Source organism: Cygnus atratus, chromosome 14 (genome assembly GCF_013377495.2).
Source record: "Cygnus atratus isolate AKBS03 ecotype Queensland, Australia chromosome 14, CAtr_DNAZoo_HiC_assembly, whole genome shotgun sequence".
NCBI lineage: Eukaryota > Metazoa > Chordata > Aves > Anseriformes > Anatidae > Cygnus > Cygnus atratus.
Genome location: NC_066375.1, coordinates 7,702,491 through 7,981,714, shown reverse-complemented (window position 1 = coordinate 7,981,714; position 279,224 = coordinate 7,702,491). Strand labels below are relative to the sequence as shown.

Genomic DNA, 279,224 nt, shown 5'->3' with positions numbered 1-279,224 from the left:
AGCCCTTTCCCTCTACAAAACCCTGCTGTAATCCGCAATTTAGCAGACATCCAGCCCCAGCAGATAACTCTCAGGGCCTTGAATTTGGAATTTCAAGAGTGATATTCAGCCACTTCATGAGTTTGGAGTATGGGAGTAGCTGTGTCTATTAATCTTTAAAAGGAACCCAAATCTGTGTGTTTTATTGCAAGTGGGAGCTAAGAAGGAATTGGTATGTGGGAAAACAATGCTATAATAATGACATACAATCAAGGGGAGGATAATAAACCTGCTAGTTCTCTGTGTATGCTGGGGGAGTTTGCTGGGGAGAAAGAGATGAGACTTTTTTTTTTTTTTAACTACAGACAGCTTTCTCCTTACAGTTTTTATGGCTTTCTCAATCACCTCACTCATCTGCTTCTGGAGGCTTTTATTTGCTGATAAGGGCTGTTAACCGGTTGGAAAGTCAGACCAATAAAATTATGTAAGATGCAGCCAACAGTTTTTGGCAGGTTACAGCCATGGTGCCAGAGGAGTGAGGGAGGAGATGGGAGGGCTCCTTCCCCTCCTGCTGGGAAGGGAAATGTCCTGAGGAGGGGACAAGTTGTGGTAAAACAGTGATTGATATATATGTATTTATACGTGTATATGTACAAGTACACCTATGTCTGTCCCATCTCCTTCACCTCTGCTGGTGCTGATGGGACAATGACTTTCTTTTCCTTATTCTGTTCCATCTTTTTCAGAGAAATTTCTAATTTTATTTTATTTTATTAACTGAAATATTTATTTTCTTATTTTATTTTATTAGCAGAAATGTTTCTAGGAGCAGAGCATCAAATTTGTGTAGGCTTCCACAGTGTCCATAGGTGCCTTAAAAAATCCAAGGCTTTACTGAGAAACCAGTTCTTTTGTTTATAAGCTGTGTCTGGCAGAGTGATTGTGTTTCATGGCATTTTGCCCCTGAGACAGTATTTCTAACGTCTGGAGCTCTGAGTATGATATTAATGCAAAATTCAAGTGGAGAATGTTATGAGTTTGAGTTCTTAAAGGGACATTCAGCATGGAAAGCTGGAGTGTAGGACACAGTGCTTTATGATCCATGGTGAATATGACTTTGTTTTGGGCTTGGAAGATTTTTCTATAGCTTAATTTTTTTATTATTATTATTATTTTTTTTTTCCAGAGGCAACAATGATGGCAGGTGTGCTTTCCTCTGCTTCCCAGCCATTATTTATTCTTATTTGCTCCTTTTGAGGGAATTAAAATTAATCTAGAATGTCATGTTTGGAAGGCCATACATATATATATATATATATGCACACACATAATTTTTAAAATGTAAAAAAACAACAACAACAAAACAACAACAAAAACCCTCAAACAAAAAAAGATTTTCCCAATGTTCAGCTACTGTCTTTCAGGTTCTTGCAAATTGCTAACATATTCAGTCTACAGGAGTGCACTTTAACAATTTCTCCGATTTTTAAAGGGTTTCTGATTTACATTGGCTCATCTTATGTCCCCAGAATCGTGGATTCTCTTTAAAACCCATGTTTCTAAGCAACTGTTTGGAGGTCTGTTTGGAGGTCTCAGTTACTGGAATATGATACCCTCTAGTTTTCAAAGACTTTCCTGGAAAATCAGGCATCAGTTTCATCTCTCACCTCCATCTGGTTATCACTTGAGAGATGATCAGTATCAGATGTTACAAAAGCATTTCAAATTCCCTTCTCCTCACTTTCAGAATCTTTTTGCCCTGAAACAAATCGGAGAAATTCTGTAGTATCTTCTTGTGAAGCCTCATCTCTTTCAGTTTGCATATGATGGAAAGGTACCTACCTACTTACAGAGCTGCTTTTGCTCTAGAGAAATTTTCATCTACCCAGAAAGAAATGTGATGAGATCAGAAAACTGATGATGTGCTTTGGAAATTGTCCACTGTGATGTGACAGCTCCTCTTCCTTGTAGCAACAGCAAAGCAGGTAGACTGGGAGAAATACTGCTGACTGCAACTGCCGATTCACTTGGTTTTCTTTTTCCTCTCTCTGCAAACAGTTTGTTCAAAGACCTCTGCAGTCAGGAAGCCTGAGAGCCTGGTTTTGAAAGGTCTAGGAACAGATTTGCTCTTTGCATTAACTGGCACTCATTGCAATCATTGGGGTAGAGCAGTTAACTGAAAACCAGGGAAGAAAAGGTTGTTAAAAGGTGAGCATATCATGTGAATCTTGGCTCAAGGTAATAAAACCCAGGTTTAAGCTAGTTTCTTCCATTTCCCCTGAAAGAGGTGCAAGGTTGAGGGATAGAGATCTGAGGATTTTTGAATGCTCATAGACCACTTGGTAATGAGTGATACAGCTTCTGCTACAGCATAGAGTGCAAGGCGCTCACGGTGAAAGCCCAGTGGGGTTTTGCCCCAGTGCTTGTCAGAGTGTCCCCTATACCTACAAATGTATGTGTACTGAACTGTTCCCCAGACTGCTGTCACAGCTGATCTCTCTCCTCTAGCAGTCTGGATTTGGGGTGCCATGTGTGTGCTGTGGTGGCAGGGAGCTGGCTGCTGCCCCAACCTGTTGCCTTCTGCTACCTCTCAAGCAGTGGTGGTGGCATTCGCAGTTGTCAGATGTGCTCAGCTGTTTCGTAATTTGAAAGGTCACATTCCAAACTGTGATCTCTTAACTGTCTATAATATTGGCACTGAAACCAGTGATTAATAAACCTGAATGTGAACCCCGGTTTTAGATAGGCTGATATGAATCGTTTTAGAAAAGAGTATAGCCAGTGAGTCTGCCCATATGTATGCTGGTGTGTGCAGTGGGTTCCTTTGTCTAGCCTCTGCAGGAAGGATTTGAGATCTCTTTGGCTGATGCTACATTTTCTGATGGAGATTCATTAAAAATTGATTACTTTGTTTTTTTAGCAGGCTCCACTACTTTCCTGCTAGTGCTGTTTTTGTAGAACTATATTTAAACGTCTCCTATTTACTCATAAATTGTATTGACCTGGTAAAATCCATGCCATTTTCAGCAAAGTCTGTTCTATTTGGAAATAAGATGTAAATCTCCTGACTTCACAAAGCTTTTCTAAAAAGCCCTCATCTGAGGCACAAATGTAGCCAAGGCAAGCTAGAAACTGAAATCCAAAGTTTTCTGTGCCTCATCCTCACACAAGCTACCACCTGACACCAAACTCCACCAGTGCTGTTTTTCCGCATTAAATTCCCCCAACTGCTAGAAATTTGTACTTCTCAGCAGTTCTCCTTGTGGGTTAATAAATCCACAGTCTTAACAGACTCGTCTGCTTTCCTCCTGCTGCACCATCTTTTAACCCCTCCCAGACCAAATTTATGTATCTTTGGCCAGATACATAAGCCTTTGGACCATGAACAAAGTCCTTTTCCTCCTCCGTGAAGGACTTAGCAAGTAGCTTATACCCACGTAAACCCCCTGCCCATTTTGCTTGTTAAGAAGATTGCAGGTGGATCATCCCTCTGGCTGCTTCAGCTCTGGCTGGCTCATTTCCAAGGCAGCCGCTAATCCCTGTGCAGTGCCCCTTGTCCAGGCTCTTCACTCTGGGACCTGGATCCATGCCCATAGCCGAGCACCTTTACTCAGTCCCAGAAATTGCCCTGCCTAAATTTCAGATGCAGAAGGCACTTTCATCCAACCCTGAGTTTTTGCGCGCTGGAGTAAGTGAGCTACTTGATGAACTGATTAAAGATTTATAGTTCTTAGAGCACACAGCAGTCTTCTGGGGGGAATCCTGGATCAGAAATCCACCTCTGTCCTCACTAATCCATGTATTATTCTCTCTCATCACTTTGCATTGATTAATTTCCATTTCATGCTGGTCACCAGTGTGCGTCTGATATTACAATACGTTATCTAGCTGTCTCCTGACTCTTTTTGGTGTTTGGTGGCATCTGTTAGCATAGCTGACCCTTCTCTGTCTGACCCCATTTAATGGTTTCTTTATTTTATTTTTTGGTTAATAATACCAACATCCTACTGGCACATTAGCTGGTCATATTCTGCCTAAATCCAAAGCTAACTCTTTTGTGCCTGCTCTTTTCTTTCAATCTTACTGTCTGCAAAATGTCATCAGGAACTGCTATTGTCCCCTCTGACTTTCCACCTGATACAAAGCCTACTTGTGGTGGTGTCCCATGCAGATTCACACAGAAAAGTGGTGAGCAGGGAGCTCTTCTCTGCTCTCATTTTTTCCTGTGCTGCCATTTCATCTCTGGAGTGAAGTACCCAGGATATGCAGGGAGCTTAACAAGAGAATATCTAGATAGACCGAGTCCCACTTAAACCCAATGAACTAGGACCAGACTCCTGTTTATTTGCTCTGTTAAACCATGTATTTTTCAATAAATCTTTTCTAAGTCAGGGATTCTCCTGCCCCTAAGGATTGCCCTGCATGTTGGGTCAGATTTTCTGCTTGGGGCTTCTAGGCATTATTTTAATACAAATGGAAATCCTTTTCTCTTCCCAAAGCCCACCAAACCGCAGATACTTGTCTCTAAGAATACAGAAGCAAACCAGCAAGTGGTTCTTCAATGTTTATAAATACCTGAAGTGTGGGAGACAGAGGGATTTAGCCAACCTCTTTTCAGTGGTTTGTGGGGACAGGACAAGGGGTAATGGCCACAAGATGGAGCACAGGAAGTTCCGCACCAACATGTGAAAGAACTTCTTCACAGTGAGGGTGACGGAGCACTGGAACAGGCTGCCCAGGGAGGTTGTGTAGTCTCCTTCTCTGGAGATATTCAAGGCCCGTCTGGACGCCTACCTGGGTAGCCTGCTCTAAGGAACCCGCTTTGGCGGGGGGGTTGGACCTGATGATCTCTCGAGGTCCCTTCCAACCCCTACAATTCTGTGTGATTCTGTGATTCTTGCTTTCTAGTGATGAGTGAGTCGCTGCAGCATGCAGCAAGCCAGGTGCTGTGCTCCTGCCCAGGCTGAGCGCAGAGGCAAACTGCCATTGCTAGCACAGGCACTGAAGCAGCAGAGTGATGTGTCCTCCTTGCACATCCCCAGTCTTCCTCAATGACTGGTCCCTCTGAAAAGGAACCGATCCGCATCTCTCTGGGCATGACCCACTTGCTGCTTCTTATTAGTTGTGATGGTTTTTTAATATTTTAAAATACCAGAGAACATGTATCAGCCCCAACAGCGATAAAACCTTACCCGATGTTCCTAGGCTGGTAAAAGCAGTGTTGCAAGGGACTGCAGAGCACTTCTGCTTAGTTTCAAATGGACTCGTAACAGCTGGGCTGGATCTTCCCCCTGGGCAAAGCAGTGCAGCACCACCACCACCCGCAGCAGGCTTCTTCCTCATTCTCATCTGCATCCCTTCAGGGTGCCTCTCATCTGAACGGGCACTGCTGAAACACATGGCAGATGCAAAGAAACTGTCTTCTCTTGGGATTTCTCTTTGTTTTCCTTTGCTGGACTGCCTGAACAACAGCAGCAATATCTCTGGCGTGGCTCTCCATCAACAGAAATTCTTGTGAATTCACTTAATTGCAGCTATTCCTCTCATTTCCTCTGGAGCCACAATGGCAATAATAAGAGACAACTGGGCTGTGCCATGTAACACCTTCCTTCTCAGCCAGAATGTCATTTCTCATGTTTTGAGGACATGGCAATATCTTAACTGCAGAACTTCAGGAGCCTGACAGTGCCAACAACTGTCCCATCCCATGGCCAGATAGAAAAGAATCAGCTGTTGGAGAGACATCAGAGCAGAGCTTAGGAGAGGTTTGGCTGCTGGAAATAACTATTGCTCAGAAACACCTCTCTGGGCTCCCCCACAACTATAACATATGTATGCAGAGGTCTTGCAGATTATCCACTCTGGTCTTTTAAGGAGCACAAAGAATCCTCAAAAATTTAATTCCTCTTTTATTTTCCATCTAATCAAGCATTTGGGCCTCGGCTTAATAGGATCCCTAACCAGAAGGTAAATGAGGCCACATTGTCCAGAATGACAATTTCTGCCTCCCCTGTTCATACACCAGGCCCGGCCTCCCAGCAAATGCCATCCTCGTTTCCTGTGCTGTTGGTGACATCTGGTGAAAGCCTGTCTCCACTGTGGTGAGACGAGCTTTGACTCAGTTCCCCTGAGAGAAGAATGGGATCTCAACTAAACTGCCTTCAGGAGATGCAATAGGTCCTGCGCTGGAAATACTCATCAGGGATGAGGGAACTCCACCAGGGTTAGCTCAAGGCCTCTCATTGTTTTGTTTCTTTCATTGGTTTGATTGCATCCAGGCCACTGCTGTAGTTTCTTACTGTGCCTTTTTCCATCTAGCATCAATCTTTCTTCCCTATAAAACAGTCGTTTGCAATACTGGCTGGCTTTGATTTTTTTTTTTTTTTTTTATAAACAAAGTTGACCTTTAAAATGTCCCGTGGCCTGTTGCTTTTCTAAATCTTAAATTGTTTTGTGCTTCTCTTTTTTTTCAGACAGTTCAATCTTTTTAATATGCTTTTAAAATATACCGTTGGCACCAGAGTTAAGTGAACATCCTGGGTTTGTCTCGCCAGTGGCACGGTCAAGGGGCAAAATTTACCTTCTTCCTCCTGCTTTCTCCTGTGTGGTTGAGCTGGATACATCCCCAGTCTGTAATTCAAATACCGCCTGTCATAGAAAATCTATCAGGCTAATGGAAGATGTTCCCATGGTTAATTAATCTCCTTGTTTTAAAAAATAAAAAAAAAAATAACTCCCCATACTTATTTTGGATTGTTCCAGTTTCAGCTTCCAGCCATTGGGTCTCATCCTGCCCCTGTCTGCTAGATTAAAGAGCTCTTTCTTAACAGAGAGCCATGTGGGTACTGTAGTGACCTCTGAGCCTTCTCCTGGTGAAATGAAATGAAGGGAATCTCTTTGGTCTCTCACTGCAAGGCAAGCTTTCCTAACGAGGGTCAGGGCAGTCCAGCAGGGTCCAGGTCAGAGATCACGAAAAAGAAAATATTTATGTTCTTGGCCTACTTTCTGGAAACCCAGAATAGATGAATTGTGACAAGGGATAGGGAGCTTTCAGGAATTGGTTTTCCATTCAGATCAGGCACTTAAATACATATCCCTCTTCATGATTCAAATTAACAGAGATCTAATGGAAAAATTAATCAGGTGCTATTTCATACATCTCCTTCATGGAAAGGCAGGTGAACATTAAACTAGATTAAATATTACTTTCTTATGAACAAATTGAGATTCCATACAAATACAGTTAATTAAAGATCCAGGCCATCCAATTATGTGAATATATACAAGAAGGCTGATTTGAATACGGATGCTACAAGATTGGAGGAGGGAAAAAGGAAACCTGTCTGTACCACTAAAAACCCATTTGAACAGATTAGTGCTGGATTTCATATTTAACTTAATAAAGGCATTTACTGTTAATTAAATGATAAATGTGCTGGAAAATGGGACTAAATGATTAAAATGGGAAAATCTTCAGGTGAATCACTTGGAAAGGGTGGAAAGAGGAACAACAGGGGAGCATCTGATAGGAAGGGCTATTCTGGGACCCAGCAGACAGGCTGGTATGCACACAGAGGTGTCACATCATCCCTTCTTAGCCTCTTTTGCTTCCTGTCCTTCCCTCTTTCTTCATGCTCTTCCCCATATTACTAACAGTGTTGCTAGTGAGCCCTGATGATGCTGTTATTCTGTAGGCCTGCAAATGAATATAAATGAAAAGACAATCATTGCCCAGTGAGTTTTCCAACCTAAGTGAATTTCCTTGTCCAAAATGTCAGTACCAAAGGCTAGATTAATAAGAAGTTGATTATAGGAGCGGAGTCCTGTTAGGATGGTAGCATGGTTTATCCCTTAAATCCTATGAGGTTTGGGAGATTCTTGAATTATGCTAGCATGGCTGAGTGAATGTCATGGTTTTAGTGACCTCCAAGCAAGGACAAGAAATGCTCCTTTCTGTCTAAAGCTGTTTTCTGTAAAAATAAGATATAGTTTCTGGACACAGAAGAATGAAAGCATTGTAGTTTCATAAGCTGTATATAGAACTTACATTTACAAGTTTTTCATTTGTTATAAAATAATGATAGGATGAATTCACTGTGTCTCCATTCCCCTCTGGAACTGACCTTCACGAGGGAATGGGCTGCTGAAACATTTAATATTTAGATAGCTGCAAAAACTACCTGCAGGAAAAACTGCACCAAGAAAATGGAAACTCATTATATGGGTTTTGTCACAGAGTTACCTTCATTGCCCTTTCAGATCAGCTCAAGGAATGCCAGGTGACTGAACCCCTTCAGATCTCAATAGCAGAGCTGGCAATTCAGCACGTTGTTGGGATGAGGAAGGTAGGTTTGGCTATGCCTTTTCTTTTCTTTTCTTTTCTTTTCTTTTCTTTTCTTTTCTTTTTTCTTTTCTTTCTTTTCTTTTCTTTTCTTTTCTTTTCTTTTCTTTTCTTTTCTTTTCTTTTCTTTTCTTTTCTTTTCTTTTCTTTTCTTTTCTTTTCTTTTCTTCCATGCTGAAGGGATAATGTCTTGCCTTGTGGACATAAATCACTTCTAGTTATGGGAGGTTAGGAGGACCCCTCCCTGGGACCGGGCTGTCCAGCAGTTGGCTGCTGAGGAGGTTTTGTGCCTTTCTTGGCAGTGCCTGGCTGTTGTCACACCCTCGTTTAGCAGCTGTATCGGCTCATACAGTTCTGAAGGCTTTCATGCAGCAACAGCCAGCCACAGATGTGTTAGGGCTTGTGAGGAGGGGAGAAGATCTACAGAGTGACAGCAGGAGTGTCTCTTGTGCCATAAGCACTAACCCATAGCAGCCAGGAAGGGGCTGGTGGCCATCCTCCTCTGAGGATTTAGTTTTGGTTCAGGTCTCCCATGCAGATTATGTCAGGGAAAGCTGAGCTTTGTGTTACGTACACATTTAGACCATGTCACATGCAGGACAGAGGAGAATATAAGATAATGGTTGTTTTTGTTTGAAATGTATAGGTGTCATCTCTGCCAGGGAAGAAAAAACATCTGTGAAAGCAATGCCAATGTCTTTTTTTTTTTTTTTTTTTTTTTTTTGTGGTGCAGAACATAATAGGGGGCCACAGCAGCAACATGCAAATGATTTGAGTGTTGAAAAGGAGAAAAGGCAGGATAGAGTAGTGCATTGAAAATGTAGTGTGTGTTTGGCCATTAGGTGACACTCTTCTGCTACGTTTCCAGCAGCCAAGGCTGCAGGTGGTTGGTATCTCCTGCTCCCCTTTCCTGGCCCAGGGCGTGCACAGGGAATTGCAGTGGTGCAGGTCTGCAGGCTGCAGATGGAAAGAGATGCACGTGTGAATTCATACCTCTGGGGTCACTGTTGATGGAGAGAAAGGCATTTGATAAAGTTTGTGTGAGGTACTCTGCTCAGACACACAGTCTTTTATTTTGGGGAAGCCAAGTATAACTGTTTCCTCAGTCTTCAGGTTTAATTCACATTGGGACTTAACAAAAAAAAAAAAAAAAGATCTGATCAAGAGCCTTCCACTTCACCCAATTCCTGATTAATTTGATTCTTCACATCAATGTGATTGAAAATTCAGGAACCCAACTCCTTGCATTCAGAATGATAACTGCCAATATATTTTGCTTCATTTGAATCTCTTTAGGTTGGTATTGTGAGATAATTCAGCCATCAACTCCAGGGAGAAACTATGTAATTTGTGTGGAGGGTGACATTTCAGCACCATGGAAAGTAACGGAGTCCGAGAACGATGCAGGAATAAAAAGGAGAGGGACAATTAGGGAGTTATTTTGCTAATATTTCTGGCTGCACCACTGACCTGTCTAATGACTGTGGTCAAAACAAAGCCTCTGAAAGCAGTACAGAATAACCACAAAGTCAGAGAAACTAGTTTGCTCTTTTCTGGCAGCAAATTCTGAGTAAGTGCATCTGTTCCACCTACTTTCTCACTCTCTTCTACAAGTATAACAAAAGATAAATGCATGCTTGGCCATCCCTCGAAAGAGCAGCAGTGACTTCTCAGATTACATCCACATCATAATGACTCACTTGAGAATGACGGCTTACATGGAAAAAGCAGTAACATTAATTTTTTTCAGGAGCATTTTAAAGATTTGTAGCAAGCTTACACCTTAGTTCCAGGCTAGTAACCAGATTAGTACTAAGCAAAATCTATATTTTAGATTTAAAAAAAAAAAAAAAAGGTACTTATGGGTTGCAGACATAAAATTCCCTGGCTTTTACTTGTGACTAAGATTTTGGTTGTTGTTGCTGCAGTCAGCAAATAGAAAGCCCCTGTGTTCTGCACTGTACTTTACTGGGAGGAGAACTGCCAACATAAGTGAAGGAGACTGGTGGAGATGGCATTATATATTCCTATTTTTGTCTTTTCAATATCCATGTAAAAGGGCCACAGAGCCTGCAGTGACCTCTCCCCAGGTGACAGAGTGCCCCTGCTTGAGGTCACTTATTTCTGCCTCTATTTGTTTGCTCTGGAGCCCACCTATCTTTCTGAATAATTCATGAGCATGCTTGGGCCCAGGAACCCTCTTTAATGAGTTCAGGAGGCAGCCAGGGCTCAGTGCTGCAATCGGCTTCAGAGTGCTGAAATGCAGGGCTTGGAGCACTGTTTGCAAGCCTGGGGCTCCCACGTGCACCTGAACAATATTGGTCTTGCAGCGATTTACACTCAGTGAGGACAGGATAGGGAACAGAATCCAACAGGGGACTGCCAAACCCTTCCCAGTGTTTCTTTTTCTTCATCCCTTCAAGATAATTAAACTTGACAGGAGTTGAAGAACAGAGGTTTCATTTCTGCTGGGAGGGCACTCTGATGCTTCTGTTCCTTTTTTTGGCTTGTTTTCTCTGTCTGGGGCTGGATCCTGTTTGCTTTGTGGGTTTAACAGAGTCATTGGTGCTGGAGTAAAGCCCTGCTCCAAGGGAGGTCAGGGTGACAGACCAGGACTCAGAGTAGCCAATGCAGATGATTGTGTTCTCTTCACAGCACTGGGAATATATCCACCTGCTCATCTGCTAAGAGCTTCCCACTCACTGTGCTGTTCGTAAACACAAGATCAAACCAGTCTTGTGCTTTCTTCTATGCCAGGTTTAAGTTTGTATGGCAGGGGGAACTGGGTCTCACACAGGCTCCCATCACACTATCTGTGTGCTGCGACTCCAAAACAAGAAATATGAAAAGAGCAGCGAATGCCCTCACTGCAGTGGCCTTCATCCAGCCTTCAGCCTCCCGCTGCTGAGTGCCTCCTCTCTGAGAGGAACCAGCATGGAAGAGGATTCACACACCCGCTCCAGCCTAGCTAGTATTCATGAGCTTGCTTACAAGTTTTTAGAGAAAAATCAGCTTTGCAGATATGCTCCACTAATCTGCAATGACTTTGGTGTTGGTTTTTCATTCCATTGGCATACTCGTATTTACTTTTTTTTGCAACACTTTAGGTATTTTTTTTGCTGTCTTCCTTTCTGCATCTGTGTGAAGCAGGCAAGGCAATTTTCTGTTTGAATTGCTTCTGGGGAAGGTACATTTAAAGTCATACGCCTGCTTGAAAGGCATGTTAAAGATTTAAGAGGTCATCCTAGGGACCCAGCTGTATTCCCTGAGTCCTTCGGTATGTAAAAAAGGGACATAATCTGGATGGGTTCTTCAGATCCTTGAATGAAAGAAAAGAAATGAAAGAAAAACAAACAAACAAACAAAAAACTTAATTTGAAGCAGTTTGTGTTTGTTTCTTTGGTTATTATGGAAAACTTTCTAACTAAAAGTTAATTGAAAAGATCTGAAGGAGGCTTTTGACAGCAGATTAGACCATTACCATCAAAAGATGGTGTATGAGATCCTGCAATAAAACAAAAAAACCTTTTGGATTCCCTTCCTGCTCTGCTTCTGACCTGAGCTCCCAGATACGAGGAAGTAAGCATTGCTTACTGACCTTAGTGAGTCTGTAGGATTTGTGGGTCTGTTGGGCATTGCTTCTACGAAACGGAACTGGACTGGTGGTGAGACAAGATTTGTGTCCTCCCTCACATGGTGATCCTGGTTAATTGCCTGTCAGTAAGATGGCTTTACTCCCCTTCTCATAGCATGGGCTTAGGTGGGATTGTCAAACCTGGGAAATTATGTTTTTGGAATACTTGTTCCTGTTGCAAAATGAACTTTAAAAAGCAAGGCTTATGTCTCACAAAGCTACATTTATTATTATTATTATTATTATTGTCTGGCCATTGAAATATTTGATCTTTTTCATAATGTAAAATAAACACTGGAGTGAAAAGTTGCACCACACTGCAGCTGAAGCGGTTGAAGTGCTCTATCTTGACATTTTCAGAATAGAAAACAGATGTTACCTAGATGTTTCTGGGATGGCTTGTGTTTTTTCTTTAATGAAAAATCATTAGCGAGCAAATGTCCACAGAAGGTTTGAACTTTAATGAAATGTGATTTTTCTGATAGGGGATGCTTTATGGAATCTTACCATTACTTTTTTCTCTGCAGATAATCAGAGTACCCTTTCTGTCCAGTACATGCTATGGCCTTCATCCTACCTGTGTGGTTTGATCACAGCATCTTCCTCCCAGAAAACATTGCTCTGCATACTGCTCTATGTCATATCCCCAGGAGCTTATTGTTCTATGGAGATGCTCTGAGAGAGCTGCCTGATCTTTCCCCAAAGGTGCAATGGGATTTGGGCTAGCCTATATGTATGTGAGTTGTGTCTCTAAGTACATGAGTTGTGTCTTTAGAGATTTGCTGGCTGCAGCCTCAGGGCTGGTGGAAAGCCACCCCTGAGGACCAGTGCAAGAGGTTTGTGATCAGATGCTGGAGCTGGGGTGAACCCCACAGACTATTTCCTAGTGGCTTCTTGTGGAAATCTTGTATATTAACATACATGGATTCTAGCTTTACTCTGTGTGCTCCTGTCTCGTTGCAAAGCCTGAGGTTTGGGAAGTGGGCTGGCTGGGCATGTTGTGCAGATGAGAAGTGCTCTGCGCTGTTATACATCAGAAAAACAAAAACAAACAAACAAACAAAAAAACCCACCCTGCTGTAGTTGTGTATCTGTGGTCTGTCTGGCATCTTTTCTCAGTGTGGCCATCTTGTGCCTGTTCTTTGCTGTCCTGCCTATGACTACAGAGCATGATGGAGATTGTCCATTAATTGCCTGCTGATTGACTGAAAACATAACTAAGATGTTAGTCTGCAAGTCCATTTCCTCTAAATGGGAGAGATTAACATTGGCAAATTGATATCAAACAGAGTTTTAAGGCAGTGGCAGCTCCAAGTGCAATCTCTGCTTTTTCTTCTGAAAATACTGGGCAGAAGTTACAGTCCTACAGGCCAGTATGGGAGGAGCAGCATGGGGGTCTTGATCTTGGCTGTTCGCTGGTTGGGCAAATAGCAGAGAAGAGCTTGGTGGGAAAAGCCACTTGAAACCTAAGGGAACATTGTGAAAAACAGGTGCAATCAAAATCTGCATGCCCACTTCTGGCTGGAGTGTGCTTTGAATTTGCTGCAAGCATCCTGTTCTGCCTTCATTCAGCTAGTGCTTTAGGAAAACAGCAATGCAGATTTTCATGTTTAAATACACCGAGCTTGCTATCTTTGCATAGGGTGGCTTCCCTGAAAGTCAGTTCTGTATCTGGACCAAATAAAAATGCCTGCTCGATGCTCAGCCTGCAGCCCCAGATCCCCGAGGCTGTAAGAGCTACATTTTTGTCTTTCTGCTGCAGGTGTCACTATGGTTCCTTTTCTTTTAACCATCCCAAATCTGAAGTGATGAGTTATTTGCCATGGTCCAAAGGGCAGCAGAAAAGCTTGACCAAATTTAACTAAACCAGAAGGGCACAAAAAGGATTTTGAACTAAATGTGAGTGACTTGCTTGCCCTGCCCATCCCTTCTCAATTACAGAGAGCAAATAACTTTCATGTAATGGCTATGGGGGTAGAGGCATGGAGAGGAATCAGAAAAGTCTCTTTGGCAAAAACTGTGATCTGCAGGTGGAAGAAGGAGATGAATTCCACAATGTTTGCACAAGCACAGTGTGTACACAGCTGGCTCGAGACTTCCCAACTGGCCTTGCAGCTGACACTGAGCAGCAGCAGCCTGGTGCTCGCTGCTCTGTGCTGGGCACCCTTCTGCATTTAATGCTCACCCTTTTCTCCCTGACTTGGAGTAGCATCTCTCTGCAGCACCAGTCCCCCGTGGTAAGCGCCAGCAGGTTTGTCCTAAGTTCCCTGAGGACATAATGAAAATTAGCCCTCCAAGCACCATGGCAATGCTCCTCTTCCCCAGCCTGATGTCCTGGAGGCATGATGCAGATCTTCGGGACCCATCATGTGGGTGATGTCTATAGGATGGCCAAGGTCAGATTTTCCTAGCAGAATCAGGGCAGTTAATTTGCAAAGTGTTTCATTCCATTTCTTAAAATTCAGAAGAAGCTCTGCTTTCCCTTGTGAACTGTGTTGGGGTGGTGGTGGGGAGGACACAGCTAACAGTTAGTGGAATAAATGCAATTGCCAGGTAGTGTTCAGGCAGGAGGAGGGAGGTGGTGGGAGCTCATCCCACCATCCCAAAGAAGGCAGCAACAGAATACTGTGTTTTGGCCAGATCTACCTGCCCACAATTGTCCATCAGATCACAAAGGGTCCAGAAAAAAACCATAAAATTTACCTGTGAGGGGCTGAACAAGATAAGAAACTTCTTCTTATTTTTTTTTTTAATCCAAGGGAAGTTAAGAGATGACCCTGTCATAGCCTGTAAGTAACAACAGCAGGCAGGATAGGTTTTTAATCTGAGGAACAGAGTGTAAGTAAATTTCAAAGGCTGTAAATTGAATCTAGATAAATCCAAACAGGACCCTGGGCAGGTAACAGGAGGGTATGAGTGAGATGTACTCTTGCCTGTGTGCAACACCGTGTGCACTAATCTAAAAAGCCCATAAAAATCTTCCTGCAGTTTAGTTTGATTCCACGCAGTACAGGAAGAGTAAACAGAGAGGAAAAGTATATGGATTGAGTTGACAGAAATTTACTTTCGACTGATTGAAACTGAGGTGACATAAAGCAGATGGAATTTTTTCTCACCACTGCTAGCTTAAGGAAATGAAGTCTTTCATGATGATCCAATTTTTTATTAATTTTCATATAAAGAACACAAAATATTGTGGCTGTGAAAGAACTGAATATGAAGCAGAAATAAAATATGTACATAAAATGGGATAACTGACAGCTTTAATACATTCTCAATTTATATGTGAATATAGACACAATTCCCCCTTGCATAAACCAAACACCTAGCCATGGGTTATACCATGGGAAGCATAAAATCAAAGCGATGTGCAGGAATGAGCTGGAGAAGTAGAGGTAGAGAGGTGGCAGAGGGCAGGGACCGCCTGCTGGTGTGATGGGATCAGCACCTCCCTCCTTCCCCGTCCATCTTGGCAGCAGGCATCAGGCTTGCTCAGGAGCTGGCAGGCACAAATCTTTGGTCTTTTTGTGCAGTCTCTAGCACTTTCTTCATCAGCATCTTGGATGCTCTGCTAGAAGCAGAGAAATCATCAAGCTTAAGGAGTTGATTGTAATGGCCAGATGCCGCCCCTGTGACAGAAGGCAATTCGGAGGCAAAGCTGGTGCGACCAGAGCGTGGCTGCTTCCTAACAGCTCCCAGCTGCTCGGATGACCCTTGGAGGCTATTTCAAGATTGTTCTAAATTGCACCAGGCTCAAATCAGATCCTGTGTGACTTCAGGCACACTGGTGCCGTAAAGCCTCCGTTACCACCCTGTCATGCATGCATTTCACCCAAAGGCTTCGGCATGCTTAAAAAAATAAAGGAGAGAAAGGAAACAGGGAGAGGGAGGGAAGAAGAACAGCACAGCACAGAGAGGAGTAGAGGAAGGACAGAAGAGATTAAAATTTTCTGCACCCACAGCAGCAACCTGTCCGACTCCCAGGATGCCCAGCTGTGCCCAGCACTGCTTTTTTAATTATTGGCATAATCAGGTCGTGCAGCTAGCTGGCACCCTGGCGGGGAGCTCATGCTCACGCTGGGTTGCTCCTCAGCCAAGGCTTCTTTGGAATTTGTTTAGCTGCACGACACAGTGAAACCTCATTAGGGAGAAGACCAGCTCTCCATGAAGGATAAGTTCTGATGAGTGGGTCTTTTCTCTTCTGCTTGAGCTACCGTAAGGGCTTCTTGAATTAATTTGATATAGGCAGCAACAAAAGCCTCTCAGACAGCTCTGCACTCTCCTTCCCCAAATGGCTGTTTATAAGGATTGCACTGCCCTACCCTGTGTTTTTCAGCACAAAAGCTGCAAATATCTCGTGGATGCCACCAAAGCCTGCAGCAGGTCTTTGCTCCTCCCTGATGACTGTCACCGTGCAGCAGCCGGTTGTTGCTGTGCCCCAGGGAGCCGGCCTGCTCTGCTAGGGCTGCTTCCCCGCTGGAGAGGCTGGCTGGCTCTTAGTGCTCAGGGAACAAGGCTGTGCTACGTCTAAAGAAAGTATGTCCAAGGGAAGCAGAGTAGGGTTTACCTAGGCTTTTGAGGAACAGCCCAATCTCGAACCTTTCTCAGGCTTCAGCACGTTTTCAGCAATGCTTCCGTCTACATCGTTTCTAGGAATTTTGCACAGCTCTTCAGGAATCCCTCCATCCATAACCTACCTAGGAACTCCCCGTGGCTTCCTAGGAATGTAGCAGTATATTTCAAGGAATCCTTGAGCAAGAAGATTTGGGGGAATTTCCCTAGTTTTCCAGCAAATCCTCAAGCTAGAGACCTAGGAATTCATATAGTGCTTTCCAACAATTCCTTGGGATAGGATCTGTCTGGGAATTTTCCTGGTGCTTTCTAGGCAATTTCTTGTCAATTTTTTTTTTCCAGTTGCTTTTTTTTTTTTTTTTTTTGACTTTTTAGACAATTTTATCTCAGCCTTTCAACTTGTGCTATCTAGGAGTATTTCTGTTGCATTTTGTGACTGCTTTCTGTGCTTTCTAGGAATTGCCCTGCTCTTTTCTAGGAATTTTTCTGTTTCTTTCTAGGAACTCTTCCTTCTAGGAATTTACTTGCTGTTTTTCACTTATCTATGTATTTATTTTCCATAGGAAACAATTCATCTGTTCTTTTCTAGGAATTGTACAGGTGCATTTTAGAAATTTGCTCACTGCAGTCTGGGAATCTTCTCACTGCTTTCTAAGAATTCACCTGATGCTTTCCAGGCATTTACTGTTGGATTTGTAGGAATTCACACCAAACCTTCCAGGAATTCCCCATTACTTTGTATGAATTCTGCTGCATTCAAGAACTTTATCAGTTGCTCTCCAGGAACTCAGGTAGTGCTTTGAGGGAATTTGCCCTGTGCTTTCTAGAATTTCACTGACTGCTTTTGAGGACGTCACCCACTACTTTTCAGACATTTTTCTACTACTTTCTAGGAATTTGCTCCGTTGCCTCAATTCGCTTTTGAGGAAAAAATTCTGTGAGCAACTTTCTGCTCTGCTAACATGTCCTTGCTGTGGTAATGGTGTCCAGAATAACAGCACAGACTATACATGACCAGCTAAAACAGCCCAATGAGACAGGACAATGATGTGAGAGGAAAATAAGGCAACTCTTACCCCTTAACAGAGCAATGATTATAACTTGATTCTGCTATTGCCACTGCTGCCTGTATAATGTCAAAGTTGACATTTGAGGAGGAATGTGAGTGAGGCCATGGTAACTTTCTCACCGTACCCTGAACTCAGACAGCAGGCAACTTGTGATCCTTTCCTGACTTTGAGCAATAGCATGGGGATGCTATGTGGCATCCACTGCTCTTCCTATGTGCTCCTGCTTTGAGGGTTTTCCTGAGTCTTCTCCATTGAAGAGGAACTCCCACAGCATGCATGCTGCTTGCTGAAGTGACAAAATAGCAGTAATAGTGCAAACAACAAATTGGCTATATTTTTTTGAGACTTAATCCCATTTCCTCTCCCTGCAATGCCATCCCTGAACACTCTCTTTAAAGTATTACCACAACAGTTTGTAGAGAATGAACCTTTCTCTCCCCATCCTTGGTGGAAAGTTGTATGTGAACAGCTGGATTGCATCAGGGGACTAAGAAAATTTTCTAGTTATGTATTTTTAAAAGCTGATTTTTCCAGTAGAGTAACACTTAAAAGAGTTTTGCAATTAGCATTGCTAATGCTCAAGTGTGGTAACAGCCACACATGACACAGCCTCTCTGGCACAGTGCTGATGAATTGTTAGGAAGAAGAACTGATTCACTTTGCTAAATTAGACCTGATGCCACAGGCACTATGAATGTTAGCATCCATGTAATTATGCAAAATATTTGTACTTTTACATTAACTATGGTACAAGTGTACAGGATACACAGGCTGTCAGAAAAACACCCACAACTTACCCCAAAGAAAAGTTTCTTATCTCCTCGGTTCTCAGCCTAAAAGAAAGGTGCAGTGACAGGCTCTGCGCTCTGCAAGAGTAAATCTACTTTCCACAGCATATCATCAGACATAAAATAGAGCAGGGTCCGGGGTTTTCTGCTTATTAATGGGAAGAGCCGGCTCGCTGTGCTGGGAGCAGTGCTCCTTTGGTTGCAGTGTGAACTGTGCAGCCAAGGGGAAGGGGGAGCTCACTGCCTCCCTGTGAAATAAGACATGAAGGTAACCACAAAGTCTGCACAAGGAGTTGGAAAAATGAAATATGATTGAGATAAAAGATGTAAGGAGACGTCAGGCACAACTAACAGTCCCTAAGTTCTTTCCTTCAGATCTCATGCTAAGTTTTTTTTTTTTTAATTATTTTTATTTTTGAACTAATTGAAAGGAAAAGCATGTACAGAAGTGATAGTGTACCTGTTCCACTTGTAGCCACATACCTGTGGTGACACTGAACTCATTGCAAGCATGTAGTGCCACTGGAATCATAATTCTCCCTATTTGGGGAAAAACTTAAATCTTAATAGTTTAAATACTAAATCATCCCACATGTTCAGAGCTGCCAAAGGAATTGTAGAAACAAGCCAAAGTATATGCTTTCATTTTCAGCTGTTTAAAGCCTTAATCTGAATTTAATTACATTGGGGGAGAGGGGGTGGGGGTGTTACTACAGAACACTAAAGCTTCAGCACTTGCCAATTTGAAGGTGACTTCTCAAAGAAGAATTTCTTAGGATGGGTTTCAAGGTCAGTCACACTTACTTTTAACCAAAAAGGAGGCTGTTGAAAAAGACTCTGATCAGCAAAACTATTGCTCCTTCACTTTGATTTCATAGTAGAAAACTTTGTCACTTTTTCCTGTTCATTGTTAACCTGAGAAGCTTCATGTCTATGCTCAGATAGAAATGTGACCTTTGTGTGTTAAAAATTGTTACGGTATCAACTCCATTGATAGAGCAAACACCTTCCTTCAGTAAGCAAAATGGTGGCTGATGTATGCATAGAGCCATCACAGTCTGAACAGCAGAACCCTACAGTTCTGGGAAAGATGCTGTTTGTTCATTAGGCCTGAGAAGTCAATTAAATTTCACCAGTATTAAAACGGTTCTGGAAGTCAATACTAGTCAATACCAATGTCCAGGTAAGGTGCTCTTGTTGGCTGAATTGAGGTTGAAGTCCATGTTTTAAGGACCAATATGTAGCATGTTTCTTAAAATTATTTAACTTTTTTTTTTTCCTTTTTCTTCTTTCTTCTCAGAAATTTCTTCTCAGAAAGAGTGGTTTGGCATTGGAATGTGTTGCCCAGGGACATGGTGGAGTCACTGTCCCTGGAGGTGTTTAAGGAAAGGGTAGATTGGGTTCTTAGGGACATGATTTATTGGGCAATATTGATCATTGGTGGACGGATGGATGAGATGATCTTGGAGGTTTTTCCAATCTTAACGATTCCATGATTCTATTCTATATCCCAGAGAATTACTGAGAAGGAAGAAATTTGCAGATATCACAGAACAGCAACCTATTCAGACTGTATATTTACAGCTTTCCCCATCAGGAGTTTGCCTCTTTCAATTAGGAGTCAGAAAACATATGAAAAAAGCTTTCTCTGCCTCCTACAAAGATTTGGGTCAGCACAGGAGAAGCAGTGAAAGACAGAAAATGTACATGGGAGGTATTTGATTTGTATTGACTACCATGAGTAGCTTGAGCTCCAATGTGTGATTGAGATGGGAGACTGCCAAACTTCTGTGTCAACATCTCAGTGGCAACAATAAAAAAGAAGGGAGGAGAGACTACCACAGAGAGCAAGCTCTGGAAATAATCCTTCACAGTGTGACTTTGTACATCGTTAGACAAAGAAGGAGCAACTAATTGAAGCATTATTTTCTTAACAGAAACTCACATTTTGCTCTCAGTTACATGTCAGCAACTACACCAAAGTAATTGGAATAACACCTCCAGCAGAAGAAGTTCAGATACCACGGTGATGAGTGCTAATAGAGAGACTGGTTAGATAAAGCAAGATGCATAGATGACAGATTGGTTCTGATACATACATTTTAAAAGTCAGAAGGATGTTCACCTGTGTTTTTCTTCTGAACCAGACACTGAAAAGGTTAGCTTTATAAGTCTTCTGCTCAGAGAGACGCTCATTTGTGTGAATATCCTTTTCTGTTCTAATGCTTCAAAGATCCAAATTCAGTTTTCTCTGAAGCCAAAAGGAATTTTACAAATATAAATTGTGATCTTCATTACAAAAGCTCATTTATTACATGAAATTTAGTCAATATACATTTCTACCACATCTGCTATATCATTAGATAGAGTTTTCTATGAAATACTAAAGATGTGTAGGCCATAAGTTTTCAGATTTGACTAATGACACCTGGATGCTAATTCTGGAACATGGCTAGAAAATCTGCAGGTAAACCTAACCAGCATGCCTCTAAATGTTTCATTACTATGAATATTTGCTGAAGATCTGTTCCCTAGGAACTAACTACAGAGGATGGAAATTGATTTTAAAAATTCCCTTTTATATTTTCCCAGCTAAAATTCAAATAAGAATAACAAAACTGTTCTTGACTTTGATTTTTCTTTTCTCAAAACATCTGGAAGCACCTATTACTAAGTTTAAATGACTAACTTTGTGATTATTCTATGATAGGCCAAGCTGATATGAACTTTATTCTCCGAACTTTATTTCAGATCTCTAGAGAGTTAAGTTATTATGTCTTGGAGGGAACTGGGCTGATTTGCCCAGAGCAAAAATCTGACTGGTTTATATGCAGTCAAGGCAACCACTGTAAGCTTGCCAAAATCTAGATAATCCACTCAGAGGTGGCCTTCCACAGTATACACAAAGTATCTGTGTGAATATCTCTAGGCAGCTTAAAGGGGGTTCATTTGGACCTCAAACATTGAGATTTCTTCTCTGGTGTCCTCTGAAAAAGGCAGCTCAGCTATCTAGGACAACAGTGTCCCACCTCCTCCTCTCCTTCCTACCCTCAGACCTGGTATCTTCCATCCAGTCTTTACTCAGCAAGATGTACACTGGCTGACGTATCCTCTGATTTAATGAAGTTTTGCATCTTTCACTAGCAGATTACTTTACAGAGCAGAGCCTACAAAACTGATGCTGGCAAGAGCATTTGCTTACAACTGCTTGTAAGTCCTGACTGAGTTGTTCAGCCATTAACGTAACACAATGCTAACCTAGCACTGAAAACCAGCAGTGTGTTGAATTGTGATGATCAACCAGTTTCACATAGAAACCTACACAGGAAATAATGAAATGCTGTTGTTTCATACAGCTGAATAGTGTATCAAAGCTTCATTCAGTGCAGAAGTACCAATGTTCATCCAGAAAATGGAAGTGTACACCTACATATAAAAGCATGCATGAATTTTTATAAATAACAGCTCAGCTTTATTAGAGTGCTTGCCTTTTCTTTTTTGTGTGTGTGGTGTATAGGCTTAAAGTCTCTCCTTGATGGTTTGCAACTGACAACTAAAATTATATGGTCTGACAGACCTCCTGCTTACAGTGGAAGGTCAACTTCCATGTTATCGGGAATTATGCCTTTTATAATCTTTCTTGGTAAGTGTAGGTTTCTTTAGCCTGGTCAGTTAGCACATTGTAGAACAAGTTCCAGCTGGACATTTCATTCAGGGAGCCAATATAAAAGCCTTTTAAATTAGACATGGTGGGAAGCAGATTGTCTCTTTATATACGTCTCAAAGCTCATTCAATGCAAGGCTCCAGCAAAAGATAACTGCTACAGGCATCTTCTAGTGATGCTGCATAGACTTTCTTTTATTTCTTCTCCTCCTCAAATTCTATTCTTCTATGATTTTGACTGAACCTTTTAAACAAGCAGCTTCAGCAGTACATAATGCTCAAGTGTGTTGCAAACTGAAGGGGTTTGTGTTCAACCTTATGAAATGCTGTAAGTGTTCGTTTCTCCTAATATCATAGATACTTGAGTAGAACTAGGAAGGGGTTCAGTATTTGGGTTATTCAAAACTTCTTTGTGTTATTCCAGTATGTGTTAGGGAGTATTTCCTAAGAAATCCCCGAATAGAGCTGTAGACAGAGAGAGGTACTAAATGGCTTACGTGGAATTGATCTAAGCACTCTGGCCTTGTACATTACCCTCATAGTCAATCTTCCTCAAATTGTTTGTGCTGTATAATTTTATCATAGGACCAAAAATTCACAAATTTGGCCTGAATTCTGTTTTGCAGCTAGAAGCCAGAAGTAATAGCACATTGCTGAATACTAATGGCTTCCCAAGCAAGGAATCTCCTCCAAGTTTATGCTAGCTAATGGATACTCTGATAAACAGAGCAAGAGACTTTAGTATAGCCAAGCAAGAAGCTTTAAGGCCTTGAACGGAAATGCTCAATTCATTTGTCCTGTTAGCTATATGTCAAGTGTTAATTCCACCTTGGACGTAACTCAAATACCTCTAAATTCTTGGGCTAGATCTAGGTGAACTCACAGACCAGACTCACAGGCTCAGGGTTAGTGACAGCACAACGAGACATTATTCCTCTATGCTACTCTTTGTGTTTGCTTCATGTCTGGCTAGTGGATGGAAGACTTCTATTTCCACATTAAATTCATGTCACTTGCTTTCCTTTACATCAGTCTACAAACTGATACTGCAGTCATGTTTGGCAATGCTCAGGTACCCAAAATACTCCTCCCCGCTCTCTTCCAGGAGGCACAGCTAAATGGAACAGGTTTGTCCAATTTATACAGCAGATCTGTGTGCCAGCTCTGCTGCTTTCAGGTTCGTGTTCCCAAGTGCAGTGTGTGCAGCTGGGGTGTGGGCACTGGTACAGCCCCCAAGCCCTGCTGCAGGAAAGGCAGTCTTTGGCAGATGGACTGGGCAGACAGGTAGGCAGAACTTCAGCTGCTGTGGTTCCATTTGTCACCAGATATAAGTCACTATCTTTAGGACTGTTGCATTTAATGTGGGAGACAAATTACAGCAAAAGTTATGAAGCTGTGCATACAACCCATCTTTCTGCTTCTGACTGATCAAACGCTTGTGCATGAAAGATGGGCCAGCCATACAAAATACCAGCTCCCATTACAATGATGACACTGGCTTGTCTTCTAACCCAGTTGTCCTATTTTGACAGCATCTTGACATCTGACAGGCAGCAGCAGATGTCAAGGGCATAGAAGCTTGGCTTCAGTGATCAATAAATAACAGTAGCCACAGTGTCTCTTCCAAGGACACAAAACTTGCTCATCTACAAAGATAAAGAACCGAAGGGCTAGACCTCCCAGAACTGCCAGTGGCTCTTTTTGTTATAGGATGGAGCTCATATATTCAGCCATCTACCTGGGGCTGACGGAACACATTCCTGAAGACGATGAATACCGCAAGGTGACAGAGAAGTTGTGAGAGAGCTGAATGCCTTGGCCGTGGAGTCCTGATATAGCTGGACTCCCAGCCAGGGATGTGACTGACGGCTGGGTTTCCTTGCACAAGTGGGAAATATTCCTGGTCCCTGGGAGTCTTGGTTCTTGGATCTAGGGGGAGAGCAGACACTTCTGACTCCCACCCTCTGCAGAACTGGCTGTTGAAGTGCCTGCAAGTCAGCTTAGGCTGCATGCAGCTGGCTTTAAATGGAGCATCTGCATAAGGGATGTTTCAATCTGCTTTAGCCTCTCTCCTTGCACCTAATCAGCCCTCTCATCTTGGGGGAAATCATTGCAGAGAGGTGTCACAGTGTCAGGAGCTTTCTGTGCCAGCTCCCCCTCCCAGCTGAGCCAGAAGTAGCTTCCTGTCTCAGGCAGACTGGGACATCATCCATCCCATTTTCCACAATGACTGTAATCCTAGCAGTGTTTATTCAAGCATAGCCATGCTACAATTAGAGCCAAGGGCTTTAAACATCCAAATGATGCCATTGGCAGAGCTTATGCTCCAAAAAGTGAACTGCCAGCACCTCCTTTATGATTTGTGCAGCCTTTTCCCAACCAATAATTGAAGTGCCTTAGTGTGGTCTTGAAACTAAGTGGAAGAAAAGGCTTTTTCCAGCCTCACTTCTGACTTTCATGTGTTTCCCCAACTCCTTCAGCATACCTGGTCTCTGGGATTTTTAAATAGCTAAATGATTGAGGAGGCCTTCTTTTTCTTTTGAAGCTTTTCAACTCTCACTCCAGGCAGAACAATCTCCTAGCTGAATGCTGGTTGAAGTCCTGAACGCTGCCTCCGGAGCCAGAAGAGAAACAGCTTGAATTCCTCTGGAAATTCCTCTCCATACAGCATGTCAAAAATCCCTCTCCAAATTTTTCTCCTGCTGATGAACAGAAAACCCATCCTGTTCGTGCTGGCGCAGCGGCAGCCACCCCCAGGAGGGAACTGCTTTGCAGCCTCCAGTGGCTGCTTCAGAAGCATATGCCCTGCTTTAAAACGTGGATGCTTCCACTGAAATCAAACCAAGCCTTGGCACTTCTGGCTCGGTAAATATGATTTCACCACTAAGTCTTTCATGACTAATTATCTTTCTGCTTGCGCCTTTTTTCTTTGAAGGGATTTTTGCTCATGCTGCCAGTATCCTGAGGCTTAAACATAAATAATATTCCCTGGAAAATGCATGTTAAAACTAGTTGTTAGCAATCAAAGGCAGACAGGCCTTTTTTTAATGTCTGTTAGCTGACCTGTTGCTGTATTCAAGACATCACAGCTCCCAGTCCTCATTAATCAGTGGGGAGGAGCAGGGCAGGGCAGGAATGCCATGCAATGCAGCCCCAGCCCAGAGATGCCATGAGACAGGGCTCCTGCTGGATGTGTGATGATGCTGGGGGAAGCACCCACCGGCCATTGCCTGCTTTGAGCTGAGCAAGAAATTTGCTGCTGTTTTGGTACAGGATGACTTCCTTTTGTGTGCCATGTTTCAGGTTTTCTGTGTGTTTAGTGTAAGCACAGAACTCATTTTATCTGAATGTTTTGTTTATCTCCATCCAAGTCTACTATTTATATATTTATTTCCCAGTTAAAACTCTCAGCTATGTTTTTTTTTTCCTTGTTTTCCTTTTTTTTTCTGTAAGCAAACAATTCCATGAGACTCCACTTGGCTTCTCATATTGAGGAAAAGCCAGGGAAATTACCGCTAAAGCAAAGCAGCCACGTTACATTTCTTGTGGACATGAATTCCAACAGTGAGAAATCTTGAAGGGTATAGAAAAATCGAAGATGAAAAATCACTGCCTGATCAATTTTGCAGTTGAGCAAGGATCATTTAGAATTTGACAATTTATCCAATTGCAACCAATTGTATATTTTACAAGAACATTATATATGACAACCTCAGCACAGAACAAATGTAAATGAGCGGGGGCAACATGAGTGCCACTCTATCGAGATATTCCCCCAGGGAATACATTCTGTTCTAGATTTGACCAAAAGCAGGCAGGCAAAGAGCAATTCCATCTAGATTTGCCAGTGTGTTTCTGGATTTGCATCCCAGGCATTGCCAGGATGACTTTTATCTATTTAGTTTAAGTGCAGCTGCCCACCTACCCCGTGCTCCTGAGCAGCACCAGGGGGCTGACTGGTGTTGGACTGATGGGTATTCAGGTGACGCAGACTCCGTGAGTGCTAATTCTCCATTTCTTTGGGGCAGTAGGAGGTGAATTTGATAATCCTGGTTTGTCTTCAGGCTCTCCTAAGGCAAGACAGGCGTGTGCGATGAAGCTTGTTCTTTCCATTCAGTCAAAGGTAACATAACAATAACCCCAGGCCCCAACCACTCTCATAAATTGAGTCATTGTGGCCAGGTCAGATGCAGTTATTTTCTGGCATTCTTGGACCTTTACAACTGCCTGGCAGCGACTTCTGGCACACGTGACACCAAGGCCAGTCCAGGCCTAGTTCCACATGTGCTGCATTTATCCCCCTTGCACCCAGACTTCGGCTGCAGCCACAGGCTCAGGACTGTCAGCATTGCAGCTTCCAGTCTCCTGCTGCTTGGTGGGCCGGTCTGGGCAATGTGCTCCTCACCTAATTATTTTTTATGTGGTGAGATGGAAACATAAAAAGACAGGTCCTTCTTTAACATGCAATTAGGGGTCACTTTATATGGGCCATGAAATGTTAATGGAATTTAGCAGCTTCTAAGTGTTTTCTAATTGCAAATAATTCATTGCAACATAATGAATGTCTTGTTTATGCCTGCCATCTACATTCCTGCACTTTCTTAGGCTTATCTTGAGGTCCTCCTTGCAGTCCTCATGCAAATTATGGATGAAAATATTCTTCTGAGGGCAGGAGCAGAGGGTCTCAGGGCTACCTGGGCTGCCGTTGGAGCAAGGCTGTCACCTCCGCCCTAGCAAAACTCTTTCCCTGGGGATTTGGATTCTCCAGAGCTCTGAGGGGAAGCCTTGAGAACACAGAGAAGTACAATGTTCTGTACGAGCAGCTGAGTTTAGAGAGAAACAGGCAATATGGGGCTTATCAGTGCCTGAACGCAGAAGCCTGGAGGAATAAAAGAAAAACGCCCCACTCCCAAATTGTTCTGCTTTTTCTGTTTTCCTTTTCCTTTTTCATCTTCTTGTTTTAGGCCTGATGGCTCTTTGTTTTAGTCTTGTATTTCTTATGAAGTGTGTAGTCCAGACCAACTCTCCTGAGCCAAAGCAGCCTATGGTTTTGATGAATCTGAATCTAAACCCTCTCATTCACATCACGCCAACCTTTGGCTCTTTCATTTTGAGCCTGCTGTTCAGTATCTTAAAGATGGGAGCAACAATCTATGTGTAGGCGCAATGCCTACGGAGTTCACTGGGAACTGCTTGCACTTGCCCTAGGGTTGCAGAGCTTTCAGTATTTCTGCTGTTATTTTTGCTGTCTTCCATCACCTTCCCGAAGAAGGAAAGAGCAAAGCAGCAGGTATGTCTCAAACGGGTCTCCCTAACAGTGGTTATCTACAGAGATCCAAAAATCAAATCAGAAAGAGAAAACTAAAATGGAAATGAAAGAGGCATGTTGAGTTGAGGCCTACTCAGACCTTTCTGTGTTTGGTTATTTTTCCCCTACAATTTTGCTAAGTCTGTCTGGACACAGGGTTTCCATCCTGGCACTGCAAAAACCCCAAGCCCCACCTGTGTGGCAGGGCCGTGCACCACCACGCTGGGCCTGGGGACAGGGCCCAGGCAGGGCCCACCACAAAGGCATTAATTCAATGCCGTGCTAAAGGCCTCTGCTCCTGTGGAGCTGAGGGGCTCGTGTATTGCAGAGCCCACACAGTACTGGGTAGGGACAGCCCCTTTTTGTAGGCAGGCTACAAAGAATTAATGTAAAAGCAGGATGTGGCCTTTACGTCTGTGATTTCTTTGTTCCTGTCATTAGCCTTCAAACACAACTGACTGTACTTGTGCTTTACCTTAGCACAAAACCAGTGCAGTGGGGAAAAAGGTGAGGAGTAGTGGCTTCCCTGCTGGAGCGGTCCAAATGCCTTTGACCAAAAAGTGCTTGTGTCTGTCACCTGAACAATGATATGTGGCGGTGCAGTGGGGTCAGAGGCTATTAGAATATCAGGCTGGATTTTGCCAGAAACTGTTTGTCTTAAACTTTCTTAGTGTGCAACTCCTCCCATGCCCTCAGATGTCTTCTGGCCAGGAGCGCCCAGCACTCACATCCCTGCCCTTGCCCTGGCAGGGCTGTGCCTCCAGTTTGTGTTTCCTTTGCCTTCTAAACTGTTCACTGCAGATTAAGCCATAAATAATTCATTGCATGTTGCATTCTGTGCTTAAAAGTTCATCGTGTAGGTGGTGGGTTGTGGGTTTTCTTGGAAGTGACGGTGCTTTTCTCCTTTCTTTTTTCTTTGTTCATGGGTGCGTAGAGCTCTCAGAGCATTCACAGCCTGATGGCTCCGGTATAGCTGTTTTTCTATTAGCCTCTTTATGTTGGATGATAGTTATTTTCAAATTTGCTTATTATGGTTTAAGACGGTTGCATTGCAAAAAAAACTCTCTTTTGAGATTGGGGTTTATTGAAATAACCAAATGCTTTTGGAAGGTGCTAGAACCGGCACAGAAATACATATTATTCAGAAATGGTTTCCCCCCATCCCCAGGCAAGCATGTGTGTGCACACACTCTTCCTAGGCAGGTGCTTATTATTCGTCAGCCTGCTGACACTGGAAATCAGTGCAAGCTTTTGGGTGTCCAGCTCTCACCTTGCATTTGGCATTCAGCTGCTGTTGGGATGGTTTGCAAATGTTGTGCTTGGGGAGGGGGCACATTTATATAAACGCAGCCCTTCCTGTGCCCAGCATCAGCTCTAGCACTGCTTATTACAGTCCTGGGGCCTCAGTTTGTTCCTGTCAGAGCACTGAAACCCATGTAAATGTGTCATGTGGGACACAGCGGGGTCACACCCTCAGCTTGCTCCTCCTGAGAGACTTCTCGCTTTCTGTGGGTGTCCTGCTATGGGGAACCCCGCGTTTGCTTGGCTGCATCCCAGATACAGCATCATTTTCCAGCATGTGCATATTGTTTCTTGACTCTTTTTTGTTGTTGTTGTTACATCTCCCCAGTCTGGCAAAGCAGATGCAAGACCTGTATTCAGTGAGTAGAAGCCCACCTCAATCACGTAGAGCATCCCATGGTTGACTTGGAGCACTCAGATGCTAAGCTGAAATTGTAGGTAGAGCTTAGGGCAGGCAGTGCAGATATATTTTGTCTGAAAGGGTGCTGAAATAACAAGCAGCACTGGGGCCTTCCCGTCTCCTGTCTGCTTGGGGGCTGCTGTCATTTACAATACTTGTGGGTCACAGCCAGGAAGCGGCATGGGCACAGCGCTGTTGAGGAAGGTGGGGTGGGAAGAGGAGCCCCCCCAAGGGGTCCATCCCCAGCAGCAGCAGGAAACCACGCCAAATGAGGTTGTTTGAGAGATTTCAATGGTGTTTTGTGCCATTCCCTCCCTGCATGCACCCACTGAACGGGGCCAAGCAGATGGTACATGCGTTCCTCAGCGAGGAGGCAGTGGCGTGTATTCTGCCTGCACTGCGATGTTTCTTTTGAGACTGAAAGCAAAGACTAGAAGTAGGGGAAAAAATGTCCCTGTAGGTGTGAAGGGGAAAATACCACAGCTGGTGTTACACAAGCTTGGTTGTATGATGGCCCGAAGCAGAGCTGTTATGTGAAGGCCTATTCACAAACCCCAATTGTGAAAAGTGCAGATCATATCAGTAGTGTTTATTACAATAGCCTGATAGTGCGAATCACATATTTAAAGACTACCTACACTCTGCTTTTTATTTGGGAATGACTGCAGAAAAAAAGCCAAGTTTCAGCTGCTGGCCAGACTTCTTGCTTTTTTTCTATTAAATGAGGCCATATAATTTTCCTCTGGGATACATTTGGCACTGGAGCTATTTAGGTCTGAACTTTCATCACTAAATTCAAGAGGAATTTTCTGTTCAGTTTAAGGACAGAAGAATCAAGGTCACAGCACTGGAGAAAAGCTGTTAAAACAGATACTTCTCATCACTGATTTTTGAACTCTGTTCGTAAAAATAAAAATAATCACCCTGATTTAACAACTGAACTTCCGCAGCAGAAACTTGTCTGTACTAGACGTAGATGAAAAATACAAAAATCCAGCTGCACATAAAATTTTAAAATGTTGAAGTTGTTATCATTTTACAGAGTATGAAATGGATTCATTTGGTTTCAATGGTTCTTTTCTGCTTTTGTGTTTTTTTTTTTTTTTTGTTTGGTTGATTCATCTTTTCTACTAGTTAGGAAAAAAAAAAAAAAAGAATGAATGAATTACCTATAGGGATAGAAAGGAAATAAAGCAAGAATCAGGAAGTACTTCTTAAAAATGGAAAGGCAAAAAATCTGGGAAGAAATTGCATTTTGATAATTTTCCAGGGAGTGGATTTTGCAAAACGAAACCTGTTTTTAACCAAAGCTTCCTAGGCTTTCAAAACCACTTAAAATATCATTGGTGCTGAGTACCACCACTTAGCACTTCTTATATAGGGGCACTGCAAATGCTGCTGCTAAGGCTGAATTTCATAACTCCTCCCTGCTTAAATCGCAACGCACGTGAGACAGCTGAGGAGGAGTTTGCTGGTCCTGGTGAAGGATGCGGCCGCTGCCTGCTGTGGCGGTGCTGGCTGCAACTCCTGCTGGTGCTGTGCAGTCCCCGGCAGCATGGTGCTGAAATGAGGTTAACTTATGAATCATTTCATTGTCAATTTGCTAGAAATTGCAAACTCAGGCCAAGAATGACACCTGAAGTTCAGCTGAAATACATTTTTGTTGTCGTTGTTGTCTGCTTTATTTTTTTTGTTGTTATTTGTTTGTTTAAAACTGCAAACAGTCCAAAACCCAGAGAGCAAAAAACTGTGTGTGTCTGCCAAACAGACCTGTGTGAACTTATTTGAAGGCTGATAAACAGTACTTCTCCCAAATGGGTAAACATGTACTCCTGCAGCCTGGACTCTGGCAGTATCACAGCTGTGATGGCTGGTCTCATGCTCTGTGCATTTGGAGGGCATGCACGTCTTTTCAGCTGGACTGAATTCTTGCTATTCGTTCAGCTAATGAGCCTCAATCAATGTTCTCATTTACCGACAAAATCCATGGTGAACAACTTCATATTTAAAATCCAGCTCCTGCAAAATGCCCTCACAAGTGATTGCCTGGCATGTGCAGAGTCACCCTGAGCATCTGATTAGTTAGCCAATTAAAATAGAACTGATGGATCATTAAAGCAACCAGTTGGTCCAAGCTGCTGTGTTGTTTTTTTTTTTAATTTTAATTTTAATTTTTTTTTGCAGGCAGACTTGAGCTCATGTTCCCCACACTGTGCGCAGGCAGGGGCTTGTTCCTGGATGAATACACCTGGCTCTGGTTCCCCCCCCAGCCTGTGGAAACCCCAAGGTGCTGCTGGTTTGGAGCACGAGCAGCACCAGATCCACCAAGTGATCCTCACCGAGAGGTTTGTGGTGCTCAGGCAGGATCTCAGTGCCCACAGCACTGCTTGGCTGAGAGACTCCTACTGTACAAGGGCAAAGCTCAACCAAACTGTAAGTAAGCAAGATGGTAACTCAACTTTCCCCATCATTTCTTCCTCTACGGCGTGTTTTGGCATGAATATATCCAGTGACTTGATGCTGTGAAACAGATCACTCGTATGAAGCAGTCTGGCACATCCTATGGACATACAAATACATGCAGATATACAGACATACCTTACAAACACATCCTAACCATACCCTACAGACAAATGAATGTTTGAGGTCTAAATTGTATTTGTCAGGCTCATACAAACAAAAAAACTCAACATCTCTTTCCTTCTTAACAATCATTATTTTATTAATATATTTTACAAGATTGCAGTTGAAATCATTTAAATACAAATTTTTTTATACAGAAAGTGTAATAAAGTTAAAATAGTTCCTTGTGTAATTCATAGCATTATTGCAATGCTTACAAAATTTTGCATAGAGTGTGCAAGGATTGATGTTATTTGATACAAAAAAGCTTTATATTTTCCCACACAACCACACACATACATAAATTAAAAAGAAAAAAGCCAAACCAATCTGAATTTCTTAATGAGAACTATGATAAGACTTTAAATTCATTTTGTCCTGTTTACAATATCAAGGTCATTGGTGGTTATCAGAGTAGAGGTCAGACAAGGTATTTTAACCATCACAGATGAAAACTGCCATAGCATATGGGTCATGCCTTTATGCTACTGTTGTAGATGAATGGGGATTTGCTTCAACTCACACTGAATGTTGTTCTGCTGCTGGGTCTAATTACGCGGAGCATGTGTTGGATTAATATCAGCAACTCTATTGGCATTCGTGCACAAGGAAACTAATTCGATAAGGGGTGGGCAAAAAATAAAAAAAAATCAAACGGATCTGAGTCAGATCCAGCAGGTCAATCCCTTCCCTGCACCCAGAGTACTGCACAGTGCAGATCCAGATCGAGATCTGGCTCATGGCTCAGGAAAAGCTCTGATGTAGGGAGAAATCTGGGTGTGAGTGCTATCAGCCGAGCCCTTCTTTGATAAACACAGGGTGTGATAATTGCTCAGATCTGCTCTTTATGAGGCTTCTGGTGTGCTCTCACTCTGCTGAGCAAGGGCAGGATTTGTTACTCCTAACTTCTGTGCTCTCTCTGATTACCCACAGGAGGGGACAAGAAAGCAAATTCCTCCAGCAGCGGCTGCTCTGCGGAAGCCACTCCGCACACAGTGTAGCCCTGACCTAACGTGCATGGGAGCAGCAGAGCCCCAGAGCCCTGGCAAGACCGCCTGCTGCACATACTGCCCATGCACGTACTGCCCATGAAATAATCTGGCTGGAGCATGGATCACGGTGGTTTAGACAGCGTACTCAAACCTTCAGGGTGAAACCCTCAGATGGTATAGGCTACCAGTGAGTTAAACGGAGCCCCATCCTGATTTACCCCAGCCACAGAGTCAAGTGCCTGTCCTGTGCAAGCTGCTGCACTGCTCCAGCACAGCCTTGCAAGGCAGGCACCGTTCCTCGCTGCCTGTTTCTAGTGCAGAGGACCTGGCAATGGGACGGAGATCAACGAGAAAGGGCAATGCCAGCCTCCAGCCTCCCCACCTCACAGGCTGCCCAAGGGCAGGCATCGTACCGGGGGCATCCCCTGGATGCCTTCAAGGTGATCAAGGCCTTGTTAATACAGCAACCAATAACCACCACCATAATTTATACCACTTAGACTGCATGTACACATCCATCTGTAAAATCATTAGCATCGCCAAAGCGTTTCATTAGCTGCTAGATCAAATATAGCACTGGTAGTGAGTGCACAAACCCAGAGGAGGACCCAAATGAAGACAAAATTAGCAGGCTCTTGCTTAGTGGAGCAGCTAGCTCCCTGCTCTGCAGGCAGCTATCCTGGGAGAAATCTTGCTGTAGTGTTGGGGGTGGTGGTGTTTGCAGCTAAGTAAGTGCGGGAGAAACTCTAACAGCAACATTTTTCAACTATAATCCAGCCTTTGGTAAAAATAGAACCGCCCACAAATAATTATTCTTCTGCTCTCCAGCGTAAGCCTGCCTCAAGATGTTTCAAGGACTCCGTTATGAGGAAATCTTTAAAAGAACAAAGAAACTACATTGCTTTAGAAAGTGGTAACGCATTTAGCTGTAGGCAGGCTTCAGAAAGCTTTATTTCCTATCAGTGGTTACGCCTTTCAAATGGGGCAAAAATGTGAAAGTACAATGCAATTCTAAATTCTTGCTACATGCGAAGATGCGCATGACCTATGCTTTGCAATGGGCCTATTCCTGTCATGGTGAAATTGTTAGAAATAGTGAGACTTTCCATTTGGGATGGACCTGATGAAAGGCTCCAACGTGTCCTTTTAATCTTAGCAAAAAAAAAAAAAAAACTTTTTACTAAGGATGCATGTTTTTATCTAAAGCATTTGGGAGCAGGAAACAATGTAAATGCAACACTTTTGCACAATTTTTTCTTTCTGACATTTTCTCTTGCAGGCAGGAAGATTTGACAAACTACATATTGCTTCGCAGTGGACACATCCTTCCTACTTTTAAGTACTGGTTAAAAACTAACAAAACTCACCCTCTCCATGGAGATGAGTGGCCCCAAAGAAATGTGGCTTTGTCTGACCAGGCAGCCCACTGCTACTGATTTACCAGTGGCAGAAGATCCCAGCCACCACAGACGTCGAGAAGGTGAGACATTTCCTGGAAGTGACACCAGGGCTGACTTTCCCGCAGGAATTACACTTGTAGCAAATTAATTTTTAAGGGACTCACATCTCTAGTTTAAAGTGACTTGGATGGGAAGTCTCAATGGTACGCTATGGTTATATTTTCTTGTTCGCTTTGGAAAAAAATCCTGCAGCTTTAAATATCCACGTTTTCCTGCATAAAGAAAGTGTGTCACTTTTCACAAGGGCACAATGCAATTCAAGTGGCAGGACAAGAGAGTTTTAAATGATAAAGCCTCAGGGCTGTATGTGCATAACCATGTGCTTCTCAACCACAGTAGATTTAAAAGCTTTCTAAATACAAGCTATTCACTATAATTTCCATCCAAGCCCCAAGCCATTGTGGTTATTGTGGACGGAAACAACACCCTAGCAATCTTAACCAGCCCAGGCTGTAAGTGCTTTCAGTGACAGCAATTCCACTGTGCACCAGGAAAGATCAAACATAATTGCTACCATATTTAGTAAAATGGATGTTATTAATTTAAAGTATAATAGTGTAAACAGACAAAAGTTTGCTGCATTACCGTGATTAGGGTGATGTCTCTTGCCATTTCTTCCCTCTCCCTCCTACCTGCCTTCTTTAATTTACTCCGCTCCTGCTTGAATAATCTCATCAGCGCCACATCAGTGTTTAACCCTGCTCCAATCACAGCTATAAACTTGGCTACATCAGCTGTGAAAACACTGCAACTGCCATGGAGAATTTACCCAAAAGGCCTAAATTTCACCTTAGTGTTACTGCTTCATGCTTGATGTTAGCTGATTTTGGTCTTTGGAGGCATGAGAAGCTGAGATGGCATTTGGGGACCGCAGCCACCTGAACATAGCCCTGTGTGTGTGGCACAACACTGGCTACCAAAACACTACACAGCAATTTCAGAACTGATGGAAAAGCTTAAAATGGGGAAAACGGAAATGTTACTGTGATTGCATTCCTCAACAACAACAGCAATGAGAATAAAGAAGCTGCTGTGTTCAGATTTGAAAAACACCAATCTCCTGATTGCCAGAGCTTGACAGGAATGCTCCCTGCATCTGCTCAGGTGATTTCAGGTGATTTCTGGATGATGACATTTCCAAATTTAAAATTTCAGCTGTTAAAAACAAAAAAAAACAAACCAAAACAAACCCACACACAAAAAAAACACACAGAAAAAAAAAAAAGGAAAACACACAAAAAAACCGGCTCCTAACTTTCTTATTTTTACTACATGCACTTTAAAATGAAATCATTAAATCATTACAGCGCAGTTATTCTTCTTCACCAAGCAGGGTATTAAGAATTCTTAAGACTGAAGATTCAGATGCCTTTACAGGAGCCATCCTTCTCTCGTTCATGTCCTCCCTGAAACAGAGCCCAAGAGCCCCATGCCTGCCTGCCCTTGAGAAATCCACAAAGCCCCCCTGCCAAAAACTACCAGCATCCCTCATCGGTTTATGCTCAAGTGCAGGGACGTGCACAGTCAGTAACATTTCCTCAGTTTATTTATACTTTCAGCCTGGGAGGACGTCTTTTAATTTTTTGGTTATTTCTGCATGTTTCAGTTTTCAGGTAACCTTACCCTCTGTGTACATTTACAGAACTTCACGTTATTTCCTTTCCTGTCACTGTATTCTCTCAAATGCAGCTATGCAATAAATCTGTATTTTCCTGGCCAGTTCCAAAAAGCACCATTAAAGTTAATGCATTTCAGGCATGAGGGCAACTAGAGAAGGGATTAATTTCTGTAAGTCTTTGGTCTTTGTCTCACTGTCTTTTGCAATGTGAAACTTAAAGCCATAAGAGCAAATAGAAAAAAAAATTGTATGTGAGCATGTGTATATATATGTGTGCGTGCATGTATTTTATGACAACAAAAGTTAATTTCCTTTAAAATCATCTGTCACTGCAAACCAGGTATGATGGAAACTGACTGGACATCTTCAGAAGTTCCACAGGAATCACTCCTTAACCTTGAAAAAATTTCTAGGAAGGGTTTTCTTGATTTAAACATCCTTTTGCTGTACCATATATTGCAGATGGCATTTTTAGGCTTATGCCCTAAACTTTTTTGCTTGTGCATTATGATATTTATAATTAAAGGAGAAAAAAAAAACCACAACTCTTAAAATACAGCTGTTTGACAAGACACGACTGAGAGAAACAAATAAAAATCACTCCTGCATATGCTTAGTTTTCTAAAAATGTATACCTAGGAGAGGCCTTATACCTAGTCAAGTAGTTACTGGCTTTCCCCGTTCGAGGACTTCCTTTAGTGTTAACATTTCTTTTTACTCTAAAGCTACCCATTTCACTGACTACTGGGTAATATACTTCAAAAAAGGGTAAAAAAAAAAACAAAACAAAACAAAAAAAAACACAACAAAATAAAACAAACCCAAAGACATGAAGAATGGATACAGTTGTACAATTGGTATTAGGATCTCTGTTTTTTCTAATGGCAAAGTCTTTTTGTTTTAACCCTCCCCACATCCACACAGAAGGGTCATACATGACATATGGCTCAGGTACTGGAGTACAGGTAAGCACTGACAGTCATTTTCCCGACTGTGTACTGAAGTGTAGCATTTAAAGCAAATTTAACAAGGTCCCAAAGCCTTGTAAAATTAAGAACTACAACACATAAAAGCATTTATCATTAACTGGTTGCCTAAGGTATACTGACATTAGTATCACAGTCCCTTGATCAGCATTTCAATGTTTTTAATGCACATAGCTGCAATGCAGGATCGCACACAGTGCAGAGTCAGAGGTCAGCTCCACAGCCACCGAAATAGCTGGCAGTGTCTCCACTGGCATCAGTGCCGCAAATTTTCATCCGTCAAGCTCCTGCTCTAGCTCAGGCTGTGAAGTCGTTGGGGTCTCTTCCACTGAGCTCGGTATAAACAAATTCACCATCCACCCCAGCCTTGCCTTAGTGTTGAGAGGTAAAACTAAACTCTGATTTGAGATAAATGGCATCTCCCCTAATAGCAAATGCTCAATTGAACAAAATTGCAGGCCCAATTCGTAAAGAAATACACAAACCATTGTTTGTTTTTGGCATTTATCAATGGCAGGTAGAGCATATGTACAAAATTCTGGCCAGGGAGGTTATAACATGGATGCAATCAAGGAAAACCAACTCATAAAGGTAAAGCAAATGTGAGTGGACTCTGGGCAAGGGAGTCTCATGCATCTGCCTCTTGGAACAGGTGAGTTGGTCACTCCACAATTGCCCCCAGACAACAAACTATGAAACGTGAGATAGCTGGATGTGTTTGCATGCCACTTCTTAAACAAAATGCCTTTTTTTTTCCCCCTGGGATCTGAGACATGCAGTCCTGCTCGCTCTGGCTTGCCACTCCCTGAACAGCAGGGGATGAGTCATGAGGCCAGGGCAAGAATGGGCATCATCATCCAAACTGTGCTCTTAACACTCAAGTGGGGCTCAAACGGTTTTCAGGTCTCTATATAGGTTCAATCTCTCTAGCAACACAGCATATCATGTCATGCTCTTTGAGATGGGAATATGATTGTAAAGTATATTGAAGTAACTGGAACTCCTTTACACAGGCGTAATTAAAAGCATGTCCAAGAAGCTTTCTGCAGAAAATACTATTTCGTAGTGATGGCCCAGATGTCTAAGGCTGTTCCCTAATGGCTCCCCCATAGAAATTCATACCAAAATAAATAGCTGAATGCCCTCAGGCAGTTTTATAGCCTTCCTAATACGAGAAGGTGATAACCTTGTCCAAGAGCGCAGCTGAGAAGACCAGCCGCTCAAAATGAAATTGCTGAGAAAGCAGTGCTCAGCACAGCAGCTAAATGGTGTGTGGGGATGAGGACTGAGCCAGCAGACTCCTGGGAGAGGAGCATGGAGATCAGGAGGCAGAATCCCTTCTGGGTCAGTCCTTGTGTTCAGCCCCATGTTTCTCACTAGCACTGACACCCCCAGGGAAGGGAAAGTTAATGTAACTCATTTTCTGTACAGGATACTCTTCCTGCAGCAGCTGTCTTCACAACCACTCAAGTGCTTGTGCATGCAGGATTTGTTTATGAATTGGGCCATGCTTGCTGTAAGGTTTATGATCAGTATTAAGTGAAACAGGGAAAAAATTCTACAGTAAATGTAGGACTATGAATGGGACTTCTGTTGTGGTCCCAGAGGTAACGTACACAGTATTTTGTTGTATATAACATGTTAAAAATAAAATAAAATAAAATAAATTGGTATCATTCTTGGTGCCCCTACAGTCTAAATGCATTTCATTAACATCTAAGTTGCACAACCAGATCCCAAGACACCCTCCTGTCCCTCCCCCCAGATGAACTAGTTTTAGTAACAAGATAAATATGATGTGCTTCTCCTTGCTGAGTGCATTGACTTAAGGCATAGGCACAATTCCCCTCTTTGAACAGAGATGGTATAGTCCTGTGTCCCAATACAATTGTTATCCTGGGTGACCCTTTGCATTCGAACATTGACTCAAGACATAATAATTACAGGAATCATTCATTAACAAATAGTTTGAATTCATTCATTGATCTGAAAGCATCACTGAAATAAATGTAGATCATTCAATCCTCTTTCAGGAATAAATTTTATGGGAATGTTGCTTTGTTAGGCAGCAACATCTAATCCAAACTTCATAGAAATCTTTCCACTGAGTCCAGCCAGTGTTGGATTAGGCCAGAATAGATCATTAAAAAAAGAAAAAAAAAATCAAACCCTGGTACTCTCCAGACCATACGAAAATGCATGGAAATATGTAAAAAAAAAAAAAAAAAAAAAAAAGGGCTAAGTTATTTCTAAAAATTATTGTCAGCTACATTTTATCTTGAAAATTGCTTGAGGAATACCAGCTTTGCTTAGATATGACTAGGGACGGGCACAGATCTGTTGTATTTGCATACAAGGTAATATTTTCAATAGCATCTCAGTAACTTAGAAACCTCGCAGTCCTTGTGAGATTTACTGTGACTTGAACACTTTTGTGATAATTAGTTCATTTGTTTTTCAAGGATTTTTGCATGCACGTGGATGCAGTTATAGGTCAGAATTCAAAAATCTGTGCTCTTCTACGTATTTTTCAAAACTTCAACAAGGGAAATTATGTTACCAGATCAAATGCATGTTTTATCCTGCCCGTAAGTGACTCCTGGACTTCAGTAAGGAAAAACGAACCCATGAAGAGATTCAACCACAGAGCTTTTTGGACTCAAATTCCAGATGAACCACCATCCAAAGCCTTTGCTTTCCAGTAATCTGAATTTGTCATAATCTTTATAGATTCTTGGAAAAAATAATCTGTTACATTGTCAGCGTCTCTGATATTTGCAATCTCTGCAAAATTTATGTGATCTTGGACTGCATATCCTGAATGGAAAGATGACAAAAATTCTGGCATAACATTCATATTATACATCCAATTTGTAGGAATTTCTATGTTTCTATGGAGAGAATAGGTAATTTTCTCTGTTTCTGTAGGTATTGGTAGGTAATGTCCAAATCTTAAATCTCACCTTCGCATGGTACATTTGGTCTTTTCAAATTTGAATGTGGTAATAGAGAGCACATAGGGTGATCCAGGACACCTGTTAACTGAGGAGGTTCAAGGCTTTTCTATTTTAGTCCAACCTTCACTTTTTTTTTTTTTTTTTTTTTCTTTCAAGGACTAAATACGATGCTAGTTCTGTTAGCACAGAGATGACTTTAGGTTAAGGTTAGAGCCGATGAGTCACACCTGAATAGCACAAGGCATCCATTGCAAGCACGGGCAAGTATCGAACCCCTTCAGCAAACGCTCACTCCAGCAAGAAGACCGGGATTTTCCTACTGGCCAAGTACGATCCATCTCTCCCAACAGGGAGTCATGCTTCAGGTGAAAATTTAAGTGTATAATTTAACCGCAGGTTTCTTGGATCACTCTAGGCAACCAGCACAGCACATCCGGCCATTTTGTTTTTCTCATGCCACTGATTTAATGGTGCAAAAATAATCAGAGATGCTACTCTCCCCTTTGTATGTTGGTGGGTCTACATTGGTTCCAGGGTCTTGACCAGCCAGCAATCCCATTGCTCTTAGAAGATGATCAAAAACAAGGGGTGATCATTAGACTATATTATTACAGAAGGGTCCAGGGGAGCATCAAGTCCAATTCAGTAGATTGTACCAGTAAATTTTGGTGGGGGAAAGAGAAATGCTACAGAAATGTAACAGGGTCACCCTGGGATTCCTTGTACTGAAACATCATTTTACACAGAGGATATATATAATTTTATATATATATTTTATATATATATATATTCACACACACGCGCGCGCACACAAAAAAAGTCTTTGATAGGCTTTCTGTGTTCTAGTAAAAATAGTTGGCAGCTGCAATCTGCGAGACCAGAATTAGCTTTTGTGCTGCCTGCAATGCCCCACTGCAAATTGTCTCTCAAAGGCAGACGCTTGTATTTATCTGGCAGGTCGAGCTAGCGCCTGCCTGAGACAGAAATAACCTCCCATTGGGACACACACAGAGCTCGTAGATTTTTTGCCTGGACCCTGCAGAAGAGGAAGATCCTTGAGGCAAGTTAGGTAGTTTGATTTTTGCAGAATTCAATGTTATCTGAAGTCGGAGAGGGGGAGAGAGAAAAAAGAGAGAGAATTAGTGAAATCTCTGTTACTGCTGTTAATTTAGAACTTGTGTTTAAGGAAGCATCCTTTGGACAACTGAGCTGCTACAAAAACTTGGCAGGCAAATGTGTGAAGCTGGGGAAAGTCTGATATAAATCTGGGTGAGTGTATTACCTGCCTTTACCGTGAGCCTCCTAAGACCTCCATTTTTTTTTCTGTTAATCTACCCACTGTGTTTTCATGGCTTTCAGGGGCATGTCCGTGCCTGGGTTAACCCTTGCAGCACCCAGCACCATGCCTCATTGCCTGGGGAAGAATGTACGGTTCACCTCCACACAACAACCCCTCTCCTCTGCTGGGACTTCTGGCACTGTGATCCTATTTCCTTACAGGCTCACGGCTCTGACTTTTCCGTATATTTTATGTAAACATATATATATATACACTTAAGTATATTAAAAAAATATTTAAATGCCATAACAGACCCGAATTTCTCTTTACAAAGCAGCACATAAAAGTGAACATGTGGCAGCTCTCAGACACGTGGCAGCTGCAGGGAAGTGTTGTAATATTACTGAGAAGGGCAGCGTCAGATAACCTGCAGTCCAGAATATTACAGGGTGATTGACAGTATTTGCTCTTGTCTTGCAATTACAGGAAAAATTGCCACTTCTGTTTTAGTATCCAACCATCTAATCGCCTGAAAGAGGCGGGTCAACATATGCATTTTAAAGGCAAATTAGTGTTAAAAACATAAAGGGAACTGCTTGCAGTCATGAAATGCCTTGGATTTCAGTTGTGGTATATTAGGTAGGGTTTTTTGTTTGTTTTGCTTTGTGTTTTGTTGTTTTGTTTTAAAACCCTGATCAGGCTTTGGAATATATTAAAATGCCAACATTTAGAAACGAAAGGAATCGCAGTAAGAATCCCAACCTGTGAATCACACCTAAGATAGGAAAACATCAGGCTATATTGGAGCTCGGCTGGTGACAGGTTTGTGTTTTATGGGAAGCCTCCTGCCGAGGCTCTCCTTGGGTTCCCCAACATCCCCATCTTTCAGTGTTTTTTTTTTTTTTTTTTTTTTTTTTTGTGGTGGGACGAAGGAATGAGAACTGGTGTGCACACATATTTGTGAGACACCAGAAGAGGCTTAACTCAAGACCTATTTTACTTTTGTTCTGTTATCAGTTTTAGTTATTCTCTCTTTCCCTTTAGAAGCTTCCCCAGTGTAACAACCTCTGTCTCCTAATATTCCCTTTCTTTCCAAAATGAAAACATCAGCTACAAAAGCTTTTCAGATCAATACAGGTGAATTAAGCTCTTCTTACAGAAAAATGTATGATAAAAGATTTAATTATGTTGGCCAAGTAAATCTTGTTTTAAAGTGACAAGGAAACAAAGAATTTAGGAGCACTGTGTACTTTACAGCTGCATAAATTTGCTTGAACAACAGATGCTATTATCCAAGCACTTTAAAAATAATGAATCAGCCTTCTCCGCAGAGCGAGCCTTGTTTGCATACGATATGTTCAATCACTCCTAGCACAACCTAAGCTATGAAGGCTGCTTCACCAGTGCTTTTAAACGACTGTTTCAAATGGAGCTGCTAAGTGAATCTGGAGGTTATAAATCTGCAGATCTGTGGCTTGCTTTGCTTTTGCCATAAGGCTTGACACTCTTCGCTTACCTCTCCATCTTTGGATTCCAGCCTGAGCTCTGTCCTGCATGTGGCTTTCAAGCTGCCAGCCTCAGCGTTGATCTCAATGCCTTTCGGAGCCTCCATCACCAACGCGCGTGTAGGTGATTCCAGTCTGCAACAGAAAAGGGAGTTACAAAGCCTGCTGGGTTCGATGTGCGTGCTTAACCTCAGGCTTCAACAGCCTGGCTGCCCATTGCAAGGCAGCTTAGGACCTACTGAAGTTCAGATCCATGCCTGGTTTAGTCAGTGGAAAGCAATCATATTGAAGAAATCATGGTAAAATACATCACAAATTCAATTTGCTAACAATTCACATCAACTTTGCTATGCCATAAATTCTGGAATGAGATGCAAGGTGCAATAAAGCTTCCCCTGTGATCAAATCCCTCATACACAAGCTCAGATTTGTAACTAATGAATACTAATGGGGGATATTAGCAAAGCAGCGTAGCTACACAGAGAGTGCAAGCACTTTTCCTCCTGAAATCACTGCTTAAACAGGAACAAATTCATTCTCAACTCCCTATAATGTGAAGTATAGGAAAGTTTAATGACATAAAAAAACTGATAAAAAAAAAAGAAAAAGAAAAAAGATGCAGACACCCCCAAATTCTTTGTCCTCAGTCCTACGCTCACATCACAGTGCTCACAGCCAGCACACTCTGCAGTGCTTTGACCCCTCCTAACTGTGGATATGCCAGAGAGATCTGACAACCCTATTACAGCACTGGCTAAACACCGCCAAACCTTTTAGTTCAGGCAATTGAGGTTAATGCTTTAAGATCTAGAAGTGCAAGGTTCAGTCTTTCTTGCTAATTATTCCTTCATAGGTCTTGTATTATACTTGTCTCTTCTCTTCTTTATAAAACAGTCTCTTATTACTTTCTGTATTGAAAATAATAATAAAAAAACATTTCATTCTCTTCAGGAATGTCCTCCTAGTTGATTTTATCACAATTTATTTACTGTACATCAGAAAATCCAGGCTATGGTCTCACCAGCTGAAGTGAGCAGGAAGACTTGAACAGAAAAGCCTCTGCTCGGAGTGCTTTGGTCAGGCAGCAGCGATCACGGTGACAAAAGCAAAACTCAAGGGTAGAATCCAACACCCAGCTTCCTTGGGCATCTTTTAGGATTTGCTTGCATTACTGCAGCAGCACTTCAGCTGTTTCTCTGCTCTTCATATATAATCATTTGTGCCAGTAAGCGTATTCTTAAATGGACTCCTGCTGGTACTGAGACAACATTATGGGAGACAGGGAATTTGGCTGTATTTATTGCAGCCAACAGTTCAATAAAGCAGAGGCATGGTTTCCTCTGTGTGGCACTTTCTAAGTTATGACTTTCCCTCTTGTTGGTGTCTTCATATTGCTGGGTTTCAAACACCTTCCCTTAAGACCCCAAACTCATCCGTAATTTCCTGGCTGACTCAACTAAATCTAAATTTCAGAGAAGTGAGGGATATACAGCCCAAGGAGCAAGCACTGTCTCATGGTTAGCAGCCTCTGCACAACTATTCTGAGATGCTTTTTGTTTGCTCTCCACAGGGAAGTTACATCCTACATAAACCTTCTTCTGATCCCTCTGCTGGTATCACCCCTTGACTGTTTCCTGTATGAGGAACCTAAGGTTAAAACTGCTGGTACTCTTTTCTTTTTCTTTATTTTATTTTTTATTTTTTTCCTGATTGAATTGCAGATTACATAGAAGAAAAAAAGCCTGCAAGCCTGCAAAGAATGACTGACATGAAGTAATGCTACCTGGGCTGTGATTCCCTCTGACCTTCCAATTGCAATAGCTGCCTTTCCAGTATCTGTTAGAATTTCTTTATGGTAAAAAATAGTCATAGCACACAGCCTTAGGGCTCTGGCACATGCACTCTGGTGGCTTTCATTACGGTGGCCTAACACGCTGTCCGCACCACATTTTCACTAGAGATTTCTACCCCAGGATACAGTGTGCTCTTATCCTTGGTGGTACAGCCCACAAGCTCGTGTCTACCCTGAAAACTAAGGACCCTCTGCTTGCACTGAGCCCCCAGGATCGAGATGCCACAGCTGGGATGCAGGCACACATTCCCTCCTGCTGCCTCTGCTCCAGAGGCAGGATCCTCCGGAGGAGAAGCAGGTGGCTGGGGCCAGTGATGTCTTAAGTCACTGTAGCCAAATTCACCAGAGGATGTGTCCAAACCCCAAGACAGCTGAGCTAATCCGAGGATAAAATAATTCCCAGGAACCATGGCCATACAATTCTTCAGCTCTCCAGCATCCTAGTGGTTCTTCAATTTCTTTGATGTCTTGGCTGTCTCAACATATTTGTTCATCTGTTAATCTTGTAGCTCCTCTGCCCACTGAGAAATAAATCTTGTAAGTGCAAAACAGCGCTCAGACACCACAGTACAAATGCACTCATCTGCAGCAGCAGTACTTGAGTCCTGCCCTTTGCGGGAGCAGCCTCTGACTCCCCCACCAGTGCTCTGCTGGAGTGTGTGAGGGGCTGGGAAATAGGAGAATAACTTCCCATGATGGGGGGATCGAGAGGGGACCTTCTCCTTCCATACCTTCCCTTATGCACACAAGTCCTTGTAACACCAAAATGAGTTAAATTTGTGCTTTGAACAAGCTAACAAGCGCCTGGGAGTCTATTAGATAACATTGCCCCAAAGTTTTAATCTCTTTTCATGTCTAACAAAGAGAGTGAGTTATTCTCCCTCCTCCACCCAACAGAATCCTACAGGCAGGATAACAGCACCTTAAAAACAGTGATGAAAACCCATGCAATTTTAGACACATCCTAGTCCCTACAGAGCTTCTTGCACCCTGGAGACACATATATTCCTCTCGAGCATCTCCTGATAGTCCCTGGTGTGATGTGGGACAAGCATTCAACACCAGGGCTCTGCTGGTGGTCCGTAACCCACTGACTCCCTGCAGCCCCCCGTGTGTTTTTAAAGTTAGCTGAGCTGAGCCCTCCACTCTTGTCATCCTAAATCACTAGTTCAGACAGCTACAATCTTGCTGACATGCTGAATTAACCAAAATCCATCCCTTTAATACTAAAAATAACATTTTGAAGCCCAGAGCCTTTTTTTTTTTTTTTTTTTAAGAACCTTAAAACTATGGAAATGAATGCAAGTACTTGATCAGCAAAGTGCAGCTCTTCCAGTGCTGAGAACCTTGTGCTTGCAGCCTGAGTGGTTTTGTACTTATGCTGTGGGTTTGAAGCCTGACTCTTCTCTCTCACACCTGTCTGACAGTGGTGTAACTCTACTGCTTGCAAAGGACTTTTGTCCCAATTTATGCTACTGTAAGCAAGGACAGAAAGGTCTTAATAAAGTTTTCTTTGTCATTAGAGGGGCATATGATTGCAAGGGATTTAATTTGATTATTTTCTGATTTCTTGAATGAATCTCTGAGACAGCTGTCTTTAAACCAGGAGCTGAAAAATCTATGCAAAGCCAGAGAAAGCATTTGAGGAGTTTATGCTCTAGGGGGTTTGAGTAATGTTTACCGAATACTTTCATTTAAAGCAAGTGTTTAAGAGACACTCTGCTTTTAAACCTAATTCTGTCTTCCAGAGCAGAACAAATTTGGAGACTAATAATGAAAGAAAATGATTTAGCGATGAACAGATAATTTGTTGAAAATCAACATTTGTTTTTCAGTATGATACTCTGGAGTTTTCAGTAGGATTCACATCCGGCTGGGTGTAAGCCTGTACTTACAGCAGTAGGCTGGAAAGGTGGCTGCATGAATATAGATTGTTTCATTATTTGCTCCTGCTCTTGAATTTTCCATCCCAGCAATTGGCACATAAGCCCTTTTTATTGACCATGGGTGGTGCTTATTTTTTGCTCCAGTGTCTTGAAGACCAGCCTCTGACCTCTCTGCCAGAGCTGTGCAAAGAGGGTAAGTTCACTGCTATCCACAGAGTTACACTGACTTCCAAACATGACAAATTCAGAACCGAGATAAACTGCTTCCTCCCACTACCATAAAGCTGTTCCCATCCCAGCTACCAACCTCCTGGTAGGTGGATGAAGGGTCTCCTGTCTGGGTGATGACCTGCATCAGGGGAACCTTTCTTATGGGTCCCTGGGTTTCACGCAAGCCAAAAATTTTAAAAGGAAAGTAAAAGTAAAAAAGGAAAGTAAAAGACACAAGTAATAGGATTTTCAAAGCTATCAAAAAGCCCACAGTCCACGATCTTATTACACCAGGCATCAGGTACTTTTGAAAATCCCATTGAGCATCTAAATGCCATAACAAATCTGACCCTTAATCTCACTTTTTAGTTCTGCAACAGAGGTAATAGCACTTCCCAACTCCACGGGGAGAATGAAAAGAAAAATATATTAGTGGTTGTGAAGCGGTTACATACTGTAATAACTGAGGCCAGGTAAGTACCATAGCCAAAGATAGATGGCTGGCAGATGGATAACTGATCTTTCCAAAGCTGCAGTATTAAGCTCTTGCCTTCATCAAAAATACCGTTCCTCCCACTGAGCACACTTGACCTGCATAGCAATGTGCAGGATGATGTATGCAGGGGAAGCCTTCCTCCAGCTCACCATGCTTAATGGACAGTGCTAAATGTGCCTCTTAAGCCCTCTTACTCAAACCTATCACCAGAGCAGCTCTGATTTTAAAGAGAGGTTGACGGCTTGTGTGCATCTGGTAATGAACCCCCCTCCGGCTATCGCTGGAAGTTCTGTGGTCCTGGGAGTCAGCAGGAGAGCAAAATTCTTGGTGCCATCCCCACTTTGTTTTGAAAACTTCAGCAATAATTTAAAGGAGGTCAGCATATGAGTTTGTATTGCGGTTCCAGCTAAATTCATTCTCCTGGAAAGATCATTACTTGCCCAGATTTCTAGGTTTCATTTCCTTCATCATAAACAGCCATATTAATCACTCCAGCAGCATGGATTATATTTCCTTCTTGTCCCTCTCCTTTCCTCACTCCCCTCCAGAATAATCCATCGCTTGCCTTATGATTATGAATGACCTTTTGAATATGGGGAGAAGAGAGGATATTTCAGATGTGAGGGCAGTAACACTAGCAGCTAGGGGCTGCTCATGTGCTTCCAATAAAATGGATATCATTTCCTTAAAAAAAAATAAAAGTTTAATGTAAATAGTTCAGTGGGAAAATACTAATTTGGGTCCAGCATTAATACAAATAGGGCTTGTAATTCACTGGTAAAATACAAGGAATGGCCTCAAGCTTCAGAAGTTCTTGTCCCCAGCAGGGGATTTTTTTGCATTAGCCACAAACTTGCTTGCAGTGTGGAAATGGAAAGAGAAGTTTGCTCTCAGGAGGTGAGGAGCATATGATGCAGCAGTGTGGTAACATGAGCTAATTTAATTTTGCTTAGAAACCTCTGGACTGAGAATAGAGCATGTATTACTGCAGCTGTAGCCCATTATTTCTAATGACTCTAATTATTTCTTATGGTATCCATCTGACCAGCTATAAGATTTCACATTGAGCATAAAATTAGCCAACGTTACCACTGTGTCTGCTTACATCTCATACAATTGGTAAATTATGCTAGCAAGTAAATGTAGAGCTCCATCAATTTGCTGGTAATGAACCAGTATCTCAGGCTGAAATTTGTTTTCAGTTTTAACTCCCTTGTTTCGATGAAATCAATGGGATCACCTATTCCCAGTGACTTATACTTCTGACTCCGTTATTTGTGTTATCTTACACATATCTATTTATAGAAGAAAACACGATACTTTTCTCTCCATTAATTGGAAGGTAATTAGCTTTTACTGAATTGAAAAGAAACCATGCTAAATTTCAATTTCCAGAATGCTTTTAAACTTATTATTATATTTTTTTTTTCATTGCCTTAACTCTGCTTTGTAGTGGAACAGAAAATGTTTGACAGAAGAAATAAGGGGCTGGATCTGGGTCTCACCTGGTCAAAACCTAACCTGAAGTTCAAGCAAGATCTTCTAATCTTACATGGAGCAAAAGGCTCTGCCGTGAGCAATTCACTTCTTGCCCAGACTTCCTTTCTCCTGGAAGACACTGCTATTTCATGAGAACAAAATGAGCTAAAATATGGTAATGACACCAAGCTTAAGATAAAATAGGAAAAGAGAAAAAGAGAAAAAAAAAAAAAAAGGAGCTGGCCTTGGTACATCAGAATGAATTGTTAAAATAAAAAGAAGAAAATAAACAATCTCTCTCTCCCTCTCTCATTCCTAACCAAGATACCAAAAGTTTGACAAAATATGTTGTCGCATATGGCACAGTACAAAAGCAGCAAGTACTCTGAAAGCTTACAGAAGTATCGCCACTAATAATAAAATATGTATCCCTGTTATTTATTCCCTAGCATTGACATAAATCTTGTTTTCAATTACACTTTAATGAAGCACACCAATTACTGTTTGAATGGGGACATCTGATTATAGTCTCAATCAACAGAAATAAATCTTGCTTATGAAAGGTTTCCAGGGTATTTTCTTTAGGAACATTAATTATGGAAGTAAACAAGGATATATTATTATCACGGCACTCAATTGTAAATCCCGGCTCTAGCTGTAAATACTTCTTCGTTTGACAGCAGGCATCACAATACAGTTTCCAGTGTTCATGCTGCAAATCTGTTAAGTGACAATTCCAGAGCAGCCATATTCTAAAATAGATTTTTATGGCCTGATTTTTAGCCCATCTAATTCCTACCATGATCTAGAGGACAATGAATGAGAGAATTCTTTCAGCTATCATGCACAAACCATGGTTAATTCCCAAGGAAAATCCAATTAAACCTGTCAGAGACCTGACAGGAGCAGAGGTCTAATGATGCTTTATTGGAAATTACACTTTTCTAATTGAGCCAGAGATAACTCTGGTTCAAATGGCAAGGGGCGCAACAACTTGCTTCTCTGTATTTGGACAACACAGACACCAGGGAGATTTTGTACAATGACGAGTGAAGAGAAAGGAGAAGAAATTGAGAAAATAATGTGAATTGCCCTCGTGCTTAAAATTTGAGCTGCAAATATTGTGTTTAGTGAACTTTTCCTAAACAGAGTCCATGCTGAAATAATACCCTTCTGACAATATAACGGAAATACCTTAAACTCCTTCAGAGTTTATGATTCTGGGAGGAAGGGTAATTGAGCAACATGAGCAGCCTGAAACCATTACAAAGACGCTCAGCTAATATTGAAAGATTTGAGTGGGTCTAGAGAAATGAGAAACCAAAGAAGTCTGGAGGTGCGGTAGAGCTCACAGGAGCGCACTGCTGGCAGCACTAAGTGGGAGAGAAGCAGCTTTCATTTCCCTCTGAAAAAATGTCATCCCTCAGCAAAAGGAAAAATTTGAGCATGCCATTCCTCCAAGAACACTGCAAGTCCCCTGTTGTAGTCTTCCAGGACACTTTGCATACATATAATATAGCTGCAGCTTATTCAGAGCACTAAAAAGCAGTAAAAACAGAAAAACATGGATGAACTAAAATACAATTGTAAAATCTTTGTGACTGCCTACTGTGCTACAGCATTGGAATTGCTGAAGGAGATGAAGGAGATGTAATTATGCAAAGTTGTCCTAAATGTTGGTGTTTCTTTTTAAAGTAATCTCTGAAATGGTATACAAGAAGCCAAACATAGTGGACAAAAAGAGAGATCAAGCAGAAGATATCAAATTAGTCTAGGGAGAAAAAAATCATGTAATACTATTGAGATCTAGTTTCATTATGAACTAGCAATGGGGAAGTGGTGAAGGTTAGAAAGTGTCAAAGAAAAAAAGTATGAGATTAATGTTTAACGAAGTAGAGGAATGACTGAGAAAATTAAAATCATCTGGATAATTAAAAAATTCTGTTGCTTATAAATCAAGGAAGGAAATTATCATAGAAATTGGGAGACAGTACAAAATGATGTGCAGTAAATACAGATGTGGTTGAAGACGACGATGTGTTTAAGTGGGCAGGAAAGGGGATGAGGGATGCAAAATGAATCGTTCCTATTCTAAGTGTAGAGACGACTGCAACGACACTCTCCTCACCCGGTGGGTTGTGAGCAGATTGGTCTTGCTCCGAATCCCTACTGTGCCTGACAGACCTGAGCAGAGAGCTGTCTGCAGGATTACCTCCATCCTGCCGTGCTCAATCTTTCAGCCTTAATTGAGAAGCTTGAACACCCAGAGCCATTATGGGGCCAAGTGGTGGGAAACCTCCACACAGCCCGGTGGGTGCCGACGCTGGAGGCACGGTGACAATTTTCACTCCTTGGCAGAGGTGTTATCAGCTGGGAGCATAGAGGTGACTGATAAAACCATGGTTGTAGGTGGGACTGAGAAGATCCAGCCTGCAGAATATAGCCCTACATATTGATGTGATCCAGCCATAGGAGACGCTATGAAATACAGAAGCAAAAAGTCTGCTCTGGCTGGAGGAAAAGCAAGGGACAGATGTCCCCTCTTCTGGCACAGTCAGAAGTGGGACAGTAAATGACATTATCACCGAGTAGTTGAGTAAGAGCTGGGAACTAAACCACTGCACTCTTACTGATGCCCTTGGCTGGAACTTAAGAGCCTGTTGTTGCTTTTATTACAAAAATCTCACCACCATATGTCTCCTGGCACTAGGTTACGTGGCCTGGGTCAAAACTGGTCAAGTAATGGCCTCAGGCTGGAAATTCCTTTGTGGGGGTGAGTGTTAACTGGGCAGTGCCAAGCTGTAGCAAGGCATGCCTGCTGCCCACAGCTTCTTTGTGCTCTCAGCATGGCCAAGGGACAGCCTCGGGAGTCAGATGTGCCCCAGCTACTCCATAAACCACCTTCTTCTGCGTGTCTGCTATACCTTGTTATGTAACTTATTGCAATAAAATAAAACAAATTGAAACAAAATAAAATCCTCCTCCTGTCGGGTGCATTAATGAGCACACTCATTTCACACATGGACAAAATTAATTACTTTTTATGTTACCATAATTGCCTAAACCACAAATGCATTTTTCAGAAACAAAGGTTGGGCTGGTGTAAGTTTCTAATTACAGGTTGAAAGCTTCTAATTAAACGACATAAATTGGAAGAAACCTTTTCAGCCAGAATTACAGAAGAGGCTGCTAAGATTGGGTATTATCTTGATGTACTGTCACCCAGCCGGGGAGAAGATAAAGAAATAGAAACAGAGCACGGCAGCTCTTCAGCTGTGCCACTGGCACCACTTAGTAGCTAATATCATCACACTGCTGCCATCAGGAACATGGAGAAGATGAGCACATCGCAAAGATGATTTGGGGAGACACTAAGTTTCCTACTAACCCTGAGACACTTGAGTGGGGAGAGGGATAGCTGTGTTGTAGCCTGGAGGTAACAGCTGAGGCTTAAATGGTCTTTTTCCATTTCCAAAGGACAGAAGGACATTGATTTAAATAATAAGCCACACAAGGCATATTTTTCAGGCTAGGTTATTTCAAAGAGCTCTAAGGATGCCAAGTATGAAAGGCTGGCAAAATGCAGCATGACTTGGGCAGTTAGAGAGCAGGGTGCATGAAGGTATGCTGGCTCCAAGACACCCTCATCACTCTGCAAGATTATAGTAAATTGGATCTGGTCTATGTGAATGGGCACAAGTGGTGTACTAGCTCTTGGAGCACGTAATGAAGTTTATGTTGGCTTCTGGATGGCTGCAGGAGGACAACTGCTACCTGAATTGGCATATAATTAGAAAATCCAATGGAAAGATGGTACTTGAGTCAGATAAAACTTGCTAGATTGACCCATTAAGTATTTATTAACCTAGCTATATACTTTGGGGTGACTTTAATGTGCAGTACAGGCAGCCATTGACCACTGAATCAATTTGGGCCAACTCTCTGCTCCTTCCAAGGCTTGCTTTTCTGTCCTATTTCAGTAGAAGACTGTATGATGCAAATTTTTTATCTTTTTTTTTTCTTTTTTCTTTTTTTTTTTTTCAGGGTGGTAAATAACCCTACTAAGCATGCTGTCACTGACAGAGAAAAATCACTTTCTCGTGATAACCCAAGTACTCAAATGATAGGGTTACTGGCAGGGGTGCAGTGCTATGCAAATATTGCAGTCATTATCACCAGTAGTTTGCATGCAGTCTTCTACATTGGGACTGTTTTATGAAGAGAAGAAAGGTTGATCCAGATTTCCATTTTAAAGTTCTTTTTGAAGTCTATCTATCATGGGATTTTTACATGCCATTTGGTCAGACATGAAGGAAACGGGTCAGGTAGATTAAAATCTTATGTGGACAATGCACAGGTATAGCCTACAGTGCTTTCTGCAGTGCTGATTTATTTTTTCGCTTCCTTGATGATTTATTCTATTCCTTCTAAAAAGATTGGACTTAATAGTAAATTACTTACAATAAGAAATAGAGATACCACAACTAGAAAGGATTTGAAATGGTAGAATATAAAACCTGCTGGAAAAGAGGTGTGTCTGCATGCATCATATACTTGGTGGTGATATCCTTTGGAAACACGTACAGACTGCCGTAAGTGGATTTGAAGAGCTTACTTAGCATGACAAATTGGCTACAACCTGGTGGCTATTTCTGAAAACCCATTTATAGACCTTCAGACACTGATACTCCTGTGGCATATTCATTCATTGTACAGTCAATTTATAATGATTCCACCAAATTAAATCTTTATTAACAATCTTATTGACTCTGGTTTTGACTTTTTGTCCCCTCTTTTAATTAACTGCAGTAATGAGACAAGCAACATCCAATATAACAACTGACCAAACATTTTGTTTTAAACCTGCAGTTTATTTCAAGCAACTTCACAAAAAAATGAAGGCTGAATTGCTATTTGCTAAATGTCAATTTTCACACTCTGCTGAACCTTTTCTGAAGCATGTCAACCACAAATCTGTAGTCATTTTTTTGCCTCTGATCAGAGCTATATAGAGCATGTAACAAATTTTCAGTTACTTTTCATTTTTATGCAGAAGAAGTACCATTTGCTGTCCCCAGTGTACTTCACAAAATGGTAAATATGCATAATTTGTAAATCTAAAGGGATGCATATGCCAAAGTTGTGGCCTCTTTCACAGTCACTATTTACACCAGCAATACAATTTTATATCTGCATGCATAAGGAGACGGGAATGACCCAAACTCCTCAAATACAACCCACTGCTATACAAGAATATGGCTCCATCCAGTTGTCTTGTGTACTGGGCTCCTGCTCAGAACTAGGGAGGTGTTTCAACCTCCACCAGCCCCAGCAGATGGTTCGTTGACAGACTTCCTCTGTGATTAGAGGGACTCCTCATGTTTGCAGCTGAAATTCCCTGCCCCTGCCCTGCTGCCTGGCAGACCCAAAGCAGCAGCATTTAATCACAAGCATCCACACCCTTCCTAGTACAGGCAACTATGACCATCCATAGATACAGAAGACTTGGCTACATGGAAAAGAAATACCTTTTACTGGGCCGATACCACTGTTGACCACTAAATTTCACCTAACTCTCCCATACTTATTGCTATTTGCTGAAGTTGGGATAGCAAAGTGGAATCACAAAATATGCTATCTATCTAAGTCAGGATACCACTGCTTGATAAGGATTTAACCAGTATCCCTAGCATGATTTCTGGCATATAACAGCCTGGATATTAGTTGCTCATTCCTATATCAAACCTAGCTGACCTGTCTTTGAGAAAGATAGTTAATTTTTCATATGCGACCACGGACCTAAGATTCCTCTACATCCCTCTTTACATTATAGCTCTGCTTCATAACCTATTCTGATAATATGGGAAATTTTCCTGTGAAGACTGTCCAACAGAGAACATGAATACATGAAAAATGAACACAACTTCTCTGGGGGAATGTCAAGAAAAAGCCAAGGAATGGGCAAGATTGCTGAGGACAGAGAGTGAAAGAGAAGAAACACTCCTGTGTGTGATCATTTCCGAGCCACACATTGGGCACTGTTGCCGTTTGGGCACTGAGGAGTTTTGCAAGGCAACGGGAGAGACAGGGAATATTCAAATAAGTTATTTTCCAAGCTCTTTGATAGCCTAGAATGAAAATCTTAAAGCCATTTCAGATTTCCAGCTAATTTCTTGCTTTCAAATATGCAAAGGAAAAATAGGTTGGGAAATGGTGCAGAGAAGAAAATAAAGGGATTGTGTGGGTGTGTGGAGGGAGGAATGAAGCACGGAGAGAAAGAGATCAAGTAATAAAAAAAAAGCCAACTTTCTGTAAATGAAAGTACAGAGATGTCTCCAAAGGGACTACTTTAATTCTAGGAATAGGATGTTTTGCAAATTCAAAGCATCAATTTATCTTTAGCTATAAATGAAACTGTTTTCTGTTTATCTTTCGCAAATAATCACTCCCAAGTAAAACATATGTTTTAAGGTACAGTTTGGCAGTCTTTCTAGAGAGATATGCTGGATGGTACTTTTAACTAAGAGACAGGCTGAACCTGGTGGTGGCATTTCACCATGGGAGATCACCACAGTGGCAGGGATGTAGGGAAACAACACTCCTGTCCTGCTCCATGTGGAACTGGGGGAACTGGAAACTACAAAGCAACACTACTTCACAGGTGCTTGTCTCAAGAAGCTGTGATCCCTGCTCTTGGCTGTTTACGCCAGCACCCATGCTGTAGATTGCTGATCCTTGTTTTAAGGTATAGAAGTCCGTTCTCCAGCTCCTTGGGTCAACACAGCCAAATGAGAAAACATTCAACATTTCTTGACTTCCATGAGGTTCCTTCACTCCTTCCTTGGGCAAGTCTGCATGTTGGCTGTAATAACCTTCCTTGTATGACTTTTTTTTTTTCTTTTTCAGATAACAAAGAGACAATTACAGCTGCTAAGGGAGCAGGTCAAGCAGAGGTGAAATGAAATGGATTAAAAAAAATGAACCAATGTCAGAAAAGCCTCAGTACCCCTCAGTGCCACAATCACTTCCTAGAACAGGTTTTTAGCTGGGAATTTCATTTCTTTCTACTCTATTTTTTGTTTTTAAAAAGAGAGGCAGGCAGGGAGGAGGACTGGCTTTGCGGTTGAAGCACTGAAATTCAATTTCCAGCCCCATGATGAACTGCCTTTGTGACCACAGGTGGGCATGTTCAGTGCTCCCTGGGTTTATTGCAGTGCAGCAGCAGTGGGGATGGCTCAGCACAGCCCAGGAGCAGTAATATACCCTTCTCCTTAACACAGCAAAGTGATACAGGCAATTCTTCACTGCTGATTTCTCCTAGTACCCAAGCCAACTCATTAAAAAACTTTCTCATAGAAGACTGCCACCTCCACTGCAGAGCATGGCCCTAAACCACTGCCTCCACACGGAACTTCACCAGATGGTTTCACATAGTGGGAATGCCCCCAGGTAGACAGAGGTAACCCCACTGACTTCCTAAGTACTGCCTTCAAAAGAAGTCAGTAGAGTTACCTTGGAAACATAACATTGGAAAGCAAATTGGATTCCAGACCTTTAATTCTTCCTTTGCCTGGCAAAAAAAAAAAAAAAAAAAAAAAGTGCAAGAGAAAAAAATAATCATGGTTATTATACTGCTTCAAAAACAGCAATCAAAACTGTAAGGCAGTTTTTTTTTTTTTTTCTTTTTTCTTTTTCTTTTTCTCCAGAATTCTTTGGTTTTTCTAAATTGCCTGCACTCTTGTGGTACAGCTCAGCAGTCTCATTAACACTATGTATTGATTGTCTCCTTGGTAGGCAGCAGGAGCGAAAATAAACCAGGCAAGAACTTAAAATCTGTTTGGGTTCCTCAAGTGCATGTGGAATCTGGACAATCTTCTGTGGGTGGCCACCATCCTGCTGAAGCTTTCCTGCTGAAATTACTACCACAGTCTCCATTCACATCAGTTGCCAAACACAGGCAATGCCAAGCCATCACTGAAGGCAGAAGCCAAGGTATCCTCCTCCCTTCTCTTTAAAATGTTGGTGCATTTCTATTCTTTCAAGCAAAAGGTGCATCACCATCTGTCACCATGACAAGTTTCCAAATGTTTCTTGCTTCCCATCGACACAGACGTGCTATACACAAAGGTTGGCACATCACACCCCTTGCACCAGGAACACTGAAATCTATCATTCCCTGCAACATCCCCATGTCCCAGCAGCCAGGAGCAGTTGATTCCTGCTCCAGAATACTGAATGCAGTCGTCATGTTGTAGCCCCAAGGAAATGAGGACTTCTGTGTCACCTCCACGCACCATGCTGAAGAGACACATTCAACACTGGACCTTCCAGTCCAAACCAGTACCACTTGCTAACGTTGCCCAGGGTGACTGCTGGGGTAAAGTACTGAAAGGAGTCACCTGAAAAAATTAGTTATTTGGACACTGAATATCAAGCCTACTGTATAAAGCTCAGAGAAATCTATATATCTGTATCAGAGAAATACAGATACTAAATTGCTGAGTCAAGGAAGGAGCTGGTCAGAAAGTAGCGGGGAAGGTGATAATTGAATTTTCTTTCCTGTGTTTCGATAATGAATTTGTGACATCTGCAGTTATTCATATGGCACAGTGCCGGCATTCAGAGGTAGAGTGCTGACCGGGGCCCATCACTGGTTAGGGAATTGCGGTGGATTGATGCCAACTGCATATATTTGGAGAGTTTCCCAAAGCTTATATGTAGACACAAGTGAAGTGTTTCCTCTCTTCAGTTTCAGTGCCAGCTCTGGCAGAAATCCCCATAGCCGATTCCCTGTGGAGGAATTCTCACAGCTCCCAGATTCCTTCATCCGTATGCCTTTCAGTGGAATATCTTCCCCAGGGGGAAGGCAGTGCTTAGAACTGGTTACCTCCTGTCCCCCTCTCCAACACATAAGGGATGTACTCAATATTCATGACTCACCCGAACGATTCCCACAGACCTCTCTTTTTCCTTCTGTACTACTATAGAGCAAGTGACCTGCCCTCCTGCAGCCTGCAGAGCGCTGAGCACCTCTGCAGGGATGTCAGGATGTGCTGCTGCCTGCCCAGGGCTGCACGGCGCAGCGGGGGCTGGCAGGGTGCAGCTCTCCATCAGGGATGCAGAGAGAAACCTTGGGGACAGGTTTTGTCCAACATTACTGACGCTGACTACACTCTAGTATACTTCCACAGATGACAGTATATGGAGGATCTTTATCTCCTCTAAAGGATATCTTTTTTAAAGCAGTCACATCCTGACAGTCATGCTGCTTTAACTTTACTGCTCTAGTTAGAGGTATAATGTGGGGCGAGCTTCAAGAGATATAACTGGACAGGCCTGTTTTAATTGTTCCCACTAGACCTGCGCTCTGTGACCTTGGACATCTACAGAGCCATAAATACGAGCTTTGATTGCTGTTCCCATAGTGACTGGCAGGAAGAACACACTGGAGGGTGGACCAGGACTGCTTCAAGCAGCCAAGCAGCAACTGGAAATGATTAAGTTCAGAAGCTCTGGGGACACTAATGTCACTGCAGGCCAGTCAACCTGGAAGATAAACACTGCTGGGCACTGTGAAAAGGATTGTTATATTTGCTTTCCACAAAGACAGTGGACTAGGTTACACTGTAGGCACTTGGCTTGGCAAATGAGACCTCTTCCGAGGCAAATTCTCCAGTCATTTCTGCTGCTGGAGATGACAAAGCTACTAGTTGTGCCTGGGACTTCTGTGCTGTGAACACTTGCTGTCAAGGAGCCGGAACTCCAGCCCTTGAGCTCAGTTAAACCACGGGGCAGGCAGGCCTGATGGATGGAGAATGTTTCTACGTGGAACAACACTCGATGTGGGAGGCTAAATTATCCCACACAGTGCTGCCAGGTACCTGTGCTGTCCCTCTTCCAGTGCCAAAGCCAGTGTGGTTATTTCTGCATCGTGCACTCAGTGCTGTCACAGGGTTTGGTTGGGAAATGGCAGGATTCTGGCACCCTGCTCCGAAAGGGTAAAGGCCTGGTGGGTGCACTCAGGGACAGAAATGCAGCTTGTCCTGCCACTGTGACATCCAGCTCTCACTCTGCTTTGTGCTGTGAATACAGAAATAGAATTCAAATAGCTCTAAACTCTCCCATTTGAATATAAAAAAGGTAGTTTCAGGGAAGAAAAAGTGCGGACACATGCTGGTGGCCTGAGTATATATAAAAGCAGTTTGGGAATATTTATATTAGCACAGTGCACAGCAGGAAAAGTATAGCAGTACTAATGGCAAAGCTGCCAGTATATTTCTGAGTGACTTGCTTAATAGCACGGCATGGTGTGCTCACTGGCTGCCTGTCCACATGCTGCTGGGGCTCTGCACTCCACAGCTTCATCTGCTCCCTGGCGATCTGGGCCTGATACATCACAGAGGAAGGGAATTTCCACATGGTCAAACCTGGCATTGCCCACAGATCACTCAAAGTTATAAGTCTGAAAAGCAACACAGCCTCACCATCTGCATGAGTGTATTAAGGTTTGACACTGGAAATATGGTTCACCACTGGAGTCATTCTACCATCCAGGATAAAGCAATTATTCAGCTGGAAAGGAATGCTGAATCTATGCTGTCTATATACCTCGTGCACTACCCAAAGTCTGCAATTCATGTATTTTAAACTTTTCAGAAATTGCTACTGTGGTAACTTCAATGCCAAAATAAACCAGACAAACCAATAAAAGTAGTACAAGGCATCACTTCTCCCTTGCTACTCATTTTCAGGACTTTTACACATACAAGCAGTTCTGTAAAACAAAAAACAACAAACAAACAAATCAACAATGGTAATTCTGACATGTTTTTAAGATTACATGATCTCTTATTAGAAGCTTAGTGGCATGTCACAGGGAGACACTGTACCACTCTTATACAGTGACCGATTATCCTGGTCTCTTCCTGATGCTTCTAGCCTTTCACTGACAGTAGATTCCATCATTTTTCAAGTACTTGAAAGATTTGCAAGGTCTGCACATTCCTATAGTGACCACAAACACTTAAAGCATCAGCTATTTTTTCCAAGTTTGGTTCCCCTTTTTTGTTTATTTTTTTAACCAAGTAGGAAGTGCCAGAATTGGCCAACATTCTTTTTTTTTTTTTTTAAAACAACCAACTTGTGACCCTCTGATATTTATACAGTATATACTATCATATGCTGAAAAATAAGTACTATAAAAAATGAATCTTTCAAATTAGATGCTCAAATGCCTTAAGTTACTTTTGGAAATGTTGACTAATAATAAATAATTATTGCCTGCTCTTCTTCACTCTTAATTTCTCTTGTACTTTGAGAAGGTGCACTTTTTAAACTATAGAAAATGACACTCTTAGGAAGAACTCTGCATTCTTCTGACTGCAGCAAACCGTAGTGAGAGTGGCTGATGGGTTCTGATGGGTAACACATACATGAGCAGCCTCCCAGAATACTGTTCTCTGAAAAGAAGGAAATTCTTCAGAAGTGGCCAGGTTATCTCCATAAATCAATACCACACTTCAAACTCCTGACAGCTTCTAAAAATTAAGGGACAGCATTTTTAAGAATTGTTCCTACAAAACTCTTGTAGTTATTCTTTCAAAAGAGCCATAATCTCCATTTGGGGAGTGAGAGAACCATTATGTGCAAGCGTATGGTGGCTCAGTCAAAACTTCAGCCTAGCTCTTGAAGGCTAATTTTGCTATTCGTCACTCTAATTAAAAACACAATGCAAACAAAAACAAACTTTTGTTTATATATATATATATATATATATATAAAACGGAATGCTAAAACAAAACAGCATTTTATTTGTTGTGGAATCCTTCAGTCACACTGGCAGGTCAGCCAGAGCCATTACCTACCATAGGCTAGACTAGGAAAGCCAGACACCACAGCAATAGTATGTGTTTTGCTTCCTTCAGAAACAGAAAACTAGCACCCAGCCAGAGGAAAGCTTCCTCAAAGGGATGATTATGAAAGCAACACTCTCTCTGGTATCGCACAGACATATTGACATACTGTACCAGTCAGGGAAACATTTTTAATGCGTATCTGTGCACCTTTGCCTGCAGAACTCCCATTGCATTGACACAGCTTCCCCTTTCATGGCACATCAGTTCACAAAGTATGATGCAACATCATTGAAAATGTGTACGTATTTATTAGAGGTTACAGCATAAAATATGCAGGCACCTTGAAATGAATTTCAGACTGTGACAGCAGGCCGTGACTGAATACATGTCAGAGGTTTATGATGAACTCTGGAGTGTCTTCATTTCAGAGGCAACATCCTTTTTTATAGGCATCTTTTATTGCTTGATTTATTCTTTATATCTGTAACTAACCTCTATACTCATAGATTTAGACTCCTGGTGTGGTGTTGCTTGAATGCCATGAATTTCAGAGCTCTGCAAAATTTTCTGACAAAGTCATTGCTTGGTCCTCTCTCACTGTTCAGAACAATCCCAATGGATGCAGATTAAATGATACCCCATTGCTGAACTAAGAACCCATAAAATCAAGACTTCTACTCGGTGTGTAGGTGCATCGTTACCTCATGACTTAAATGGGAACTTTTTTTTTTTTTGAATAAAGGCAAAATATTGCCTGCAGGATATAGCTTGTTAATACTAACACCAAACGCACATAGATAACCCCACATTACCGCAGTTTCTGTACTTGAAAAATTATAGTGAAAAAAGCCAATGCCTGCTTTATGACCTAAAGGTTTAGATTTGGTGAGGAGCAGAAAAACGTTGCTGGAACCTGGCACAGCCCTCTCAGAATGGGCTTTTTTGCCCTGCAAAAACACGAATTTATCACCTCGTACTGAGTCGTGTGGAGGGTTTAGACAGAAACGAACAGTGATTAAGAAGGACTTAATTTTTCTACCCTGAGAGTATCTGTCTGAGATGTCATTTGTAATTAATTAGATATATATAAACCGGATAAAAGTCCAGGTGATCACTCTGGAAGCACTTAAGTTTCCAGAACCAAACTCCTCAAGTTTATAAGAAAATGCCTTCCCCTCCCGTGGTGTTCTGCGCATGTGCACGCTGGGGCTAAGCCACGCCTCCGGGGCGTGACGTCACCGCGGGCTTTGGGCCGTTGTGGCAGGCGTTGAGGGAAGGGGGGAGGAGAGGCCTCAGGTGTGGTGAGGGGCGGCACCGTCCTGGCAGAGCCGGGCCTTGGGGCTGTTCCTGTGAAATAAGGCAGTGCAAGGAGATCAGGGGGCAGGGGCAGGAGTAAACGCGCCCTGCTGGGTGTAGAAGTGCTGGTTCCAGACGCTTCATGTGTTTGTCAGCTCCCTGTGTGGAAGCTTGCTGGGGAAAAACATCCCATCCACATGGTGTTGTCATCAGCTGGCCCTACGGAGTCTTAGTTACCTGAATAGAAAGGGAATAACGCGTTCAAGAATTCCCTCCTTTCAGTATCATGCCTTGTTCCATCCATTGCTGTAGCAGTGGCTTTCCCCATCGCACATAATAAATAAATAAGATAATAAATTAATTACTCTTAATAAATTAAAACCACAGTGTGCTGTGTGGTGTCAGTGGTGTATCTGGGGAATATCAAGAGATGAGGCACCACACATATCTCCCATCTGTCAGGTGGTTTAAAAAAGGAGGCTAATGAAAAACTGGTGAAGGGCCTGGAACACAAGTCCTGTGAGGAGCAGCTGAGGGAATTGGGGTTGTTTAGTCTGGGGAAGAGGAGGCTCAGGGAGGTCCTCATTGCTCTCTAAAACTGCCTGAAAGGAAGGTGTGGGGAGCTGGGGGTCAGCCTCTTCTCACAGGTAACTAGTGATAGGGCTAGAGGGAGTAGCCTCAAGTTGCGCCAGGGGAGGTTCAGGTTGGAAATGAGGAGACATTTCTTAGAAAGAGCAGTCAGGCATGGGAACAGGTTGCCCAGGGAGGTGGTGGAGTCACCGTCCCTGGGATTGTTCAAGGAAAGGTTGGACCTGGCGCTTAGGGACATGGTTTAGTGGCTGACATTGGTGGTAGGCTGATGGTTGGACCAAATGATCTTGGAGATCTTTTCCAGCCTTAATGATTCTATGATCTTTTAGAGACAGCTCCTCAGCTGATTTGTGTATGATAGCCTGTTTTCTAAAGAGACTTTTAATTGCAATATGAATTTATTACAAACCATTTCACACGCACACATTTTCAATCAACCATACCTTGTAGGTCATAAGAGGGAGAATTTAATTTCAGAAACCTTAGGAAGCAATAACAATCTTTAACCTCTGGCATTGCTTGAGAAGATACTGCATATTTTCGATCAAAATGAACAACTCTAATAACCTTCTACTAATATCCATTTATATTTATTATTCCTTCATTAAAGTTAAGACACCAAATCCTTTATAAAAAAAAAAAAAAAACCAACAACAAAACTTCTTTCTCTGTCTTTTAAAATGTTTAATACTTAAGGAAGTGGACAGGACACGACATATTTTTATCACTGCCACACTGTTCAGCACTAGCAGCATAAACCCCTTCTGACTTGCTTTCTGCACTTATTATATCGAATATAAGCAGATTTTCACTGAGTTCACTGGCAAAGAACATTTCCTTACAGCAGCACATCCCTTCATTATCCAGCCCTCTCAGCTGTTCTCAAACCCACCAGGAGGCCATTTCCCCTCTGCTTTACAACCTCTTTTATGATCCTTGATGGCCTAAGTTTTTTTGTTTTGTTTTGTTTACTTTCTTGCTTGATTCCCAAGTGTCACTTCATAACATGTCCTCAGCCAGTCTTCCCACAACCGTCCTTAATGACATGAAACCAGAGAAAGAGGGAGAGAATGTGTTTTCCTTTTTGTATTGTGAAAGATGAGAGAACTCATGAACCGATGTCAATTCAACACAACAGAAAGAGAACTGCAGCTGAGATGGAGAGTTTCAGCTGGTGAAATAGCTGCTGGGTCCCAGGAGCCTGACACCCATTCGTGTTAGTCTAACCCTGGGAGAAAATTCCTCTCCTTCTGCAGCTACTGCCCACACCCTGGGAAATTTGTTTCCCCTCTCTGGAGAACTGAGCTGCATTTCTGAATGTGTTTTTCAGGCTTTCTTGGAGACACCTACTTTATGGCTGTTATTGGGTTGTAATCACATTTCTGCTTCCTCATTTCCTGCATGAACCCAAAGCCATACAACACTGTGTGAAATACATGCTTATGAGATTGACATCTTCTATCCAAGGACACCATGTCCTCATTCAGGTGAAGTGAAACAACATTATTTTATCTGCCAGCAAACACATGTGTATGTATTGAGGTATGTATTTATAGCAGCCACATCTGCTGCTGGAAGAAATGGCGGCTGACACTTTGGCTTTCAAACCAGTAATGCTCCACCTTTAATATGGTGCTTTCACATTTGGTATCCATAACCTTTTCATTTCTTTTTAAGATGGTCACACTAATCCCAATTCAGCTGGGAACAAGAACTGGGGACTGCCAATTTCAGAGACATCATCAGAATCTGGAAATAAGACGGTGAAGTCCCTGGGCTCTCAACTTTTCTAAGATGGAAAAGAGAAAGAGGAACCACCTGCAAGCTTCTGCCTGTGCTGCTAGCACAAGTAGCTGATGCATTTCCACTTCCTCTCTTCATGGGGCATGAGCATGCAAAAGGGACAAGATGGGTCACCAACTGCGTCCAGTCTAACACCACTACGCTAACTCACCCCTGAGCCCAGAATGAGCACGCAGGTAATGGTCACACACTAATAATATATTATTATCCTTATAGACGAAGTAGAGAGCATGGGATCAACTATGAGTTTTGTAGGGATCCCCAAAGATGCCAAGCGGGAATGGATGATGAGCAGGACTTGATTGTTCATGGTGGTACCTAACAGAACAATCCAGCTTTCAGAAAACACCTTTGCTAGGTGGAAGAAATCCCAATGACGTTCCAAAAGAGACCTAGACAGAGAGGGATGATGCTTAGTAATGTTGGCCGTTAGCTGTGAGGTCCATCCAGCCTCTGACAGAAGCAGACTGAAACAGGTTCTTGAGGAAGGTGTGTGAGAAGAAGAGCGAGAGTGTAATCCTTTATATAATTCATCTGGTGTGCAGAACATCCCATGATAACAGGTCCACAACTTCATTATGCATTTGCTTCCCTTATTTACTTTATGGCTATCATCTGCTAATTCAACCGGAGGCCTAAGAACTTACTCACGATGGGCTAACTGGCCACCAAGACTGGTTTCTAGTGTGAATGCTTGCAGGATCTAAACATGATTAGCTCCACCACTTGTGGTTTGATGCTTTCCATGCAGCATTTGTAAGGCATGTGTACAGAAAAAGTAAAGGATCCTGTTTTCTGAGCTGAATCTGCACACGTATTTTCAATTCCTGCCCATGGGAATTGCTATGATTTGCCTAAAGGCAAAACAACAGCCTCCTGTGCAATGTGTCTTACAAAGTGCAATGATGATGTGGCGATTACTTCTGACGGTGAGCTTGCATGGTACGCTGCAGAAAGCCAAGCAAGCCTCCTTCTTGCTCTAAGTACTGCCCTGCTGCCTAAGGGACACGGGTTTGACTGTTGAGTCATATTTAGAAACGGGTTCTCGTCAGACATGCACTGGGTCTGTGAGAGAGACAGAACTGAGTCCAAACACCATTTGAAAGCAAGGAGTGACATTGCTTTAGCATGACCTCAGCAATGCCGTTTGGTAGGAAATTCGTATTATTCAAAGCTGCCAGAGGTGCCACATAAACCCATGGGATAAATCCATGCTGCAAAATACAGTGTGGATTTATATAATATATGAGGAGCAGAGCAGCAGCACACCGCACATTAAGAAGATAAAATCAGTTCAAGTAATGAGGAAACAACACAGCCACCCTGTTTGGCCTAAAGAAAACTCTATTACATATGACACATAAATTCAGAATAAAGATTCTGTAGGCACAGTGAATATTTATGATTTCTCTTAATAAGTATACAAAGTACTGCTTTCAAAAGAAAGAATTCCATTATAGTTATAGATACATTTTTCTTCTCTTTAATATAGTTATACAACAGCTATCAATTCCTGTCTCCAGTCTAAAGTACAATTAATGTTTTTGTACAAGTGTTCTTTTTAATCACAATGGACTCATACAGCTCAAAGTACCTCGCTCACACTAAATAATAACTGTTATTGCCTTGATACAGCCAAGCCCTCAGGCATGAGCAGAAAGCAGTAGGAAACAAAATACCCAGCATCTTCTCACTCGAGCAGGAAAGCATCTAAACTGTCCTTTCCTATTTTGTACCAGGTTAATGAGGAGTCCATATTAAACACTCAGTTTTAAGGAAGCTGGTTGATAACTGCTGCTCTTCAGCAGTGAAACCCCAGCTGCGATTCCCATGCTGTGCTCTGCATGGCTGCAGGAGCTGGCTTTGGTTTGCAAGAGGGCGTCCAGGCTCACGTGCAAAGGCTCAGTGGGGAGATAGTCCTTCCTTAAAGGCAAGTACCGAGTGCTGAGTAAGGCAAAGATTTTTATTTTGCCTGCTTTGCTCTTCACTTCAGGTTTTAGAAATGCAAGATACACAGCTGGAGAGAAATATAAAAAGATAGAGAGAAATATTGAAGAAAGCCACGCGTTTTTCTACCCAAAAGCAAACATGGTGCTCAGTGGATTATATCCCTCTCATTTCTTTAAGATAAGAACTATGTTCAAAGGAAAATCTCCTCTTCTGAGCTATTCAGTCATTTTGAACATGATTACACCCTAAATATCACACTATTTGTGAAGGAATTAAAGATGGGATTGGGACCACAGGTGGGTAAGATGCTTTCCTTGTCTGCTTTCTGCTTACTTCTGCATTTCATGCTCAAAATCCTTGGTGCAAATAGCTCTTTTCTAAGTACAAATATTATGATAAAACAATAGTTATTGAGACTCTCACAGGGTATTACAAATGCCACATCCCACACCAGCAGATTCACAGCCCACCACCTCCCAGTTACCCACGTTCATGCAGCACTGGCAAGGCTCTGCTGCAAGGCAAACACGTTGCTCACCTTGCACTGAAACAAATGCTGGCTTGCTGGTCCTTCTCTCTGGGTCGTTGTCCAATGATCGCTTTCAGGAGACTTACAGCTGCAGTTAGTCAATAACCTACAGATCCCATTAAAGTCAACGCTGCAAAAATGGTCCTTAGAGCCTGCAGACCAGGCATTCCTCCTAGGGCACAAGCAATAAGGTATGCTGCTCCTGAACAGAGTAGTCCTGATTAATCATTAGCAAGATATAAATGAAAGGCAATGTCTTTTATAAACATTTGTGTTGCAAAGGCTAGGGGGGTATTTTTATCTTCTTCTCTAAGACCTTCCAAAAAAACATCACCTCAGGGAGCAGACTAAACTACTACCAGAAAGATACATTATGTTAGCTGGGTGTCACCACATCCTTTTAATCAGAACACGGCCAGTACTCTGTATTATATGAATAACTAATTAGTTTCTCAACTTATTTCCACAGATGTCATTAAAAAAATCTATCTGAGGAATGTCATCCGCACTTGAGAGAAGGACATGCATTGTAATTAAGTATTAAGCCATTTCACCAGTATGAGTCTGCCATGAAGTGTGAAATGGCTATAATTCACATTTTTAAGACCTTGCATTTATTAGCATCTATTTTCTACTCAAGGTTAGTGGTGTGCTGCACAGAGAGTTAAAAAAAGGAAAAACAGCTCACATTTTTGTTATTCAAGTGGATGGATGTGGATATGATTGTACAGATTACTAACACTGATAGGGCTTCTCTGAAGTCCCAGAGGACTTCTGGCTCGTACAGCTTTCTGAACGGCACTCGAAGGTTAGATGAATGCTCTGATTACAGAGCAAGTGATATTCTGCTGTTGAAAGCTAATGACAATCACAGGCGTAACACACCTAGGCAGGACACAGATCTTGTATACACGAAAAATATTCAGTCTGAGATAACAGGCAGGATTGATGATTAATATCTCCCAGAAAAGGACTATGTTTGCACTAGGAAACCCCTGTGGAATAAATGCAGAAGGAAAATAATGAACCAAGCTGTGCTATTTTATTCAGAGCCCAGGAAAAGTTACACTGGTCTCTTGACTAGAGAAATGTAATAAGCATACACTTATGACTATGCTCCTTAAATATATACAAAAGGAGAGGAACCTTGCATATCCTCCAACCAACCACCAAATAAGAGACAGATTTCCATTGCTGTCTACCCCATACACTATGCCATTTGGCAGCAACTTAATTTAGAAATCTGCCCCTTACCTCCCTATTCCCACTCTTCTGTTTTCACTGAAGGGCCACGTAGCTCTGGTGGATGTTCCTGCACCCACAGACCTGCACCCACACATTGCCGCAGCACAGGGGACACAACTACATCTGAAAAGAGCCATGCACCCAACTGCAGGTTGCTCAACCACAAAGTCTGACTACTTTTTCTTTTTTTCCTAGTTCAAGCCGATCTCATTTTTTACTTCAGCAATCGAAGCACCTTTATGCCAAGCTCACTTTCCTGCCAAGCCTGCTTTCACTGTCCATTAGCCCTCCTTGAAAAGGATCTGCCTGTCTATGGACAGATCCTATTAGCAGCACAGCGAGCAGGGCAGTGCCATGATTTATACAGCTGGGATAAGTCAGCAAAGCTCTGTCAATGCCTCTGCCATTTGCCAGGTGTGTGCCTCCTGATTATCTGATCCATACCTAGGCTTCACCTGCTAAAAATAGGGAAGGAAAACACACCAAGAGCTAACCCCCTCATCTGGTGCTGGGTGTGAAAGAGGTGACAGCCATTAAGAGGAGATCTGCTGGGGCAACAAGAGAGAACAGCAAGTCCCCTCTGCAATGGGAATATTCTACCAGATGGAAAGCCCCTGCAATCAACTGCCTCCTTAACCCCAAGCCTTATATCAAATGCATTGTGTAAAGTGCTCGATACACCATCCACAAGAAGCCTTATGGAAAGGCTCCCTTTGACTTGGGAGGGCTGTGGCTTGTCTGCTATAATAGATGGATGGGCAGCAGCTTTGAAGGGATGTCAACAAGAGGAAAGGCTAAAGCAAATTGGCTGTGGCTGTGAAATCAGTGTGAATTCCGCTCTGAAAAAGTCTCATCCAATAGCAAATTCTTCAGGAAGCTTTCTCTGTCATGAGAAAATTGTTGGATCGCACATGGTTTCCTAGATTAGTTGTCTAGGAGTGATGAGGACTTCTGCCATTCAAAAGAAACTCATCAGGGTCCACTTAAATTAGCTTGAAGTTTAGAAATGAAGAACCTGTTCTCTCATTTCAGTTGTACACTGACAGGTTTGCATTGACTTGAGTGGAGATAGTGTTATAAATCCTGCCCTAGCTGTGTCATATTAAAATAGTTATCACATATTTCTTACCAAGTGGAAAGTAAAGCTCATTCCAAGGCAAAAGTCTGTTGTAGTCTAAGCTGGTAGGACTGCCAAAATTACTGGGATTGCAGTGGTATAACAGAGAAAATAATTGCATCCTTTCTGGCATATCAGTCCAAAAATAACACCAGTTAGATACAAGGCTAAAATGACCATTTTTCCCTTGCTGACACCTCACAGAAATCCCCAAGTGTTTGTTGTAAACTAAACTATGTTTCAGGATCACACACTACTCTTTAAAAACAACACCCATTTCCCACCAAATACTTCCTCTTTTATACAATTCTTTCCCCCTCCCATCCCTCTAATTTTTGTTCTCTTAATCTTCATTAACGTACTGGGTTTTAGACAGAAACATTATTTGTGTTCGTACTTATTGAAAATGTCTCTGCTGCTTTGTGAAACACAGCTGAGAGAAACCCTAATTCGATAAGAATTATTATTTTACAAAATGACTATTGTTACATTAGCTAAGCACTGTATTTAAATTGCTTTTTGGTACAATAAGTCTCACTTGGACTATTTGGATAGTTCAGTACTGTACATGTTAAGGTAGAATTGCACTAATAAAATCAAACTGCAAGTGCATTTCATCTGCCATTTGGTAATTTCAGTGCTTCATAATTAACTTTGGTCAAAAATTACCCCTTCATGCCCAAGGGATTAATTCTCCCTTAACTATATTTGCGTATTACAGAAAAAAACAATCATCCATTGGTTTCCTGGCTTTGCATGAGCAGTTTACTGCACTTTTTTTAACTTACAATAACAGTGTATGAACTCCAGGTCTGCGCTTGTCCCTCATGGAGGGAACTTCATGCTGATTTATTTTTATTTAACTCTAGGAACAGAAATGCCCTAAAACAGGTTTCCAGCAACACACTCCAGGTGCCCCTGCCTGGCACGACCTGGCCATGCGGTAAGATAGCTATCCCTGAGTCTGAACAAGGGAGTTTGGGTTGAGGAGGCACATTCCTGGTGCCTGTCACAGCAGGACCCATCAGATGAAGCCCACACGCTCTCACCCTGTGTCACTACAAGGGTTCACCAAGCCCAGGAACCGGATCTTAGCAGGAGCCAGGGACAGGTGCTGTTACACAGCACCCATCCAGCATACGTCCTCCCAGCTTCCAGCACTCAGCAGTTCAACATCACCCCCCTGATGTTTTTTTCTTATATCGGGCAACTCACTTTTTAATTACACACCCACCCCCAAATATTTTCCTCCTCATCAGCTAGTCTACCCCTTATCCTTCACCTCAGAGGATGTCGCAGTGGCAGTGGAAGTGCTGAACTTGTGACTGTCAGACAACTTCTGTTACACTCCTTAATATATATTTCCTGTTTGGAAGAAGACAAATAGCAGAAGCCAGGTGATTTCTGTCAGTGTCAAGGAGAGGCTCTCAAGACAGGCTCTCACCAAGTTACTTGGGCTCTATTTAAACAATCCAGTGAGAAAAGGGCATCAGGAATTCGACCTTTATATATAGGCAATCATAAGGACACCAACTTGCATTTTAACGAGTCAATACAGATTACTAGAAATATTTCAGTGGCCCAAACAAATCTCCCAAACCTTTCCCCTAAACTCTTCTGGAATGATACTGAATGGCAATGGTAAGCAGTCCAAAAAAATGAAAATAATTTGAATTTGTTTTCCTTTTTACTGTTTTTGACCAGCTTACAACCCAATGAGCAACTACCAAAACTTTTAGGAGTCTAAAAATAATTTCAGCAAGTAAAAACATGAAAATATTCACAAAAGTATACTAATAGTTTTTCATATATTTCTATTCTGAAGTAATTATTAAAGAACACTCTAAATCGCAACAAGAAAATATGAACCATTAATAACACCCACCTCTGCATTAAACAGGGCATTTATGAGCTCTGCCATTTCCTAATACAGCTGATACTGGGCTGTGTAGGATTCTTGTTTTGGGACACACGAGCCTTTCTGTAGCATGGGAATCATGGAAAATCTGAGAAGACGGCAGTGAAGTTTGGACCTGGGTCAAACCAGCACCCAACCAATTCCTGCAGCCTTACAGCTCTCACATGGGATTAGCACGTAAGAAAAAGCTGAGCACATATTGCCGCCTGAATTTTCTCCATCTTAACCACTGTAGACTAAAGTATTTTAAAAAGAGCACGTAGAAAAAAGGATCACACACAGCCTGCTGGTGCTCTGAGAGGACAGCTACCTTGTCTGTTCTCCAGGAATGTGGCCACCACCTTGTAGAGCAGCCAGTTACTAATAAAGGAATTTAGAAGGAATATGAACTAAAGATCGTTCATCAGCTAAGCAGGGACAGAAAGTCTATGGAGAATATATATGCCATTGCTCAGAGTGTATCAGTCTTTGTGACACTTGGGCATGATGGAAGGCCTGTGGGATATGGAAGAAAAAGAAGGAAAGAAGCAGAAATGATTGGCATGATGGCATACTGCCTGTGTCGAAGGAGAAATCAGTCTATCTGTTAAGTAGAGGAGGAAGGGAAGGAAGACATACAGATGGTCTGACTCCCAGTAGTGACAGGAGCAGTTGGTCTCCTCTCTTTCTGTTAGTGACAGTTGTTGTCGCCTTATTTTGAAGTCTCCTAAAGAAAAAGTGGGAGTCTCTATGCTACTGAAAAGAGCAAATGGATCAATCATGTAACTAATCTTAGCCGTTTGGTCTAGGAACAGTGATTGAGGTTGGTGGTGCTGGCGACAGCCCACAATAACAGACCGTGCACCTTCTCCCCAGGAACTTCAGCCTAAGGAGGAAAGAAAGGTCTGTAATATTTATTACAGAAAAAGGTCTTTTAGTGTCAAGCCAGCTACTGAGTCCATGTTTATAATGCTGCTTTCCTAGTGGTAACAGATAACAGCTCTGGACCCATAGCTGCCATCTCATTCAGTCCCATTTCACTGCAGCATCTTTTTAAACAGGCTAAAAGGACACCTTATGCACGCACACTGCTATCAAAATAGGAAGGTGCCAAAGAATATCACCCCAGAGTAAGATTACTCCCTGTAAGAACTCTGTGCTGCACCCAACAGGCTCCATTTCACCTAAGAAGCAGGCAGTGCTCCAACAAACTTGGGTATGCATAGAGAGAGAAGGATGGTTCTTGGTTTGGGGAGGAATAGAGCATTTGCTCTCAAGAAACCTTACTTTCTCTTCCCAATGCTACCCTTGCCTCTTTTCCTTTCAGGGTGGTGGAAAAAAACATCTATCTTTTGCCAAGATAAAATTTTCAGGAGTACATGAAATGTTTTGGGACCCGTCAGGCCCTTTTCCAAAGTAAGCCCTACTAAATTTCAATTATTTTCCCTTAAAAAGCAAAAGAAAATCACCAGATTTTTAAAAGATTTTTTTTTTCAGACAGTCCACTAATTTCAAAGAAAGCCAGTTATCCAACAGCTCTCTACGTAGAACAAGTGAAATAACAAGAATTTAAAGCAGATCGAATATACTGAATCAACCCCTTGCATGGATACCACCATTAATTCATTTCAATTTCATTTAGCTTAATTCTCTTTGGAACAGAAGCATACTCAATCAGATTAAGGCTACTTTAATTCACATTTGTCCCCTCTAATGTGACATCTTACATTTATTTGGATTAAATTCCCTTCCCACATTTAGAAAATTCCTAAGCAAGCACAAACTTGGAACTAAATCACTACCAGAAATGGGACGTGATTGTCTAAATCATTTTGATGCCACTGGATATTTTATACTTTTTTTTCCCCCTCCCCCTGAAAATGTCTGCAACGACGGGCTGAGTGGGAAAGCCTTTGCCACTTGAACCTCACCCACAATTCCACCCAACTCATGAGTGCTTCGTTTGCCTGCTCTGCCCAGAGGAAAGGAGGACACGTGTGCCCTGCACAACCCTCCCCTGCCCTCCTGGGGCTCCTTCCACCACAGCAGACCCTGGAGCTGCCCCAGCAGCTGCATGGCAGGCTGAGCAAAGACCCCATTTCTTCTTTATTTTTTTAAAGGAAGTATACCAAGATTGAAAACAAAACAAAAACAAAAAACAACAACAACAACAAAAAACACAAGGTGGTGTTTATGACACCACTCCGAGAAAAAGAATAAACTTTCATAATGAACCGAGTCACATCACTGGTGCACTTTTGGTCTGACGTGATCCCCAGAGTGCAGATTGGGAACAATTAGAGTGTTTCTGGAGAGAAACTGAAAGTTAGTGATAGACACAAGGGAAGACAGCCAGGATGTTGTTCATCTTTCACGGCAATCTAGGCTGGACCACAACTACCCCCAGTATCAAAGCAGAGAGAGTTAATGAGAGGTTGTCTCCCATCTCGGTGCATCTGGAGCAAATCTGCAGTGCTTGCACACAACTTCAGCTGTCTGAAGATTGTTTTATCCCCAGCATTCTCCAGGAGAGGAGTGTTTGCAACCCAAGATATAAAGACAAGATGTTGTTTTCCATTTTTTCTCTCTTTCTAAGCAAGAATAATTTGAGCACTGGTGAAAAACCCCTACAGCCCTTTTGGCTAGAAGGTTGCTGCAGATTTAGTTATCATATGATCAGTTTTTTTTTTCAGAGAGCAGTCATCAAAACTAACCTGTAGTGACCTTTTTTCTTTTTAATTTTGTATATTTTATTTTATATAATGCAAAACATTAGTTTGTGGGAAAACTGGTTCTCAGGAACTGTGCAGTTTTTTCCCTCCTGATACATTGCTGTCAGCAAGAGGTATCTCCGGAAGTTTCAGCAGTGACATGGGTGCACAGTTAGACCCAGTGCAGGTCAGGGAGGATTTGCATTTCTGCAAGACGGATAATGCTGGAGAGCATTACCATTTTGGCTATTTTTACGCCCTGTGATTCAGCAGAGACTCCCATACCTCCCTGCACAACCAGCAAAAGATTTCTCTATTTCTTTGCAAAGGCTGAGCCCAGAGTAAGCAGAGTGTGTTACGGAGGAGAAATGATGCTCTCATTACCCACGATTGCCTTTAGCTCGGTCACATCAGACATAAACATGGAAGATCCCTTCTCTTTCACGGCATCCCCTTGGTGATGCCATGCAAAGCAAAGCCCAAGTTCTTGTGCAAAAGCAGAAATGATGCCCAGCAGTATGCAGAACTCCAGCAAGGTGCCACTGAGTTACCGTTAAACCATATTCCAAAGTTTACCTTAGTTCCTTGAAGGGGTCTGCCCTGACATTGGGAGTTTCTATAGATTTAGGGAACACTGTGCCTTCTGCTCCTGAAATCACAAAACAAAACAGAAGACAAATTGTAAACATTATAAGCTGTTATCAGGGGAGTGATTGTCAAATCATACCTAGGTGCAATTTAACCCATTCCCTGACCCCATTTCTCTCTTGCACACATTGCTTCTGTCCCCAGGAAAAGCCAGACCTTGATTACCTGAAATTGGTTGCCTTGATTACAAGTGGGATTTGCTTGCAACCTGCACTTCTGGTTGTAAAAGCAGCTGCTTGTACCCTGAGCGTGGGAAGTGTTTGCTGACCCAGCTGATGCAGGGAGCTTGGAAAAGATACCTCCTTGTTAACAAGACTTCTAATCCAGCTACATCCCTCATTAATGAACCTGCATGCATGTCAAGAAATTATCTTTTGCTCTGAGAGATACTCAAAGGAGAAAACCAAATTTTGGCTCAGTCACTGGAAGTGGCTCAGGTCAGGCTGTGCTTTTGCCTGGGGAAAAGGAGGGAGGCGTTCTCTGGCTGAAATGCAGCACAAGCAGGCAGGAGATGGGGCTCTAGTCCCAGTTCAGCCACTGGGTTGATGTGAGACCCAGAAGTCATTTAACTTCTGCACATTTCCCCTTTCTTGTACAGACAGTGGGGCGGACAGCACTATCCCGATTTGATGAGTGTTTTTAGATTACGAGCTGTGAACTGCTAGGTAATATTAAACAGCTTTCCTGAGTTTCAGGCCACTGTGATCCCCTGATGTGACCACCTGCATAACACAGGCTGGACGTTTTCACCCAGCCATTTCTGCATCAGGTCCATATTTTGTGACTGCTTCTTAAGAAAGATGTACTCTTCCTATTTCAGTTTTAAGCCAAAGACAGCCTGTGTCATCCTGTGGTAAGCCTTTCCACTGTCTAATTGTTCTAATTTTTAAATGTGTATCTAACCTGAATTGGTCTCACATCAGTTTTCAGCCACTAAATTTTCTTGGGCCATTGCATGCCAATGAATAGGTCCTGCACGAACAGAAATCCCCACCTTCCGTAGGTGGTTACTGATGGTGACCCAACCACATCCACTTTCTCTTTGATTTTCTTGAAAGTAACATCTTTCTAAATCATTCCTAACCTGAATGATTCACATTTTCTGGGCTTCTTACTGCTCCTTTTCTGAACCCATTCCACTTCTAAAACACTCTACTCAAGACCTCAGGACTGTACGCAGGAGTCCCCAAGGGGTGTCACTACTGCTCCATGCAGCACAGCGGCACTTTCTCTCTGCTACTGAAACTTCCACAGCTAACACATATGTGAATGACAGTCTTACCACACCAGTGCACTAGAAATTTGTTTCCTGATCTCTAGAATGTAGCTGCCTACTCAGTGAGCAAGTATAACCTACATTCCTGAATCTGGACCTGCAGTCTCGTATTCAGATGCAATGTGACCAATTATCCAATGCAAACTTTACCAGTGGCATTTAAAGAAAAAAAAATCCTTAATTTTTTCTTTGATAAAGCTATTGGTGCCAACTACAGATCCTGACAAGATCTTTTAGGTACACTGTTTGAGATCTTTCTTAATATGTGCTATTAAATTTGTTACCTATGTGCACTCTGGAAGTCAGCACTATAGAATAAAAAAATATTCTGAGATGACGCAAAACACACAAACACAACATCCTTCTGTAACTACTGTTCTAAGCGAGAAACACACGTGGCTTCCACATGACTGCTCTTTCCTTACAGTGAAATAGATTAACGAAACCATCCCACTGTGTTAAATGAAAATCAGAATAAAAATAAGCACTCCATAAAACAAAAAGCAACTCCTACTTTTTAACCAAGAGAACAGCAAAGTAATCTCAAAGATGACAAAAGCAGCCTAAAGTTTGAGGCTTTATACTTGGGTATTAAAATTGATCCTATGGCCCAATACAGATATTTATCTCTTAACTTTACTATAAGTCTTCATTGTTACAAGTTGTCAAAAGCAGCTGTAACTTGCCAACCATGAAGGTTATTATTATCTGATCTGTCCTCTCTCAACAGTTTCCAAATGATTTAAGTCTCTGCTTATCCACACAATTGCCTTGGTTATTAGCTTTGCAATGAAACTTAGCGGAAGACGCAGCCTGCACATATCTGCATAATAGCACAATGATTTTTGAGGTGAGAAAGATGAGATAGTAAAGCTGGAGAGGTGCAGATAGATATTCTGGCAGCCTTTCCACTTGCATTGCTTATTTGATGACTCTGTTTATGTGGATAATTATGTCGTTTTTACACACTAAGTGTAAGATCTACAAGTAACCAGAACTGTCTGAAGAATAAGGGAGAACTTTCGCGTATTTCTAATGACCTGGAACTTTCCAGGTGTTCATTATTTTTTTTTGAACACAGGAAGCAACTTTGGAAACAAAACCAATGGAGACTCCGATGTAGTCATTTCAGGAAGGCCGAAAATAAAAAAAAAACCCCTCCTATTCCTTTCATCCATCTCATTTTCCTTTCCCTTCATACAGATCTTAGACCCTCTTTTCCTCTGTTCATCATTCCCCACATCCATGGAAGAGTCCTTTATGCACTGAGAACAGGAATGAGATTTCCAAATCTCACCCTTTTTTCACCCTTTTGGTATGAATTAGAAGTGAAGGCTACCTACCTTGATAAGGCTTACTGCCTTGACAGTATCATCTCTTATTATTCCCTCTTAAGAACATGAGCTCTCCCAAAGGGCCGCCTGTCCCCGTCACTGTGTAGGACAGCAGCCACGAGGGGATGCTGAGGAACCAGGACTGAGCCATCCCATCCCTCCCTTGACTCTGGCTGTCAGCAGCTGAGGGACACCTTGAGCTGGCTGTGACCACCGGAGAGACACCGATAAGCTTTTCTCACCTCTCTTTTTGAACCTCACTATCATTTTATTTATCCCCAGTTCTGTACCAAGGGACTCACAGCTGGACTAAATATTCTGGAGAAGTTCATCTTTTGGTTTCAACTTGCTGCCTGCTGATTTCAGTGGATGCTTGTTCTGCCTTGGACTGTGAGAAACCGTAAATATCCATTCTCTATTTTTTTCCGGCCTACCTGAAATGCTATATGTCTCAAACGTGTCCAATGCCACCACCCCTCTCTCTTGCACAATGAAGAGCCTCAGGCTCTGCCTGGGAGATCGGCAGCTCCCCAGACATCCTCCATATGGACATTTGTATCAAAGTCTGGCTCTTGGCCACTATGGAAGTCCCCAGCCAGGCTGTGATAGCATCAGTGCTGGACTGTGTTGAAAGTGAAGTTGTTAGGCTGGAGGAAGTGACTTCATTTAAAATTTTTACTAAAGGCCTTGGCACAAAAAGAAGGAAAGTTTGAGGGAAATATGCTGTCAATAGTGAATTAGTCCATCTTGGGTCTGCAGAGGAGGATTGGGATGTCATGGAAAATAAATGAGTGACCTTAGGGAGTGGAAGAAGAGAGAGAGAAGGTAAAAGTTAAAAGTATGAATCTAAGGCCAAGTGCTTAGAAAGTAGTGAGGATTTCTGCTCCATATTGGATGCTTCCTGGATGGTAAGATCCCATAAAGGGGCCAAGGGCTACTCATGATTCATAGCAGCAGGACAGGGCCAAAGGGAAGGAAACCATGACATTAAACTGAAAGGGAAGAGGCAAGACTAACAGGAACATAGGAACATGAAAAAAATCACATTTATTAAGAATCACCAGTGAATCCTTGAACTATTAAGCAGCCTCCAGCTCATCCTCATTTGAGGAAAGTGTAGAGAAAGGAAATATTGTCTGAGTGCAGGAATTGAAAATACCTATCCTACAAAAGAAGACTAGAAGGACTTGACTTTTTAGTTCAGCAGAATGACAATGAAAGAAGGATATGAATGCTGTGTATAAATACATTAGGAGGATAAATAACACAAAGGAAAAAGAACTACTGACTATAGGTCAATGTTGGCATGAGAGCAAATATCAATAAACTGGTCCCAAATACATTTTGGAAGAAAAGCAGGTGTTTTCTAGCCACCAGGGAGCAAAAAATGGAAACAGCTTTTCTCTTAGAGTAGATGTGACAGACAACAACAGATTTGACAAAATCATGATTATAAGGTGTGGAATCTCAAAACGGGGGACAAGATTTGCAAGACCAGAAGGTGCCTTCCAGTCTTGCACTCCCACAGGCATATTTTCACTATTCCCTACCCTAGGAATGAGGGTTGTGGCAAACAGTACTAATGCATGCCTCCCACTGTTCAAGAATTAGCTGTTATAATCTTCCTTCTCAGGCAAAGCTACTATATCCCTCTTCTTCCTTTACTACGCATAAAGCAAATTTAAATTAACTATTGTATAACAGAGTGTCTACTTCCTGGGTTATGTTATTAAAAAATCTGCTATCTACCATGAGAAATGCATAGTATAAAATTTCCATTTCATTGCAAAGTACTGAAAATATTTTTTCACCTTATAAGACTTGCTGCTGCTAAGGGCAACTTACCTGCAAACGGCCAAAGACAGTTAGGAGAAAACAATCATTTAATTTGTATTTAAACATACTGTATCATACATCCCTAAGCAATAAACTATTCTTTCTCACAGTATTATATCAGAGCGAGTTCTATTAAAAGCCATACCTACCGATTCCTTCTTCTGACACTCTGTAATTTACCACCAATAAATGTTCATAAACAGTTTGACTGAAAAATCCATAAAGCCATTTCAGCTTTATTTTAAGTTCCATTTAATGTCCCTCAAAAATGATTTCATCAATGTGTTTCCATTAGCTGGTTCTCTGCCCAATAACTTAATTCCACACAATCAGTCAGGAACTTATAAAGCATATGACAGAATCTACCTAAAGTGTTCTGAATCTCCATAAAGATTCACTCAGTGAATGTTTTTTTCCCCTCTAGTGCATAAGGTGTGGGGGAACAAACATCCAAGACCCCTGTATACGTTCACTTCGAGTGAGATCAGAAAGCAAGAGCTTTATAGCAAGGGAACATACAGTGTTCAGTCTCAGTTTTGTTTCCATTTGCTTGGTTTTATTCGTGTTTGTCTTCTTTTCTTTGAGAATCAAAAGAAAGACCACATGAGAACAGGTTTGCCAAGTAAGACTGACTTTTCTCTGGCACTTCAGGTTTCTTAGATGCCTACTGCCACATCCAGAAGACAAGCCTGGTTGAGGTTGGACCACTGCAAGTGAGCTTCTGGAGTTACATCCAGCTTCTGGATCTCTTCTTGCCTCCCTCATCCTACTCTGCACCTGCTGTGGGAGCCTGGCTTCAGCAGCTTCAGTGACTTCAGCAACTTCAGTTCTTGCACATAAAGACACTGTCTTCTTGCTGCAGAGCACATGCCAGGCACAGCAAGCTGCCCTCGCTGTTTCCAACATGGAAGCAAGAAAAAGAGTCAGTGGACTGGGCTTTTTTGTTTTTATTTTTAATCCCAGTTTTGCATTGAAACAAAGCAGAAGCATCATGTTAAGTATCTATATGTTGGTCTGCCAGTCTCCTGCTGAAGAGCATCTTTTGAAGTGTTAGCCCTCTTCATACAATTTGGAATTGGCTGATCAATCTCATGAGCTTTGTGAGAAAAAAAAAAAAAAGGGAGATTACTAACATCCCAGCAAGGCAAAGGCTCTTGTGTGACATCAATAATGGCTGGATGCCATTAAATCTGTAGGAGAGAAAGAAATTACAAATGCCCCAGGAAAGGAGCAAGTCTCAGCTGGAACATGCGTTTTCTTAGCCAGCAACAAATCCAACCAATGGAAAGTGGGACCTTTTGTTTTTCCTGTGACCTGCCAAAGTACCTGAGCTGCATGACACTGTCCTGGCACCTTCCCTAGTGCAAGGTGTCTCCCTCCAGCCAGAACTGGGCTCCTGCCATTGTGACAAGATACTGCTCACATCCTGCTCCCTCTGCACAAAACTGTTGCTCTGGCCTTCCACTGCTATCAGCTGGAACAGAGAGAAGAATCCAAATGCAAAGCCATGATAGGTATTTTTAGACCAATGGTTGATGCTCTTGCTGTCAAGGGTAGGTGGCAGTCAGCTGAACAGCACTCGGGGGCGAACAGAACATGAAGGGAAAAAAATCAGGTTTCCACTCAGGTGGAAATACACCTGGTTAGCCATTCCCCACTTTCCTTCATTTTCCTTTTTTTGTTTTTCTTTCTAAAGGACACTTTCCTTTCCTACTCTGTGTGTTCTTCAAGTAATAATTCCAGATTCAGAGTACCCCTGAATATTGCATATCACTGTTTTATGATGAAAGCAGGATCTCAAAGCCCTGTGACACATGTGGTGATTAAGTTGGTTTAAGCCTGTCTTCTCCTCAGCACACTACCTTAACATAGTACTGTGCAAATGAGAGGAGAAGAAAAAGGATTTGCTCTGAGTTTTTTTCTAGCTCAAGTCAAGAGGCAATGTATAGCATGCTGATGATCTCCAGAAGCTACCTTCATTCCCACTATTATTGATCAGGACGCATTCAGCAATTTGTTCATGAAAATACTCATCTGATGAGGTTCTCTCCTCTGTAAGTCTCATTGGGGTAATATGTGATAGTCTCAGGAAAGTGTCTGGGCAAACAGATGTCCAGGAAGTAAATCCAATACAATATAGGTAGAAATGATTTGTGCCCACTTCTTTTAATTCCTAGCTTTAAAAGCCTTATTCATCCCTAATTTATGTTTTTAAATGGATGAACATAGTAATTGCTGTTGCTCCCCTTGAATCCCATCAAATCTGAAATCAATGAATTCTATTTCAGGGCCTAACAATAATAACATGGCTAGGTTAAGCCACTGCATTGAATAAAAGACATAAAGCTTCATTCATATTTCTTTCTAGTATAGGATGAAAATGGTTTATTCAAAGGTCTGTCTGTATACCTTCATTGTCAAAGTGTTGGGGAGTTGTTCTTTTAAGGAGAGTCTATATAATGAATCATGTGCAGCATCAAATGTGTTTTTAATAAAAATGCAATATAAATTATTTAGAATCTGTTAGCAAATATCTTTTTGTCTCTTTCACATCTATATCTTAAGGATACAAACTTCATGTTTTTGTCTTGGCACTGTATGCACATGGGGAGTGAATCAACCCTTGTGCACTGGGCTGTGGTTGAGTCATGCCAGATGGGAACTCCTTGTGAATCCAGCACCACCAGCTCTGCTGGGTGGAGGAGAAGAAGTTATCTGACTCATAGTCCTAAGAAATAAATGGAGCCTGGTTTTAAGCTAGAAAACTTGCAAACAACAAGATGAGCAGCAAGCTCTAAGACAAGCATGCAGATCATTAGTGATGCGTGTGTCTGTAGACATGTTGAACTTCAACAGCCTAGCTTCAGTGGTTGATTGTCTGAGAAATACAAAGGGAATAATATAAAAGAAATGAAGGGCTTGTATCCAAACTGAGCAAATACATATGAAGAAAAGTTGATACAACCTATGCTGACCTCTAGATATTTCCATCTCATGCAGTTTTGGGGTCTTTCAACATTTTCTGCAGCTCAACAATAGCAATGTCATCACTGAAATCCTTTGAAGCTGTTCTTGGCATTCTGGTGTAATGTTGCAAAGAAACTCAGGAGAGCACCTGAAGTGGGAATACCCAGTGGAAATTTATCAAGGAGAATATTCTTTCTGCTTCAAACAGGTCAGGGTTGTGAAGGCTGGGGAAGACACTTAGGAAATAAAACATAAATCTGCCACACTTTTAAACTTGATTTCAGTGCTTGGTAAGTGTACAGTATGCTTCTTTCATAATCCTTGTGACATTTAATCAATATTAATCTGATGGTGGATGATTCTTCTTTTTCCTTAAACAGGATTAAGGTAACACAATCTGAACACACATTTCAGCTTGGACTAGAAGCCTACACACTTTGCATAAATTCTAGCCTTTTTGCCTGGGATGTACTTTGAAGTAAAAGCAAACACGCAAAAAAACCTTCTTGGTATATCTCCCTCCCGACACACATTGTTCTCTCCAACAAAAGACAAGTTTACAATCTGGATAAGTGGATTTTGTAGAAGAAGGGCGATGTTATTTGAATTCACCATTAAAAGGAATGGGCAACAGATATACCTACATATATCTATTGCCCTCAAGGCAGCAAAGGGTTTTGAAGTATTCATTTGAGAATAGCATGTTTGTTCAAGCTCTGGTCATTTTAATTTCTTCCGTAATACAATGGGAGAAAGAGTTTTTTTTTTTTTTTAAGAATCCAAAAAGTACATCCCAATCTCTGGGGGGAACAAACAACCCAGTTCAACCAAATCAGTTTTTTTTTTTTTCTGTAAGGTTTTTGAATCCTTTCTCTGTCACTTCTGATTACAGATTAAATCACTTTCTCATGCCTGACTTTTAGTTTGATACAGCAACAGCACAATTCCTAACTGAGAGCAAAGAAAAATTTTCTTGTGGTTTTAATCACTGACAGAAAACATTATTTTTTCTCGCTGCTCCTTACTTTTGCTAAACAAGATTTCTTTTTCAGCACCACAGCAATGCAATGAGTACAAAGAGATTTGATGAAACTCCGCTGCCATGTCTGAATGCTACAGACGGTTGTTTCCAGTCTTGGTGGTGCCTGAGCTGGAATCTTTCACTTGCATTTATCAGCATCTTTCCCTAGTTTCATCATTTTATTCTCTGTCCCTTTTCCATAGGACCAATGACTACATGACAGCTTGGCAATTGCTCCAGGACTGCATTAGTATTACTGCTTAATTACCTACAGAGAGTGAATAGGGAGTGTTCATAACCGCTTCCTAAAGAAGTTCATACATCTTCAGCAAAAGGTCAAATGCCTGTCCAAACCTCGCGAGCAGCATGGCTAATACGGTCACGACACACTTGTTTCTCTTGCCAAGAGCACAGAAGGGAGCTCTGGAGCAACTGCTGTGTCCAGGTGCCTTTGAAGCAGCCCGAGCGAGCAGGAGCTCATTTGCAACTGGATGAACTGGGAAAGGCCTCTGACACAGGGCTGATGGTACCATGTTTGTTTCCAGAAGCACAGCACGGTGCCACAGCCATGTTTTGACTGCACCAAGCCAGCTTTGAGTCGGTTGCAAGATGCAACTGCTTGTCAGCTGCTTTTGCACAGGAAAAAATAGCAGTCGTAAAATATTTCAATCTGCAAAAAAATGAATATCATATCTCTGTTTCTCCTGAAACAGCCACCTACAAGCCTGTAGAAAGGACATGTTTTTGTTTTGTTTTGTTTTCAGGAAAATGTACAAAATCCACAACACAAAGATTCAAGCTTGCCATTTATCCCCAGGCACAAAGTTGCAGCAGACACGATGGTGAAGCCAGAAAGCTCTGCTTCCTCTTTGGCTCAGGTCTGATTTCAACATTTGGCTACAAAAGTTCCTCAGTCTGCAATAAACAAATCGGCAAAATACCATTTTGCAACCATAATGGCTGCTGTAAAGGCAACTGTGCATGTCCTGACCCATAAACAACCATTTCTGAAGAAGGGTGCAGGCAGCAAAAATGGCTGGTAATTCCTGGAAGTTGTTAAATTTCTAGTTTACACCACCTTCCAGAATGACTGGTGCCAGTCAAATAGCCTTGCAGTTTGTTTTCATGAAATATAACTGCTCTTGTACTCATTAAAGTTACTCTGCTGTAAATATTGCAGCAAACACAAGCTAGAAAGGACATGCCAAGAAGCTACTAAAATTGTAATATTAAGGAAATATGAACAGAGTTCTTTAACGAGGATGGTATTGCAACAGCACTTCTGCAGGATTTCTCTTATTCCTCCCAGATCAAGCTAGTACAAGTCTCCCTAAAAATGTCTGTGGATCTGTGGATGTGAAGCTTTTAAGACAGCTGGGCCAGTTTGCACAGACACATGTGTTACCACATTCATAAGTGGTGGTCTCCTTCTGTCCAAATCAAGAATGTTAAGGACATTACAGTTTTTTTTAACCCTTCCATGGGTACTAAAACCCAGCACTTGTGAGCAGAAGGTGCAGCAGACAGAACAAGTTACCCTCTCACCCTGAACAACAGAAAACCCCAACCCAAAGCCTCCCATTTAAATAGATCTTTCTATAGGACAGTCATGCAGTGAACTCTTCAATAATAAGCTTGGGCTATGTGGCTTTAACTGGTGATGATTCTCCACTGGAACCTCTACAGTCCTTAATATATATCTCTCATAAATAAAATGCTAGAAACATGCCTCACAATCAATTACTCCAAACTTACTGATAAATTTGCAATAACATTTCAACAGCGGACTCCCCTTTTCAGGTGCATTCCCAGGCAGCTGAAGAGAGACTAGAATAAAAAAACACTCTCAAACTAATGCTTCTGAAAGTCTCACCAGAGGCCAGCACTCACATGCTTCACATGCAGAAAGAGCAGGTTCAGAGCCTGGAAAAATGAAAGCTGGACTAATTGAGCTAGGGTTTGCCACAGAGAAAGGCCTTAGCCAAATTTCTGTTATTATGTTATATTAGAAGAAAAGTTACGCTATGGTGGTATAAACGTCTAAGTGAGAAGCACATTTTCCAAACATCCAGAGTGGGATCAATTTTTTGGAACAATCCTTGCATTCATCTATTACAGACAAGGAACCTTTTGGCTTTGTGATTGATCCTATCCTTATCGTAAGGAAAAAAGGCAATCTTAGGAATGGTTAAAAAGTGTGGTTGATGTGCAACAGGACAGTGTCCAACCCATGCAATCCTACTTCTCATGCAAGCCATCCTCCACCACTCAAAGGCAGGGAACACAAAAGCCTGTAAGAATACATCCTTTGTGTTTTCAGCTCAGCTCACTGTAATGCATGTGGATTGCCTACAAATTTTAGTATTTAAAAAAATCAGTTTATAAATCCATCATAAATATTAAACACCAGAGTACCCTGGCAAGTTGCCCTGAAAGCAAACTTCAAAAAATAATCTCCAAAAGAGATGTCATGGCCCTTGGGAGAACTGACACTGGCATGTCATCAGATGTTGTCTTATAAGGCTAAATTAAGCATCTGACCAGATTTTAATTTTTGTAAAAACTCATGCTAATTTAAATTGCTTTAGATTTAATTAAAAATGCTTTTGTATAGAGATAATAATGTAACTCTGTTAATTAATATCAAGTGGCATCTAGAGGGCATATTTAAAAACTAATCTGGAGAATAAATAGAGCTAATTAACAGTCAGAATAATGCTTTATGATTGTCCTTTGTTTATAAATGCTATAATGTTCAATATGCTATTAAATGAAATTGGTAATTAATGTATATCAAAGTTATTTTTAATGCTCTTTTAACTAAAGAGTATTTCTTACGAACCATTTTTCACACGATCTGAACATGTTTCACTTCTGACGGGAGGGAGGCGGAGGGAAGGGGAACTGCCGTATGACGAACCACATGCGAATTCAATTAGGACCAGCTCATTCATCTCCATAATGCAGACCGCATGTGTTTATGAGCCCACAGGGAACATCCAGTGAGGCCACTGCTTTGCATCTACTCCGTCTTTACCCAAGTAGACCACTGAGCATGGCAAAGGTGAGCCCAGGGAAGATTTCGGGGCTCCACTCGGGCACTTTGTGCCACGTACCACTGCTGAGCGGCACCATGGTGCCGTCTGGTTGGAAGAGTGGCAGCAGAGTCTGCCTTCAAAATCTAAACCTTGCAAAAGCAAACGAAGAGTTGCAGTTCAGAGGTGTGAGAACTGCTCTGAGATTTACTGCAGTATCTTTTCAAAGATCATGAGTTGCTCAAATGCTACAGGAGTGAGGACTGTAAAAGAAAGTAACACTAAAAGTGAGGATGTGTTGCCATCCTTTCCCTGGACAAGAGTGGAGGAGACAGCTGGGCAATTGCAGGCACTGACAAATGAGCTTGGAATAAAAAGGGCAGGCCAGATTTTGCAAAAGACTCAGTTTCTACGTGACTTTTTATGGGCAAACACGAGCTCTTTCTGAGTCATCTGGACAGCTGCTGAGCTCCCGCTTGGCTTTGAGTGGGGCAGAGGGAACTTGTGCTTGTGTCTGGAAAAGCTTATGTAGATATTATCAGAGCTGACCATGGCCAAAGGGCTCAGAGAGCTGCACTTGTGCTCAAACAGAAGTTCCTGTTGTCCTCCAATCTCATCTATGATGACAGGTTTGATGGGATTCACTAAATCAAACACAATCACTGAAGTACTCCCAACTGTATCATGCAGGCAGAGCAGAGATCAGTTCTGTCTTTCTGTGTCCTTTAGTGGTTAAAATTCAGAAATACCCCCTCCAAAAGGAATTAAAATAAAGAGCACTTTTTTTGGTAATCTGCACCACCCATACAATGCAATTTTTGAAGCGCCATCAAATGCAACATATGTCCTACTTGTATGTTTGTTATCCATAATTCTGTATATTCCTCCTATTTTAATGCCTTGCTAATGTTGAAAAATCCTTTAGCTACCCAAAACAGAGTCTATTTCAGAAAAAGACAGCAACTCTTGTCTCACGTCAAAGCTTCAGCATCACTTTGTAGAACAAACTTTCAGAATCAACTTTGAAGAGCATACAAAGAAAAAAGTAATTATCGTTAACAAGATTAAAAGCTAGCCACAGGTCCAATAACTGCTGCTCTAACCTCTGTGAGATGACTTTCATGCCAGATTGCAGACACACACTTCTTTCTGTAACAAGTACGTGTTCAGCAATAACAAGAACAAGTTGAGATTATTTACATAGTGTAGATAGGTGTCAGCAGACACATACCGGCAGCACCTGAGATCCCAAACACCAGAAAAATGATCAAAGGAATTTGTCTGCGTAGTACAAGTTAGACTAGCCTCAAGTGCAGACAAAAACACTGGAAGAAATATGAACATATGGTATAATACTTCCAGCATGGCAAACAGCCATGGCAACCACTTTTGGAGATATAATTAGATCGGGGAAGCAAAGCTGGAGAAAAACAAAGCCAAGCATGAACTCCTAAAGCATTTCAGCTCAAGGTCATTGAAATATTCACCATGTAACATAATCTGTGATATCATTCTACCTTATCTTTTCTGATAGCTCTGCAAAAGCCAAAGAAACCCTAAGAAACACACAGTTGCAAAATAAAAATGAAAGCGCACTACAGTGGTTAGCAATATTTTTGATGCTGTTTATTCTGGAGACTAAAACAAGGCAGAAATTCAAAATAACTATTAAAAATAATTGCTGGTTTCTCCAAAGCAGAAAGCAAATAAAAAGGAATATTTTTGTAAGTTTGTAATCTGAAAAGGAGTACTTGTAATTTGTAAATAAAAGTTTGGTTTTGTTTTTCAAAGAATCAATGATATAAATCTCTCTCATTTTAAGGTTTCCAGGAAAACACTTAAAATAGTTGCTTTCTGAACTCATCTACCCTGCACAAAGACTATATAGTCTTTAATCATATGACTAAAAAGTTCTGAAGGGTGCAGTGTGAAGGGAGATTTGTAGTAGAACACGGATTGTGACAAATGCTCCCCATCCCTGAAATACTTTGAATGGTCCTTTTCAAAGTTTTCTACTAAAAAAAGATACTGGTAATTTTTTGAAGTTCAATGTTTATCCAATAAAACTCATCTAATTTTGGTATACCCAATGACTGAACTGGTCCAGTATGTACCGACAGTGACTTACAATTCAAAAGAGCCACACTTGGCCTTTCCACAAACAGGAAACCATCTAGAGCAGCACATTGGGTAACAAAAAATGTTAAGGGTTGGATACAAAGTCTCATTCATGATGCTTAGACCCCGAGGCCCTCATTTTCAGCTCCTTTATATTACATATAGTATACTAACAACACAGTATGTAATATAGAGTAAATAACAATAATTTAAAATATATCATTTTAAGCTCCTTCATTGATCTCTCTGTTTTCAGGAGCTTACTAGAGAAGTAAGGAACAATATGGAGTGAACAGATGCATACAAATCAAGCCACTGCAAAACAGGCATCAGTGCGTCCTGAGTCCAGTGGCTCTGTGATGTGACTAACTTCTAACGATACTGAGCTTACCTAGTCTGGTCCTATGTGAAAATATTCATGAGTAAATCTCAGACTAATCAAAGAGCTTGGATTGAACTAGAGAGTAACAGAATTCAAGTTCCTATGAGGTAATTTCACAGAACTCTCAAAAGCATTTTAAAATTCTACAGCTACCAGAACTCTTTCTTTCCTCTAATTAAAAAAAAAAAAAATCAAAACAAATTATAAACAATCCCACTCTCAAACCCGAAGTGTATCACCATTTTCTGTGAGGAGCTACCAATGCAAAGCCTAGCAGGCAGGACAGCTGGGGAAGCAGATCCAGCATAGGAAAAGAAGTGTTCAAGCTGCCCTGTCTGTCTTGAAAGGAAGATGGGGAGGCCACGTCACAGGTAACGTGTGTTTCTCATCCTGTGCATGGGACATTTAACCATACCCATAAGCATAGCTGGAGATGGCTTAGAGATGATCAACATGGTCTCACATCTGGTTTACGAAAGATTAATCAATATAAAGGCCAGCAAACTGTTCAGAGAATGCATATGGGATCCTAGTTCATACCTACATTTTCACTGCAGGTCTCCACCTTAGCATTTGCTCTAGAATGAAGGAGGAACTGGTGAAAAGTGGTGAGATTAAAAATACAAAGCCTGAGGTTTCCCTATGTGCAGAGACAGCGACTGCAGCAATGGAAGCATCCTTACAGTGATCCCACACTATCTCTCAACCCAAACTTAAGAGATAAAGTCGTTTAGTTTCCAAAGCTGGTTTTAAAGCTGCTCCAGATAAACCACTTCCAGGGGAGTTTTTTTCTGCAGAGGAAATAACATGTTGTACAAGTTGAGAAACTCCTCAGACAGAAACTCCTGACCATTATCTCCCCGGGGAAGATTCAAAGCAATAAGGAGAGTGAAAGGCTTTGTATCCAAATGAAGCTTTCCACAAGCATGAAGGAAAGTCAGGCAAAACTATTCTAAAATTTGAAGAGGTACATATTAAAACAGCAATTTAGTGAGTAATCTTTTACCTAAAACTCTCAATCTCTCTGCTCCGACTACTACTTCATTGTCATCTGCAGAAAACAGCAATTTTCCAGAGAGGGTTTTCACCTCAAATTTTTGGCTGTGTGCTTCCACTGCTTGGGGACCTAGAGAGAAGAAGAGATTTAGCATAAGCTTTTAGTGAAAAAGTGTAAGAAAATCACACAGTAGCTTCATACATTTAATAACCCCATTTGCTGAGATTACCCTAACAGCTCTGCATGCACAACTTGCATCTGACACATCAAGCAGGGATGTCTGTGCTTTTCAGAGGGTGATCTCCCCATAGAAAAGGGCACTGTTTTCTACCCAAATAACAACCCCTCAACTATTTCAACTTTTTTTTTTTTCATGCTTATACATGTCTTAAATTTACCATTAAGTTTGGCATAGCTGGGAAATTTTTACAAAAAGACAGATCCACACGTGAAATAGCAATGAATGTAACCACGCTTTGAAGGCATTGGTACAACCGTAAGAGGCATCAGAACTTCGTGAGTACATTTTCCTGGTGCTGAAGGGCAAATGATTCTTGGTTTCATGCCTGTTAAATATGCCTGTATTAAAATGATACTGCTGTCATGCACAGTGCAATTAAAAATCCAATAACTAAAAACACAACAACAACAAAAAGCAACACCACAGGAACAAGTGTTTTGCTTTAAAGCTGCAGTTTAAGAACTTGATCCCACCTCCACAGGGAGGTAACTCCTGGGAAGTGCTGAGGATTTCCATCTTGGCCCTGCAGAAGGATGAGCCACAAAGGGAAGGGAACCCTGCGCAGGCCCAGATGAACAGCAGGGTCTCTCACATTTCAGAAAGTTTTTAGATGAGTAAATCTGTGCTCTTCTTTTAATTCCACTGCTTCTCCTGCAGGCTGCTGTGCAGCACAGTGCTGAAAAGCCTCTGGCAAGCATTTTGTTGTGGAGCCGGACAAACATCAACTGCACAAGCAAGCAATTCTGTGCAGGTCTGTGGCTGAAAGGTTACAAAGAGCAGGCCCTTCTGTTACCTGACCTAGGCTAAGCTTCTTACAAATTGCCATCTAACAGCCCTGTGCAACCTAGTCCAAACCACAGACTCCCTGGATCATGCACTGCACAGAGCTGTGACTGGACTTTGCTTTACTCCTACCATCTTCTGACTAGTCTCATTTCTCAAAAGCGAGTCTTTTCTTATAGGCAGTTCCTAACTCCATCTATACACAGTGTTTGCCTGCACAGGTTGTCTGTATTAGCATCAGGGCACACAAAGAGTCATGTGTGTGGTTTGGGCTACAGAAAGGTGAGATCCCTGTACATCTAATTCTGCAGCAAAACTTACAAAAAACAAAAACAAAAAAAACAAACAAACAAACAAACAAAAAACAACCGCAGCCATTCTGAGAAAATAACGTACTTTCAAGCTTTAAGTTTGATTCGTGCCTCACTAATTAGCTGCCTCCCTACTCATCAGTGCAGGACACACAAGACGGGATGACACCTTCAATCCACTCATGAACCAAAGCCATTCCAAACGCAGAAATGAGCTCAGTGACCAGAACATCATGCCAGGAGACATCACTAACTACGTCCTCCTGAGCTCTTGTGAAAAGGAGGCACTTAAGGGAACCAAATACCCTCTTGAAAATATATGCAGAACCAACAAACAAACAAGTTCTTCCGAATGTGAGAATCTGAGAGCTTGGGGTTGAATTTATTTCCTTCCTCCAGGCAATTTTCATGCATGCCACTTAAATTATTGCTTACTGAAGCTGCATATTTAATTATTTAATACTGTGACTAGAGGCCAAAATGTTATTTAAGCAAACCAAACAACTTGGTCTCACATAGAAACAACATGCTTATGGATTACTGTTTCTGCCACAGAGCAATACTTTTCCCAGTCCCTAGATTAATCTCAATAAATAAATATCTATCCTATATCATATTTATATATTATATATTAGTATTTTAGGCTCTTTCAACCCAAATTATATATGCATCCATTCAAAGGCTGCTGTGTACCGGGGATTTATGAAACACCCATTTGCCCATCAAAAACACTAATGCTTGGAAACATCAGTGTTCATCTGAAGAAGAGCACAAAAAGCTCTAAATTGCTGAGTGTCCGAACCCAGCCCCAGTCAATCAGCAGAGTTCCCAAGATCTTAGGCAAGTTAAAAGACTCTCAGGAAAATCCTGTCTGTTACGACAGAAATGTCAGCCTGCATATGTTCTTCTTGACCCTGAAGTCGTACAACTAACCTTTCTGCCTCTGGATTGGCTTTCGAATGAAAACGATGGTCTGCTTCGTTATCAGAAAGCACCAGCCAGCTGCCTCTCCAGCACAGCTTTAATGTCTCTAGCTTTGTTTCTACAAAGTAGAGCGAAGTTTTCATTTGTTCTTCACAAGACACCTGGGCTCCCCTCCGGCGAGCTGTCGGAAGCCAGCGCAGCATCCCACAACACACCCTCTTTCATCTCGTCTTAACAACTCCACACAGCCTTTCCCCCTCCTTACCTGTTACAAGGCGAGTAAGGACTTTAGTCTTCTCATTGAGGATGTTCACCGTCACATTTCTGGCAGACTGGAAGTACAGTGGGTTGCCCTGGAACGAGACCATGAGAGCATGCACGTGAGATGGGGGTGGGCAGCCTGAGACCAGCCTGCTGGAGGCACCTGGCTGCTGCTGGGCTGCCATCAATGACTGCAAAGCTGGGGATGTGGTTGAGGTGCCAGGCTACCATGCTTGTACTCTCGTGTGTTGATTTGTGTGTGTCCTGTCACTGCACAGTACTGATGTAACCCAGAATAAAATACGCTTATCTGGAAAGGGCAGCAGAAAATGCCCAAAGACAGGCAAATTTCCTTTCCTGCAACCTTCCACTCTGCCTCCAAGCACGCTGGTACAAGGGGAGTTTTCTGAGACATCTTATACTTATGTCAACTCCTGATGCTGCATTAATTTTTATTGTCCAGGTTGAAACCATACTCCACACTTTTTTGGCTCAGAAAACATCTTAGAGACTAGCCTTGTTTTAGGGATGGTTAGCTTTATTGCCAGTACAAACCAACCAACCTGTTATTTAGAATGTGCAGATGATATGGGACCTGACCTAAGCGTCCTGAAGTTCAGGGTATTTTGGGAGGCTGATTACAGCAGTGCATTTCAGAGTCAAGTCTGCAATACTGCATACAGTTTGAGACGACTACGATGGGTGATTGCGTATAAGTACTTCATAGACACGTGAGTGAGCTGTGCCCAGGGAGCTGTGAATGAGAAAACCTTATTAACATGTTGAAAGTACCTTTGGTCCCAAAGCACTTATGAACCATCCAGCACTCACAATCACCACCATCCAGACTGGGAAGCCAGCACGTACTGCTTCATACCAGACCCATCTCACCAGGTCTGGAGATGCACGAGACATGAAGCCTTCCCCACACCACACTTGACCACACAGATTTCTGCCTGTTTTTCATTTTTATGCTTTAAATATAACTCTGAAAAAGAAGTTAGACCAGCTGTTAAAACACAGGAGCCATACAGCTACCTGGCACCATCCGTCTCAGGTATTTCTCCTGCAGAGTGAAGCCAAAGGAAACCCACAGCGAAAACCATCTGGCTCCTTCTGTGTGGAAACACGTCCAAGACACCTCGGAATTTGTGTTTTCTACAGGCAGCTCCAGTCCACACAGGTGGTTTTCTTAGGGGCCATTAGCCACCTAAGGCACAAACAAAGGATGACCCCAACTTAAATCAGCCAAAAGTCTAACGTGTGAGGTGGAAATTCACTACCAGTATAAAGTACTACCAGTATAAAGTATTAAAGTAGACAGATGAATAAATTGATTAATCAGCTGAGCCAGAGGATTGGTAGAGGGGATACAACAGTAAGAAAAACAGCAGGGAGATGAAAATTTGATGTTTGTGCACTTCTTACATCACAGTCTCTTCCTACTGCTTCAAAGTCTTTCAATTAGGAATGAACATTCAGGAGTGTATAGGTCAGGCATGTTCTCTTGGCCTCCTGAATTTATAAGGAATATAATAAATATTTGTATAAATGTGATCTTTCTGGGTCATGACAGACGGACTATGTTGCCTGCATATAAAGCATAACAGGAGCACGGGAATACACTCACTGTGGTGGACTGGAGCTTCAAGAAGCACTTCTAGTGATGGGTGAAGAGTTCCCAGCAGCAGTGTTTGCAGAAAACAAATATAAAAATACCACCCAAAACAAGCCCACATGTGAACAAAAATTCACAGTAATTACTTTTGTGGCTTTAAATATTTGTGCTGCATGTACCCAGGAGATAGCCTTTCAGAAAAAAGGAAGGAAGAAATGGGATTTATTCATTCAGTTATAGCTAGACTATCATGGCTTCATTCGGACTATTTGCAACTAAACTATAATGCAAAACTAAAAATAATAAAAAGAAAGAATTCCAGACCTTGGGCAAGTTTCAGAAGCTCTTGGTGTCTCTGTCTCCTCATACACTAAATGAGGACAAATCATCCTTCTATACTTCTGTGATATGTTTGACAGCTTAATGTATACAGTATCTGAAACTGAAATATTATTCATAAGATACAAGTAAAGAGCAATAGTAATGACTGGTAATGATTTTTTTTTTATTTTTTTTTAATTCATTTTTGTGTTCTTTTCCCAAGCACCTAGGAGTTAACGTTGATTACCATTTTATGGTTCATAGCATAGAAAAAGGATTACCTTCACCTGAAGACCCTCTTCCTCTGGCATTAATTCACTGCAGCCCTGACCGGGGACCTAATTTGAACACCCCTAGGGATAGCAGCTTACTGCTACGTTTTCACTTCACATGTACAGATGAAGGATATTTTTAAAGGCAGATAGTTACAACCTGTGTAAACTATTGCCACAGATGAGATTATAACCACTATAAAAACACGCAATATGTAGCACAGAAAGGTCACGTTTTTGACTTGCACTATTTGACTTTTGTTTATGGAGTTATGTAAGCACAGAGTGTTTTGAAAAGGCCAGGAAACCTTCTAGTTCACATTAAGGTAGGAAAAATCATTCAAGCCCCATGACTGGCTGGCTTTGAAACTCTTTTACTGATCTTCATAACAGGAGGTTCACTACAGAAGTAGTGCAAGATAAGCCAAGTAACCGATATAAAGAGAGTTGCAGAAAAAGTTGCTCCAAAGAAGTCTTACAAGACAAGCTAAGAGCTGGCATGCACCTACGGAAGACTTAAAATACATAATCAGAACTTGAAACACTTATCCTAGCACAGTCATCTCATTCACTGATTCAGAGCTCAGATTCGTGCAGCCTTCAAAAAAACTAAATTTCTCTAATGGAAGAGTTATGTTTTTATTGGTCTGCAGGGAAGGAACATTTCAAGAACTTAATGCAATGCCCGCTCTCATTTCCATAATTCTTCTTCCATTAAGAAATGAAAAACAGCAAAAAAAAAAAATTACTCCCTTCTGCTGAAAATTCTGCAGACTTTGTGTCCATCATCTTCTGTTTACAAAGGTAACAACACTGACATATTTTACACACTGAACATTTAAAAAACAGTCCCCTGTTGCAAGCTTAGTGATGATGCCAATTTCCTTCAATCACACAGGAAAAAAAAAAAAACACATTAAAATATTCTTAGAGAGGTTAGAAATTATAACTGAAAAGTGGAAACCTTTCAATTCTCCTAGCATTTCATGTTATCATGACACAAAATTAAGCATGCTGATGTGCTTGAGCAAATGGAAATCTAGATATCAATATGGCATCATCACCATGATAAAAATAATTACGTGCAGTAAAGTAATATTCTCAAAAACTTTATAGACCTAAAGTTAGAATATTAGCATGTAATAAAAAAACAAGACTGATTATAATTTTAAGATTGCAAGTATGAGACATAGCGCGTTTCTGAAGTATAATATGTAACAATCCAGTTTACAATCTTTCCAGATAAATAATATCAAAGAAATTACATATATTTTATCCTTGGACGTGATGCAAAGAAAATTGAAGTGAACTGAAAACTGGATTTAGCATTTAAATCTAAACCTTTTGGGTTTAGAAAAGTAGAGAAAATAATCTTTTTCTGTTTGTCTACCAGTTTGTCTAAAAGAGGTTCCACCCCATTCTTCAGGAAAGCACATTTTAGATAAAATAAATCTGATATCTCTGATCGCACAATAATCCAACATATTTCACTGCTTGCATGCTATCTGATGTGCCGAGAAATCTTTCTCTGTCATTTGTTCTTCTTCCCCTCAATCACAAATAGTACAGCAAGGTTTCTCTGCACCTTTCCTTAGCCCAGACATGGGCTGCTCCCAGCCAGTTGCTGGCACTGACATGCTCTTTATGCCCAGATTTGGTTGTTGAAACTTTAATCCCTTTACCATGGCCATCTGTTAACTTCAGTGCTGTGGCAAGTTAGCAGAGTTGTAGTTCATGTCCATTTTAGCCATCCCATAGCACTGCACTGCACCGCACCGCAGCCTCCTATTTACCCTCCTGTGTGACTGCAAATTAAATCAGCAGTCACTCCTTTCTGATGCTATTTTACATTACTGTTTCTTTCCATTGGTCACTTCGTTCATTTGGCTGAAGAAACTGAGCTAGAGACATGGATGGGAATAGGATATATATATATTTTTTTCCCTTCTGCATGTCTTCCTGTTTGCTTCTGGCTTATTTCAAGCATTTTCCTTGCAAAAGGCCGACAGAGGATTCCACCTGCACTGGGTTCCATTTCTGGGGAAAAGGTAAGGCTGGGATCTTTTAGGGACTCTTTAGGTTGGTTATCCATTTCCAGCCCACCACAAATCTACTATCAACCTCTGCAGAAAATCCTACATAGTAAACACATCATTCTGCCCATTACTCCAGCCCTTCATTAGCAGACCCAACAATAATGCAAATGTTTGCAGGCAGAAAAGAAGTCACCACAGCTATTCAATAGATTAAGATGTTGGACGTACACTGCAGAATAAAGGATCTTGTAAAGTGAAAATTATTGTCAAAATAGTGTAGCTTGTTTTCCCGCTAAGCAGTGAGGTATTCAGTAAAACACAGAAGACTGCAAAAGGTATTGACTGCTTGTTTGCTAGGCTAAACACATGGCGAAACAAGCCCTAACAGCTTACTAGGTGTTTTTTTTGGCTAACTCTGGAAGAGATGCTAAAAACTCATAGATCAGAACCCAAAACAGAAAAAGTACTTTGACTGGCAACCCAAATTTGGAGCTGAAGCAATCCCAACCAGTGCTGTCTTTAAGAAAAGTCAATACTTTAACAGATGTCCTTAGATTGTTTTAGGGAACTATTAAAAATATGTGGAAATCTTTCTAAATGTTAACAGGCGATTTTAAAATAATGCATCACAGTCAATGCCTGCGTATTTTGGACAGTTAAAAGCAATAGCTTTGATTTGATCTTATGGATTCAAAGAGTCTGCAAGGTAAGTGCACATGAAGCTTGTGGAAATAATGAAAATGGTGAATTGCCTTCAGGCTTGAAAAAAGTAATGGGAAAAATTAAAATATTAAAATTTAATCCAGCCTGGCAAAGAACAGTCTGGAGAAGCCACTCAGAGCACCATTTTCCTGCTCATCTACACGTCTCACTGACATACAGAAGGAAAACCCAGTGCTCTGTACACAGCTGGACTGTTAGAGGGCAAAAGGTTGTTTTCTGGAGAGCAACCAGACAGCCCACTATGAGAGCAAAAGCACTCCTTCACCTGGCCAGCAGCCACAGACAGCTCATTCACTTCCCTGCACCCTTGAGTGCTGCTTTAAAGAGCTGCTGATGGAGAGGAAGCATTTGTGGGGGGTTATAACAAATACATTCCCTTCACAAAGTCCAGGCAGTCCTACTGTTACAGCTACGTGCAATAACAGCACTAGCAGCGATGATACCTGCCCTTTGCATTGTGTTTCCATTGGTGTCGACAACTCACAGACCCTCACAGGTGGGGGAGGCTGAGTCCTGAGGAGAAAAATCCCCTGTTGCTGATAGTGCAGGTAAAGAGCAGCTTCGTCTTGCAGGCATTCAGTGAAACTACTTGCAAACAACCCCCTGTGCACAGAGCCCGGGACCAGCAGCAATTTAAACTCTTTCCAGACAGCACAGTTCTAATCGACCGGATCAGTGTCGTGCAGTGGTGCCGCAGACAGCTATTTTTTCCCCCAAGAGGCTTGTTATTTTAAGATACTCTATAAATATTTGTATAATGCTTAAACTCTTCCCTTAAAAGATCATTGGGAAATCCTGACAGCAATTTCTTGTGAAGACTGGGAAGAGGAAGTAGACTGGTAGAACCAAGATATAACCCGTAGCTTGCATGGGCTGAGCACACAAAAATGTATGTATATGGTTTTTATGCAAACTTATAGTGCTTCACCCAGAATTCACCTTCAATCAGATACGGGTACATTTGCCTCTGAATAACACAATCCTACCTCGCTGTCTGCTGCGGCTCTACCGCTTTGTTATTGGTTTGGGGACAGAAAGCAACATGCTGCTAGAAATCTCCTGTTCTCGGTTCATTCCAAATCTCATTTCCCGGATATTTGGGGTATGAGGTAACTTTTCATGGTTTTGTCTGTTTTGGAGTAGCAAGTAGTCATTGCCTGTAAACGGAGACAAAAAGCAATCGTTTCAGGGCACAAGACATCCTTCGCCAAGAATGGGAAACTTTCCTAATGAAAACTCACAAAAATATCACCTCTGCCAACTTCCTAATGCACCCAGACCCGGCAGCACAGGCTGTTCGTGGCACAGCACTGCGTGCAAGGTCGTCTTTGCAGTTGTCAGGCGCATCCTGAGACCTACCAGCAAAGGTGACTTTTTAACCCTCACTGTCCCTTCTGGTCAGTTGACACAGACAAGCTTCAATTAGCATCATTGATCCAGTGTTGTGAGTTCCGATATGACTTGCTCGTCTTTCAAAGGGAAGCACCAATGAAGCTCTCACTACACGACACTAAATGCAGAGCTCCCTAACCACAGAAATGTCCAGAGCATGCTGCGAGCACAGATTCAAACATAACAGTCCTGGACCTGATCCCTAGCACGCATTGGAGAGTGTTTGGTGATTGAAAAACTCAGGGCTGTCCCCATAAAACAGAGAGTAGTGAGGAAACAATCAGGTTGAAAAAAACCTCAGAATTCAGAACAGATGCTGCAGATCAAGCAACTGGCACCACTGTGAATCACAGCAAACCTCACCAGAACATTGTACAGACATCGCACACCTCCTGAAAAACGAACAGACAGAACGCTGGGCAGCATCTATCTTTGGCTGTGAAGAAGACAAATTTGGGAGTATCCAGCTTGGAACCCCTAAGATGCCGCTTCGAAGCAGCCTAGCTTTCATCTGCATCAAGAAAAACCATGGACTTCAGGCCAAACTTGCAAGCCAGCCATCACTGTTTCCATTTAAGTTGCCATACAAAAGAAAAACCAATAGATCTTCCTTCTGTTTCTGATATAGCTCCCCAGAACAAGAACAGGATTTTGCCCAGAAGCTTTCTGGCACAAAAATTTAAGTCAGGAGCTAAATCCCTAGGTGTTAGATTGAAAACATCTTTTAATATTATTTGAACATGCTTTTTGTTGTTTAATCACTGAGTCTCTTCTGATCTTAACTTTGTCCTTCAAATGGTTGGATATAATGTTCATGTAACTAAATCCCTTTTTCAGTAAAACTTCTGATTTGACAGTGTAAGCTTTTCACAGCAGAATGAAAAAAAACTGTGAATGGAATTGATAACAAACAGATTAAAATGAAAGCTACAAAATGCCCCAGTACATGCTATATTTACATCTAAAGATGATTACTTTCAGGAAGGAAGCAATAGGTCCAGTGCAGAGGTAACAAAATGCAGTCCGTATCCTTTTCTTCCTAGAAACAAACTCTTTTCACAAGTGTAATGCACCCAAGTCATGTAACCTTGATCAGTGACAGAGCTGAGAGAGCCCTGACCTGCAACTGGCACTCAAAGACATAAATCTAGAAAGTCATGAGCTGACCTAACATGTTGGATTCTAACCTCTGACATTTTATTAAGTACTCAAATACTAAAAAACAAAACACTCACGTCCCTTCTATACAAACAATGTACAGTCATGTTTGCAGAAAGATGTTTTACTGTACCATGAAGCTCTGAAAAGTTATGTAAAAATACTCACCCAACATGACACATTTTCATAGCATATATAATACACATGTTGGAGTTTTATGTCAAATACTACATGCCACTCTTCCTCCCCTTCTTATGGCATTTCTTGGAATTCATTTTAATGACAATAGAAACAAAAGATAAATTTCCCACTGATAACATTAAAGCAATTACGTCTCTGACTCTCCTTTTAAAGTGCAAGGAAAGCAGGTCTGTGATGGGAGATCTAAATGGCTGGGTTCTGGTTTTGGATGGCTACCCAAGGGGTTTTGTATCCTTCAAAGTGATTTATTTTTGGCAATCTAGGGATTTCTCTCTTTAAAAGAATTCCTGTAACAATCTCACAAACACAGCACTTAGAGAGCACGGCTGCTTCTTCAAGATGCCTAATCAGCTGCTTTGCAGCTGAGATTCTTCTGAAAATTAAATTACACCATGTCTGCTGACATTAAAAACAACACTGAAAAAAATCTCCGAAACGTTACATATGCCTTGACTTCTTTGCCATTATTTTCTTTCTTTTTTTTTTTGTTTTTCCATTGGCTTATAATACAAAGAAAAACACAGATGACATGATGAAACCAACAGACATACACATGAAAATTAAAGGCAACTGTGCATGTTGGAATTCTATTCAGTGTCCATGGAGGTAGAAAATCTGGATTTGTAATATCTGAAGGCTGCTGCACATCCACGAACTTTCGGTGTTGGCAAGGACTCAGCTGAGCATTGCTGGCTCCCTGGGCTGGAACCTGAAAGAATCGGAGGCACCACACATGCTCAGCACCAGAAGTCCTCCAGCAAGACACTCTCAGACAACATCTGAAGACAAGAGAACAGCACAGCTTGTAAAATGACCAGATAAGTCTGAAAATGCTTCAAGACCTTTGCTGCACTCTGAGATCACCCAAAGGCATTATACCGGAATTGATCAAACGTGCTCAGATGATTAACTTGGCATCACTGGGGAATGGCTCTCCCTCACACAAACCAAGCAGGACACGAGAAATTGCAATGCTCTTAAAGAGGAGAGCAGCAGTCCTGGGTTCTCAGCACGTTGATTGCCACTTCCCACTAGAAATCAGCCAAGCATTCATTATTTCAATTTGTTTGAATTCTTCCACAGAAATGCCTAACTGCAGTGGCTGCTCGTATGCAGGCTGAGAGGCAGCTCACACCGATCTGATCCTTGTATACAGGAGGTGTTGCAGCAGCAGGACTATGGATTTGTGCTAAGTTACAACCTATTTTCTGCCTCTGGCTGCCCTAGTTATGGTCAGACTCCAGTGGCAACAGGCCTCTTTCTGAAGTGAATACACTGTAGGTATGCACAGGACCATAGAAGAGAGAGAGGTAGAAATGAAGAGAGCTCTGCTGAGGTTTAAAATATTCTAAATCATCCAACTATATAGCTACTACAGCGCTCATAACTTTTACTCCAGACAAGTGTGCAGATCGCTGTTCATGTGTTTTCATTTTTATGGCCTTTCTGGTATGCCTACTGCCTGCCTTAAACATCTTTTAAAACTACTGGTAAATCACACCTCACTATCTATAAAAGGCATTTGAAGAGAACATTAAAATTATACGGAACCGGTAATTTCTGACTTACTTTCTCTGACTATCAGCGTTACCTGGACCATAGTACAACCAGAAATAATCAGGACCTCAGTCAGTTGGTGAGTTGAATACATACAAATTTAAGACAACATATTCTTACTACTAAGAAAGGAGCAGTAATATTTTCTAGAAGTCTGACTCACCCGCGATACTTGGGTTCTGCAATGCTCACACCACCTTTTAGGCACTTTGTTACTACACTGCATTCCAAGTTATATATCTAGATATTTTTCTCCAGGAAGGCTAATAACAAGGCTATCCCTGAACATGGCTTTGAAATCATAACTTTCCTTCACAGCAGGTCATGGATCACTTACTTCTGGTATGAGATTATAGATGGCCACGACAACTTATGCATGCACATACAGCAGGAAACACAGGCAAGATCCTAGCTGAGGTCCCTGGTGTTACCGACAATCAGATGCTGCTAATAAGAAGAACAGAAAACATTTCCATCTGTCTGGATTGAGAAAAAGAATTCATAAGTCTGCATCCATATGCTGATATGTAGACAATACTTATGGACACATAGACATACGCGAGGTAGCCAGCAACACAAATCAAATCAATCACAGATCACAGCATGCTATTTGCCTAACTATGAGTAACACCTCGCATTTTTTATCTACGCAAAAAGCACTTTGTGAACGAGCAGATGGCATTGCTATGGGATGGCACCATCCTCGACAGTTGCAGATGCAGAGCATTTACACAGCATGCTGAAAAAATGACACAACACAAGCTGCTTCCTGGGAAAAAGATTTAAATTGAACAAGTGTCACCAAACAAAATACACGTATTTATTGATGTTCTGAACTTATCTGATCCAGCCTTTCTCCTCAAATCAAATACATGCATGCAGGCCGGGGAGTGATGCTATCTAGACATCATTAAAGTCTCTTAGATAGAAGTGTCACGTGTGTTGCCTCACACAGAAAAGCAGAGATGCAGACCGACTTGAGTCTAGTTCCAACCTGCAAACAATTTAAATCCACACAAGCAGAATCAATAGGAAGAAGCCCTGCAGAGAAAGCAATTACACTGCAAAAGCAACTGTATTACAGCACGGTTACGGCTGGAAGGCAGGACGCAGAAGGCCATCCTCACTTCGGTGATTACCCACTGGAGTTCTCTCCAATGCATCTGGCCTGTGAAGTGACAAGGTTCAGCCCGGACATGTTCCTGCAATCCAAGCATTTCTGTTTCTAGGCATCTGTTACAATTATAAGGCTCTTCATTATGAGACCTGTCCTTCAGGTTTGCCATGAGCCACAGGCAAACGTTTGTCTGTGCATCAGGAAACGTGTTTGAAGGGCTCAGCGTGCTTTCCTTTTCAATAGCTTCACGGGAACAATAATCTCGATTCCTGGAACTACAATTACTTATTCACTGGAGACTTGCCACTTTACAAGACACAAAGAAAGATCATCTGACCATTCTTGGTAATAGAAAATGTTTTCTATTCAGGTTTTCTATTCAAATTCTTGCTTTTATATTCAAATTCTTGTTTATTTGTGGTTTGTCTTTTTTTTTTCTCTATTTTTCCTCTGAAGCTGCTGCAAGCACATACATTGGTGTGACAGGTTTGAAGCAGCTATAAAATGATTGATGAAAAACATATTTTGGCCTTGTTATAGGAATATTTATTGTAGAAATATGCTGAGTTAACTCTGTACGGGCATATTTCGGAAAATGGGACATAAAGAAAGGCTGGACCCGTATCTGTGTCTCTGATACAAAAGTAATTTCATCTGTGTTAATTATGATACAGGGTTATTGGGTCACATAGACAATTGCACAGATTGGTTTTGATTCCTTTTACCTAACCACTTTGTTTCTTCTGCTGAAATGATCGATACTTTGCTTTAAGAAGGATGGTCTGTCAGTCTACACCACTAGACAGAGCCTTCCCCACAGGAACAAACACAGGTGCCAAATCCTGACCTGCAGTGTCGTAACAGTCCACGTGTGAGTTAGTGTCAGACAGGAACTGTCTTGGAGAGGAAGAACTGCAAACTTCCACCCCAGGAGAGGCAGAATGTTGAAGAGGCAAGGCAGTAGTACACTTGAAGAGATAAAACGACAGATGCAGCTACGCGTGTGACCATGAAACTGAATTGATTTGGAGGAAAGATGCTAAATCCTGCTGGACATTGCTACCCAGAACACATGCACCTACAGAGATAACATGACAGCAAACGTCTGACCAGTGGGACAATTGCACGAGCAGTAATAGGGTGCTCTGTGCTGAGATTTGACTGCGTCCTGCAGCTGCCATTCAATAGACACTCTTGGGTATCTACTTCAGGGCTAAGAGAGCAGAGAAATGCAGGGCATTGCCAATGAGCAGAAATACATCCCTAACCAACACCACTGGGGGCCCAGGGACTGTTATTTCAATAGCTGTCAGGCTCACAGAACAAGCAGCAGATGCTTTTTCCATGCCTGGAAGAAGATAGGAATGTTGTTTGGGGAAATGGCGAGTAATGGCAAAAGCAGCCAGAGAGATTAGGATGTGTGAAGGTAAAACAGAGCACAGGGAGACATATAAAAGCCAAGGATTACTCTCTGGGCGATCCGCAGGGTGGCTGAGCCTGTCTGGTTGTCACCACTTTTAAACAGAAGACATTTGCCTCCTGATGTTTTTATTCCTGAAGTTCTTTCAAAACTCTGGAGGAACAGAACTGATCAGTGGACATCCATCCGATCAGCGGCTCCCACCAGGACTGGGTGCAGGAAGGGTCCTGTCTGTGTGCTCCTCTTTCCCCTACTTGAGCTAAGCTACACTTCCCAGATTGTTGCATAATAGATAACGCTGCAGAGAGAAACAGAAAGCCTGCTGCTCTCCCAGCTGTGTACAGCATCAAGGTTCATCATTTATAAATAACAGTTGGGATCTTAAGAAACATACATAGCGAACGTCAGTTTACAGTAGTAGCTGGGGATTTCAAGAATGTAGTAGCAATACAGATAGAATAGTTTGGTTTGAAGCAACAGTAAACATGAATTAAAAGGTGCTCCTCAAGCCAGCAGCATTGACAACATGCATGCCAATTGCCCTATATGGCCTTTATTTTATTTAAATAATGAAGGATGTTCTGTAAAAACATGGAGGGGATCAGCTTTGAATACTATGCCATAGGAAGCATCAGAGAAAATGTCTTCAGATTCACCCCATCAACTCACTGAATTACAGCCACAGCTCTCTGGAAACCAAGGCACTAAACCAGCTCAGGTTGATCGCTTCCTCTTGAACTTTTACAGCAATTAGTGTGCATTTGGGTTATGGATTATTTGGCCATTCCCTGCGCGTTGTACACAGAGGTGAATTCACGTCAGTGTATCTGCTTAAAGGAAGATATGAATTGCTATAAGGTGGTGAACAGCTACATCCACTTTGTACTTCTAATCTGAAAAATATGCCTAGAAAAATAATGATTTTAAGAAAAACAATGAGTTGTTCACACTCTTCGAGACCAACCTCATCAAATGAAAGACAACAGCTTTCGGCTAAAGAACTGTAAGCCTCACCAGAGAGGTATGCTTGTTCTGTCAGACAAATGACCTCTCTTCTCCCTTCAGTCAACCCGATCGTCTGTAACTTTATTTATTTCTCTGCTTTTAAATATTGACGTCTTACAGAGCTTCTCATTGCAAAAAACACAGCTTACTCTTCAGCTATACTGCCTTGGGCTGCAGTCCTGTCAGATCTCATCCAAGAGGAAGGCTCAGCTTGTAACAGTACTTGGAAAAGACGACTTTCCAGGCACCGTGGAGAGTGATACGGATGATTCAGTGAACAGCATGTTTCTCTCTAAATCAGTCACCACCCATTCATGGTGCCACGGGCACTTTTTTGCAGCTGCTCTTGGTTTCTTAGCAGAGAAACAGAACTCAGATATTAACCACTTTCATTCATTAAATGTCCCATGACAAATCCATTCCTTGTCTAAATAAAGAGAGAGACAATGGAATGGTATATTGTTTTGCTCGAGGAGAAAAAGAACTAGAAGAGCAATATCAAGCTGTAGCTGGAAAGAAAAAGAAAAAAGCCTGGGTCATAAAAGCCACTTTCTTTGCAGAGTTTTAAACTACAAATTAAGAATACAGCAGTGTCCAGCATTAACTAAGACACCATGCAAATCTCGGTGTGCATTTACTCTTCATTTTCATAACAGAGATTTAAAATTTTAGCATTGAATCATTTGGAATAAACCTTAAACAAAACCTTCCCTTCTAGACCATAACGAAGAACTTTCCAAAGGAAGATGTCCTTCAGTGACTGTAGTTTCCACGCCAGCATCCCATACAATAGTCAGCATTCCAAAGGGGAAAGCTGCTCTGTTCCATTCGCTCCCTTCCAGAACTGCCCAGCTCTCCTTGTTAGCATGCTCTTCACCTGTTCTCATAGTTTCAGTAGGGAAAGAAATGCAAAGCTGCATTACCCAAAGCTCTCTGTGGTTCTTCATCCTATCTGTAACTCCTACATAACATCTCATGCCCTCTCACTGCTCACGCGTGCCTCCATTCCTGTAGCCTCTCCAGTCTTTCATCACATCCCAGCAAGACAGAAAAGGGCTGGGATTCCACCCTGAAGAAGGGAAACTGAATTTAGAGACACCATGGCTGATGCCACAGGGTAATCAATTTACAAGGGAACTGAGTTCAGGGCTCCCAAGGCCCAGGAATGCATTTCAAGCACTTCACTAACCCCTTTTGCTTACAGACGTCCTTAGAAGGGATGTTTCTGGGGGAAGCTGCATGACAGCGATGCAGTTCAGCTGATGCTATCTGGGGAAACTTAGTGGTGGGAAGACAAAAGCCACAGACACTTTTGCTCCACTCCTGCCCAGGGAAAACTCAAGGTCTGAAAGAGAGGAGTCTCCTGCGATTCCACATAAGGATGGCAAACAAGGATTGTGTCCTCACAGGCAAACAAGGAAGAAATGCTGTGAGCTGAAACACCTTGCATTTTCTTCCTGTTCCATAGGTTATTCCCCTTCAGAGAGAAATGAGGAGCAAGCTACCTGTTAGTGCTGTGTGTGACCTGACACAAAAAGTTATTCCACCTTTTAAGACTAAGCTAGGAAAAAAAAAAAAAAAAAAAGGTAACCAGACTTGCCTCAGAATTACAGCAAATCAAGAGGAAATCATTGGACATGTGACTCTTTGTACTGAAAGCCCGCAGTCAAAAAAATAAGAAATATAAGAAAAAAGGGCATCATCTTGGAAACTGTTTTCCATCATCCATAAGGATTTTTTTTTTAAACCATGTCAGGTTTTATTTGAAAATATCTGCCAGCTCTATCACCACACTCTTTTACACTTGGGGTACGTGATCTATTAAAATGAACATGCAGATGGACACAGGAGTCCTCACACAACTCCTCAGCTCCTGTAGGAGCAAACGAGCCATCTCCTGTCCCAGTCTCGGTCTACTTATTGACACCATAAAACCCTTTGGAAAGGCCTGTCTTCATGTTTGCACAGTGACCAACATGATGGACTCCTGCCAGTGGCTTCACACTGCCACTTACATGCAGTGTACGTAGAAATTATAGGGCATAATCCAGGAAAGAACACAATATATGGTTAGCTTTATGCATGTGAATAGCCGTACCAGCATCAGTAAAGTAACATACAACTGTAAATTATACACATAATTAAATATCTGGTTGGATTGAAGACTAAATCAATGATTCATACCAGAACACCCATCTCTTAGACTAGACTTACAGTCATTTTTATCACGCACGTACAGCAGCATCCTGCATTCCAACATTGTGCCACTAACGTCAGCATGGGACCATCCCTTCCTGAAAGACGCTGGTGCACATGGGAGCAGACAGCCAGGCACAGCCTCAGACAAATAGAGATCAAAAATAGAGATGTTCCAGCCAGGGAGTTGTTAACAGCCAAAGAAATCTCACTTTTACCTTCAAAAGAAGCAAGTCAGTTTTCCCAAGAGCCTCAACCAATTTGCCCTAAAAGAATAGGAGCAAATTCAGAGTTGTTCTCGTTTTTACCCTGTGTTCTTCTTTCTCCAAATCTAACATCTGTCATTTAGAAGCAGAACAATCAGAGAAACTCTTATTACTGGCAAAGCAGCTTGTAAATGAAACCTGGAAGGTCTGATTTTCCTTTCCTGTTGCAAATCAAAGAGCAGCTAAACTGAACTGTCTGTAAAACCAGTGGTGTGTGCCTGCACTTGCTAATGGCAGCACAGCTCATCTTGTCAAGTAACACTTGCCTTAAAAAATACATAGCTTTGCTTCTGAAATAGTTTTGATCAGCAGAAGAGTTGCAGAAGTGTTTGCTATCCTGTGGTAAGAGGACATGAAGCTCTGCTATTGAGACTTCCTGGAAACATCAGAAAAAAACATTCTGTTTCTTTATAATTGGCTCTCACTATTTGTCTTTTAGTGCTTCCTTAGTCCTTTTGTCTCTATCCACACTGTACGAAGTTTTATTCTTTTTTGATTTTTAGTATTAAGAAGTTGTTTATATACTTCAGCATTTCCAAAGCAGCCAGGATCCTGATTGTCAGCAGTGCTGTCTAGACATAGTAAATCCTTATACTCAAGGCTTTTGCCCTTGAGAGAGAGAAATGCAGCAGTACACAACCGCACGTTTTTCCCTGAGCAGTTTCAGGTGCTTTGTAAGGCTTACTTCTTTCTGAGTCTACAGCTTGTTAAGACAAAAGTTGGATCAAGTTTCTGACTGAAAATTCAAGAGTACCCAAAAATGCGTTCAATCCCAAACATTGGTTCAGGTCAGCTGTAGTCAACAAGAGAAACACTGCTTCTCTTTTAACAGTAATGCCTGTCTGGCAATAAAAGTAAGCAACAGACAACCCATCATTGGTAGATGAGACTGATGCATCCCACACTCCCAGTAAACCCCTGGTGCTTCCCCCCCACACCTTTTTAAGCACAAGAGTAAATGTAGAAAACTAAGGATGAAGTACAGCACCTAGAGGTATACGTGCCTACAGGAATACTGACAGGCCACTATAAATGGCTAATTAAGAAAAGGGAGCTTCACAGCAGCTTTGCAGTTAATTCACAGAGGTAGCATGCAAATTTGAGATGCCAAACCTCAGCTGAACTAACAGACACTAGAACTGTTGGGCACGTTCGAGGACAACAAGAAACTGCCTGCCAAATTCATTCAGCTCAGCCATTTTTTCTTTCAATTTTAAAATCAATAATCCCATGTATTTTCTTTCTCTTTTTGGAGGAATAAACTAAATCAAATATTTATTCCCTTTTAGGTTCTAGTGCCTGCACTCCCGTCTCAAGGCTCACAACTCAGCTAAAAACACATCAGCTGATTTGCAACATTTCTGTGGAAATACAGCCCTACCACACAACTCGGTCCCGCTGTCATCCTCTTCATAGCTGAAATGCAAGCAATTTTGGGGATCACGGTAAAAATGCAATGCGAAAGCTTAGAGACCACAGAGCACCCAGCCTTAGCTCAGCAGCTCACTTTGAGCTGTGGTGCACATCACTGGTTTTTATGACCGCAGAGTCCAGCTGCAAATGTTGAAAATGAATAGGAGAATCAGATCAGAGCAGCAAACCAAACACGATCTGAACAGCTCCCCTCTCTTCACACAAGCAACTCAAGCAGAGAAATTTCACCTGTCAAAGAGAAAAAGTCAATGAAACAGAGATCATTTGGGAAATTCTCCCTCTCCTTGTTTGGCTTTGGGGCTGTAACTAGCCTGCATCAAATCCGTGGCCCAAACTTCCAACCTAGAAGACAAAAACCACCGACTAGAAGTGCTTTTTCAGCTTATGGGTTCAGATACTTCTGCAAGGACCATACTGGGTTTTCTGGACACAAAATCTCTAGGGTAAGAAAGTACAAATGTACTGTTCCCAGAGCTAGCTTAGAGGTGTGCCCACGATGAAAAATATAGACAAACGCTGAGGTAGGTAGCCCACTTGGCACAGCTGATTGACTTTAATAGGTGTTGATTACGCTGCTCATATTGCATGAAATTAAAATGCTTACAAATGTTATGAGCCATTACCCTTCCATTTAAAAGAGCTTATGACATGTTAGCAACATTTAATGGAATCCTTTTCAAAATGCCATGGGCAGCCTCCACGAGATTTTTGCTTTGAAATATAAGTTGTAGGGTCATTCCAAAAAGTTTCTTCACTTCAGAGGTTCCTCTCTCTCTCTTTTTTGGGCCACTCAAACACATTTTGCAGCTGGTGAGATACTTCAGCTGCCTGTTGTGCTCTCAGTGTGCAGCATATAACACCAGCTCATTAGACAAACCACAGGGAACACACAGAGCAAGATTTAATTCTGGTGTGATTGGAAGTACCCCTTCAGCTAAAAATTTCCTTCAAAATTCAAAGTTAGGAAACTTTTGGCCAATATTACTATGAAGCTAGAGGGAAATGTTTTCACAGCTGCTGTAAAATTTGTTTAAACTTCCACCTTTTTAGCACACTGGAAACATCACAGAGGCACTAACTGCCCCCAGGGTTCCAGGAAAACCAAAGTCTGAATTAGGATCTCTGGATTTTATTGCTTGAGAATTAAATTTATTAAGAGGAGAGCATATCAGTTTTATAAATCCTAGTGGATGCTTACAGCCTACTGCCATACAGAGACTTGAACGTGCTTTGGATGGCGATGGTACCTGTGCATCAAGGGAGGGTGCTTCTACCAAAATGATGCCTTTACCAAATTGCTCATCCGCTTCTGTTCATTTTTACTGTTTTGCCCCTAAATACTCTCCGTCTCTCTGACCAAACAGAGAGAGACTTTTATACCAAACTCATGCCGGCACTCATTCTAATGACAAGGTGTTTGGAGCAGTGCCACAGCGGATGCTTAACAAACTCTACAGGGAGAACATGAGGTGGCCAGGCAGGGCTGCAGACACTTCCTTGCATTGGCTGTGCCATCACTAGCGAAATTGTTCTTTTTTAAAAATTTCTAGGGCTTTTAAACACTGTTTTAAGATCTGCTGCCAAAAATCAACTCAGAGAAGCAGAAAGCTTTGAACATTTAATTAAAGGAAGTATCATGCTTCAGAAGTTGACCTTGGATAGCGTGAGTTTTGCCTACCTGAGACAGTTCCTTCGTCCCTGAAGTCACAATGGCAGCTGAACTGCCCCAGAGGCAAATGCTGGGGGACCAACACCTCTGTGAGCTGCCAGGCTCACTCATAACACAGTGTGCATAAGAGAAGATTCTTCCCTTCTCTGAAGAACTGGTCACTGAGGGAATAGCTAAACGCTGACAGGAGTAATGCCAAAGAGGTGGTGGGAGTGCGCGGGGACTGCTAAGTGGCAGCAGCATGGTGAGACAAACTTCATTTCCACCCTGCCATGGTTTCAGCGAGCGTGCTGAAATCCTTAAGCACTCCGCTAGACCAAATCATCAGGAACTAATTCAATATCCTTTTATTGCTCTGTAAACTCTGACAAGGGAAAAAAAAAAAGGCATTATTCCATCCCCTTCCTCAAAAAAGCAGCCTTCTTTCATGTTATCTATCTGAGCCTTTACTGAAAGCTTGATTTCTATCACACAGTTTGAACATCTCGCAAAGTTGCAATTATCTTGCCATTTGCATTGCCTCACCTCATGGGTAAATGTTGCTTTCTAATCCCAATTAGTATGTTATACTGTTTACAAATATGTATTTATGGCTGTGAGGCAGGTATGCCCCCACAGAGGGCACATGTCATTTTGCAATCCAAATACATGGTTTATTGTTTTTCAGTAAGTATTTTTAGCTTTGGGGCAGGTAGACCTGCAGAGTAAATAATACAAAAGAACACCTGCATTACAGAATTGCTTGTGCGCTTTAAAACTACACCACTCTTCTTCCAGATTTGAACATAGAGAGACAAGTACATTGGCAAAATAATTATTTATCAGTCTTAAAAGTTTCCTTCAAAATTTCTATCATTCAAATACTGGCTGGGGAAAATGAAAAGTAAAGACAAACATACTTTATGCACTCACTAGTCTAGCTTTTATGCTGATGAGAACTTACTAAATACCAGTAAAGGGAATAGCAGTTATCAGTCCTAATTCACAACTGTGAATTCTTTAGGCCAAACGGATGCCCTTGCAGAATCACAGCCAAGTGCTATGACAGGCCCAGACCTTTTTCCACGGCAGTTACTAGATATTTCATTTAGCTTCAAACCGGACCAGGTTTGCTTCAACTGAAAGCATGTGGTTCTCGGTGGCACTCTCAGTGCCTGGTCCCAAGGTGCTTCCCACAGTGAGCAGGACTGGGACCTCTGGCATTACCGAAAAAAAAGGGAAAATATAAAAAGACACTTTACTTTGCTACTTTGCTCCATTATCTTTTTTTCTTTAATGTATGGGATTCTGCTTTTCAATTCTTTTTTTTTTTCCTTTTTTTTTTTTTTCTTCCAATAGATTAAAATAACAGGAAGCAGAACTTCAACGTGAAACTGGAAAAATACAGTAAGGGCAGGACCCCAGTCAAGCTTTATACTGCAGATCTTGATCAGACAAATCAATGCTTGAGAGTAATCATGTCTTTAAAAGGATACAGGCTAAGAAAATTTAAGCCTGGGTGTAAACATTTGCAAACCGAGGTTTCTTTCTTCTATCTTTGCACTTGAAACGAACACTGAGAGGGCAAAAACATCCTAAACCAGTCAAAGCAACATCTTTCTCTGTTTCCTAAAGCTGAGATTATCATCTCATTGGTTGTCACACAGTTCCTGAGAGAAGTAATTCACTTGATTTTCCTGTATAATCTCAGCATATATCTATTGTTATCGGAATGGAAAGTATACATTGCCTGCTGCCTTGCCCCTTTTAAGTTACTTACAGTCCTGGAAGTGGCAAGCTTCAAAGCAACACAATTACCCCAAAAAAAGCTAAAACTGCTTATAGTAAGTTTCAAGGAACCTACTAGTTAGCAGCTCTTGTTGACAGAAGCAGGAAAATTTCCATTTTAAAATTTCAATTCAAATTAAATCAGTGAAGACTGCAGACCACAAAACTGTTTCTATTGCTTTCCAGCACATAAAATTAACAGTTTGTGCTGGTATGTGCAACTTTCAGTCAAAGTTTGTTTGATTTATAAGTGAGCAGATGGTTCACACGATAGTCCACAATAAATTACAACAGTTAGAAAGACAGCTACATTTTGAGAGTGACAGTGCAGCTGAGCTACAGATGGGTTTATAGATGACCCTTCCAATTTTTAATAATCTCCATAATTTATGTGCAAGTAAAGAAACGTGAGGATTCCTAATGCACCTTCTTGACTAAGTACAAATCACTTTTATTTACACAGGCAATACTTCATGGTCCAGTTAACTTCCTAATTAAAGGCAGCAAGATGCTCATGTTCCACGCAAGTGGTATGGAAAATACTGTTTACTGTGCAATATGTTCAGCTGGGAGTTTAAGATGCTCTGATCACTCCTGGAAAAGTGAATGCATCTATCTTGTTTCTTTAAAACAAGACTACAAGGGTGCAAATACTGCTACCACCAGTTACTATTCATTACTCTCCAGATAAACTTCAGGCTTGTGTGATAACTAGGCTATGTTTATTTGCAAGCTCTGATGTTTACAAATAGGACCCTAATCCAGGAGGCACTACAAACCATGTGTTACTGAGCCAGGACTCAAAACAACAAGGGTCTCTGTTCCTGTTGTTTCCTAAGAGAGAGGTATTTGGGGTCATTCTTGAAAGGGTGAGGGAAAAGGTGAGTGAGCCTGGCGGGTCATTGCTGGGACAGGCGGCAGCGGTGATGCAGAAGTAAACTGGCTGGAAGTAGCTTTTAGCAGCCAGTTCAAGCCTGGAATTTTAAAGCCCACATCTCCAGCATAGGACCAAAACACTTTGGCACAATTCTTCTGCTCATATTTTTTAAGAGAAGGCCAAAAAGATACCTTTATTGGTATCATAAATTGCATGCCACAGTACCACAAATTTGTTCTTCCCAGATGTAATTTCAGTTGCAATGAGTTGTCCTTCCAAAAGGAGAGCAGCTGAAAGCAACCACTCACTCCAAAAGGTGATAAAGGGGGTGGTACCTGCTACAGCTCTTTAAGGCACAAATCACAGAAACTCAGAGGTTCCAGCACAGCCACAGTCTCTTGGGATGACACCTGAGGAGCTTTTCCTCCTGTCTGCGCTTTGGTCTTCCCTTCCTGCTGAATTAGTTTGAAAAAGAGAACCATTTGAAGTGAAAATCCAAAACTATCTTTAAACCTGAAGATATGGGTCCTAGCCATATGGCAAGTCTGTGTGTATATTAATTACCACTTTCCTGGGACTTAGTGATACAGAAGAGGAGAAGAGGGATCAGTGACAAATTCGGGCTTGCACCAATTATTAGAGTTCATTAGAAAACCCACTCCATGGAGGTCATGGAATGGCAAAACACAATTCTTTCCCTGCCATTTCCACCAATGCCATGGGGCTCACTGAGCCCCTTTATCTACAACATAGAACAATACCAAAGTTGCTATTTTTTTTTCCTGAAAATCTACTGTAAATAACCAGTGTCTGAAAGACTTTTGAGCTTTAAATAAAACCATTATCTATTACCACGCACAACTCTTTGTTTAATTAAGCATAAGAGAAATACTATATGCCAGCTTATTTCTTGGATATTCTTTACTGTGATTTGTCATATTGTTTCTGTTACACTGTGCACATTTAAAGCCATATTATGCATTTCTGAAAACCCAGAGAAGATTACTATGGTATCAGTGTGGATATTCATCAGCACTTGTGAGTGCTGAGTTTGGCACTTTATTTTAGCAATACTCATCAAGATGAGGAGCTCCTTCTATGCTTCCCTCCAAGAGAATTCTGGGTCTTACTACTGTGCTTTAAACAAATATAGCTTTAGTTATTTAATAGTACTTTTAAAATAGACTTTAAGTATCATCCTTTGAATGCAACCCTTTGATTTGCTTACTGGAGGCCAAATTCACACACGGCACAAGGAAGCATAATTTGACTGAAATCGATAGAATTGTCCCTGTTGCTCCCAGTCCATTAATAATTCCAGAATTGTTGTGAGAAACCAGAAAGCCAGCACAGGCTATTCCAGTTTAACTCTACTAAGGAGTCAGAGAAACTACACACGTGGTTTATGCAACTAAATAGTTAATATAGCATCCAGGATTCATCTACTGAAGTCAGCAGAGAGGCTCCTACTCACTAGGATGTAGATCAGCGTTTTCTGGCTTGCAACTAGACCCTTATCAGGGCAACAGCAAAAATAAAACTAATTCTGGAGGATGGATAAAGCAAGGAGCACACGGAGCCCTTAACTTATATTTGTTTTTCCTTGCATTCATTAAACTGTCAATGGTGAGGAAAGTAGTTTTATAACTTCAAGGAGACACCTTTTGTCCCCCCACCTTATTAAAATGTAAATCAGTACAATGGTATGTAAACAGTAAATTCCCAGTAGCAAGAAGGGGTTCTTAGTTCTCTCAGTAATCAAATATTATTTTTAGCCATCTAACTGAAGAAAAAGAAATGTAAATAGCAATTCTTCAGTCTATTTATCAAATTGAGTGCTACACCTTTTCCACACACTTTACATTAAAAAGTGTATGACACATAAGGTTTTATAGTTCTCTTTTAATTTGGAGATGAAAACATTTATAGATACGAACATTTTCTCATTAACTTTTCTTCCTAAAATGATTATGTTTGTTGAAATCAATTCTTAGCCATCTTAGAGAGGTTACAACCTTCAATAATTAAATAGGATATTGTATTGGATGTTATGTTGATTATTCTACAAGTTCCAATTTCTACAAGACCACTGAAATGCTGAGATAAAAGGATGTTAACTATTTAATTAGCCACCTGCCATTGTTATCAAAATGGAAGGTTGGTATCTGACTCAAATTAACACTTCAGATCAGGAAACAAGATAGATGACATTTTCTTAGGAGGATCCTGGAAACCATATGTAAACTTTTCAGTTATGTTACAGCTGCTCAGGACAAACAGGATTGCATTAGAAAGAGCAAAAGGCACTGACAGTCAATGAAACGCTACCACAAAAATGCTATTTCAATCACACTTGGGTTCTTTCTCATTTTCAGTTGTTAACATCCTTGCCACTTTTGTTAAGCAGTCTCACTGAGCAGTGTTGAATTTTAACTGAACATAATTTTAAGACACAACATGAAATAGGACTGAGCATACAGTATGGGCTTATTGTGACAGCTAACGGATCAGGCTCTTCTGCCAAGGCATCAGCTCTCTGCAGAGAAGGACTAACTTTAAACGCAATCTGGATTTCACAACTGCCTGCTATCCCTGTACCTCAGAAATATTAGGTCTTTCAGTTGAGCACTGCTTATGATTTATCTTAAAGGGAGACCAAAAGACAATGTGAAATCTCAGTGGTCCTGGGAGAATTTTAACTGTGACTTACACAAACTAAAACCACATATATCAACCTTGCAACTGCCCAGAGGAGATTGTGTCTTGATGAAGTACCCAAGGGACACGCACTGTCTCTCTCCCCAGATTACATTTGTATGGAATGACCAAAGTAATTTATCCAGTAACCGTATCACCCTGCCACTTCAAGGTTCCTTACAGTTAGGACTACAGAAACGTGATTATTCCTTTCCCGACAACTTACTGGTCTTGACCGGATTTCTTTGGCGTAGAGAGGTTTCAAGAATTCTGAATCTCCTTCCAGCTTCAAACCCTTATCCGTGATTCTCAGGTTGCCCATTCCATCCTAAAACACATACAAAAAGAAACAACCCCATTAGTTACAATTACTAAATTCATCAGGCTGACAATAAATGAAAGATTTTTTTCCTGCAGAGGAGAACATGTAAAGCACTGGGAGGCACTAGAGAATGCAATTACTTGTGTTATCCTTTTAGCTCTGTTTCTGTGGGAAAAAAAAAAATCCATTCAGAACAATCTGCAATGCCCCCCAGTAAACCATTTACACAGATGAAAGATGTTCTTTTAAGCTAGTCATCTCTATTCAAAGAGATGCAGTGATGCTCTGCATTAACAGGAAACTATTCACTGGAATATTAACCGTGTGCCCGTATATTAATATACCTTCTCATTCATGACAAATCCATACAAAGAATATTTGATTAATTTTACTGAACTCCATATGGAGAATGTGTGATTAATTCCACTGAACTGACAAAGTAAGTTTGGGCTATGTAAGAGTACTGCAATAAAACGTGGTATAGAACCTGACCCCCAGTGTTTGGGGAAATCTCTGCAAAACATGGACTCTTTGGTGTGATGTCCTTAGGGCTTATGACAAAAAGATGCGGAAAATTGTTGATTAGTTTTAAGTCTCGCAGGCGTTCTTGTGCTTTCAATGTTGTAAAGACACCACACAGCTCAATCAAAATATACATTTCTGCAAATATGTGCTCTGGGAAAAGTAACTACACAACAGGAATATTTTTCTAATGGATTGTTCTCTTGTCTTGGGCTAAATTCTGACTTTTCTTTCCTGAGATGATCAGGTGAGGATTTTAGCCTTCCCTCTGCTTCTTGCACAGCCTGAGCGCATCCCAGCAATCCGAACTTCTCTATCCGAATATTTGGGTCTCCTGCCTTTCGAATAACCATTGCAAAGTTCCAGCGATCAGGCATTAAGTGACAGATGTAACATGCATCTCTCTCCTCTCCTCATATGAGGAGCTATCAGCACTCCCCAGCTCCGCACAGTGCCAAGCTCCCCCAGTCCCCACTGCTCCCTGTGCTTCAATGGGAGAAATCTTCTTGACAAATGACGTGAAGTATTGGCTGCAGGCCTCCAGCAGATGACTGCAAATAGTCCATTTTCTTTAGAAATTGTTTAGTTATGTACGTCCAGGATGTAATGAAACATCTGACAAACCACAACGGCAAACAAAATATGTGTCAAAATTGCGTATGAGTTTTTCTTACAGTTTTTATGCAATAAGACAGGTATATGGATACATTAGCAGAGAGCAGAATCGGGCCAAACTAAAAATATTTAACCTTTAGCTTGTGAGAGAAAGTCACAACTTTTAATAAGACGCAGGACTTAGATTCATTTAGGCTATAATTGTTTAGAAAGGGGTACATGTGTGTTTAAGAAATGTGATGCGTGCGGGGAATTGCAAAAACAAATATAATCAAAACCAAATCTAATGCAAGGAATAGAACAGAACGGAACAGTTCAGTTGGAAGGGACCTACAAGGATCTGAAGTCCAACTGCCAGGGCTAACCAAAAGTTAAAGCGTTATTATTAAGGGCATAATCCAGATGCCACTTTAACGCTGTAATGCATGGGGCACCAAGCACCTTGCTAGGAAGCCTCTTCCAGTGTTTGACCACTCTCACGGTGAAGGAGTTTTTCCTAACATCCAGTGTAAGCCTCCCCCGGTGCAGCTTTGTGCTGTTCCTGTACATCCTGTCCTTGGTTCCCAGGGAGAAGAGACTGGCACCTTCCCCTCCTCAGGAGGTTGTAGAGAGCACCGAGGTCAGTGCGTGAATCTTGAATGCTTTTTAATCCAGCTGCAAAAACTAAAACCCATCTACCTCCTCCTCCTCATGCTGTGTGCGCCCCTTCAGCTCGGCAAGAGGAATCAATCCCATTAGAGGTGAATGACTAACCCAAAGAGACTTGCATAAACCACTGCCAAATAATAGGAATTTTGAGGGATACAAATCAAAGCCCTAGCATGTCTCAGCAGTGATGCTGGTCACTTGCCAGAGGTTCCCCTGTTGCAAGAAGTATCTCTCCCAGGGTGTACCCTGCCAAGCAAAGATTGCTTTTGCCACAACGTGATGTCTCACGAACAAAGGCAGGCTCAGGAGTGCTGGCTGGTGAACTGACCACTGTCATATCATTTTGAATTGAAAGCTCTAAGTGAACTTTAAATAGAGACATATGCTGAAAATGCTGTTGATTGCTGAAGGGAGGGGAATGAGAGATGGGTCATAAAATGCCAGTTGCTACATTCCCCTTCCCAGGTGTAAAATACTCGCTTATGAATTCTGGGTTGGTGGTAGCACAGAAGGGGGTTCATTTATCTCAAGCAAAAGTATGAAGGAAAATGAGTGAAATATGATTATGCACCAAAGAGCCAAGATTAAATTTTGATAGCAGTATGCTTTGCGATTTGAGTGAGCGGGAATTATTACAGCTATCTGCAGACCCTCACATGTTTTGCACTGCTAAAAAAATATTAAAAAACTCTTTACTGAAATAGATATTTCAGTAAGTCCTCAGGGCTTTCACATTGCAGGTTCGTCCCTGGTTTCATTAGAAAAGTTGCAGGTCAGGTGGGCTGGTGTATACAATGTAAAGCTGCAAGAACGACCATCCCTGGGGATTTGCAATCCTGACCATTTCCAGGGCTCACTCCTGAGCTGACATGGGGCAATACTCCACCAGCAACATGAACCTATGGATAAAGGCACCACTGAAGCTATGGCAAACCCGCAATTTCAGTGGCTCACGACTACAGTCTATCCTGAGCAGGGATGCAGATCTGTTATTCCACTTTTCTCTCAAGTCTTTCTCTTCCTTTCTCTCCTTCACCCTCTGTTTCCAAGTACCCCCACAGGACTGTTATACATAAAAAACCACTCATAGGGGCCATATAGCTCACATCTAGCAGGTCCTTTACATTCCAAAAGACTGATATGCCTATGGAACAATGTTCTACAACCAGAATATCAAGAATACATTTGATTTATGTCATACAAGCCAACGTATGCTCTTACAAAAACACTGGGTAGAAGAAAATAAGGCACTTCCCCATGTTATTCTTCTCAGCCTTTGACATTCTCACTCCAGCCCCGCTCACGAGACACTAACTCCTGACTTCACTGGTGTTTGGGATCAGGATGCAGTGCTTAGCACTGACTTTTACCATCATTAACTCTCTACTGCTCATGTTTCTTGTGATAAAGATGACAGCTTTTTGTAGTGACATTCTGGGTCAGCAGGGCAAAAAACATGCAAAGGTTGTAATTTGAGTCTAAAAGTGAATAGATAATCCTGACCTCTTGCAGTACAATCATTATTAAATCATATACATTTATTTCCCATTAGAAAAAAAAATCTACAGCTTGCAAAATTATATAAAGGTATCAAAATACAGAAACATTAGAAAGAAATCTTTGTGTGAAAGACTACCTTGCATGCTGTTTTGGATAAAGCATCTTCCTCCTCCCTAAAGTATATAGTTTAATAGAAACTAAATGTCATACTCTGCTACTGTGAATATATATAGCACTAGTGCTATGAAATTTCATGGACCTTGACCTATAAAATATAGCAGAAAGCTGGCCAGAGAGACAGAGACCATGACTTTTTTTTATTAAACATTTTGTCTGCAATTGGTATATATCCTTATCTGCCATTATGTTGTTTATGAATAAGAAAAAACAATGTGGTATTGATTATTTGGTACACTGACATCTGACAACCTCGGTTTCTCCCCTTTTTATTAGTAGACTCCTCAACAAAGAATGAATGACTTTATTGTGCAGGCACAAACCAGCTTTGTGGGAACTTCCAGGCTAACTGCTGGAAAACAAGAGGCACAGCGTCAGGAACTTTCCATTACCACCTGCTCTGAATTATTCAGCTTTTTTGGAAGAGCATGGTGAAAACTTTCACGTCAACTTTATCGTCTAAACCACCTCTCTTTTTATACAATGCCTTGTAATGGGCAGGCATAAAAATTTATGTGCTATCACTGACTGCTCTGTGTTAAAATGGGACAGCAATGGTAAAATCCTGAATAACATAAATGTCATTTTGGTGTTGCTGAATGACAGAGGACTTTCTGTTTTTTATTAGCTTGAGAAGGAGTTCAGTTTAACAACCAATTACAACTGATGGTGCTGGTGTTAGAGGAAGAGCTCAGTACTGATGCTACCAGAATGCTGAGGCTCGTTGCTGCCTTGTAGTCAGCCCTGTGGTCATATACATGGGCAAAGTCTAGCTTTTTTTGTTTTCCTTTTTAACAGCTGTGGGTTACTCTCTAATTTGTTTATAATTGTATGGGTAGTGGCAGGAAAATTCAGTTAATAAGAAAATACGAAAAAAATAATAAGAAAATAAAATTAAAAAAAAATAGAAAAAGCAGCCCATCTAACCGCAGACATGTAATTGCTGTGGTAAATACCTGGAAGTTGCATAACCTGCACAGATCTGGGCTGCATTCACATATTGACAGGGGAAGTTTTCAGTGGTGTCTGCCATCCATGGGTAGCTTTATTAAATGTGGCTGGGCTCTTGCCATAGCTTAACCTAGTTAAAAAACAAAGCGGTGATAGCATGTGTTCACTGTGGCCCTTCACGCCAGGATGGTTTGAATAAATTCAGTCTCACACTGCTCTGCACTTCCTCTGGTATTTCTGAACACAGAAGGCAAATTTGCCATTTATTGTTTTTTTTTTTTTTTTCCCTAAGGATTTTCTAGGGACATTGGTGAAGGCAAACACTGTGAGCAGCAGCTGTCTGCTGGCCACCACCAGCCCCAACACGTGTCAGTGTTGAGGATTGCTTTGTGAAAAAGCATCTCCCCTCATGCTTTTTCCTGCACCTCCATCCATTTTCAGCTTTCTGGAGCAAAACTGTTTACAAGATTTGCCTCTGCATGGCAGAAAAGCACTTGCTTCTTTTCCTGGGAATAAACTGAAGTTATGTTTGGTAATGTCCTGTGGGAGAGAATTATCTTTGGAGACTGCTCATGTCAGATGGCTGAAACACCTGATTACCATTGCTTGTATTATTGATTGCTGTGCTCTGCATCGCTTCCAGATATGTGCAATTTATTACACAGCTCAATACATCCAAAGTCAGGAAAAAACCAGCAAATGCAAGTGACCTGTTTTTATTTCTCTTACATGGAAGATTTCTGTGCTCTTCTACCTCTGACTAGATATTAAATGTTTCTAGTTTCCACAGATTTAAGGAAGATCTGCAGAGATACACATCACTGTCAGTTCTTCACAGCCTCAAACACCTACTTGCTCTGATAGGATTTGCCCTCCCTCCTTCTCCTCATTTTCTTTATTTAATTAGCTCTTTCAGTCAAGACCCTGGTCTCTAGCTGTGTAAGCCAAGAGAGGCAAAACACCCCTCAGTAGCCTCAGACCTGGAGAGTTAAGGCTGGTTGTACAGCATGGCCCAGAGCAACATAACCTCCGAAGTAAGGAGAGCATGACAGCTTCTTCCTCTGTCACAAGGCCTTGTTTTGAGACCCATGGGCTCAGGCTTGCGCGCACAGTAGAGAAAAACCAATGTAGTGTTACATCTATGGTTACATCCCTGTATGTACAGATATGCTTTGAATTGCACTGCAAGGCCTTATGTCCACAACTGGGATTCACCTCCCTGTTCTGCCTCCTTATCGACCACAGGTGTCCCTGTCAGGCGTCTTTCTGGCTGTGCTTCCATGTAAAGGTGAGGGCCAGGACGGCTGCTCTGAGACATCGGTGGGTGAAGGAAGGTGACCCCAGGTGCCTTGCATAAACGTGGGACAGTCCATGTGTCCTCCCTGGGGACAGAGGGAGAGACGGATGAAGCACAGCTAAAACCGTCGCTGCAAATTGGTGCACTAAAACAACATTATAAATTGCAAGACTAGCAAGCAGCTAGCTCACAGAAGGCTCCCTCCAGAAGCTCGTGACAGCCCGTGAGAAGACACTTTATAAAATTTCTGGCACTGCAGCAATCGGTCACAGGGAGACATGGAGCTGAATGAGCAAAGACCAGGTGTGGGAGTTACCCACAGGAAAAAGACCTCCAGAAGCTGCTGTTAAAGTTGTAGCAGCTATGGAAAAATTTATACTTACTTTCACAAGTATAAAGTAATTTGTGACAGCTCCACAGAAGTCAGGTGGCTGCTAATTTACCAGGGAATTAAGTACAAAAGGAGGAAACTGCCTGCATTACGGTTTTACGGCATTACGGTTAATGCAAAATTCAGCACAAACCAAGCCTACACAAAGACCAGAGCCCTTCACTTCCAGTGGAAACTCTTGGTTTTGTGAGTTGCTTTGCATGACTGAGAATAAGAGGCAGAAGACAAGAAGAGGGTATGTAGCAAGGAGAGCACAAGAAATGGGAGGACGTCTCACAATTAGGGCAACGAGCTATGATGCAGAAAATCTTGAATTTACTCCTGGCAGCCTCACAAGCTTCACATCCAATGCTGGGTGCTCACACCATGTTCCTTGCCAAGCAAATGGGGCCTGCAGCAAGGACATTTCCCCCAGACCTTACAGACAGAAGCGCCATGGTGTGCACGAGGACACAGGGCAGCAGGGAGCAGCTGGTGGTGCTGCCGCTGACATCCTGTTCTCAAGTCACGCCTCCAGCTTTCTCCGAAACAGAATAAATGACACAGATAGCAATTAACAAGGCAGGTATCCATCGTGTGATTAATAAGGCAGTATCCATCTATCCATCTAGCTTACTGTCACAGTAATCTGCTTGTCCCTAGCAGTTCACAGAGAAAACTATGATACAACCTGACAGCTCACAGATGTGAGCATGTGTGCTCGGGCAATACAATACCTCTGCACGTCATCCTGGTGTTAGGGACAGCTGCCACGTGTACGGTCCCATAGCACCTTTCTCCTCTCCCAGTTCCTTCCACTTTAACTAAGTACTCACCAACTATTTATTATGATTACTTTAAGAGCCCTAACAAGTTATCTTTTAAAGCAAAAGAAACTTATGCATTGACTTTAAAGGGAGTTAGGAAAAAAAGTCTAAAGCAGAAAGAACAAGTTACAGCTGACCAAAGGCTCTAAATCCCATCCCTTGAAACAACTCCAGACTAGTGCTGGAATTTCTAAACAAATCATTCAACCAGTGCTTGAAGAAAGCTTAGCTCGGATTTATTGCATATTGCTGGAACTACTTTGGGCAGGAGGTATTTCTTTTCAAAGGGAACTCCTAGTGAGTTTACTCAAAATATGATGATGTGTGGCAAAACAAAATCCGGACTTGTATGAAATAAGCCACTCCATTTGAGAGAACATTTTTGCAGTGAAAAGGATTAGCAGACCTTTTGGGAAAACTCTTATGAATCCCAACATTGTTACTACAACACGACCATCACAGGCAAAATTCCTCTTTAGGGTAATAATTTCCCTTTCCATTGATATAGCAGGGAAGAGTTCAAAATTTGCCTTTCATACCTCCCAGCTCCCTGTTATGGAACACTTTGGCACCAAACCATTATAAAATGAGCCATGTTCTCTTGAGTATTTTTCCGCTTTTTTGCTCAAACATAAATACCATGGTTTAATATCTTATAGTCAACATATATTCCAAATGTGTCCCTTGAATTCTGTCTTTTTTAGTCTAGCTCGTTACCATAATTATGCTAATTAGCAGGGAAAAGTCCCATCCTGCAGAAATTTGTGCTCACTCAGAAGTGGAATAAAAGATACTTATACTCGTAGGAACAAGTACTTTCCTTATAATGCAGCAATTTAATAATAAAATCAGCACGTAAATTCACTGTAGAGTTCAAGGGGTTGCAGAATCAGTTTTTATACATTCCGGTTTAATTCTCTTGAACTACAATAGTCTGTCAATCACCAAATGAAGGAAAGAATCAACACATCCTTTTTAAAACTATAAAGATCTTGGACAAAACATTCTCTGTGGCATCACTCCTTCAAGTTACACCAAGGCTGAACTGAAGAACTCACTTATCTTTATATTGTTGGAAGAAGTATCCAGGGAGAAGGAGGAATTATTATTTTTTTTCCTCCTTTCTTTATCTTAATGGATTCCTTTTGGGTTTTGTATTTGCACTCTGGAGTAAGATTTTCTAGCTAACCCAGTATTTAGCAATTCCCACCAAACAGCGATGAAGCAGGCAGATTAAGGTTTGACTTTGAAAAAGGAAGTAACAGCTCTTCAGCAGAGTTTCGGGAGGTTAGCTCTTGAAAATGAGGCCAATTATTGGGTCATTTTTGTCTGACAAGAATGTGCCAAAACAACTCGGGGCACTAATTAGAGCATAATACCAGGTTTGTTCAAAGAAATAAGGCTCATGCAAACACACACTGGTTTCAAAACCCTGCTCAAGGTCCACACCAACGCTCAAGCTACCAGAAATACAAATCCTGGTGCAGAGAGACGGGGCAGGGCCATGGCCTTTCTTGCAAGTCCCATCTATCAGCACATTTGACAACCCCATCTCAGCAAACTGATTTACAGGCTACGAGGAAAGACGGAGGAGGCGCCTGTTGCACTGACCTTCTCAAAAGCCACTGCACCTGCATTATATACTTGCTGCTATAGCAACATCAACCTCCAAAGGTAGGATAATCATGATGTGAAGGAATATTTTCAATGCAACTCAAGTAATCATTTACGAGCCCAGATTCAGTTAATATAAGGCAGTTCACTGATGACCCTGCATTTGGAAGATACCCGTCCCAGGCTACCTCTGCAGTCAGGGGAGAGAAAATGGCAATCGAGCCCACCTAGCACCCAAATCGCTCCCTGGAAGTGCTTCCTTCCAGCTGCTCGGGAACTCCTCCAAGGTGACTTAGGCATATTTTCTGGATGCCTTTGGATAACTGGGATAAACCTAGACCTCAACAGTGTGCAACAGCATTCAAACAAACAAACAGAAAAATAAACAAGTTGCCAGGCAAAACAATAAACAGAGATCACAAAATAAAATATACTTCTAAAATGTGATTCCAACTATACCGATAGAGAGTCACTTCAGGGATTACTTTAATGATTATTGTTCTTTAATCAAATCTCATACTTTTAGCGAGAGACAGGATATAGGGTAAATTCAATTTATTTGAACAGATAGGTAAAAAGAAATGCGTTTTAGAATCAAAATCACTGTGTTAAGAGGAATCCATAGTCCCCTTGTTAAGAAGCTACTATGGAACCACCACAGAATTTTTATAGCTGTATTTGACACAAAAATATATGATTTAGCTCTTCCGCTATCAGAATATACTGAAAAATAATTTAAACTGTCTTCCAGACTTATCTACAGTGTGTATATGACATTGTTGTTAGCAGGGAGGCTCTGGGGACAGCAAAGAAATGAAAGAACTGAAAGCGCTACTCCCAAAGAGGCAGAAATAAGTATATTGCTTCTATTGCTTTTGAACAAACGCCAGCAAATAACTATTCATAGAGCAAAATGCATGGGTATGGTTAGGGTCGCTCACCAGCGTAAATGGTGGGCAAAGAATGTGGTCAGATCTGCGGTATGCATCCGCTCATTTCAAACAGGGATCAGAGGATAAGCAGCAGTTTAATTACTTGTCATCAGTTATTCCTCCCTAAACTGCTTGCTTCTAAATACGTAGCATCAGAACTACCATACAGCCATCTAACGCAGCTAATGCATGCCCTCACATCCACGCCTGGCAGATGTTACCTGTGTGCATGCTCACATGGCAGCACCTTCTTATGGAAAACTGAGGCACAACATTAGGGATCAACCCACAGCCACAGGAGAAAGCTGTGTTAAAGGAGGAGCTTCCCAAGGTTTCTCTCCGGCCATTTATGTCAGCGTTGTGGCTAAGAAGCTAAACATATACTTCTCCTGAAAAACAACCGGCTAATTTTATCAACTTTCAAATGCCAACAACTCTAATTTCAGATATACTCCTTTTTTCCCTGTTTTTGTGTTCCTCTGCCTCCTTTCCAGAAGATCCATTACGCTTAATACCTTGTCTTCTTCAGAACATTTTAGTGAGCTTTCAAGACAGTCTTCAGAAGAATGAAAATAACACAGCAAGGGAACGAGGAGCTTGCTAGTCAGCAGCTCAAGCCCAGAACCATCCTGCAAGACGGCACTTCCTGACATAATTTCCAAAATTATCATTATGGTAGTTCATACTTGTCGATCTGTGAAGTAACTGGAAAACATAGAGACCATTTTCCTACTGTTTACTTGTTGAGGAAAATAAAGGCAGAATGTCATTTTCTTCTTCATAACCAGAACCCATGCGTGGGGTGTTTTTAATTTCAAATTATTATCGAGTGGGGGCTTACTTAGAGGGGACTTGTGCCAGATACCAAGAGATTCTCTTAGAAGTCAAGGAGTACAGTATTACGTGGGTGAAAATCAGGCAGTTACATGACATAGCCAAGAATGACATGCAAAAATATACAACTGGCATCAGCTCTGATTGCAAAGTACAACAGAGAAAGGCACAGTGCCTTTTCCTAACACCTTTTGAAACAGAGAGTCTTAAAGTCACAGGAAAGTGATTCTTCCTACCAGGGTTTTGCCTTTAGAGAACACAGCTCTGTGTGTCATTTCATTACAGAAATATGCCTTATTTGGGGCTATTAGCATTTCTTCCTCTTTCTACTCCTTTCCAGCAGGACATCAGCAGTAATAAATTAGGGGACTCAGTCTGCATACCTATTTATCTTCTGCATGCAACCTCGCCTTAGATGATTTATTTATTTATTACAAGCACCAAGATCATCTAAATAATGAAATATTTCAAAATAAAAAGTGCCTGAGATCTGGATTTCCCTTATCACAAAAAAATGTAGAAGCTTCTCTCAGGCCACGTGCATTTTGGAGGTGAGCTACTCCCGGGTGCAGTTTCGCAGCATCACTGGCGCAAGTGAGAAGCGATGCCCACTCCCTCCGGTGTGACAAAATGAGCAAGAGCGAGCAGCTCGCACAGCCCCTGATGCTGCAAATTTAAAAGCAATATATCCTCCAGCGGGTGTCTGCAAAGTTTGGCAGAAGCCCTCTGGCATCTGGTTATGCTCCCTGGGAACCTTTCAAAGAAAATAAACAAGTTGCAGGAGGGCGATGCGGCTCTCTCCAGGAGCTGCTGCCTTGTCCCACAGGACAGCCCCAGTCAGTACGAGGCAGGTTTGCATACAGACCGCAGCACATGGGGAGATGGTAGCCAGGAACAGGCTACATTAAAATAATGTGAAAACAGTGCACTCAGTGAAACATTTTTGATCAGCAAGCGCTGCTCACTCGAAGTGCAATGGGATGCTCCTCCATGCAGTCTTTTGCAGTAGAGTTGTGCTCCAAGGCAGCAAGAGGTGCCTTAGCTCTCCATCACGGTCTAGACAGAGCTCAGAGGACACCTGAGACTTATCTTACAGCTTTTTCACCATTTTGGCAGCCCGTGTTTGTTACTGCCTGTTACTTTTCAGAAAGACTTTCCTTTCCGTAAGAACCACCACCAGGGAACAATGACACATAATCACTAACTGCTGCATTTGGTTAGGGACCGAAAAAGCTCAACAAGGAATTTTTATCCCTTAAAAGAACACAGAGCATAAAGCAAAACACTGAGGCAAACATATTTATTTCTCTTTGTCTGACCTCTGGCTGAGCATCCAGAACGTGTCTTCAGACCACATTGCCTGAAGCCACAAGATTTCTCTCCTTCTTTGCACTGAGGAGGAGACTCCTGAAGGCAGCTTCTCAGCAGCTTTGCCTGGGACATGGCAGTGACAGTGGTGCAGGAGCTCTGCACCATGATTACACCTCCTCCCCTTTCCATCCATCTAAATCCTAAACCAGATTTCTCTTGTTTTGGCTTTCGTTGCTGACCTACTTGACAACTTTGGTGAATTTAACCTCAAAATACTCAGGGATGTAGTGCAAAAAATATTTTTCCCAGGCTATCGATAAAGATTGTAGTTTCAGGAAGCTTAAATAGCTTAATGGGACATTTTGGTGACTGGAGGAAATTTATAACCTTTTGATAAATTTGGGATATTAATGTAAGAATAAAGTTACACTGCTAGCAGCAGTATCTTATTAACAAAACTGTTAGAAAGTTGCAAAGATAATAAACAAGGAATTGAGATGGATTACTGGTGATATGCTTCTGAATGTATTATTATATGTCAGCTGTCTGATACCTTGTGAAGTCCTTATGTAGCTAGGTGAAATACTGCACCCATGAATACCTTTCTTCAAAAGGGTTATTAGTAAGAATAGCCATGGGAAGGGTAGTCAGTGATTTTGTTACTGAGAGGTATTAACACAAATTTTATAGTTTTTTATTCTAACTGGTTATTAAAAAACAAACAAACAACTAAACTAAACAGAAAAAAAAAATGGGATTCAGCTGCAAATGCATTAACAGCCTGTATTTTCAAAGCTTAGTGAAATTTCTAGGGCCAAAGTTTCAGCAGAAATATTGAAATTTACAGTAAAGTTATGGAAAACCAAAAATAAACCCTCACTCAAACCCATTCCTCATTCAGCATTTCTCTGATCTCACCGTTTTCTCAGATCGGTCATCTGTTTTTTACTTCTCTGCAGCTCTGCACTGCTGCAATATAGGTATATCACATCTACTATAAAACTGTGCAGTAAGTTTGGTAAAGTCCTGCCAAAGTGTTTTTTTTTTTTTTAATCCTTTCCTCAATTGCTATGATGGGGTAAGAAAACCTTATATAATTTAAGATAATAATAGCTTCACTTCTTAAACATCAGACTAAGCATTTCTGGAGAAGAGAGAGAATGTAACATCAGTAAACAGAGAAAATAGCAGGGTATAAAATTCTTAATAGTCATTAATTTGTCTCTTTCAAGACAGCTCTCTGAATGACATGTGGGTAACAGAAATGGAACACATTTACTGCAATCAGATAATTTAGCTCAGAGCCCGTTTAAACAGTTTGAGGTACCCAGGGGCCCAGGCAGCACAGCGCAGCCAGGGCTGGGCTGGGGGGGGGAAGGCTGATGCCACTGCTCTGATGCATGCACTGAGCTCAGCAGTGCTCAGCATTCCCCAATCCCCATTTTTCTGCAGCCCCGCTAACCCTCGCGGAGGCCATGCACGCCTCCAAATCCATCGTGGGGACATCTACATGGCACTGCCATAAGGAAGCACCCGAGGTGGAGGAGCTGCAGCAGCGCTATGGCTCCGTTAGTGCAACACTTCACTGCGCTCTGAGTAAGTGACCTTGTGGCTCCCTACGCAAGGCTGCATCGTGCCACACAAATTTACCCATACGAGCCTTCAGCTATTTCATTTCCCGCAGGTCTCTTGTCATCATTGTTTCATTACACGCCTTTCTTTTCCAGTGAAACTACATTTTATTTAAGAAGTACGATGAAGAATAAATGCAACCACAGTTGAATAAACAACTCAGGTCAGCGGGTGCACCAAACTTTACAGGGATCTTGCTGTAGTTTCTCGTTTACACTGAATGAACTGAACTCCACTTTGCTATATCATTAAAGGCAATTGCTTTGCATGCACAACAGCTAATTTTTAAGGATTCTTTTTTTCTGCTGAATCTTATCCGATTTTTTCTAAAGAATTCCTTGTTTGTTCAAGGCAGAGATTCCTAAATCACTGAAAAATACAACTTTGTTTACCTAATTGTTGGATAATGCACACAACTTATTTATACGTTTGTTTTCTAAGTTCTCCTCTAGCTATTGACGTTGTACGTTATTAGTGTCTTGTTAAGCTCACTATAAATTTTTCAGGAGGAGTCATTTAAACTTGTAAGCTCTCTATGTTTTGACTCCCAGATGTCTTTGGGACTGTGTTCAAGTATTCGTGTTCTTCAAGTTCCAAGAAACATCTCATCTGTCCCTACAATCACTCAAGGAATTTCAGCATAAAACTGCCTTTTATTTTCTGAACAAACAGAAAATATTCGACAATCAGGTTCCCTTCCAGCTGATAAATTCAGCTCCTGACTTGCTGTTTAACAGCTGCGTGTGTTCAAGTACTCATCTCCAGAACAACCCGACACCATGTGCACATGACATTGCTGAAATGGGTTGTCTCCTCTGTATTGTCTGAAGTTGTGATAAAAGAGGGTCTCCATGTTAGTTCAATTAGTTCACTAATGGAACATGAATTCCAGATCCTATCATTCAAACTTTTGTTTTTTGCTCACACTGCTCTAAAGATCGCTCTGTTTCATAGTTGGCAAAAGCTCATGCCGTGGTAATAGAGGCAACATCTTCAAATGCCTTAGCCATGAAACATCAACAGTTGTCCTAGGATTATTTACACAGCCCCTTGGTTGCAATGGCTATAGAGATGAATGCCTATTAACTCAGGTTAATTAACGTCCTTATATATTCTTGTGTAGACATTCAGTAGATGCTTACTCAGCAAAAGAAACGTCTGTGTTCTTAATTGGCCTTCATTTTGGGCTGATCCATTAACTGTTGCGTGTCTTCCCAAGAATGCATGTTCATTAACTCAAATTAACTGCTATTCAATTACCTTGAGTTATAGTATGTCCCTAAACACCACTGCAAACAGACCCCCCTAGAGACTTCATATACTTCAACTGTTAACTAAGGCATACTCCATATTGCTGGTAAATGATTATATCTAGTTTTGAAATAACAACTTCACATTTCTGATTGTTTCCCATTAGGATTTTTTTTTCAAAACTCCTTTGTAGGTAATTGTAGTGATAAAACTTGTTCCTTGCAATAAAGCACAACTGCATTAATATTATTATTATTGCACTTGGCCAGAGATGGTTCCTGCAACCTTTTTTCATATAATACATTTGTTTAGATAGAAAGAAGAATCCATTTGTTTAGAAGAATCCATTTGTTTAGATAGAAAGATAATCAGGTCAGAGACCTGATTATCTTAGAATGAAACTCTTATGGTAGCAGATGCTTTGTAAATTTTAGGGTTCTTTTAATTTTCAAATGTTTTCTAAGATTTTTTCCACATACTTTTTACAGAAATTTCAGAAAGGTACCTTATCATTTGATATGCTTTGATTTTTTGACTTCCAGCAATGGAAAGACAGCATGGTCAAAGCTTTTCTTTTCACAAACTACAACAATTCTGATAAATAGCTAGGAACAACTGACAAAGATCTCAGACAGTCATCACAGTAAGAAAAAAAATTTTTAATAGCAAAGCACACTAGAGAACAAGTAATATACTGGCATCCCTCTGCAATGTTGAAATGTATTAAAAAAATAAAAGTGAACAATACCTTTATAGTATTTAAAAAGAAGACAGAAGTTAAGGCAATGGCCGGGGAGTGCAACTTCTTAAAAATAAGAACAAATGTAAAATCTCTCCATTACAAAGGTGAGAGAAAAATACATAGTGGGAGCTAAGACAAAAGACAAAGGTGTAGCAATAAATGCTTTTAAAATTGGTTATTTTTGTTTGAATATATTTCTATTTAATGTGTCCTCCTGAAACTAACAGGGTCTTACATCAGATGAACAAAGAATTAGGAACACTTAGAGCTGTTATATGCAACAGGAACTCTACAGCTTCTCCTGATGTGGGCTAGGAATATGAGGAGGGAATCCCATCCCAGCAGTTCCCCATCTAACAATCACCCTATGAAAAGGTCTTTGCCCCAGAGGAGAATTTTATCATACCATGAACAAAGCAAAGATATTGTAAACACCCATTTGGCCCTAGTATGCTTTAATCCATGCCAAGAGAGGGGGGTTGCATATTTTGCAAACTTGTTATGAAGTCCTTTAAAGTAACGAAACTGTTTTTTTTGTGTGTGTGTGTGTGTGTGTGTGAGAGAAAGACTACTGCCAGAGCAGCCTGCAGGGCTCCAGTTATGGCACCTGTCAATCTGACAAAGAAAACCATTTTGGTCTCCTCTGAGTTACTGGGAAATAGGCAGAGGTGTCATTAAGAGCTCCAAGAGCACCTCTGGGTCACAATGGTTACATGATGGGCAGAAGGAATGGAGGAAATGCAAGAAAGGAAAACAAGTAAAGGGTAAGAGAAGCACTATAATAGGAAGTTTTGCTAGGAAAAGCTTGGTTAACACTAATTCATGCAAAAATGAACTAGGAGCTTATATTTACTGGAGTGATAGAAATCATCAGCAGTTCATGGCCCTTCCCTTCACTGAGCCATATTGCAGAAAGCTATACAGAAGTGGGAGACAGCTCGAGCAATAGGACGAAGACGCTCAGGCAGGGGATATGATCCTGCACATTGCAAAACAGACTCTAGCCCCTATTTATTCTGCCTCTCTTGCTGGGGCTTCATTACACAGTGAACACGCAGTGTGGTGAGCTCCAAGGGTTGGAGAAGTCCTGGTTTGGAGGGCTGGGAGATGCCAATCAATCCTTGGTCTTGTGTTTTATCCCTCACACCCACTGACTTCCCAATATGATTGAGCCTAGGGCTCCCTTCACACTGACATGTTTCCTTCCCCCTCCCTCCTTCCCGGCACAGTAACGAATTATGGCACCTCCAGTGCCAAGCAGAAAAGCCAAGCCAACGAGAGGCCGCACCAGGGCTGCGCTGAGCTACACAGCATATGGTTAGCACTCCTAAAGCAGCCAAAAAGCAACAGCAACTTGCTGTGAATTTCACACATGGCTCCCATCAGGATCAATTCTTGCCAATCTCTAATATCAGCATAATGGAAGGGAAAAATCTCTAGGCTGTGCACAGCCACCGAGCACCACCTCCACTCCATGACAGCACCTTGGGAAGCAGGTGCTAAATGACCCGTCTTCTGAAAATCTTTACAGTGTCTCCAGTTCTCTGAAAGAAGGAAAACTCCAGCTCCCTCTCTCAGAGTCCCAAAACCATGCAAAACACCTCTTTCCCCAGTGTAGAAGACCCCCACCATGCAGATCCCGGGGAAAGGCCCTCCCCGAGCCGAGGCACTGCGGGATGTCCTGACACCACGGGCTCAGTTCCCGCATGCAGCATATCCCACATAGGGCAACCTGCAAAGTAGCAGGAGCTAGAGCCAAATTCACAAAATTATGCAGGTTCCTTTAGGTAAAACTGAAGTGACAAGTTAATATTCTCTTTCTGAAAATGAATTACTTAGCCTGAAAAGATTTTCAAAGATGACTAGAGACTTGGCACTTCAAATGTGGAGGCTGCAAACAGAAAGTCCAGAGGATGAGGATTATCTAGAACACGCTAATATCCATCATCTGAAAATCAGGACCTCACAGAATGGCTGATACGGATCAGGCAAAAGTAAAAGGACCACATACCATGATCGGTTTGAAATATCCATATATTTCACTATATAAAGCAAGAACCCACTGTGAACTGCCTCATGCATCTCTTTCAGGACTGCTTTGCCCATGTGGTCCAATTACATGGGCTCTGTTGACACCTCACAGTACAGCTGCAGGATAATTTATTCATAAGCATTTTTAAAAGCATCGTACATTTCCAAACAAAGTCATGCATGCTGCTGATTCATTTACACCAAATTAAAAAGCTTCATCTTCGTCCCTCTCTCCCAAATTTAACTTTCAGCATTTTAATTGTTTCTTCCTTCACTGTTAGATCAATATCAATCATTGTCTTCAGTTACCAGAACTTGCATCTTCCTGAAAATTATGTTAAATTTAGATGCTAATGAAAACTGTTTGCACTGTTTAACCACAGAAATGAAACCTCTATTACAAACCATAAAAACTGTTAGTTGTAACAAGAAACCTTAATTTCTACCTCAATCTCCTTTTTGCCATCTGCTGCCCTACAAGACCCGTCCCAGAAACCATGGACTAATGAAACAAACAAACGATAAAAGGGATAATTGTTAACTTTGCTTCACAACACAACAAACATTCAAAGAATTAAAATAGTCCCATTAAACATTACACTGAAAATTATGTTATAAAGCAAACTAATCCATGTATGCCAGCACATGCCAATATTCCTTCTTTCCAGCCGTCTTCCCAAACAAACAACCAAACAACAACAATCCTATACAGACACATATAAAAATGGGGCCTGACCCATGACACTGAACACTCTCCATCCTCCCAGAAGGAAGAAGACAAAAAAAGTATTCCAGCCATCAAGACAAATACCACAAACTCTACCACAGTAATAGGTGATTATTCATTTATCCAAAGCCCTACACAGTTCATTAGATATATCGTAAAACATAAATATTTAAAGTGTAATAAATATTTATATTTAAATAGTATTCATTGCAGGCAATCCTCAGAACTTGCTATGTGAAACTCTGATTCTGCACCTACCTCTGTCATTCACAGATGCTCTTCTCACAGGTCCACCATGCATCTTTGTACAATTACAGACACTACCATGTTCTGGAAATGCCGTGTCAGTGATTTTCAGCCTCCCCATGTCGTGGGATGGAGACAGCTAAAGGCAGACAATGGGCTTCAGGATAACAGCTATGTTCAGAATACACCAAAAAGGTTCAAATCCCCTAATAGAAACCATTATTCAGACAAAAAACTTGCCTGCCTTCCTGTATAAACTCAAAATTAAATTGTGCACAGGGTAGGGGAGGGAGAAGGTTATAATAATTACAAAACTCTAATACATTTTAATTGTTTTCTGTGCTGCAGAAGACAAGTAATCTTAGACAGTCATCCCTCCTTTTTATTGGGCTTAGATGAGATACAACCAGATTAGGCAAAATGCTCTGCATTGTATTTTACTTCTTAATGGTTGAAAATCTTTATTTCTTGTTTTTTACTGATCTGCCCCCAAAGAACACTCAACACATCCTCATCAGGGTTATAGTACAAACAAAATTGTTCCATTTGCGACTTGAACATCAGTCACGTCTCAAGGAAGACCGAGAAAAATCAGACAAACAGAGCCACGCTACACTGCTGCTAAAGAAGTCCCATGAAGTAAGAGGCTAACGAGCCCATTTGAGTAATAATGCGGTAATGTGGTCCATGCCATCTGGAATGCAGAATGAGCTTCTAGTTCACTCTCTGCTTTCTCTCTCCGAGTCCTAACCTCCAAACACGCACAACTACAGGGAGGCGGGTTTGATTCCTGATGTAAATCTAGTGACTCCCACGACAAAACCACGGATTTGTACTTCATAAAATTATTTTTTTAAGAGATATCATGCATAAATACCTCATTCCTTTTATAAACCGGACAATTTAGTCAGGAGCCACAGTCTACCTCTTGAGTCAGCTAATTCTCTACTTCAGTTATCCTACACACCTTCTTTAATGAATTCACGTTCCTTTGATTAAATTCACATTTTTGTCTACCTAATTAGCCTGAAAAACCTGTGCTGAACCAATCTAAAAGTGACTTCATTACTGTTCATTGGTGCATGTTTGCTACCCATCACTGTCAACTCAACAGGCAAAGGATTAGAAGAACATTAACTCTGGCTTATTTGGCTTTTCATAGCAATCGTTGCACTCGGAGTGCACAGCCAATCCAAGCTTTGAATCGACCCGGTAGGACACTGACAGATGTTTTAATCATGTGGCTTCATTCATTAGTGCTCATTTGCCTGGTTGGCCAGGTTTGTGGTTCTGAGAGACAGTTGAAACAAAAAATAATTAAACCTAACCAGCTTAATTATTTTTTAACATTCATCCCTCAGCTGATACAGTTCATGAGTAATGACAAATTGAAAATATAAATAAAAAACAGTTTATTCAGACCAATGAGCTAATAAGTATGTTCACCAGAAGATGCATCATTGCTTGTCTAGGAACATAAGCAAAGTTGCCTAATAGGCACTTAATGTACATTGGTTAATGAAATCATACCAGAGCTAATGAATATATATAATTGGGTAGGCAGCTGCCACTAGAAAAAAGTCAGTGGAACCATCTTACTAATTCAGTCTGCAGAGACAGTTAGAGAAGGCCCTTGAAGACAATTCAATAGACCCTGCTAATAAGGTGACTATTGATTATTTGCATGATAAAATCGTGTTGTTTCTCTCCTGATCAGTTTGTCATAACAACCACCCAACCCCCAGCCACTTCTAAAATAATAAATACATTTAAATACAAAGTAAAAACAACAAAATTTGAAATACATTAAAAATTGAAGAAAAAACACACAAAAACAAACAACAACAAAACAAAACACCTAAAACGCTGTCCAAGTGTCTGCACCTCAGTAAACCTGCTGGGATTACTCTTACCAGGCACCAGCTGATTCCTTGTAGTGTGGGGGTAAAAATGTGACTAAAGTTAATGAAGGGAGACCTAAAGAGCAAGGGAGAGCTAGAGCTCGAATCTGTAGCAAATTATTGAAGTCTGCACTGCAAATTTGGTATTTTAGGCCCTGAAAATACTGCGCCAATGAAGCTGCTACAGAACAATATTTATCTCAAACATCATCTTGGGTTTTTGATTTCACCTGCTTTCTTCCTTTCATTACCAGTGTCCCTAAAGTCTTGAACTAGTATTCTCTAAATGCAAAGATCTCTTCTAGAAACTCTCAAAACATTCCACAATTTTTATGTTATTTTTATTGTATTATAGGAAATCCAACATCTGGATGGGTGTCAGAGAGTACCTCTTAGGATTTTTATTAAAGGTCCATTTGAATTTTTCCTGTGTTACCATATATACCAAGACACGGTGACACTCCAGTGAGCAGGGACAGTGCTCCCAGGAGTGCCAAGAGTCCATGCCTCCAGAGAGACAGCAGAGCAGATGAGCAAGCAGCTTTGTAGAAAAGGGTGACCTCGAGGTTTTCCTGCACTGCAGAGGGGGGTAAAGCAAGCACTGCTTGATGCAAAGAAAATGAGCTGATTTATTCACAAATCGGAAGAAGAGCAGCCCGCACCCACCAAGGCTCTCTCTGTAGGCTTCCAGCTGCAAGGGAGGGTCCCTTAAGGCCAGGGAATTGTAGCAGAATGATGCCAATGGATGCTCCCCACTGAGATATTCACCCACCTGCAGCAGCTGGGAACCCCAGCTCAATGTGCAAGAGACCTGGATGTGGGAAGGCATGATAGGATGGTATGATGGTATTCCTTCACACCATTTATCCTTCAGACTGCTGAAGAACCCAAATTAAAATTCAACACCGCTTCCGTATAATTTAGTGGACCATAAGCACATTTTTTTCTATTAATGATTTTTTATAAAGCTCTGGATAAATAATAAATATCAGTGTATGTATTTTATCCCAGTCCTAGCTTGTTCTTATCTTTTCAAATAGATTTTTTCCCAAAATATCCCGTTGAGACCATTTGGAGTTTGTTTTCATTTTCAGGCTCTGCTGAACTAAACATTTGATTCAGAGAAAATAACAGGTTTGAAAGAAAGGCTCTGGGAAACTTAAACATAACAGATGCTTATTTGCAGACATCTGACTTAACTGAACTGAAAACCCCAGTCTAAATCCTGAAAACCATAAATGTCAGCCAGCTAGAACAGAATAATAACCACTTATCGATACAGATGCACCCGGTAGATAACAGAGTGTCTGGATTATAATATTCATATAACTATTCTCAGTTTGCTTCTCCTGAGCTCTCAAATTATAACCGGCAGCACCATATTTCATTTCCCAGTGCTGTGCATTGCTGGCTCACAACGAATGGCGTGGTCCGTTACAAACTGGTAATTTCTGCCCAGTATCAGGTGTGAACTATTTATTTTAGCATTGACATCCAAAGAAGCTCATATAGGATATTCTTAGTGGCATAAATGGCCAAGAGTAGCCATCTCTGTGATTTTAAAAGAGCCCATTGAATCCAAGCTGACAACTCATACTTCATATATCTAAATCTCCTAATCTTTGAAATTACAGAATGTGTGTGATCAAAGTAAAATCACAGGCAAAAAAAAGCACTCAAGCTTCAAAGTAGTCTGGATCAGGATTCATTTTTTCTACTTGTCCATAATGAGGCAAAAGCAAGTAGTCTGAAGTTTGCAAAAATTTGATGAAGAGAGATCTGAAAACTTAGGGCCATTTGAAACAAAAATGTCAGCACTATAAATCGACCTGAAAGTACAGAGCTGAGAGGACACAGGCATTTTAGTGACAACTGTGAAATTTCAGCTTAGAAATCAGCATTAGGTCAGGCTGTTTAATATTTTCTTATACTTTTCTCTTTACCTGGGCAAGGGATAAGATACTTACAGTCCAAATAACTTGGATGGTTTTTTGCCCTTAGTTTTGAAATTACATTTTGTTCCCTGTGCTCTTGCCCTTTCAAAATTGGGCCCAGATTACCATCACAAAACATTAGTCATCTAAACGTTAGGTGCACAATCTCAGCGAGGTGTTCATGATAACATTATAGCCAACAAAAATAGAAAGTAGTCACCAGAGGGTGATTCATCCTGCCCAAATCAGATGCCTACTGTGGGATGTGCTAAATCAGCCCTCTCCTCAGAGACCTGAAATTTGGCAAAGAAAAATTAGATTTCTAATATTCTCAATTCTTTAAAAACTAACCCAATGGGCCCATCCACTCAACAGTGTTAATACCATTGCATTTTTTATTTATAATTTTAATTAATTTTTATTTTTTAAATGATTTTTTTTTTCAAACTTGTCTAAGACACAGTTTGATTCTCTCATGATTTCTTAAAATCGTGGGTAAAAGCTCTATGAGACATTAATAGATTTTAATTAAATTAATTATTCCATTAATTGAAAATGATCTGAGGTAATCAAGAACTTTGTTGTTGATCTCAGTGGGAATTTGGTTGAGCTTTTTCTGGATAGATGAGCTGACAGACAAGGTGGTGACTAGCTAAGGTTGTCTGGAGATACAGTTTAAATCTTATGGGTTGCATATTCAGGTGGTAATATTCTACAACTACCGCATAATACACTACGCATATTTTGTTGGGCAGTGAAGTGATCTCCAAAATTTGATGAAAGCACACAGTAGCTTCACTGAGATTTTATGCAAATTTCTCAAGACAAAATATGGATGTTACATCTCTTAAAATATTCACTGAAAATGGGGAAAAACCTTTCTTATTAAATACTCCCTGATGCACATGTAAATGCTAAAACTGTGAAAAGATAAGACTCTAGCATCAGTGACCATTAAGAGAAAAATCAATTTTTTATAAAAAGTAGCTTTATTCTACTTAGTTGTGCAACAGAAGAAATTAATTACATCACTACATATTGCAAAATGGTTGTTTTATCATGTTTCATTTGGCAATTCCTGCCACAGGGAAGAGAGAAAGTTATTGAATGAGACAACAGTAAGAGAAAAAAGGAGGGACAGCAACATGAAAAAAAAACAAACAGGGAGACAAGGAGCTAATAATGGCATGCTCAAAGAGAAGCCAGGGAAGTAAGAGAAGACAAATCACTACACGGTCAGAGAAGTCAAGAAAAGAGATCGATATAATATATAGCATGGGGCACAAGGCAGGAAGAAATACAACATATAATGAAGGGAAGCATCATTAAAGAATTGGGTCAGGACTCATCCAGCACTGTATCCTCTTTCCCTGCTTTGGCAGCCCAGAGGGATTTAAGCTGTTGGTGGGATGCTGCTGAACCAGCGCAGCCTGACCTGAGGCAACATGTCCATGAAAGCCAGATGTGACTGGAGTTGTCTGTGGCCAGCAGAACCCAGCTGAAGTCCACATCACCGCTGCTCCACAGGGCAAAAACTTTCACACCACACTTCTGTAACGTATGGTACTACAGCAAGGAAAGTTAGTAAAAAAAAAAAAAAAAAAAAAAAAAAAAAGAGTTGTAGAAGTGACTATCCTTAAAGTTAGTCTTCCAAACTTTTTAAATATGGTGTAAGTAAGTGAAGTTTTGCATCTAGAATTTATTAAATATGAGGAGTTGGGCCTTACAGGTGCTATTAAAACCCTGAGGTCACTGTAAGAAGAGTGCATGCTTATAAGTTATATTCTTTTTTTTTTCCCTTTCTTATTCATGAACCGTTTGAGGTGAATGGCTACATAGAAAATCAAAATGATGGCCTGACATATCTGAAAAGCACATCTAGATATTTCACTATCCATGCTGACACAGGGAAGAACTGTATCTCATGTCATTTGGAGACTCCATTTAATCTGCCAACCCCCCCATTAGTAATTACTTTCATTACTATCCCTGTCCCCAAAAGGCTATTAACTTTATCAAACAATAGATAGTTGTCTGTCCTCTTTCAGAAGTTGCAGTCTAAATTTTTTTTTGAGAGAAAATGGTGCCTAAGTGGTGGACATTTGCAGCCAGATAATTCCATGTCTAAGTCCCTATTCATAATAAAAGTTTTGGTACACGAGCATGTCAGACCATTCGAACTGGTGACAGTCCACCAGGCTATTTTACCATATTTACAACTTGTGGTAAAAGCTGGGTAACTATAAAGAGTATTCTGCAGTTAAGCAGAGCTAAGCTAACACGAGTTATCTTGCATATGCTGAGGGCAAGTATTCAGCTGCACAGCATATTATTTAGGCTTTGCTAGCACACAGTAATTCTTGAAAATACATCTGAACGCTACGCTGAGGCACAAGTAGGCATGGAGACCGTGTGGCACCTTAGAGATATTCACAACTAGGTTCGTCCAGCAGCTGAGCACCTATAAGAAGGGTTACTTTCATCTCATTACTAACTCACCAAAAATTCCCTAACTGGGAACAGTGTTATTCACCCACACCCTACCACAGGCAAGTGAAGGACATCACGTGCCCTTTGTATGTTTTCATGACAAACTGAAAACATTTGACTTTGGTATTTACTTGTTTTTATAGCAGAAACATTTCAGTACTTAGTTTATCTAGATGAACAACACTAGTACAGTTATGCTTTGTTTCAGCACTTGCACAAACAGCAGCAGCGGTAACCTGCAATGCACCACGAAGCCCTGTTCCAGGAAGACTGCAACACCAAACTTCTGAAGATCTGTAGATTAAGAATCTGGTTTGCTCTTGGCAGAAAATTCAGAAGCAAACAAAATAAGAATCATAGAATCATAGAGTTGGAAGAGACCCATAAGGATCATCAAGTCCAATTCCTGGCTCCACATAGCACCACCCAAAATGAGACCCTATATCTGAGAACATTTTCCAAATGCTTCTTAAACTTCAGCAGGCTCGGTGCTGTGCCCACTTCCCTGGGCAGCCTGTTCCAGTGCCATTTCGGTTCAGAACCTTTCCCTAACACCCAGCCTGACCCTCCCCTGTCCCAGCTCCATGCCATTCCCTCGGGTCCTGTCACTGTCTCCAGAGAGGAGAGCTCAGCCCCTCGTGAGGGAGCTGCAGGCCGCCATGAGGCCTCCCCTTGTGAGGGAGCTGCAGGCCGCCATGAGGCCTCCCCTTGTGAGGGAGTGGCAGGATGCCATGAGGCCTCCCCTTGGCCTGCTCTGATCCAGGCTGAACAAACCAAGTGGCCTCAGCCGCTCCTCACTCTCTAGACCCTTCACCATCTTTGTAGCTCTCCTTTGGACGCTCTCTAATAGTTTTCTGTCCTTTTTATATTGTAGCATCCAAAGCAGCACACAGTACTGGAGGTGAGGCCGCAGCAGGCTGAGCAGGGCGGGACAACCCCTTCCCTTCACCCACCAGCACGGCCGTGCTGGATGTACCCAGAATATGGTTGGCCCTCCTGGCTGCCAGGGCACGCTGCTGACTCAGATTCAACTTGCTGTCAACCAGCACCCCCAGATCCCTTTCCATGGGGCTGCTCTCCAGCCTCTCGTCCCCCAGTCTGTACATACAGTCAGGGTTGCCCTGTCCCAGATGAAGAATCTGACACTTGCTCTTGTTGAATTTCATGCTCTTGGTGACTGCCCAGCACTCTGGTCTGTCAAGGTTTCTCTGCAAGGCCTCCCCACCCTCGAGGGAATAAACAGTTCCTCCCAATTTAGTACCATCTGCAAACTAACTTAGTATGCATTCAAGTCCTGCGTCCAGATCATTTATAAAAGCACTGCGGAGAACTGGCCCCAAAAGGGAACCCTGGGGAATTTATGACTAGTCCTGAATATGCCTTGGCACTCTTAATGCAACCTCTGTGATGCTGCGTGCAGTGGGGAGAGAGGCGGTGGCCCAGCGAGCAGAGCGCAGGGCAGGGAGCACCCATGCACCACTGCCTTGCTGAGGGCTCTGAATGACCAAAAGGATCATTTCCAAACACAACAGATGTGTAAGCACAGACAAACATTTTGGCTTTCTCTATATCTCAAAATTTTTACATAACAACAATTTTTACATAACAACAACTTGCTTATGTGCTCAACATATTTTACAGTTCAAAATTTTGAGACCCTACTCAGTTCAGCCATAAACATATTTATTTAGAATAAGAGTTTTGCTGTGTTAAATTGTCATGTGTCATAAGAAAGAAGAATTCCTAAGCCACATAAAAAGCAAAGTGTTACATGTTAGATTGCAATTCTTGCTTTAAGCAACTTTATAAAGGTCTCCCTTCCTTCCTGAAGGGAAAACCTTTCGTAGTTTTCATAAAGCAGTTCAGAGTATTTAACAATTACCAATCTCCAAAGGCATGTTTAATTTCCCTCATTTATCAAGCTGCCAGATAATATTTACACATTTTCAGCTCTCACTGTGCTCGTCTGGTGAACTCTACTTTCCGACTAATGCTGCTCCTAAGTTCTCATATTTTCAAAAGTAAATATTTTTACTTACTTTCATTATAAGCACGTTGGAGCTATTAACCCCTTTAGAATTTCATGCGTTCATTTCTCTAGGTATAAAAGATACCATCTTCAGCTGTACAGAGTATTTTCAATTCACCCTGGACTGCAGAAAGGCCAAAGTTTGCAGGATGAGTTCAGTGCTTACACATACCCAATCACCATCCTGCATCTAGCCTCTTCCTCCTTGCTGCAAATTCAAGCTTCTCGCTTTTGTCCTCCCCAAGACAGAGAGATCAGGCAAATTCGGGGGACTAACTAACAATTCCTCAACACAATGATGGGTTGTATAGTCAAACGTTTTTGAAACCTGATAAGCAGCCCTTTTGTAGTTCACATGGAGAGAGAAGCACTTAAAAATAGTGACCACATATATAAAAAGACAAAGATCCACATCCAAACCCATATCATCCATTTTGACAAATAATTAGAAAGAAAAGATAATTAAGACCAGATATTTAGGAAAAAAAAAGTGAAAAAGATGGCAAAGCTGTGATTTGTTCTCCTGTTTCTGCCTCAGCTATGTAAGATCATACCAAAAGTTGAGGACTAGCTTAGTGATTCATTTTCTTGCGTGGTTTTTAACATAGTAAACTAAATGAACCTTGCAGAACAGTTCCTAAAGGCTACCAAAAATCTGAAATCCATTCACAGAAGAAACAACAATCAGCCATTAATTGAATTCTGATTGCATATTCCCCCTAAATTCATCCATGTGTTCTCACATAAAGCAAAGTTTGCTAATCAGATTGACTTTATCACATTTTCCCTCTTCTTCAGGATGGAACACTAAAGCACATCTGGGAAAAGTTACTGCAAATCTATGGGATACCGCCAGTCTGATACCACACCAACCCACACAACACCAATACTTTTGCATGAAGTTTGTTTTAAGAATTTCACAACAAAAATGTGTATACCTGTACACAGTGGCATCTGTAACTGGAGATTTTAAATTTGCATGTTCAGCAGCAGAGGAGGGAAACACCTCTTTTCAGAAAGTCACAGGTCAAAATCTAACAGACAAGTAAACTCGGGTTGGGCTTTAAATGGGATTATGTAATGGACAGACCAAACACGCCATGCCACCCACTGATTAATTTTGCCTTTTTTTTTTAAAAAACAATTTACTCTGAAGAGGAATTCCTCTTAAAAAATTCTTGCCTGTGTCTTTACCCAAACATTTTTGCAATAACTGTGATTCTTTTAATGATTTGGAGTTGCTGATACACATTCTTCAAACTTCATTTCCATTTCACTAGCTGAAGATCTGAACTCACCCATCTTTTTCATACCCAATGTTTTACTTGCTCCATTTAAAAAAAAATAAATAAAGGAACAAATCCATTTCAGAGAGACCAGAGGGGCAAGTGCAATGAATTCAGCAATGACATTCACCTTTACAGGTCAAGTCTGAGCGTGAACAAGGTTTTGTGGGAAGCCAGCCCATCAACTCAGCTGTGCTCTGGTGCAAAATAACCCGCAGCCCTAACCAGAGTCCAGCTTGCCACAATTCATTGTGTGCCATGGTTTCAGAAGGCAAACAAATGCTCGGCAGCATGCTGCATATGAGGGGAGATAGGACAAACTGAGCCCTACAAATATGAGAATAATTTGCTCTTTTTTTTTTTTTTTTTTGAATGTTCTTGGCATTGATAATGGGTTTGACAAGATGTTCTGCAAACAGCCCATGGGTTGCCCATGAGACAACCCCTAGTTAGCATTCAAATGACTGTTTTTGAATGTCACTCAGGACTATTTCACCAGAACCACTTTTTGCTCGTTAGAAAGATTTGAGCTGCTGCCACAGTTGCAGGAGAAACACACTGAATGTCCTTCCAATAACTGAGCCTAGCTGAAGTGTAAACTTCAGTCTCAAACTTTGCCTAGCCTGTGGGCATCACAACACCCAGCATTTCCACAAAGAAAAAAAAAACAAAACTATTTCAAATCCTTCAACCACATTATATTATGATGTAAGGGGAAAAAAAAATAATATTGAGCCATTACATTTACTTTCATTCTGCCCTGGAAGCCATTTGGCATTTATGAAAACAAAAAAAATGACTTTTGTAAAGAAATACCATGCATCAATTTCTAATTCTTCATCTGCTAAAAGAGAGTTGGTAAGGAGCTTTTATAATTTCAGCAGGGCTATTTTACTTCAGCTCTGCTTTGAGGGGCAATATTTCATGATGGCAGGCCCTTTGGCAACTTGTAACCTCTCATACACATATAACAAATTAGAAAGGCAATGACATATTTATACTACAATTAAAAACATATTTAGCATTCCCTCAAGGCACCACTCTTCCCAATTATTTTTTGCTAAAGGTACATTAATCTGCTGCAGCAGCCCACTACAATAAAGACAACAGTTGTTCCCATATCTGAAGTTTAAATATGGAGTGTGAAAACTGGTCCCATAGCCTTGAAATGTCACCACACATGGATTATACTTATGCTTAAACACAGTGTGCTCTTTTTAGCAGAACCTTTAGAAGTCCTCACACACAAACAGGGCTTCGTGCTCTTTGGCGGTAACACATTTCACCGCAAGTGTGTGAATCCATTTGCTGCAGGAATACAATAAACAAAACGTGAACAGCTAGGAAAAAAAGAATACAAGGGCAAGAAAAAAGAAAAGCAGGGACATGAAGGAATGAGCAAGACAAAACAGATACACAAAGTAGTTTCATGCTAACCTTTTAATTCCACAAAAAAAAAAAAATACAGAAAATAAGTTTTGCTGCATTGCAGCAAGGCCATTTCAACCCACATTTGACCCAGACAATTCTTCTCAAACCTCTGTTGAGACATCCTGCTTTACCACACATGAGCATCTGGCCGCTGGAGTACCCAGCAAGTATCCACAGACCAAGGACCAAACATCCATGAATCCGCAGTATGTATAAATCATGCTTTTAAAAAAGAAACAAAAACCACACCTTGCGTTTTTCAGCTTTTTTGTTTTTGCACTGAGTTCCTAACAATTTCCAAAGGCATAATACAGTTCCAGACCAAAGCAAGATAGCTTGCTAATCACTTCGCTGTTCGTTTCTGTGTACAGCTACTGCTATTATCTTTTGCTGAACTACAATAGCTCAGCTGACACTTGGGTGCAAACAGATGCTGCACAATGACAGCTTGGCTAGTGATCTGTTCTGCAAATCGTTCAGACTAGCTTGAGCTTATCGAAATCCGCCTTCTACAGAACAACCTCCAAAACATGACTAATAGGCTGATTGTCCTCCAACAATATCTATCTTGGTTCCTGCTGTAAAATAATCAATTACACTAAATGGAATTATTTATACAGAATACAAAAGTAGTTTGGCTTTGGTGGAAGTAATATGCTTATCAGATGGATTAAGATCTAATAGGCTTTTCTCTCTGAAAGCATAGCTGTTCCCGATAGTCTATCAAACCTCTTACGTAAATTACTTTGCTCTTGACAACATAAATTAGATAAAAGAAATATGTTTTGTTTACAGACCTCGAGTAACAAGATTTTTAATATATTTTAAAGCTGTGCCAATAGAATCAACAACCATACTTATGAACTGAACTTGCCTTAGCTTATTTCTACTAATGAAACAAAAGTGAACTCCGCATGTTTATTGTTAATATGGTGACTCCAAGAAAATCAAATATTTATGTCTTTGGTCTAGACGAATTAATACACAATTTCTCTATCACAGGAAAAAGAAAGCAATAGTTTCCTTAATGCATGTCTATAGTGGAATATCTTATTTCTCCAAGGTCAGCTCAGGAGAGCTGAGGGCTGCACAAGAGGCTGCAAGGCAATGACTGGAGGGAAGGGAGCAGCAAGCATTGAAGACTGAAGCCAGCTTGGCGAACACCACCAGCACATAAGGATGTCAAATACCGCCTGTTCACGGATACTGCACTCATTGATATTGGGTAACTGATTCTCCATGAAATCTTGCTCAGAAATAAATTTAAAAACATTACTCCAATTTCTAGTGGCTGTACTTCTCTTCTTATACCCTTCCTTTGGGAGTACTGTAGAGGAGCCTTCACACTGCAGCTGGAATAAGAGGAAATGTGTTTCTCCTGTCTTTGGAGATATATTACAAGCCCTAAAAGCATATTTCATAATACCTTGATTATACACACACCTGAAAAAAAATTTCTCAAAATGTATGCAGGAAGTACAAGTAATGTCTAACTTAGGAATACATTTAGTGTATTTAGCAATAAGGAAATGATACCTTACAAAGCCAAATATTGGACTTGCATTGATCGGAAGTACAGGGTGAGGAGATTTGGGGATTCAGAGATTCATTTTTAAAAATTAGGCAATACAGCACAAAAGCAATTTGGCTCCGTAAGCCCATTTCACAGCTCTGGACTAATTAATATTAAGTAAATTAGACTTGGCTAAACAAAAAAGAACAATGCACACTAAACCAAGTCTTAAATAATTTTTCAAAAGCCCAGATGATTTCCTTTATGAGATGCAACTAATCATTTTTGCCAAAAAGAGAACAAAGAATTTATGATGCCATTAAAAACCTGGTAACTGCTACCCTTGCCTGAAAAAATACAAAAAGGAAAAAAAAATCAAAAAAAAGAAATCCCTGGCTTGATTATGATTCACGGTGTGTAACAGTCCTCTGCATCATGGGACTAGAGTATCCTTTTATCTGTGTTATTCTTCAGGACAGATTGAATAATGACAAGTGGAGTGCCGAGCCGCAGTTTACTCGCAGATTGGTTAACATCATTTTGTTCCCAGAACAAGTCTCATCGGCCCTTATCAGGAGTCTCCCAGAATTGTTTGAAAGTTACAAGCAGCACACCAAGAAAATTAATTTCCCTGTCTGCCTCCTAGTATTGTTCAAATCTTGTTACCCTTATTCACACAAAGTAATTCAACTACCTCAGTACAAAGTGATGCTGCAATTTTGCTTAGTCTTACAAAAATTAGTGAAGTATAATTTCTAGGGACCCATTTAGGGTTCATTCTCCATTAGATGTGCACATGCAATTTCATTTTACGTATGCATATTTTATTGTTGTTTACTCTTCATTTTCTTGCAGCAATTAGGAACTTTGCTCACTACCAAACTACAATACTCGGCCAATCTTAAGAGAAACACAGTCCATCCTGCAACTGCTGCTTACACCCAAGAGCACGGAGCCTGCTCCATCTGGTGAAGGAGCCACCCTAGCGCAGGGATGCCATTTCTCACTTATGATGAGATGTGCTAGGGATATTTTTATGCCTCAGGAAATCCAACATTCCGTATTTTCAAAGAATGTAGATTTTCTGAGCTCACTACCAGAATTAGGAAAACTATACATGAATCAGATTATGTTTTACTCTTTCATGCCTACCCTGAAATTTCAGTTCTGTGAATGAATCAAGTAGAAATGATACAATCTGAAGCAGTTTGTGCAATGGACTGACCAGACATAAATTAAGGGAGAAAGAATTGCATCAAGTCCTTCTAACTCAAAGCAAAGACCGATACAGCTTTTAATGCTGCATTTCTACAATGAATATAGCCTGGATAGTCACACTTTGGATCTGTGCATGAGCAACTGCCATGAATTTTTAAATACATATGCTGTTTTAAATCAAATTTAGCAGAGATCATCTTGATGATTTCATTTACCCTCTGCTTTGGTGGAGACTTAAGCATGCAGCAATGTAGTAAAGAAAACAAATCTACAGTTTGAGCCTTGCACTTGTTCTCAGCCTTCCAGCTTTTAATCTCACATCACCATCTGTGGAAGCTGTCCAAAACTATTCACGGCATCATGGCATCAAGTGAGAGATGCTTTCCACCGATCTGAGTGGTCTCAGTCCTGGGACTTGTATTACAGCTGCTACCTCTAGCAGTTTTCCAGTTGTTCTAAGTCTCGGGAAATGTTTTGCATTGAAGCTTTTTCATTTCAAGTCACTTTGCTCAGATTCAGGCATACAGGTAAGAGTGCAGTAATGAATCACAGGGCAATCACTAGATTAGGTTTATGTTTGAAAACCAGCAAATCTAAATATATCCTTCAGAACAGACGCTGCGGTCAGATGTGCTGTTCCGCACAAAGCCAAGCAGTTGCGACGTTACCACCTCACACCCACTCGCAGCCACTCCTTGTGCCACCCCCATGGAGGGCACAGCACACCCAACCCTTCCTCAACCCAGTTATGTCAAAAAAGTCTGCATTTCTAAAATCTGCTATTAGAAGTGTTTAAACCAGTTTGGATCTTTGCGACAGAGTGGAGAGGAGGAATTATTTATGTCTTTACGCCACTAGAACTGAGACGAGCAAGAAATCCTCAAAGGATGAACCTCTCCTAAACCATCTCAGCACTTCCGACCCATGCCGTGTCTAACCCACCCTAGGACCAGTCACTGTGCTGATCAAAGTTACACATCAGCCCATAGCCTGTAATACATCCAGCTGGGCAACAGTAAAGAGAGCTCATAAAATAATTCAACTTTCACCAGGTTTGAAGACTTTTTTTTTTTTTTTTAATTTACAGGCTGAAGGCAGTCTTATTAAATAAAATTTACAACACTTCACTAAGAACAAGGGAAAAAAAACTGAGGCTACAGACCTCTCCAACACGGACGCTGAGCAGATGTTTTCAACATCTATTTGCATTTTGAACTGAAATTAAAGGGCACAAATCTCAATGGGTTTAAGATCTCTGCCAACAACTTGTGAATACTAACAAGTGGCACCTAATGATCCATCGAAATGGGTGATTTTTTTAATTCTTTTTTTTTTTTTTTTTTGGGGGGGGGGGGGTAAAGATTTAACTGAATGGAATAAAAGACAGAGATGCGAAAAAATATCAAATAATAAAATCAAGAACTTTAAACAGGATCTTAAAGCCTGAGCTACAAAGCCTGACAGCCATGCAGAAGTCTGACAGCAGAGATAGGGTTTAATATTCTCTTATATGAGGGAGCTTTGAATCTCATTTAATTTTATCAGATTTAGAATCATTTGCTAGGGGCCAGACAGCCAACTAGTGTAAATCAGTTGAGCTCCATTAACTTCTACGGAATTACAGTTTCCAATTTACATCAGCTGAGAACCTTGCTGTTATGCTACTATTATTAGCTGCTATTTATAACGCAATACTACCTAGAGCAGTCATCTCAAACATGCAGCTCAACAGGCTTTCTGACACTGCCTGCAGATACTGCAAGACTCTGCTCCTCTACCCCATGTTGCCCAAAACAGCAAAGTTGGCTCCTGCATGTAATGTACTACTTGCTCCATATTCTACCAAATGGGCCAGTCAGGCTAGAGACTACTGGTTAATATTGAAATCTGCATCTGGTTTTGCAATGAAGTATAAAATATATAACTGCAACATTTGCAAATCTAATAATAATAACCAAAATAATAATGCATATTTTTATACAAATGCTGTCCCTTCCAAAAAAAGTCTCATAATTGCAATCTGCAAAGGATTTGGGGGTGGGGGGGGGGTTAGAGAAATGACATGAGATTTTGCAGAAGGCCAGCCATAAAGCTGAAGGGAGACCACAGTACTACCCAGTGCTCTGACTGGGCCACTTGTTTCTCAGGGAATGGAAAGTCCCAGGCCAAATTCAAAGCCGTACAGGGTGACAACGCAGATCCGAGTCTCTCTGCTCTTGCAGTGAGAACAATTAGTTCTAAGTGTAGAATTTTTTAGCTTTAAAAATAGGTTTCTGAATTTGATGTATGGGGAGAATATCCACACTAACTAAATTTAGAACACAACTTATGTGCTTAAATAAGGTAGCTAGCCTTCCTACAAAGAGATGTTCCTTCAAGCACCATTCAGTGCAGAAGCATAACTGAATTACCTTGTGAAGGTTCTTAATGCTCTCTTTTGACTACTTAGAAGACATTAAGGAACTCCCCTCCTTGAAAACAGACATCAAAATAGGCTGATAACAGAAACAGTTCCTCACCCCCATCCTGGGGATGCAGAGATGGGTTTTGATGCCTTCTTGTCTCTCAGTGTTCATTCATTATGCATGTACATCCTACTCTGGCACTGTCCAAAGAAACAATCATCTGTACACATAAAACCCAACCGGTCACAGTTCTTCATGTTATGTAGGGGACTTTTTCTCCCTGACTCTGCAGGGCATATAGAAACAAAGCAGAGTATGTCATGTCTTCGGTGCACTTCCTCCATTCACTACTTGACCTACACACAAAATTAAGAAGAGCTTCTCCTCATACCAGCTAAGTTTCCTTCTGACCCCGTTTCTTACTCAGATTTGTCTCCTTTTCTGCAAAATGTATTGAAGGCAGACCCTAATCTCAAAGTTGAAATCCACTTCAGAGATGAGCCAGACTTTTCTCTGAAGTTTAACATTGTCTGATTCCTACATCCAGACAATGTGGGAGGCTGGAGACTTAGATATACAGATCTGCTAGGACCAGGAGGAGGTAAGGCAGGGAAGAGACACCAAAGAAACTATCATTCCCATTAACAAATGCAGCATGAGGCCCACATCTCATGCCATGATCAAAACTTTGCGGCATTTCTAATCAAAGCAGCCTGTGTTCATTCCCTGATTAGCTCCCCGTTTTGAAGCCGAGCTTCCCTTAAGTTCAAGAGCTCAGGAAGAGAAATCTGGTTCAGAGCTCTCTCTTTTTACTTATGAACTCCTACTCACTATACCTAAGTCTCACAAAGTGTTTAAGCTTATGCAAAGTCTCTCTGAAGCAAACGGGCCTGTTCACAGGCCTGAAGTACAGTCCTTCGCTGGATCAGGGTAGCAGCTCACTTCTTGTCAGTCTTTCCAAGCTCTGTGCATTCTGTTCAAACATTTTCTAAAGTACATGGGTTAGTGTTAAATATAGAAAGCCCTCTGTTCAGTTTTGTTCTATGAGACTGACATGCTGCTGAGCTTTACAGCAGTGCTGTGCACAGATCTGCAGAGCACAAAGCCTGTCCACCACAAGATGGTGGGTGTCTGAAGGGAGGCATAAGACAGATCATCTCCAAACTTATACATGCTAAGAAAAAGTTTTCTGTTAGGAACCAGTAACTGTTACTTGCTTATAGCAAATATCACATTAGAACATCTTATTCTCCTCCTGTCAGTAAGTTGGGCAGCCAAAAATCCTGTGCCGTTTGCTGGGTTTGTGCCGCTCTCTAGTAGAATGAAGGGGAACTCTGCATAGACTGATCAAGCAACCCATTAGTATTTCACAGCTGGGCTCAGGGTGACTGGCAGTAATTATTCCACAGATTACTTTTTCATTTGAAGTGCAGCTGGCCATCCATTACTTTCTTCACAACTTGGAAGGTGCAATAATTCCAATTATTTTTATCAACTGGAGACAGGTAAACTGGCTCTGCAGAAATCTTCCCTGACGTGAGCACCGAGTGGCTGACTGGAAGCCCACCACCATTACAAGCTCACTCTTGAGAGCAGAGATGTTGGTGTACAGTAACAAACTTTCTCCTGTTTTCCGATCTAGAACACAGTATTTATTACTGCTGTAAGAGACTTCAGCTGTGGTCTGTACTTAAAGCTGGCAGTTGCTCAGCTTTCCTGTATGTTCCCTTACCATAGACAGAACAGGACCACCAGCTGATTTCCATTCACAAAGATAGTAGCCAAGTCTCGAAGTGACATACTTCCAAAACAAAGGCCTTGCAGTTGCACTGGACTACAATGGCCACTCTTGTTCCTGAAATGCACACGATGTCTTCTTCACAAACCAGCTGCCCCACCGGTCCCATACCACAGTCATGGCAGGGCCACTGGCTCAGAGCTCTTGGAGAGCCGTGTGTTGCTGAAGGGACACAAGAGTGAGTATCTCACGTCAAGGATGTCTGCTGAATCCAGGCAACGAAATGCAGGATGGCTTTCACAATGCATCACAGCATGAATTACCTGCGTTGTTCAAAGCAAAGGAAGACTTTCAAGTCCTCCCAGCTTTCTCCTTGCGTATAGCACCATTCCTTATGCTAGACAGCTTGAAACCTGCTGCAGACTGAATGCTGAAAGTTACACCAGCAGAAAGGGTTCGTCATAAAAATCAGCAATCGGATCTGGTCAGCAAGTATGCATTTAATCTTGGAAACATTAGCTGGATTGAACCTGACTGCTGATGAGTTACCCTTCCTTGCCTGACTGGAAGGTCATAAACATCCCTGATATTAATGGTCTGGTGGAAGTCAAGGCTCCATGCAGATGGAGTGTTCTCTCCCCATTTCTCATCCACTGAGAACTTTCTGCTCCACTTGTTCAGCAAGTGGGCACTTTGAATGATGTGGGAAAACGCCACTTAGCTATTCAGAGGGTTCCTCTGTCTCACTGCTGCAGTACTGCCAAGTTTGCTTCAGGACAGAATTTTATTCTGTACCTATTTTTCGTAATCTAAAGGTCTGTTTTAGAGATCTCTTCTACAAAATGATAGTGCTGGTGCTCACTGCTCTGCTCTAATAGCAGCTACATTTATTTCATCCTTTCAGTGGGAGTGAGATTGCTTCTCTTTGACTCAGTGGGAGGGAAACTTCTGCGATTTTTTCATGCCATCGCTTGAGTGTGTGCATTGCAGCAGCTTCTCTTACATTAGGACCAGGATAATAAAATTAGCAGAGTGAGGCTGTAGGGCTCTTCCTCTTTCCATTATTCTGATCAAGTTCTTTCTTCCCCCCAGAGCCACCCACAAGTGACTGAACGTGCGTGCTAAGTACGCACTTCTCTCTACATTTCTTGATGTTCATACTACTCTGCACTAGAAACGCAGAGGCAGTGAGACTTCAGAGAGGAATGAAGCCCACAGGCAGATACAGAGAAGTACATTTGGGATATTCTCCTCCACAGACTGCAGTGCAGATCCAACCTCAAACCTACTTTGCTGAAGATGCTTGAGACTGTTCATACGTTGCCGTGATGTGAGAGTCTGCACTCTCCTACACAGCATCACGTGGAGAGATACCTTCCCAAAGTGTGGAGGCATTTACAGCCAGCAATTCCCAGCTTTCTGTGGGCAGGTACTGCACTTTCATGAATGCTAAACTGGATTTCTCCTCTCAGAGAGCCACTCGCAAGGCTGAAGACCCACTTTGCCCAGTGGCGGTGCCAAGCAAGTAACAGCCTTATCTGGAAGTCAGCCTTTCTTATGCAGGACACTAGAAGTTGTCCCTGCACAACACATTCATTTAAAAATACTTGGAAAGTGGTCTAAAAAGTGCCCTTATTTCAGCTCACCGAGTATGAAATGCATGCATAATGTTCAGTAAAATTACAAGAAGATAATTTTATTGCTCATAATATTCTGCCTTACTGAGTCCCTTAGGGCAGACTCCATAATCCACCAAGCACAGGAGTATCCCAGTGGGTAAGTCTACATTGCTTCTGTAAAAAAGAGCAAAGGGGAGTCCTTGCAGCATCTGAGAGCACAGTGTAGTGCCACGCTCACGTGCCTCCTGGCCATGCACGGGCCTCCCAGACAACCTGCAGCAAGTCATCCTGAGTACGGCTGCTGCCATCCCAAACTGCGCCCCGGCAGACTGAGCCACCTGGCCTGCACAGCTCCCCACAGCCCCTACGAGCTCCAGGAGACACTTTGCAGACACAGCCTTGGGCTGAGCTCCCAAGCTTGCTGTCTGGAGGGGCAACAGGTTTTACACTGGGCGCTTGTTCATCCAAACGAGTGCCCTGCTCTATCTGGAAATCTGGGGCAATCAAATATTTAATGTATTGAACGAGAGCGCTCCCAGCTAAGAAGAACAGCAATTAAAGACCTGCTGACTCAGCACATATCAAAGGGGAAGCGACTCAGTGGGGAATAGAAATATTCTGAAGGAGCCAGACGTTTGCATTGCACCAGGCCAAGAATTGATATTAACGGCATCCCAAACAAGCTGAGGACAATGTTTGCTTAAAATCCCCAGTGGGGAGCTGCACTGACTAGAGAGAAAAAGCAAGAAGAAAAAGGGTATTTTGGAGTTTATAAAGAACACATCCTCTATACCGCAATAAAGGCAACAGAAGAGTGCACCATTACGGTCCTAGGCATGTGGAACCTGTCTGTACGCCGCAAGGACCAACAAATATTTTGGGAAACATACTTTTTTCAGCTTTCTCTGCAAGCTTACCCACTTCTATGAGCATGTCAGGCACACATGTGTGTTTTATTATGGGGCCAATCTCAGTATTTCTCCTTAGTGTCTGCAGGAAAAGGTGTGTGTGCTGCATACCAGCCCTGAATCAATGCTTTGACTCTGAAAGAAGATGCGTCCAAGTCTGATCACAGATACTAGATCTTAAGGTCACATCTCATTTTGCTTGAACAGAAGACAGTGCAAGTAATCGCTGACTTAGCACACTGACAACACTTATGCAAAAAGGTTAGAAAGCAAACCTCAAGTCCAATAAACTCATAGATGAGTTTAATGAAAGTATAAATGGACCTGCAGGCATTAGTATCCACATGAACACGGCTGCTGTGAGTACACAGGTTCTGTAAATACCAAGATTATCTGAAGTGACAAAGGAACTTTCTGCATTTCATTGTCAGGAGACATTAAAAGTCTAAGAAATGGAGAAGTTCCTATAGCCAGTGATGTTGAACAGGTATCTACTACATATTTCTATACCCTTACAGATAAGCATGTAGCATTGCTCACTGATCAGCAGCAGGACAGGCAGCAGCACAGAACTGGACTGGAGTCTACATCTTTCTGGTTACCAGATGGATTTAGCATCCACATTGCTATAAAACCACGCTGATATGCAAGGAACTGCAAGTCAGCACAGAGTGGTAAACATACAATTTACCAGTCATTCCTTTGGGAAAATGTCTTTCATGTCACCACATTGTTATGACATTTGGAAAAGTAAACCAAGGACAAACTTTCTCAACTGTAATATCAGGAGTGTGATTTACAAACCACAAGGGCAAGCCAAAGCTGTTGTTTGCTCTCTGCTCCAAAATGTTCCTCCACTTCCTTTTTCACAAACCTTCCTGGTGCCCTGGTAAATATCCCAACAAAATTATTCACATGTAGAAGCAACATCCTTATCCCATTGCCAGCACAAGGTCACTTGAGGGAGTCTGTGTTCAGGTGTTCATTTTTAAGTTTGGCTAACCTTAAAAATGCCCTTTAAGCACATATCGCTTTAGCCCTAAAATACTTAATCATTAATGATTTAAAGCAGAAAGGAATTTAAGTGAGTTGGACATCCTGTAATAGGCCTTTTGACTAGGGCTATTAGGAACATTTTGGTTCAGTTCAGACATAATTTATCATCCTGAGTGGAATTCACCTGAAAGGCAGGCAGCTCCTTCTGCTCTCGGAGGTCCTTCCTTAGGAAAAGAAAAAAGGGTGGGGGTGGGGTGGGGGGGAGAAAATCCATTCAGCTCTTTTGGTTTCCTAAATAGCTTAAGGTTATGAAAGCCAGATAGCTTCCAGTTAGGCATTTACTGCTGTCTTTAATAGCCAAAACCTATCAGAAACCTCCTGAGGCTAAACACAGAAGAGAGAGCAGAAAGTAATCATTTTATATTCCAATCCCTGCTAGGAAAAACCTGCTAAAAGAAGGTTAAGGCGCTGTAGACTGGTCTCTCTTCCGTTTCTAGCTCACTAGTTAGTTATCGCAATGCAGCCAGCTCCTCGGCCAACGCGCAACTTTGTCGACTTTGGGGCACCCGGGTCACCCACAGCCGCAGCGGAGCTAACCTGGGACCTGCAGCAGCATCCCCCAACAGTAAGGTACTTCTGGATAGCGACAGTAAATTAAGGAAAGGGCACAGCTTAGCTATTAAATAGCAACACAGCCATAAAATAAGACATCTCAGCATATATATGTGATTTTCAGGCTGGTGTCAACTTATAGCGATGCTCCAGTTATTCTGCGGAATAGGAAGTTTGACAGCCTTTATAAGCATGGCTCATTCTTATATGGGAAACATATAAAAATGCTGATGCATTATACTGTTGTATATAAACATGAAAAATAGCAAAGGTAAGCCAGAAAAGGTTTAAGTCCTTCAGAATTTAATAGAAAAAATATCCAGCCATCTTTCTGAGTGATTAGAGAAAATTACATCCCTATCAAACAACAGTGAAAGATAGCAAAAAGCTGCTAGGATAGACATGTTCTCTGCTTAATTTAGGAAATTCTGAACATAATTTCTACCAAGCTGTAGTAATCTTGTTGCTCTTAAGTTTTAAAGATTTTTTCCTACACAGATGAGCACAGAAAGGGAATTAAATACATGCAATACATCTCAAAATACCCCAAAATACAATATTCTGACTTGACACTGCAAACACTGTTGCCTATTACCTCCCTCCGCTCACCATAGTTTATAAATTAAATATCTATGCCACAATATTACTTCAACACAGCATGTGGACCATCCTGGCACTTTGACTGCAGAAATATGGGTCCAGCTGCGCTGGCAGACGCTAGCACAGGAAAAGTATTATATTGAAGCAGGAAGGTTCATTCCTTTGATTATAACAAGGTTGTGTTCGATGCCTGACTTGGCATGGCTGTGTATGATTTTTAATGGAACTAAGGTCAAGAAAAATGGGAACTTATTAAAAATAAATACATCAGACCGCCTGTTACTTTTTTTAGTGAGCACTGCTGGACTGCAACAAAGGGAACACGCACACTCTGAGACTACTGTTGACTGCAAACTTTTAAAAACTAATTCTCTCATTAAAACTCAATGGGACAACTGTGATCTGATTCCTTACCCACAGAATAAAAAGGGAGGGGCAGAAAAATACAGATTGAGCAAGAGGCCACAGTAACAAAGAATGTACCACATCCATCGAGGTCATCTGTCCCTCATCCCCACGGCGCAAATACGACGACCAGGTACTGACACGACTGCAGCCAGAAAGTAGATGCAACTATTCTGCTCCCTTATTTTTTATTTTTATCATTTTAAAGGATTTTCACTGGGGGATGGCAGCTTTGGTAACTGATTAGTGTGTATTACTAAGACAATTCACAGAGCTTCTATAAGCCAGAAGGAGTCATGCTGGGAGATCTGCTTTCTGCTCTAAATATAGCAGCACGAGAAATGAAATCCAAGTGCCAGATTTCAGTGGGATTTCCCAGGGAGAAATGCACTGCACACATGGCTCATTAGAGACCTTTAAAACAAAAACAAGAACTACAGATTGCACCAGTGTAATCCCTTCCCCATGCTGTTACTGAAAACATTTTGGATGAATGGTGGTCATTTCCCCATCATGAATCTCATCTCTCTAAGATCGTTTTCAGTAAGTATTTCAGCCAGCTCATCCAATATGAGCATCAGCGGTAACTATGGATGACCAGTGAACTTAGCCATTCAACTTCACATTTCTTATTGAAAGCTTTCATTTTAAGAATAGGAAAAGGAAAGAAAAAAAGTGAATACAACAGATTAGTGTACCCTCATATGCTGGAATTCACCTGTAGTGGTCCGCAAGCTGCAGGCTCTGTGGCACTTTCCAAAGCTGGCGCCAGGTTCTGTAACGCTTCAGAGCAGAGATTTGTAGCTGTTTTCAGCTTTCTGTACACAAAGCTCTCTTGGGCCCTTGTCTGTGTTTTGTACTGCATAAATTTGTTTTAAACTGACATGCATAATAGGTGAGTGAAATCCATTTAACGTGTCAGCCTATAGATTATTACTAACCCAAAGCAACGACAGCAACAACAACAAAACCAACAAACCAATCAGGATATGCTCTTCTTTTCAATTGCCCAGATGCTGTCTATATTTCAAAGTTTAAAACCCTTTCCTTTGCTGCCTGCCTTCTGGAGCTGCACACTGCCAGCCGATTCTCCTCTCATTTATACTTGCATAACCCAGAAGCGATGCCACGGACTGACAACCTTGTAAGAGGAGAACTGAGTCATCCATCAAACGACTGGCTACTCCGTGTTTGTTTAGCATACTCTACAGGCAAAAGGGAATTAACTGACTTCCCAACTCCAGGCTCTGACCTCACCCGCAGAACAGATTTTTCCCCAAAGCGTGAAACCCTTTCCTTGTGCATACTGCTCCTGTAGTACAGTCTCTTAATGCCTTCCATTTTGATGACTTTCTTACTTGGATGGGGAACACAGCCACAGTGCTGCTCCCATTAGCTCTTGCTGCCTCGCAGGGCTCCCGACACTGCAAGTGCAGCAGTGGCACCAAGGTCTCTTACCGGCCTCAGGCTTCCCATACAGAAGATTGTTATCTCAGCCCTGAATGTGTAACAGCTCCTCGTTCTCATCTAAAAGAAAAAAAGGGACTGTCTGGGCAATCCGCTCTGCAGAAAAGCTTCCTATTAAAAGAAAGGTGCAACGGCAATAAATGTAACTCCACTGGGAAGAAGAAAAATTAAACACATCTGCCTTCTAACAGAGGATTTTTCTCCTGCAATGTATGAGACTGAATCATTTATAATACGAGCAAAGACAAATACCTTTGGTCAATAGGTTTTGACAAGTAGCTTCAAACAAAGATGAAATTTGCCTTATAATCTATACTTGCTGGTGAACTGAATCGTTCTCCCTTCTAGACAATGCAGTTTTCTGTAAAACCACAGTGAAATTGCTGGGATCCACCAAATCTTTCTGTAGCCCAGCCATCAGCTGCTCACCCAAAGGTTCCTCCGTTCACAAAATTCAAGGCTTTGCTGCATGCCTTCTATCAATCCCATTTGATAACACCTCTCCATAAATAAGTGCACAATTTAGAAGTGGTTGGTTTGTATGCACATATATATATATATATATATAAATATAAATATATATAAATTAGCAGGAATTCCCTTTCTACCATGCAGGGAAAGTAAAGACTGTAAGAGGCATTTCATTTCTCAGTTTCCCAGAACAAAGAGCTTTAATGTCTTATTTTGAAAGATGATGTATTTGTTGTCAGAAACAATACCACCCTACTAAATAATCTCAATCAAACTCAGCACCTACACACGTCTATATGACTTGCACCTACAAAACATACAAGTATTTCAGAGCTCTGCATACAAAACTAAAACACTTTCTTTTCATTTTTTCCCAAAAATGAAGAGGTGCACTTTGCCAAGCATATGTCCTTGCTAAGAAAGGTCAGAGGAAGGTCACGTATGTTTTCATGTATTTAATGGCAGCTGCAACTTCAAAAATTATGACAAATCTACAACTGACAAAAAAATGACATTTCCATCTCTGGCTCATCTAGAGCCCTCCTAAGAGGTCACTGAAAGATTTCAGTGCATCTAGATATTTTGTGTTTCACCATGTTAATAAAAAGCTTCAGGATCATAAAAATAAAAAATCAGAAGCATATTCCTACTGACTCGTGCGTGTTAATGAACAACACAAGAACACAGAAGAGCAGAACAGTCACGTTTTTCAACATCATACCTTCAGCGTAGAGGATAAACAGCAGAAAATGGCCATATCTGCTGTTACAACACACACACTTTCATTTTTGTCATGCCTGTTTTCAGATGTGTAATACAAGAAGGGATTTTAATAGAGCCGAAGGGCGCAGGCAGAATGATTGTGCTGCCAGAGGCAGCAGGAAAATGCTTGTAGTTGTAATTAGGCAGAATGCGTAATTCAAGCGCCGCACGCTTGCATCCAAGACAGTGGCTGTAACACAAGGAAGGCTCTATGCTCTTACCAGACACGGCGCTCTGCGGGCTCGGCTCCAGGCACCCAGCACAGCTCAGCCCACTGCGCCAAACAGAGACCAGCACACCTCAGCAAGTGGAGCAGGACAGGTTCCTTACACCTGTGCCCTCCCCCCTTCAGAGCACGCCTCAGATGGGAAGAGGCCACAGTAGCTTATAAAATGTTGTGCTTGCCTTAGGGATGCACTGCGTACATCAGGATTAATGTGGCAACGCAGTGATTTGGGTCTCTGAGCATTCTCAAAGAGGTTGCCCAGGCCTATATTCCCACGCTGAGACCACCTGCCAAACTATAAACATATTGTTATTCTTCTTGGACAGAAGAAGAACAAGGTCTGAGTTGCCTTGCCCAGCCCCAAGGCAGTGCCCAGCCCCGCACTCCTCGAACTGGTGGGGCCGTTCTCCTGGGCTTTGCAGCTCAGACTTTTACTAATCAGAAACACTTGCAAGTTTTTTCCTCTTACAGTCAGAATACCACTGAAAGCCATCAGGGACCACACAACACCAGAAATCCATGATAAAAATGAAATGGTCACGAAGACTTAAGCAAGAGGTGTGTCTGCATCCCCTGTGCTCGGAGCACCCAGCTGCAGAGGACACCTTCACACAGCACGGACACTTGGAAAGGATGGACAGTGCCCGTGGACTTCTCACAAACATGCCACAAACATGGCTTTTGAGTAACTAAATTTAATCTTAGCTGGTTAACCCACACTGAGGAATCTTTTACAAGGACCCTCAGTCACCTTAATTACACAAGTATAAAATAATTTTCAGAGACCCTGTGCGTGGGAGTAAACTTCTTTTTCCTTTTTCCTGTGGTGGGGTGGAAACTCTAAAGACTTCAATTAGAAGCAATTACTGTAGATGCAGAGCCTTCTTTGAGGTTAAGCCGCCCTTCATTTTCTCAAGAGAAGCCTTTAATTAAATGCAAATAATCACAAATTTCATATAGCAGATTGCCATAACTTCACTATTAGTTACTGGATCTCATTTGAAAAGGAAAGAGGTGGGCAATAGCACTGGGTGGATGAGAAGTAATGAGAACTCAAGAGGTCAGGGCTGAATTACCTGTGTAAATCTATTCCTCTCCTGTAAATCTGTCTGCAACCATATCATTTCAGTGTTAACAGGTTGTCCTTCATGCAAGTGCACTGGAGTGTAGTCCCATAGAAACTCGGGCCTCAAAGCAAATAATTACCTCAGTCCATCTTACTGTTGACCACGGCAGTGAAAGCGGGGTGGGTAATTGGGAAGATGTAATTGAAGTGGAAATGACCAGAACTAAAATGTAAGTTGTGATGAATTCAAATGGTATGTTCAAGCTCATCTCCATAGCAGAGCTCTGGAAGAACAGGCACGTGAAATGGCAGCACCCACTAGTGAGTATCTTAAAGACATTTCTCAGATCAGGTGCGGTAGCACATAAGTAGAGAAGAGGCATCCAAGAAGAGATAATGTAGCATCCGCAGGAGGGAAGGGGAAGCACACAGTCCACACAAGCAAAGATTTGTAATTTTGTCCACAAAACTGTGAAGTCTTACAATCCATTCTGAAAATTACTTAAGATAAACACACACAAAGGTAGGGAAAATCTGCCACTTTCCTTACTCCCCTTCTCCTCCTGTTTGACTAAACAGAAGCTCATCATAGCTAATGAGCAGCAGTTAGTTTGCAAGCTGGGGCTTCATGCAAAGAGCTTGGGCTTCTTCTGCTTCATGCTTTGCACAGGAATTTACAGTGCTGATGGAGAGCTGCCTCCATCCCCTTTTCACAGATTATGTGCAACAACCCAAGATGCAAAACAACAGGGGGTCAGGACCAAATGCCAAGAAACATTTTAAGCATCAGCTTTCTGAAAAGCTGATGGCTCTGCAGTTCCAGGATAAGTTGAAAGAGGTGCGGAGGCTACACCAAGTAGCATCTCAGCCTTAAGGAAGCCACAGAGAAGAGGTGCTTCAGAAGAATTACGCTTTTGTTATGGAAATGACTGCTCGGTTTTCAAAGCTGAGAAGGTCATTGCTCTTTGACATGCAAAGAGTTCAGCAGGGATATCAGGGAACTCAGAAAGAAAAAAGAAATGCAGGGAACAAGGGAAGGAGGAGCAGAAAACTTGCTACAAAGATCAGCTTGGCACATCATTTCTATGTAGATTGCCAAATTAAATCATTTCTCCTACTGTACTGTGAGAATATAGGGAGGGATCAGATTGTAAGCTATTCAGAGGACTAACTGATTATTGGCATTTTAGCAGCGAGCTTGTTTTTGTTCTTTTGCACACTTATAATAATACCTTTTACATGTTCCTTAAGAGACAAATCTCTCCCTGCTTCAGAACTGCTAGTCTGAAGATCTTTTGTTGGCACTGAGAAGAATGCTAATGTGAAATATCTTATTTCTTCAGATGAAAGAGAAGCTGAGAACAATCCCCTCTGGAGGGAGGTGGCAGAAGCAGGATCTGCGATCCAGAGTTTATGATTCACCCCCCTGCACAGCCCACCCCTGCCCTTGTCGCTGATCCCTGGGTCCTGCTGCTCTCGCTTCCCATCACACTCCCCACAGCACAGCAGGGACTTGGGGCACCAGCAGCCAGGACCCTCTCTGTTCACAGGCAGGAATGCCTGGAAATGAAGCATTAGGCTCGAGACCAAATGCTCAGCTTCACAGTAGCAGGGATTTGCGTGGTTTGTACTGCCCGCGCTTCCCCAACTATTTTGGTCCCTCCGGTCTTGACGGAGCCAAACAAAGCCATAATGTGTTTTTAATGCAGTGATGTTTTTTCCTGCTGGGGAGGTATACAGGAGAGTGGCTATTCAGTCTTGACAATGCAGCCCATAGAGCAGATGTTCCAGATAACGTTTGCCTTATGCATGCATTGAACTGCAAGTACGAGGAGAGGGGTGTTGCTGCATGTTTCTGACAGCTTCTTTCAAATCAGAAGCAGTACTAAGCCAGGGATGTTGGGATCCCAGAGTATCTGGGTCCCAGGGCTAAATTCCTGGCAAGAATATAGCACTGATAAAAGCTTTGTCTGGCATAGGGAACATTCATAATATCCCCCACTCCTAGCAGGTAGCAAGCACAAGAGCTAATGCAGCAGCTTCTTCCACAGTGGGGACACCAGTAAGACTGATTTTTTCTGCCTCTGTAAAACACGAACTGAATATGCTTGAGGTATTCCTGCCTCCTGGATATATACTTCTGTTCAGAAGTGAATACAAACAGTGCTTGAATACAAACAGCGGCTTAAAAAAATTATTGGAAAGCGAGAGCTGGAAGCTTGTTCATTGAGATGGAAGACTGGCTGAGAAGATTAGTACATATATAATAAAAATGAAATATCAGAAACTGAGTTTTCAAAAGTGTAGCACGTCATTAGGACCAGAAGTTTGACACTCTGTAAGGATGCAACAATGGAGGAATTAACCTTTTAATAGGATATGGTATGATGTTGTTAAAACTATTTTATTCTAAACTCCAAAGGAGTGAAGGTAAAGATACTATATGTATCTTTAAAAAAAAAAAATACCTTTTTTTTTTTTTTAAAGACTTTTCATACAGATGTAGAAGCTCTGGGAATGAAATTAAGATCTCTAAAAATAGAGAAAGAAAAGCATAAATTTTTTCCACTCAATCCAGGAAAAAGAAAGTTAGAATTTAGTGTAAAAAATTGCAAATAAAAAGCATTACAATGAATGGCTGGCTCCACTGATGACGATGCTAGATTTCCTACTAGATTCCACATGATTAAGGATTTCATCCATAGAAACTTCTTCACTTAACAGTACAGTCACTCAGAGTCTTGCTGGTTTTGTCAGTTGCCTACAAGATTAACATCTTTATATCAAAAGATGCAGTCCATGTGAATGAGAAAATAAAGGAAATACACAAAGCTCTTGGGTAATATGGGCAGTCATAAAAAATTGCTTGTTTTATAAAAAGAGCAACATGAATTAAGATGGAAAAGTGCATAATTTTGTGTATGTAAAGGAGAGAAAAAAAAACATTCTTTCCTCAATAAGGGTATAGTAATATTAATTCTAACAATTTTAGCTGACCGATCGTAGTTGCACTGCAAAGCAGAAGCTGAAAAGCAGACCAGATTTATTTCCCAAGTTGGTTTTACCATTGCACCAAAAAAGACCCCAGAGAAATCATGAAGAGGGAATATAAACTGCACACTCATTTTATTCTGAGGCAATTTTTAATTAAAAAAATTAGAACAGACTATTACTTTAAATCATTAATAAAAGAATCCAGCCTATTAAAGAGATGAGCTTTCCTAACTCTAATCCATCCTTACTGCTGTGTTATTACCCTACTGTTTTCCTGTAATTAAAATGTGGCAGGTAGTTTACACACAAGAGGGAGTAATTGTATTGGAAATAACAGTTCATAACCAAATTTTAAAAGCTTATTTTTCTTATCAACTTTTAATAAAGAATGCAAGATAATAATGATATTTAGCTTTTCTGCCACCTACAGCAGCATTTTATCTCTCTAAATTGTTAACACTTCATTCAGTGATGCTAAAACATATCTTTTCAACTATGAATGCAGCCTAAAGCAAAAATAAAATATCTCAACCATCTCAGTCATTTGTTTTTGCTCAACTTAAATCAAAAACTTTACGCTAAAAGACCCTTACCTTCAAAAAATCTTGTGTGGTTCTGGAAGTAGAAAACAGTTGAACCATGCTATGGTTAGGAAGGACCCCAATCACAACCTGACCAGGCCAGGAAGGAAAAGCCCCTTTCTCTTCTGCATCCTAAGGAAGATGGAGCAAGACAGATCACTGTCTGCCCATTTCTATGTTGCACTTCCTCAAAGGTGCATTCATGGGTGGCACAAGCAGTCTGCATGGATTTGCTCAGATATGAAAGCAGCACATATTTCTCCTGGCTTGGGGGAAGACGTTAACCTTTACTCTTGAACGTTGCAGAATATTTTCCTTATAAAGACTTTTCTACAGTTTTTGCTCTGTATGATTCTTAGAAAGCAGTTCTTCAGGAATTTCAAACCTCGCAAGCCAACTTGTAGGAAATTATTTATTATTACTTATAGGCTCGGAATATCTGCCAGTATATAGCACTGCAGGATACTGTATGCAAACAGCTTCTATCCCAAAATGCATACAGTCCAAAATATATGAGTAGGCAACTGTAGACAGAAACACCAGGGCAGAGCAAACGGACAGATGGACAGAAGTAGGTGGACATTTGCCATTTAAACATAGCCACAACAGAACAGAAATATGCAGCATCTCATAGGCAAGTATTTTATAGCATGTGCTCATCTGCAGTCATAGGCAATGCTAACACTAACAGGCTACATCACTGGATGCTAATGCAGGTGGACCATAACGAAAACAACCATTAAGAGCTCTGGTTCCAGCCTTATAATTAGCTTGGCACCTACAGATCCTTGAGGGGCTCAACCAAGCCCTACACAGCTCAAGGTTGAGTAAAACCCACATAAGACTACAGGATACAGCCCAAGCCAGCACCTGGTGGGCATACCGAGTGGGTAAGTTCCATACACAGCCCACAGGCATTAGTGTTTTCTCCCCAAACCCAATATGTGTAAACCACATTGTCCAAAATCCAAATGAACTGGAGTTCCCTTTACCTATATATCATCAGAAAGTTTAGCGCTGGATAGTGGTTTCTACCTCAATTAGGTTTGGTGACCTTCAGGGTGCATTGGGGTTTCAACCCAAATTGGCAGCTTTGGTTCAGATTCATTCTGTGGTTTGGCTTAAAAATCAAAGTAAAGTTTGGAGGTAGCAACCTTCACAGAGCTTCCTGCAGCATAGCTCTAATGCAAATGAACTGGATAAATGGACCTGACTGTGTGAACCAGCTGTGGAACAGGCAGATGATGTTTCAGGTCCCCTCCAGGCCTGTTTTTCATACAGCTTGTGCCTGGAAAAATCATTTTAAAAACAAATCAAGGATCAAAAACCACAGAAGGACTGAGTGACTGCACCAGAGAACAGACTAGACAGTGACCGACTGGCCACATGTGAACATGACACTGCTTTGACAGCCCTGTGTAAAAAGCGATAGCCACGCTTACATTTACGCCTTCCATGTTCACATTAAAGCAAAACCTAGAATAAATTAGTTATGCCTTGCATATTAAAGCCACAGATTGGAAGCTTATGCTTTGATTTCGCAAGAGTTTCTTCCCCGAGCACGAGCAGCAGGGCATGCAGAGGGGAGAGAAAGGGAGTTCAGGGACATGGACATGGAGTGGATGAATAGTACCCAACATGCTGTAGAAACCACACGAGAAGGTGTTCACCCCCCCCCCCCCCCCCCCCCCCCCAAGGATTGTCTCACTTCCTCTCCTCCCTTCTCCCCACCCCATTATCAGCATTTAGGACATGCCTGAGTTTTCTTGAGCAGGTTTGCTGTGCTCATTAAAATAGAGTGAGTGCTTATTGGCTATAATGAGCACTCATTAAATTCTTCTAAGTGCCAGGACTGTCCTGTGGAGCTGAACACACCCAGGTTCTGGGAGAAGAGCTCAGGAGTGGGAAGATACTGGAAATCTGTTTTCCACAACAACAAAACTATAAAACTTTCCCCTCCTTTTTTTGCTCTGCAAGCACTGGGGTAGCTCAGACCTGTTAAGCAGCAGTTCCTGCTTACTGAGTGCTCCAGTCGTTCTCCAGCCCCAGAAGACCTCTCAGCTCCTCTTATCAGAACAGGAACAAATTAAAGATTTTGCATATTTGCATCTCCTCGTTTGAGAATATCCCTACATTTGTTATTTAGAGATAAAAGTGCTTCTAAAAATTCACTTAGCAAAGTGGTTTTCTCAGCCCTGGGGAACGGCGCAGAAGGAATTGCAGAGTGGGATCCAAAGCAGCCGGCGAGGCTGCAGGAAGAGCAGATCAGGAGATGAACGGAGCCGTGCCCACACGCAGCACCTCTTAAACACACGTGATGCAGGTGGCAGGATTTGCTCAACCAAGCAGAAGGCCACACAAACGTAGCTATAACTTAATCTATGGCTGTACCACTCCTGGCACCAGCTAGGCCACATCTGCAGTGTGACAGGCCCTCCCGGTCCCCAGCTCCAGTCACACGCAGAGCTGATCGCAGCGGCTCAGGCTTGAGGCCCAGCCCTGTCAGACTCCCCACAGACCTCACCAGTCAGCAAAGCAGCATCCTCAGCCAAACACTCTTCAAGACCACACACCAGCTACCCCTGAGGACCTGCCTGGTCTATTTTTAATCTGTTTGGCCAAGTCATTAGGTCCCAACACAGCTAGCAAAGCTCTAACTTTAAGCTATAAGAGCCTCACACTTGGTTGCTGGGCTCTAACCACTCTTTCAGTGAGAGCCCTATAACCGTAAAGCAGTTCCCATTACAGGATTCAGTGCTACAGTCTATGCTTTCATCACCAAAAGCTGTTCATCATCCACTAACATTAAAACATATGAATTAACTAAAAACATACACAAATATACTTTACCCTGGACTAATCCCCAGTGAGTCACAGAGGGTGAGGGACTATTTAAGGAAACCTAAATAGTTTCAGACAACAGCTTGAAGAGCAGCACATCCCCTAAAAAGCCAGCATATAGGCTGGTGGGGGAGAGAGTGCTGCTGGAAGGGGGAGGTTTCTGTAAGTGTCCCTAGCAGATGATGCTTCTGCAGATGGCCTACAAAATGCAATGGATCAGGAGTGGGCTGCGAGGGCAAAAGGATCAGAGTAGTTCACCTCGTTTCCCAAGCGGTCCGTAGAGAGCAGACTGACCACCATCAAACAGCAAAAATCACGGGACTGGCATCCCAAATTTAGGTTATTCTGGATAAAGTTGTTTTGAAACAAGTGAGTATCTGAAATCCTGTTATCTCATGCTTCGGCTAATAATCATACTGCTGTCTGCAGGACCAGGATACAACCACATCTGCTATCACCTCAGAAATACCAATTTTTCTACTGCATTAATGTAATTACCACAATTCAGCAGAAGATATATAGCAAAGTGGCATCAATTTCATCAGAATAAATAACTGGCCTGATTAAGAATTAATTGCTCCAGTTTGGCTCACCCTTCACCCACTTGCAGGAGCTTTTTATGGATTAATGCTTTATAATTGCTTGCTCCCTAAACATACTAGCATTACAGCCTTCTGCACACCTTGACAGCATACCAGTTAGAGAAAATGAACTCTACATGTTCCCATGACACTGTATCCAGCAGACAAAATACTGTAAGTCAGAGATTGTTTACTCAATTCTCATGGCCCATTAATGACATAATACTGGACACAGCTGTGCAGGACTTCACAAGACCAAAGCAGAGAAAGAAATGCTAGGAGACTTCAAATGCACTACTCGCATCAGAGCCTGGCTGGGGAAGTCCTTGAAACTGGTCTAGGAGATTTTAACCTTACAGTTCTCTCACAAAGTAAATCCAGGATTAAAGCCTCAAACTTGGTTTCTCTTGAAGATCCTAGTGGTCCTAAAATAGCTCCACCTGACCAGGATGGCAGTGACTGCTTTGAAAAAGGGAGGGACAAGTAATTTCATTTTCTCTCTGCCTGATCAAATTATCTAGTGAAAAACTGGTAAGGACTGCCTTTTATAAAGGCTTTGCCACATCCTGACTTTTGGTGTGTTTGAGCAAGGGGGGCAAAGTTCACCCTATAAAAAAAGGCACCCCTTTTTATCCCCAAAAGTTTGAGCAGAGCTCAAGCGATGTGCTGGGCACTTAAGGCTCAGAAACCACCATTTGCCCCAGTGCAACCTACCTCTCAGTACAGAACTCCTACGTTTTTTCAGGGGCTTCTGGAGAGCTAAGTCCAGCCAGGGAGCCTGTGCAGCAAGCGAGTGCTGCTGGCAGGGCTGACACGCCAACCACAACACAACAAAAATGCTCCACCTAAATACTGCACCCAGAGACACTTTGGAAATTTTGTTTTACTTCTATGAAGCTTTTTGAACTGCATTTTTGTGACCTTTCATACATTTCATTTCAGTACGTGAACTTTCCCCGAGAGAAAGGCAAACCAAGTTTCACGACTTCCCAATCATGGAGAAAAACAGAAAACACTTCAGAGAAAGACTCAAACTCATTCCCAACCCCCAATTAAAAATACCTTTATCCATTAATTTAAAAATACCTTTTAATTAAATGTTGGGGGGGGGGTTTACATAAAAATACGTATATATAATTATATATAAAAGTGTGTATAGATATATATCAATAGGATAAGAAGGAAGAACGTGATTTGTGATGCTGAGATGATTCCTCAGCCTGGCAATCCTGCAAACATCCCTAATAGTCATCCTCCAGCAGGAAAAAAAAAAAAAAAAAGGATTGTTGGATAATTTTTTTTTTCCCTCCCTGTAACAACAGCTATCCATAGCAACTAAAACACTCATTGAAGCCGTATCTGAATTCATGCACAGAGAAACAACCATCACCCTCCCTCATTTTCCCTGCAGCTTTTAGGGTAACCCCCACTACTTACAATTGTGAAGTTCATAACCTTCAGAATCCAGATGGTCATAGCAAGGTTCACCAGGATTAAAATCATTAGGAGCAGCACAAAGAAATAGAGGCATCTCTTCCTCCAGCCATAAATCCCCACTTTGTATACCTGGGGTCCTTCCGAGGTCTGCATGGTGCTCCTGTGCGCGTACTGTTCCTGAGGCATCTGAAATAATCACAAAAAAAAATAACCACGTGTATTAAGCAGCAAGACAAATCCAACGATAAAAACTGCTGAGGACTTGTGTCTGTGCCTGTTAGAGGTTTAGTTGTTTGTTTGGTTCCCCCCCTCTTTCTCTCAGTTTACCAGCTGGGCAGCATCTTCTTGAATCACCTTGGTTCTGCATTATTTTTCTTGCTGCTTACTCTATGCAGTACCACACTGAGAAAAATTTATGTATTAGATGTATATATTTATAAACACACATAAGCATGCTGTCTAAAGGTATCCTATGGAGATCACTCTCAAATGACTCTGCTCACCGCCCCAGGTTTTGCAAGGCTGGCACTCCAGGGCTTTGAAGGATCCTGAGGGGAAAATTCTGTATGCACTTGGTGAAAGAAGTTGAGTTCAGCAGTTTGTTTTGAAGATGCAGTATTACTTCTCAGAGGCTTTAATTCAACAACAACAAAAAAATCATCTCAAATAAAATCATTCCTTACAGCCAAAGAAAAAAGGCAAGGGGAAAACGTTTGTCTTTTTCTCCCCGCCTCCAACTTCATTAACCAAATAAACTTGAAGCACAAAGTTCTCCAGCTATCACAGCGCTAACAAATTGTCCCCAAATATCTACACCGATTTAACAAGGACTCTGACACCCTGGCCAGGCAGGCACAGCACGCTAGGACAAGACTGGAGCCAAGAGCAAAGAAAGGGGGAAGGAAGGAAACCTGGCACCAAGGAGACCAGAAGGGCTATGAGGTGTGGCAGCATCCCCAGGAAAAGTTTGCTTTTCAGTCCCCCATGGCCAAGGCGAGCACAGCCACCCCTGTGCACCCCAGTACCCAGCTTGCTGTGGGCAGTCGGGGTCTGGCTGACCGCTGTCGACGAAAGGAGACAGAAGCACTTAAATGGCATTACAGCCTGAGGGGATGGAGGGTGGCGAATGGATGTTCCTGTGGAGGTGTTTTTGCCCCATGAATGTAGGTATTCACCTTCTTGCCCTCCACATTTGGAGTGTGGAAAGCCACTTTCACGGGCTTCCCCCAGGGAACAGATTCACACATTTTCAGACATGGCCACACAGGCTGATGATATCAGATCATTTCTAATAATGTGCAGTTTGCTGGATATTTTGAATTTGAGACTTTAGACAGATAAGAAGCCACCAGACACATTCCTGTGCTACTGATTCAATATCACGGGCTTCTTCCTCAGGGTATCTGGCATCAATGCTTGCATTCAGTGAATTACAAAAATCACAAAATGGGGGGAAACAATGGAAGTTCCTCTCTGCAGGAGCATGATCCATAAGGGCAGAACAAAACAATGGTAAAAATAAGATGCTCATTGATAACAGCTTGCGTTTGTTTGTTTACCATTAGTTTCATAGTTTTTCCTTACTTTTAGAGGAATTTGCTAGTAGCTTCATATTCCAGCGCCTAATTAAACACAGTGTGCAGTAGGAAATGTTGCAGAGCCCTTGGCAATGAAAGGGTCAACATAAGGTGAGTTTCTCCCTGGCACAACTTTTATTCAAGCATTGCTCTCGGGATGAAGTTAGCACTCTCTCTTTGTTGTCCCAATGCTGAAACCCATATGACTGGGACAAGAACTGCCCAAAGAACCAGTAACCTTCCTTTCCCCTGCCAGGCTGAGCTCCCTCCTCTCAAACAAAGGGCCTTCACGTGCTCACAAAACTACAACTACAGTAATGTGAGCCTCAGCCAGCTCTTCCATGCCTGCAAGCCTGACTTTTTTTTTCCAGCTTTCTCGGAGGGTTTAAAAAGAAAAGATCTTAGATCCCACCACAAACCATGCCTTACTTACAACCCCAGACTATCCTGGCCCCAGCTAACAAATCCTTAGAGTGGGTAGGCTCAGCCAATTTAGCATTAAGGATCTGCATCACAGAAGAAAGGTATGTCTTTATTAAAGAGCAGTTTTGCTTGGTGTAAGTGGGCTCACCATAAATCACTTCTGCTGTTCAGACCAACTGGGGTATCCATCTCTGCGCTGCAAAGCCAGCCAAAGCACTGGCAGACCCAGGGCTTTTGACAAGGGGGCACATAGCAAGTTGCTCGCAGCAGATCCAGCTTGGTTTTCATGGGTCTTTTGGCTCACAGATGCTAAGTCAGCAACTGTAAACTGTGGAGGGCTTTGCAGCAGAGAGCTTGCCAGAAGGGAGGAGTGAAGTCACAAACAAATACATGCGCTTGGAGAAAAGCAGGCCTTTACACTGCTACAATCACTCAGCTCCTGTGCAAGGGAAATCTTAAAAAACAATAAATTACAGTTTCCACTACCTGAGGGAAATTATAACAACAACTACTGTACAGTCAAGGATTTTATTGCCTAATATTTTAACAGGGGATCCTGGAGAGCACATATTAAATGCAGCCTCTCCCTTGGAGAAAATGAATAAATTGCATGTCTAACCCTCTCACATCTTGAAAGGGGTCCGACCAATACGGAACAGTATGAAATACCCAGCTTAAAATATTTATTGCAAGACTTGTTTATTCTTTCTCTCCACCTCCCTTCCTCCCACTCCCCCTTGCAATCACTAGGACAGCAAAAATGCCATATTCAGGTGGGGGAAAATTTTGCAGACATCCAAGGAATTTATAGGAACAGAACATAACCACAAAAAGCAACTTGCATCCACGCAGGAGCCTGATCTTGAGAATTTCTCTGGTTTAGATAAAATATTTAGCTCACAGCTGCCCTGACAGAGATAGAGCAACTGAAGTACTACAACACACATGGTGAACATGACCTAGTAATACAGTATAAATTTATAACAAGAAAATAACATGGGAATCATAGATGGGACGTTCCCTCTATATAAGCTCTCACAGAGCTACACTTAAAGCTATATATGATTTCTAGCTAGCATTCCTTCCTGCAGTGTGGCTACCAAACAAAAATGCTCGTGTTTGTAGTTCTCCAGAAAGAGAAGAAAAGCGATGGGCATTGAGTGCCGAGGTATGTTAAGCAAAGCGTAGGCTAACAAGGACCGTAAGGCACCTGCTTTAAGGAACAAGCAGCACCCACTATCAATAATCTGCTCTGTGCAGGAGGGAGAAGTACGCTAGTAATAATTTATGTTTTAGCAGCTTCTCTTGACTCAAACATTATAAAGACAACCAGCAAATTAGGCACCAGAAAAGAAGTATTACTTTGAAAGGACATCCAGTGGTTTCATTTGCAAGGTACACCCCCTTTTCAATTACTAAGCTAAGGGGAAAGGCTGCTAGTTGCTTTTTTTATTTGTTTGTTTGTTTAAATTTGGAATTGCTACCTAATTTCATAATATCCATAAAAATAAAATACTGAAATACAGCCAGAAGGGGGGTGGGTGGGGGGGGAGACACTCCTTCCCCAAAAGTCAGGCTTGAAAGCATCTGCCTGCCACAAGAGGACTTCAAGTCACACATGCACCGCATTGGACTACCAGTACTGTATTTACCATAAAAAAAAAAACACCACAGGATGCCAAATCATCAGAGTTTAGCCACAGACAGCATTACCATGACTACAAAAGCATAGCCTGGAACCTGAGTACTCTTCAAAGAATTCTTGCTGTTAAAAAAATATGGGTAATAAGTTTTTGCACAATAGCTGTACACAGAGTCCTTAGATACAAACATTGCAAACAGAACCCAATACAAAAATCCAGCCCAGTCAGATAAACTATTCATCTTTTCACTTTAGCATACCTTCGAGATCCAGCCCACGACAAGAAAGATTTATCTGTTTTATTACAACCACCAGAAGAGTAACAGCACTGCATACCCTGATCCACGCTGACTGCTTGCTGAATCCTTCTGGCAAAGAAGCTTCAGCACATTCTTTCAGTAAAGCTGAAATCAGTCTCAGCTGAAAGGCATCACAAGTAAGAACTGGCACTGAGTTTCCAAAACTCACATCAGATGCCGCTAGTTAAGGCACTAGAAGCCACTAGATCTTTATCACATGGCCCCTCGCCCTTCCACCACCTCCTCCTGCCCCTGCAGTAACATCTCGTGGGCAGAACACCGCTCGCTCCGAACACAACCTGGCTCACCAATTCATCAGAAAAAATGTTTTATGTGCACCAAGACAGATAAACATCTTTCCCTTGCAAATACCATAGCTGTAATGTTTCTCGGCCATGCCAGCTTTGTAGGCTCAATGTGGGCTATCAAGAGGGTGAGGCATAACAAGAGGAATCAATAACGTTTCTATGCCACGGGGGTCTCTTTGATCAGTGTTTAAATCATGTGTGTTTAGTAATAGACTACTTTTAGGCTGAAAGGGGATTCAATCAGGGGAGGTGCCTTCTCCCTTTCGAGCCCACTTGAAATTTACTGCTGAAAGTGCTCTAGAGCTCATTGAAACGACTCACTGCTTCACAGACTCCTAAGTCCTGTGCAGCTGACGCAGCATCTCTCCTCCCTTGGCGTAGTGTGTCCCCAGCCAAAACGCCAACCTCCCCGCTGGCACTGCAGCACCGCTGAGGCCAGTCCTAGCTCAGTGACAGCGGCTGCGTCCGTGCCCACACCATGCCACCTGGGGCTGTGTCCCTGCTCCTCCTTACACAGCCCGGCAGGAGCGTGCACTGAAGGCGGTTGGATGGGATGGAGATTTCCCATGGGGACTGCAGGGGTAGTGCAAGTGGGGATGTGGCAGGTTTGGGGAAGGTGGCATTTATTTCCATGTACTTTTTGCCAAACTGATTTCCATAAATTTTTACGTAGAAACCGTGAGCGCTGAGCCAGCCCCATATTTATAGGGGACAAAAGGGTCTCTAGTCAAAATCACCGGGTGTACCAGAAGGTGAACACATGCCAGCAAGAGGCTGGCACAGCAAATGTGCTGGTGTGCTTGCAGAAAGTTTGCTTAGCTGCCTGCTTGCATATAACCGAGGTGTAACAGCTTCATCAGAAAAACGGAGAGCATCCGACCCCAGGCTAACCTGTATCGTGGTGATAGGAACACATTTCTAGAGATGAGAGAGATGGGCTCAAATTCCCTTGGGCCTTGGACCTACATCTCCCACATCTGCCCTCTCTTTGTCTCCATGTAACCGACATCCTCTTCTCTCTTCCTTTGCTTTTTGAAACAGAAACCTTTTCTTTTGGGTTAAAATGAGAAAAAAACCTGCAGAGGTGTTCTCTGTCATATCACTGGAAGGCAATGTACTTGTGTTCGCTAGCTCGAAATGCTCTGCAGATTCAACCTCTTTAATTTCTCTGTCTTTTATCTGCACACTATCCACCAGGTTCAAAACAACAGACATTTCTGGAGCGTGACTGAGAACAAAATTTGGCATGAAGAACGCTTTTTTGAGCCTTCCATCACCAAGACTTTTTGCCTCTTCACTCCCCATAAAACTCTCTCTCAAGCTTGACACCCCCAGGTCTGTTATTCCACCAGCATCGTGACCCAAAAGTGATTTATGGTCCCCAAAACTGAAATCCTCATTCTGTGCTTGTCCCTCTGCTTCTGTCAATAGTTCCCATTCCTCTACGTGTGGAGCAGGTTCTTCCATGTGCTGTGAAGACCATCACCAGTCAACACACATTTCTTGGGTGTCATGGCAATGTGTTACACGTCCAGAGAGACAAAAATAGGAAGGAAACATCTTAAATAATGTTTTCTTCTTTTCTGACTAGTTTCTTCCATCAGGGTACATCACATGTAGGGTTTTTCAAATATCCAGCTTGATATTTGCACATCAACAAACTTTGCTTGGTCTGCACAGTCCAACAGTCCACTAAGAAATATATCATTTGCCATTCCCACCTCTGAAATATCTCTAGGAAATTAGACTCACTCAGCACAGGGAGCTAGGGAGACCTTGGGGATTCATCTACTGATAAAGCATCTCTGATCCAGATCCCTCAATGCTTGAGGCTACTCCGTACCTCTAAGGTCTTGAGAGCTCATGTAATTTCCCCAGTCACCAGGGCTGACAGCATTTCAACACGAAATTCAACAAGGGCACCACAAAAGCCTCAGTTTATAAACCAGGAGCTTTGAGAAGGTGGACTGAACAAAAAGCTGAGCATGGAGCTTCTGCTCTGCTCAGTTGCTGCTTTGCATTCAAGGAGCACTTACAGCAAAAGCTATAAACATATTAGAGTTTGCCAGAACAAAACAAAGTAACAGGCAGCTCCACCTCTGAATAGTCTCTCCTAAACCAAAGGTGGTATTTTATTCTAAAGTGCTGCAAGAGTCTGTGAGCAACGCGATGTTACTATTGTTTCTCTTCTCTTGAGAAGACAAACGTCTATTTTCTTATTTATGAGTGTTTCTTCCAAATTTCAGACTTTTTCTTCATAGCTATCTCGTCTTGATATTTTTCTTTGTCAGAATTAAAGAGAAAATGGAAAGAAAAGTTAACAAGGAAGGAAAAATTGTTTTCAGTGAGTTATATATTGAGCTAGCCAGCAAAGAATGTCTTCCACAAAATGCCCCCCAATTTGCAGCAGTACATTCACACTGCATGCAAACATCGTCCCGTATTTGCTGCCTCACACGCTGGTTCCTTTGCACTACTCAGATGATGTGAAGCAATCATAAGCCTATGTCCATCTGTGCCAAGTTTATAAAAGCTCTTTCCCACTGGAGTGTCTCAAAGCAGGGTGAACAAATATGAGAACTACACTAAAATAGCCAGCAGCAGGTGTGACTACAGGGGGCTGTGGGAACAGCAAGAGGGATATAATCAACTGAGTTTGAATCAGAAGGCAAGCTACAGGAGGTGATACTTTCCAGACTTCTGCCCCAGCACACTCTCACCCCACAGTACCAAGAAAAGAGATATGACTTGTAGGAATGTGCAAAGCAGGATCATAATATGGATTTATATGGCTGGAACCCAACCAGCATGGCACGAAGCAAGAACTGTGGGCTTAAGCGTGTGCCAAGAGCCAGAGCAAAGTCTCTGCAGTGATCCTGGATATATGCTCTCTAAAGTTAAACCTTGTTCTGCTGCATCTTCCCTCCATATAATGTGCTTACTGTGCTCATCCATTTATTCACTTGCACAGAAACACTTGCTTCTTAGTTTGCTCTTGGGAAGGACCAGGAGAAGGAATGCACATTTTAGGGTGTGCCTGTGGCTCTCTCATCTGTGTGCTTGCAAGACGATGGGATCCTCCACTTTCACCTTATAGATTTAAGATACTCTGTCCACAGGTGCACATGCATGCACACACCCTTCAGTCTTTCTTGACACAAAGCAAAGCTTGAATACTTGACCTAGGTGGGGATGCAAAAAAGACATCTCTTGCAGAGGGAGGCCCAGGAGGAGCTGCCAAAGATAAGGAGGAAGCTGCCATCTCTCTCGATCAAATCCAGCCCAGGGCATTGCAAAGAGCCTCCCCTGCTCTGCCTGGACTCATCTGTGTCTCCAGCAGGGTCCTGTGAGAGCATGGAGTATAGCAAACAGCCCATCTGGATGCTCAGTCATCCCAAATTCAGACACTGCACCTCTAAAGCCAGGCAGTGGAGCTGACACATATTCCAGCCTGTCCGTCTCTCTGGCTCCAGAGATCAAATGCCAGATGATCAGATTTGTGAGGTAGGATAATACATGATCAGAGGCAGGAACTTAATTTTTTCTTGTTTTTTTAAACTAAGCTTCTACCTAGCAGTGAAGAAGTTAACAGGCGGTCTGGGTGCCTGAATTAACAGCTGCTGAGATAAGCAATAAAGCTCCAAGTCTGCAGGGTAAGATGGCAGGCTGTGTAGGCTCAAACAGTCCAGATCATATGAGAACTTCATTTAACACAGCATTTTCACCACAGGTGTATTATCTGCAAAGCAAGCTTTGAGCCTCTTCATTTTCATATGTCTCCCTCTTCTGCAGCTCATCTCTGTCCTTCCTCTTATAACATTTGTCCCCATCAGCCTCCAGGAAACTATCTACACACCAAACCAACAAAGCCCTGACTTGGTTCAAACCAACCCATTTCAGCTGACCAACACTTTTAAAGGACCAAACAGGCGTGGTAGCAAGAAGATGCTCCCAAACCCCTTTGTTCTTTCCCCTCCATCACACATATAATGTTTGCATTTGCCGGATGTTATTCCCCTTAAAGATCTAAATATACTGAATCTTGCTGCATCCAGATAGGGTTTGCTGCCTACCCGAACCTGCTGTCCTCCCTTGGAGTTACCCTAGGTACATGCTTCCCCAAAGCTCTCACCCTGGCCCTCACTGGATCTGATGCACTTTTGTGGCCAACCTCACCTTGTCACTGAATGTCTTGGATCACCAGACTGAATGACTATTTAAGTCCTGTACACGTAGTCCTGCTGGATGTGGGAAAAGCAAACTGTGGGTCTTCCCCCACGAACCCAGCCAGAAACACTTAGCGCTGTCCCCCTCTAAATTTTAATTTCCTTAATTCCTCGCTGACAGAAAAAACAAACAAACAAACAAACAAAAAAACAACAAAAAAAACATGGAAAGAAGTTTTTTTTTTTCAACACATTAAATAACTTTGCTATGAAAATCCGAGGAGAAAACACTGGGATAAGCAAGAAAGTTTCCAAAGCTGCGAGAGGCGGACTCCCCCTGACACCTCCACCAGCCCTGATGAACACGCCGTGCCCGAGCTCTCGGCCCCAAGGCTGCCTTATAAGGTGGAGAGATCTCTGCAAGGCGAGGCAGGCTTCAGTGCTGCAACTAAAGGGATGAGAGCCCTGCCTAAGTCTGGCAGGCTCCTAAAGAGAGAGTGAGCTTTTTATCCTGTTTCTTAAGTTATTTGGGGAAAGAAACGCAGATCAAAAGAGAGGTTGCAGATAGAAGAGGCACTAAATTAATGTTTTTCCTTCTAATCTGCAGTACGTGGTTTCTGACTGTGCTGTCTGTTGCAATTTGCTAGCGTTTTATAAAACACAGAAATAATAAGCGTAGAAATCACAAGGCAACGAATGTTACCCAACTAGTGCCTCTCTGCCCAGCCTGGCCGTACCAGGTGACAGGGATAGTCAGTAACTGCCTGATAACCCCTGGACAAACACGCCTTCAACCCATCAAACAACTGTAACACAATATATGTATAAGTCCATTTAGCATGACTGAATAGCATTTTTCATTAAAATCTGCTAGTGACACATGGTACAGAGCCAACCTTTCAGTGGCTTCAGGTTATATGCAGACTTATTGCCCAAAATGCACAAGTTGGGAGTTATTCTGTCACAGCACTTGCACAGCCAGAGATGCAGCGCAAGAGTCGCTTTGCCTGCAGAATTATCACTGAAGCAAAGTTCGCCAGAAACCAACACCCAGCCTTGAACTCCTCCAATCCTTCAGCAAATGTGCCACAGCTACACATTCTCCACTTTCTCACTAAACAATGCTCTGAAAGCAGGAAGCCTCTTTGCAGAAGCACAGACGTGCAGCAAATCCGACCGGCCGCCCCGGGAAGGAACAATGCGGCTCTTACCTCTCTCTCGGTGGGAGATGAAAGCCTGGAGCCACGCTGGAGGCTCGGAGGAAGATGCAGCACTGCTTTCCGAGCCGCACGAGGCCTGGCCTGTGCTCATGAGCTGCCCCTGTCAGATTTTCCACCAGCAGAATTGCAGCCAAGTCCCTGCCCATGCCTGAAGAATTTCCTGAACAGCATTCCCGTTCTTTTTCTAACTGCTTTGAAACCACAGTGTCTGTACTTCAATAAGGCTTTGTCAGGCCAAGTTACAGCTACTGGTCTGGCTCCAGACAGCAATTGAAAACACATGTGTTTTGCATTAAAAGCCCCCTTCTCTGCACACACATTCATACACAGACACCCCTTTCTGCACTCAGCCCAGGAGTCTGCGTGGCTTGTGTTTGCAGCTATTCTGTTAAATTCTAGCCATTTCTGTCTAAAAGAATAAAAAGGTTATGCTGGTAGGGATTTTCTTTGGTAAGAAGGAAAAGGGGTCGGGAGGGATTCCCTTCCCACAGCTAACACCTCGCCCTGCCTCATCATGTTTTGCTGGTATCGGTGGTCATGGGTGCCAGGTTAACAGTCAGCTGAGCCAAACCCCAGTAAGCAAGGAAACACAGGAACTAAAATTCCAATTCACCACCACTCTCTTCTTACCTTTGCCTCTGCCTCTTCTAAAAATTGTGAGAAAAGAAAGCATATTTTTAGCATCTCTACACTCAGTTCAGCACATCAGGACTGTATCCTAATCTTGACACATAGTCCCGTATCTGCTTATACTAAAAATAATACAACTATTTTTGAGTACTTTCATCCCTCTCTGCTTTCCAGCTGTCCTAACCCTTTAAAAATATTTTAAGCACCTTGCATCTTTTTTTTTTTTTTTCTCAAAGAGCATTAACATTGCTCTGGTGTTGGCTTAAGGATAAGAAATAGAAGATATAGTGTTATACCTTTAATCAGAATGGGTCCCAGTTCTTAATATCTGTAATCATTTCCAGCCAGCACCATGGGTCGAGGCAGCGAACGCGAGCTCTGCAGCTCGAGATGCCCTGTGCCTGGCATGTGCCTGTGAAGCAGAGCCGGAGTAGATGTGGAAATGCACATGGATGTCCTCCTTATTCCACCACAGTTAAGTCCCACCAAAGATGAAGCACAGCAGCAGAGTTGTCAAGGTAACAATATAGAAAAGAGACAGTTTAAAGAGAGAGAGTTATATTTTTTCCCTCTTAATGTTCCTTTTCAAAACTGTGCACTCCGCTTCTATCAGGTTATTCTGTTCTGTGATTTACAGAGGTGTGGAGTCTGGATGAAGTGTTTACAAGAGACAAATACAGCTGGGGATTGAAAACAGAGAGCCTTGTGGATGGTCTGATCCAGGGCTCACTGAAGGCAGTAGAAAGCCTGTTGCCTTCCATGGACTGTGGATTAGGTCCGCAGCCAGGACTCATTTACCCAGCAAGAAGGAGAGATCTGTACTGGGGGACGAGAGCTCACAACACACACACAGGATGCCTGTATGGCCGACCTGCCCTACTTCCTCCATCCAACCTGTTTTAGGAGCTACTGTGGTAGCACCACGCATGGTTTTTGTCTGCACCCTGTCCTGGCCCCAAAATGCCCATTTAACTCCTGCAAAGAGCCACACGTTGCTTGGCAATACTGCCAACGTGCCCTGGCAGTGTGCATGGCCAGATTTTGACAGCGTGGATGAGCACCCGAACCACACCACCTTCAGCAGGAAAATACATGGAACAAGATGCTGCTTTGCAGAAGACACGGCAATATGAAACCACCTGATCCTTCTGCCTCAGTTTTCAAGACTATAAGCCAAGCAAAAGGCAGGCACGCAAGCCGACAAACACAACCAGTGGTGATAGCATTTCAGATTTATTTGCACAGCTTGTGAGGAGTCAGTCTGTGCCAGAACAGAAACCACAGACTCTTGGATCACAAATCAGGAGAGCATCAATGCAGCTAAAAGAGAGTCTCCTAAACAGGCTACAATGGCAATGATAATATTCGTTGGCTTGGCAGGCAGTAACAGCTGAAACCACGAGTGCCGAAAGTCTTTGGAGTCTCTTAGTATAAATAAATTGAAATAGAAAAATATGAGCTGCAGATTCACGTAATTAGATTTTCAGTTCTACAAGACAATCGGGCATCTGCAGAGCTGTTTGCAAGATGATAGCAGTCCTTGCCTTCTGCTTTAAATTTCCCCATGGCTTTTGTTCAGCAAACCAGTTATGTATGGTGACAGGCAGGAACTTCAGTGGATCGAGGTACATGTTTTACGTCAAGCACGTGCTTCGGTGCTTTGTGGTCCAGGGCTTGTTTCAGTAGCCTGGCTCCCAGCAGGACTAATAGTCAGATCAGTTACCACATGGCAGTAGGGTACTCTGAAATTACTCACTTCTTTACACAAATATGGTAAATCAGTGGTTTTCAAATTTATCTCAGTGTGGATCCCTAAATATTTGCCAAAGGTGGTGCGTACCCTTTCAATAATTTCACAGAGAGAGATTTCCAGATACTCTACGCAAAACTCTGTTTTTCTGTCGTTTTTCACAGTTCCCTGGGGAACAGTCCACAGGCCTCCCATACATCTGTGGGCTGGAAACTACCGCTAGAGATAACTTAATCCCTTATTAAAAATGTAAATGATCTCTTCTGTTTATGTGCTTTACTTACTAACTTCAGAATATTTATACGAGCTAGCAGCGTGCTGGCAGGTAGAGATGTGGTGAGGTGACAGCATTAATATTGCATTTTTTCCATTGGCATAATTAGTAGGCCAAGTCTATAAATATTTACATTAAATCTGTCAGGCATCACATCAACCTCACTGATAACTTAAGGGTGTCTTACTGTAAACTGCATTAATGTCTAACTATTTTGTCATCAAGTAAAACATAAAATGCTCCTTCAAGCTAAGCCACTTTGACTAGGTTGTTTTTATCTCTCTCTCATTTGGGTATGGGGTTTAAAGATGCTTCAGGCATCAGAACTGTGGCTCAGGGACTGCTCTTTTCTCTATCACTGAGCTATTATTTGTATTACTGCCAGTGCTACCAGAAATATATGAACCTTGCAAGTGTAAAACTTAAGTTGATGTCGACATAACTATCTGCGTAACTGCTATTATTTGTCAGTTCTGGCAGGGTTATGAGGATTAAGGAAAAAAAAAAAAAAAAGCAGCTACTAGAGCTCTTTGGGAAGATAAAAACAAATTAACCCCCCAAAGCTCCAATATCTTTGCAGCTGGAGATTGCAATGTGTAGGAACTTCCACTTGGTGCAGGAGATCCCCTCCACCAGATCCATGAATTTCTATACCAGGAGATTCGTGAGACCTGCAGCTTGCACAGTAACATTTACGCGTTTTGTTCCGCATGCCGCATGCTGTTCTGTACCACACCTTTCTGCATCTTTTTCTTGGCAGTGGGAGGCACTGGGAGGTTACTCACAGCACCAAGTCCAAGTGCCAGCGGAGTCGCAGCAGTTGGCACTCTGGAGTGTGCCCTGCAGCCACCCACTGCTGGCACTTTGCTACGAACTCCCCTGCATTAACCCCCACGAGAGGGCTTCTCCAGGAATCACAGAACGTAACCTAACCTCCTTATCTAGCCACTCAGCATTAGTAACCTCACTATTCAGAAAAACCAAAACCAGACCCAAAGTGGATTGGAAACACACCCCGTTAACACCAATCTGTAACACTGGCAAAAAGGACTCAGAAACAGGAAAGCTTCTTTTCCACCATTTATACCTGACCTGCATTTTGCCTTCCAGCATTTTCTGGATGTAGCTGAAAATGATTTAATATTTACCGTTGACTTAGCAATATACATAACTAATTCTGTTTAACTGATAATATCTATTTGCATACAAATCAAAACTCACAGGATTTTCATGCTATGCAGATTTCTAGGGGCTTGCTAAAGCATTCCCAACACCTTCCTAAGAAAATCAGTGCAAAACAACCAAGCAGAAAGTAGCAGCATGTAAACGCAGGTGTGTGTGCACCTGGACTGGAGGAAGAATTCAAAATGAAAATTTTAATATCTGAATGAGATAATTAAGCAACTCCTTGTATGAGCTTTTTCTCCAAATGACTTCTTTAATCCATTCAATCTCTTGAAACATCACAACCAAATAAATATAAATGTTCACATGTTTTTAAACTCTAAATTGAAAGAAATTATCTGCCTAATTATTATTATTTTAAATCATACTCAGCCTTGGACTCCTGTAACAGATCTCTTGCGTATCCATGTGTACAGGGAGAATTCAAGACTCATTTGAGCTTCATTTCCTTAAATGCAGAATTAAGGTAGCTAATGGATTAGAAAGTTAACTCTTTTGGGCCAGGAACAGCAAGCTGCTGGAGGGAAGCTATGGGCATTCCTCACAGATTTGCCCAGCCCTGAGCATTCAGATGGGACAGAGGGCAACCTAGTGACAAAGGAGGGGGAAGAAGGGGATGCCAAAATTTCTTTAGCTGATGGCAGTAGTTTTAGGACAGGAGTGGTTTATCAGAGGGAGAAAATCCTTCTGGGTGTGCGTGCATTTGTGCAGGGAGGGAAGGTCTGATGTGAGGGGAGGGCGCTATTAGCAGGTAGTCCTATTTAAGGGCCGCAGCTACGACTGGATGAAGTGGATGAAGGCACACAGGTCATAAGGTAATCGCGCACAGGGCCAAAATGGGTTTGCTAGACAAGTGAAAATGAAATGGGAGAAAATGAAAAAGCACTCATGGTGTGTATGTGTTTGGAAGGAGCTTGTTGCAACTTGTGCCTGGAGACCAACCAACTGCGTGCACCCAACAGCAAGCTAGGAGAGTCAGACCTGGAGCGTCTGCATCCTCACCCATGGCTCTAGTTTCTTCAGAGATAAATATGGCTACGTTTTAGTAGGAAAATATCAATATGGGACTGGTTATGAGATGCAAGATCTTCCAATTCCCTGAAACTAAGGGAAAAGAAATAAGGAGGGGCACGGAGATGACACCTCTGCGGCCCTGCTCTCACGGGCAAGCATTCAAGAATTCTCTATCATGGAGATGGGAAATTTCAGTAATGGCAGAAGTGACCCTGAAAAGGAAACCTTGCTTCACACGGCACTGAGTTATTTAGACGTGTTCTAAATTTCATCCCTTCTGTTGGAGTTTGCAAACAGAAGTACGACAGTAAAGGAAACAAAACAAAAAGTCCCAGTTTCATTTTACAGGTGAGATAGGGAATGGGAGACCAGGCCAGCAGTCAGTGCCACTTGCACTGGGCTAAAAACACAAGAGAAGTTCAGGTGCAGGGTTCAAGGAAGTGAAGGACTGAAGTCCTATGAGAGGCCAGACCCAGAGAGCTGCTGTTCAGGGTTTGGAGTTTAGACAAGGTGCCCCCACATTTCTGCCACTGCTATAATACAAGGATCGAGGTGGCAAAAAGTCATCACCAAAGGCAGAAATCTTCCATGGCACAAGCTCAGGAGAGCTGAAGAACAGGGGGAGGGAGGATGGAAATTCAATTCAACTATCTACCGTGCCAGAATAACAGCAGGCTCACACATAATGTTGCAGGGGTTGATGTGTAACACCTGTACTGAGAGCAACCTACTCCTAATGGCTGTTTTCTCCTTAGGGTCTGGGACCTGCAAACTCCCTGAGCCCATTTGCAGACTGTAGCGCACCTCATCAGAAAACTCTGTGCCGTGCTCCTTTTTCCACAAAAGCAGCAGCAGTGTTTACCTGTTGGCCAAAGAGATGCAGCCGGGACCACATCCAGCCCACCCCCCGGCCCCGACCAGTGCTTTGCAATTATTCTGATGATTTCAGCCATTTGCAGACTCTTCTCAGAAATAATTTAAGGCCAGTAGAGCTAGTTAATAGGTAAAATGGAAAGCGTTCCTTTCCATTTCTCTGGCAACATTAATGTAATTATCCTGAATCATTCTCAAACTACGTGGGCTGTAATTTCAAGGCAATATTACTATTACAGAGCCCTGTTCTTCCAGCCAGCATGTGTCATACTCCCCATCCAGAAGTTATTTATCAATAATCAGAAAGGTCTTCATTTACAAACAATAGAACCTCTTCATGTTTAGCATGACAAGGAAGCAGAATGGATGTCACCGTGCAAAGGCGCACAACTTCCTTGGCTGCTCCCTTTCTTATGGGGCTGGCACAAGAAACACAACAAAGAAAAAATAACCATGAAGATTAATTTCATACAGACATAAGAGCAAATATGCAGTTGACCAGACTAATAATTATTCTTTTATTACAGTCTTAATGGTACCCAAATTTATTACTCTTATCTGAGCAGCCTCACCCTTAGTTCTTTCGGAAATCAGGTTCAAGGCACACAGCTGCTCTCTAAGCTGCAGCTAGATGTATGCCCTAACAACGACAAATCTTCACCTTAGCCTGCTATCATCATTTTTTTTTTGGGGGGGGGGGGGGGGAGTTTCAGTTTCTCTGCCAGGTCTGTTGTGATGGGGATTTTTGCAGTATGGATATGCCATGCTGCTTGCATTTAATGCAGAGAGCACTTGCTGGTCAAGCAGAGCTCTTTAGCAGTCTCTGCATACCACGATCTTTTCCTTTCCACTCCTGCCTATTTTTATTTCATCAAGAAAGAAGCTCTGCTTGTTCTTACATTTAGACGTCCTATTATATCGCAAAGTTTAACACCACCTGATGCATCCAAATTTGGCTGTACGAAACAATTTTCATAGGTAGCCTGTCTTTTACAAAGCAATTAGCAGGACTCTTGCAGAACACCAGGAAGGCAGACTATCGGTCTATAAACAGCCCTGGCCATGGCCACCTGTTTTAATGAGCTGTGCTATGACAGTCTGGATACCGAGACTCCTCCATGATTGTGTAAGCCCCCCAAGATGGGCAGCAGTGGCCTTCACACAAAATATCTGAGCCAAAGGAGAGCTCTTGCCCTCCTCTTCCCGTAACAGCGTTAGCTGCTCAGCAACAGGCTGAAGCCGGATGCACAACGTCCACACTAGAATATGAAGCAAGGAGACAGCAGTTCTAGTAATCAAAATTATGGACGATCTTTGGCCAAATTTTGCAAATTCTTTCTCTCTGCTTATATCCTGCAGGAGGTGATAAAATACATACTGTTTGTAGAGTAGCTCACGACAGTATGCAGACACTTGGATGTAGCAGAGTGAAGAATTATTATGCTTATATAAAAATAAATGCACACATGCACATACACTCACATATTTTGAGTTTCAACAGAGAATGAGGGGGAAGCTTTAGAAAGCAAATTAATAGGAACATTAAGCTAAACTGAGACTGTGTGGAATGTGTGAGACAGAGGGAAGAAAAAAAAGATGTAATGGTCTGAGAAATAAAAGCATGTTTATACATCACTAATCACACTGACCTTAAACCCTGCCAGAGAATTCAATATGGTAGAGGCATATCTGTGAGGACCATGAAAAGGACACTCTGCAAAAATTCCAGACTCAGAGTTGCCTACAGGAATCTAGCCAATGGCCTACCAATCTCAGCATCTCTGCTTAAGTTATTGGCACGATGTCACGAAAGGTAAAAAAAAAAAAAAAAAAAAAATTGTTTGGGAAATCCCTATGTCACTGTAGCTAATTACCCCTTAATTTCTGAGAGGATTCCTCATGCCTTTTCATACATGACTAGTTTCTGTAGCCTGGGCCAGGCTCAGGCTACATGTGGCTCAACAGCATCCATAAGGGCTGAAAAGTCCAAGAAAGTTGATGAGACCATTTGCACTTGGGTCTGCTGTACTTTTCCAAATGTTTATCTAATTCAGCAGCTGGTAAGGCTTATCCCTCATACCACTGTCAGCGAAGGCTGCTGCTCCTTCCAAATCTCTGTAAGCCAAAGGCTCACTCTAAGGATGAGTGTAAAAATGTGTGGCCCTGAAGAGTATGGGAGACGGAAGAGAGAAACAAATGTCCTGTCCTTTCCTCTGCAGAGCTCAGAGTCAAAACCAATTCTATTCTTGGCACCATCTTTTCTCCTTTAACCTTACAGTTATGGTCTTGGATTACCTGTTAGCACAGTGGCCCCTGGATCCTCCAACTATACTGCAGAAATCTTTACTGCGGAGCTGAAGGAAGGGAAAACTTTCACCTTGTAATGTTCACTTCTATATGGTAGACAAATGACTGGTTCATTGTTTGATTCCTTCCTTAACCAGGTGAATGTACTCTACAGTTTGGCAGCCACAGAATCTTTTTTTCCTTACTAGGACACAAGGGAAATCTTGTCTCATTCGTATATTTTGGAGTGAAATTTCGTCACTGCTGTGATTAATGTTAACATCATTTCTGCCCTAAATTCTCCATTCTTTCAGGCTAAAAGTATCCTCCTGGATTTCCTGATGTTGTCTAACCAGAATCACAGAGGGAGTGAGGGCAAGGAGAGGAGAGAGAGAGGCTATGTGTCTTACACCCAGCCATATTTTTTGAGCAAAGTAGCTGTCAGGAAGTTGAGAGTTGTTCCTTTTTAAAATCTGAATGACTTTACCTGCCCACTTTTTCTCCCCAAAATGAAGAGCAAAAGTTAATCTGGATGCTTCTCAAAAAGTAGCATAGTTTTCAAGATATCAGTCACTCTGAGATATATTTACAATTATAGTTTATCTCTGTGAAGTCACTGACTGTTAATTAAAAGAGATTATTTGATTTTGTCTATTTTCCAAGTGCCCATGTGGCTTATTCTCATTGTTCAGAAATGTCCTCCCTTCCCTGTTTCTGTGGGTTAGAGATATACGCAAGCTAGAGTAAACTTTCCCTCCACTAAAGCAGGAAATATGCAAAATGAAGAATTAAATCTCTTTCCCACATAAAACCATTTCCAAAGGCAAAGATGATCTAATAAAAGGCTTAATGTTTTTGTAACTCCTTTCCTTACAAAAGATCAGCATAAGGAGAAATCAGTGCAGGCATTTGTTCTCTATTGTGTGTGAAAATGTATACATATATTTAAGTAGAATGATATTAAGGAACAAAAAATGTATCGTTACAGTGGATTAGATGTGAATTCTGCAGCAACAACTCCTATCTGACAGGGGCAGAGGTTAAGTGTTTCTCAACACGCTGCTCTAGGAAGTGAGCATCTGCCCCCTTGTATGAAATAGCAGCGCCCTGCATTCACATCAACGCTGCTGAGCAAAGCTTCCCCCTTTCACCCCTTCAGCTATTTATCATCATCAGAGAAAATCTGAAGCAACTTAGCACCGTGTTGCAGAAGTCTCCATGCCTGCTGCCACACAGAGGTTAAACCAATCTCGCTGCAATGGAACAGCAAAGCCAGTGCATTTCTTTTAACCTAAATCATCCAGGTAGTTAGGCTTTAAAGAAGAGCAGGTGGGGGAACGAGTGTGTTTGCAGGGAGCGTGGTCTGGAACAGTCCCTGAATTTTATGGGTTTATCATCCTGCCACATAAACTTTCTCCTAGTAGGGCCCCTTTTCACTTACCTGTTTTTATTATTCTACAGCTGGAATTCCATGGCAAATCTCTCAAAGGTTAACAGGCCTGTCCAGAAAGCACAAGAAACGGCCCTGCTACAGTCTATGAATTTTAATGCTCTACATTACAAGTGTGCTATTTTTATACCTGATAGCAGTCCACAATCAGTAGTATTTTGGTAACTGTGTAAGATATGACAGAGGCCAAGGAAAGGTGCAATAACAGTTGTAAGACAACCTGCCTGCAAATAATAATAGACGACCACCATAAAGACTACAAGCTTTAGAAACCAAGTAAATCTTTTGTTATAGCAGGTCTGCTCATATTTCAGATGGTGACCCCCATGTGAAATTAGTCAGTCTTTCCTCAGTGGGTTTCAGAAAGCCCCATTGCTGTCTTCCTATGAGAAATAACACCTTTATGCTGAAAGTTACAGGTTGTTGCGGGCAAAAGGACAGAAATACACCCACACACTTTCCTCATCTGCTGTACACTCAAGCTGTCTGTGTATTTTGCAGCAAGGAATGCTTGCAGGCACTGAGACGTCTCTCAGACACATGCTTTTTAAACCAACATGTTTTAGAAGCTATTACAAAAAAAAAAAAGGTGGTTACCAGAATATGTGTTGCATCTTTTCATCCGCTGCAGTACAGTGAATAGCAAATATTTAAGTGATACTTAAGCCTCATACATCTCGGTAAAGGGTATCTAAGCACCTTATGAAGAGAGATTGTCACCAGGCTAAAATCAGCCCCCATCAGTTGGTGGTGATGCAGTGAACCCTGAACATGCTTAAACACTGGATTTACTAAAGCAGCCTTGCTAAGGCTGAGTAATACTTGACTCTTACCTAGGAGCAGTCGACCACATCAGCCTGTGCAACATGAGCACAGCTCTGGTTGTCATCCATGGCTGTGCTGTGCTGCTGATGGTGTAAAGTGGAGCCTCCTAGGTCAGTGGAGGAATCCAGCAGGCTGCAGCCCCTGTGCAAGCAAAGGTCTTGTACACATGTTGTTTTTTAAGAGTCTTCTCTAACAGAGGCATACATGAGCATTTTGCATGACTCAAATTACTTACAACGCTATCCACAAACAACTGGAGTACTCGTGACTCATGACTAAAGTTCTTCAGTGACTTCTTTAAACGAGGTCCAGAAACCAAACAGCTTTACAATTTCTCCACCTTTTTATCTACTTAGTAATCTAAGCCAGGTTGCCTGTTCGATCTCTTTCCAGCCTTAATGCTGTGAAACAGTAAGGGCCAAACTCCCAAACTCTCTAGCTGGAGTACAACTTTCTGCACAGGAGAGTCCAGGCACAGAGGCTGGCACCATGCCGGGTCTGGCAGGTCTGCAACATGCTAACACCCCTACACCAAGGACCAGAGCGAGGTTAGCCCTACCTATCCTATTTGCATTCCTCTATGGAAATGAACCCAAGGAGTGCTTAACAATAAAATTTGTCACAATTACTTTCCGGCATCTCTTTATAATTTTCCTAACTGCTTCACTCTCAAGAAAATGTAGTTGAAAATGCAAGAAAATTATGCTGATGATTTGCTCATTATTAGATGGATTCAATAAGATATGGTATTAGGATGTTTGACACCTGTATACTCTTAATACAAAATTAAGCTCAAAGATATCTCTATCATTTTTGCTGCTTTGCTATCAAGCATATCTGATCAGGCAAGGCTCATCTTCTATAAACAGATGCCTCTTGGGGAATATTTAAAATCATTACTTTATCCACAAAACAGTTCCTTAGCACTTCATTTTTCCCTGCTACTACTGTTATGTAAAGTTTGGAGAATAATGGGCTTTAGCCTGTTAAGAAAAGAAACTGATGATGGAACTAGGGATTTTTGTTGGAAGCCTGGTTGTCTATCAAGAAAGAAGTCTTATTTCAATGGTGGAAGGGGGGGGGGAGGAGAATAATCAATAATCTCATGGCCCACTCCTCCAAATGTCTCAGCCAGCACTTCTAAAAAGTTTGCTAAAAATATTAGTTGCTTCTTGAAGCTAAAAGCAAGAATGAATACGTACAACTCAGCACAAAAGACTTCCTACCTTGGGAGCACTGATGAAGCTAAAGCTACTGGTAGACTCATAAACCTGACTGCCATAATTCACCTGTGGATGAAACTTTCATCTCCTCATCCAGACAAAGAAAATCCCTAGGAGGAGATAGACAGAAATAATTGCCTGTTTTCCTATGCAAAATGGCCTTTGTGTCATGGAGGTCCCATTAAGTCCTATATGAATGCTTATGCGTACTAAAAAAGGATAAAGGATATTTATGAAGCTCATTTTCACTGTCTTTCCAGAGCAGTCTGATGTTTCTTCAACACCGTACATAAGAACCTCCATTTACTACTCTGAGTATCTGATCTTCTTTTCTCTGTGTGAGAAATTTTTCTTCTTCCTTCAGAGTACTGTCCTCATTTCTAAGCCCAAAGAATGTGAAATAAATGTGGTACTGCACACAAACAATGTAGAATATAAAAGGGCTTCTACATTCAGAGTCAGCCTAAGATACCAAGTTTGTTTTCTTTGCAAGTGATTGATGCCCTCTAGAAGAAATAATAATTATATGGCACAAGGAGGAGGAAAAAAGGCATGTTGAGTGATACAAGCGTTTAGTCAAAACATAACTGAAACACCGAGAAAAAAAATGCTTTAGAACTGCTCAGACTGAATAAGACAGCATTATTATCTGTAAAATGGATGAAAATAAAACCCCTCCAATAAGAAAAGGACTTAAGAAATTTGTTATACACTAATGCCATCTACCAGACATCAGTGGAAGTAGCAGGAAAAAAGTCAAATGAGACAGAGAATACAAAAAAGATTAAATAAGGTTTTGCTCAGAGCCCCAAGACTTTTTTTTTTTTTTTTTTTTATCAAGCACTGAATTCAAAATCTCATTGTGTCTTTTCTTTTTTATCTGAGTAAGGATTTCAGGGCATTTGTGAATGCAAATATTTATCACTTCTTCTAATTTGCAAGGCTTCAGGAAAAAAAAATTAAATTCCCCTTCCAACACAACTTTGAGGCAGAACATATATTTACAAGACTTTGAACTGTCATTATTCTTTTCCCACAAGCTGCCATTGTCTTATGCAACGAGAAAAAAACAACAACTTAATTTTTGTCAAATTCCATGTCATCTTGGTGCCTCTTCAATCTGCCTTGACTACCTTGATCAGTAAGCCTAAGCTCAGCAAGCTTTGCAAGTGGCCGCACTGTCTACATAACGTAGCTCATATCTGTATGCACAGACCCATTTCCAAGGATTGCCTGGTAACTGTAAAGGTGTTGCTACTTTTCTTGTCCCAACGAGCCTCAGATTTATAGCCAGCTCCGTAACACCCCCCAAGGACTTGTGCCAGACATTAAAAAGGCAGTTCCTTTTCCAGGAGAAAGATGAGCTCCTTGGGTTGCCTCCTAGACCTGTTCCTCACTTCTGTCTTCAAAGCCATGCCTTTTGCACTAAGACAGAAAGATGAAACAAATGAGCCCCAAAGGCAGCATCACTCTCAAGAGTGCTTCTGTGTTATTTTAGAGAACTGAGAACATCTGTGTATTCTCTCATCTCTGGGAGACTGCAGAAAATTGCTGCTGAATCCTATCACATCAAGACAGCTGACTTGGACTGCCAGGGATGCTTTGACTTCTTTCTCTGTGCCCTTCCCCTGGCACTTCACCTTTGTTAGCAAGCCCAAGGCAGTCAAACTGTGGGTCACGCTCCACATTGGTCTTGCAATTGCAAAGACTGTTGCAGCTTGACCACTTCTTTGGCTAACCCTTCTCAAACCCCTGATCCAACCCTCATTTTGTGTACACCTTCAAATCATTCCCTAACTCCCACTAGGAAAATTCTAGATGTGGTCTGAATTCTTTCCCTCAATCACCAGCTCCTGTCTCAGGGTTTGTTCCCTTTTGCAAAATTTCCAGCCTCTGATAATACTCTTGTAAGTCTGTTTGTGAAGGCTTCAGCTCATGTTTTGGGACTTGCTTTGTGTAAATCTTTATGGATTCTTAAACATGCATCCTTCACAACAAAGCAAAAAATCATGAATCCACATGCATGAAATTCTGGTTGCGCTGTAGTCTGTGCATAATAAAGGCCAAAATACATAAAAAGAAGGTGTGATTTTACATTAGAAGCCCGTAAACATCACAGAACACTAAAACTTTTGTAACTGTGACAAGAAATATCAGCCATGACCCTGTCTTTAGCATACCTACTTTTCAGAACCTGAAACTAGACTGTTTTTGATATCCTCTAATTTTTCTTTTGGATATCCACCAGAAGTAAACAGCAGATGCCTGTTCAGTCTCGAAACAGTGAGAAATGGCTGTAGCTACAAAATCTGCCACTGCTGTGCCATGGATATGGTCTCCATCTGCTGATGTGGGCACAGGTATACGCAGAAACTGGGAGATGGACAAAGCAATATGTGAAACCAGCAGAGCATGAGGTGGACGTGAACCATTTTGAGAAATGAGAGAAGACTTGCATTTTAAAATGAGCATCACTCTCTATGTATCTGTTATTTCAGACACCACCTCATTCCTTCCAGTAAGTAAACCCCACCAAGTCCTGCCCAAAACACCGTAGTCTTTTAGTCACTGATATATTTTTAGGAAAATCTTTCAGCAACTCTGACAGAAAAAAATCTAATTTTCTGTGTAAACATATTCAGATCAATGACACCTTTTTGCATAACCTTTTTTTTTTTTTTTTAATTGCTGTAAAGAAGCCTTCCAGACGTATTTACACATACCAACTAACAAGCACTATCCAGAAACTCTGCCAATATTTGTCTCTTTCTGATCTCCCAGAAGGACAGAAACAAGAGCTACTTAGCCACCACCTTCAGTCTGTCTCTACAATGGAAAGGTTCAAATGATGAAGCTGTTCTGAATAGCCACTGATTAAGAAATTGCAGCAGTGCTAGGAGTTGCTGTTGATTCAAGGTGAGAGGAGTCACACTGAGCTGGAGTTAGTTGGCAACGCACAAAGAGGAATTTCCATGTTGTCAAAAAATCTTCCACTGTGCCTGATTCTGGCATTATTTCCTACTGGCTTGTTAAGAAAAAATGAGCCCTCATCACTCTCCTCTGGTGCTTCCTTTGCTCCCTGGATGAATATTCTGCAAGTGCAAATAAAATGTTCAACAGCAGCAATTTATTTTCTGTCTCTTACAAAAGAACTGCAGGTAGCGAGGCTTTTGTATTCTGTGCTAGCAGCAAGTGGGTTACAGCAAAGCCTCCCTGCCAGGACTGAGTTCCCCTCCTTCTTCTGTCTTTTGCTGGCTGTGAGATTATAGCCATAAGGCACAGGGGCCATTTTAACATGGTACTGTTTTCCCTTATTTTTCCTCATCATCTCTGCTACTGTAAGTGCCTGCATGGCAACCAGCAAGACGTAACCATGCATGAAACTCAGCCCTGAGGTCCAGACCCATGTTTCTGACATGCAAAAGGTAGATACACTGTAAGCAGTCCCAAACTGGACAGAAGGAGGAGGATCTGCATGATTATTGCAGTACAAGTCCAGGGCTTAACCAGCCCTTGTCAGAAGAACAGAGGCATGCTATCACAAAGGTTTATTGGGTTTTTTTCCCCCCTACATGTTGGGCTATTGAGCTTCCAGATCCCCAGAGTAACAGTTATGCCTGAGACTCCATAAACTATTTTTTTCTCCCTCCAAAATTACAAACACACAGAGCAACCATAGTTAAGCCTTCCCTCTCACAGAACAGCATTCACTGCCTTTCACCTATCAGTTCTTTACTAGTGCTGGCAGTACCTGGGTTAACGAGACAATTATTTGAAGGAAAGGCATTTCCAATAAATCAGCAGATAGCAAAAAGGAAAAAGCACTCGAGTAATTTTTTCATTATACTCTTGGCTTTAAGCCATTATAAGGTAAATCACCCAAGTCATGTTGCAGACATTTCTGAAAGGACAGTTATTTAAATCACCGTGCAAGCTATACCCCTTGTTTTGAATGGAGAATCCTGCTTATTTTGCATTACACTTTATGTCCTTTTAAAAGTTTTGAAAATGAGAGCTGAAGTCAAAGCTAAAGCTGTAATTCTGCTGCAAATGGCACAACATGGCATTGGCCTTAGTGTTGCCCTCACATTCCCCTTTCCCTCCTGTCCCAGACCTGACAGCAGCATCCCAGCCAACAGACATACACCACCTATTTTGTTCCCTATTGGTAATATACACTGGAGTAATGCTGTCCGAAGAAGGGGTGATGATTAGTATTTTTTTGTACCTGGACAAGTTTGCTGAGCGTGTGACATTCATTAACCCTCTCCCTGAGTTTTCACATTCATCAGCCTCAGATACTCACTCACCAGTCACTGGCTTGTGGCCCCCCGACAAACAAGGAAAACTGCAAAGATGTCTAGCCTCCACACTGGAAAGACACTCCTGGTTTGAATCTTTCAGAGCAAGGAAATAGTGTCTGCTGATAAAAATACTACAGTTTTGACAAAACCTGTTGGTTTTGTTCCTTTTCTCCCTCACATCACCAGTGTGATCAAGAGGAGACAGAGAAGGAAGGCGAGGCAATAGAAGCAAGGGATGAAGAAAGGGCAAATACCATCACACTGAAGGTGGTCTTGAAAGCACCAAATTTGGTGCTTTGTCTCTGCCCAGATTGCCTTCCAGCCATTTTTAATGTCTTCTCACTTGGTACAGTATCATTAACGTTCAATATTTTTCTTTTTACAGCTCACAGCTTTCAACTTAATGTGCTCATTGTTCCTTTCCCCCTGCCCAGAAGTCACTGAAAGTGCCTTTTACCTTCATGGTTTGGAGTCTTGCACAATTTACTAAAATACTGAGCATCGGTTATAAAAAAAAAAAAAAAACAAAACAACCACACACATAGAAGCCAAACGCATTATAAGACTCTTGAGTCATCACAATAAAAACATTTTCACATCCTCATAACACACTCCATCAGGCAGGAATCCCAATTAATGCCTTAAACAGAAACACAAGATCTTCATGAATAACCCTCACATTTGGATTGGGAACCCAGTGTTTGCTGTGAGTAGCTGCAGCATATTTTAGACATTTCTGGCTGTTTGAAACAGGGTGCAGCCTGCTAACTTTTCCCCTACATCCACCTACCCACCTCTCATTTGGGCTAGATTCAGCACAGCAAGCAGTTGCTGCAGGAGACGGAGATTCCTCATCAGTTTCTAAACTAGTTGACAGACATTTCCAGCTGCTTTTCAATGCATGTTGCACTGTCAATCAAAATTACAGGGTATAATTAAGCAGGCAACAACTAAGCAATGTCTGTCTTCTACCCAAGAACCCAATGAAGAGATTAATGTACAAGTGAAATAGAGGAAGATGAGTTTCCTCAAAAAACAAACAAACAAGCAAACAAACAAAGAAAAACTGGCAGAATCAAGGCACCATCACTTTTTTCCCCCTATCCAGCAGCAGGAAAAGTATTGAATTCTTTTTCTTTCAGAATATAAGGCAGAGTTTCAAAAGTGTCCAACAACTTGAAGCTTTCTGTATTATCCCACATTTATCTTGGTGATATCAGTTCAACCTGCAACCTCAGCTCATGAAGACTTCAATGTGTCACTCAGCCTCGTGATCTTTTACCAGAGCAAGTTCCAGTTTGGTGCCTATGAAAGTGGCATTTGCTACCCTACACTGGGTAACCTCTAGTGGTGACTTCCAGACATGCAGCAGTGCCCTGTCCCACTACCCAACATCAGCTCCCAGAACCCAGAAATGGAATTTCCCCAAGGAAATATCCTAGGAAGATTCAATCAGCTTCAGCTCCTTCTTCTCTAGGTGCCCTCTGTTCCTCTGGCAGAAGCACTTTGGAGACCACAGAGCTCTCCAAGGCAACTGCCATGCTGCCTTACAGCTATTTGAAAATGGCATCAAATATCAGGATGATGATGAGATGACACACAAAATATTGTAGGATGACAGAATCTGCCCCAAGCCGTTGTAGGCTCCTGAGACCTACTAAATACCTCGCTCTACCTGACATTTCTTTGTGCGATATCTGATAATCTTCACTTTGCATCCTTGAACTTTAATTAGCTTAACAACTTGCAGGGGACTTTTAAAATATTATTTTATTTAATCAACAGTTTTTTCATTGTAATGTTTGGTTGCAGCAAGAGATTGCACAAAGATAATGAAAAGTATTGGAGCAGCTGAAAACTTAATTAAAACATGTAAAAATTAATTATACATCTCATCATTGATTTTGTCTGAAAAAGCTGATATTGCAAATAGGAAATCCAAAGCAAGGAGGTCATGTAGAGAATAGCTGATGCAATTGTTGATATTTTACAGAAAAAATATCTTTCTACTGAGAGCAACCATTCACCCCAGGTCCACGACCCAGTGCTGAGCTGAATTCCATCTGATATCACAAAATTGCTAATCAAGCATCAATAAGGAGGCTGATTAAGGTGAAGCCAGGAGAACAGAGAATATATAATACTACTATTATGTATAGCATTGTATATGAGATTAGTATCACATGATTAATAATGCCAGCCTCATCAGTGTCTTTTACTGCCTCTTAAAAAAGGAGTTTTGTAGCACAACCATGAAATATCATTCTTCAGGCTCTCCAAAAGCGTCTGAGATGGTGTCTCGGTTAGGACTACGCACTGTGCAACACTGGGCCACTTGGCAATGCAAGTAAGGATTATAATTAGCCTAAGCTGCCATAACTAAACTGGACCGTGATCACACCTGTGTTCAGTCCCCAGGGTTAGAGCACCAAGGGGAGCAGCTGAACAGGCTAACCCTTCGTGCTTTATCCTGGAAAAATTACATACCATCCTCTAACTTCAATAATAATTTTCTCTCCTCCTCGTCAGTTCCTGAGCTTGTTTATAAAGTATTATTATATCCTGCTTCAACTTGGAATCAGTAGAACCAGTTAATACATCCTTTTAATGAAGAGCACAGTACAGAAGGTCAATCTGGTACCACCATAAATTTTATCAGGAGCTCTATCGTAGACTTCTTTGGGTAAGTTATTTAACTTCTCCGAGTCTAAAGTATAGAATGAGGGAAATACTGTTTCACCAACCTCAGCCGAATGATTATCTAATATTTATAAAGTGCTTTCAGATCCTCAAGTAAAGACCATAGAAATGTAAAGAAGTAGAAGTACTGACCCAGATGAGGGTTAAGAGCAAAATCTTTTTCTCAGTGACAGCTCTCAAATGACCTTGTAATGTTAGGATTTTATTTTCAACGCAAAGGAAGATCTGTCAGGTCTAGGAGCCATGTTTTGCTATGACTGCAGATGACTTGGTATCAACAGGAAAACAAGTTTAGTCACTGATCCAAATGTCAAGAGCTGCCAAATCAGTGCTTTGATGAAATGTCAGGAATACTAACTTGGTTTCAGGTCTGCACTGATTTAAAACTGTGCAGCCAAAAAGGAGTCTGATCACACTGCTTTTTCCCCAGGAAAATAGCAAGTAGCCAGCAATATACACATCATATACGCTTCTTCACCTTGAAGTGAAGCTAAACAAGCTGAAAAACAAAGCAATACAAAACAAAACACCATATATACTTCTACTTCTGTCTTTTAAAGGAGTCTGACCTCCACATGTTGCAATTTCACGAGTACAAATATTCCATTTAATGAGACACCTGAAGTATTGAGGGATTTTTTCCACACCTCCACTATGCCTTGTGCAGAAAAATACCATGCAAAGGGAGCGTTGCAGACATTAGGTTGCTCAGAGGACTCAGAACACAGTCCTTTACACGACTGCAGAGAGAGGGTGCTCCTCCCATTGCATGTGAACAGTGGAGCGGTTTGCTGCTGAGGAGCACTGATGGTATTTCACATGTAAAGTATGTTGATAAAACCTGGCTGAGTTGTTGCAAAAATGCAAATGCCTCTTACAACTGACACTACCACCCATATAGTTGAGATGATACCCTGCAATAATCCATATGCACTATCCTGTATTGACACATAAACGAGCGTTTCTAACGCAACAAAGCCTTTATGTGCAAAGTGTAATTTCAGTCTCAAGTTTCGGCACATACTTCAAGCCTAATCATTTATCTGGTACCACACACGCTGAGAAAGTCATACGGTGGTCTTTGAAAACCCAAATAACATCCCACTGCCAGCACGGCAATGTTTCATTTTATAATTCAACCTGGACAGCACTTCCACAGGAGGGAATGTAAAAGTATCTCCTGCCAGGAGAGCACTGCCAGGTCTTTTACAAATTCTACAGAAATTTCCCAAGCAGGTGGCCCATCAAACTCAAATAATTGATCCATGTCAGTTAGACCTGGAAGCTCGATAGGATAGCACATCATTACAGCAGTCAACATAAGAAGAAAGTCCATGTGATTTCCCCTGCAGCAAGCAGTTGAAACAGAAAAGCTCTGCTATCTCGTCAGCTTTGCACATACTTCTCTTGAAGCCTTCAGGGGAACAGCAAATACTGATAACCGCTGTTACAGACCCCTCCTCTGAGACTCACCTACTTTTCTGAACAAATAACACCATTGTAATATTCTCTTTTTCTTTATTGGAAACAGTTCAATATGGGGAATAAAAAAAAAAAAAAGAAGATTCTTGGGATTCTTGGCAGGTTCAAGCAGTGCCGTTAAATGGCCCATTTCCCAATGTAATGCACAGTTTTAACAGGCAATTTTCATCACTGTCGACAATGGCACACTTCTCTTGGCAGCACTGCCATGATGGCTGCAACAGAGGGCACTGATCCCATCATCACAGGTGGATTTAGAAATCACTAAAGAAATTGCTGCTGCCTAGACCTACCTGCCAGAGGGGATTGGTGTCCCAGAGCGGACACCTCCAAGGATGGGATCACCTCTGTTCACTGCCTGACCCTCCAAGCCAAAGGAATTGCTCCCAGTTACAGTGGTTCTTGCTGGGCAAGACTCCTTGGGTCTCCTCTATCGCTGCACTTTCTTGAGTCAACCACATCCAGATTAATTTGGTTCTATTTTTCCCTTAAGCATCCAAGCCTTACATTTCCAGCTCTATGGCTCCCATCGGACAGGCAAAGTCACTCAGTAACTACACATCAGGACTTGGAAAAGATAAAAGTGATGTTTGAACCATTACAAGCACAGAAGAAAGCCCTCTCTATCAGCCACAACCATATACTGAATTATTTATTGAATTTGAACAGCAAAATCAGAGGAAATACAGCTTTTAAAGCAGTTCCCCCAACCTGTGGCTTATAAGCAATACTTTATCTGCAAGATCTTCCAGTGCTGCTGACAGCCATGGCAAATCAAGAAGTTACCAGCAAAACCAGTAAAGACAAGCTCTGTCTGCAATGTGTTGCTCCTGTATCATACCTGCAGCCCATGAAAGGTCAGAGGCCACTCCATTACCGAGACATCAATATAAACCTGCATCGACAATACATATTTCCTTTCTTACATTAAACACCTTTGTTCTTGGATATATATTTTTTTACTCCTTTGGAAACAACATCAGTGACCCGACAGTATAACACTTTCACCAATGTTTATACAAGTAATTTCAAAACACTGCAAACAGCTCAGCAAGCTACCTTGGCCTGATGTTGCTTGCCTGGCAGGAGGAAGAAGGTTAGAGTTACTTCTCCCTGCCAAATTTTGTGCCACTGATCCCAGGGCAGTTCTCAGCAGAAAGCCAGGCAGAGCTGAGCTGGGTCAAAGCACCCTCTGCAGAGTCCTGGTTCTCTGCCACCTAAAGGGGAATTGAGGGTACCCGTGCTCCCACCTGACCCTCCAGCAAAAGCCCTAACATTAGATGAAATGACATCAAACCTTTATTTTTCAGTTTCCACCTCCATAAGACAGGCATAATAATACTTACTTACTTTCAAAGAGAATTGTAAGGCCTAATTAGATAATTAACATGAAAGTGCCTTTAAAAAGGCTATGTACACACAAAGCACTACTATATTATTAGTGTAGGCAGGCATGGGGAGCTCTTAGAGATTTTCTAGTAGGTTATTTGTTATTGTGGAAGAAGTCTTTAGCTGCATGCAGCAGTAGTATAATTATTATCATCATCAGATTCACTTCCTAAAGTTATTCATGAAACACTATATGAAAAAAAAAAAAGCATCAAGTTAAGTAGCACTGAGCTGAGTTTCGGTTTTGTTGCATACACTGATTAGGAATGCTGTTAAAATGTTACTCTGCTGTAGTGAAAACACCGGTGCCAGAAATTTAGTTATATGTTTGTTACTAGAATCATCATTATTTAAATTTATATGGGAGGTAGCAGTGATTTCCAAGCCTGTTTGTTTTTATGTGCATTTCTTTGCAATGTTTTTTTTTTTTTTTTCCTTGGGTCTGCTGGAATATTACAAGAACACATAGAAAATCTGAAAACTTTAATTGCATGGTTGCAAAGCTGATTTTGACATTACCACACATCCAAGAATTTCTCTTTCCTGCGAATTGCATAAATAAGTAAATCAAAAATTCACTGAATTATGACCATGACCAGGGAAAGTAAGGTTTGCATTAGGTGATGACTTGTCATTCTACCTCCATTAATACCTCCTACAAATTACAAGTACTCCAACTGAATAGCAGTACTTGGTGCTGGAATAACCAGGCCATATTTACTCACTTAAGTTATGGGAATAATTCTGTAGTCTATAAAAATTCCCTCATTTGCCAGGTGAGGAGGATTTCATTCTACAACCTTAGTTCTCTGGTTCTTTTTTTTTTAACCAAATTTCATGCTAAACTATGCTGTGATCAAGTTCAGCTCAGGATTGGGCCCTGCACCATGACTTCAACTATGTTTCTACAGAAGTTTAAAGACAGCCAGACCACTGGACCCAGAAAGGCTGCTTTTCAGTATCTAAAAAAACAGGCAAAACCAAGATTACTTTTCCATTTAGAAAATTTTCTCTGGAGAGTATTTTGTGCAGTCTGTGGTGTTACGGGATAAAGACTGAAGAGGTCAATTCTCCCCATCAGTGTACAGAGGCTTTCATGTTTACTTTCTATCAGCAAAAGCAAGAATTAGCTGAACAAATTATTTTCAGAGCAATGAAAAGAAAAATTGCCAGGACCTGCGTTCACCTCCTTACAGCTTCTAATAGTGCACATCTGTATTTTTATTTTGAGGGAAACAATAAAGCAACATATTCCCCCAGGAGAAAACATCTATAAATCTCGTTCTCAATAATAAATTTAATTTTAAAATCCGTTTATTTTGATCAATCTCCATGATTCTGTTATAAAACTGGGCAGAAAATGTGTATCCACCCAACTCTAATTGAGTAAAAAACCCTCCACAAAAGAACAGGAAAGAAATCTAAACAACATCAAATATTTATATCATGGGAAAACATCAAGAGATCTTTTTTTTTGTGGCTTCTACTGTATATGTTTTACATGTAAATTAAGCTGAGTGGTTCCTCTTCATAGCTTCAAGCTGTTGCTTATGCTTCATAGATTTTTTCAGGCAGACAAATATTGGTGAAAAGTTTTATAAACTTCATACAGAAGATTTATGATTACACGTGAACTAGAAGTCTAATGCGCTGACACGTGGCCTTGGCTCAGTCTCATTATAGAGTAATTTGTACCCCTAGTTTAATTGCTGTTGTTTGAATGTAAATCATCCTCTCCTTTCATGCAGCTCTGCCAAATTTGATTTTAGACTTGAGCATACCGGTTCTCCTGGAGTTTGCACAGCTTTCACTAAAACTAGTGTTAGTCTACACTAAAACTGTTGCAGCTTTGGAACAGAGTTCGATGAACCCTGATCTGCTTTCTTTCCCTATGCAAATTGACAATGCTTCTTCCTACCCTGGCTCCAATTATAAAAATGATGTTTGCTATTTTTAAATGCTTAAACATGCTGTTTCAATTCAGCCCTTATACTGCTCCTACTTGAACAACAGAGTAACGCTAGTACATGACATAAGGCGAACTACAGTACCTCCATCAGCTGGCAAATCTCATGTCAGCAATTCATTGCGATTTCCAAACAGTATTACAATAAATTAATGCTTGTGATGGAAATTAGCCAATGCAATTAGAACATGGTACTTACACTATGACATTTTCTATTAGCAAAAAATGTATGCCAACACCACTAGATATTGTGCATACAGCAAGAGACGATTAATGCAATGGACTGCCACTTACTGGAAACAATGGACTCGAGTATGAGCAGATGGCAAAATTCTGCATTTTTCTTACCTGCTTTCAGCCTCCAATCTCTGGCTGACTACCAAAGCAAACTGAGTCAGTTCAAAACATATACCTAGCAACTATTGTAATTAGCAAAGCTATGAACCTATTGGATATTTTCCATGCTCATGAACTATTGAAAAGTGTAAAGGGTTTTCACAAGAAGTTAAACATGTTTTTAGAGAGCATATCCATTGTGCTCCAAATACAATTGCTGGCTCAGAAAGTCCATGTGAACTACAGACTGTAAGAAATTAGAAGCATATGGCCTGGGATGGATCACTTTGTCCATCCTGTTTACTGCTCATATTTCAGCATCCACTACCAGTGACAGCTGAAGAAAAATGTTTTGGAGTTTAGCCAGACTGGTGCAATGGTTCTTATGCATTTCATAACCCAGGACCTCCAGGAATAACCCCTCCATGAGCTGAGCAAGCTAGAGGATGCTCTGTAGAGCCAAATGGCAGGCAGGACTGGGAAGAGCACCGCACAGCCAACCCAGCACATCTGTGCCACGTGTCTGAGAAGAGGTATCTGTCTGCGAGACATTCTCAGCCATCCTAATGGGCGAAGAGGGAGAAGACCTTTTAATCCTGCCCTATAAATCCACATCTGCTTTATGAGATGCATGCTTAAGGCTCATTAATGTGCCTAATGACAAAGCTGTACTTAAGTGCCTTACTGAATTTGCATGGATTTATTGAAGCAACTCAGTAATTTATGCAACTGAAGCCTAAAAGCATGAGTTTCTCTTGTTTAACCTAAAGGCATCATCTTTGACTAGCAGCTGTGGAAGGCTGCTGTAGCAGCTGGAGAAGTCTTTCATAGCTCAGCCACCAGGGAAGGAACGAGACGTGCTCATTGTGGTACACTTGATGGGTGCATACAGTTTCTTTCCTTTCAGCTTCAACCAGGTAATGACCTTCACCTGTTGGATGCAGTTAAATTTGTTAAAAGCTATAAATATGGAGAAGACATTCTTTTTAACAGCCAGCTCTACTGTCTATCTTCAGCTGGGATTTGTTTCCCTCTTGAGGTTTCTTGTTCCAGTTTCAATTCCCTGTGGTTTACTCTGCAAAAGAAAAAGCCTAACTCTAATACAGATCAGGCTTGCTGGGTTTCCTTTGGAAGATGCTGCACTGGGATGGACAGTGCCATCACTGCAGTATGACTTCAGGGGATTTTTGCAGCACACATCGATTGTGCTGTATTTGTTTCAAGACATCTTCAGAGAACAAAATGTTTCAAGATGGATTTTTGGCAAATCTATGTCCAAATTCTGGAAGGGGGACAGAGAAGACTTGAATAGCAACAAGTAGGACCCTTCCTATTTGATTCATGGATGCAATTAGGATATGTTTCTAAGCGTTCTGCAGCCATTGTACATTTTCTGCAGCCCTATTCCTCTTCAAACTGTGTTCAGTGCCACTTAAACTTGGGCATCCAGCCTCAGCTTTCTGGAACATCCACAATGGATGGCAAAAGCCAGGGAGCCGGACCTGACCTGTTTCCTCTCTGGCTCATTACATATTCTTTGTTCTGTTTCTTCATCACATGCATGCTCCACTGCCAAATTTATGATGGCTACAGTCCTGACATCTCCACCTGGCGGCATCTCGCAGAACACTCAGCAGGTCAGGGAGCAGAACCATGTCACGGAGGTGCTGCACTCATGGAACTGGCCCAGTTCAGACAAGGGTACCACGGGACATCTGAAGGGTGGCTCCCTTCAGCACCCCTGAGCACTCCTCACGAACTCCTTCAGTTAGATCTCCCATTTCAGATTTCTGCTGATAAAATGAAATTTGCTGAAGAAAGGTGGGAAAAAGACAACCTGAACAAGTATAGTTAAGGTACTAACCCCAGAGCACTGACTTCTTTGTAGCTTTATGTTCTGGTTTTAAGTAGGGAAGGTAGGACAATTGCCTTTAACTAGGGAATACAATACAGAAAAGAGTAACAGGTACTTGCAGAGCTGGATCCTGTTTGGAGTTCAATAGGGCTACGCTGATTTGCAACCACTGGAGATAAACCACATGGTTTTCATGACTACTAGAACTCAAACCATTCAAGAAGCAAACAACTTTTTACCACAACAGCCTCGTTATAACTATATAAATTAATTTTAAATGGAATATATATTTACTGTGGAATATATATATACCCAGAAAGCCATTATGTATGGCAATATATTTGAAACTCTTTGGACTACGATTATTTCATTAGCTCCAATATTTCTCTCTTACAAATGAATAATACATTTACAGGCTAGTTTTTATTTTAAAAGCAGGGTCAGTGCTAGGAACAACATGCTTTGCTTTTGACTAGGAATAAGCAGCAGGGATTGCACCCGATCTGTCCCCAGAGAACAAATCTCTGTTCTGATGTTAAATCCTGAAGAAGGGAAGAGCAAGTAAAATACCCAATTTCACATCACCCGCAGTGAAGGCTCTCCTAGAACTTTCTAGTTAACCAGAATGTCCAACTTGTCCTACATTGCCCTATATTTGGCGTAGGCAGTGCCTTAGGCTGTGTGCAAAACCACAAGTTACTTTGCGCAGTTACAGGCTCCAAGGAAACTACAATAAATCCGAAGGTGACTCCGGGCAGCTTTATCCCACACTGCATTTTTCCAATACTGGTTATTTACACTGAGCAGTTGCAGCACACGCAAGATCCAACACAAGAGGCAGGTGGATGCCAAATGCAGCAGAACAAAAGAAGTGGAGTAAAAGAAAGTCTTGCTCCATGTGAACCAGGGGTGCTGTGGAAACTGAGGAAAACTTTGTCAGCCTTGCAGCCACACTGAGGACTAGCAGCACACTTTCAATGTCACCTCTTCCATTCCATGCTTGGCCAAGTGGGAAAGGAGAGGAACATCCCCATATGAGAATCACCCCAAACTGCCACCACCTGAAATTTAATGTGGGAACTAGCATCTGGGCTGGGAGAAGCTATGTGGGAGTTTATAAATCTCTAGCTACGGATTTAATCTCTCCTTTGTGAGTCTGTGTGCTCCATCTGTGGTCTGAACATCCACAACAAAGCATGGCCCAAGGGAAGGACTGAAGTCTGTTACTCCAGGAAAAATGCTTCACCCCCTTCTTTCCAGCACCAGCGCTGTCCCTTCAGCAGTGTTTCCACCACTGGGTACGTCATCCCAAGTACAATCAATGCTTAAAACATTTGAAAACAAGACTGTCACAGCCCGTGAAATGCACAGGATTTAACGTCTGCAGAAGCACAAAAGCACTGTCTCCAGAGCACTTAACATATTGACAAGCTGTGTGAGCAGGGAATGTTTTTCTCCAAGTTGCCAGTTATGTTGATTCCTCCGAGGAAGGCATCTCCATCGCAGTACCACACACAGACGGAGCCCCTTGCTGCCTCTGCAGCCCCAGTGGCTGAGTCCTCAGTCCTCACTGCATTTTATACAAGAATAATCAGACTAATTAACCTAAACTGCATAGGGAAATTTAAACTGTGGGCAGGGGAGTCTGTTAAATGTATCGGGACATTTCTCTGAGAAGTGTCTATACGTGGCAAAGGATTTCACATCCAAGCTTTGTTTTTAATAAAGCTTTTTTTAAATAAAGCTTTAAAGCTTTGTTTTAATAACTTGAAAATGACAAAACCAATCATGCAACCAAGTGGCACTCTCCTTAATTAAGGAAGTCAATTTAGAATCAATAAAAGGGCAATTAATCTGTTGATGTCAGTGACTCTGAATTATACTGATAGCCTCAAAGAGGTGACCCTGTGACCGCCAACACTTCTCCCAGAGTCTGAAGGTTTCCCTGTGCTGATCTATTACTTTGACAGACACACTTAGGAAATACACCGATAACTGTCAGGGAACACTGAGGGAGAAATGGACTGAAAAGTGTGTGCCTTTTGCAAAATTATTGTAGTTAATCTTATTCTTGCTTTGGATCCTCTTAGAAGCACAAAAACGTGCTGAAAGTAAAAAGGGAACTCAGTGGGGCACAGTCTGTGTGCTCTCATTCAGCACAACAGGGACTGAGCACCCAGCTGGTCATATGGGATCAGAGCTAGAACTAAAATCCCACTGCTGCATGTCCCAACCCCAGTCATTCGGGGTCATTTTGTCCTCCCCAGTGTGGTGCCACAGCCCAGGCAGCTCGTCCGAGGACACCAGCAGTGCCGGGAGCCGCAAGCACACAGCGTGCAGCAGGAGTCAGCGGCACTTAGAGCAGCCTTCATTTTCTAAGGGTTTTCTGACAGGTCTCTGGCAGGTTTGGGAAAAGAGGAGCGCACAATTTAGCACAGTCCCTCTGTCCAAGACAGCCTCTTCTCTTCGTGTTTTCTGAGGAAAACAGGCAGTGCAGGTTTTTCAAGGGGAAAAAGGAGGATATGAAATGGTATAAATCTCTTGGCCTGCTCCCTCACACATACCTGGGCACAGATCACCGTGGCACAAGGAGATTTTTTATCAGTGATACACACAGGTTGGCACAAAGAGAAATAACTTGGCTTGGTTAGGGCCAGACTTCGGCAGCTGAGGGTAAACACAATGCAATTCGGTGGGAGAGGAGAGCAGGGTCTGTGGAGTGACTCCCTCCTCGAAATACAATCCCTCCAACTTCGCTGGCACTTCATTACTTACAGAAGAAGGGGCTATCAGAGCGTGCCAAAATATCACACTCTGAGCCCTTGTAAAAGTGTTATATTAAAGAATCTGTAAAAGCCAGACCTGGTGTAAGCAGGGGTGCAACTAAGCTGCCATCCAGGGGTGATTTAAGAAGCTTATCTGCATTATTCTGTACTACACTCCGCTGACAACTCTAACAGTCACTGTAAGAAATGTCTTATTTCCTCCACCACGTCCCCATGCCTCTGTAGCTAGCACAACATCCAGTAGAATCTCCATTATAGGCATTTTATCCTAACCCATGCCCTGTGGCTTTGACTGACCTGTCCCCACGTCTGTGAACTCTGACTTGATCTGTCTTTTCATCGCTATTCTCTTCCTGGTCTGGGGCACTGAGCCAGCCCTTCCTCTCACCAAAGCTATAGCTCATCTTTTGGTACCTCCCTTTGCTTTTACCTTATCACCAATCCCCTGCCTCATGAATTTTAAGTTAGGCATTTCACCTCCACTGGCAGGAGTTCTCCGGTGTAAGATGACTAACAGACATTAAATTGTTAGTCTTATGTTCTCTTTAAAATGTGCTCAGAGCAAATGCTAATAGCAGCACATCTCAAAAGACTCCTACCAGCATTTGTCTTGATCTTTCATTACCCATCTGTCAAAACCCAGGTGACAGTTATGAGTTTAAATGAAAGTTCAGAGGCACCTGTTAGTTTCAAAAAACTTTTGCCTCTAAGGCTGACATTTTAAAAAGCAGAGTGTGCTTGCCAAGCCCCAGTGTTTGAAGTGTTGGCAGGAGAGGTGCATGGGTATTATACAAACAGGGAAGGGTTGGGCAACTTTCCAATTAATAAATACCTGAGGGCAAAGAAATCAGAGCCCCTGGGGTCGAGACATACAGTAATTTTACTCTGTACCTCCTCAAAATGGCTCATGTGGATTTAGTTTGCCAAAACAGGTGAGGAAAAATGAAGAAGAATGTCAGAAAAGAATGGCACTGACTAAATGACCGGCAACCCCTAAACTCAGGCAGTTGCCTTTTTTGAGATGCTGGAGGCCATTAACCTGAGTGAATCTGATCAGAGAGCAAGCCACAGCCACACACCTCTGCTCACAGAGCTCAACCCACAGCATGGAGCTGAAAACCGAGGTCATGGTTTGGCTGTACCCAGGCGTGATGGAGGATCACGGAGAGAGAAGACCCACAGAAGGCTCTCAATCCTCTTCAGAAGTTCCCTGTTCTCCACAAGGCTCCCAACTCTTTGGACGTAATGCGCTGTTTAAGTACTGACATATGAATTTAGTCTTCCAGACAGCTTTGAATAGAAAGCAGTCTGAATAGAAAACTCAGACCCAAGTAAGAAACCTCTCCCCAAGGCCCTGGCAAACCTTTGTGGAAAAGTGACCTTTGTTCAAGCAACTGGCAAGCGTGAAATCATCAGTTGCAGCCCAACACTAAGTTAACTTGGCCAGTTGTCTGTCTTGCCTGCTGTAGACTATTACTCCCATACGTTTCCAACAGTTGCAGCACATTTTCCAAATTTTTTTGAATGGCTTATTTCAATTTGAACATCACACATCTACTAAAAAACACATGGAAATAGACTACTATCTGTGTCTTCCTGGTAATTTCTGAGTACTGACGAATGTCAGCACATGTCACAGTATGTCTTTCAGAAAGGGCACAGTTGGACTGATGCTGTAACAGGTACCCCAATGGTTTGCTAAACTAGATACATTTTACTTTTTCTTAAAGGCATAATTTTTACATCAAAACATTGGCTTTAGATTTCTATTTGTTTTTCTACTTGCAGAAAACTTACAGCAAGGTAAATAATTTATGGCCATTGCATCCCAGCTGTATGCTGAAACTGGTGAGGAATGTAGTTTGCACCACAGTTAAATAGTATGTTCCAGTGCAGAAATCATTTTGTGGCTCCGTTATTTGTAATCGACTAGCCATGCTGTGTTTCAAGGGTTGACTTTGATAACCTGAATAGAAATGCTGTTTCCACTTCTCTCTCTTGTTACAAGACACTTGGCAGCTCAGCATATGCCTTGTTACTAATCCAGTGGTTTCATTCATAGCACCTAGAGGTCACATCAGAGGTGAAGCTGCCAACCCCAGTGAAGTCTGCATATCTGTCTCAATCAGCTCTTCCTCAGCTTAACCTTCATTTTGCCTGCACACTCTAATCAGATTTAAAAAAAAAAAAAAAGAAAAAGTTGTTTTTAAACAACTCTAAGCATGCACCATACAGGTACCACTGTGTATATGCAACAGGTCCCTCAGAAATCTGACTCGTTTTTGTGCCACTCTCTGAAACCAGACCTAATAAATCACGATAAGGCTATAAGCCAAGCAATGCATCTTTTTCAGTGGATGGCAGAATACAAATGCAATAATTCATTCCGATTATGGTGTTTGATTACTGAGTGTTAGAAAAGGCTCAAACAGAATGTAACTTTTAATTATGCCACTTTATGGCAGTTCATTGAGAAGCCAGAAGCTCTTTCAGGGCCATGCAAATGCTTGTCTCAATACTGATAAAGCCTGAAATATGTCCCAGTGCCTTCCATAGCCTCTGGGCATAGTCTGTATTCATTCCTGCGGATCTCACTGTTGATTTGCTGTATTTTGCTACTGCTACCCTGGCAACCCTATGAAACACAACGAGCTCATTTCTTTGTCTCTCTTTTAACTGGAAAAATGTATTTAGATGCTTCTAAATAAACAACATCTGGCATCTAATGAAAAACCACACAGGAATGTAATATGGTTGCATTGTGCAAATTATGGTTGACCAAGAGTTGCAAATAAACACACCCTAGAAGCACCGCATTTCCTCTGCATACATTACACGGAGCACAATTCCATATTTCTCTATGGGAAATCCTTGACATAAATGTTGTGGCCTGAGGCTGAAGGAATAAGGTAGAATTTGAATATGCTGGGGCTATTTTAATATGCTTTGTGTGTAACTGAGGGCAGAAATACTCCTAGCTGTGCTTTTTTTGTTTGTTTTGGTTTGTTTGTTTAACTGTTTTTTAAAAGTACCTCAAAGGTTAATGAAATCATTTATACAAATCTTTCAGCCCCCAGTGAAGTAACTTCACCCAGGCAGTGAAGTCCATTTGTGCAGCTCAGTGAAACACCAGCAGCACTTAGTTTGCCCATCTCCCATATTCCGCTAAAAAGATTTAGCAGCATGAAGAACCCAAGAAATCTCATGTTTGGAATAATACAAAAGCCTGTGCTCCCCAAGGCATAACAACAAGAATATTGTGGTCCTCTGAAAGGAAAATCAGCTTCCCATTCCCTTTCTGGTCCTTTCTCCCCTAGCCCAGCACCCATACCACAGTGGATGCTTGTGTGGGCAAGAGCACGGAAAGGGAAGGGCAATGCAGGTTGTAGCAGATCCTCCTGAGTTCACATGTGGAAAACCAATGCAAAAAGTGATCAAAGCCATGGAGCGGTATGTTGACAAGACACAGTCAAGAGATGATGCATGGAGAAAAACAAAAGGATTTCACAAAACCTTGGAGATAGGGAAGGAGTGAGAAGTGACACCACTGTTCTGAGCCTGTGGGACATGGGGTGGCAGTGGAACTGTCAACACTAATGGGAAGAGGAGGATTTTGAAGGGTAGGTACAGAGTTCAGTTTTTGAGCTGTTGGGCTTCAGTTGTCAACAGGACATCCAGGATCTGCTGAGGAAAAGGGAACGGCAAGAGAGATGCCTATGAATCATCACCTCTGGATGGCAATTAAAGCCTCCGTGACATGAACTGCTCTGTCAGCAAGCCCCTCTCCAGCTGCATGGGTGCAAGCTCCTGAACACTTCCCTTTTCCTACCCAATTTCCTAGAGGAATTCATGCAATCCACAGGTATGCTCATGTGGAAATTAAGCACATTATCTTCCAGAGGTCAGAGATCTGTCTGGGCTGTGCAGGCTGCCATAGCTCTGCAGCACCTCCAGCATCTCCTCCCACAGCCTGGAGCCACACAGCAAGTCTGCTGGCCCCAGGGAGCCAACCTTGCCTCCAGGTTTTAGTCCACCAGGCCCAGAAACCAGTTGCCGAAATAGACAGATGCATGCTTAAGGGGCACTTTTAGGCAGTCACTCCTTGCACAGTAATATGAAAGAGCCAGTTGATTAGACACATGGTCAAATTAGCCAGCATTTGAGGCTTGCTGGAGCAGTTTCCCTCCAAGACCAGTCTAAAGCTTATCATTTTATTTAGCATTGGTTTGCTAGGGCCACGTTATGTTGTTATCATTTCCAACATCTGACTAAATCATATTCTTGCCTGCTGTGTCTCGTGGCTATGGACCCACTGCTCTTCACCATGTCAAAGAGAAAAAAGCAAGGCAATTTATTTATATGGGTAACTTCCCATCTGACACAGTGACTGAGATGCCTCGAGCAATAACTCCCAGACAGCTCTCTAGAAAAAAACCACGTCTAGCCAGACTGAACCCCTCGCTTCTGCCCACATGGCTTCATCCAAAGCCAACATATTTATTGTAGGTTTTTGAAACAGATCTTGTCTCCAGCTCTCTACCTTTCTGGCTGCCAAAAGCCTCAAGGCAACCACCATCCACTGCCCATACCAAGTTCTGTATCTGTTTGTGCATCAGGTTTCCTTGGGGCCACAGCAATACAGCAGGACCATGTGTAGCCTTTATTAGCACTGCCAGTGAATTCATTGCTTTGGGCTGGCTTTACATTGCACAGCAGTGCTAGGAGAAGAAAGCCACAGTCCTTCACATCAAATGTCTAGTTACCATTCCAGCAATTGAGGGATCTTTTTTTAATGTACGATCTGCCCTTAACTTTTTAGGGGCTTTTGGGCACATATCTCCAATGCCAAAATTTTGAAAAGGTTTAAAAGCAATTTTTTTTTTTTTTATCTCTCCTCCTACAAAACAAGGATGCTACCTTAAGGTTTAATGCTGCATGCAGTTCAAAAGCCTACACCTGGCATCCCTGATGCCTTCATCCCCCAGGGACTCTCCCTGCCCGACTCCCCAGCACCCAGGGGAGAAGCCTGACACCCAGTTCCCACCAAAACTGCCCTGCATGGGCTGAGGTGAGCAGCACGAACTGATTTCGTTCAGAAATCTTCACCTTAACCACTTTTCAGCCACACTTGTCCCATGTTAACCATGCTTGAGAAGGAGACCAGACTGCCTAAAGCCATCTCTGCTTGTGAAAATGTCACCCTCCTGTTTGCAGGTATAGGAAAAGGGCCATCTTCCCTCCTTAGTCTGCTTTTCTCCCAGGGAAAGGAATGCACCTGCGGCATGTTTTTTCACTTTATTTCTCTGGGGGTTCTCAGAAAGCTCTTCCTCTAGTCTGACCAAGGAATTCCTCCAGGGAGAATTGTACCTGGACTAGTGCATGAAGTTAAGTCAGTTCTCTGAAGTACAGAACAAGCAAACAGCCCCCCAGCACATAACTGTGGGTAGTGGGTATAGATTTTAGATGGATGTCAGAACTCAAAGCAAAGCTTAATAGCATTTCCTGTTCAGAAACAATCCTGTCTTATTATTATTTTTAGTACATTTCTCAGACTTGTCATTATGTACTTCTGATTTACAGTATTAATGCCAGGCAACTGTGTTGCTTTTATTCTTCCCTGCAGGATTACGTGAGAATATTCTTTAGAGAGAGTATCACACTGGGCTAAGGTTAAAAAACAATCAAGACATGTAGCAAGCTCCAAGGTGCCTTCCCGTATCTCTGAAATATAAATGATTCCCTGGCATGAAAGATTCTGAAATACATGGCCATAAAGTCAAAGCTTTGCTAAGCAAATAACAAATAAAAGAGGAAGCTCTCCTTCCAAAGGCTCTGAATCATGCTGACAGCTATGGTATGCGTGAAGCTAAAATATTTTCCAAAAAGCCAAAAGCCGTCAAGAGAAGGTAGCAAAGTACTGGCCAATTCCTAGATTTTGATTATAATTCACACAGAAATACACACTGGGGGGGACAGACCTACAGCTTAGAAAAATTGCAGTATATGTTTCTTGGAGACTTTTATATCCAGGTGTTAAAAGCTGAGGGTCTTGCACTTTTATACCTGTGATACTCAGTAAACAACTGTTACCAGCTAAATACTAACTGGTACCAGCTAAATACTAACTGGTACCAGAATATCAAACGGTTGGGGAATTTCCTCCTGCCTCCTGAGAGCAAATACTACTGCTGGATATAATCAGTCAAAACGCACAATCTCCCTTTGCTTTAAAACACTTGGTCTATTAACAATTAAGGATTAAAGTCAACATATATAAAAATCGCTCAAGTTGGACACTGTCTATAATTATGAAATCAATATTTTTGTTTCAGGGCTCAAAATGAGACCATGAGACTCATTTTTCTTTGACAAGAAGATAATTCTTTTGCCAAAAACACGAGAAAATAATTTTAAAAAGCCCAGCTGGCCAAACCAACTCCTAAAGATTCAACAAAGCACATCATGTCAGCATACCCATATATAACAGATTCTGGTGATGAAGATTAGTCTTCTGAACAAATCCTCAGCCATAGATCAAACAAATTAATCTACATTTCTCTGTGCAGATGTGAATTCCTCCATCCACAAACAAGACGTGCAGCAAGCAGTTACTGGACCAAGGAAGGTGGATAACCTCAGTGCCTGTGCTCCAAGGAAGCACATTTCCCTATCAGCTTGAAAGGGCAAGGAAAATAGGGAGCATAGAAAATCACCCCAACAGATTACAGTGTAAAAACCATGTGTTTAAAAAACAACCTGCAAGAAAAACAGATGGACAAGGCTCAAATTCATCACGGGCAAGAACAGGCATGTGCTTGCCCAGCTCAGCTGCACCTCCACCCAAATTTGTAAGGAGACAGCTCCTCAGTCGAGTCTGTTGTCCTTGGGTTACCAGCCTGCAACCGTGGACTTCTTGGAATCTCCAAGATTTGTAAGGGTATAAAACAGCCAGCTGCTGGGTGGGGATGAGGCAAAGCAGAAGCAGAGCAGACATACTGGGTTTTCTATTTTCATGCAGAAGTACGAAGTTCTTGAGCTGTCCAGTCACAAGTGATGTGCACTGGAATCCACGCTGCGCCTGACTGTGCACACAGCAGGCACAAATCCAGGGATGTCACCTGGGAAACCCACTGAAAAACAGAAAAATCAATCCAACTGGCCATGGTCCAAGCAACAATCACTAAAACAGCGGAAGTGTAAATACACTTCCACACCTTCTCTAAAGCATGGTCCCTATTAGTTTAACCTGTGTCACTGCAATTGTCTTTTTTTTTCCCCCCCTAGGCATATAATCCTTCTTGTATGTGAAATATTTGCCAAAGGACATAAAGGAGTAATATCAAAGGCCTGACATATAGCATGAAAGACAATGAGCTAGGCTTTCCCTAAAATTATGAAACAAAGCCTACAAGGGACGTCCAACAATATTTCTTCTTACTTCAGATTCCAGGAGTTATTGAATTTTTTATTACAAGTTTGACTCCTCATCCTCCCCTCTCTCCCCCCCACCTAATTTTTTTTCCCCTTCAGGAAACTGGGAATACAGGTAGAAATATATTTTATATATTGAATAATTAAAGCTATTGAGGAATTCAGCTGTATAGCTGCTTCTCTGCTAAAGGTGTATATACAAGGTTATGCAGATCGTTAGTCAGCTAACTTCAAGCACTGTAACATGCTTACACGCTGAAATGCCCATTAATCTGTGCTACAAAGGAAGTGCTCCATAGGCAATAGTGATCAACCTGATTTGCCTGAGGGAACCCCACAAAATTTCCAAAGAAAGTGCAGACCACGGGACTGTATTTAAAACTCCTGACAAAAGCCTTGTTTTTACTACTTATTTTCTGTATACCCCTATAAGCAGGCATAAGCCTCTGGAGGTACAGGTACAAGAGGCTGAAAGGCACTTTTAACACAACCCTGCAACATGGCACACTGTCTGTTAACATTCAGTAGGTTACCATTTATCAAGCCCATGATAAAAATCTGGCAAGTTTCATATTAAAAGTGACAGAATGAAATAGGTAATATCCTGAGTGAACATGGAAGTGTTTTGATGCAAAGCAAAATAAAATAACAAAACAACAAACAACAACAAACAACAGACCAAAAAAACCCACCCCTGTCTGCAGAAGTAGCCCTTACAATCACGTGCAGCCTGATCAGGTTGAGCTTCATTTGTCACCAGCAGGTCTAATAGTTCTTGGTTATGTTGCACAGATAATTAATTTTGTATTTAACTAAATTCAAATGTACTTTTTTATCTCCTATTTGTGACAAGGACAGAACTTTGGGAACCATAGGTGAGAATACCCTTTAAAAGGAAAAGTCCAGTTCAGCAGAGTGCTGAGGTACTGGAACGCTGATAGACGTCAAGTTTGCCTATTACTCAGGCACCCAAACTGCAAGTGAAAACCACCTAGATCTCCAAACACAGGAAGAGCTTTCTCTAAACAAGTAATCTTACAGTAGATGGATCTTTTTGATTCAATATCCAAGAAGAGCGAGGTTTTGTGTTGCAGTCCTACTAAACTTTAATAAAACAGCACAAAGAATGCATCTTTCTATCTCAACTGTGGATACAGTTTATCAATATTAAAATAATTTGGGATGGGCTCTTCTGCTAATAAGTCATCGTTTCAGAGATGTTGCAAAACAAAACTGTCTAAGCGTGTGATTTGTGGAGGAAATAAAACATAAAATCTATGCAGCAAAAAATACTCTTGTTCGCACAGTAAGATTAAAAAAAACAATTACTAGGCTGAGTACATTAAATTAAGCTTGGTGCAGTCATTCCTGACAGAAGTCCTACTGTTGGTAATTGCACATATTTGGCCTTGTAATTGTTAAAAATATCACACTGCATTTGATGCATCTGAGATTCTGCCTCTGAAAAGCCATGCTAAATTCCCAATGGAAATCTCAAGTTTTGTTTTAACATGAGTTCATGTAATATTTTATTCTGTGCTGCTTGCTCTTTTCCTATTTATTGCTTCTGGATCAAAGATCCATTTTGTAATGAAAATAAATTCCAAATCATTGTTTGCATGCTTCTTTACGGAGAAGAAACATAAGAGCCAGGGCTAGAATGACTAAATACCCTTCATCTCACCAGGTTCCTGGTTCCCTAAGGATTCCAGAGCAGCAATGTCACGTTGCTGTGGTTTAATAGGGTTGCTGTTGTCTAGCTAACAGCTAACGATAGGTCCTTTTTTTCTCCCTTCAAGTACAGGCTTTTACTTCCAAGCTTCTCAAGATCAGTAAAGACAGATGTTGGCAGAATAACGTAACAGCGGTTCAGGTAACACCCTGCCTACACTACATTTGCGTCATTGATCACAACTCAATCCAAAAGACAACAGGCAGATAAATGAAAGCACGTGTAGTTTTCTTGAATTCAGTCAAAAGATTTCTCTGCCAAGTGAAGACTTGGGCTTCAGTACACTTTTGGACCAGGCCACATGTCATTGATTTCCTCCCTCCAACCTAGAACTTTGAAACTAATCATCAACATATGGCTATCCTACACCAGGGAAAAGTTACTGTCCTTGCTCAATACTTTCACAAAATAGTTTTGCCAGACTCCAACACAAACCAGTTATTCAGGCTAGTGAATTGTTGATGATAGCATCTCCTCTGAGAACTCTTCCATTCCTCTTAAATAGACCATGAAAATATGTAAACATTATTCTTGAAAAAGTATGATTCTTAGAAAGAATTTAAGATCTGTACATATTTATGAAACTTCAAAGAAGTTGTCAAGAAAAACTTGCCGCATTGCATCTGACTTTACACCTTCTTACTGTCTGCTGACGTGAGATGTCCCCCATGCAAAGTGGCTTACTTGTCTTACCTTGTACAGAGAACCTCCACTAAGCTAACAGACCATTTACCATAGCCACATTCTCCACATGACCCTTCTAGATGCCTCGCTCTGGTCATCTTGACCAACCCTGATGACATCTGGTTGCAGCAGATAAGTCATACCATCAACACGAGGTCCTTAACCCAACAAGCCCTCAAAACACCTGCCCCATGTCCTGAGAATTAGGACAGAAGGGAGTAACCTCACAACTCCATTACACAACACAAAAACCTCGGCTGCACCAGCATTCCCAAGTATGAGAAGAGTGCAAAAAAGAATGTTGTTGAAGGCTGGCAATTTGTTTGCCACTAAACGCAAGGCATTCCTCCCTTTCTGGAAGGTGTGCTGAAGCGCAGGGCTCACCGGGACAGGGCCACCGCGCCAGGCTGCTCGGCAGCCTGCTCTCTTGTGGCCTCATTAGCTGAGCTCTCGCAAGCGAAGCAGCCGAGCGTCGTCCCAGATTTTCACACACCAACTCTGACATTTATAAAGTACTTTCAGTCGTGACAAGATCAAAAACTCAGCGTTTTTTTTTTTCAAATCTCATAACTCTAAAACACCCCCAGCACAAGGCTGAAAAAAACATGAAAATAATAAAGCTCTTATTAGACAAAACCAGAGGAATTATGGGATTCCCCCCAACACACACACCCCTCCACCCCACTCCAGGCTTCATTTGATTTTTGCAATGTACTTTGCTCTTCGAAAACACTAATCACATGGCTCATTTGCAATCACTGCAGTCCTTCCCATCAGCTCTGCTGCCAGCAACTTTCTCAGTCGCTTGTGGCTCTCATTTTATTTTGGGCCCTCAACCATCTATTCCTATAATTATGTTTAAATGTCAGTGTGAAACAACTCCACTTTGCATGTTAGAGCATCATCCTTCAGCCAGGCTTAAGCAGAAATTGTGTCAGGGATTGTAATCTGAATTATTGTTCTGAGTTGTACGGGAGGACTGATTTTGCCATAAAAACCATTGACCAAAACAATGTTTTTCATGTGTTTGTACTTAAGAATCACTTAAAGTGGCCAGGAAAAAAAGGGTGAGTTTATGAAGTTGAGATTAAAATAGAAAAGAGTATCCCTTCGTTAAATTGTATAAAAGTTACCAGTACAAAAAGACACATCAGCTGCTACGTATTCACGTATGTAGAATTCTTACATTTTTCTTCATTTATAATTATCTATGAAATCATTGCACCACATATTATGGTGCCCTCCCTTCCTTGCAACTGTACTTTTCTGTCCTGTGTGGTGTGCTTGAATTCTCCTTGTTGCCTTATGTCAAGAGATGGACCTTCTGGTGCTACAACTCCACCAAGAGCATCAGAAATAATTGAGGGCACCTTGCACTCTCGTACCATCATTAATCCAGAAGGACGGTGCAGAGTTTCACCTAATTTTACTCTGTCTTTAGAACCAAGAGCTTGGCCAATATGTATGTTAGCAAAAGCACGTTGCACACTGAAGGCTGCAGTCGTGCCTGACCAAAACAAGGGAGTTACCACCTCAGCTAACGATGCATTTGACATGGCACAGAAGGTTGTGGAAAAAATGCTAAAGGCAGCCATAAAGTAGCCATTTCCCTGGGAAAACCGATGCCTAGCTTCCAGCATTAAAAAATGTAATTCTCTAGAAATTGAATATTTCTACCCTTTTCAATGTTCTTAGTTGCTGTACTAGTATTAAGTCTCTGCTTTTGTAACCCAGAAGTTTGCTTAATCTATACTAATACCCAGATTTTCTTGAATCTGGATAACTTTATGCTCAAGTAACATGCCCCAGCTTATCTATTTGTGATGCTATAGGAAAAAGACAGTTGGATACTTTAGACAGGATGTTTCTTCTGTCTTATTTTAAGAGCTCTATTGATAGCTCCTACCTAGAGTAAGCCTGACAGAGTCTCCAAAGTACACATGAATCAAAGCTAAATAATAACAGGCGCATATACACGGACAAGAGGAGTGACTTGAAGTTGCTGGGTTGGAAGGTATCATACAGTTTTGCTAGCTATTCCTCACAGGAATTCAGTTTTATTTTCCTTTTATTGATTCATAGCCCTTTACTTTTTTCCCCCCTTGTTTATTTCAAACATAAAACAGCTATTAAATACAAGCTGTTCAAAAAATGTACTATTGAGAACATTTCAACAATAAACAAAACTTGCAGATTTACTCTATGAAAACCATAACCGAAAAGCAAAGACTAACTCTTCAATACAATGAAATCACAGACAAAATAGGCAGGAAACAATTTGAAAAACAATAAACCACGCACTACCATTCCCAAAAGGCTTAATAGCATTCCAGGGCTTTATAAAAAGTAACGATCATCAACCATGAGAGCAGACTTTTAATTAGCAAACTGATGTGTTCTATAGAACAGAGAATCGTGTTATATTGTTTTCAGAGTCTCAGGTGTGTTTGTACGACTTACTAAAATGAAATCTTTCATTCATCCTAAACTGGGCAATTGCATGCAGCATGAAATACAAGTTCTTGTTTACATAGCTAAATTGTGATTAATGTGCACCATATGGAAGCACAGGCCAGCCCCAGCAAACAGTTCTTTCTATACAGAAACTCATAATGAGTTTGTAAAACAGGCAACCTGGCACTTGGTAGGGAACAGCAAAAAGGATAACAACAGAATATCCACCAATGGGCTAACAACTTTTAAAATAGCAACACTGGCAATTAGAATAAATACAAAATAAAACTTTAACTAGGCAAAATAATTTCGCAAGTAGTGCTTATGAATGCAGTAGATAATCAGGACAGGTACTTAGGACATGGGGATTATGAGTGGTTTTTCATTAATACAAAGAATGCAAGCGATACTTCATCTAGCAAATTTCATGACTAAACTGAAAGATTAAGTTAATGTGCTAATTTTAATCAGAAATGCACAGGAATGTAGAATTAATGTGTTCTCCAGGCTGCTTTTGGCATGACAGAGAATGCCAGTAAGCAGCTTGCTAGGTGGTGTAACCCAGTACATCTCCACAGCAGCTGAAAACATTCTCCCCACTGCCCTCCAGTTGAAGTAACTTCCACATTAACACATTCATTCTGCATGTCTTGCCATATAGTTGGTATAGTTAATAGAAAGGCAGTTGAAGGCATTCCCGAAACACACTACTATTGCCATTTAACACTGTAAGAAGAGGAATAACATCCACGTTCTTAGTAGCTTTTGTGCTTTTGCTCTATTTTCAGCTTAAGTTGGCCCTGATACTGGGGCAGATACAAATTTCTGAACTCTTGCTAAAATTCAGTAATTTGAAATAAATGGTGTATAAATACGATTGAAAGAGCACAGCCACAGACCATAAAGTCTTTACCTATAGTGTGCAGAGAGGAAACTAACTCCATTGTAATAGCTAAAAAAGATAATGTATATTTTTATAGTTATTAGACACAGAAGAGACCCCGAAGTAGTCACTTGCTCTCAAGCTCTCATACAAGAGAAATGCAAGTTGTACTGCCTGCAATCACCATGCAGATCTAATGCGTAACCTGCCTAAACAATGCAACCATTGCATGCATTTGCTGACTACCAGACTGAACAAATCCTGCTGTTTTACATGCCTAAAGCAACTGTTTTGTTGTTGTTGTTGTTTCTAATTTGCTTTGTTTTGTAATAAGATAGGTAGAACAAAAGAGGACAAAGAAATAAATATTAGGTAAATTAACTTTTCTAACATTTCACAAGCAAAAATCTTATTAATCCTGAAACACGGGGCAAGTCCATGCCTTGCAGTCCTGAAAAGTTTATAAGGTTTGTAAGAGTACAGCCCCAATGGCTTTAACTGAGCTGTGTTGATCTAAGCCAAATTTAACTGTTTTTGTAAAACTACAAAAGTTTCAACTTTCCTGTCTCTTTTATAGTGCTAATCATGGGTGCAGAGCTGCTAAAAGCTGGATCAAAACCAATGCCAAAGTATTTGATGCAGGATTACTCAGCTTTTGGAACTTAAAACCCTACTTGACCTGTGACTGAACAGCCACTTGTCCTGCAGAGCATTCAATTTCTGCCAAACTTTGCAAGTTGAAACAGTGTTATAAACGAATGCATCATTAACAGTTCATTCACACAACTCTTAAAAAAAAAAAAAAAAAAAAAAGAAAGAAAAAAAGAACGACAAGAAGGACAGTTCTAACCAATATGCTCAAACAACTGACACTGACCTTGAATGAATTTGCTTTGGCTTATACCATACTAAAATCTTCAAAACAGACTCAATTTCTAGAAACTGAAACAGCCTGATAGGGCACTCGCCTGCCCAATTTTCTGTAGAAGAGATAAAGACTTCGTTTCAAGGCCTGGTGCCTACTGAGGCACCAGTGGGTAACCTGAGGCACAATCACCCACGTGGGAAGCACTGCCTTTCCTATTCCCAGTGCTGGCCACGACGTTTGTGGCACAGTTTAACTGTGCTGTCCCAGTACCTGTTTCAGGTTTCTCATCACTGGCCAGATGCTCTTCCAGGACAGTGTGGAGACCAACTGGCTGAAACTCAAGCCCAGCTGGCACTTCCCATCCTCCTGCCCGACTCAGGTTTGAATTGCTCTTCCTGAGATTCCCAGGAAAGGAGCTCTGTGCAAAGGAGCTGCTGGCAAGCAGAGCTGTGGGCTACTCATGTCATCTAGCCATGGAGAAATGGCTCCAAAAGGGCCCTGTAGGTGGAGGTCACCTGGCTGTTAACACAGGAGCCGCTTCAGATCTGAGGCATGAGGGAAGCAGAGGCTTATAAGAGTTCTTTGACAACACGAGCCAGCACAACTATCTGAATTGCATCAAAAACGGACAACTGGCATGTTTTGTCAGAATTTCCTATTTCAAAACACTGTACCCATTCCTTATTTCCCTGTAAAGCATTAGAGCCAAAACCAAAGCAGTTTTTCTCTCACCATAAATATTTGGTCAGAAGCTAAACAGTAGCACCAACACCCTGAGAAACCTGTGGAAACTACACCCGGCAGGTCTCCTATCACACGAATGCATTACTTCAGCAAAGAGGGGAAATAAGTTCGAAAGAGGAAACGCTCCTAGCAGAAGCAACATTAACAGGAGAATATCTTCTTATCTGCATTCAGATCTCTTCACAAGGAAATGGAGGCTGACTTTTTAGGGCAAGTCTTGGCAAACAGGTCAGCAGGAGCTATGGGAGAGACCTCTGCATTCTTGAACCCTTGCAAACAGCTTCGCTCAGCAGACCACAGATTTGCACAGGACCCTGCACTCAGAGCAGAGCAGACTGACGGCTCGACTTCTGCCTGCTTCCTAAGCAGCCCTTCAAAAGGTGGGCTGGGAACAAGCATGGCAAACTTGGTCACCATGTGGCCACTGAAACACCTTCTGCCTGGTCCCACCGCTGGCCTCAGCTTCTGCTGCTGACCACGTTCAGCCAGCCCAGTGCTCCCAGGACTGTTTAATAACAAGAGCCAAACAGGCTCTTCATCTCAGGGATGTTTGTATGCTAAGAAAGGTAGGAAAGCATAAATCAGGCCAGCAGACCTGCAAACGCCTGCTCTTTATTCCTTCAATTCTTCTTGCCTCATTTTCTTTCCTCATATTTTTACCTTCTTTGCCCTGCTATTTGGAAACTCATCTAATTGTCACTTGAGATGACAAATGTCCTCTGCCTCAGTGCCCCTTCCTCAGTAACGGATGTTTCCTTTCTGTATCACTCTGCTTGTAGAATTCATTTTCTTAATTAAGAGATGCCTACATTTATCATTTCCTAATTTTTGCTTTACATCATTCTAACTCTCTTTTTCTTGGCAAATATGCTTAGGAACATCTTCTGATACTATTTATTTTATAAACAGACATTTAAATGTAATATATCCTTTCCTTAAAAAAGCATTAACTTTTCACTTTGTGTTGGTACCTTTGCTAGCTTTCACCTTAACCTGCTGGTTTTGCTATTTCCTATAAAATACAAACAGCTATTCAGTTCAGCTGTGGAATGAAGATGAAGGATATTCTGTTGATCAAAAAGTTTGGTTTGTTTGTTCTTTTTATCACCGTTATAGTACGTACAGTCAGCCAAGGAGAACACCTACTTTTCTGCAATGTTTGTGGGAAGGTGTTTTTTTTTGTTTTGTTTTTTAACTTCTGGTACCAAAACCACAGCCAAATGTCTCATTCACTATCTGGTTTTAAGAGAGGCCAAAGACAATACACTGCCTTCTACAACATGACTTACTGACTTTAAGTCATCTGAACTGAATTACAAAAATAAATAAATCTAGGACCTAACATCTGCCAAAGTTTTTCACAGTTACCTCCCACATCCTCCCCTCAGCACTGCAACCCTGTTATAAACAGGACTTTCTTCTGCAGGAAGAAACCACTTACTAGAACATGAAAATAATTTGTTTTTTTTTCATTGTTTTCAATTTGCTCCCCTCTGCCTCTCCTTCCCCCCCTCCTCCAATTTTCATCCATCAGTACAGCAATGACAGCAAAGCAGAAGGGAGCAAATATGTTTCAGTGGCATGAGATCTGGTAGAGGGGCAAGCAGAATGCAGCTGGCATTGATGGTACCTGGGATTTCTTGGCAATCTCCCATATAAGAACTAGCCAGTGTCAACCTTAGTTAACCTACAAATTAAAAAGAGAGAAAAAAAAAAAGAATACATTCAATTTCTTCGATCTACAGACCTTATAGTATCTGACATCATCCGTGTTAATAACTGTGTCTAATTAAATTAAGATAGTGATTGTTTTGACTTATGTTTGAAGGATTAGCAATCCATACTTGCTGCGAAAATGGCAATTTAAGGAGAAGAAAGCATTTTCCCTGTCTGGAGCAGAGAACCACCCCCAGACTGCGCACTCAGGTTTCACAGCATGCAGCTGGGGGGGCTCAGTTGAGCTCCTCCAAGTCCAACAGGATGAGATCATGGCAGAAATGGGTAGCCATCTCATGGACCTAAGATACCATACAGGGTTCATCTCACTTTACATCTATAATGAAAGCATCACTATTTGGACAAGTTATTTAAATAACCTCTACCATCATCTGGACAAAGAAGCCCATCTGCAATGAGTCATTTGATTCACTTAGATATATACCTTGTACTAGAAGTATTGTGCGTAAAGGAAGGATCTGTTTCTACCCCAATTGTGATGAGGACAAGCTCTTTGACAAGATCAGACATTGAGATCCAGACTTTGAGATGTCTAAATTAATAAAATGAATCCCACTTCCAGTGCCCAAGCCCATCACATGGATTAGAAACAATTTAAACTGCTAAATAGCCCTAGAACATGAAATATCCCAATTGGTCTAGATAGTCAATCCACTTGGCTCCCAGCTTTAGAGTATTTGCTGGGGAAAAAAATAAAATACAAAGGTAGTGGTAGAATATGATTCAGTATGTACTCCTATAGCCTCAGCTTCTGGTGGACCTCTGTGCTAACAGGGTAGGTCACGATACACCCAAAATGTCACAGCAAATGATCTCATGAGGGAATTACGTGGGTCACTGCAGAATAGAGCCAAGAAAAGAATTTTATACCTGTCACTCCCTGTATAAAAACTTCAGACAGTCAGAGCAGACACTCTGCTACATACCCAGAAAAGACAGGAAAATGAAAGGGAAAGGAGGGAAGCGAAAGCAAAAGGAGATTGTTAGTCTTCTATGAAATACAAGATGATTAAATACTGTCAGGCTTTAATCCCTGCTGACAAGTAGAGCTGCATGAGAGATATGGGTTGATTAATTACAAGGAAAAAAGGCTATGGCACAGGCATGAGGCAGAAACACCAAAAGGAGGAATTTGTTATTTATTTATTCATATATAAAAGATGTGCTAATGAAAGCAGAACCACGTGTCTGGATCTAAAACTTCCAGCCTTACACCTAAATCCTAATGCTGCCTCCCTGCACATTTGGAAACAAAAATCTCTTGACTGAATCTGCTTTTTGCAAGCAAATTGAATTCAGTTCCTGTGTGAGGCTTTCTGGTCAATACGCTGGAATCTATTATGGGTGTCTGCAAAGGACAACCCTGGAAAGGCTGGCTCAACATCGTGCAATGGCAAGAGGACTGATGGTAAGAAAGACCAATGTAGGACATTTCTCAGAGCATGGCTATGAAAGATTTCAGAGAGGTGTGAAGCGAAGGTTTTGAGAAGCCAAAATGTCAAGAGATGCAATTCAGTGAGTATCAGTAGGGAACAAACAAGCAATTGCTATTGTTTTCCATCTTCTTCCACATGAGTAGTCGGTATTCAGGGCTTTTCTGGGTTATTTGCTATACTAGGAAGATTGGATCACAGCACAAGATTTTTTCTGGCGCAACACCTCCCACCCCCACCTCCCATCCCAATTTTTCCTACAAATAAGTATAGCATATTTTTTTTCTAAAATATAAAAAATTTTCAAAAGAAACCTGTTGCTTTGTTCTCAATCCTAAGCCATGCTCTCTGGCCACATCTGTGCCAAAAAAGACTCTCCTGGGGGGCTTTCTCATAGGTCTGTGCTCTGTTTGAGAACACTACGTTGTCCATGCCATAGATCTTATTTCACCCAGACAAACCCTGATGAAACTCAATTTCTTGTTCCAACATCCACAATTGATCTGGCATTTGCAAAGCAGCTTCCATTGTTTTATCAGTTGCGAAACAAATGGGGATTTAACTCTGGGCTGCCTGGAAACCAGTCAGCCTAGGTCTAGTATGACACTGCTAAGGTGAGCTTTTGGCTTGTAACTTTGGAGAGATATGAGAGAACAGCCAAAACAAAAAGGAAAGAGATAAAATATAAAGGAAACAACAGCTTTTTTTTTTTTTTTTTCTCTCTCTCTCTCTCTCAATAGCACATTTCCCCTATATACTAGCAAGGAGAATAGCTTATTTGAAATAATGCATGTTAAAGCTGAAAAAATTTAGGAGACATTCCCATTCTCTGGAGTAAGGGAAGCCCAACTGAGCCAACATCTGCTACAGGCCCATCTTGGCTACTCCAGCAAATTTCCCCAAATTAAAGCTAAAACTATCAAGGAGTTCTGGCCGCTGAGAGAGACGTAATCAGGCATCTTACCAGGAGTGAATACATCTAAAAATGAGAGACTGAACAATCTCTACATTACAGCAATCTGAGCAGGAAGAAGCAGCTCCGCACATTCCAACTCCTGACTTTCAAACACGAGGATTTGTCCTTGCAGAAGACACCACCGCCCATGAATCCACATTAGGGTGTGCCACGCTTGTGTGTAGACAGACATCCGACTTGCCATTACACACCAGTGATGGTGTGGCGCTGTTCGAACATGCTGCACTTCTGGTCTGCTGAAAAAGAAGCCCTTTTGGCTTGACAGCATCATCCCAGGGATTCGTGCAGCCCCCAGAGCTGCACCCCTCCTGGCAGCAGGATCAGGGGATCACCCTCACAAATCTGGATTGGCTTTGATGACAGTTTCAGTTTTTCTCTCTAAACAACTTCTTTACAAACACCATTTCCAACACCAAGAAATGAGAAGAGAAGGAAAAGCAAAGAGAAAGAAGACACCGGGGGGTGGGGTGGAAGAGGAGGAAAACAGACAATCCATTACAGCCCCATAATTTCATCCTGCAAAATTTCAGTCTGCATGCACCACTGATTCAATTACTGTATACAGCTTTACCCTTCAGCAGAACTAGAATTGCAGAAAAACCATTTTTAAAGGTTAGTGAGAAAATTTTTCATTGGCAATGACCTGCTTCAGTAGGGGCACACGATGTAAGGTGGGAATTGTATTCGCCTTACTCCTCCAAAACAGATATTTAAATCTGTTTGGGGCTACAAGTGAAATATGTCTGGTGATCTTAATCTATTTCCCACAGAAAGCAGAGCCAAGGAACAAACTCACTTGATTACTAGGTTCTGCACACAATACTGAACCTGACATTAGGAAGCACATTTTACTAGACAGAGGAGCTGATCCTTACAGTGCATTTTGGAGTAGATAAAAAAAAGCAGACACAGCTACAGGGCTGGCAGATCAAAGGGGCAAGGTTAAGTGCTCCCCACACTGGGAACTCCACTCCTCTCATCTCATGTGGTCATGCCATCTCTCTCTCATCTATTTCTCCTAAGAGTCCTTTGTTATTTTGGCAAATATATACTTAAATGTAAACATATATATTTCAAGGACGATATTCTGGGCTACGTGGGGCACACCTAGTGCTGGATGACAGAGAAGACACCAGAACTGCAGCTCCTCAGTCTTTTCACAAGTGCAATCTGAAGCATTTCCCTAAAGTTGTTTTAATGTGCCCAACAACTTAAGGCCAAAAGGGCTATTTGGATGAGAGGTGAGTGGGGTTACTCCTTAAGTATCATTTTTAATTACACAAGTGTTGCTGCGTTGCCAGCACTTGTTAAAGTAGAAATGTATTCAAATAGTCTTTATTTTCCTCTCAAAACAGTACGTTTCTCCTACATGTTTCGTTTGCCAGAGCTACAACCCCAAGCTTACAGAAGATCATCTGCAGTTTAGACAATTGAAAACTGCCTGATAAATATTCTCTTTTAAATCCAGGAAGCATGTGTCTATGCCTTGCTAAAAAAGAGCTCTCTCCAAAGGGAGCAACAAAAGCATCTATGGTAAATCCCAGACCATGTGCCTTCATTGAGACTGGAGAAGGGCCGAGCTCACAGGATGCCACTGATGCTGAGAAAAGATGGAATTACTGTAACTATTTACATAATCAGCAATACTGAGACAAGATGCAGTAAAAGCAGCAAAAGCATTGCTAATTATATTATTCTAAACTTAGCTCACAGTGTTCTCAACCCAATTTGGAGTTCTCCAGGGGATTTTTCCTAATTTTTTTTTTTTTTTTTTAAATCAGCTAAATTTTATCCCTCCAAAAAACTCTGGGCAAATGACAGCTTATTCTTTGGGAAGACTGCAGTACAATTGGACTAGTGAAATATCAAGATCATTTCTGTGTAATATATTCCCATTTCCCATCCTAATTACTGACGGATTAGTTAGTGTCACTGGAATTATAATAATTTGCCTAAGTAGCAGGTTTTTAAAGATAGATGGAAATTGCATTCACAAGCCCCTCTTCCACACATTATTTATACATACTCTGTGTCTGTTTACTCTCCACGCATGAGTGGCTATTCTGTCCCTAAAGATCCACGATAACGTGCTAACAAGGATGCTACAAGCACCTACACACTTTCGTATTTTCTCACATGCAAGCATTTGCATTTACAGGATTCTCATCACGCTAACGCATGGCTGCCAGCTGCCACCCTGTTGCATTTGATGCTCGCGGTGGTGCCTCCCCTCTCCCCCTGCACATGCACGCAGGGGGCTGCTAATTCATTTGCTCTACCTCAAACTCCTCCAGAAAAGATAAAAACCTCCGTCCACCTCCCCACTGCAGGCAGGCAGGTTAGTCGGGGCAAGACTACCCATGCCAGCTCCGATTCCCAGGCCAACTCCTCTCCTCCCGTGCACAGAGCCAGAGGTGCCTGTGCTGACCTGATGAAGGAGATTCCCTTGGGCACCCTGCTTTGTGGTGGTTTCAGTCGCAGCATGGCTTATAAAGGACCACAACCCTTTTTCTTTTTTAGTAAGTCATTTACACAAACAAAACCACTTAGTGCTGTGCACAACAAACCTTCTGGAGCAGACTAGGCATCACTTACCTGTCATCTTTATGCTCTTTTTAGCTGGTTGAGCACTTTTCTGCCTTCTAAAATAAACATAAAGGATTTAGGGGACAGGGGAGGATTTATTTTCAAACTAAAGCCTGAGCAGTGAAATAAAGTCTCCCTGAGGATGGGCCACCCGATCTCTCCTTGCTAGCTGCAGTCTCCCTCCCATTGCACCATGGCAAGGGCACGCTGCTCTGTGGGGCCACAGCAGGCTCCCAAAACCCAGACCTTGCAGGTCCTGGTGAGGAAGCATCTTCAGTCTCTGTCCATTCCTTCATCTCCGCTGGCCCTGGACCTGGCTATGAGACCAAAGTCCTGCACCAACACTAACCCTAACCCTGCACTGAACTCGCTCCTGACAGCCATAGCTGCCAAATGCTAGAAGCAAGACAGTCCAGAAAGCATTTGCCCAAATACACAGCCTTTTAAAGATTTTCTGAAGTACCGAAACATTTTGTTTTGCCCCTTTCCACATCTATTTTGACCATTGTAAAAATCTCTTTTTAACCCTCTCAGGAGTATACAATGACAACTGGAACCTAAAATCAAGCCATTTTCCCCCTAACTATTACAAAAGCTCAAACCTAATGCTCCTGCTCAGCCCAGCGTGGTTCACGGAGTTGTAAACCAGTGTTGATGCTGTGCTGGAACCAGCTGTGTGTGTAGCACACGAATCTGCTTGGGACATTAAGCCGATGGGAGATTAATAGTAAAGCCATAAAGGGAAATCAGCTGCTAAACTCCTACCAAAAGCCATAGGCAGCTGAGCGATTTATGTTTTGAAAATCCTTCTTATCAATCAGGGGCTATTCTAAGGGACGAGATGGGTTAGAAACATCTCCAATTAAAGGGAAAGCTATATTAAGTTATTTAGGAAGAGAGTTCATACTTAGCAGAAGTTCAAAAAATGAGCTATTTTCACAATTCTTATATTACTTTTTCCTGGAAAATGGGCCCATTTTGAACAGCAGCAACACATTGTTCCTGGATCAAGCACTCGTTACACGTAATATGAAAAGGACAGCATTACCGCTTCCACTTTACAGGTGGCACAATGGGAGGGCTCTGATGACACCTTTCCTACAGCGACAGAGAGGATTATGTCCTGGGAAGGCAGAGCCCCTGTTCCACCTGCAGCTGTTGAATAACACTTTTATGTATGTAGGCAGCAAGCAGAAAATATTGGCAGGAGCCATAGTGTGGTAATGCACAAGTGTGACAGGAAACCTGAATAATCGCTTATCTTGTGATATAGAAGCAACAGGGGCCCAATTCAACACAATATTCCAGCAAGTTTGGTAAACACACCAGAGACTGCTTGATAATCATTTTGCCTGTTTCCAGAAAAAAAAGACCTTTTGAAGTTTGTGCATGTGATGTCAGTTCATTTTTCAAACGGGCAACATGACAGCTGTGTTGGAGATAATCAAGAAACCTGGGGGCAATTAGGTTTTAATGCTGTGACAGTGGGGAAGTATATCAACCTCCTCATTACAGCCACCAGTTTCTCTGCAAAATGCTCTATAATAAGACACAAGGGATATCATCATTTCTTTGCAGAACATTTTTTGTGATTTTTGCTGTTTTGTTTGAAACCATGCAAGGAATTACTTGCAGATTTGCAAATGCCAATCACAGCTACAGCACCCTGTTTACAGCACAGCAAGTAAACATTATTACATTTATAATCTCCATTAGGTAGAGGAAAGGAAGTTTTGCAGACCTTGCTGTTTTATACAAACTTAAAAACAAGTCTGACAGCAGGCAGTGCTTACAGAATGCACTTTGATTTCTCTGGTACATCTATACCTGATGTAGGAACATGTTGGGTCGCTGATGGGGCCCCTGATTACCTCCCATCTGGAAAATTAGTCATATTCACAAAATGCCAGATAAGGGTGACGGAGCACTCCTGGAAAGCCAGAAAATCCGAAGCATGGAGATGCCAGCTGAATTACCCACAGAAAAATTGTTCCAGAAACAGGTGCTCAACCTGGGCTCTGTTTTTCTTTTCTGCTATTTTCTTCTGTTGGTACATTGCAATTTTCCATTTGTTCACAAACATTTATGAGTGTGTCCTCTGTGGAAATTGAACATTCAAGGTCTGCTTGGAGCACCTTTTTCTCCTGATGCAGAGACTGTAGTTCAGGTTGTTACAACATCAAGAATGAAATGGACTTCACTATGCCACAGAAATCTCACCTGTAAGTTATTGCCTGAGCCTAAAAGCCCGTACAATAATTGGTCATAAAAAGTATGTATTTTCATTATATTCCAGAGCAGTTCAGCAAAGCAAAGGTTTGGGGAGTTTGACCGTGCCACAGACTATTGACGTGCTGCTCAGGGGAAAGACACAGCTGAGGGCAAAATTGCCATCCATCATCTCCCTCTGTCCTGCTTCTCCACCTGAAAATTCAGCTGGTCTTACCCTCCTTCTTATGTCTTTGGTAAAAGCACTCATACTTTTCCTTCACAGTTCCAGGAAAGCTTTTTGAATCCTCAATCATTTCACATAATGGTCTTGCAGAGAGAGAAAATGGAAGGTGACATAACTCAGTGGTCAGGGGGATCGTGCCTAAGCAACGTCCTGGGGGACAAGGAAGGAAGAGCATCCCATCCCCTCTCTGCTCTAATCCCCCTCACTCCCACCACCCTCCTGGCTGTATGAGTTCAAAACCAACTCCAGCAATTATACGCTGTAGAATATAGAGTGGAGCAGTATCAGCTTCAGCGGAATATCTACAGCACCCAGCAAAGCACCAAATGCATGGCATCCCAGCCAGCACACCTCACCTCACATCTCAGCCAGCAAGGGAGCTCTGGTGGGACGCAGCACTCTGACAGCTGTCCAGCTCCCTCATCGAGAGCCGAAGCTGTCCCCAGCAGCTTCCAGCTCTTTCTTCCCTTTCCCCTGAAGGCTTCAGGCACCCACAGCAGCACCAAATACAAGCTCCAGACAGTGCTCCTTTACATTCAATTTGCACAGGTGTAAATTGACTACTCAAGGCAAGGGAGAATCAGCTTTCTTCAGCAGCCAAAGGTGAAGAGATGCTCTGTTTTCACTTGTACAACCTCCTTTTCTCAAAGCTCCCTGCGTGATATGAACCTGCTGCCCTTTGCCTTCCCTTCCCATGAAGGAGATTACAGATTCCCATACCACCACCTGCGCTGCTGCAACACAGAGCGCCAGATTTCCAACAACAGAGAGAAGGGGAGCAAAACAAGGAATTCATGATGAAAGACTACCTCTTCTCGGTCTTCTTTCCTAGTTCTGCACTTAGACTTATGCACAACACAGCTTGGTTTTATATGCAGGTCACTCAGTCATTCTTCTCACACGTACATCAGGCACTGCTGGAAAATGTGGCCATTATCCATCAAGTCCTTTGCTTCAGTCAGCTTCCAGCAAAGAGTAATAGATGCACTTGTGTTGTCACATCATTGTCCAAAATGTCAGGGAAAAGAGCCTTGAACATTAACAACTCCCTAAGGAAATCAGTTCTTAAAAAAATAGAATGGAGGGGAAAAAGGTGCGAGGAATGGAGAGTAAGATGCAGAGCATCCCTTTTTATCAGGGATGAGGTATGCAAAGAAGTGCCCTTAATAGCTGTATGCCAGCCAAGATAAAAGCACCAGTGCTGTGGCTTTACTTCCACTGAAGTTTACATTGCATCTGGATAAAGCAACATGTGATCATGTTCGTTTTAATTTCCAGAATCCAGAGTTAGAAATGATTTCAATATCATACATTAAGAGAGACGTATTAAGTTGAACAGTAAGGATAGTCTCTTCCCAGGGCACTTTGTATTAAGATTCAAATAGTGCAGTGAGGTGATAGTATCAGGCAGTGCAAATCTTCATGGACAGCAAAGGAGAAAAAAAAAAACAGGAAAAGAAAATGGTGAAATCAAAGATGACAAGAAGCAGTAGCCAAAGTTAGGAGGAAGAGGAGGTCAGGCACACAGACTAATCAAGGTGACGGAGTGGTATTTTCCTGGTGCAGTCAACATCTATGATCTGCTTTTAAAGGGTTTGCTTATGGTAAGAGAGAATGAAGCAAAGATTCAAACCTTTTAAAGCTAGGTAAAATGCAGACGTGAAAAAGATACTTCTCTGCTGAGATGCAGGGAAGAAAAGAGAAATGAAACAGGAAGGAATGAATACCCGCTCCAGAACAACCTGCTGGTAAATTTTGGCAGCTTGCTAATAACTAAAACCAACCTGACCTGGGACTACAGGAAACCCTGCGGAGGAGCAGTGACCAGCTGTGGTGAGCTTCCAGTAGCGGTGCATGTTTTCGCAGTTGCAGCTGCAAATGCACAGCATCAAAACCTCAAGTGAGAAGGATAAAGTGCAATAAATTTGACAGTGCTTTGCCCACTCTATTTTCATTGAACGCTCGTTTTACACAACTACTCATTGCAGCACAGTGAATTATGTTCAAGAGAGGTGCTCATAAAAATAGGAAAATAAAGCAGAAGTTAGACAAGACTGCAGGAAGCTGGCTGAGAGATGAGTAACGTCACCAGTTCAGTCACTTGCAGCAGATAAATCCTTTACCTCTCCAAACTCAAACGTGTGCAGCCTAACCCACAAAAAACTCTGAAAAGGGACCTTTCAGCTCATGTCCAAGCTCTGTGGACCTTCAGACAGGTAAGGCATGGCCACAGTCAGCACTACAACTTCCCTCCAATTCCTTAATTGGTTTTGAGTATTACTGATAAGTAATTGATATACAGGAAATGAATGCAAGGCCTCCGACAAGTCTGCTTCTGCATACAAATACAGGCAGCTGAATATGAATCAGCAGCAAACACTGCAGCTCTTCCACTCCTATGGCACTTCCAGTATGGACGTGCTTAAAATATTTCAACATAAAGTGTTTCACTTTGTATAAATGATGCTGGCATGATTTCCAATGCCATTTCAGAAAGGAAACTGCAGAGGACTGAGGGGGTCAGATAAAAACAAAGATAATGTATTATGCTAACACTATTTTGGATGAGAATATAGAGAAGAGAGAGGCTTAAGGGACAGCACAATAGAGAGTAAGATAAAGATAAAAGACACACAAAGGCAAGCATACAGCTCTCCACGCATTCAGTCTTTACATACAATCTTCCTATTTTTTCCCAAGCCAAAAAAAAAAAGCCCCAAAATTAAGATCTATGCACAGAGTATTTGTATTTAGTGCCAACTTCGTGTCTGCATCAAATTCCTCTACAGTGCAAGATGCAACACTGTAAATAGGCTCATTTTCATTATTTTATCAAATTGTGTTAACTTTCTTTCTGCAGCATTCTGAGGCTGGCAACACCAAGACGTGCAGGAAATGTAAATCACTCCCTTTTGATATGATAACCGTAGCAGTGAATTGCATCCCAGAAATCAGCTCAGGATTATAGCTGAGAACTCGCTGAAAGGCACTTAGCTGTGGCTTTGCGCCAGGAGGGTAAATTTCAGCTGGCAGGTCAGCGCAAAGCGGACTCAGGTCTTGGGAAAGAAGAACATTACATAACATACAGCTATCTCTGGCTGCCCGAACCTCAAAGCCAACAGCCTCAGGGTCGATATATAATTAAAGGATGCCAACAGGTGTTAAAAACAAGTGTATATTTATGTATGCAAATGTATGGGAGAGCTATATTAAATATGAATAAGCACCCAGGCAAGTGACAGCCAGCAGGCAGTAGGATAATCTATTTGCCAGACAAATACAGATGCATAGATAAACAACCACATACAAAAAAAAAATGCATTTCCTGCATTAAATTATTTGTGGAAAAGTACATTATTACAATAATTTTAATCATGTATCATTTATTTAAATTGTTTTTCAGTTTCAAAGATTTAGCAAATATTGGAATGCAAATAAAGATAATCAGAAAGCGAAAAATAATTGTTTTTCCAATGTCTTATTTTCATGTGTAAATGCTCCTGCTAACAGCTACTTGTGTTAACCCTGGGCCAGGACTCTGCTGAATTAGGTACTGCACAAACACAAAACCAAAAAGCTCTGAACCCTAAGGAATTTGCAGCTCTAACAGAACAGAGGCAGCAGACGGATATAGACAGAAATAATCAAGAAATAGTAGTTAACAAGGCAGGAGTTAGTCTGAGCAAACCAAATCCCTGATTGCCGTGAGCATCGCACAGGCACCACAACAAAGAGGAGTTTTGATCATCGATGCCCTGCACCACACGGAGCTCTGCGCATCCTTCATCTTCGCCGCTGTGCTCCATCCGTCACCTCCCTGCTTCCTGGCAGATGTGTTTCACTCACCCACTGCACTTCATCTCTTAGCATGAAAACTCTTTGGGCCAGGGACTGTCATGTACCACCAAACCCTCCAGCACCAAGCATGGTAGGGCTCAAACTGGTCATGGAGATAGATGAAACGATTTAGGAATGAAATGGTTAATTAATAATAATGCTTATTAGTAACTGCTCCAGCAGTTACTAATACACTAATCCAGTCATCAGATTTTTTATATTTTTTTAATTTTATATTCGTTATTATGAATTATAAATTATTATTATATTTGTTATTATTTATATTATATTTTATATTCATTTTTTTTCCCCTCAGATACCTCCCAAAGACCAACAGCAACCAACAGAAAACACTGCTTAGAGTCAAAATACATGGAAACTTCACTCTGCACAGTTCCATGTCTACTGATCATATTACCTTTTCAGTAAGATGCAGTGAATTGCAAGACAAGAAGGCAGTTCCTACAAAATGGCATGTTCAATAGTGGTAGCTGCAACTTCCATGCTCAAATGTACAATGTGACAGATTTTCCAATGCAATCCAAACTTCAGAAGTGGAAAAAAAATAGAATGTAAATGGACCTTGCTTGCTCTTAAATCACTGTTAGCAAATCTGAATCTGTTTAAGCTGGCCATTTAAATCAGGCCTATTTAACTTGCAAAGGTAGGTCAGGTTTTATTGATCACTCCAGTGCTTATAAATGCACTCTTAAAAGAACAAGAGTAATGATAGACAAACACACAGCTTGGTTGCTAAAGGCTCACTAGAAATATGTGTGATGATATTTACAGCCCTCGAGCTATGTTGTTGTCTGCACAATTTATACACGCACCAGAATGCAGATTGTAGGCTTGCCAATTCATATTGGAATGTTTAAAAAGCAAAACAGACAGACAGACAACCAAACAAACCACCAAAATCAGAGCCTTACCAGACAGGAGGTGGGTTAGCATTTCAATTTACTAAAAGTACAACCATGAACTTCCAGAATACTGTCACAGCAGCACAAGTGCAATCCACTGCTTGGTTTTTGTTCCTCAACTGCTTTTAATGCAATATTTTGTGACTGGGTTTCCTACTCAGAGTCCTTGCTATGTCCTGAATTTTGAACTACTAACAACTGGTGGCATTATTCCAGTTGCCGTAGAAATAACGCAGACTTATTGTTATTTATATTATGGCATCACCTAGAGGTGCTTTTAATTAATCAGAGTTCCTTCCTCTATACTTCTCAGAGAAGGGCCAGAGAAGCAGCATGTTTATAACACTGAAGAAATTTTTAAATAAACAAATGCTGACTATTTGATGAACCTAGATTCTAGAGGAGTGAGATGATAAATAAAGGAAATAAATATGACCTTGCTGAGGGCCGGTGATCATCATAGCAGAGAAATAAGGGAATGTCTAAATAAAGATTTGCAGCACTTTCCACCCATATGGACGAGTACAGACTGAACACATTGCTACCTCTAGATATAGCCTTACTTGATACTAGCTTTTTGCTTCGCTACCCTAGCTTTTCGTAAAGGATTTCACTTATGAACTGCCTTTCAGAGAAATAAAAAATATTATTCCATACAAAACTAAACATGACATTTGTTTTGTTATTTTTCACGCCATGCTAAAATAAAACTACAAAGGGTTTTCAATTGATATACACATCATTCCCATCCCAACTAAATACTAATTTTTATGGCCTGAGAAAGTTTCTAAATATAATATTTACAGACACTTAATCACAGAAAACAAACAAACACAAAACCAAATGAAACAACAACAACAAAAAAAGACATAAAAAAACACACTGCAGTTAATGTACTAGAAGACAAGATTTCTGGGTTTTATTCTGCTGCAGACTTGTGCAACTCAGACAAGATCCTTAATCAACCCTTACTCAAGTTTCTTCCTCCATCTAATGAACAGGTGAGGTGCATAAATGGATCAGTGACTAGGACATACTCTGGAGCTATGCTGTCAAACAGCTAGAAAAGCCAATAATAAATAGTATAAATTCCCATCATCAACTTTAGGCAATTATCCACTGTTTATTAGCCTCCAAAGTGAAGGCTAATAAATCTGCTTATTTTAGCAGATAAAGTCAAATTACCCTGACTGAAGTTGGTGAGTGTTCAGAGATGAACAGCTACAGCCTCATTTGCTTTTTGTTATTTTTGATGAAATGTCAGCTCAAAAACTGAAAGATAGTTCCTCGTTATTTAGGCAATGTGAAACTTGGGCAGTTATTTTCCAGGGAACACGGCCTACCTGACAGGTCTTAAATGAATAAAAGTGATATTATTACAATTATCATTAGAAGAAGATGTCCCTCATCAAAATGTGTCTGGATTTTAATTGACAAGGTCTGGGTTAATGCTGTGAAAATGCCAATGAAAGCAAAGCCTGTGGCTCAAACTAATTGTCAGCACTGAGCAACCTCAACCTCTAACCCACCACAGATTTATCACTCTGTGCACACTGTACTCATGACAAGAAACGTTTGAATTAATCATTAACAACGAGAAATTCCTCCCAGACAGAAAGCAAGCAGAGTGCAGGGCTGCCTACCCCCCTTTTCCCTTGCTCCCAAGCCAAGGAGAGGTGCCTGCAAGCTTTCTTAATGAGGAACACAACTTGTTGTTGTTTTGCCACCTTTAAGACCATTGCAGAGGAAACTTTCAGTGCTCCTAAAATGAGGAGAGAGGCATTAGTTTGAGCGAGTTGCAGTGCACATAGGGCTAAATGTCCTCCCACCTCTCTGGCCATTCCTCCCCAGCCAACTCCAGCACAACCGACAGGCACAAGGCCTCGATGGGCGAGATGGCAGAGGTGCAGTTGCACAATGTGGGCTCACACATGAGCACAAACCTTATTGCTGATACTGAAGGAGTTCCTTCGTCCCAGGAACACCTGCACAATTGGTCCACCTTCTGGAAAAAGGCCAACACAGTACGCAGCACTCTTGCTTTCCAACACGCAGCAGATTCACAGTGCTTGCCCAAGGCACTGTGGCTGTTATTCAGTGCACCCAGCCTGCTCCTGCTGCTGATCGTTCATATGAACTCATCCCCCATGGGGGTGCCTGTTTTTAGTACCAGACTACGCAGCCGAGCACCCACCACTTAGCCCCACCTGCTAACTCAGGGAGCTTCCTCCCTGGTGGCAGTCATCAGTCACAGTGCATTGGCCACACTGGTACAGAGACCAACAGGCAGTGAAAATCCCAGAAGAGAAGCCAACAAAGTGTGGGACATGAGTACCAGCCCAGCACAACCTACAGCCTCCTTACTTCAGCCACAAACATGGTAACATTTGGGAAAGTCCCCTCAGTTGGCAGTCAACATCACTTTTCACGTCCGATTTCATAAATAAGTAAAAACGAAAGGTTCTGTAAGAACAGACACAGACACAGATTTCTAGGTTGGAAGAGACCTCAAGATCATCGAGTCCAACCTCCGACCTAACACTAAGTACTCCACTAAACCATATCGCTAAGCTCTACATCTAAACGTCTTTTAAAGACCTCCAGGGATGGTGACTCCACCACCTCCCTGGGCAGCCCGTTCCAATGCTTAATAACCCTTTCGGTAAAGAAGTACTTCCTAACATCCAACCTAAAACTCCCCTGTCGCAACTTTCGCCCATTCCCCCTCGTCCTGTCACCAGGCACGTGGGAGAACAGACCAACCCCCACCTCGCTACAGCCTCCTTTAAGGTAACTGTAGAGAGCGATAAGGTCGCCCCTGAGCCTCCTCTTCTCCAGGCTGAACAAGCCCAGCTCCCTCAGCCGCTCCTCGTAAGACTTGTTCTCCAGACCCCTCACCAGCTTGGTCGCCCTTCTCTGGACTCGCTCGAGCACGTCCATGTCCTTCCTGTAGCGAGGGGCCCAAAACTGAACACAGTACTCAAGGTGCGGCCTCACCAGAGCCGAGTACAGGGGCACAATCACTTCCCTAGACCTGCTGGCCACACTGCTTCTTATACAGGCCAGGATGCTGTTGGCCTTCTTGGCCACCTGAGCACACTGCAGGCTCATATTCAGCCGACTATCAACCAATACTCCCAGGTCCTTCTCGGCCAGGCAACTTTCCAACCACTCATCTCCCAGCCTGTAGCTCTGCTTGGGGTTGTTGCAGGACCCAGGTGCAGGACCCGGCACTTGGCCTTGTTGAACTTCATACAGTTGACCTCAGCCCATCGCTCCAGCCTATCCAGATCCTCCTGCAGAGCCTTCCTGCCCTCGAGCAGATCGACACACGCACTTAGCTTGGTGTCATCTGCAAACTTACTGAGGGTGCACTGGACGCCCTCATCCAGATCATCGATAAAGATATTAAAGAGGACCGGCCCCAGTACCGAGCCCTGGGGGACACCACTTGTGACCAGCCTCCAACCAGATTTGACTCCATTCACCACAACTCTCTGGGCCCGGCTATCCAGCCAGTTTCTAACCCAGCGAAGCGTACGCCAGTCCAAGCCCCGAGCAGCCAGTTTCTTGAGGAGAATGTTGTGGGGAACGGTGTCAAAAGCCTTACTGAGGTCAAGGTAAACCACATCCACAGCCCTTCCCTCATCCACCAAGCGCGTCACTTTGTCATAGAAGGAGATCAGGTTCGTCAAGCAGGACCTGCGTTTCATAAACCCATGCTGACTGGGCCTGATCGCCTGCTTGCCCTGCAAGTGCTGCGTGATGACCCTCAAGATAATCTGCTCCATGAGCTTCCCTGGCACTGAGGTCAAACTGACAGGCCTATAGTTCCCCGGGTCTGCCCTCCGGCCCTTCTTATAGATGGGCGTCACATTGGCTAGCCGCCAGTCAACTGGGACCTCCCCCGATAGCCAGGACTGCCGATAAATGATGGAAAGCGGCTCGGCCAGCTCCTCCGCCAGTTCTTTCAGTACCCTACTTGAACCTTACTGAATTCTTAGATTTATTTATTCTACACCAGAATACTGGCACAGACCCTCCAGAATACTGCTGGGCATAAGGGAGGCTGACTGCCTCCCGTACCTGACAAAGGCCCGAGGCCTGCTAGGTAACGGCGTGCACCTCAGCCTCACTCTGCTCACCTTGCGCAGCCTTTGCCCTGCATGCCTTGGCTCTCAGCTTTTCCATCTGCGTGGGTGACGGCATCATCATGATGCAGCTTGAGCACACGTCAATATGTGAGGTTGTTCCCCAGCCCAAGACTCTGTATGACATCTGATGCAAAATGAAGAATTCCTCCCCCATGCCACATTAAAAATGGAAAGCACAACAACATTTAGAAGAAAGGAAGGGAGGGTCATCTACTAAAAAATCAAGGGCCAGCTTCTGAGGTGGGGGAAAAGGCAGAGGGCTGCTAACATCCAGAGGCACTAAGCTTGACTGGCAAGATATAAATGGAGCTACAGAACCCACCTTACAGAGAAGCAAAACATACACACACACCCCCCATCATCAACTGACTAGATGGGTAGGTGGGAGAAAACAAAAGACTGAGTTTGCTCTGGTGAAGGAATATAAAGCTACCTTGCTTAGGGGGTGCCAGAATCAGCAGGGGCTCCGCGGCCCCTTCCCAGTAACTGGGAGGCAGAGGCTGCTGGTGGCATTAGCACAGGCACAAAAACCCAGCTCACTTCAATGCCCCATTCCTCCCAGAGACGAACTTCTCCCATTCATGACCAGCTATCCTGCTTTTCTAATTTTTGCTGTTTTCTATAGATTCACCACAAAAACTACAAACTAGAAAGCTCCCATTAAACGATGCCAGAAAAACCTCTCCATTCACAGCAAACGTTTGGCTGCACACATTCTCTCTTATTTTCAAATGTTTTCAGTATGTTTCAGCTTCCCTTCATTAAAAATATTCATAATTATTTACAGTGCATCTAAAGGACTTGTACAACAGGTTTATGCTTCCAAATACAGACTCCTGGCTGAAATAAATAAATAAAAACCAAGACATATCAACAGCACTAGAAAGAGGTCTGTATTGATCAGGAGGCAGAGCTCAGGCAGAGGAAACTGGGAGCCATCCCATTGTGATTTAAGTCAGTGACTTCTACCAGGCAGGAATTTGGCCCATTACAAAATCCTACCTGTTTTCTCACAGCATCATTTTTCAGTTAACTGTCAAATTAGTCAGGAGCCGCAACCATGTTTCATGATAAAAAAGTACAAGGTGGAGAATTCTGGTATCTTAACCGAAAACTTGAAGAGCCCAGATAATTTTTCTGGGCTAAAGAGACACATTTAACACAACAAAGTAGCTCCATCACACTTCACACAAGCTTCTGCTGTGGGTTTGCAAGTCTGTTTCCATTGCACACTTCCAGAATCCTTTCGGACTAAGTGAAGGCTTCACTGGAGAAAGTTAAAACAAATGGTAATTTCTTTAGCTAAGCCCCAAAAGCCCCCTTTGAAAAGTTGTCAGGACTTTCCAAATTTCTAGCTCTTTTGGGCTCTTTCATGCACTGCACAGAATTATCTAAGGAAGACCATCTTTGGCACTTAAATAAATTGTGCTGTGTCAGTTCTGCAGTGCTCAACTAAAACCAGCAGGACCCAGCATGCAATTATGAGACCAGAACGGCTCCCAAAGTACACATGGTGCAGAGGCTTCCAGCAATTATTTCTGTGATCCTTAAGACAGAGGTTGTTCAGGGACAGAATTGCTCCTTTTGGTAATTACAATCCTAGGGCTACGTGATGCCTGTCAAACTCTCCCCCTGTACATCACAGACCACTTTTGTGGATCATTATAAAATAAATATGTCATCCTGATGTGATTTTTCCTAGTCACTCAAATGCAGAAAACGTAACAAGCTGTAGTTCATCTGAACCCGAATGTAACCAAGATGCCACGACAAAAAAAAAAAAGCAACACAAAATGTTGCTTCCCAACTACTTACTGCACATGGGACACGGGTGGCTTCCTTAGCACAGACACAAGCTGTAACCAACTGGATGTGCAACTAAGTCAGCATTTGTCCAACAAGAGGTAAAAATGACTTCCTGGGTGATGTCACAGTACGGGCGGAACAGTAAAGGCTCTCGAGCATCCTGAATCATCAGGCCCACATGTGACATTCTCCACTCAGCTTTGTTCTGGCAAAATCACCACTATTCGAGGAAGGAAAGGCAGTATTTTCATTTCTTTTCTGCAATGCTGGATGTAAAACTTGGAAAGCAGAACTGCCTTAACCACATGGCAGGAGGATGGTAGTTCATAATTAATTTTCCACATCAGCTGTTGGCTGCCCTCCTCTTCCTCGCTGCTAGGCTGCAAACTGCCAGTGGAGACTTATCCAAGAGCAGACATGCCACAGTGCAAAAAGCATGGTTATTATTAGCTGTACTTTATAGTGTGGGCTAGCCAAAAATAAGAGGTAAGTGAGCTGGGGTGCAGTGAGAGAAGTACCAGAGCAAATGCAGCCTTGTCTGAAGCTGCTTATCTAAGAAATGCAAAAATGAAGGGGATAGAAAAGCAGGATGGGGAGAGACAGACAGACAAGGGAAGGTTGCAAGCAGATATGGGAATGTGTTTTCAGAAGGTTTTGAGCTAGGCAATTCCAAAGTGTCTGCAGCCCAGAGTTTCCACCCTTTTCCACCCCTGTTTGGCTCTGCCCAAGCTGCCAAGTAGTGGTAAGGGGCTCCAAACTGCTGCATCTGCTGCGAGAAAGAAGCTTTACTCCATTCAGACCTTGGTTAGCATTTTCCACTCAGACTTCAAATTTCTCAAAGACCAGAGTGCAAAGTAATTACAAGGAGGTCTTTGGTCCTTACAGGAGAAAGGTCTCCAGGAGAAAATTAACCACTACTTCATCACACTCTCTGAAGTCCAGAAAGCAGAGCTGTTAAGGTGACAGCTCAGGAACAAGCCCATTTATATGACTTAGGGCAGATCCATTGACTTCTCAGTATTTCAAGACTACAGGTAAAGGACTATTATGTTACTGTTCTGTGATTGATATCTTAAGAATTCCATGTTAGTTTTGGAGTTTCTTATTTTCTTTCAGAAATTCAACTCAGTTCTGCTGCTGATATCAGCTTTTAATTCATTTTATACCAAGATATTTGTTATCAGAAATTGTGCTTTGATATGTGTCAGGTTGATGGATTCAATAAAAGCCCTGTCAGGAGAAGCAGAGTGAATAGGGTTGCAGAAGTGGTGTCATCAATGGAATTGATACGTTAACAGCCAGTCTGCTGATCTTGCAAAAAAACATGCAAGTATAATAGCCATTTTATTTCCTCACCCTGGCAAAATAGTTCAGATAAACACTAGAGAATATTTGCATAAATATTACTCATATGAACAAGCTCAGTGTGCTCATTAAAAAAAAAATAATAGAAAAAGTGATCCTGTATGCAATTCTGTTTTCTTATTTGGTGTGGAAAATCCAACTGAGAAAAATATAGTTTATTGAAAACTAACTTCAAGAATTCAACCAGATATCCCCTCACATTCCAAGTGAATGTTTTCTTCAGTGGAACAGGAAGAAAATTTCACTGCCATATTCAGACACAGCCAGTAGACCTGCACCCCTCATCAAGCCATTGGAAAAATCACTTTATGGTCCTATTGACATCCAGACTTAGAGACATGAAAAATCAGTGTTTGTTTCTGATTTCAAAATGAAATTACATAAAAAGCAAGAAGAATTTTTAGAGAGAGGCAGTAATTTTTTTTTTGACCAAATACAGGGAATGAGAGAAAGAGAGTTGCTTACTGCACTGCTGTAGGTCAAGAAGGGCTTGCATATACAGCTATACCCTCTCTTTGCTTCACCTGTATCATACCATCACAGTTGCAACACTGCCTTTGCACTGTTCTATAATAAAATGAAATTTTGTTAATTGAGCTGATTTACAAAATATATATGTGGGAGTGGTTAAAAAAATGTAATGTTGGAATTAAACTTTTTTTAAAATATATATATTACAGCCTAAACAAAGCAAAATATCCAAAACAAAATATCCAAAGCAATTCATCTGAAATAGCTGAATTACACTGAGGATTTATGCCTATGTAATGAAGACAATTAATTGCTATGAGATCCATAAAACATTAAATGAATGTAGGTGGGGCTTTTTGTTTGTTTTTCTAATTCTACTTGCAAGATAAAATTTATTAACTATAGTTAATGTCTACTTAAAATTTTTCTCTTATATATTTATTGAATGTGCTTTTTCAGCAGAACAAAGCATTTTACTAACCTGATTCTACTAATCTAAAAATCTAATCTTAAAGCAATTTAAGAAAAATATTACTCTACATTTCATCTACAGATCAGTTAAAAAAATTCCTTACACAATAAGAATACCATCATCACAAACACTGAAGTGCTGCTAAAAGGGAATCAGCTTGTCTCATGTGAGCAAACAACTTACGCTGCAAGATGAATGCGTTCAGCTAACATTATCTGGACATATTTTGCCATATCCAGCAGAGATACAGAGCAAATGTGGGTCCTGATGTCATTTGGTGTTACCGTAATCGCTTAACTAAACTAAATACATGAAAGAAACTGGCTCAGACCAGAGCAGGAACCTCAATCAAACAGATCCGCATCCAAATCTCGTGCTTTGCCCTATAGGTTCCTCAGCAGCTCAGCCAAGGCTATCTCCATGCCTCCAGCCATGGGTATCAAACACACCTGCACAACCTCTGCAGCCTGAGGTGTGAGCCTCAGAGACCAAGAGTCGGGCTGATTCTGATGGGAAGGATACGGGGAGTCCATCAAACTGTTGGCCTGCCCAAAGCAGGGTCAGCACCAAGGTCACTGCCAACCAAATGTCCTAACCTCACAAAACTCAACTTGTCCAGGTGACTGGAACAGCCGAGGCCTGGAGGTGTGCATCGTTATTGTCACCATTAAGGGACAGTCCCTATGAACAGGCTAATAGTTCTCTGTAACATTTCCCCGAGACATCCTGATAATACTGCTTTTATTGCATGAAACAACACCAGCAATGCAGCAACCAGGACATTGCAACACATCTGTAATTCGTCCTCCCTTCATTCCACTGTGCTGCAACTGCACAAATTCAGACACCAACCACCCACAGCTGCAATGGATCCCCACACATCACAGGACACCCAGTGCACCCAGTGGAACACACACAGCAAGGAAGATTCACTTGCTTTCACCTACAAAACTCAAACAAACACAGAACTAAACAAACTGCTGTGATTTCTACATTATTATAGAGTAAAATATTTCTCCACAAGAGCTGAGAAGCTCTCTTGGTTATGAAATACCTTACAGCCTTCCCCTTTAGGTATTATAATCACAAGAGCAACAGCTTGGAAATAAACAAAAGTAAAGATGACAACAAAATCACAAGTGATGTTTAACGGGCTCCTGTTCTAGAAAACAGATGCAGACAGACAAACAGAACAAGTACTGCAGGAGTTTTAACAACAGAAACCTCTCCTCCCTGACACCAATGTGGTTTTCTTGAAACACCTGTACAGATTAATAATATATACTATATATAGGCAGAACAGACCTTTCTTGACTCTCAACATTTAAAAGTGAAGGACATAATTTAAGCTATTCCAACTTTTTCTGCAGTCACTGGAGACAGGCACGTACCTGCAGAAGACATTTAAAGCAGGTATGCAAAATGTTCAACACAAATCACCTCCTAGAAATGCCTGTCTCCACAGGGAGCTTAAGCAAGAAGCTTAGACAGCTGACCTAGGTAAATGAATCCCAGCTGCTGGGTCCACCTGTAGGAATCTAGTGCTCTGGTACAGCCTGGCAGAGGCAAGTAGACACAGGTCTCGGTTTGTGCCGCATTGCTCTGTCACTCTAGCTCATTGTCACCATTGCACGGGGGCTGTGGGAGATAAGCAGTCCCAGCTACCACCCATCTGGGCAGCAGATAGAACCACAGGTTTGGTTTCCTTACCAGGACCTTCCAATCTTCCCAATAGCTCCACTTGCAGCATCCAACATACAATTAAGTGCAACATAAATTATACAGGAATTGCATTTTTCTGGCAATCTTCAAGCTTTCAAGTGCCACTGGCTTCGAAGCAGCACAGCCCTTCGCCCAGCTCCCCCAGAGCCCTTCCCAACAAGCACTGCCCGTGTGCACAAGCGCTACCTGCAGGGCTGTAGCGTGAGAATTTGAGCCTACAATTTCCAGAGGTAACGCTACAGGTGTGATGATATCAAAAGCAGAAGAATGAAAGCACAGTCTCCTGGATGCCTCATGTTTTCTTAGAGACTTTTAAGTAAGTCTTAACTCTTCTTTTTTTTTCCCACTAACACCAAATACGGGTGTTATATTGCTGCTATATTTTTTGTCAACAAACCGTACTGCTGGTTCAGTCATGAAAGAGAAGTCAATACCTATGTGTTAAAAAAAGGATAGCATCATCTGATACCATTCTACAAGGATCTTGGAACCAATACTTTAAATTTTGTTCTTTGGGAGCAAATTTTGCCTCCACAGAAATAACTTGGCGTACAGAAAAGAAACTGCAGTATCAGAGGCTACACTGCCCTAAATGCTTCTGCAGCACAGGATTTGTCTACAGTATGTTCCTTAAGTCCTGGCCTTCAATTTCTTGTTAAAAGATGAGTTACATATTTTCTTGCTATATTTACAGCATAACAAAGGAAATGTTTTTGTGTAATATGAGAACTTCCACACATGTAAAAATTATAAAAGCCACACAACAAAGAGGGCATGTAAGATTATGCAAGAAATTGGTATTACTACTGTCCTTGGCAAACAATGAAAATATACCAAGCACAAAGGGGAGCACAGGGCTGTATTACAAATTGGCTACTTCAGCGTTGTTTATTATTTTCCTCTCTGACCCTCTGAACTACAGACATAAGTGAAACACGACAAGTGAGACTTTCAAAATGAGGATGTCTATCAACACGTATACATCATCATCAACAAAACACAACCATCAACAAGCATTGTGTTCAATAAAACACTTTATATAGACACGCACCCCCTTGAGCCCAAGACTTTAAAAACACTTCAGTCGATGAACGCTCTCCAAATTCAGAGAGAGCAAAGGTTATTTACTGAGGCAGTATGAGCATGGCACGTATATAACAACAAACACAAAGGCTGCTAACTTACTATTTTCACCGTATGTAGATATCCAAAAAACAGTACAAAGACAAAAGCAGGGGGAAAATGACATACCTTACCAAACGTGAATGTTGGACTCAACTCGTTTCAGAGCAACATTGGTGTGAAGTAAGTTCCCCAGGTGACCACCAACCACAATTCCTTTCTAAGGTCCCCAGAGGATCCAGCTCACCCTTGTCCCTGAGGAAGATGCAGTGTCCTCCAGTACGTTAGAGCCTCAGCTGCAGAAGATGCTGTTCAGAAAAAGGAGAGAGGAGAAGGTGTGGAATTAAATTCTAGGGTCAGTTGTTTGGCAGATTCAGAGCAGAGCGTAAGACAACATCTGATAGGAATGAAATGTCAAGGCAGGACAAAGAGCCTGTGACAATCCATCATGCATGGCACCTTCAGAGGGCAATCTTTGAATTCAGGAACGGTGGTGCAAAGCTATTCTTGCTTTACAATACTTTAATAGCACTACTGCACCATGAAACGAATGCCAGCTTGGCTGCATTTTATTCCAGCGAGATATCATACTAAGAAAGTAAGCAATACACTTCTCCATAGGGAATATTTTAATTCATTATGGTATTTTCACAGAATAACAGAACTTTCATATTAAATGCAGGGACACAGCCTCAGTCTTAATAATTTGCACTGTTAAAATGGCTCACATTCAGGAAATTCAAAGCTCCCAAACAGGCAATTACATCAGGTCTTTTAGTCAATGGGAAGCAGTGACTGTCAGCCCAACGCTCAGCAACATGTTTCTGAAGTTCCTTCTCCAAACCAATTGTCAGAGACAGAAAAAACATCCTAAGGATTTCTGGGAGGGTGAGAGCTCAATATCACCATGTTTTCTAGCTCCCCATCACTGAACACAACCACCTTGAAACAATACCATCACCACACAAAAATCTTAGAGAAGCACTGAGAAGGTCAAACATCCGTATGTTCATTGCTGCCATTGTATTAGTTGTCCCTAATCCCTCTGGGATGTGGGAAAACATTCAAAGGACTGCCCTTCCCTCAGCTAAACAACACAACCTGCAAAGTGAGGTGAGGCAGAACTGCACAAAGCAGGTGAGGAGCAAAAGAAGAGCAGGATCTGGCCTCTTAACTAGCTGTCAAGCAATTCACTTGTTGGACTGCAGCTGCCCAGGATGGGAGCACAGCAAAGCTCACCTTGGTCCCTGTCCCCTGGCTGCTTTGGCTGGCCTCAGCTTGCCAAACAGCCCTGTCCCAAGGGTGCTAGGTTCAGGGTCATCTTCCTGCTCTGCTCCCCGAGGGAAGAAAAGCACAGGTGATGAGGAAGAGGAGGGAAGGGATTGCCCCCGGGCAGTTGGGGCTGCCTTCTCCAGTGCACAGCCACAGCTCTGAGTGACAAGTGGAGGCACCAGATTGTGCCCATAAACCAGGCTCAGAGGCAATTTGTCTAACATCAACTCAACACAGCAGCCATGAACACAGTCAGACTCTAACTTTGCTTAGAAACACACAAAGAAGAGATGGAAAAAAAATAATATAAATAAATAATAATAAAAAAAAGATATGCAGACATTTATTCCTTAGAGGTCTCCTACACAGGAGAAAGCCTGTGACAGCTTGAAATACCACAAAATCCCATTATGTCTTCACAAAAAATCCTGAACTCAGGAACAGGTTACAGCTGGAAAACCCAGTCAATTTGGGGGCTTGCAATAGAGAATATTTCACTAATCAGTGTGCAAAAATGTCTGTAATTAAAGTTAGCATCATGTTACTTTTTTTAATCGTTATTATTATTATATTTATTTTACCAAAAGTCTACATAGCAATCATGGTCACACGAACAGCCAAGTATAGTCACTTTATTTAGCACTAATTACTTCTCTGGACCTTAGACCAGTGGTTTATGCTATGTCTCATATGTAAAGGTTATGACTGGAGCAGCCTGCGAGATACCTGCAACAGGAGGTGGGAAGCAGAGCCCAGCCCTGCATTTCTTGGCACACATTTTCAGACCTTCTGCACCTCTTGAACTCAGACATGAAGGAAAAAAAGTGGAGTTCACAGCTCCTGTCCTCTTCCAGGCTAACTGTAAAGCCTTTGGCTGCAAATGACATATGAAAAATCAGACTGCTGACTGAAATGGTTGCGGAATGACTTATTGGCTTAGGAAGGGCTAATGCTACAGTAGCAGACCTGTAGGTAGCAGCAAGACCTGATTCTACTGCTTTCAAGGGCTTTCTGTCTCTGAGGACCACAGTTACAACTATTTTTTTCATTTTTCTTCATAAAAATATATCAAAAAATCATGAAAAAAATCAGTTCTGCATTTTGTGCATTACCTATAGCATCATCTGAGCTGAAAAGTAGAAGAAAATGTAATAGGACTAGATCATCATCGCAAACTGAGTGCAGGAGCCTGGTCTCAGGTTGGAAAAGATGCGTTTTTGAAAGCTCCTATTTAGAACAGTTTGCCAATTCTCATCTGAAGCAAATCTCTTTGGTTAGAAGTTGGCACATTGCCTTAATAAGCTGCTAGGCATGCACTTAGACTTTCTGTGCTCTCTGAATTCCTGCACTGCTGGGCGGATCATAAATTACAGCACGGGCAGGAGAGTGCACTTTCAGCTCTTGGCAAGACAAAAAAAAAAAAAAAAGGAAAAAAAAGAAAAAGACGAAAAAAAAAGAAAATGAAGAAGAAAGCTTCCCTCACTTGTAACCACTACCATTACGGGAATGAGAGAGCAGCAGCAGCAGCGAGCTGGAAAATGCTGCTGCAGATTCCAGACAAGCAGTTGCCTGAGCCAGACTGAAATTCTGGATTAATCCTGATGTGCTGTGATGCTGGAGGTTGGGAAGTAACAGGAGTTAGGGAGATAATGGGGAAAAACAACTTTGGTCAAAATAAAATGCAGTGACTGTGCACTGATTCCATCTCTCCAATACAAGCATTTTTTTTTTTTTTTTTTTTTACAGACATCTCTCACCCCTGCGTTACAACTTAACTAAATAAAACTGTGGCCAGGGCTCCCATGAGCAGCAAGGTGCAGGAGGAGAGTTAATGATTGTGGTGGAAAGTTGGTAGAGTTCACAGCAAACTCAGTAGCTACAGACTGGTATTTACTAGGACAAAGTGGCACCTGCATTCACGGAGAACTTGTCCATCCCATGCCTGTCTGCTGCTCTTCCCATCCTCTGGGTGAGCTCAGATAGCCTTAAAATTCCAGTAAAGTGCCAAGTTTTGGGTTCACTAGAGATCTGTAAAATCAGTGTCCAACAAAATGACATTAAGCAGGGCTAAAGTTAAAAAACCAAAACCGAAGCTGAGGATGTTACCCTGTTTCAGGTCTCCTTCCCACTCTCCAGGTTAAGGACTTGATTTATTTTTCTTTTCTGAGAAAGAGGAATGATCACTGACGAGCTGTGGCACGACTTAAACAGCAGTAGGTACGCACAAATCAGAGAGATCATTTCCGTCAATTTAACTCCATTGTTACATCTGGACCTTGGAGTTAATCACTGGCAGAACGGAAATTTGATTCTTATAAAAGTTTATCAAAAGTCAGTTGTGTTTGATAAAATGAAATAAAGTGTATATATATATATATATATATATATAAAATAAAAATCAGATTAATCAAAAAGAAGTTTCTTTTTTCCATCTCAATATCACACTGTTTTAAGGACCAATGAAGTTTTCTTGCCAATCTAAAAAGCTTCCAACCAAATGCTTTTGAACAGTATATGGAAAGTGCATGGAAACCATAGAACAGGAAGCCAGGAACCAGAGAACACAGCACACAGCTCCTAAGCTGTTCCTTGGATCTCTGACTTTGGGCAGCTCTAGCAAGCAGCTGTCCTGACGGCCACTGCCCAAGCCCGGAATGATGGATGAAGAGTGAGACAGACACCAACACCCCTGCTGACAAATGTTTGTTCCAGTCTGCAGCTGCTGTAGTTTGCAGGGACTTTGTTTCAAAGGTAAAATGTGAAAGGTTCTAATCCAAAATGTATTTTATGCATTTATACACATTAATGTCTATATAGGTAGATCTTGATGGGTGGCTCACAGGAGATTACGAGAAATTTGGCATTGCTTCAATCTAAAATCAAATCAAATCTGAACATACAGAAATACCCCATGTACTAGAAGTCCCGCATTTCCATTTGCTTTTTTGTTCTAAAATTTAGTACCACCCCCATTCTCTTTCGATCAGATGTGTGGAGGTAGCTACTGACAAACTACAAATTACTTTTGTTATACCACCAATTCAGAGCTTTACATTCTGTTTCGGGAACCCTAAATTAAATATTCTGGTACATTCCTAAATTAACATAGTTAAATGCATCAAATCAGTCTTCAAGCTACAAAAGCAGGCATATAAACGTTCTCATTAATCAGAAAGGCAGACAAGACAGTTTTCCAGTAAAAAGACAGTATTTCCCTTAGAGGAACCTCAGTCCTTTACTGATAAAAAGCATGAATTATACAAAATAACCATACACTTTAGATGTAACAAATCAGCTCAAATATTAAATTTGAAGACAACACTTCTACCTTGAAATGTTCCCTGACCACGAATCGATGACGGACGGGAGACTATCTCAAAGGAAGCCTTGCTATACCTTTGTCCTGCTCTTATATTCTTCTTTAGACATCCCCTATTGATCACTGTCAAGACGAGGACAGGAGCCGGCTGGACCTTTATCTGACCCAGCACAGTCATCCTTGTATTTGGGTGACATACAGCTCAAGGTATGGGCCTTTTGGCCAGACGTGACCATATTAGTGAGAATTAGCAACTTTTTATAGGGCAAAAAGAGGTATCTGAAAGCTGAACAACATATTTGCAAGCAAATCTTACAGTATAGTAGATATTCAAATTAGTATCAGTTTGTCTCATCAAAAATTAATTGCAGCCTACCTAACTGCAATTGAAGAAATTAGTTGGGCTTGGGAAAGATTAAATATTTAAGGAGTCTGATGATTTAAAAATAATTGAAACTGTATCTCCTTGCTTAAATATTAAAGTCCTTTTGGTTTTCACTTGTAGTGTGGACATTAGGAAATCAAAACTCCGTGTGTGTGTACAGCCATGCAGACATGTCCAACAGTCAGACATATGCAGCACGAGCACACGCACTCTTGTAACTACCCTCCTTCCCTAGAGCTACACCTGGGCAAACACGCAAGACTAATACAGGGGAGCTCTGCTGGAAGAGCCAGAAAAAAGTTGTAAAAGGTTGTGAAACAGGCAGGGAAAAACACATTTTTATTGCTAAATATTTAACAAGGTCAGCATCTTCTGTAAGTGAAAGAAAAAGATCCCACAGCAGACTTAGAACACAGCAGGGGATTACAACAATCCATTAGCAGATATATCTTCTAATTACAGCCTTGGACATTAGCCCCCATACAGCCAAATAACAGCTGCTGCTTTTGCCCTGTCTTCAGGATCAAGCTCACTGTTTCCTAGAGAGCTTCAGGACAATATGGCTTAAAATGCTCCCAACACAGTCACTGGCTTCAGCTGAAAGGAAGAGTATTCGACTATCTCAAAGGATGCCCATGACTCCTCATAGCTCAAAGCTAAGGGAAGCAGGCTTCTATGTTTTATAGGATTTGTTTCTCTGCTTCTGCCACGTCAAGGAAGCTGTAGGATCAACATCTCATCCTGTCAGCTCCATCTCTGGTAAAGATCTTACATTAATTTAGTGTAGAGATGACACTGGTGAAGAAGAGAATAAAATGAGACTTTGAATCCTTCTTTCCGGAAGGCTAATGGTAAAAAATTGGTAGCAATGCAACTATGGCACTTTTCCAACTCTAACACTTAAAGCGTTGCCCACGACCGTGTCCCCAGACATACTTTGTCATTCACGATGGCTCAGTACAAAACATAAATAAAACAGAAGTCGCCAGCAATACTGGCACTCAGCTGCTTTGAGGCTTTTTTTCCTTCCCTGTCAACAAAACAAATAGCAAAATAGCAGAACTGCAATTCAGGTGATAACACCCATGATTTGGAAATTTGGTGGAGGCTGGTGGTGTGACGGGCTTCCTCAAGAAGTTAACTCAATGAAAGAATGCAGGTAGTAACAAGATGGAGAACACATTGACTGAAATTAATATAAGGTTATGCTGTGATGTTGCTGAATATTAGCATTGTGTTTTTGTTTTGTTTTGTTTTTGTCATCCAACTGCAAAATAAAGGTATCCAGGGAAAGAAGAAATAAGTATTAATGTTATGAGGTACAAAAGTAAAATGCTAAAATCTGCACAAGTCTTGCTGCTACTGCTGCATAAGAGTAAATAATTTCTGAAAACGAAATCCAGACACGCAGTGGAAATATTTCCCTTTTGAAATAAAACGTGTATCTTGAAGAAAAAATCTGCTTACAAAGGCTGCTACTCACGTTCAAAAACATTAAGTTACAAGCTACTGTCTAACTGCTAACACTGCATTACACCATTAAGTTTTTTTTATTATTATTATTACTTTTACTACTACTCCTACAGTCTGGTTACAGTATAAAATAATATCTCTTGGGCTACCAATGCCGGAAAGTGCTTACATTCACATCTGTCCTTGTACTGCTGCTCTTTTGTGACATTGTTTCTTCTGTCAGTTCAACGGAAAGTAAGGACAAGGTTCCAGCAATGCACACGTCATTGTCAAATGATTGCAAAGGGTGGAAGCACATTCCTGAGGGAGTGAGGCAATGCTTAACTGATTTTTCTGGATTTAGGACAGAACGAGTACCAGTAACAGCTTGCACTTAATTGGCCAGATCTTCAAAATATTTCAGTAATGAAACAAAGCCAGTTCTGCCAACAAGAGCCGACAGGTTTCTCTCAGAGGCAGTGTGTGGTACAGCTTTTGTCAATACAGTATCTAACCAGATTTCCTCTTACTCAAGCTTAAAATGGGAATGAAAGTAGCAAGCAATCACGTCATTATCTTGGTATCACATTTAAACTGATAGCCTTACTTTCACGTGTGCTATAAGTGGCTTCATCAGGTCTATTCAGAGCAAATGAGAAGCATGTTTCTCCAGCTGAACTGCACTATACCAGCATTAACTTTTTATTTTTTTCCCAGCTTCCTAAAAGGCTTCATTTCCAAATTTAGTATGGCAGAGTCCTTAATTCATTGGCAAGGTGAAGTCAGTGCCATTCTTTTCCCTTATCTCCTCTTTCCCCATGCCTGGGACAGACTGCATGCCACCGCGGGGCAGACGATCTCCTCTTCTGCCACCTCTCCTGCCATGGCTCACAAGTGACCAGGGTGAGGGCTTCACTCTGCATCCAGAGGGCTGCGGAGGTGGGATACGCTGTGACAGCCCCAACTGTCCCAAGGGAAACGTTTGTCAATATATGCCAAAAGGTAAAACAAATTACGTTAACGAGGGAAAAATGTTATTTTTGGATCCATTCCAAAATAAACTTGCACTGCACCAAGTTAGTGTACTGAGACTCTGCTGGGGCATTTGCAATAGTCTGTAATAGAGTTGCATGCCAGGATGAGGAATGCTGTTTATTACTAGAAGATTCAAATACCCTTGGATCTCTTTACCACAGTTGATAGCATATAAGTGGATCGTATTACAGGATCAGGGCATTACGGCATAAGCTTTTTATAAACATACTGTACTTCTCTTTCTCTGTATCAAAAGTATTAGCTTGACCACTATGAACTTTAATCTCATTTCAACTCAGTGTATTTTCATTTTGCCACCCAAAACTGGTGGCTAACTTCTCTGTATCTCCTTCAGACATGCTTTCACTGTTATTTATTTATTCTTCCCAGGATTCCCTTTATAATAGTGCAGATGAAATTTCCCAACAGTCCTGGCACTGTCCTCACTCTACTCTCACTGGAATTGGTGAGATTTATTACTAGCCTGCATTAAGACTGGTCATAAGAAGTCACTGTTTTGCTGTCCTAATCTGTCATGCTGAAGAGACCTCTGATTTGTATTACTGCCATTTTTCTCTCTCTCTTTTTTTTTTTTTTAATTGTTGGAGAATGAATAAGTAAATGCATATCTCCAGCTCCTGTTAAATGTCATTGCTAAGCAAACCTTTCGTCCTTTGCTAAAGTTGCTTATCTCTGAAGTTATTTAACTGTAACTTTATTGTTTATCTCTGTGAAACATATTGGGATAAGCTGGTATGTCAAATGTTTGAGAAAATATAAATATATTGGATTCTGTGGCACCTAGAGGACACACAGCTGTCAGTCAGTTGTCAGTTGTCAGCCTGGAATCTGAGCAGGGATTTCCATTATAAATTCAGATTATTCTTCTCACTTTTCGATTTTAAAATCCACACAGAGCATCAAACTCTGATGCTTTTGCTGAGAGTCCACAGTGTGATTCTCCTTTGACGCATTCAGCCAAGTTTAGTTATGGTAGTAAAAACAATAGTTTTTAAACACTTCTCTAACTTTGAAAAGTTTTGTTTGATAAATTAGTTGTACACAATGTGCTCTCACTCTGAGAGCACATTGTCACACCCCTCGTTTCTGGTTTTACACTGCTACAACCTAAGGGAAAAGTAAGAGTCAACCAAGTTCATAAATGACACAAAAAGGCAGCCTTATTTACTGCACAGATCTGACATGTTAGCCTGGAAAGTATATCAAATTCACTGACACTTGAAAAACACCATACTAACTCCTGAAATGTAGCTTATCCAATGTGGATCATATATTTGAAGAAAAATAACCTCAACTTGAGCTGGAAACCAACATAAAAGCCTGGTATACCTCTAGAGCTCTTAAGTGCTTTAATTTCAGCAACTGGTACAAAAAGGACAGAGCCAGGAGGATACAGAAGAGGGAACGCAGAGATCTGCTGGAGCATCACGGAGAAGGAAAGGAGGAAAGGAGGAAAGGGTGCCCGCAGGGCAAGGACAAGGACCACGAGGGCTGGGTGAGTGCTCCAGAGAGGCAAGGAGAGGCCAGAGCAGACCTGGGGCTGCAGGAGGATGTCAGAGTTTTCTAGGTGAAGTGTCGAGAGTTTGAAGAAAGCTGATGCAAGTTTAAAAGGACCATAAAGAAACAGGAGCGCTTGCTAGCCCCAGAACTGGACCTTCTGGTGCACAGCCACCAATACACTTGTAATTGCAAACTGGGACTTCCTTAATGCCCTCTCCCCTTTTCAAGCACACACACTGCTCTAGTCTACAGCTTCCCAAGCAGGCCACCTAGCCTTACATGTTGAACTAAAGAAAAGCTTCAATAATGAGTGCATAGTGCTGAGCAATCCAGGATTGGCACTGGAGGCATCCCTGCCTCTAGCTCCACATGAGAAAAATCATCAGAGTTCACCCATGTAAACACCTCCTGCTGTCTGCTCCTGGAGGCAGGTTACATGGACTTTTCCAGCAAGTCTCCAAACTAACCAAAATACTCTCATTCATCCATAAAATAAGGCAGCGTCACACTGCTTCAAGTTGGTAAAAGCTGGTTTCCTCATCACACTGCAAGGCTTAATGAACGGAGCACAAATACAGCATTCAGCAGACTGCACGGCTGAGCCAGCCTGAACAGCAAGTACCTGACCTGCCTTCAATCTCATTAGGCTCTCAGTAGTCTTAGAGCAATCTTTCTATTTGTGCTGAAAACCAAAGCAGCTAAAAGTAGACTATCAAACGCAGAGGAGTCTAGAATAACCTTGTTACAAAACATGCTGAATTCTCCTCAGACACAGCTCAAGACTGGTGACTCTGTTTGAAGTAGTTGATTAGCAGACCCCAGCCAGAAATATGTCACAGAGTCCAGGTAGAGCCTGATACCAGATGAAAAGACCCATTAGCCACTGCATAGAAAGAATACAATGCACTGAACCCCTCTGCATCTAGGCATTAACAAGGAATAATTACAAAATACAGCTGACAATTATTCAGCACAGTGCAGCGTTTGAAACAGATATCTGCCTTATCACCGTTTGCCTTCTATAGATGCACACTTACATCGAGTTAATTGTGCTTACAAGATAACTGGCTGTGCCGTCAGGCACTTGTATTCCCAAACTCTTGCACCCAGCAAGTGACTGTGTTCATTTAAAATCTTTTTGGAAATATGATCCTGTAGATAATCAGGCAAGAGAATTTAGTGTGCTTTGCTTATTTCTTTTTTTTTTTTTTTTTAAAGTCCTTCTAAAACCCAAAATAACATTGTCAAAACTGTACTGCAGTTCTGCATGTATAAATCAATTAGCAGAAATTCAGCTCAAGGATAAATTTTTTCAGTCCACTCACCCTTAAACAATTGGATACAGCAAAAAAAGCCTACAGCTATCTATCTGCATAACACCGCAAACAGTTTGAACAACACTAAAATGATGTTCATTGACCTGAATTTATCTCTGGTGTAACTTCACTGACTTCAGTAGGCTTTTGCCAGTGATAAATTTGCCCCCTGGGTTATGGGACATAAAATGACTATGAAATCACAGCTTTTAGAAATGTCAATGAACAGGTTTGGATGTGGGCAAGCCTGTGCATCAAGAAACTCTTCTCATTACAAATCTGCAAACTTTTGGCAGTTCGCAAAATGTTGCTCTCAGAAACATTTTGAAGAGCTATAAATAGACTACTCAGCCCATGATAAATTACAATCTGTGGAGCCTGCAAGATTAGAAACGTCTATAGCTCTGTTGCTTCAGTGGGGGCTTTCAGGCCTTGTTTGACTCAAGACATATTTTCAAACTTCAAGTTTTCCTGTGAAGATTCATGCATGTGCTTTAGAGCTTCTCCTGGATTCTTCCTGTTTCCACCCAGTACTTTAAAGTTACAAAAGTTTGTAACTGGCACCATTCACAGAAATAGAAATGTTCTGCAATTCAATATAAAAAACAGAGTGGCCCGAGTTCATACAGTCTGATGTCCCTGAAGCTTGAGAGCTTTCATGAGCTTTGTGGCTTCAGACATGCCTCTCAAATGCATCTTCAGAAATCTTAATGTGACCTCCTGAGCCCACCTGAAGTTACAGCCACGTGCTTTGCTCTTCTGTAGCAGCTGCTGAAAGGGCTGGATTTCAGCAGCTCCAACTTGCATCCCAATTAGAAATGCTAATAGTTACACGCTCCTATTAACCCATCTGTTCTTCCCAAGAACAGCACCACTGCTTTGGTTGCTTTCTAAGTTTGAGGAATGGCATAGGAAGATGGCACGTGCACATCACATAAAGTAAGAAGCAATATGAAGCAGGGTGGGGGAAGGAGGTATGATCAAACTCTCAGCTGGTCTCAGTCAGCCTCGAGCTTTTGAAGTTAATGACTACAGAGCAATTTTTATCTTTTCGAATCCATACCTTGCATAGTTGCAATCAATTCAGTAAAGAGATGTGACAACAGTTCTTCAGCAATAACCGTTTTTCAGTGAGTGTTATAATTACACCCAGACAATTATCCCAGTGCCAGAGGCCGGTGGGAAGTGTGCTTTCCCCTTTCTATTTTACTGTGGAAGGACAACAAAAAGTAGTTAAAGTATATATTAATGGTTCTTCAAATAATACACTTGATTACATCTCCTGCAGAATATTCTCCTTCATGTTTTTGCAATGAATCTGACCATGAAAAACAAATTTACTTTTGCAGTTTGTATCATTATAAACGCAACTCATTTGATGTGGAAAACCTACAGTTTAATTGCTTGATTTAGATTTGGCTGGTAAAATGCATACTGAAACATTACTCTTAATTATGTTAATTTATAACTGAAAAGCTAAATTTACAAAGGCAATAACATTAATTATTTACTTGCCCATTAAAGCTGAATATTTATTACCAAGCTAATTGGCTTCATAACTCTGCCAAAAAAAAATTAAAAACGAGTTTATGAACTGATTTATACAGGAATGATACTGCCATATCTCTCAGCAGGTTGCATGTATTTAATGGATTGTATTGATATACATTCATTTATAGTCTGTTACACATATTATTTTTAAAAGATTTTTTTCTTGATAAAGATGCCAGTTCTGACTCAGAGAAAGATCTTTCATTATTCTGTACTCAAAATCCTATATGCAATGTGATAGACTTCCGCTGGTCTGTAATAATTTATGAAGATTGCATCTTGCCTAGTCGTTTAAATGCTCACTGAATGTAGGAATACGTTGGGTTAAATCAACCAAAAAGGGAAACAGTAACTCAAATAATCCATCCCACAGCGCCAATAGCAGGACTATTAAGAAGCAATACCTAGCAATGAGGAGTCTCCATCTTCACTAAAAAAATTAGCTTCATTTCTACACACAAGATAACTAATATATTCAATATTTAGCTATGCATGTATCCCAAAATAATACAATTAGGTTACTAATGCTTACAGAACAATTTGAGTGTTACCTTAATGCATGATGAAAGGCTAATTTTGATTGCTGTCTAGATGGAAATTTTAATTCCATTTGACAATGTCTTTCCACTCTGGCACAAAGCAGACACCTTTTCTTTCTGCTTATGTTCCTTAAATATGTGGCTTTCCCAGAGGGTGATTGGATTACTAAAAAGCTGCCGTGGCACAGCCATCAGCATGAGGCAACGGACTGCTGGGCTCTTCGGCTGTGCTCGTGCTTCTGTGGACATTCTCTTTGACTGAGGCCTACTAATAATTGGTCTGCAGAGTGCACAAATAAACTGAATAAAAGAGCCAATCCTGACACAGTGTTCACAGAGACAGTGACTACTATAGCCAGTATTTGTGGGCGTCCTCAAAATGGGATGACTAATTCTAAATTACAGTCTAAACTTCCAACAGTGGTGTAATTGCACTGCGAAGGAAGCACAGAAATGTCCCAGAAAGAGAGGCAGTGGCTTGGTGGATTTAGCATACAAGCCATCTTACGTGAGATGGAATGGGTCAAACCACAGCTGAAAACTTCGCTGCCCTTAATTTCTTCCTGCAATTCCTCTGCAGCTGCCTGCAGCCCAGGGGTAGAGCCAGCAGCAGGGAACGTAGGAACCTCAGCCTCAGGGAAAGATCAGCAGGCTTAAGCTGTTAATATCTTATACGGAGAGGCTGGAATCAGGACTTATACTTGGTTTTTGATAATAAAACTGATAAAGGAAAAAAAAAAAAAACAAAAAAAACGCCACAACCATCCTTAACTGAAAATTTGGGAGTTCTTTAGTTCTTTATCCAGGCATTAGTTTGCATCGAAATAAAACTGATCACATCCAGGATCATCCAACATTTGCCTTTTGTGAAATTGCACAGAACATTGACCGTACACCACCAGAGCACACACGCAAGTGTATCTCAGTGACATTTTTTTCTAAATATAAAAGAAACACAACTCAGTACAACAGTGCACTGAGTGGGTACAAGACAGCTCCTTCACAGAAGCGGTAAGAACCTGCAAGATACAGAAGAACTTGTTAACTCCAAAATCCAACCTGTGACCTTCAAGAGACATTTTTTGTCAATTTAATTCAATACCCCAAAAAAACAATGAAGTGGTGATATTTCAGGTGAACACGTTACACCGGATTGGAACCAGAGGTATTCCCTGCTCACGTCCCAAAGCTGTGCTGTGTGACAGACTGCTGCTGTCAGCCCTGTACCAACGAGCAGGGCGCTGTGCAGGTGAAGGCTGTGTTACACTCAGTCCTGGCACACAGATCCCCATCTGGCTGCTTATGCACTTTCCCTTTATCCTCTTGCACGAGCACACACTTGGCACCCTGTTTAGTAAGGCCTGATCAAAAGGCTGCTGTCATCAACGCAAGACTCTCCATTAACTTTTGGGCAATTTCAATCAGCACTGCAGAGTTTGTCCTACTTCCCATTTGGCTCATGGCTACAACAAGCTCATGCATATTAAATAGCCGTGGAGGCAGCCGTATCTCCTGCCTTGCTTTATCATTTATCTAGGAGTTTGGGTAGTGCAACCCGCTTCTCCATGGGCTTTTAGCAATAGCCTGAACAGATCGATAGGATCGTCATGGTGACATTTGCAGAGATGCAATGACTCCACTATCATAAAGCTTCTCCTCAAAAACATTTGACTTGTCTAAATTACATCAGCAGCTTCTTCTCCCTGACAGAGCACAGCCCAATGGTATAACAGCAAAGGAGCACTAAGTAGGGCAGAGCAAGGAATTAATTTTACCTATGGATATTATTTATGTATATACTTATTTTACCCATTATTTGACCTTGTGAACAGTGACAGGACCCAAGGGAATGGCACGGAGCTGTAACCAGGGGGGTTCAGGCTGGGTGTTAGGAAAAGACTGTTCACTGAAAGGTGGTCAGGCACTGGCACAGGCTGCCACGGCCGTGAGCCTGCTGGAGTTCAAGAAGCATTTGGACAATGCTCTCAGACATATGGTCTGATTTTTGGGTGGTCCTGTGTGGAGCCTGGAGTTGGACTCGATGATCCTTGTGGGTCCCTTCCAACTCAGGATATTCTATGAACATTTGTTACTTATATTCTAAGAACGTATGTATAAGTAGACCAAAGTCTCAGAAATATTAATTATTCAGAAAGGTATTATGAGTTAGTCAATGAAATACTCTTTGTGTGTGTGTGTGTGTGTAAAGTTTCACTGAATTTTAAATTATTTTTGAACATATCGTTTTTTAAAAAAAAACTGTAATGTAATATATTTCTTAGGGAAAAAAAAATTAAAACCCAAGCCTTCTGTTTAAAAGACTACGGAAGCAACTAAATTTAGCAAACTCCAGAAGTCTTGTGCTTTTCCATTTTGCTTTTAGCCCAGTGTTTACTGAAGCTGGCCACTAACTCACTATTAAGGTATTAATGGGTTGGCACTGACCAGTGCCAAGACATCAGACTGCAAAATTCAGATCAGGTCTGGCAAGAAGCAGAAAACCTCACAGATAAAGACCTGGTACGAGGCAGTCCTGGTAAACACAGATAATACTGCATGACATACAACTAGCAGAAGGAGGATGGCAAACAGATGATTGTCAAGCATGTGGTATATTTAGCAACAATCAACCAAAATGCCTTAGACATCAATTTCAAGCCACTTAATCCTCTTAATGATGTGCTATGGCATTTGTTTATGATTCGGGTCTCACTTTGTTTTCTATATAAGATTCCCCTCAGAAACTCACATTCAGTGTTCTTTATAAATAGTTTTGTGAATAAACTGAGCATTAGGTTAGGGTTTAGTTATCACAGTGCTAAATTATTCCAGCTGGGTCATTATTAATTCTCCTAATTTTACTATAATTCACTATCATAACAACAATGCAGCACCCTATGGATACATTTATTACAGAGCATAAATCCACTGCTCATATTAGATGCTGTAATGCCTAGTCTGCAATCTTTATGCAAAAGCCTGAAAAATGTTTAAAACGAATTGTCTTTAAGACAACTTTTTAAAGGCGTACCTTTAGATTCCCATCCTCCACCCAGCTATTACATTTCTGTATGATGTTGGATAACTTTTCTGTATGTGATACTCTACTGCAGTACAGGCTATTGCTCAAGGCAAAACTCTTTCATAGTAAATACGCTGGGGAAAAGGATGGTGGAGAGAGAGCAAAGAAGAGTATACTGCTGTACACTGCAATTTTCATTAAGGGAAAGCATTTATAAAGTAGACATTTAAAACATGTTAATGGCACAGTCCCCTCCCTCTCAAGGAATTTATGCCACTGCACATATCTGCACTTATATTTTGTTAAAGTCAGGTGTGTAGCCAATAACAAATACTGACCAGTGAACTCCTTGCTACCCAGGAGCGTGCACCTTTGCTAAAAGCTTCTACTGATTCACTAATCAAAAAGCTTGAAAGCTACAAGTTTGAGCTCAACTTTCATGAGAAAACAATGCTTAAGAGGGTATCAGACACCTACCTAAAGACAAAGTGCTTCTGCTTTCCTCTGTTTTGGATGAGTCACCCAATCACAAAAGGAAATTACATTCGTTTTGACTTAATAAAGCATGTTAGATATTATTCACTGCTCATGGGTAGCTGCAAGTTCAATAATTTGTTCTGTATCTTTTTAGGTATTTACAAGCCTCTGTTTCCTTCGCACCGTCCTCTGCGATGACAGGTACTACGTTTGCCTTCCCCTAGACTTCTGACAATTGCCCTGTTCTCTGTAAGCTTCTGAGAGTCATCGTAAATAATTCTGTGGGTACATTTCAGAAGGCCATGCTGACCCAAATATATCACACTTATCTAAATACTCCTTATCTTGTTCTTGCCTTTGCTCATAACCCCTTGTTACAGGGAACATTCTTATAGCTCTGACACAGTTATTAACCTTTCTGTGAAGAGCAGTGCAAAATAATGGCATTTGGTATTTCTGTCTTCTCTGTCTAGTCCATTATTTGCTTCCCTTTCTTACTGATGGACTTTTGCTTTCCTCTTACTTCCAGTGCTTTTGTAAGTCATTTCATAACCCTTTATAGCTATAGATGACTTTGCCTCGCAGTCCTTCTGATTTTAGCCACGTAGTAGCAAAATTGCTGTTCTCAGTTATACATCTTTTGCTTGCCAGTTTTGTACAATTCCACAGTAGTGAACATATCCTTGTGTAGCCATTCCAGTTCCTTATGACTTTTTTTTTTTTTTTTTTTTTTTTTTAAGTTACAGACTGATTTAGGTTTAGATGTACAGACTTCAGAAGGGGCTTGGCTACAAACTTTGGATTCAGAGGAACTCTGGAAGCCACAATATGCCTGCTGTTTGCACTGCTCCAACACGAGCAACATATCTTACTGTGCCAACATCTGTCTTCCCACAAAGTGCTGTACAGCTGAACTGAACAGCACAAGGGGAAAGGCTGAACAAAAAAAAACTTCAGTTTTTCAATCCTTCCTCCCCTCCTCTCCATGTGCAGTGATTCAAGCAAACATCCACATTTCCATCCAGTGAACCACTGTGCAAATAACCAGAGGATAAGATGCAGGTCTCTTAGACCCACAGTCACCACGTGCCCGACCCAGCCAGGAGCCTACCCCACACGCATTGCTGAAGACTAACCTTAAATAGACCAGCTTTAGCTAACTTTAGGATGAATCTCAAGAACCTGTATGAGTTTGGTAGGAGCTTGCCAGCTTCCTTAGTCATGATTAAGTGCATTTTCTCAAATGACCACTGCAATCTCCTTCACAAAAAAAAAAGATTTTCATCATCAACAAAAATAGTCCAAAAATAACTGCTTTCTCTTCTTGGACTGTAGTTACTTAACACGGCCACGAGCTAGCAATTTATTTCATGTTCAGCTAAACTGATTGAAATATTGTATCTTACATCATTTTTTTTGATTAGCAAAGCTTTGGCTTTAAATCTTGAATGGAATTCTGCGGAAACACATATCGGATATTAAATAAAAAAACTGGGAAGTGGACTGTGTACAGCCATGAAATATATACGTGTGAGTTAAAGTACAATTGGGTAAAAGGTTTGAATGTGCTCCACTGGACTGTTGTTTGTTTTTTTTTTTTCACTTCCTTTTTCCTTCAAGCAAGGCATTAAGAAAATGGGTCACGAACTTGCAGGACTAAGTACCTTCTAGACCACCCTTGAATTTTAGCGGTCAGTTTACCCCTGCTTTACACTTGTAGTAGCCATACACAATTGAGCAAAAACACCATAGGAATTCTTGAATTCATCCCTTCACAGTGCAGCAGATGCGAGAGGCAGGATGGGACCCTCACTAGGAAGAGCTCTCAGAGAGTGAGGGCACAGGACAAAGAACTAACCAGGTTTCATGCCTTGGCTTTGCAACTCCCTAAAATTATCTAGTCTTTGTGAAGAACCCCCCCCCAAACACCTCAGCTCTACAGCAAAAGTAAAAAATTAGTGCAAAGGCATTTTCAATATGAAAGTGTTGGGTCTTCCCTCTTCTAACATTTTGCATCTGAAACTAAGTTCCAAACAAACTGAAAAGCTCAGCTCCAAACAAACTAAAAAGCCCTTTTCTAACTCATTACCCTCTGGCCAAAGCCAACCTGCTCTGATACTTCAAAGACAAGTTACAAGACATATCCCATATTTCTGGCCTATATCTCCTCTATGTCCCAAGCTGTCTTCCCACAGATCAGCGTAATTTATTGTCCCTACTGAAAGCAGGACCCCTGTAAACACTTTCCCAAACCAATTCCAGCCAAGCTGCCACCTGCCCTCCTGCTCCACTCTCTTCACAGTTTCTCTCTTGAATATTCTGGTGGCATCATTTTTTCTTCAATACCTTCTGGACTTTGTACACCTTGGTCACAGCCCCTCTTAATCTCCTCTATTCTAATGCATATAAACATAATTTTCTTAACCTCTCCTCATAGTTTATAACCCCTGAGGCCCTTTATCATCCTTGTTAAGGCTGTATCCATAATTAGGGTGTCTAGAAGGATCAAAAGGAGACAACAAGAAAGCGCCTACTTAATACAAATTGTTACATGCATAACCAACAACTCCCTCCCCCTAAACCCTTCCCATTCTGCAGCAAGCAAAGGGGGCGAACCTGAGCGCTGAGTGTCGGGGGGCAAGTCTACTGCTGCTTTCTGCACGTAAGTGATTTAGCCAGGATGGCCTTTGAAGGTGCAGGGTGCATCGCTCCTCCCAGGTGCATACTGCAGTATTCATCTACTTGATACTTGTGCTAACTCATTACAGCTCCACATAGACACGTGCGTTTATATTCTCCACGGATAACTGAAAATTCACACCTGCCCATATTATATATCAGACAAACTTCCCTCCATCTGTCCATGAACAGGTACACACACAGCCTCTTATATAAACAGATGGCAGACAGTCCCCTGCATGGATACACAGATAGGTGTGCACATACACCTAAGGACACGTTTAATATTCCTATTACCAGGGAAAAGTTAAAAACTGACCTCAATCACCTTTTCTTACAGATTTGCTGATGGAGGTAATGCACTGGCTGGCCTTTATTGCTCGCTCTGGCCAGCATTTGTTAGTTGTACAGATTCCTGAATCCTTCCCTGATAAGCAGTGTAGAGGCCTCCAAGAGAAGTCACAAAAATGCCCAGGGCATGGAAGATAAACACCTTGCAGGGGATATCACTGTGTCCTTACAGATTATGCTATGTGATATTTGGAATTTGGAATCTGCCATAGTAGATTAGATGAGTGCTCTGTTTAGACCAAAAAAAAATCAGACAGCGGCAAAAGCAGATGCTTCAGGGAATGGTTTGAGGAAACCCTGAAAACAGCTATAGAATGAATAACTAAATCACCTGTGCTATCTTCTTGATCTTAATAAACCAGAGAGTTGGCAGATAACCTGAAAAGGAAGACTTTTCGCTACCCCTCTCATGCATCTCCCTTTTAATTCTTACCATCGTACGTTGAATGGTCTCACTGCTGTCAATTTGAACCCTTTGGACTTCAGCTTTTGTCCTTGGTGGCACCTTGTCGCAATTTGTCCCCCAGTCTCAGCAACTCAACAGCTCCTCCCACACCCACAAAATACGAAATCACAAGCTCATGACCAATCTGCTGCTCTTTCAAGAGATTCCTTGCAAGATTTGCTCACACATTAGTGAATCACTTCCAATCTGTTTTGCATAAGCAAATTTAAGGTATTTTATTATGGAAATGTATGCCAAAACATCTTCCCACAGAACTTCATGCTGCCATGGTATGACGCAGTTACATAGGTTCGAGACTGATGTACGTTTTACAGAACACAAGGCTTTGCCCTGTTTGACACAGGGCAATGATCTATGCAAGTATAAAAATTGACAACTCGTTTGTTTGTCCTTGGCATGCTTTCCAACTATGTATCTGCCTCCCAGCATGTATAGCCAGTAGTAACAACCTGCAGAAGGAAATTGTGCTAAAACTGTAGCCCACAACAAGCTTACAACTCTATTTTTCTTTGCCATTATTATATATCAGAAGATTGTTACTACAAAATATTATCTGCATATTTTATCACACCTACATTTATACCACAGGCGCAAATCAGCAGATTAAAATATCCGTGTACTCCTCCAAGAATGCCTTACTGCTTTTACAAGGTCCTAACTTGGTAGTTCTTTATGTGAACTTGAACTTCACATTTTTTCTTTGGATAAACGTTTTTATGCTAGCATAAGAGTTCTGCTGGTTATTTTTACTTTCTACTCTTCTCCTGACACAAGCTGTAGGATCTCATCCCTACTCCGCATCCACCATCTGAGCAACAGCAGTGACAGAGCTCAGCCTAGAGAGGACTACCACTAAGCTAGAGCACATCCACCACATTTTGGCCAAAAAACTGATCACATAATTTCATGAACTCTCCTCTAGCTCCTGAGCCACAAATAACAGAAAAAACGGAGTTCACAAATGCAGGTCCTGGGTGCAAAAAGATATTAATGTATCCAGTAATGATCAACACATGTTCTAATACTTTCCTTTAGGATATAACTGTTTAGGGTAGAGCCTACATAACGGTTTCACAGGGCAATTACATAACCATGAAGATCTAAAAATGTTATAAAAGTCCAGTTGATGGAAGCAAATCACAAAGTACAGGCTTGTAAATGCAAAGCCATCAAAAAAAGGGTAAGAGTTTCTTTTAGACTTAGCTGCCAGTTAAAAAGAAGAAGAAAAAAAAATCACATTTCCTTTTACTGGTGAAGGTGTTGGCTTGACAGCCCTGAAGAGTGATCTATTTATTCAAAGTAATGCTGGCAGCAATGGTACACATTTCACAAGCAGCTCTTCCAATGTGCCCAACCCTGTATCTATTTTCAGTTCCATCAGTAAGCTAAAGGTTAAAGCTATTTATTTAAACCCACACCCACATGTGATTTAAATTGACCCAAATTATTGTCTGAGTTGTAACCTCTCTGTATCAAAGTCCCCTCAGGGGCTGCTTCTTTATTTCAGGCTCAGAAAATTCCTCCCTCGCAGGATAAAAGAAGGGAAGGAGCATCTGCAAGTAGAAATGCAGCAGGAAAATGGGTAGGAGGAGTTCATCTTCAAAGAATGCCTCTTGGTGCTGTGGATACTGAAGAAAACTTCAGTTTTATTATACAAATACCCAAAGAGGTTAGCTTCAGTCAAAGAACATATTGGTGATGAAAGATCTCATTGTCACTCACATTTTAAGGATTCCTTGGAAAGAAAAACACTACTTCTCCTGTCTGCCTTCACGCTACAGCTGGAATTAAACCCAAGCCAAAATAATGTCCAAATGGAAAAGGAAAGGTGGTCCCACAGCACCGGCCCGCTATGGAAATAATCCTTTGCAAAGAGTCCTCTCTGTGCCAGAGGACCAGGAGGACTGAAGAACAGGAGCCTTGTGCAGTCATGCACCAGTTACCATGAGCAAAGTGCCATCCCAGGAGTGAAATTACTCTCTAGGCTGATAAAAGGCAAAGGGAAAGCAGCATCTGGCCTACAATATTTAGCCTTTTCTACACAGTTTAATGCTGTGTGAAGCATGGTAAAAGCACAGCTTCCTCAGCCCTGGGAAGACAGCTGGGGTTGAAACGCAGCAGGGACACCATATGATGGAAGGCTCCTAATTACAAAATCTCCGTCTTGCCTGTCAGAGCAACTGCACAGTAGTACAGCGTAGCTCACGGAGGAGTCAGAGAGAAACTAGCAGAGATAAGACTTGAAATCCATCTCCAGATGCAAACCTCCCTTGAGGACAGCTGGCTCTTGGATCTAGCTCCAGCTCAGTAAAAAATGTGGATCTCAACAAGGTCAAGATATCCCCAAAGTTCAACATTTGTCCAGCTCTGGCTTCTGATGTGGAGCCATTCACACAACCACATACTTGGCAGAGAATTTCAGTGCCTACGGACCACAGACAGCCAGTTCCATCAGTGTGAGTGATAACCCCTGGACACCAAGATTCGCTCATACCAGCACAAAGCAAAAAGATGGGGAAAAAAACAGCAATCCAAGAAGCTTGAATTTCATTTGATGTTTGTTAGATGCATAAGAGGAAAAGAACTTTCTCTTTCAAACTATATACAGTACCTCATTACATACTGATACTGTTAATTGCTATTCAAGTGTCCAGAGACAAAGACACACTACACTTAATAAGTTAAAAACATTGTTAAATACATCAGTGTTAGAGAGAGGAAGACAAACCGCACCGATACCGTGAAAGAAAGCCCATAGAAAACCAAGGGGTTGACTCCGTGCTGGTACTGGTATCCACGAAAGATGATTTAAAGCCTACTACCCTTATGCTACTTCAGTCACTGCTGTGACTACACTGTAAACTTACCCCCTAAGTCTCCTAATACCACCATCTCACTGAGATCACTGCAGTGACCAAAAGGGCCACATGTAATGAACTTCTAATTTTGGGCTTTCTTTCCTCCTGCCCTTTTCTTTTTGGTCACTGAAGCTCTGCTATATTAGTGCATCTGCTCAGAATTATAGGGTCACCGTCTGCCGGGAAGGAACTGAGCAGTGATATTTTCAGCTGTACTGCTAGCAGGCTTCTGCAGTACCATGAGGGGGAGAAAAGGAAGAAAAGGAAGAAAAAAATGTGAAAGAGCTGGCTGAACTGTACAGTAAATATAATTAAGCTCCTGCTAAACCATATGACTTCTGCTCAATTTGAAACACAAATGACAAAACTGTTTCATCAGCTTTATACTGAATAAGAAGAGGATAAAGAGATAGATTTTTACAATTCAGTATGAAGCAACCCCAGCTCTGCAGAATCAGCACCATCCAGGCTGTGTGTGGGTGGCACAGCTGGACATCTAACTTTTGAGACAATGGTAGATATTTAAAGCTTTTGCTTAAAGGGCTTGAATAAGGGGTTATAAATCGGTTAATTATTATTTCCTATATAGATGATGAAAAATAAATTCTCTCTCATATGTTCCACAAGTTGTGGTGAAATCTGACAGGTGATGCTTTTGGAGACAGAAGTACCTAACACCAGGCTTTTAGTCTGTGATCGTGCTTCAATTCCAACAAGCATTTGTTTCCCTCCAGAGTAAGGTTTTCTGGAACTGGGAGTCAATTTGAAACTTTAACCAGGATAACTCACAGTTATCAAGTACATGTCTAGAAGAGAACCTGAAAAAACCTTCTGGCCAGGAGTTTTGTTATATATGTTTCTTAATTATGCTAGGGGATTCAAAGACACAAACAACCCTAACTAAAACAGAGTAAAATCAGTGGTGTTGGTTTTAGAAGAATAAAGAAAAGTAGGGAAGATTTATTTTTAAAAAAAGCAACAATGTACTAGTAAACAAACAAAATAAAATCAGTCAGAAAAGTACGTGGGCTTTCAGTTCAAAGAAGAAAAATGGTCACAAAAATTCTCAAGTAGTAAAACAAGGATGATAAGCATTAACTCTCCACAAAATTAAATTACATTTAAAAAAGAAAAAAAAAAAGAAAAAAAGCAGGAGAAATGAGCCCTGATAGGGAAAATGACTGAATTAACATATCAAAGGAAGGAGATAGAAGAGTAATCCAGAGGGTAATACAAAAGAAAAGTTTAAGGGACACCTTGGGATAAGTTTTCTTTCAAGTACTGCACTTCCTAAAATAATAGGAGGGTTATCTAAACATGCCCATCATGCATCACAATTATTGTATGACACTTTTACTTACAGAAAGTTCATTACATAAGTGGAGAGTAAGTGCTCCCGTGGAGGAAGACTAATTAAGAAGCTTGTGCTATGCCTGCAATTCGTGTCAGGAGCACAGAACCCAGGTCTGTATTGCAGACCCTGGATGTACACCCAGGCCACACATGGTCCTCAAAAGGAGAGTAGCTTGGTAGTAATTAAAGTCTTTACAGATAGTATATTATATTAAGCTAAAAATGGTTTCATTGTTCTGTATCACATCTCTTCCCCACTTGCCCTTCCATTTCCACGGACTGTTCCCATCTGACCTCAGATGCGGCAGCTGCAGGATCACCGACAATTGATAGCTCACACACAAGTGGCAACATTTCATCCTCTATATATGCCGGAAGAAAGGCCTTGCAGGCTATTAAAATAGCATGAACAAGCTTTGAAGACAATTAATTGTCACTTTACAATAATTTCTGTTGCATGCTGCAGGTGCAATTCCTTTGAGGGGACATCGCATTTGTCTGCCATGGAGATAAACCTGATTTTTATTATGATGAAAATTATTATAGATGTTTAAGAAATGATTTAATTTTGGGGAAGACTAGACCTGGCACTAGCTGATGAGATGTCCAGCTTCTACAAAGCAAGAGACTCCTCATGGTTGTACAAGACAGAAGGACTGCCTATGTTCTGCATTGCAAAAACCGTACTGAAGAGGCTCTTCTGTCTGCCAAACTGTTTTGCTACTTTTCTGACTGTGCAAGAAACGCAGTGATTGTACTGTTTACAAGGATATATATACTCAGTGTATCACCTGTGGGATTGCTTGGGCAAGTTCTTTGAGAAGTATAATCCTACCTCCTTTCCTAAGACCATCCATACGTAACGACAATGCTGCATGACTTTGCCAGGCGCTTTTGGTTTTGGAGACTCCAGAAACATTGTAGCCTGTTTGATCTTTTTAACTTAAAAGGAGTCAGTTTTGACTGCTACCTTCTCCTCCTCAAGCCACTATCCTTTCCCAGCCCGGCTCCATGACCACCCTTGCAGATGCAGCATTGCATCCAGGGGAGGATTTGCTTGCCTGAGCTTTACTGAGTCCAAGCGGAACAACTCGAAATGAGCGGCAGCAGATCCTCATTTCTGAACTCCATTCCCAACATGTGTGTCAGACAACGCAGATATCTCCAGATGACTGATCTACATCCAATAATCAAATACGTTGCAGATAGTATCTTTAGATGAAACTCAGTCAGGAAGTTTAAATGGAAAAGGAAATCAGATAATTAAACCCCTGCCCTTAGTAATACATTTTTTAAAGTGACAAAATCTATAAAAACCTCAGGCAGAAACATAAAATGAAGCTGAAAGAGATCCATTGAAAACCAAATTAATATTTTAATTCTGCCAACACAGAAAAAGTCTCTAAATGAGATGAAGTTCAGAATGAATACCAAGCACAGTGATTTATTGCCTTTTCTCCATAATTTAAATGGCTGTTTCTTTAATGTTCACTAAATTCCTCCCATAGAGTTTCAACCTAAGGTTCTCACAAAAAAAAAAAAAAAAAAAAAGAGCACTTGCGGTGCTCTTGGTAATGCTTCAGAAAAAGGAACAACCAGTTGAGAACATGCCAGTGGTTTTCCAGTAGCCATGTCAAAAGTCAACTAGGCTGATGGACTAGAGATGGAAATAATAAAGCTTTCTTCATCTCTGTAGCTGCGCACTTACTCTCTAAGCTATATGGATGTGCTTATTTGCCATAGAGTCTCTACAAATAATGTTTCAAAGAGTAAAATGAAGAATATCTGCATACTTGTAACTCAGCACAATGCATTCAAAACCAGGTCAGCTGTTAAAGGCTATGTTTTAGCTATATACATTTTAAATGATTTATCCAGCTTTTACATAAAAAGGTGTTTCTCTTAAACATATCCTCTCAAAAAGCAGTAAGAACTATCACCCATACCTGCCAAAGTATTTTATAACCCTATCTTATTAACTTATATAAACCTTCAAACAAGAGATGAATACCAGTGCCCAGAGCTATGTAGGTATAATACGTTATCGACTTCTATAGATGAAAATGGAAAATGCCATTTACACTTTTACTGGGACAGAGTTATCCAGGTATGTGTGTCCCTGCAGCAGGGTCCTACACTATGCAATGCACTAGTTCTCCTACTTAAGGCAACATCTTTACATTTCACGCTGTAAATTATGCTGTCCAACTGATTGAAAAAAGGAAAAAAAGGCTGAAAACACCTCCTGCCTCAGAATGCGACAAGAGGCCATACTGCAGAGGGGAAAGGAAGATTTAGGTCCCCAAAACAAGCAGAAAAAAAAATCAAGAGCATTTGTATTGGCTGCTTAAAAGAGTCTGCAACAATCACTAAATGGGATGTTGCCAAAATTACAGATTTAACTAAGTGAAGATTAATTTTTAAATTAACTTATATTTAATACAATTGAGTCATGTATCATGTTTCTATGAATTATCAAAAGCGCAGTTAGCAACCACATGCAGATCCATATTTAATGATGTGATTTTAATATTCAGTTGACACATATATTTAATAAAAGCAGTTGTATGCTATGATAATTACCATCGCACTGTCAAGCTTTTCCAACACTCCCATCAGAAATAAAAACTTACAGATGCTACTCCTCCTATCCAATTTATACAGTTTCATATAATTACACCAGCGCATAAAGTACCCTGAATAGCAACATTTCATGACAAAGGATAGGAGATTCATGCTTTTAAAATAACTTGGCTGTCAGCTGTGAGTTCCACATTTAGGAGGAATCAAAGGAACACAAAACTGCAGCAAACTGAGTCTGGCCCCAGCGACCCCCTGCAACTGCAAGGCAAAACTGTTCGGTCACACTGCCCCAGAGCAGCCACTATCTATTTTCCATTTCCCGACACTGACACTCCCAACAGCAAATTGCAAATTAATACCAAGGGCCCAGGACTAAAACAGAAAGTACTCCATGAAGAAAACACCAGACATCAGCACAGGGAAAGAAGTTGGACAAAGACAACCAGATGAGCCCAGAAGAGCAGCAGGTCCCGTGCAGAACAGGAAAGCCAAGAAAAACCTGACAACGGTTCTTGACTCTGATCTGGAGAAACATTTCTTTTTCACCTCAAATCTGGCAGCTAAACTAATTCTGGGTAATCTCTTGGCTGTCTTGACAAAAGTGCTTTTGCCAGGCAGATGAGATTTCCAAGAGAACCAGGAGCAGTTCCAGGTGCCAGCCATCACCTTGCCAGGTGCTCCCATTAAAAAATTGGATGTTTCTAAACAAGGTTAAAGAACAGGCAGAATGGAAGCTGTGCATTAGTGTGAGCAAACCAGTGATAGTCCCAAGGCACCACAAAATATATGACCAACAAAATGGCTGTTCCAGTAGACACTAAAAGGCAACCAGAGTCTTAATAACCAGTTACAAGGTTGGTTTAGTTAATTAAAGCCAGACATCATATTGCACTGACAGGTCAAAAGCCTCCATTCGCAGTATCATCTGTAGCCTGTAACACATGCCTCAAGATTGGGCTTATCTAAACAAAAATAAAAAAGTCTTTCTTTAAAAAAGACACAGATGTTTCTTGTTTTTAAAAAAGATGTTTTCCAAACATCACGCTTGAAATAAAATTTACATTCACGTCCAAAAAGTCAGAACAAGATAATGAAACACACCCATACAAAGGAAAACCAATTCTGGTGACTTCCACAAGGATTTTCATCAAACAGAAGCACTTCATAGCCATAGCCTCACACTTTATGCTGTTCTACAAATAAAATAAAAAAAATGGAAAAATAAAACCTTCTGTTCCATCTGCATATCTCAGGTCAGGCTCTCAGCCTCAGCGTTTGCCACTCTAATTTTTATTTTCAGATACAACATATTTAGAAAACTACTTAATATTTCAGTACTTTCTCTTAGCCAATTTCCAGCATCCCTTTCCAGAAAGGATCAACATTGCAGGATTCACTCTGATACACTGATTCATGCACAACTTCATTACATGTATATGGGAGTAAAATGAACAAATTAATACCACTCTACGCTTCCTAAAGCAGGATTTCAATTTTAGCTGTCATTGGCTCAAAAGTTATACTCAAATTAGCTTAATTTTAAGAGGCCCTGAAGGACTAGATCTCAGCTCATGTTAATTATTTCAGCCCATTGAAAGTAATGAATCTGTATGGATTTCTACCAGTTAGAAATAGCAGGAGCAGGAACTTCTTCAAACAGAAGTTGGTTTTATTTCAGATACTCTTTTTTATTTTGGTCATTTAAATTTTCTCCTAATAATTGATTCATTAGGATAGCCACATAAATCGTTTTCATATCTCAGGCAGATGCCAGTATTCTCCTCACCTGGATTTGAGAAGAAACACTATGGCATTATCCCAGGATTTGCTAACTAAACAGTAATCCACTTCATTTCTAACTGGCCAGCAGAAGCTCCATGGCTCTATGGCCAGCTTAGGCCCAGACTTGATTTTCAGACTGGGAGTTGTATCAAAGCTGATGTTCAAGACCTGATTTCAGTATTGTTTAACACGGACCAAATATATATATATATATATATATATATATATATATAATTTTAGAGTAGGTGTGTATATATATATACATATATATATATATATGTATAATGTTTTAGAGTAGGAGAAGCATCACAGCCACTGGATTTTGTGTTTGGGACATGCTGTTCTGTGCCTCTGTTGAGCAGCCCTTGGTGTTTGCCTTGAAGCCATTCCTGCAACCTCACTTCTGGCAGCAGCAGCAGCAGCTATTGGTATTCTGATCAAACTCCAGCCAAAGCTACCACCATATGTTGACAAAAAATCTTGTATTAGATCCTAGGACAGCCGTTTCACTACCAGTTTATATGGCATAAAGTGAGAGCAACAGCAAATTACAGTGAGGAGAATTAAGCCTAACAACTCAGCTTAAACATCACTCACTTGTACCATCCTGTTTGGGCACGGGTAAACTTTGTGCTGGATATTGCTCTCAGAAAGTACTTCTGTTGCACAGATTGACTTCAAGCATCTTTAAAGGAAAAACTCTTCATAATTTAAGTCATTAACAACAGTTATTCAAAATTGCCACAGAAGATATATAGCACCCAACCACCTAACAAGAATAATGCAGTAAGTTGGAAATATTACAGCAATGTGTCACTTTCACTTTTGTTCTAAATAAAAAGAGGGAAATAAAAATTAAGTATCACATTAAATATAAATGCTGATAAATTCTGGATATCTGAAGGGTATCCATTTTAAGCACAGTGCATCCAGACATCTCATTATTTTTACAAAATTAAGTTAGCTGTGAAAGAATATTAATTTTCTTAGTGAAATTTGATCTAATCACTTTGAAGCTTTTCAAACTTTACTAGAAACTGCTTCATGAAAAATGAATTGTAACACTCTTTCTGAAAGCTGGACAATAGTATCAATCACAGATCCATTAGAAAAAGAGAAAAGTAGGAGAATTGTCACCAGCAAAATACCTTTAAGTATTTAAATTGTTGTTTTCAAGTAGGGAGAAATCCTTCCTCTACCATTGCTGCCTTGTACGAATACAGTACACTGCAAATAAAATTAAAACGTGAATGTATTGCTAAAGTGGTAGCTGAAAACTATTACATGCATAATTTTTGCACCAGGAGAAATCTATTCTCCTCAGAGCTGTTTGTTTAAGAGGACTATTTTATTTATAAACAAATATTTACACAGCACTGAACAGCACTACATTGATTTCATTGCTCAGAATATATTATAATTTAAGAAGAGAACTATTCCACCAATTTCAACAACTTTCAAGAATATGTGTTGCAAAAGTAGACTTTGCATCAGGACATAAAAGATTAAAACCCCCTTCATTGGGTGTTTATATCCTACTCTTGCAACACAATGGAAATCTAAAACAGTTCCATAAACTTGTGGAGTTACTTGGCCTAGGAGAACTATATTGATATCAAAAATATATTTATGATTACAAATATTTTCAGAACGCTAAGCTAAGCGGCCTTGAATTACCTCGTATTTACCTGTGGGCAGATAGTATGGATTAACTGGGATACAACAGCTTGTTATCCCAGAGCCCACACACATGTGCTTACCCCAGAGTAGCTTAGACTTAAGAGGCAAATCAATAAGGTAGATCTCTAAGACATCATCCCTAAAGAATAGGAAAAGGTCTTCCTAGATTCAAGCAATATATTAAATAACATTTTCATAGCACAGATACTAATTTCTCACACACATCATGTCTGCCAGGGATGAAAGATCCTTCTGTGGCACAAGCAACCATATTCAAGAAATCCCACTGGGGATCAGGCAACAGCCAATATTTTCAAGTGAGATTTATTCATAGTTATAAAATACCCATTTTTTTGTAAACTGAAAGACAACACAAGGAGCTGCTGCAGTTTTTAGCCCACATTGCTTTCCCTTTCCTAAATTATAATATATAAATTATAATATTATTATGTATATATATATTTAAAATAAAACATAACTTATTTTTTTTTTCAGTCAACCAAATTTCTAACCTACATTTACAAAATAGCCTTAAAATATCATGGAGAAAAAGCATATATAGAAATATTGGTGGCAGGAGGTAAAGGGAAAAAGGGTCTCTTTTCAAATATAACTTAACAAAATATAACGATCTGGGCTTACATTTAGGCAAACAAACATAAGTTTGAGACACCCAGTTCAAATACTCCTAGCCTACAGTTGACATCCGTCTAGTGACATTAAGGGACCATATATAACCCATCATTAGACAGGATTAAGGCTGGTTATCTTTATGGTTATCTTCACCATTTTCATTCACTTAAAGGAAAGAAAAAAAAGTAAAAGAGGAAAAAAAGAATTTTAAAAAAAAGGAAGAAAAGAAGAAGAAAAAGAAAAAAACGAAACTCCACAGCCCAGGGAGTATTCTCGTTCTCGCAGAAATAAACATTCACCATGTACCAGAACAGTGCTGGAGGCATTTCCACAGGAAAGCAGCCGTGTGAAACAGTTCTGCCCTGGATCGCACCACTGCCCTGGGAGGCTGCAAAGAGGCGAGGAATTCAAACGTGAATGAAGTGTTTTCCTTGCACTGCCCAGTGTAACTTCTCAACACACCTGGCTGGCGTTACAAAATTGTCTGCTTCAGCACAACACTTGCCAGAAATTATTAACACTCAGATTTCTCATGGAGAAAGATTGGCTCCTCTGCACTGCTGAGATTGCCAGTGTAGGTACAACTGACTGCCCAGGACAGTCTGCATACCTCAGTGCTTTATTTTATTCTTAGATAAAGAAACAGGGTAGAGTTTAAGAAGCTGTTTTCTTCTGTTTCAGTTGTCTTGTACAGGAACAGTTTAGGCAGGAAAGAGGGGCAGCAATTCTGTCTTCGCTGTGTGGATACAAACTTCCTACACACAAATTTCAGCTCCCTACAAAAGTCACCTTCCGCCTCCTGCTCCAGGCATGTCACAACCTCCCTATTTTAGGGTATTATTGGCCCCAGTCCTGTAGCATTGATAAGCACCTCATTAACTAACAGATTTTTTTCTCACAAATCCATTGAAGAAGAGAATCAGTTATTTCATCTTTAAAGATAGATTGTGTGTGTCACATTTTCCCAGGCATTTGACCCACATCATACACAAATGCTGGGCAGTGTTAAGGGGAACAAATGAGGACTGGTACCGACTCCACAAAGAGACATGGCTGTGTCCCCTCGCCAGCCACTCTGTCCTCATCAAGAATAAGCTGCCCTTTCCCTTAACTCCTTCTGCAGCTTTTCAGCATCCTTCAATATCATCTAAAATACTAGATATTATCTACCTGCATCTCATTAGGCACTTGAGAGTTTAATTGCAGTGAACTTCTGAAAATAGCAGATTCAGAACAGACCGTATGCAATCGGTACCTCAGTCCACAGCCTGAATTCATGGTTGCTGTTTGCCTTATACCTATAACCAACCAGTAAAGTAGAATTAAATGGCAGATGTTCAGCCAATAAATCAGCCAGCCTAAAGCATGAGCATCCAGCAATCACCACGCTCCTCACCCTGTCCAGGATGGGTGCACAGGGGAGGGACGGTCCTTGCCCCTTCAGAAGAAAGTTAATTCCTTTGCTTTAGCTACAAGGTTCAGTACTGTAAGCAGCATGTTTCGCTTATTCCCAACAAAAGAACTACTATTACTTAACAGTTTTGTCAGTACTTAATTACTGTTCTTATAGAAAATACTATTATTCAAATCAAGTAATTTTATTACTCAAGTGAATACATATTTAAAAAAATCTTCTACTGAAAATATACTCTTTTTTCCTACCATAACTCTCACCACTATTGTCCTCCAGATAAATACTGTTGCACAGATCTTTCAGAAGAGGATATGAAATCTATTCGGAGCCTTTAGAGACTATCACATTAATTTGGCTGCCACTCATTTGCCCTCAAGGCTGAATTCAGCTAAAAAAAATAAAGA

The 279,224-nt window shown here is 41.5% G+C and overlaps 1 protein-coding gene across 4 annotated transcripts; it reads right to left on the bottom strand.

Annotated features, from left to right (window-relative positions):
* Positions 1 to 40,438: 40,438 nt before the first annotated feature.
* SGCD (sarcoglycan delta) lies at positions 40,439 to 179,075 on the bottom strand. Of its 4 annotated transcripts, none has more exons than XM_035559603.2 (8): positions 178,941 to 179,072; positions 169,315 to 169,500; positions 115,481 to 115,582; positions 91,533 to 91,620; positions 89,018 to 89,137; positions 73,971 to 74,043; positions 42,489 to 42,612; positions 40,439 to 40,793 (listed from the first exon to the last, which is right to left on the bottom strand). In XM_035559603.2, the coding sequence occupies exons 2-8, from the start codon at positions 169,498 to 169,500 to the stop codon at positions 40,620 to 40,622; spliced, it is 867 nt and encodes a 288-aa protein (XP_035415496.1). In that variant the 5' UTR covers positions 178,941 to 179,072; the 3' UTR covers positions 40,439 to 40,619. The 4 variants fall into 4 exon arrangements, with proteins under 4 accessions (XP_035415496.1, XP_035415499.1, XP_035415497.1 ...); XM_035559606.2 differs by having other exon boundaries at positions 169,444 to 169,500; XM_035559604.2 differs by lacking the exons at positions 40,439 to 40,793; positions 42,489 to 42,612 and adding exons at positions 65,367 to 65,962; positions 66,434 to 66,626 and having other exon boundaries at positions 178,941 to 179,075.
* Between the last annotated feature and the right edge of the window lie 100,149 nt (positions 179,076 to 279,224).

Coding starts and splice junctions, on each gene's coding strand:
- SGCD (XM_035559603.2), bottom strand. CDS start 169,500: ATGCCTCAGGAACAGTACGCGCACAGGAGCACCATGCAGACCTCGGAA. Junction 91,621..115,480: donor AAGAAATCCGGTCAAGACCA/GTAAGTTGTCGG, acceptor GTCTCGTTCCAG/GGCAACCCACTGTACTTCCA. Junction 40,794..42,488: donor TGGAATCCAAAGATGGAGAG/GTAAGCGAAGAG, acceptor CTCCGACTTCAG/ATAACATTGAATTCTGCAAA.